Source organism: Saimiri boliviensis, chromosome 16, assembly GCF_048565385.1.
Source record: "Saimiri boliviensis isolate mSaiBol1 chromosome 16, mSaiBol1.pri, whole genome shotgun sequence".
Classification (NCBI taxonomy): Eukaryota; Metazoa; Chordata; class Mammalia; order Primates; family Cebidae; genus Saimiri; species Saimiri boliviensis.
This window is the reverse complement of record NC_133464.1, coordinates 34,279,987-34,525,660: the sequence shown is the minus strand read 5'-3', so window position 1 is coordinate 34,525,660 and position 245,674 is coordinate 34,279,987. Positions and strand designations below refer to the sequence as shown.

At 37.9% G+C, this 245,674-nt stretch overlaps 2 protein-coding genes and 1 long non-coding RNA gene across 7 annotated transcripts; 2 read left to right on the top strand and 1 right to left on the bottom strand.

The window, feature by feature from the left end:
* Positions 1-13,787: 13,787 nt before the first annotated feature.
* Positions 13,788-103,762, top strand: SLAIN1 (SLAIN motif family member 1). 5 transcript variants are annotated; one of them, XR_012514341.1, is made up of 10 exons: positions 13,788-14,637; positions 31,760-31,899; positions 53,056-53,205; positions 54,372-54,521; positions 56,668-57,009; positions 63,931-64,086; positions 72,126-72,408; positions 74,442-78,683; positions 80,106-80,249; positions 85,166-103,761. XR_012514341.1 is itself a non-coding variant. In XM_010341646.3 (8 exons), exons 1-8 carry the CDS (start codon positions 14,015-14,017, stop codon positions 74,515-74,517), a joined length of 1,920 nt encoding a protein of 639 aa, XP_010339948.2. In that variant the 5' UTR covers positions 13,788-14,014; the 3' UTR covers positions 74,518-83,980. The 5 variants fall into 5 exon arrangements, 1 of the variants encoding a protein (XP_010339948.2); XR_012514340.1 differs by having other exon boundaries at positions 74,442-80,249; positions 85,166-85,330; positions 87,296-103,761; XR_012514339.1 differs by having other exon boundaries at positions 74,442-80,249; positions 85,166-103,762.
* Positions 103,763-117,720: 13,958 nt separating this feature from the next.
* Positions 117,721-161,472, top strand: LOC141581610 (uncharacterized). The gene is made up of 5 exons (XR_012514343.1): positions 117,721-121,406; positions 125,902-126,021; positions 130,932-130,994; positions 157,695-157,806; positions 159,107-161,472. It is a non-coding gene; the product is annotated as an uncharacterized LOC141581610 (long non-coding RNA).
* A 26,861-nt stretch (positions 161,473-188,333) lies between these two features.
* On the bottom strand, positions 188,334-212,764 carry EDNRB (endothelin receptor type B). Its single transcript, XM_010341645.3, has 7 exons — positions 212,001-212,764; positions 196,916-197,028; positions 196,576-196,780; positions 195,031-195,180; positions 194,234-194,367; positions 193,572-193,680; positions 188,334-191,105 (listed from the first exon to the last, which is right to left on the bottom strand). Exons 1-7 carry the CDS (start codon positions 212,481-212,483, stop codon positions 190,971-190,973), a joined length of 1,329 nt encoding a protein of 442 aa, XP_010339947.1. The 5' UTR covers positions 212,484-212,764; the 3' UTR covers positions 188,334-190,970.
* Positions 212,765-245,674: the final 32,910 nt, after the last annotated feature.

Sequence of the window (245,674 nt, the reverse complement as noted above, 5' to 3'; positions counted from 1 at the left end):
GTTAGTAATTAAGCTAATCAGGGAGGCACCAGAGAAAGGCGAAGGCTAATGCAAGGAAATCCACAAAATGATGCAAGAAGTCAAAGGAGAAATATTGAAGGAAATAGATAACATAGATAAAAAACAATCAAAACTTCAGGAAACGTTGGACACACTTATAGACACGCAAAATACTCTGGAAAGTCTCAGCAACAGAACTGAACAAGTAGAAGAAAGAAATTCAGAGATCAAAGACAAGGTCTTCAAATTAACCCAATCCAACAAAAACAAAAAGAATAAGAAAATATGAACAAAGCTTATAAGAAATCTGAGATTATGTTAAACAACCAAACCTAAGAATAATTGGTGTTCCTGAAGAAGAAGAGAATTCTAAAATCTTAGAAAAGATATTTGGGGGAGTAATTGAGGAAAAATTCCCCAGCCTTGCTAGAGATCTTGACATCCAAATACAAGAAGCACTAAGAACACCTGGGAACTTCATCACAAAAAGATCATTGTCTAGGTACATTATCATCAGGTTTTCTAAAGTTAAGATGAAGGAAAGAATTGTAAGAGCTGTGAGACAAAAGCACCAGGTAACCTATAAAGGAAAACCCATCAGATGAACAGCAGATTTCTCAGCAGAAACCCTACAAGCTAGAAGGGACTGAGGCCCTATCTTTAGCCTCCTCAAACAAAACAATTACCAGCCAAGAAATCTGTGTCTAGCGAAACTAAGCATCATATAGGAAAGAAAGATACAGTATTTTTCAGACTAACAAATGCTGAGAGAATTCGCCACTACCAATCCACCATGACTAGAAGTGCTAACAGGAGCTCTAAGTCTTGAAATAAATCCTGTAAACACATCAAAACAGAGTCTTCTTAAAGCATAAATCACACAGGACCTATAAAACAAAAATATAAGTTAAAAAGCAAAAATGGAAAACCAAAGTACACAGGCAGCAAAGAGCATGATGAATGCAACGGTACTTCACATCTCAATATTAACATTGAGTGTAAATAGCCTAAATACTCCACTTAAAAGATACAGAACTGCAGAAGGGATCAGAACTCACCAACCCAGCCTGGGTAACAAGAGCAAAGAGCCATCTCAAAAACAAACAAACAAACAAAAATAAAAAATAAAAAAACTCACCAATCAAGTATCTGTTGCCTTCAGGAGACTCACCTAACACGTAAGGACTCATATAAACTTAAAGAGGTGGAAAAAGGCATTTCATGTAAATTGACACCAAAAGCAAGCAGGAGTATCTATTCTGATATCAGACAAAACAAACTTTAAAACAACAGCAGTTAAAAGAGACAAAGAGGGACATTGTGTAATGGTTAAAGGCCTTGTCCAACAGGAAAATATCACAATCCTAAACATATATGCACCCAACACTGGAACTCCAAATTTATAAAACAATTACTAATAAACCTAAGAAATGAGATAGTTAAGCAACACAATAATAGTGGGGGACTTCAATACTCCACTGACAGCACAGTTCATCAAGACAGACAGTCAACAAAGAAACAATGGATTTAAACTATACCTTGGAACAAATGGACATAACAGATCTATACAGAACATTTTGTCCAGCAACCACAGAATGCACATTCTATTCAACAGCACATGGAACTTTCTCCAAGGTAGACCATATGATAGGCTATAAAACAAACATCAATAATTTTAAGAAAACTGAAATTACATTAAGCACTCTCCCAGACCACAGTGGCATAAAAAATGCATTACTGACTCCCAAAGAAACCTTCAAAACCATGCAAATACATGGAAATTAAATAACCTGCTCCCGAATGAGCACTGGGACAAAAATGAAAGCAAGATGGAAATTAAAAATTCTTTGAACCGAATGATAATAATGACACAATTTATCAAAACCTCTGGTATACAGCAAAGGCAGTGATAAGAAGAAAGTTCATAGCCCTAAACATCTAAATCTGACATTCTAGGGTCAACCTCAAGCAACTAGAGAAACAAGAACAAACCAAACCCAAACCCAGCAGAAGCAAGGAAATAACCAAGATCAGAGCAGAAATAAATGAAATAACAAATTTTAAAATGAAATAAAAAGCTGGTTCTTTGAAATGGTAAATAAAATTGATAGACCATTGGCAAGATTAACCAAGAAAAGAAGAAAGAAAATCCAAATAACCTCATTAAGAAATGAAACAGGAGACATTACAACTGACACCACTGAAATATAAAACATCATTCAAGGTGACTATGAACACCTCTATGTACATAAACTAGAAAATCTAGAAGAGATGGATAAATTCCTGGAAAAAATACAACCCTCTTAGCTTAAATCAGGAAAAGTTAGATACCCTGAACAGACCAATAACAAGCAGCAAGATTGAAATGGTAATTTAAAAATTGCCAACAAAATAAGTCCAGAATCAGATGGATTCATGGCAGAATTCTACCAGACATTCAAAGAATTTGTACCAGTCCTTTTGACACTATTCCACAAGACAGAGAAAGAGGGCACCCTGTCTAATTAATTCTATTGAGCCAGCATCACCCTAATACCAAAATCAGGAAAGGATATAACAAAAAAAGAAAGCACTGTATGAACATTTCTACACTGCTGGTGAAAATGTAAACTGGTACAGCCCTCATGGAAAACAGTGTGGATATTCCTTAAAGAACTAAAAGTAGAGCTCCCATTTGATCCAGCAATCCCACTACTGGGTATCTACCCAGAGGAAAGGAAGTCATTATATGAAAAAGGTACTTGCACACACACGTTTATAGCAGCACAATATGCAATTGCAAAATTGTAGAACCAACCTAAATGCCCATCAATCAATGAGTGGATAAACAAACTATGTTATATATATATAATGGACTACTACTCAGCCATGAAAATAAACAAATTAACAGCATATGCAGCAACTTGGATGAGATTAGAGATTATTATTCTAAGTGAAGTAACACAGGAATGAAAAACGAAACATCATATATTCTCACTGATACGTGAGAGTTATACGCTAGGAGAATGCAAAGGCATAAGAATGATAGGATGCACTTTGGGGACTTGGGGAAAAGGATCGGGATGAGGAATAAGAGACTACAAATAGATAGGGTGAAATGTATACTGCTTAGGTGTTTGGTGCACCAAAATCTCACAAATCACCACTAAAGAACTTACTGATGTAACCAAATACCACTTGTAGCCCAGCAGCCTATGGAAAAAAAAACTTTTTTAAAGACACATGCATGTTCACTGCAGCACTATTCACAATAGCAAAGACATGGAATCAACATAAATGCCCATTAATGATAGGCTGGATAAAGAAAATGTGGTACATATACACTGTGGAATATTATGCAGCCATAAAAAAGAATGAGATCATGTCCTTTTCAGAGACATGGATGGAATTGGAGGTCATTAACCTTAGCAAACTAACACAGGAACAGAAAAACAAATACAGCATGTTCTCCCTTATAAGGGAGAGCTAAATAATGAGAACACATGGACACATAGAGAGAAATGACACACACTGGTGCTTATCTGAAGGTGGAGGGTGGGAGGAGGGAGGTGGAAGAAGGGATCAGGAAAAATAACTAATGGATACTTAATACCTGGGTGATGAAATAATGTGTATAACAAACTCCCATGACACACATTTACCTATGCAACAAACTTGTCCATCCTGCACGTGTACCCTTGAACTTAAAGTAAAAATTTTCATAAACCCAATGTATTTCTGGTAATTTCTTCAACTCAAAAGCATCTCAAGAAAACAATGGAATCTGCAAACTGGCAATATGGATCATTCTTTCTTAATCAAAGACTAATTGCATGACTTAAACATATTTACTTGGTGTTATTTAAGATCTAGCATAAAATGTTAAAATACTATAGTTTGTGTGGAGGTTCACCTCAGAAGGATGGTAGAATTTTCTTCTCAGAATTAGCACCTTGTAATTCAAATGGCTTACAAAAATATCTATAGCTAATTCTTATCTCTGCTGTGCATTAACCAGAAGGCTAACATATTTGCAGGGAAACGCTCTTCTAATGTGGTGAGACTCACAATGAGTTGGTCTCCTTCCATGAGAAAGGCACAGTAGGGGGCAAGCCATACCCAATTACACCATGGTTCTGCCTGGTATCCCTGAACAGTTACCATAGACACTTAGAAGTATTGAAGTAACAGATGGTAAATTTAAAAGAACAGCTTCTTAAAATTTAAAACAAGTCCAAATGTAAACCTCCCTCATCTTCTCAATTTCATTCTTTGCCAAAAAAGGGAGAACAACATCACAAGAATTATTCCAAGCTGTTTATTTTTAAAGTATCATTTATCTTAGATTTCAAAATCCATTACAATTCATATTAAACACTGGGTTTTGTTTTTTTGTGGGGAGGAGGGCAAACCAATGCTTCATTTTTATAGGCTTTTCCTAGCTGATGACCAGTATGTGGAAACAAGCATCATGAGGCTACATGCAACTTCTAGGAGGCAGCGGCAGAGAGGCAAGCGGCAAGCACTGCCCAATTCACTCTTCCAAACTGATAACAGGACATCAAACCACTATTCCTGAGTGAATGTGAAAAAATGTCATCTTTCTTTCACGAGAAAAATGTCTCATGTAATTTATCTTTTTATTTTTGTGTAAGAGGGAGAAGTTTAAAGCCATTGCAGCTTCCTGTTATTTGAGTGAGGATGAGGCGTGCTGATTAAGTAGTGTTTGGTGTGAGTGTGTGCTTTCTCCCCATGTTACAGCTTCAGTTCAACATTAACCTCTTAATGCCATTAAGAGGAGTGGGGTTAGGAAGCAAATGTTTAGTTTGTTTAAAAATAGGTAATAAAATAGTGTAGACTTCCTGTCAAAATGGCATTCAAAGTTTATACTTTGAATCACTCACAGACCCTATGTCCAAACATGGGAACAAAGAATAAAATAAAATAAATAGGCTGGGTACAGTGGCTCATGCCTATAATCCCAGCACTTTGGGAGGCTGAGGCCGGCAGATCATGAGGTCAAGAGATTGAGACCATCCTGGCCAACATGCTGAAACCCCGTCTCTACTAAAAGTTCCAAAATTAGCAGGACATGGTGGTGTTCACCTGTAATCCCAGCTACTTGGGAGGCTGAGGCAGAAGAATCACTTGAGCCCAGGATGTGGAAGTTGCAGTGACCTGAGATGGTGCCACTGTACTCCAGAGTGGCAACAGAGCAAGACCCCATCTTGAAAATAAATAAATAAATAAATAAATAAATAAATAAATAAATAAAATAGGATAATACACTTTGTGAATGAGTAACTTAAGAGAAATGTTGGACTGAAGCCCCAGGACTTCCATTCTCATTATCAGAAGCAGTGAGGATGAGTTCCCAGGTCCAGAGAGAAGCAGGGTGGAGTGGCAAGTCACTCTCCTTCCTCCTTTCTTTTTCTCCTACCCCAGGAAGAAAGGCAGAAAAATAAAAGGTGTTGCCAGTTGCTGGCCAGAGGTATAGCTTATAAGAATCAGATTACTATAAAATACAGCAGGATGGACTCAACCTTCAAGACCAAGCCTAGTCAACATGCTATCTAGCTCCAAACTATCGCAATATCATGAGGGAATAAGACCCCTGAGCCATTAGAAAAAGATCTGGGTTTGGACTATGAGTCCTAGGGGCTGGGCCGAGGCAACCACAAAAACTCTAAAGATAGAGGAGAAGAGAGCTAAGAGAAAAATGGCACAAATTCAAGGTGGATCTAAAAGGCAATATTTAAAATAGACCAAGAAAATTAACACCAAGAAACACAGAAAGTAAAATCAAACATTGGGAAATGTAATAATTTTAGAAAAAATAAAAATAAAAGTGTCATTTAAAAAATACTTTAGAATATGTATGTTTAAAGTTCACAAAGAGATACACACGTAAAGTGATAGCATAATTCAAGGGTGCAGGGGAAATCATACAAAAATAATTGTTACAACTCAGTAGACCAGAGAAACTCTAAACGGGTTATCAAAGTAATGCAAATAGATTGAGAGGTAATACTAATGAATTCACAGAGAATTTAGCATAGAGAATAAGAGTAAACAAATTTGAAAGATTAAGAGGTTTAAAGATAGATTGATATAAAGATAGATGTGAATAAACAAGTGAGTGAATAAACAGACACAATCACGAAATTTTACCCACTCTCCCACCACCGCAGGAAAGAATGGAGCAAAAGGCAGACACAGCAAGCAGTGAGATAAAAACTGAGAATTTGCAGAGTTGATGAAAGACATCAGCTGTCAGAAAATACACTACAGAATTTTGGTTTTGTTTTTCCAAGATGGTAGAGTAGAGGCTTTTCTAGCATGTCTCACCCACTTGGAAGAAGAAAAATAGTGTGTAGAGATTCATACTGTGGACTTGCATTCAAGAAACATGGGAACTCAACAGAAATGCAGAAGACAAATTCAGATACTGGGAAAGAGAAGGTGGGCAGGCAGCCTGCATGGTGGAATCTGGTTAAAAACTGTGAGTGAATCCGCAATACTGGAAATGGCAGGTGAGTGTTTCTCTGTGATCCATCTCTCCACTGGAGAATTGTGCAACCCTGGCCATGGGAGAGGAGCTTGACCCTCCTAGCTCTAGGTCTAACATGGGGAGAAGCCAGTAAACTGAGAAGAAATGGCCCTGGGGAGCCTCCCAAGCATCTTCCCAGGTCTGGGTGCTAACAGGACAGTGCCATTTTTGATGCTAGCTCACAGCAAGCTGTGCAGGATCTTGGGCTTTAGCAGCAGCGGCAGCTATTGCCGTAAGACAGTCTTTGTCTGGATATTGAAGTTCTAGGCCTCAAGAAGCAGAGGGGCCCCACAGCCAGAACTGAGAGATGGGTAAGTGTGGGCTCCAGCCATGGGCACTGGAATTGGGCACCCCCTCTTCATAGGACCAGAGCAGAGGGAGATTTGCCTAAGCTATAATACTCACCATTTGGACCAAACCATGGTTTTGGTCCAAATGGTGAGTATTATAGCTTAGGATGGCCTTGAGGACTGAAGGCAGACTGCATGTAACTAAATGCCCCAGCTGGCTCCATTGGTAGGGAAAGAAGAGTGAGCCCCACTGTGTCTGGAGGGTGAGGGAGAGGCGGGTCTCATTCCTGTTCATCAGACCTTGGTGGCCAGTCACTCTCTGTTCCTGTGCCTGACACCTTGTGCAGCAGTGGTTGCTCTGCCCCTTGCCCAGGCATTTCTCCAGCAGCATAGATTTTTTAGGTTAGCAATTTATTTACTGATTATAGCTTGTTATTTTTTCTGTCTCCAGTCTTCTAGTAGTATCTGAGAGCTTTCGGACACAGTTTTCCATGTGCTAATACAAATTGCGTATAAATACCATCAAGTAAAGCCCAGTGTCTAAAAACAGGCTTTTAGCTGGTTATAAAACTGAAAAACTGTCCTCTATCTTAACTATGCCTTGTCCTACCAATATGACCATCCTTTAGTTACCAGAACCTTTCATCTTTGAACTTTTTACATTTTAATTTGAAGACAACCACAGCTTTCATAAAGTACTCTATGATAACTGGCACATATCTTCCTTTCTGAAAATAAACAAAAATATTCCTGAAGATAAAAAAAGCATATCTAAAATCACGATGACCCAATCTTTCTCCGACAAGATTTTAATCATTGTTTCTGTAGAGGATTCAGGACAAGATATTATAGTTGAAATACAGATCACCCCTCTCTAATATCATTGTTACTGTTTTCTGAAAATTAATTTTGTGCACAGACTATGAAGACGCACTCACTGAAGGTTTGTTTTGAATAAACTTGCAGCAACTTCTCTGAAACTGAATTATAACTTCTAGAATGTGATGATTTAATGAAGAGAATGGTGCACTCTTTTCTATGTGCTGCCTTCCATTGCAATTTACTTAGATTTCAAGAGTCATGTCCTTGCACCTGTGTCAGATTCTGTTATGAGAACAAAAGAATCCACTATCAGGAGGGCTTGTTGCTCTGCCATGTCACACAGGCTTTCAAATGATTTCTAGCTTTTGTTTGTAATACTTAGGTGTGATTGCAATTTTTTTTCCAGAGGTTTATAAAAGCTCTGTAAATTATCAAAGAAAACTAACCACTTTCAATTAAAGAAAAAAATCTACCACACTGACATTTATGATGAGAGAAACATTTGAGGAAAATAAGAAAATAAATAATTCTGCTTTAGAGTAGATATCCAGTGTGATGGTAGGATAAATCACCTTATTTGTTCCAGCTAGATTCAAATAATACCAAATTCATTCTTCTCTGTAAAGTTAAATTTTGAAAAATAAAGGTACTTTTACATTTGATGTTATTTTTCAAAGTTTAAGTAATCTTCGGCACTTATTTTTAAGAGCAAATCTTATTCCAAAAAGGTCTGTTTGCTTTGGGTAAAAAAGCTTCCTATTTGGAAAAAAGTTTCAGTTTTTTTTTTTTTTTAACTTTAAAACATTTCCCAAACCAGTACTGGATCTGTTTGGGTTTTGTATAGGTCTTGGCATTGTTTATTTTGAATATTCTTAAGAGTGGTATGGACATTTAAAGAATCCAAATGGCTAGAAATGCAAAATAGGACAGCAATAATTTATGCTGTTTTAGTCATCTGCTCAGAAATACACACTGAATGAATAGCTATTGTACTGTCAAAAATGTTATACCGGCACTGGGAACTTTGTTGATCTTGGAAGCTTACTGTTTTCTAATCTGTGCTTAGTGACCTTCAAAGTTCCAGTAATATTTGCCTGTTAATGAATCAGACTTTGTTCAAGGCATTCCATTGACTGATTTTGCATTAGTAAATAGTTTTTATTTAAAAGCCACAAAGACCAGAGCAGAGTACTCTGCTTGGTGCTGCTTAAGACCTAAAAAGAGAGACTACAGTTTAGGAGCTTGAACTCTAAAGTCAGACCGCTTAGCTTCAAATACTGGCTCTGCCACTTATGGCTAGGTAACTTTGGGCAAATTGTTTGACCTCTCTGCGCCTCAGTTTTCTCACTTATAAAATGAGAATAATAATCATCTCAAGGAGTTGTTTGAAAATTAAATAACTTAATAAATGTAAAGGGTTTAGAACAATTCTTGGAATTTAGTAAGCACTGACCACTTCTAAGATAAATTATAGAAAGTTTCTTTCTAATGGCAGTAGTACGTATGTGAGCTTTTCATAAAAACAAAACAAATCAACCACAGAGGAAAGGATATTGATTAAGAATAAGAGCTGGGTACTATATGCTAGTTTTTATCCCATGAGAACTGATAAATGAATATCACAATACTTGCCCTGATGCCTCACCTCACAGCTTGATGAGGAGAATGAAATAATGGATTCCCCTTCCTTCCTTCCTTCCTTCCTTCCTTTCTTCTTTCCTTCCTTCCTTTTTCTTTTCTCTCTCTTTCTTTCTTTCTTTTCCTTTCTCTCTCTTTCTTTCTTTTCCTTTCTCTCTTTTTTTTCTTTTCCTTTTTCTCTCTTTCTTTTCTTTCTTTCTTTTCTTCTTTCCCTCTCTTCCTCCCTCTCACCTGCCTGCCTTTCTTCCTGCCTGCCCGCTTTGAGATGAAATATCACTATGTTCCCCAAGCTGGCCTTGAATTCCTGGGCTCCAGCAATCCTTCTTTCTCACCCTCCTGAGTACCTGGGACTACAGACACATGCCTCCATGCCTGGTTGAAATAATGTTTACTTTTTATATGAAGCCTTCCCAAAATGTTTAATCAAAATTACTCCTTCCCGACTACTCCCTATGCTGTTTGTTTATATTTTCCTCATGATACATAACACTAATTTTTGTGTTATAGTTAGTTTCTATATGCTTCTTTCTCCAACTAGATAAGGTCTTGATGGTAGAGACATTCTCTTTCTCACTTCTTAAAACTCATCTAGCACCTAAAAATAATAGACATGTATGAGTGTTTGCTTAAAGGGGCTCTTAACAGGTATAGCTTGACAAATTAACAGATGTTTATTATTACTATTAGTGTTATAATTACCACCACATGTCACTTTATAGGGTATAATTATGTGGGTTGGGGCATGAATATGAGTAGTAGAGTTAGGTGGGGTTAGAATGGAGCAACTCAAACAGGGATTTTTTTAAAAAAAAATAAATTCTGACTTCTTGTATTTCTGTTTTCTCTTTGCATGACCTCTCTACACTAAGATATAACACATTAGGTGCAGAAGTATTTTCCTGGCTTTTAATTGGGTCAGATGTAAAATAATTGATTATTATGGGATCTGCAAAAAGCCTCATCTTCCCATGCTGTTCCCATATGATAAATGAGGTTTGTGGAAATGACTAATTATGTTTTTGTCTAAATTCCAGCTAGAACTTGGGGATTTATTTATTGATCCATATAGCGTTTAAAAATTTTTGGGTCTGGCTTGGTGGCTCATGCCTGTAATCCCAGCACTTTAGGAGGCTGAGGCTTGTGGATCACTAGGTCAGGAGATCGAGATCATCCTGGCTAACACAGTGAAACACCATCTCTACTAAAAATACAAAAAATTAGCCAGTCATAGTGGCACGCCCCTGTAGTCCCAGCTACTTGGGAGGCTGAGGTGGGAGAATCAATTGCTTGAACACAGGGCGGTGGAGGTTGTAGTGAGCTGAAATTGCACCACTGCACTCCAGCCTAAGTGACACAGCCAGACTCCATCTGAATAAAAAAGGAGAGTATTTTTTTTGTCATGTGCTAGGCGCTGTGCTAGGCAATGAAACCTGCAGTGTTCAAGTCTATTCTGTATGTATAAACAGAAATCTCCATTAAGAGGCATAAGAATCACTCAAACATTGTGGTTCAAATCAACTTGAAAATACAGTTGGGGATCTTTGATCTTAGTTTAACACATTCGGTGATTTTCTTTTCTTGCAGTAATTGGATCTATGAACTTGAATTAATGTAGTGCTCATATTAGGGCATGTCATCTACACTGATTATAAAATTTAAACATATGAATCTTACACTAGGAGAAATTTTACTCTGGCCCACTAGCAACTGCTAAGAATAATCATTTTCATGACTGAACTTGGGCAAGTAACATAACCTTGGAAGCTCATCTGTAAAACTGGGATAGTAACATTCCGTTTCTAGATTTCCTTGGATAATTACTTTTATATACTCAAGAAGAACCTATGCTGCTTTTGTGATTCTGTTGCTGGGTCTATTTGTTGTTCATAGATACTATTAGAAATATATGTGAAAAATACAAATTAAAATAAGTTGATATTATCTCTTAAAATTCACTAGAGTGATGGTAGTTCTGAAGTGTAATGAATGGCGAGAAATATACATTTCTTTATCCAGTTTTGAATGTGTGACGTGGATGTTTCACATTACCTTATGGTGTATCAAATGTATGCTTAAAGCACAAACTTTTAAATGAGACATACACTTTCATTTTTCACATCTTCTTTGTAGACCTCTGAAATCACCTACATATTTAAAATAAAAAAATTACAATGGAGAAACTACAGCATGCAATTTCTTTCAAAACACAGAGCTTACTAATTTGCATGAAAATAAAAAAAACAAGACTGCTTAATTAAAACCTTGACACCATCAACCTCTTTAATTATACGTTAAAGAGACTGGCATCCTGGGGATACCAACTTGAAATCAGTATGCATTTTGAGTGTCTCTAGTGTGTGTGCATATGCAATTCACAGAAGGGGAAAGGAGAGGGGCATTGAGAGAAAGCAAAAACATGATTTAAAATTTCTTCGGACCTGAATAATTTCACACTTTTAAAACAGGTAGGAAAAGGCCAAATTTGTCTTTTCAGAAGAACAATGCAGACTAGAATTGTAAAACAATGTTTCATCTCTTTTCTATGTCTCAATTTCAATGCATACTTTCTTTTTAAAGAACAAAGATTTTTTAATGAAATTATTTAGAAAACAGAGTTCTAAAGCTTGACTACTGATTGTTGGATCTACATAGACCACATTGGGTAAATGAAGGAGGAGAGGGCTGCCTGTTTTTCTTCTTCTTTAGAGTGTATATAAATTGTGCAGTAAAATGACTGCCTTTCTTTACGTCTTAATTCTTGTCTTCACTATTATATGCCTATTCCCAATTTCTTTTGCAAGTGTGGGACCCAGCAGCTCTTTGTTCTCATTGTGTCTGTCGTCTCCCTTTCTTTGTGTTTCAGGGATACTGCTACCCGCATCTGCCACTGAGCATGCGGGGAAAAATCCTTCAATAGATTCTTTACTTAGGACTTTCAGTAGTATGATTCCACTTCTCCACGTTTTGGTGATAACCAAAAAAATCGTAAAGATAGACCGAAACTTGGAAAAGGGATGAGTGATACAGGTGGTTAGATGGTAGGCTTGCAAGCTGGGACACAGGGATGATTAAGGGTAGTCATTACATACATTTATCTGATTTATGGAAGCTCTCACCAAGCATGTAAAATGCAGAACATCCTCCCTGCACACAGACTAGAGATGTGGATTAACAACTGAGAAGATACAAGTGTTTCTGAGCAGGAAGACAAAACCATATCTGACCAATAGATACAATGTGCTAGCAGTTCCAGAGAAATGAGGTATATTGTCACATTGTCACAAAGATTGGTATGTAAAGTCCCTAGCAAGGACTTTCACTAGATAGTATATCATCTGAGGATGAAAACCAGTGGGGTCGATTTTTCTCATAATATAATCTCAGGTTTTTCTCCGGCTGTGCTAAACACTCAAAATGCCAAGTCAGTATTCATGGAACAAAACTTGATTCAATTCTTCTGCTTAAAGGCTTTTAAAAAATAAAAAGAAAATTTACTCATGGTTTCCAAGTGGTAAGAAACAGCAGGTTAGCAGGTGAGATTTAAGGGTGTTGGGTAGAATTCTGACGTTTTCTGTTTTCTGCTTTTCCCCGGGCAAGTCTGACTTTAATAGCTCAGAAATTATTTAACAGAAGGAGCACTATACAGTTGTATTCATATTTCTCCCCATAACCGTTTTTGCCTGTTGCACTCACTGCCCGCATCACCCATGAGCTCTTAGAATGGTTCCTGGCACAGAGCAGGTGCTCAAAGATCTTTTGTTTGGAGAATGACTGAATATATATTATATATATAATGTATATTCACTCATTATATACATATATATATATGGCGGTTCTTTTATTGTGGCAAACAACGGTGATAAGCCCAAATCTGGCTATTTTAGAATAAATACTTAAGTGAACACTTGTCTCCTTAGCAGCTGGCCACTCTCCCTCTTAGAGACAGGGATTTCTTCCTCTTTCCCCTTGGCCTCTTTTCTCCCACCATTTTGTTTCTCTATTAGCAATTGGTACACGAGTGGCGTCGTCCCAAAGCCCTTCTGTTCCCCGTATTTACTTTTCGGTTTTTAGAATAACGATCTCCAGCCTTTGAGTTTTCTATAGGTTTCGTTAGCCAGTGGGTATTAAGTGCTGTCATGGAGCCTAATAGAGCTCTGGGAAGGGAACGAACCAGGGAGCCCGGGGTGTACTCCTCGAGGACCAGCACCTGCAGCTGCTTCTTTGGGAACCCCCTACCCTGGCTCCTGGCTCAGAGACCCGCGCAGTTTGCAGACCCGGATGCGGCCGGAGGAGGTGCCTGTGGCGGGAAAGTCCAGACCAGGTCCAATCAGGCACCTGGGATTAGGTAGCGGGGGTGGGTGCGGCTCCCCGGCCCCTGCCCGCGCTGCCGGCCCCGCCCACTGGGTGGGCTTCCCCACGGTTCTCCTCCCCCTGCCCCGCCCCCTCGGAGCCCTCGCTCCGCCCCGCCCCGGGGCCGCGGCTAAAACCCGGAGCCGCCGCGACGCCCAGGGGACTGGAGGGACGCACTGAGCATGTGCAGAGCAGCTCGGCGGCAGCTGCTGCGGCCGGAGGCGAGGGCCCGGTGCTGATGCTAACCGCCGGCTCGGCCTCAGCCCGCGCGTGGTCGGCCTCCCAGGCCGGGGCGGCAGGGAAGGAACCGTAGCCTCCCCGTGGCCCGAGGAGCCGGCGCGGCAGCGCTCACTCCCTGGCGGCCGCGGCGCCCTCGGGCCCCACGATGATGGCGGAGCAGGTGAAATGCGCCTCCGCGGGTGTCGGCTCCGGAGCGGGATCCGGGCCGGTGGTGAACGCGGAGCTGGAGGTGAAGAAGCTGCAGGAGCTGGTGCGCAAGCTGGAGAAGCAGAACGAGCAGCTGCGGAGCCGAGCGGCCAGCGCGGTCGCCGCCCCGCACCTGCTGCTGCTGCCGCCGCCACCGCCCGCCGCGCCGCCCCCCGCCGGGGCCTGCAGCCCGTTGGGTCCTCGGAGCCCCCCGGCCGCCACGGCCACCTCCGCGGCCTCGGGGGGCCTGGGGCTCGGGCTGGCTCTGGGCGCTGGGGGCGGAGGCGGCAGCGGCAGCGGCGGCGGCTCCAGCCCCGCGTTCCCGGGCACCTTCTGCCTGCCTAGCCCTGCGCCCTCCGTGCTCTGCAGCCTGGCTCAGCCACCCGAGGCGCCCTTCGTCTACTTCAAGCCGGCGGCGGGCTTCTTCGGCCCGGGCGGTGGCGGGCCGGAGCCGGGGGGCGCGGGGACGCCGCCGGGGGGAGCTGCAGCGACGCCCTCGCCGCCCCCAACGCTGCTGGACGAGGTGGAACCGCTGGATCTGGAGAGCGTAGCCGCCTGGCGGGACGAGGATGACTACACCTGGTACTGCCTGGCTCCGCTCCCTCCCTGAGAGTCTGGCCTCGGAGGCTGCGGGCGCCGGGGCGTGGGGGGCGGAGGACGAACTGGGGTCCCCTTGCGGCCACCGGAGTAACTCCCCGCGGTTCCCAGAGGCTGGGACTGACCCAGCAGGTGTCGAGCCAGGCGGTGACACTTCCCACGATGAGGCTTCTCATGAAGGCAGAAACCTGTTTTCTAATCGCTTAGACTGCAGATGAATCGGCCCCCTCATCTGCCTTGGGTTCTGCCGACTGTTGCGTCCCAAGCTCCGCGTAGCATTAAGTGCAAAATCCATATCATCTTGTCTTGTTGCTCAGTGCTGCTCTTTTCCCCAGTTTTTTTCGGGGGATGACAGGGGAGGGTAGGGGTTGGCCTCTGTCTGCGGCTGTTACTGTTCTTTCGTTTTAAACATTTGCATGCTCTTCCTCTGGTGGCATCGGAAGCCGCGTAATGATGGATCTCTTTAGAGAGAGGTTCGTTCTTGCAGTTTGAATTTTGCAGTAGTGTGTCCTTTTGCGCTGCATTTTCATTGAAATTCTATTTTCAGAGACTGGCTTGCCTTTTAAAATAGGGTGACTTCACTCGCTTTCCCATAAATAATAGTGCCAATAAAGAGTACTTTTCACGGAGTGGAATGAACAGGTGGAAGGCACTTTTTTTACCTAGACAGTTCCTTGGTTTCTATTTTTAAGATTAAACTGTAAAGAAACGCGAAATTAATGAAGCCTTGTTTTCTAATTTCTTAGAAACTTTTTTAGTTTGGTTATCAAAAAACTTGAGACTGACAGCATTTGTTAAGTTGACATCTGGTGAGCACTGTCTACTTTCCATGAATGAGTAACTTTAGGGGGAGGCATTCAATTCCTTTATGATGTATTTTTCTTGCTGCTTGCTCATGGAAATAGTCATTTCATGACTGATTTCTTTTGGTTAGTTCCCGTTTTCTGTGGACACCAGACATGCGAGATACGTTTCAGATAAGGTGGAACTTGGGTTCCTGCAAGGAAAATGAGCAGCATTCACCTCTACCTTGCAGAGGCGTGAAGAATAGTTGTAGTTTTCCTTTACTTTAGGTCCTTTTTATATAGGACCCTTTCTGGTTTTCCAAGCTGGGTTTTCATTACTTTCTCTGTGTCTCTGTTGCATGATTGCATGGAAGGGAATGGCAAATGGAGATCCTTACTGGTTTCCTGTTGGGAATTGCAGTGTTCTTTTTCCCCTACACTCTATCATGTGACAGCTCTAACTATAAAGTACATTAGTTAATTGGTTTGATTCAATACACAAAATATATGGAGCTATAATAAGCCTTTCAGAGTTGTATTCATCATCCACCTTAATACTTTTTGGCAGCTGTGCAGGTAGCGCAAGGTGTAAAAAAAAAAAAATCAACTCATCACTTTCTGGAACTTTAAGGCATTCTTTCAAAGCTGGACCCTTATTTCTATAAAGCCCAGGGTGTATTGTAATCTCAGTTTCAGCCTGAGTGTGGTACTAGGCTTTATTTTAGTAGAATGACAATTAGCAGAACATTGAGACTATATAAACAGGATGTGGCAAGGATTTTAAACTTTGCCAACTGTGAAAGACAATAGAAAAGTTGTTAATTATTCAAGGGAAAATGGCGATTTGTACAAAATAAGGAAAATTTAATGAATGAGATATTCATCTTCCACATGTAACACCAAGACCCCAGACAGCTGGCTAACATCATTGCCAATTTTTCATCAAAGCTGTTGAACACCTTGTACTATACATATGGCACAGCTAAATTAGACCACCTAAACTGTTTTTTGCATAATTGATTTTCAGTGAAAAGACCAGAGGGTGCTTCCCTTTCTGACAGTGCTAATTGAAAATGTATGTTTTGCAGGAGCAAATGGTGTTGACTGAAGTGTATGACGTGTATTTGAAATAGGTTAACTTTTAAATGTTGAAGTGAGGTGCTGAAGTAGTTTAGCTCTAACTGGGTGAGGCAGGATTGGGGGTGGAGGGAAAGTTTGTTATAGGACAGTTTAATAAGTGAAGCTTGAACTTCATGTATCCTTTCAAGAGATTGTTGGCACTAAGTATTGTATCAGCATTCTAGTTTGATCCTAGCAGGTGCCAGTGACTCAAACGCTGTTAGAACTAAAGATTTGTTTTTTTTACTTTTTTATTTTTTTTATTTTTTTGCATGTTAGGTTTTGGGGTACATGTGAAGAACATGCAAGATTGTTGCATAGGTACACACATGGCAGTGTGATTTGCTGCCTTCCTTCCCTTCACCTATATCTGTCATTTCTCCCCATGCTATCTCTCCCCAACTCCCCACCCTCCACTGTCCCTCCCCTATTTCCCCCCCATAGACCCCAGTGTGTGGTGCTCCCCTCCCTGTGTCCATGTGTTCTCATTGTTCAACACCCACCTATGAGTGAGAACATGCGGTGTTTGATTTTCTGTTTTTGTGTCAGTTTGCTGAGAATGATGGTTTCCAGGTTCATCCATGTCCCTACAAAGGACACGAACTCATCGTTTTTTATGGCTGCATAATATTCCATGGTGTATATGTGCCACATTTTCCCTGTCCAGTCTATCATCGGTGGGCATTTGGGTTGGTTCCAGGTCTTTGCTATCGTAAACAGTGCTGCAATGAACATTCGTGTGCATGTGTCCTTGTAGTAGAATGATTTATAATCCTTTGGATATATACCTAGTAATGAGATTGCTGGGTCAAATGGAATTTCTATTTCTAGGTCCTTGAGGAATTGCCACACTGTCTTCCTCAATGGTTGAACGAATTTACACTCCCACCAACAGTGTAAAAGTGTTCCTATTTCTCTACATCCTCTCCAGCATCTGTTGACTCCAGATTTTTTAATGGTCGCCATTCTAACTGGCATGAGATGGTATCTCAATGTAGTTTTGATTTGCATTTCTCTAACGGCCAGTAATGATGAGCATTTTTTCATATATGTTGATTGTGCTTATTAGTGTTGAAGTTTCAGCTTTCCTTGAAATAAAACTTGCAGTGATTGAAGGCTCTTAAAATTATTTCTTTGAAAATTGCTGCATATTACTTTTCAGTGACAGGTCTAAATATGTATATATATATATATATATATATATATATATATATGTATGTATGTATATGTATATGTAAAGTATATAATTGTGTATATATATATTCATATATATATGGCTATATCACTTGTTTTTTGTATTATCTACAAAAAGATGACTTTAGAACCAAATATTTTGAGAATAACTGAGACTTTGTTTTCTAGACAATTGTCATACTTCATTGGAAACATGCAGGGTTATTGTGGGCTTTGTATGATTTTTGGTCTCCTTGCCTATCTAATTTTGGAGCTGTGTTGTACTCAAGGAGTTTTTGGCTATATGATCTCTGTGCCTAGTTTTTTGTATTATCTGCAAAAACATGACTTTAGTATCAAATATTTTGAGAATGAGACTTTTTTTTCTAGACAATTGTCATACTTCATTGGAAACATTAAGGGTTATTGTGGGCTTTTTCTTCTTTCTTTAAATCCAGCTCTAGGCCAAGTCATAGAAATACTATGCTGAAAGCTGTTCTGCCCACTGTTGGGAGACTGATTCTGAAAATGATCACTCCTGTCTTAATGCCATACATGTGTGGCACCACAACAGTTTTATCAAAATAATGCAATAAATAACATGTAAGTGGTTTTTAAAACTCCTCTTGTGAGGCTTATTATAGGAAGCCGTCCTCTACTCGCTCCTATTGCTAAGTCCTTCACATAGGCATCACTTTATACTCTTCTAGCTGTTTCTTTTTTCTTTATTTCTAAACAGTCTTAATATTTTTTTGATCTTAGACATCTGTGAACTTATTATGGAAGATGAAAACTTAGCTCTCTTCCTCTCATCCTCCTACAGTATGTCTTTTCTCATAATGGTTTTCATGGTTTTCTTTTATATTTAATGTCTGTATTATGATTGTAATTTACTAGCTGAGTCCTGTTAATTGCATGTTACATATATATTCTCTGACCCCTTTGTTCCTCCAAGAGGTAGTAATGGCCCTTCTTTTCCCCTCTTCACTTTCTTTAATTACCTATCAGAAATTGTTTCCCCAAACACTCTAAAGGAGCCATAAAATCCCTCAATAAGGTCATACACATTTGGCAATCTGTTAATCTGTTTTTTAAAATTTACATTGTAGTGCTATTCCCTCTGAAACTCTTAATCTCATTGCTGTAGTTTTTACTGTTTTTCCCCCAGGCCGGATGCCTACTGCTGTTGCCATGGGAACTCTTTCAGTTTCTTGGTTAATGTGGATTCCCTACTTCTTAAATCCTTTTCCTTTGTATTTCGTTTATTCTCTTAGGTGGGGTACAGCCTTCAGTAGCTTTCTGAGAAAGGAGACCTACGTGAGAGGTCCACTTTGAGATCCTGCATATTTGAAAATGTCGCTCTACCCTTACATGAGATTCATAGTTGGACTGGCTGGAAAAGTCTAAGTGAACCTTTCCCTCATGTTTGAAGGCATTGTTCCATTTTGTTCTAGCTTCTGTTATGTTCTAGCTATTGAGTGCACTGTGTTTGGATATCTAATCCTTTTTGACTTTTTTTTTTGCTTCCTTTATCTCTAGTATTCTAAAATGTAATGTTGTGCCTTGGTATGGGTTATTTTATTTATTTGATATGCTGGACATTTGTGCTCACTTTTGCCCTAGAATTGCATGAGACCTGGCTTCCAGTTTGGAAATTTTCTTGCTTTTTTAAATAACTTTCCAGTTTCTTTTTTTAAGAACTTGTAACAGACAGATGTAGGTCATTCTCTTTGGTTTAATCACTGGATTTTCTTACCTGTCTTATCCCATTGCTAATCTGTCTTTATTTGTTTTCAGGAGACTTCTCCAACTTGATATTTCAAACTCGTTTATTGACTCTTTTGTTTTTGCTATGATAGTCTCATTTTCTAAGCATGAAGAAACTTTTTAAAATCTCTCCGTGTGTGTGCTTGCATGTGCGTGTGTGAATGTAACATTTTCTCTTAGATGAAATAAACTTGTCTTGGAATTTTCATCTGTTCTCTTTGTTTTTCTCTTTGGTTCTTTTTACCTTCTCTACTTTTAGTCTCAGTGTTTCATGTAAAAGGAATATTTTACATATTTGGTATCACTGGTTGTCTGTTCATACTGAAATGAGGTATTAAAACAGATCTAAAGCTCTCCATGTATGGCGCTTCTTGGTGCAGCTTACTAGTGATTGAAGGGTAGCCAGCCCACATTCAAGTATCTCTTGGTTTTCTCTTGGGTTCATCTCTTTCTCTAGGCATAAACCTTCTATACTCCTAAGAGATGTAAGCAAGGCAGTCACTTCTAGGAATATAAACAGAGAAATGGGACCAGAATTGTAACTAGTCAGCATGTTGACTTCCATTTAATCTTTGGTTAAGTAAGGTAGCTCATTTCTCCATCAGCTAAGTTTGGTGCGCCTGAAGTCAAGGCTTCTCTGGATCAGCTTATTCACATAGCAAAGTCTCTGGTTTCAGGTTGAGATGAAGAGGGGGCAGTAGTAGGACAGGCTCTATGGGAGGGGATTTGGGATTCCAGTGGTTCTTTTGGTAGACTTTCAACTGAATTCACTGCTTTCAGTGCCATGATCATCCCTACCATCTATGAAATGCAAGGTGGGAATAAGGTACAGTACCAGACAAGAAGAATTGGACTATGGAGTAAGAAAGAGAAATCTACATAAGTGAACATGGCATAGTGGGTCACGTAGAAACTGAATGTTCTTGTAGAATGAACACTGCTTTTGAATATGCTGTGAGGCTGTGTGGACAAATGAAATACTTGTATCACGTAGGCCCTAAGAAATTGAAGACACCTTCCTGTGATGTTCCCCTGCAAACAAAAAAAGGAGTCTATCAAAACAAACAAACAAAAAAGTGAAAGGGAATATCTGGAATCCAGAGTCACACTGGCTAGAGGAAGGTTCTTAGCAGCAGAAGAGATCAGCAGTTTTCCCATAGGATTTTGGAGGTAACAGGTGGAGCATTGCTTTAGATAGCAGCTTCAGATGGTAGCTGAGAGGGATTTGAGAACAACAGGCATAAGCTCAGAGACATTAATTCTCCCAGCAGGGGTTGACAGACACCTCATACAGGACAGCTCCGGCTGACATCTGGCAGGTGACCCTCTTGGATGAAGCTTCCAGAAGAAGCAACAGGCAGCAATCTTTGCTGTTCTGCAGCCTCTACTGGTGATACCCAGGCAAATAGGGTCTGGAGTGGACCTCCAGCAGACCTGCATCAGAGGGGCCTGACTGTTAAAGGGAAAACTAACAAACAAAGGAATAGCATCAACATTAACAAAAAGGATGTCCACACAGAAATCCCATCTGAAGGTCATCAACATCAAAGACCAAATGTAGATAAATCCACAAAGATGAAGCAAAACCAGCATAAAAAGGCTGAAAATTCCAAAAACCAGAACACCTCTTCTCCAAAAGATTATAACTCATTGCCAGCAAGGGAACAAAACTGGATGGAGATTGAGTTTCATGAATGAACAGAGGTGAACTTCAGAAGACGGGTAATAACAAACTCCTCAGAACTAAAGGAGCATGTTCTAACCCAATGCAAGGAAGCTAAGAACCTTGAAAAAAAGGTTAGAGGAATTGATAACTAGAATAACCAGTTTAGAGAAGAACATAAATGACTTCATGGAGCTGAAAAACACAGCACAAGAACTTCGTGAAGCATACACAAGTATCAATAGCCAAATCGATCAAGCGGAAGAAAGGGTATGAGAGATTGAAGACCAACTTAATAAAGTGTGAAGGCAAGATTAGAGAAAAAAGAATGAAAAGGAATGAACAAAGCCTCCAAGAAATATGGGACTATGTGAAAAGACCAAACCTACATTTGATTGGTCTACCTGAAAGTGACAGGGACATTGGAACCAAGTTGAAAAACAGTCTTCAGGATATTATCCAGGAGATCTTTCCCAACATAGCAATACAGGCCAACATCCAAATTCAGGAAATACAGAGAACACCACAAAGCAACCCCAAGACACACAGTCATCAAATTTACCAAGGTTGAAATGAAGGAAAGAATGTTAAGGGCAGCCAGAGAGAAAGGTTGAATTACCCAGAAAGGGAAGCCCATCAGAATAACAGTGGATCTCTCTGCAGAAACCCTACAAGTCAGAAGAGAGTGGGGGCCAATATTCAACATTCTTAAAAGAATTTTCAACCTAGAATTTTGTATCCAGCCAAACTAATCTTCATAAGTGAAGGAGAAGTAAAATCCTTTACAGACAAGCAAATGCTGAGAGATTTTGTCACCACCAGGTCTGCCTTACAAGAGCTCCTGAAGGAAGCACCAAATATGGAAAGCAAAAACCAGTACCAGCCACTACAAAAACATATGAAATGGGACCATTGACACTATAAAGAAACTGCATCAACTAAAGGACAAAATAACCAGCTAGTATCATAATGACAGAATCGAATTCACACATAACAATATTAATCTTAAATGTAAATAGGCTAAATGCCCCCAGTTAAATAACACAGATTGGCAAATTGGATAAAGAGTCAAGACTCATTGGTGTGCTATATTCAGGAGACCCATCTCATGTGCAAAGACACACATAGGCTCAAAATAAAGGGATAGAGGAAGATTTACCAAGCAAATGGAAAGAGAAAAAAAAAAGCGGGGTTTGCAATCCTAGTCTCTGATAAAACTGACTTTAAACCAAGAAAGATGAAAAAGACAAAGAAGGGCATTAGATAATGGTAAAGGGATAAATGCAACAATAAGAGCTAACTATTCTAAATATATATGCATCCAATACAGGAGTATCCAGAGTCATAAAGCAAGTTCTTAGAGACATACAAAGAGACTTAGACTCCCACACAATAATAATGGGAGACTTTAACATCCATTGTCCATATTAGATCAATGAGACAGAAAAATTAACAAGGATATTCAGAACTTGAACTCAGCTCTGGACCAACAGGGATCTACAGAACTCTGCACCCCAAATCAATAGAATATACATTCTTCTCAGCACCACAGCACACTTAATCTAAAATTGACCGCATAATTGGAAGTAAAACACTCCTCAGCAAATGCAAAAGAATGGAAATCCTAAGACACAGTCTCTCAGACCACAGTGCAATCAAATTAGAACTCAGAATTAAGAAGCTCACTGACAACCACACAACTACATGGAAACTGAACAACCTGCTCCTGAATGACTAATGGGTAAATAACAAAATTAAGGCAGAAATAAATAAGCTATTTGAAACCAATAAGAACAAAGACACAACATACCAGAATCTCTGGGAGACAGCTAACACAGTGTTTAGTGGGAAATTCATAGCACTAAATGCCCACAGGAGAAAGTGGCAAAGATCTAAAACTGATACCCTAACATCACAATGGAAAGAACTAGAGAAGCCAGAGCAAACAGATTCAAAGCTAGTAGTAGACAAGAAATAACTAAGATCAGAGCAGAACTGAAGGAGATAGAGACACAAAAAGCCCTTCAAAACAAAAAAAAATCATTGAATTCAAGAGCTGGTTTTTTGAAAAGATTAACAAAATAGACCATTAACCAGACTAATGAAGAAGAAAAGAGAAAAGAGTCAAATAGACACAATAAAAAAATGGTAAAGGGGATATCACCACCAATCCCACAGAAATACAAACTACCATTCGAGAATACTGTAAACACCTCTATGTAAATAAACTAGAAAAATCTAGAAGAAATATATAAATTCCTGGACACATACACCCTCCCAAGACTAAACCAGGAAGACATCAAATCCCTGAATAGACCAATAACAAGTTATGAAATTGAGGCAGTAATTAATATTCTACCCACCAAAAAAAGCCCAGGACCTGACAGATTCACAGTCATAGTCTGTCAGAGGTACAAAGAGGAGCTGGTACCATTCCTTCTGAAACTATTCCAAACAATAGAAAAAGAGGAACTCATTTAATGAGGCCAGCATCATCCTAATACCAAAACCTGGCAGAGACACAACAAAAAAGAGAAAATTTCACCCCAGTATCCCTGAGGAGTATCGACGTGAAAATCCTCAATAAAATACTGGAAAACTGAATACAACAGCACATCAAAAAGCTTATCCACCATGATCAAAATGGCTTCATCCCTAGGATGCAAATCTGGTTCAACATATGCAAATCAATAAATGTAATCCATCACATAAACAGAATCAATGACAAAAACCACATGATTATCTCACTTGATGCAGAAAAGGCCGTTGACAAAATTCAATACCACTTCATGCTAAAAACTCAATAAACTAGGTATTCGTGGAATATATTGCAAAATAAGAGCTATTTATGACAAACCCACAGCCAGTATCATACTGAATGGGCAAAAGCTGGAAGCATTCCCTTTGAAAACCAGCACAAGACAAGGATGCCTTCTCTCACCATTTCTATTCAATATAGTATTGGAAGTTCTGGCCAAGGCAATCTTGCAAGAGAAAGAAATAAAGGGTATTCAAAGAGGAAGAGAGAAAGTCAAATTGTCTCTGTTTGTAGGTGACATGATTGTGTATTTAGAAAACCCCTTTTTCTCCACCCCAAATCTCCTTAAACTGATAAGCAACTTCAGCAAAGTCTCGGATACAAAATCAATGTGTAGAAATCACAAGCATTCATTTATACCAATAATAGCCAAATCATGAGTGAACTCCCATTCACAATTGCTACAGAGAGAATAAAATACCTAGGAATACAACTCACAAGAGATGTGAAGGACCTCTTCAAGGAGAACTCTAAACCACTGCTCAAGGAAATAAGAGAGGACACAAAACAAACAAAACATTCCATTCTCATGGATAGAAGAAATCAATGTCGTGAAAATGACCCTACTGCCCAAAGCAATTTCTAGATTCAGTGCTATCCCCATCAAACTACCATTGACTTTCTTCACGGAATTAGAAAAAAACTACTTTAAATTTCATATGGAACCCAAAAAGAACCCATATAGCCAAGACTATCCTAAACAAAAAGAACAAGGCTAGAGGCGTGCCTAACTTCAAGCTATACTACAAGGCTACAGTAGCCAAAACAGCATGGTACTGGTACCAAAACAAATACATAGACCAATGGAACAGAACGAAGACCTCAGAAGTAATGCCGCACATTTGCAACTGTCTGATCTTTGAAAAACTTGACAAAAAATAAGCAATGGTGAAAGGATTCCCTATTCAATAAATGGTGTTGGGAAAACTGACGAGCCATATGCAAAAAACAGAAACTAGACACCTTCCTTACACCTTCTACAAAAATTAACTCAAGCTGGATTAAGGACTTAAATGTAAAACCTAAAACCACTTTGGGAGGCCGAGGAGGGCAGATCACGAGGTCAAGAGATCAAGACCATCCTGGCCAACATGGTGAAACCCCGACTCTACTAAAAATACAAAAAAAATTAGCTGGGCATGGTGGCGCACACCTGTAGTCCCAGCTACTCGGGAGGCTGAGGCAGGAGAATTGCTTGAACCCGGGAGGTGGAGGTTGCAGTGAGCCAAGGTCGCGCCACTGCACTCCAGCCTGGCGCCTGGTGACAGAGTGAGACTCTGTCTCAAAAAAAACAAAACAAAACAAAAAAAACCTAAAACCCTAAAAACCCTAGAAGAAAACCTAGGCAAAACCATTCAGGACATAGGCATGGGCAAAGACTTCATGACTAAAACACCAAAAGCAATGGCAACAGAAGCCAAAATTGACAAATGGGATCTAATTAAATTAAAGAGCTTTTACCCAGCAAAAGAAACTATCATCAGAGTGAGCAGGCAACCTACAGAATGGGAGAACATTTTTGCAATCTATCTGACAAAGGGCTAACATCCAGAATCTACAAATAATGAAACACATTTACAAGGAAAAAAACAACCCCATCAAAAAGCAGATGAAGGATATGAACAGACACTTCTCAAAAAGGCATTTATGCAGCCAACAAACATGAAAGAAAGCTCATCATCACTGGTCATTAGAGAAATGCAAATCAAAACCACAATGAGATACCCTTTCAGGCCAGTTAGAATGGGGATAATTAAAAAGTCAGGAGACAACAGATGCTGGAGAGGATATGGAGAAATAGGAACACTTTTACACTATTGGTGGGAGTGTAAATTTGTTCAACCATTCTGGAAGACAGTGTGGCGATTCCTCAAGGATCTAGAACCAGAAATGCCATTTGACCCAGTAATCCCATTAATGGGTATATCCCAGAGGTTTATAAATCATTCTATACTATAAAGACACATGCACATGTATGTTTATTGCCACACTGTTCACAGTAGCAAAACTTGGAACCAACCCAAATGCCCATTAATGATAGACTGGATAAAGAAAATGTGGCACCTATATACCATGGAATCCCATGCAGCCATTAAAAATGATGAGTTCATGTTTTTTGCAGGGACATGGATGAAGCTGGAAACCATCCTTCTCAGCAAACTAACATAGGAACAGAAAGCCAAACACTGCATGTTCTCACTCATAAGTGGGAGTTGAACAATAAGAACACATAGGGAGGGGAACATCACACACCAGGCCCTGTTGGGGAGTCGGGGACTAAGGGAGGGGTAGCATTAGGAGAAATACCTAATGTAGATGATGGGTTGATGGGTGCAGCAAACCACCATGGCACATGTATACCTGTGTAACAAACCTGCCTGTTCTACACTTACATCCCAGAATTTAAAGTGTAATAAAAAAGAGAAAATTGGTGAAAGAAGTATAGAGATAAGGAAACTCCACAGTTGACTAACTAGTGGCTCATTTCTGTCAGGGCTATGGTATTCATGGCTTTTTACATACATGGTAGATGGCACCTTTGAGTTTCTCATCTTAAGAACACCGAGGGCTGGTCATGGTGGCTCATGTCTGCAATCCCAGCCCCTTGGGAGGCTAAGGCAGGAAGATTGTTTGAGCTCAGGAGTCTTGAGACCAGTCTGGACAACATAGGGAGACCCCATTGCTACAAAAAAACTTAAAAAAAAAAATAGCTAGGTGTGATGATACATGCCTGTGGTCCTAGCAATTTAGGAGGCTGAGGTGGGAGGATTACTTGAGCCTGGGAGGTTGAAGCTGCAGTGAGGTCTGTTTGTCCCACTGCTCTCCAGCCTGGGTGACAGAGCAAGACCACGTCTGAAAAAATAAAACAAAATCACAAAGCAGTGTTTCCTTATCCTGTGACTTCTTAAAAACTGCTTTATTGGAATATAATTAATATGTAAACTGCACATTCTTAAAATGTACAATTTGATAGACTTTAACATGTATATATATCCAGGAAATCATGATCACAGTTAATGTGTATTGAACAGATTTCAACACTTAAAGTTTCCCGTGGCCCCTTGCATTCCTTTTTCTTTCCCTTCTGATCCTTGCTACCTCTAACCCAGGCAACCCCTGATCTGTTTTCTGTCAGTATAGATTAGTCATCCAGACTGGAGTTCAGTGGCCCCATTTCAGCTCACTGCAACTTCTGCCTCTTGGGTTCAGGCGATTCTCTTGCCTCAGCCTCCTAAGTAACTGGGATTACAGGCACACGCCACCACACACAGCTAACTTTTGTATTTTTAGTAGAGATGGGTTTTTACCATGTTGGCCAGGCTGGTCTTGAACTCCTGACCTCAAGTGATCTGCCCACTTTGGCCTCCGAAAGTCCTGGGATTACAGGTATAGTTTGCATTTTTTATAGTTTTATATCAATAAAGTCACAGAATATGCAGTCGTCCATTTGTTTTGGTCTGACTTCTTTCAAGCTAGATAGTTATTTTCTAATTTGTGTTGTTACGTGAATCAATAGTTTGTTTTTATTGTGGGAGCCATTAGATTGCATGATGGTAACCATGGCTTGTTTTATCCACTCATCTTTTCATGGGCACTTGGGTTGTTTTTAGTGTTTGGTTATGGCAAATAAAGCTGTTTTGGACATTTACGTTTAAGTCTTCATATGAACATGCTTTCATTTCTCTTGGATAAATACTTACAACTTGAGTGTCTGGAACAGAGAGTAGTTATAGGTTAACTTTTTAAGAATCTGCCAAACTCTTTTTCCAAAGTGGTTTCACCATTTTACATCCATCACCAGTGTATGAAGTTTTCAGTGGCATCAGATCTTCCTCAAGACTTGCTATAACTAGTATTTTTCATTTTAGTCATTCTAATAGACATATGGTTGTATCTCATTGTGGTTTCAGCTATTTTCCTAATGAATAAGGATGAAGATCTTTTCATATAGCTGTTTGCCATAATAGGTTCTTTTTTGGTGAAATGTGTAATCAAACCTTTTGTCCATTTGTAAAATTAAGTTGTTTACTATTTGCAGAGTTTCCTGTTTTCTACATAAATGTTCTTTGGTAGATACAAGCTTTGCAAATATGTCTTTCCCAATCTGTGGTTTATCACTCATTCTTTTAACAATGTCTTTCAAAAAGAAAAGTTTTTAATTTTGATAAAGTCCAATTGATATATTGTTTTATGGATCATGTTTTTAGTCTTATAGATTGTATCTGAGAAGTATTTGCCAACTTAAGGACAAAAAGACTTTTACCTTTGGTTTCTTATAAAAGTGTTACAGTTTCAAGTTTTACATTTTTTGTCTGTGCTCTATTTTGAGTTAGTTTTGGATATTGTTTGTAGTATGGATCAAAATTCTTTTTTTTTTTTTTTGCATATAGATACCATTTTGTTCTGGCACCATTTATTTAAAAGACTATCCTTTAAATTGTATTTTATTAAAAATCATGTTCCATATACATGTGATTTTACTTCTGGGCTGTTTTTTCCACTAATCTGTTTATGCTACACTAAACTGTCTTCATTACTGCCATGAGCTTCAATCAGTGGAATAGCTCTCCAATTTTTTTTTTTTTTAACATTTGTTTGGCTATTTTAAGATCTTTGCATTTTCATATGAATTTTAGATCATCTTCTACATTTCTACAAAATAGTCTGCTGGAATTTTGATTGGCATTTTGCAAATTATGTGGACCAATTTAAGGAGAATTGACATCTTAATATTTATTTTCTAACTCACAAAAATGGCATATCTCTCCAGCTATGTCCTCTTTAATTCTCAGCATGTTTTGTAGTCAGTGTTCAGGTTTTGCACATCTTTTGTCAGATTTATCCTTAAGCATCTTACGGTTTTTTTAAATGCTATTGTAAATGGAAAGTGAAATTTTAAAAATATGAATTGGTTTGTTAATATATACAAGTATACATTGACTTTCCTACATCAATCTGGTATCCTATAATCTTGCTACTAAACTCATTTATTCTATTATCATTTTTGTAGATTCTTCAGATTTTTTTTTACATGGATGATTATATCATCTGTGAATAAAGACAGATTTGCTTCTTTCTTTCCAATGTAAATGTTTTAAATTTATTGCCTGATTGCATTGGCTAGAATCTTCAGCAGAGTGTTAAACAGAAGTGTTGAGAACCAATGTCTGTGTCTGTTTTCTGATATCACAGGCAAAGCATTCAGCCGTTTACCATTAACTATGCTGTTTTTGTAGATGTCTTCAGTAGGTTGAGGAAGTTTCTTTCTGTTTCTGATTTAATGAGAATTTTTTTCAGGAGTGGACATCAAATCCTTTTTTTTTTTTTTCCTATTGAGATTATCATATACTTTTTCATTTTAGTTAATCTGGTAGGTTATATTGATGCTTGAGTTTAGACCAACTTTTTATTTCTGGGATAAACCCCACTTGTTAATGGCAAAGTATGTTAATGGTTAAGTTAGACTCAATTTACTGAAATACCTAGACTTTTTACATCTGGGTTCATGTGTGATATTGATTGTTACTTTCTTAACTTGTAATGTCTTATTTTGGTATCAGGATAACACTGCCCTAATAAGATGTGTTAAGATGTATTCCCTCCTCTTCTGTTTTTTTGGAAGAGTTTATAAAGAACTGATGTTTTCTTTAAATATTTGGTAGACTTTAGCAGTAAAGTCTGGGCCCAGGTTTTTCTTTGAGGGTATTTATTTGTTTTAAATTTTTTGGCCTTTTACTTTTAACTTATTTGTATGCCCATATTTAAGGTGTATTTCCTGTTAGGAAGCATATAATTGAGTCTTTTGTGACACTCCACCCTCCCTTTAAATATGAGAAAAAACTTGTCTGCAAGCTCATCATATGATTTTCCCTCAGTTTCTATTGGCTAGGATTGTATCTGGGGCTTGGGCCTAAACTAGTCAGAGGCAAAGGGAAACAGTGGAAATACCATGATTGGCTTAGCTCAGTGCTTCTCAAGTTGTGGTCTCCAGATCAGTAATATTAGCATCCCCTGGAAACTTCTTAGAACTCCAGATTCTTTGGCCCTATGCATCAAACTTAACGGGTGTGGTCTAGCAATTTGTCTTAACAAGATGTTTAAGTAATTTTGAGGCATGAGACATTGAGAATAACTGGCCTAAAACTAACCTGTACTTGTGAGTAGCTGGAAGTACCCCGTATCAGACAGGTTAGGGGTATGTTAGCAAGGAAGTAGAGGGGATTATTACCTACATAGGTAGGTGATAATCTAGCCATAGTAGGACTGAGTTGTGGGGCTCAAGGATATGAATTTTTAACCAATATACTCTTGATGGAGTCACAACTGTGCAACACACTCTAAGGAAAAAAAATATATTAGACTTACTATTAAATCAATTTAGATCTATGTTTGAGTCTCCATCTGTAATGGGAGTGAACATACCGTCCCAAGGGCAAATCACAGCTCTGGCATGTTTTGTATGGTGGGTAAGATAGGTTTTTACATATTTAAATGATGAAAAAACAGAATGTGAAAACTATGAGAAATTCAACTTTCAGTGTCTTTGAATCAGTTTTATAGAAACATGTTTATCCATTTATGTTTATCTATTTACATATTATCTAGGATGCTTTTGGACTGGAATGCCAGGGTTAGTAGTTGTGACAGAGATCAGGTGGCTTACAACACCTGAAATATTTACTTGCTGGCCCTTTACAGAAAACATTTGCCAACCCATAATCTATAAGAATAATTTATCAAAGAATGGTACATTCCTCAACCATCTTGGATAACTGATAAATTAATAGATGAATGTTTTTTTCTAGAACAGTAAAAGGGTGAATAATGAAGTATGTTATTTCAAGAATGTGTGCTCATTGGAATTGTGGAAGCTTTGTTAGAAGGAAGATTACTTTAGATTTGTAATTAATGTAAGCTTATAATAGTGTCATTGTATTAGAGGTGTCATGTATTAGAGCCAGCAGTTTCGCGGAGGTAATTTACCCTCCCCCCTTTTTTAGTTTACTGTTGCTTATTCCTCAAGATAAACCATTTTGTATAACCCCATCACTGAAAATATTCTAAAGTCGACCTTAACATGGTATATTAATGAGAGAAGCTTTTTTTTTTTTTATAACTTGCAATGCCTCGGGGCGGTGGGGGGGGGCGGTTATTTTGAATAGTACTCATTACTGTGTAATGGTATAGCTGCTAAAAGTGAACTCTTCCTAAAACATAATTTTCAAAGCTCTTTGTTTGGCTTTAGTGAAAAAGAGGCACTTACCAAGGTTAGTATAGATTTGAGACAGAAGAAATATGTGATTATGTAGGGGTTCAGAGAATCAACTGACTGGCTTTTCTGGATGTTTAGACTTATTTTTTTAAAATAGACATAAGGTTTGCCTGTTTGCCACATCATATTTACCTTCATTAGCCAAGTTCACAAAAGAGTCTGTTGCCAAAGAGAAAGATGAAAATGTTCATTTCTTGACATGTCTGTAGAGATAGTAAGATCATGATGGTGCCTTTTTAGGGCTAGTTTACTAAAAAAAAAAAAAAAAAAAAAAAAAAAAAGCCCTTGATCTCTGATGCTGAAACACACAGTTATGGGGAAAATTGTTAGACTTTTTTTTGGAAGTTCTTCTCACCAGGCTACAGGAAGTGTCATACTTTGGGGATATTTGCCTTTAAAAACTATTTCTGATACCGTGAAGTAATTGTTAAATACATGTTGTTTTCCCCAGAGAGAGGTACTCTCTGTGTACCTATATCATACCTATAATGTAGATTTCTTTTTTTAAGGTTATACGTTGGCTCTTCAAAGATGTTCACCTCATCAGAGAAATCCCTGACTCCTCTGCAGTGGTGTAGACATGTCCTAGATAACCCAACTCCTGAGATGGAAGCAGCGAGACGGTCCCTGTGCTTTAGACTGGAGCAAGGTAATTGTGAATGTGTGCATTTACATTCTCCAACTTTCATCACTCTCAGTTCTGCTTTCGTAGCTGGTTTTGGAATAAACATTTCAATTGAAAATCCTTATCCTAAGGTGCAGCTGTTGCATGCAATTTACTTCACATGTATTACACATCAAGCTTTCTCAATATAGAATGTGGTTAGTTTTGTGCTTGTTTTTAGCCATATTTTTAGTTTGCTTTAGTTTATATTGCAATGTAGGAACACACATTTTATTTCCTTTTTTTTTCTGTTTGCAAATATACCAGTCAATAAAATGGTCAGTCTTCAGTTCTCTGGGGTTGGTAACAAGGTTATATGGCTGGCTTCTAAGGCAGAAAACAGGGTTCCATAAGGATCTGAGTACTGACCTATTGCGTGCCTTCAACATTTAGTTGGATGTATAACTGGAAGTGCTAACCTTTATAAACTAAGAAATAATCTTCATATTGTGTAACATTAATTAACTTATGGAACCTAACAGAAGTTTAAATTTTAAAAAAGGGCAGTTGGAAAAACAGCAAAAATGAATGAGTAGTACTCAGTTCCTTGCTATTTGATGCAGTGAACTACTTGAAGCCGTAATTATGTAGGCTTTTGGCTTGTCTTTTAACCTCTGGGCATCTATTTCATCATCTAGGAACACTGTTTCTATTCCATGGACCACCTGCATCCAAATCATACATGAGCTTGAAAGTACAGATTCCTGCCTCCTCCAGATTAAAGAATCAGGCTCGGGGTAGGGTTAGGGGAGTCTTCATTGACAAGTTCAACAGCATGATTCTCATGCACACTGATTTTTGGGAACACTGCCTATGACGCTCTTCGAGGATAATGAATGGTTATAACATATTTGGACATAAGACAAAGTATAATGGATAATGTTTCCAGAGCTCTTAATTCTGTGACATTCATTACGTTTACATTCTTGACATCCTTCATCTTATTCAGCCTAACTGCACTCACCTTTAGAGGTGAGAGACATGAAGTTTAGAGAAGTTCCCAGGGTTACAAGGCAGAATGATACTCAGGTAGAGAGTCAGAGCCAGAGTCTCCCTGACATGAGAGCCTCCATCTTTAACCAGTATTCTGTGCTGCCATATTGGCATGATCATAAGTAAATATCAATAGAAATCTGTTTTAAATACTTGGAAGATGGGATGAAAGAATGTATTTTATTAACATTTTAACTAAAATGAAACAAGTGACTTAATAGAAAGCTGAAGAGTGGTGTAGGGACAAAGGCATGTTAGGGTTAAGACTTTGGTGATAGATACTCATCTAATAGAGCAGCCATCTCAGAGTCGGGGGCTCTAGTATTCATTCTGTTCACATTTACCTGAGTGACTCTAAGAAAGCTGATACGGTTTGACTCAGTTTCCCCATCCAAATGTTAGCTTCAGTTGTAATCCTCACATGTAAATGGAGGCACCTGGTGGGTGGTGACTGGCTCTTGGAGACGGTTTCCCCATGAGGGCAGAGACTTAACAAATAACAATCAGAAATGAGAGTGGTGCTGGACTTCAACAGCAACCCTGATTCTTATTTGTGACCTTTCTACCTAATTAGAATATTGTCTTTTATTCTTGGTATTCTGAAATTTCATTCATTTTGTATGCTAGAAACTTTAGTTCTGCAAAATTTCTTGCATTATTTCTTTGCTTCTTACCCCTTCACCCTTGTTTTCTCTATTCATTTTTTCTAGATATTCCTGCGGGTCAGAATCTCCTAGATTGGTGTTCAAATTTTATATTTTTTGTATTTTTCTCTCTTGCTTTCTATTCTTGATTTTGTTGTTGTTGTTCTACTTTCCTGGAGATTAAAAAAACCCACATCTTCTAAACTCTTCTGCTGCATATTGAGTGACTTGTATGTACCAGGTACCATTGCAAGTTACTGAGATGCGTCAGTGAACAGCACAGATGTTAAGTCTCTGCCCTCATTGAACTAACCTTCTGCTATTCAGATTTTCACCTAGTCCTCCTCATCTGTAAGGTACTTTTGTTTGTGTTTGTATCCTTAAATCTAGCGGCTTTCTGTTTCATTTTATTCCGGTAACGAAGCCTGTCTTTGATAAAAATAGGAGAGGAGCAGTTGCCTGAGCAGGCAGGGTGGGGAGCTGGAGGGTTTAAGTGTTTTCCTATAAATTTTTAGTCATCCATCCAGTTTTTTTCACTTCACCACAGAACTCCCTACCTATGGTGGTACTCTGTACCTACAATTCTAGAACCTTGCCAGGTTCTTTTTGCTGTAAGGCCATAGAGCAGAAGATGTCAAAACCCAAGTCTGTTTCTGCTTTTCTTTTTCTTTTTTGACATGGGATCTCACTCTATTGCCAGGATGGAGTGCAGTGGTGTGTTCTTGGCTTATTGCAACGTCTGACTCCCTGGTTCAAGCGATGCTTCTGCCTCGACCTCCTGAGTAGCTGGGACTACAGGTGTGTGCTACCACACCCAGCTAATTTTTGTGTTTTTAATAGAGATGGGATTTCACCATGTTGGCCAGGATGATCTTAATCTTCTGACCCTGTGATCTGCCTGTCTCGGCCTCTCAAAGTGCTGGGATTACAGGCATCAGCCACTGTGCCCGGCCTCTGCTTTTCATTTCTAAGATGTTGTGACCATCCCTGGTCTGATATTGTCTCCTCTCCAGTTCAGTCTTCCTATGGACTTATTTGAACTCTTACTATAGTGTGGTTTTATAAGGGAATAGGGAGGAATTCATAGTTAATCCCCCATATTGAAGAATACTTACTGGCTTCCAATTAAGGGAATCCTTTGTCAATGATGGTTAATTGACAGATATCAAAAATTATGGTTTTGACCCAAACTTTATTCATAACATAGTATAAATATTTAATTGGTATAATGAGAGCTTTCTATATTTTTGAAGTCAATAACTCTCAAAAGCATTTTTCTTTTTGTTTAGACTTAATTTCTCCCTTGGGCAGTCAGCATTTTTGAGTAACAGATATTATGGAGTGTTTTCTTTGAGACTAGGGTTGTTTCTTTTCATTTGAATATAAGTAGCCCAAGGGAATGGACTTTGTTTTGTTGAACACCAGTTCCCTAACTCCTAGAGGGGTACCTGACACAAAATAGATGTTGTTGCTAAAGCAAATGAATGTCTCATTTTTTTTTTTTGAACCTGATGTCACTATTACTACTGTTCCAGTTTTGGTTTTGAATAATTGAAGATGGGTCGAGGTCATTGCAACATTTTCCTTGTTAGCCACCTCTTATAGTCAGGGCATGGGCTAGTATCAGTTGAAGTGTCAGCTTGCAGTATTGCTTTCCCATTCATAAGCTTATTTACTTTAAAACAATCCGTTTTTATTTATCTTACATATTTCATTGCAAGGTGATTAATTGAAGTCCTTAGGAGTTATACAACTCCTTCTATATACGTAGAAATTAAAGGCACTTCACTAAGAAATTCACAGCCATGAGTAGGAGTGATGAGAGGTAACGAAAAGGGTAAAGCTGCCTTCTCTTTTTCACCCTCTTCCTCTCTGTGTGATACTTTTGTCTCTCATACTCTTCACTCTTTCATTGATAGGTAAAAGTTCCTTAATGTGAGCCTGAAGCTTCAGATGAGGTGCTGCTTATGTAATATTTGAGCCATTGTTTTTGAAAGTTGGTTCCTCTTTCTTGACCTTAAGGTTTTGAAAAGAAAATTCTTCAAAAAGTAAAGATTAATTCCCTTGTAGGACATGTGGAGAAGGGCACCGTTGTGAGGAACCAGAATGTTTCTGGTGGTCAGAGCTGGTCTTACACCCCCTTCTTCCTTATTTCTTGTTTCCTGTCTTTAGCCCAGGCTGTTTTCTTGGCTGCAAGTTAGCCACAGTGGTAAGTTAGCCATCCCTCCTTGTTTGTGGAGTAAGCATCCCCAGGAACTCATCTAAGGAAGGGTTTGTCAGGGTTGGTTTCTGTAGGTCCATCTGGCTGCATTTCTCCCAAGGTTGTCTCTAAATGCATAACTGCTAATGAGCTCGTTTGGATTGTAACTCCTTGCAGGACCTAAGCCTGTTTCTCTTCTTGCTGCCTACCTTTGTGATTTCACAGTCCTCAAAAAGCTTTCATGCTGTATCTGACAACTTTTGGAGCTGGATCTAGATAACAGAACTTGATAAGTTATAAGAGAATATATGGGACATAGTTAAGCTTTGTCTTGAAGTTATGAGAACAAGCTTCCTGCGCTTCTGTAGGACCTTTTTTTCTGAAGAAAATGGAAGAAAGGGAGGTTTTATAAGATTTAATTTTGTAGGGAGACAGCACCTACATTATCACTGTTTTTAAAATATTACTAAAAACATTTGTCTTCACAACAACAATTTTGCAACTTGGTTAAGGATTTTTTAAAAGATACAAGAGGATAATTATTTTTAGTATATATAATATATTCCTGCAGATGACTAATATATATCTAATACCTCTAATTCTCATAGGGAGTATTAATTGACTTCACTCTGAGAAACTTTTCTTTTCTTTTTTTTGAGACAGTTTCACTCTGTTGCCTAGGCCAGAGTGCAGTGGCGCAATCACGGCTCACTGCAGCCTTGACCTCCCTGGGCTCAGGTGATCCTCCCACTTTAGCTTTCCACGTAGCTGGGACTGCAGATGTGTGCTACCATACCTGGCTAATTTTTTGTAGAGGCAGGGTTTTACTATGTTGCCCAGGCTGATTTTGAACTCTTGGGATCAAGCAATCTGCCCACCTGGGCCTCCCTATTCTAGGATTATAGACGTAAGCCCCTATACTTGGCCCTGAGAAACTTTTTATTAGAAATTGCAAAACTTAGCCTCTTTTTCAAGCTGGTCTTTTAATATTCAAATTTTACAATTTATAAAGTCTTATATATCATGTAGTCAGCACAGTCAAGTTACTTAAGTTTTCTCAGCCTCTTTTACATTTGTATTTTGTAGTGTTATTATAAGGCAATAGATATTTGTAAATTAGATGAGATAATGCCTTAAATATTAGGTCTCTCAGTAATATAGTTGAATAGTGTAAATGGCTTTTTTGGATAATCTACAGAAAGTAATGTTAAAAGTGAAATAACATTGCTGAAAGTTAAATCTCCTGGCATCTCTAAATCTGCAGTCTGTCAGTATGAAGTTAACTAATAAAGCCTAGAATAGAATAATAACTCTTTCTTTTCACCCAAAACACTGGCCACTTGTTTGAGTTTGTAGTCTTTGACAAAGCTCAGTATGTTGGTTGGTTTTCCTCTTTTGAAGATGGTCCTAATGATGTTTGCTTTCCATTTGGAGGCACTCTGTTTTGTGAACTTCTTTTTATTTAGTTGTTAATGTATTTACCTTTTTCCAAGTAGATTAAGGATCTGAAAATGGAGGTCTATACCTAAAATTGTTTTTTGAATTACCAGTGCTTAATAAATTTTTCAGCATTTTTTATGTACTCAATGGTTTTTTTGTTTGTTTGTTTGTTTGTTTTTGGTAATTGACTAATTTGAGTATGTTTAAATTTCTTAATTTGGGCAAAAAAATCCAATTTTCATTGACCATTTGGTGTTGTAAATGGCATTCTACTAACCAAGCCAAAAAAACCCTCAAACCAAAACAGAGTTGTGTTCATTAAAGTGTTAGTTCTGAGCGTGGGGGTTTCAGTCGGTTTTGTTCATAGCTGTGACCCTTTCTGTGCCTGGAATAACTCCTATTGCACTGTAGGTGTTGCGTGCTAATTGTTGAATGAGTGAATATGCTGGAAGTTTTCACCTTAATAGTTATGCCTCATCCCTGCTCCGCTGTGATTGACAGCATGCCCCCTATTTCCAGGGTCTTGCCTAGTAAGTGGGGACATTTAGCAGATTTCACAGGGCTATTTTAGAAAGATTTCTGGAAATATTGAACATAAAATTACTTCAAAAAATGTGAGGTGCTACATAGATACACAGAAACATTCCTAATGTACAGTTTTTCATTTATAAATTGAACCTAAAATATGGGGAATCCTCTTTGCCTGGCTACTTACACTTCATAGAAAACTAAATGGTTTTTGGCAGAGGATGGGTATCTGTTTTCTCTACCTACAAATAAAGATACTTGTTAGGGATCTTACACTGAAAAGTTTTGTAAGTGTATTTTATTCAACAATCCTAGAAAATCCAAGATGGTCTCTTTACTTAGTTCTTTCATTTTTTTAAATTATATCTGTATGTGTTCCATTTCTAACTTGCCTATCTTTCTACCCCACTCCACCCCTTTAGAATAAAAATAACAGAACCACATAGAACTTTCATGGGTAGGATTAACTCGCATGCTATCCTAAATGGAAATAAGGCTGATCTAAGGTTTTTGGTAAATTCATTCATGAGGCTGGGATGTTAAATAAACAAATAATGATTGAAAGCTTATCTAAGTAATTTGAAACACCCAATATGTGGCTTAGTTAATTTGGGGCCAGTTGATAAAAGCTTATCTTGGCTTAAGGTTCTTGAATGTCCATAACTATTGAGTCAGGACAGGTCACATTTGAGCAGAGTAGGTGTACTTTTCACAAATAGTGGAGGCCTACACAATTACTATCCTTGGCTCATGTTTCGCTATGACCATCTGTCATTTCCTCTGGGATTATATGGTAAGGAAATGTGAATAGAAATTACCTCATTCATTGAGTTTTCTTTTTTTTTTAATCTTCATATGGTACCAGTTGCCAACCTTATTTTAGCTGTCATAATGGAGGGTTAATGTCCAAATTTAGCTGATGAAAAAGAAAGTTGTAGACTAATCCACAGTTCTGCAGGTGACCCTTTCACTTGTTAAAATCCACACAGATTCAACTGAGACGTTAAGCTTATCAAATGTCTGTCTTCTGGAAACTGTCCAGTCTCTCCTTGCTTTGCCCAAGATGTTATCTCCACCAGCTCATATTTCTAGTCTTGAGATGCTCTGTCAAATTTGGAACACAAAATTAAAACTTAGTCTGTAGGGTTCATTTTGGGTAAGCTCTTCTTTTTCCACTGGAAAAACAATCTGGAATCATATTGGATTTTTTTTGCAGAGACAGGGTCTCTTGATATATGCTTTTATTCCTGTGTGCTGAAAATGAAAAATGCCTCGTCATAGCTGTGGGATTTCATCACATCTTTATGTTGCTTTGTTCTTATGTTCAGAATAGCCCTGATGCGTTTGCTTCAGTCTTGGCAATGATTTAGTATAGTAACAGTTAATCAGGGAATCAGAGATTGTGCTTCTATGAAATTTGCAGGTTCAGTCCATTATACCCTGTAACCCGATATGTGCTTGCCAGATTTCCTTATATAATACTTCTTTCCTTTGCAAATTGTACATGTTTCCATGTGTCTTTTTTCTTTGGTTTCACTTTGCATTTCTACCATGATTTGAAAAGTGTTTATAAAAATAAACATTAATGGTTGTTCTGGTGAATTTATTGACATGTTATTTGGTTACCTATCTCCACCAAAGAAAAAATAAAACAATAGAGATTCTCTTAAAGTAGTTGTCTACTGCTTTTATACTACTGTGACAAGTGATTAAATTTTACTGTATGGCAGTGAAAGTTTTATTTTGATAGGTGTTGGCACCTTTTCTTGGGACCTCTACAGAATAGTCAGGTTTAAAGCAAGACTTTCTAGACTGTTTTTTTCTGAAACACTGGGGCCTGATCAGATGATTACAGTACGTGAAATGTGTTGAGTACTTATTAGGTACAGTCACAGTGCTAAGTACAGGGTGCAGTGGCAAGCAAGACAAGCTTAGTCCCTGCCCTTGGGAACATGCATTCTGGTGTGAAAAACAGATGACACAGATAGCAGCTCTTTGTTCTTCCAGTCCCATAAAAGAAGCATAATGATGCGAATGGGAGCCTAACCCAGGGGTATGGCCAGAAAATGATTTCCCAAAGATGTGAGGCATCAGCTGGGACCTGAGAGTAAGTGGGAGTTAAGCCAGTAACTAGTGTGTGTGTGTGTGTGGGGGGGGGATGTGTGTTTGTGTGTCCATCTGTTCATTCATCTGATGGGAGTTGGGGTGAGGAAGAGTGTTCCAGGCCTTTTCTGTCACTGGGTTAAACCATAACTGGAAGAAGAGTCTTTTAGACACTGGGGAGGAAGGATAGCAATAGTAAGTGGAAAGGGCCTGCAATGGGGTGTGATGTGAGGAATCTGCAGGCTGTTGTGGTGGGGGAGTCATGGAGGGAAATGACTCCAAATGAAACTAGAAACTAGACTTGTATGCAGCGTCTTCAGGGCAGTTAAAAATTCTGGGTTTTATCTTAAAATGGTTGAAAAACCTTTGAATAATTTTTAGTAAAGGAGTGACATATCTCTAACAGGTAAACTGTGGGCTATTACCTGAATTGTCTTAGAAGGCAGAGCCTTTTTTTGAAAATCTGGTGAACTGTGGAAAGTGAAATAGTGGTTCTAGAAATTCTTTGGAACATGGGTAAGGTTAGGTTTTAGCATTTTTAAAGGAAGTTTTTTTTTTTTTTTTAAAGGAAGATTCTTAGATAAACTTGAGAATGTTTTCTTCTTTTTCATTAATAACCCAAATTTCTTGTGTGACTACACATAAGAAGTGGTAGATGAAAATGTGGCCAAGTTCTCATGACACTTAATTTACTTTGGAAACATAAGGTATTGATTTGTTAATATTCTCAATTATAATACATGGAATCTTTAAGCTTCTGTATAGTAATAACTTTCATATATTTGAGTTTTGGAGCTTTTGTTAATTTGTGAGTTTAATTTTTTTTCTACTGTCATAGTTGTAAGGTAGTATTTTAAGGAACAGTGTGTTTAAAGATATTAGTCTTTTGAAATGCAGATTTGCAGTAATTGGATGTACACTGTGCTTGTATATATGTACACACATATGCATGCTCAGTCTGGTCCTTCATTTATATAGCATTTTCAGATAAATGAAGTTGGATCAGTAAAAGGATAGCTGCTGGGAAAACAAGCAATTAAATTATAAATTTTTTTTGGGTCATTTTTAATTTCTTAGAAGTACTGAAGGGGAGAATGGGCAGGGCTAAGAACCAAGCTGCTTCTCTGAAAGTTAACCAAAGGAATCTACCAAAATGGGATAGAAAATATGAGAGAAGTGAGGGGACAGAAGAAGACAGACCCAGAACCTCTCATGTTTCAACAGGAGTTGTAGAAGCAGGAACATACTGACCAAGGAAATATCAGTAATAATAGAAGAAAATTTCTTTGACAGGTCCTCAGGATGAACTAAGATAGATGAAAAAAAGCCATGTACTTACATCTCCTGGTTATTGAATTTCAGATTTTCCGGAATTAAAGATAAACTATTCCTCCGTTGAAGGGGTTCATCTATAGTATAACAAACTTCAGATATTTATAAGTAATATTGGATGCTAGATAAAAAATGAATATTGTCTTCAAAGTTTGAAGGAAGAAAGTTATTTTCAAACTATAATTCTGTACCAAAGCAAGTAAGTGTGGGAGCAAAAGGGAGATTTTTGGTTATGCAAAATCTGGATTTTATCTTAAAATGGTTGAAAGGTTTACCACCTTGTGCACTCTATTTTAGCATTTTAACAGTGGGAAAAGTACAAGGAAAAAAGATTGCATGACGGCTAGGAAACAGTGGCTTCGGAGATGACCTAGAGAAGCTGAGAGAGATGAAGGTGGTATAACACAGGGATTGACTCTCAGGCTTGCGATGTTCTTCACCTGGGGGTTGTGTTCTAGTGCAGAAAAATTACTTGCTTTAACTTGGTCCCGTCATATCTAGTGATTACCTTATAGCTATCTGGATCGCAGCTATAAAACAGAATGAAAATCCAATAAACCTTGACAGTGTAAAAATAGAACTATCAAATCTGGAGATGGATATGGAGAAGGTGCATATTTACAGAATAATTTTTCATGGTGGGAAATGAGATACCAGCAAGGCAATGATTGGTTTGTCTGTTGTCTATTTAAAGTTATATACTAATTATGTAATTGGATTCAAATTCTGAAAAACACAGTGGAAAGTGGGTCTGGGTGGGAAAGGAAAAGACTCCTGTTTTAGGCCATTAATGTATATTTTAGTGTTATTTTGTGTGCAAGCATTGTAATAAAATCATGAATGGGTTAGTTTTAGGACCAAAGATAGTTTTCCCTGGTTGGAACTCTGAATTCATATACTTACTTTTTATCATCTCTCAAGATTAGTGGGTCAGAGATGTTTTCTGTCACTGGGGTAAGCCGTAACTCAAATAAGAGTCTTTTAGTCTCGGAGACCTTGGGGTGAAAGGATTATTCAAATTCTCTTCTCATCACTCTTCCATTCAATAACTGACAGTGCTTTCTAAAAAGCCTATTGGGCTTGGATTTGCCACCATGCTTTACCCAGTCATAGGTGTGAGGACTCCTAGTAAAAATTTAGTCTGTCCTTTCAGAGGGAGGGCCCTCTGTTTTTAGACACGAGATTATTTAGCCTATTTCTTCACAGAATTAGGTTCCATAACATATTGCTTACCTTGCCTCATGATTGCAGTGTAGAACCTGGAAGTTACTATAGCAGGTCATCAGCTTGCATGGTAGCTGTAGTCTCAATTGGAAGCACCATCTGTAATTTGCTTGATGACGTCTCATCGTTGACAGATTATTAGGTCACTCTTCTCCCTTGTTCTTTTCAGAATAAATTATTACTTGTCCACAAGCCCTCTTCTCACAGTCTGTGTCCATTTTTATTATCCTTAAGTTTGATTTAAACTATAGCAGACAGACAGATCTAAAGGGAAAATGGCTTCTATAAAAAGGAATTTTTAAACATGTCTTTGAAGTATAAGTACTACTACAATTTTTTTTAAATGGGAAGTCTGAGGATGACTTGTGAAGTTGTAGCTGTCACTCCAGGCCTGGATGATACTGGATTTGATCTGTGTATGCTTAGAGCTGTCGTCTTATCTTAAGTTTTGACCAATGATTAAGTGGAAACAAGTTGATAGTCGAGATAAGGTCCCCATTCTGACTTTTATTTTTCATGTCTACCTTGAGACTGTTGTTCTGGTTAGAGAAGTCCCACAGAAGGATCCAATAATAGTCCTGAGGGAAGAGCATTAAATGTGCGATCGTACAGCAGGTTAAGGTCTGAGAAGTAGATAAAGTCTAATCCTTTAATTATGATTAAATGCCTTATCCATTAAGATTATGTTTCCTGTTAAAACCTAAGAAACATTTGACCTATTAAACTTAATATCAGGAACAATTATGAAACTCTGATTTCTGTGGAATAAATGTTACTCAGTAGTACTCCTTGTGCAACATGGTGGAATTTGTAACTCTCATTCAACAAATGTTTAGGAAGCATTTACCTGTACAACTTTGTACAACAACTGCTTTGTCACTTTCAAACTAAATATATTTTAAAGCTTAATCGTAATATCAAAAGTGACTTTCTTCATTAACTCTAGATATTAGTTACATATGAACTAATGAACTCTCATATTGGGTATTTCTTAAAGATGGTATGTAAATCATGTTTAAAAATATTAAGTTTCAAGTACAGTGAGAAGATTGAGTGTCTATAATATCCAGGGATCATAGGTACTCATATATGATGGTTAGTGATTTTTAAGTTATTACGTTCATTGTCATACGTTGAATAAATGGGAACTGCGGGAAAAGTTACAAACCAACTTTCTGATAAGTTTTTCTTAGCTCAATTTGAAGACTGTGAGACTTGAGTATAATGACTAACTTACTCTGATTGAATAGTTTCTAAGGCTACCAATTAGGTACATTTGGTATTTCTTCCACCCTTCTCTTACACACATACACTGACAAGTACATTATAGTTGACTCCTGTATTTCATGCATGTCTGGGAAAGAGTACTGTGAACAACTGTTTCAAAGTAGTAGGACTTCCTAGACCCCATATGCTTGTTTATCAGGTCGTCAAGCACTGTGGAGAAACTAATGCTACTCAAGTTTACCCAATAAAAAATATTGAATCAGATAAGCTGCAGGCCATATGTTACTACTCCAGAAGGATTGCTCAGGTTGGGGCTGAGTCAGCAGTGCTTACCTACTGTTGTGAACATACAGCCTTTCCAGAAAGCTTGCGTCTCAGTCTGTGCAGGCAGAGTTTCTAAGAGTGAACCAGTAAATTGCTGTCTTCACCTTGGTTTTTGAATTCTTTTGTTGAAGTATAGTCTAAATATTTGAGTGCATCTGTGTGCCAAGAATTTCTATAGGCTCTAAGTATGTAAAGATATATCACCTAAGAAGTTTATACCTGAGAGGATGTTTATGGAAATGGAGATTTTCCTGCCCTGTTGGTTTATGGATTTGGTTCTGAATGCTGCGGTCTGGATGAAACTTCCTGCCAATTTAAGGGAGGATAAAAAGTACTAAAAGAGCTGATGTTTCTTGTACCTTCACTGATCTTAGGCCATTCGGTAACTGGTATTTATAAAGGGCTAGAAGTTGCATTCCTCTGCTTGGAACTGAGGCTTGCATGCCTGTTGTATAAAGAAAGAAAGCAGAAGGATTGAAAATCTTGTTAACCTTGCCTCACTTACTTTTTTCTTATTTTCTAGGACTCTGGTAATGAACATCATTATTTAAGAGTAGAGATAAATAAGTGAGAACTATTGACCTACCCTGATCAAGCTTTTGAAGGTCAGGCAGTTGCTTCTGAGTCGGTAACAACTGAGGAAAGACTAAGTCTCTGTAGTTGTCTAGGTAGACACAGCGTAAGAAGCGCGCCCATTGTTTTGAAAGGACTAGGTTAAACTTCTTTAGAATTAGGAAAAGTGAAAAGTAGAAAACTCTGAGACTCTTTTCTCCTACCTGGCTTCTAGAACATTTTCTTTCAGAATGTGGGATATTGACTGGGCGCAGTAGCTCACACTTGTAATCCCAGCACTTTGGGAGGCTGAGATGGATGGATCACCTGAGTTCAGGAGTTCGAGACCAGCCTGACCAATATGGTGAAACCCTGTCTCTACTAAAAATACAAAAATCAGCCAGGCATGGTGGCATATGCCTGTAGTCCCAGCCACTCAGGAAGCTGAGACAAGAGAATTGCTTGAACCTAGGAGGCAGGTCGCAGTGAGCCAAGATTGTGCCACAGCCCTCCAGCCAGGGCGACAGAGCGAGACTCCATCTCAAAAAAAAAAAAAAAATGTAGAATGTTTTTGCTACAACTTGCTGTAACTTTTTCATTTAAAAAAAATTATCGTTTATGAATGTATCCTATAGGTTTTCATCTTGTAACCACAAGAACCCTGTTTTATTTCTTCCTACAAACATAACTTTTTTCCAAATGAGAACATGCCAACATTTAAGGTGTTATCAACATTTAAGATGTTATGATTTGCTCCAAGTTGCAAAACTAATCTGTGGCAAGGTGAAGACTGGAACTCAGGCATCCTAAGTGTCCTTTCAGTCTTCTTTTGTTCTTCTTTACAATACGTCGTGGAAAAGTGTAGTAAAGAAGTATCCTGCCGGCCATCACTGCTGTATCTCAACACCTGATACTGTAGTTACAGCCCTGCACATTTTTCTGAGTGACGATTCTAAAACTGGTAATGTGTGTTAGCCCAGGTGCTGGCACACTATGGCCTTCTCTGGTTTTCTGCCTGTACTTGTATGGCCTATGAAGCTAAAATGTAAGACATTAAATGGCTTTTACGTTTTTTAATGGTTGAAAAAAAAAAACGAAGACTATTTCACATCCCATGAATATTAAATTCAACTCTCAGTGTATATAAATTAAGTGTAGCTATGCTTCAATAAAACCTTTTCATTTCAGCTTTTTCAGTGGCTGCTTTCATGCCATGATGTCAGTGCTGAGCTGGTGTGAAAGAAACCCTCTGGCCAGTAAAGTCTGTAACACTATTAGCTGGCCCTTTACAGAAAATGACCCCGTGGCTGTGCTCTGATTTTGGATCCAGCCTTCCAGACCCTATCGAACTCTTCTTTTCGGGACCTTTCCCATGGTTCCTGAAATTCCCAGTGGAAGATTGTCTTCAGTCACTGGGGTGGTTTTTCCCCTCTTAATTATGGTAAATTCATTTATTTTGACATCACCATGAATGATATGACTCTCACACAGCCACTATCTGAACCTGAACCTGTAAGACATAAATACCCTTAACAGAGTGATAAAGCAGGCATGCGAACATTTTCAATCTCAGCTCGTGTGTTGGGATTAGTATTATTCCAGAGATATGCTTTAGCCAGTCCCTTTTACTTCTTCAGGATAAACCATTTTCCTTGTTTCCAGTGGGGGCCATCCCAGGCTATTACTACATGAGGTTCTTTATTCCCAGCCTCTGGAATAAATATTCTCGGGGTATTTATTGCCTTAAAACTTACAGATTAAAAAGCTTTAAACTCACCTGCATCTCCCTCATTCTCTGTATTCTGTCTTTACCTCCCTGTTTCAGAGAAAGTGAGAACCCTCCCTTTCCAAGGCTGTTCCCCTTAGCTCATCTCTGTCCCATTCCTGTGATCTTCAGGATCTTTTTTTCCATGCTTTTCTTTTTCCTTAGACTCGTCTCTGCTGTTTTCTAGTCATCAAGGAGACCTCTCCTTGATGCTAAAAGCCATCCTCCCTTGAGCCTTATGCTCCTCAAGCTACAACCCCCTCCCCGCTTTTAAAAAAATGTTGATAGCCAAATCTCTCCTCAAAGACTTCTTCCTCGTCTTGTATGTGCCTGACCGGCTAACACCGATTTTCCCTTATGTCTTCTGCTGAATCTGCTCTCATCAGTGGCCTAGTGGTTCTACCATTAGCCTCTCCTCGTCCTCCAGGCCCTCTCTACGTAGTTGCCACTGTTAACTATTAGCTCTCATGTTGAAATTCTTCTGCATTAGCCTTTTTTTTTTTTTTTCCAGCTGGGACTCAATGCATCTTTGAGCTTCCTGAATTCTTCTCCCCAAATCACCTTTTTCAGTCTCCTTTACTCCTTCTCTGCCTGTCTATTCTAAATTGTTCCTTCCAGTCCCTTCTTTTTACCTTCTGTATGCTCTCCTTGGGTGATTTAATTCATGCTTCATCTAACACCTATTTGTTGATATACCCTGAGTCTCTTTTTCTCTCAAGCCCTCTTCCCTGAACTCTAAGTCCATACTAGACACAAGTACATAGGCATTTCCAATAACTCTTATCTTGAATTCAACTCACTTTTTTCTTTCATCTAAGCATGATTATCACATGGTCTCCATCTTAGTGATGGCATCAGTGTCTCAAAAATGATAGCATTAGCTTCGGTCTCCTTTGTTCCCCACTCCCTATATTCATTGGATCACCAGATAGCTGCACTTTAGCTCAGATGTGGCTCATCAAACCTGTTCTCCCCAAAAGTTCTGCTTGTGCTTTTGTTCAGGACCTTGTCATATCTCACCAGGTCTATTATAAAAGCCTCTTAACTGGTCTCCCAGACATCAGTCTCCATGCCCATTGAGTTCATCATTTCTGTGACTACTTATGTCATTATCATAAAACATAATCTGATCATGTCTTTCACCTTCTCACAGTCAAAACACTGACTGTTCATTAAAGTGTAAACTGTTCATTAAAGTGTATGCATACAAGGCAGTGCAAAACCCAAACCTACCAACCTCTCCAGGCCTGACTCTCCTCTTATCTCCTATGCTTTAGTCCAAACATTTGCCATTCCCTGAATTACACTGCTCTTTCATGTGTTTATGCTTTCATATGTATTACTTCATCTATAATGGTACCATATCCTGTGAGATAAGCTCCTCAACCTTCAAGAGCCACATTAAACATGATGTCTCCTGAAGTATTCAGATTCCCCCAGAAAGTTAATCATAGTCTTTACTTGGCTCTGAGTGTACTCCCCCATGGTGCTTTTACTGCACTTACAATATGACATCATATTTCCTCTTACTTGCTTCTCTTCTATAGTAGCTGATCTTTAGAAATTGGAGTGGGAAAGAGAGAACAGTCACCATATTTTATTCCTGTCAGCACCTGGGTATGCTATAGCCAAATAGTTAGTGCCTACTTAAATGACTAGATAAATGAATTTTAAAAAGCAGGTGGGAGTTTAGGGGCCAGGCAGACTTCTCAGAATGACTGGGGAGCAGGGAAATGCCACTTGCTGTGTGTATCTGTGGAAGATATTTAGGTAATTGCTTGGAGACTGACCTTTGATGTTTTTTGGTATCCGCTGCCAAATGTTGAATGAAGGAATGACTCTAGATGTTGTAAACATTGGGTGTGTGAATCATTCTGGAGTACTGTGTGTGTGTGTGTGTGTATGTGTGTGTGTGTGTGTGTATGTGTGTATATATATATTTTTGTGTGTGTGTGTGTGTATATGTGTATATATATATATATTTGTGTGTGTGTGTGTGTGTGTGCGTGTGTGTGTGTATAGGTTTTGTTTTTGTTTTTGTTTTTGTTTTTGTTTTTTTTGCTCGGGTACAGGGCATTACTTATGAAGATTTAAATGCAAGTTGACCAGATCCACAAGGCAGAACCTGGATTAGGGAATGAGGGAGAATATAAATTTGGCTTGCTGGGAAGAGAGCCATGAGCAAGGAGACACAAAACCATGACTTATTTAGAAAGTAAGCTGTGAATTTTAGTAAAACAGACCTAAAGTTTGCTGCTAATGGGTTTTTATTGGGTTTGCTAGGTATTAAGCCCAGTACACATTAACTGTTTTTTCTAATGCTCTTCCTCCCCCCACCATAGATGGAGCTGGAAGCCATTATCCTCAGCAAACTAACACAGAACAGAAAACCAAACAATACATGTTCTCACTTATAAGTGGGAGCTGAACAATGAGAACACATGGGCACAGAGAGGGCTTGTTTTCTAGAATAACTTCAGCCCAATGAGAAATGTGGCCCTACTGTTAGAACTCAATAGAAAGAGTGAGCGTACTGGCTTCCAGGGCTTCCTCACCTAACTGAAACCAACTCAGATGCCGTGTTACTGACAGTAGAATGTATAGAAATTCTACCAAACAGCCTAAACAGAATTGCAGCTGTTTTGTAACTGTTTCTTTGATTTTAAGAAGTGGTAGAATTTCCAGATTTTGAGGCAGCTTTGTTGCCTTCTTGCATGGTTTTCCGCCAACTAGCGTGCTTGGCATAATCCTTTCTTTTAACTGTGTGATGCAATACTGTAGAAACTAGCTTATCTTAGTGTCACCTGTTCAACCACTTTTGAGTGTTTGTTACCACAGTCACAGATCCTAGGCCTTAGTAATATAAGATCATTTAGTTGGAAACCAGAAGATTGATACAAAATTCAGCAACTTAGTAGTTAACTAGGAAGCATTAATGAAGTGCTCCTCCAGGTATGTTTTTCACTGAGATTTTAGCTGGCTTTGATACATCTAATTAGACTATTGCTCGTCTTCAGAGTTAACAGAATTATACTTAAGTTAAAAAAATTGGACAAAGTTACTTATATGTCAGAATAGGAGTGGTAGAATCGTTTGAAATAAGGAAATCTTAGCCAACTTGCCAAAATTATGACCACATTTAGCATTTATTGAGTGTATACTGTGCACCAAGTCTTGTATTAAGCACTGAAATGACTGTAGTGAGAAGAGAGTGAAAAGGATTGTTGCCAGAATATATTGTAGTGTTGCTTTATTTTTGAACTCTTTTAGTTTGATGCAGTACCGACCTTTTGAGGCTTCTAGTTAAGATATTAAATCAGTTTTTTATTATATGTGAATTAAGTAATTGCTTTCTTACATTTGATTTTGATTATGTGTAGAGACATATCTATTTAACAACAATATGAGTATTTCCTCTGAGTCTAAGCAAAGATGATCAAGGAGTGGTAGGAATGTCATTGTTTCTGGGAACTTTTTGTTGGTCACAGAATAATTTTCAAGTGTGACAAATTAAAGGAACTTAGGCTGTTTCTTAAACCCATTCTGTCATCTGCCTTTTTATGATTTTCTTGATTTTATCACTGGAGCATTTATCAAATCTAGTTTTTTTGGTCATACTTTGCTTAATGGTGTACAAAAATAACTACAGAGATGTGTTTTAATTTATTTTTTCAGTCAGGCAACTTTGAAACTATACAGAAAATAATAGGCCAATAGTCACCCTCAACTGAGTTTGTTTTTTTTGGCAAAAAAATGAGGTATCAGTCTACAATGTAGTACTTTATCACATTCATTCAGTTGAGATGATTATCAGACAAGGGAGGTGCTGTAGAAAGTTTAACCAATAAGGGTGCATCCTTAAGGTAGCTTCAGAGACACGGTAGAGGTGGGCATGAGGTAAAATGGCAGTTTGTAAGGGTGGTAGCGAAATGAGCCTAAGTACCTTTAATGTCTTGCATTTGATGAAAAGCCACTGAGGTACTTTAATGGACAAGAGTAACACAGTTAAAGTACATGACTAACACTATTTTGGTAGGGACGTTCAGAAGAGGTTTGCTCAGGGCAGTGTTGGTGGCTGGAAATTTGCTGAAGAGCAGGTTGCACTAATCTGGTGGGAGGTGGTGAGTGGGTTAAGGAAGCTGTGGTAGAATTAGAGAGAGCATACAGAAAGAAGTGTTCTGGGAGGCAGTTTAGCTTAAGGCATTTGGGAAAGAAAACCGTGCCACGTATCATACATTGATTCAAAATGTGTCCTGATTGGGGGCATTTTGATGCTATTCTAGGGATTGGAATTAAATGAAAAAATGCATAGGCTATGCCACTTCCAAGCTTGTGAACCCCTCCACCCCTTTAAAAAATATAAATAGAACTTTGGAGTAGGAGTATAGGGAAATTTAACTGTTGTTCAAAAATGCATCACCCATTTTTTCTCTTTTGGCAAAATTGCCTTACTCCTTTCTTTAGAGCCATCTTGGTCATCACCGAGCCTCTCAAATCATTTAACATCATTTCGTATGCCAAAACTCTATTGAAATAATTGATTGAAAAAGATAAAATTGCTCTTTTTTTTTAAAGTTCTTTTCATTTGTTTTATTCTTTATAAAAATGCTTCCTGTTACAGTTCTTTAGCTATGTAGTGAAGAACAACCAGGATGTGATAGCTTCCACTCCTTTCCCCCTCCTCCTCCGCTGTAACCTTGGGCCCTACTGGAGCATTATTGTTTTGTGAGCTTGCCTCTACAATAATTTACCTCCCCTCTCTGAAAAGCTTCAATGCTAAACAACAATGCAGAGCATTCTTTCTTGCAATAGACGCTAATTGTGTTCTTAGTTGGGATCTTGCTGTCATAGCCACAATAACTGTGTCAATTGTGCGGGGAGGCTGGGTCACAGTGGTTATTGTACCGAGGGATGAATGCTGCTTACTTGTGATGTGTTGCCGCCTGCATCTGTGGGTGAGAACACGCAGTTACTGTAATTTGCCTGGCGAGTGATCAGACTGGTATAAAATAACATCATCTGTTAAGCAGGATAGCAGTCACAAAGAACTATTGGCCTTTTAAAATATAGAATTTTTAATGAGAAACTTTGAATAATAGAGATTGAACATGTGAGAACAGCTACCTAGTGTATGTTGCATTTTTAATCCCTAGTTTGTAGTGTATTCTGGAGTCAAGTTGACCTACATAGAAGAGAAGGAACTAGGAGTGCATGACTGTGTTCTGGCTGAGATTGGGAAGAGCTGTGTAAGCACTGTAAGTTAAGGTTGGATAAGTGACATACGAGACTGGTGTCAGTTGGAAACCAGGTTTCACAGGTTCACTAAACGTGTGGATTCTGAAAGTGGTGTCATTGTGAGTGTAGTTTCCTTGCGTAGTTCTTCCATATACCTAAGGAAAAGATATTTTTAATGTAATTGTTAGAATGTGTTGGTATATAATAATTCTTGCTGAAGTAAAAGGAAACATTTTGTTTTTTGAGTAAACTTGATGGTGTTTTGCAAGGATCTGAAGAATCCCAGTTTGGAGCTGATTATTTTCTTGACTGTCCACATCACACAGTTTGTTCTCTCTCCATCCTACTGCCCATTTTAAAGCACTTTTCAGCTGTCTGATTGCTCATTAGCATTGCTCATTAAAAGTGGTCTGGGGGCATGCATTTCAAAGCAGTCCTTTTAATACTTGGTTTTTCGAGTTTTGTCAAATTCCCAGTGAATACAAACCAAGTTATTTCATGAAGTTTAGCCTCATTTATATTTTTTATATCATTACTTCTGCTTAGTACGTGTCAAAATGATTACTTTTCAGAAAAGTGAATTTTGCCCAGCACATTGATTTGTCATGACAGATTAAACTATGTTTGGTGTGACTTAAGCTTTTATGATTTGGGATTTTTTTGTGTGCACAACCCCAAGAATATGGAGAGACAAGGGATGGTAATTTTGGAGGGGAGAAGTGCATTAATTAGACAAGTGAGGTTATATAAGAATGAGACCTTCTGCCCATGGCTAGTATAATTCCTTTCTGTTCATTATTTTAATTTAATATCAAAATAGTGTTAAAGTAATGACATGTACATGCCTATCTCTAAAAGTCACATAAATAATATGTATGCTTAATGCAGAAAATTTGGAAGATTTTTTTTAAAGAAAAAATCCAAGTGATCACAAATAGTCTCTGTACCTGCCACCTACAATAGTCGTTGTTAAGTTCTGGTGTAGATACCCTTCTGTTACTTTGTACACTGTTTTCCTTTAAACTTTGTTTTGGACTCAAGGCCATCTGGAAACACAATAGTCATTCTAAGTTCCTCCCATAATCCGAGAATGAATTAACATGAAATATTATCAATATTTTCTGATATTAAATTAGTAGGAAAAGTATAGAATTACATATAGTTAACATTAATATTTCCCATAATTCCTAAAGGTTATAAATTTGAGTTTTTCTTTTGACACTAATCCTTTTTTATATTGCAAAACAGTAAATCCTTATGTGGAAATAGAAAATTGAAAACATTTCTAATGTAGAAACTCAAAGTGCATTTTCATTATTAAACAGGCATGTTGGCTTTAATCAAAGTAAGATTGATGTATTTTTTTTAAATGAATGTATAAATAGGGTCCTATTTCACAAATTGTTTGTTTTTTATATATTTTTTCTTTAGATAAGTGGAAATCAGTTAAGATAGTCTTATGAAAAGTTGCTTTGTCTCTCTGTCTCTTTTTTAATCTCTTCCCTTTCTCCTTCTGACAAGTCAACATCTGCTTCCGTATAGCTAACTGGTGCTATTTTCTGCTTCTATGACAGCTAGCCGATGGCGGAGTCTCTTCTCTTCAACTGCCTCACTGGCTTTCCCTTATAGTCCCGTTGCAAGACTCAGCCCTTATAGCAATGGCATTAATACTCCCAGCTTCTCTAAAACCTCAAATAAAGCAATACTAACACCTGAAAAAACAGGTAATATTTTAACTTCTTGACTAGCTGCTTGCTTTGTAATTCAGTTACTAAACACAGCTTACATATTCATCTTTCATTGAAAAGCTTTAGAATAATCTTAGAATGGAGAGTTTGTGCTGCATACTTAAAAACTTTGAGTACAAAAAGACCTAGCACTACTTTGTACTCTAACACCATTGATCTACTGCTCTCAATCATATGTAGCAGATTGTCTTCCATCTTTAGCAAAAGCATATGTATGCAGTTCTGTGTTTACAAATGCTTATGCGCTTTTAAAATTAAATGTCAGACACAATTTAGGTAGTTTTTAATTATTCAAGATTATAAGCCTTTATATATATTTTTTATTTTTTTCTGATAGCTTTTAAATTTAGCTCAGACTATGGAGAAGAAAACAGTCATAGTGGCTTTTTATGAGATGAGGATCTCACCATTTTCTTATTTTTCTCAGCATTGGTGTGATTCCTTTCCTATAGCCTTCTTCTATTTGTTCTTTGGTTCTTTTATCTGAAGCCACTGATTTTTTTTTTACTTTCATGGGTGGCTGTAAGTCTCCTGTGACTACTCTCTGGTCTATATTAGGTGGGTTTTGTATATGTTTCTGCATATGTATGTGCACCTTTTAGATGTGATATATTCTTACCCATTTGTAGCACTGCTGTTTGTACTGACTAACAAATGGACCAGATTAAAATTTAATTAAAAATATATAATCACTTACTGTCAGACAAGTATGTTTTATTATTAAAGTAAAAATGAATATATATATTCTTTTTTCCCCCTCCATGGAACCACCAGTAAAATGAATATATATGTTCTTATACCATGCCTTTAGATATATACGTATCTAATAGGATGAAGATTTTAGCAGTAATTTTTTTATTGTGATAAAAAATAATGTGAAATCTACCCTCTTAACAATTTAAGTATATATTACAAAGTGACTTTTCAAATTCTGAGAATTGAATTTGAAAACAATGAACAAGTGGTTTCGTATATATGAATTGTGAACATGTGATATGCATATGGACCATTAAATGGTGACATGTTGGTGATTTTTGTGACATGAAAACATGAGAAAAATTGCTGACCATTATATGAATTGTAAAGCCTATATAGGTATCAGCCCTACAGATGAAAGAACACACATTTCCTTTGTGTTTCAGGTTACAGTTCCAGGGGCTCCCCGCTCAGTCCCCAGTCATCTATCGACAGTGAGCTGAGTACTTCAGAACTGGAGGATGATTCTATCTCCATGGGATATAAATTGCAGGACCTCACTGATGTTCAGATCATGGCTCGTCTGCAAGAAGAAAGTATGTGTTCTTTCTAGAAAAATGAAGCTTCCACTTGGAATACACAGGGAGAGGGGGAGGTTTAGGCATTTTTCTTCAGGTAATGGGCAAATAATGAGATTCTTTCTCTCATGCTGTTCTACTTTTTAGGTGGTGCAGGTAATATGCTTCTTACACTATCACGAGGTGGTAAGACCTAGTCTGATCAAAATACATTGATACATGGACGTTGCTGGTATTGCCACTATAGAAATAGATGGACAGTTTTCTAAAAAACTAAATGTGCAACTTCCATGTGGCTCAGTAAACTGCATTCTTGGATATTTATCCCAGAATAGTGGAAATTTGTGTTCACACAAAACCTTGTACATGAATGAATGTTCTGAGTACCTTTATAGCCCAAAACTGGAATTAGCTTAGATGGCCTTCAGTAGGTAAATGATTAAACCAATCATGCTACATTCATACCATGGAGTACAACTCAGCAATAAAGAGGAACAAACTACTGATACACACAACATCTTTCTTGACGTTCCAGGGAGTCATGCTGAATAAAAATACTGATCATAAGAGACTGCATTGCATCATTCCAGTCATATAATATTTTGAGATGTTAGAAATGGAGGACAGACTAATGGTTGTTGGAGTTAGGGATAGGGCTTAGGGTCTCAAGAGGGTCTTGAAGCTGGATATAGTTATAAAAGGGCAACATGAGATTTTTACAGTGTTGGTACTATGCATTGGTGGATCTTTGGATCTGTAGTTAATAAAATTGCATAAAGCTTAATATTCTCTCTGTCTCTCTGTCTCTCTCTCTCTCTCTGTCACACACATACACACACACACACACACACACACATACACACACTCTTTCTCTCTTTTTCTGTCTGTCTGTCACTCACACAAATAAACCTGGGAAATCTGAATAAAATGGGTGGATTATATCACTGCTAATACCCTGGCTGTCATAGTATTCTATAATTTTGCACAATGTTACCACTGGGGGAAACTGGGCAAATTACTTTTTTTATTATTATTATTATTATTTTTAGCACTGGATGTGAGTCTACAGTTATCTTTAAATTTCATTTAAAATGCATTGACATACTTCTCAGCGTACATAATTGTGAAAGAGTAGATAAGTAGAAACAGGATAGTTTGTCACTGGTTCTTTGATAAAGTTACAAAAAATAATCTGGGAGTGAGCTAGTTGAAGGGCATTAATGGCATCAAAAGGCACAGAACTGGAGTGTTTGTTTTGGAGTTATCTTTTCAGCCAACGTAAGTAGAAATAAGTATCATTTAAGCATAATGATTTCCTGCTTTCAGAATTAGTCAAGGCTACTATGAGAAACATGGTAATGCTTGTGCAGGATCTAATAAGATACATTTTTAAGGGGAAATATAGTTATCTTATATCATTATTTAGTAAAAGCAAATTTAAATACTCTTTCTAAAAAATATATAGCTGAAAGAGTGTATGTCAGTTTCAAAAGTTAAGTAGTCAGGGCTAGACTACTTTTTAAAAAACTGTAGTACTGACAATGGGGTGAATAATGAGAACTTTGTAGTTTCACTATTTTTAGATGATTATAGGATGCCCTAAAACTATTAGAAATGTTGAAGTGTCAGTGTGCTTTGAAAGAGATAATATTAGTAACATAAAAGAACAACAGAAAGATGACTTTGTGGGAAAATATTTGTACCTCAGCTTTTAAACTTTCTCTTTGACTTTAAAAGTTGGGGATGGGTAGTAGAATGACTGCCTACTTTTTTTTTTCCTGAAGATTTTAATTGTTTTTAACTCATAGCAAACTATTCATAATGAGATGAATATTTCTTTCTAAGTTCCTCTTCTAAAATAACTCTTGATTTGAAAAGGGATCATTTGGAGAAATTTATAGACATGAATGAATGAGCTGTGGCAGGTATATATAATCTTCACTGGCATTGGGGCAATCTTTTTGCAAAAGAGAATTGTCCAATATTAGGTATCTGTTCATTAGGCAAATGTGATTATTATCTTGGGATTTAGTAAACTTGAGAGCAAGATAATAAGTCTCTGTGCGTAATCTGTTTGCCACAATTTTTCCTCTAATATTTGATTAATTATAACTTAATGTTAGCTAGATCAAAATACACTAGAGCACTATTTGTTATTTTATAGGTCTCAGGCAGGATTATGCTTCTACTTCAGCATCTGTATCAAGACATAGTTCCAGTGTGTCATTGAGTTCAGGAAAAAAAGGGACATGTAGTGATCAAGAATATGACCGATACAGTCTGGAAGATGAAGAGGAATTTGATCACTTGCCACCACCTCAGCCTCGTCTTCCAAGATGTTCCCCTTTCCAAAGAGGAATTCCTCATTCACAGACTTTCTCCAGCATTCGGGAGTGTAGGAGGAGCCCCAGTTCCCAGTATTTTCCTTCAAATAATTACCAGCAGCAACAGTATTATTCACCTCAAGCCCAAACTCCAGATCAGCAACCAAATAGGACCAATGGAGGTAGGTTATATGCTTTTTTGATATTTGATATGCTTTGATCTTTACTATGTGGTCAAGAAGTGTTGTTTTTGTTTTTGAGACAGAGTCTGGCTCTGTCCTCTAGATTGGAGTGCAGTGACACAATCTCAGCTCACTGTGCAACCTCCACCTCCCAAATTTAAGAGATTCTCCTGCCTCAGCTTCCCAAGTAGCCAGGGTAAAGGTGCGTGCCACCATGCCTGGCTAACTTTTTTTGTGTGTATTGTAAGTAGAGACAGGGTTTCACCATGTCGACCAGGCTGGTCTCAAACCCCTGACCTCAAGTGATCTGCCTGCCTTGGCCTCGCAAAGTGCTGGGATGACAGCCACCATGCCCAGCCAAGGAACAGTTTTAAGAGAAATACAGATAATCGGTAAATGCTTCCCAGATTTAAATTCATCCTCCAGACCTCCTCAGTTTGGTCTAAATTTGCATCTCTAATTGACTGGCTTCTGATTACATATCTCAGATTTATAAACTCACAACTTCAAGAAAACCTCCATGACATAGCTGGCTCAGAATGACTTATAAATGTGCAGCATCTCTGCATTGCTGCTGGTGCCTGTGGCACAGGCAGGGTTGTGCAAGCTGAGAAGTTTGTGGTCAAGCCCATGGATGCAAAGGCTGTGAGTTGTGTCATTCCTCACCTTATGTACAACCTTCTGTCTCTTACTACCTATCCCTAGCACAGAGTGATGTAAGCATGAAAGATAATGCTTGGAGAGGATGCTGCTCTTACACAGCCAGATTTAGGGAAGTTTGGGATGCATCTTTCCCTCCAATCTCCTGACACCTAGATTAAGATCTGTGTAGTAGCAGGAACATGGAGGCTGCTTTCCATTAGCATTCGGCATGGTAATGGGAAGTTGGTCTGTCTTGTCAACATGGTCGGTTGTTGTATGTGTCATTCTTTCATACTTTTTCTGTCTCTTCATCATTTATCTTTTTTCCACAGTCCTAGGAGTTAGACTCTGACTTGCAAGAACTATGGGGGAAGCAATCATGTAATATTCTAAGTCTGGTATGTTTTTGTACTAATGATCACCTGGACTCTCACACACAAATTCTATATATTATGGAGAGATAAATCAATTAAAAATAATTTATAGTTATACAATTACGGTTCTTAATCATTATATATTACCAGTTCTCAAAGTTGGGCCCAGAAGTGATCAAATGTTCTTTAAAAATATCTCTAGGCCAAATGTAAATGTTGTATTAGTGATCAGCCATTGTCATGTATTTAGTTTTTACCTTCTCTTCCTTTGTACTTGTGTAATTCATGCTGATGCTAATTGAGAGATCATTTGAAAATATTTAAAATTTCATATTCGTAATTTCTCTTACTACCTTGAGATTTCAAGTTTAAAGGAGTGGTGGCTAAAAAATGTCATTATGGCCGGGCGTGGTGGCTCAAGCCTGTAATCCCAGCACTTTGGGAGGCCGAGGCGGGTGGATCACGAGGTCGAGAGATCGAGACCATCCCGGTCAACATGGTGAAACCCCGTCTCTACTAAAAATACAAAAAATTAGCTGGGCATGGTGGCGCTTGCCTGTAATCCCAGCTACTCAGGAGGCTGAGGCAGGAGAATTGCTTGAACCCAGGAGGCGGAGGTTGCGGTGAGCTGAGATCGCGCCATTGCACTCCAGCCTGGGTAACAAGAGCAAAACTCCGTCTCAAAAAAAAAAAAAAATGTCATTATGACTAACATATTCAAGTTCATAGCATCAGAAAGACAATGTATTCCATATGCTTAGTGGAAGTCATAGCATCTTATTAAAATCGAGACAGGACACCTAGAGTCATTTCTCTAAAGCTTTTTTTAAAATATACTTGAGTGTTTCAGAACATCGTACTCAAGTTTTCAGGCAGATGCTAGCGCTGCATCTTGATTGATATTGTTAATAGTATCATTTTCCTCCACTCAGCTGTTTGTTGCACCTCAGAAAAGTGGTATTCACTTCCATCAAATGCCGTCTGAAAAGGATTAGGTTTCTGTGAAACCTATGCTGGAATATTCTTCACAGGAAACTAGAGACATACCACTGTTTAGGTCCCTTCGTGGTAGGTTTATTTTGCCTAAAATGTCTAGTTTTCATAATACAAGTAAAATGGAATACAAAGGCAATTTTCTGGATGTGACTTCTGACTAATTAGCTTAATGGTTGAGAGCAGAGGCTCTGAAGTCCAGCAGACCCTGAAAAGCAACGCTGAGAAGTTTCTCAGCTCTCTCAGGTTTGGTTTCCTTAACTAAAATGTGGAGACGATCATATCTATCTCTTAGGAACCTAGATATAATTTCACACCAACCCATCTGGTACACATTTCCTCCACCTAAATATAAGGGGTAAATGAAATAATGAATGTTAGTTCCATTGCCTGGAGCCTGGAGTAGATGTGCTGAATAAAGGTTGTTTTCTTCCCTTTTGTTTTAAAACTTTTATTATCATATGATTCAGATGTTCTAGTCTGCCTTTGTTACCGTAGAATATTGAGCAAAATTGTGAAATAAGAATGGTCACTTTGAAACTAATCTATCAAATATTTTTCTAAATTATTAATATAGATAGGTGAAAATAATTGTTAAACTGTTGATTCATTTTTAAATAATTGAGAATAAACTAGAAATGTATGTTAATATTTTCTGCTTTCATATTTCCTACACTGCCCAGATTTAAAGAGAAGGCTCATAAAACTTTCTGGGATATTTCTGGGAATCATAGAATTAAAAGAAGCATATCTGGAATAACTTGTTAAATATCAAAATGACTAAACTTATAGAATCTTTACCGATTTTCCCATAATTTCTAGGGTATGGCAGGGGTTACTGGTGGCGTGATGTAGTCTTTATTATCATGAGGGCCTCCCCTGGACCCTGGGCTGACTGGATGCCTAGGTCTTTCTGTTTGGTGGATAATGAGGGTCTCTTTTAGTCCTAAAGATTCCCAAGTCTTTGTTCATAGTATGGTGAGTCTTGCTGCCTCTTTAATGTGAGCAAACTCATTTGAATTCTTTTCTTGGTCCATTTTTCCAGTTTCCTGCTGCATCTCAGTCCTTGAAGATTAAACTGCTGATTTCTTATGAAGATAAAAATAGAACATTACTTTTGGTTCCCTGAACTTTAAAGTATATGTGGTTATTAAAACATTTCACACTGTTTGACAGGAAATGTACCTCATTTCCAGATGGTGTGACAAAATTGGAGATCACAGCTTCGTTCCAAGCGGGATAGTGTCCTAAATATTTTTGCTTGGAAGACCTTATTTTAAAGAGCATATTTCAAGATTAAAGCTTTGTGAAACTAACTTGTTGCTTAAATATGAGTAAAGATTGGTTTTAAAGACTAACACATATTAGAGACATAACCAAGTGTAGCACGTGGACCTTGATTGGATCGTGGTTTAGGGGAAAAATCTTATGAAAGATATTCTTGGGATGTCTGAAAAAATTTGTATGCAGATTATCATATATAATATGATATTGTTAATTTGTTTACATGTGATTACAATATTGTGATTCTATAGAATTTTCTCATTCTTAGGAGATCAATATGCTGCATTTAAAGTGTTTAGGTGTCTGAAGCTTTTATATTGTTTAGCAGAGCAAACAAATGTATATGTGGAGATAAATTAAATATAGCAAAATGGAACCAACCAGTATAGCCAGATGGAAAACAGACAGCTGTTTGATACTATTTTAAAACATTTCTGTATGTATGAAAACTTTGATAGTAAATAGAGATTTTAAAAAGAAATATAGACATTCAATTAATTTTCTCAATAGCATATGGTTATATTCCTGTGCCTCCCTGCTGCTTAAAAATATATAATTGGAAATATATATTGAAAATAGTCTAGTACTGATAGAGGATGACTTTTTTACACTACTTTTTATGATATTCAAAAGATCTAGATGTGGCTACTAAGATTATGTAGAGATGAATCCTTCTCATTCCTCTCTCTGCACACGGTCTGCCAAAACATACACATATTTGCTGACATATGAAGTACCTGCTGTGTGAGGCTGGGAACTTTAATAGGAATTTGGGAATATGAGACATATGATTGTTAAAAATAGACCTCAAGAAGATAATGAGGAAAATTGTCAAGGAATTGAACAGTCAGTGGCAATATTTGAGCATCCTTACTCTAGAATTATGCAGAGAAAGTAAGGAAGTGTGTGAGTGGTAGATACCTCCGCTGGGAAGTACATAGAAAAGCTTCTCCATGGTGGGGATAATTGTGCCCATTCTTAAAGTATTAGAACCACATAAATAAAATACTCTTTTCCACTTTCTACCATAGCACACTTGACAATTTCTTATGCTTTCTTATTATACATATCATCTAAGTATACTTATGCTTGTTTAATCTTTTGTCTTTTCCACCCTAAGGGGGCAAAAATTGCTGGATATGGCAACATTCAGTGGGTATTAGTAATGTCAAAGGAGCAGTTTATGAAGGTGGGATAAGAAGAGTTGAGTTTGATTTTGACTTGAATGCATTTTGAATTAATATTCAAGTATATTCTTATCTTCTGGGTTTGCTTAACAGAAAGTGACCATAAGATTGAGTGCTCTGATATGTGCACTTTAGTGTTTTTGGGGTATATATTAATAAATATCAAACTATGTTATAAGTTGGAGGGGTAAAACAAATTTTAGATATTAAAATGATTTATGATCTTCCGTGGTTTACCCCTATCAAAGTGTTATTCTTTAATATTTATTTTATGTGGGAGAACATTTAATTTTAAGTTTAAATTTATCTTAGATTTTCTCTTTAGGATCAGTGGTGGCATGGGGAAGGATTGAGAAGCACTGGTCTAGACTATAAACCTAGACCATAAATCTTGACTATAAATGGGACTCAGGACTGTATCTGCCTAATACACTGTGGTATCCCCAACAGCTCATAGAGTGCCTGGCATTTAGTGTAAACACAATAAGTATTTGTTCCCTTGTTCATTTGTTCCTTCTGCAAAGCGCGGGGTGGGTGTCCACGTGGAGAGACCAGCATGCTCATAGGTATGAGAGAGTTCTCCTCTGTGTTTGGGGAGCAGGCTGAGAGGCCAGCTGGAGACGTATAAAGAGCCTGTGCCTTGAAGGCCTCATCTAGGCTGTGCTCAGGAGCTTGGGCTTTCAGAAGAAAGGAGCAGGGGAGAAATTGGAGTTGGAGGGATTTCAGCAAGTGGGTGACTAGCTGCATTCTGTGCTCTAGGAAAAGTGGGATCAGCTGTTCGGGAGATCGGATTGGAGAAACAAGACACAATGGTACATGGAGACCAATTAAGAGGATTTTGTGAAAATGTAGGTGGTAAATAATGAGGTCAGAACTAGGTGGCAGTGGAAGATTCACTAAATGTTTTTGAGGCAGAATTAACAGGACTTGGAAAGTATGGTGCAAAGAGAAGGTGAATCCTGAGAGATTCCTAGGCTTCTGGATTAGGTGATATACTGAACAGGGCTACAGTTTATGGATCTAAGTAATGTAGAAGGGGTAGTGTGTGAAGGGGAGAAAGAAATGACTTCAATACTTGAATTAATTTTGTCCTTGAATTAGTTATGGCTTACTACTAACATTTATGCTTTTTTTCCTCATCTGTGCATTTCACATATATGCTTAAATGACCTGACATAGGTACTTTAGTTTTTGGGGGGATGTGTATTGATCATGAAAAAACTGTTTCATAGTTGCTGTCTTGTGACTGGCTTATTTCACAGCTCAACATTGAGATCTGTCTGTGACTCTCTGCTGCCTCTTGGTGGCAAAAGTTGAGCTTAGCAAGTCCAAAATATTGAAGCATTCTCTTGGTTTTTTTCATCTCCACACATTTGGTGGCATACTCATGAAAGTTAAAACTTTTCAGAGATAAATGTGGTCCTGTTAATGTGATTAGTGGATATTTAAAGACATCTCAAGTTTGAATTTTATTAAGTTGTTCCATTTTGATATGGTAGCAAAAGATTCAGTAAATTTTGGTTTTGATTCTTCTAGGTTTCTTTTTCATTAAAGAAGCATGTAACTTAATTTCTAGCGTTGTTTTGGTAAATTAAATGGCTGTAAGATTATTTTCTAACTTTTTAAATATATTTTTGTCCACTTATTGAATAGGAACAAATAGCTAACTGATTATCTAGTCCCTTTGTCTTTTTACACGTTGTATTAGTCATGGTTCTCTAGAGGGACAGAATGAATAGGATAAATGTATATATGAAGGGGTGTTTATTAAGGAGTATTGACTCACACAATCACAAGATGAGGTCCTATGACAGGCTGTCTGTAAGCTGAGGAGCAAGGAAGACCACTGGAGTCCCAAGTCCTCAAAAGTAGGAAAGCCAGCAGTGTAGCCTTCAGTCTGTGGCCAGAGGCCCGAGAGGCCCTGGGAAACCACTGGGGTAAGTCCAAGTGTCCAAATGCTGAAGAATTTGGAGTCCGAGGTCCGAGGGCAGGAAGCATCTAGTACAGGAGAAAGACGAAGACTGGAAGGCTCAGCACGTCCACTTCTTCCCCGTTCTCTGCCCTTTTATCTTAGCCATGCTGGCAGCTGATTAGATGATGCCCACCCAGACTGCGGGTGGGTCTGCCTGTCCCAGTCCACTGACTCAAATGTTAATCTCCTTTGGCAGCACCCTCACAGACACACCCAGGAACAATATGTTGCATCCTCCAATCCAGTCAAGTTGACACTCAGTAGTAGCCATCACATATGTTTATTTGGTGGAACCCTTCTCGATGGGGAGTGCTTTTTCTTGTATAATAAGTCAGAAAGCTTGATCATCAGGACATAATCATTTTTATATATTATTGAGCACAATATGACTTTTCTTATTTGCTTTTGAAAGCTAGTATTTTGGTTGCATAACATTTGTCATTTTTAATTTAGTAAAATTCTTTTCCAGATAAGCTCCGAAGAAGTATGCCTAACTTAGCCCGGATGCCAAGTACAACTGCCGTCAGTAGCAACATTAGTTCTCCAGTCACCGTGCGAAATAGTCAGAGTTTTGACTCAAGCTTGCATGGAGCTGGAAATGGAATTTCAAGAATACAATCTTGTAGTGAGTATAATTATTCCATATAATTATATATTGTATAATTTTTATAATTTTTAATTGTAAGAAAAATATCTGTTCCATTGTTTTATATTTACTTGCAAGCGCACTAAACTTTTCTCTTTGTCCTATAACTTATTATTATTTTTTATTTCACCATTAAAGTTGAATAGTATTTTTACCAGGGCCTGTGGTATCAATTAATCATAGTAAATTGTTCATTTTTTAGTGCTCGCTTCACAGCACATATACTAAACTGTTAATTTTGTAATAATAGTAAATTGTTTGTAGTTCTTTATATCCAAGGATAGTATAAGTACTCCATGGTGATTGATTTATCCACTCATCATACAAAAATATTTTTCTTTGCATATCCTTCTTTCTAGCTCTCTGCCTGAATAAGCACACTTAATTCTGTCTAGCCATTACTTTTGTCTTGTCTTTCACCCATGCATACTTTTGTCTTTTTTCCCTTTAAATGAAGTTATATTTTAATATGTCTAAAGTAGTTTTTATCTGTTTTAGTTTCTCACATTCTGTTACTAACTTTCTATGTTTTACCTAGCAGTGAGCAACGCAGTGAGCATTAGGCCTAGTGCTGTGTGTCTTCACTTTATTTTGGGATGTGCTGCTTCTGTATCCGCCCCCCTTTCCTATTTATGCTGTCTATATGGGTTGCGGCAGTTAAGTCTTACTGTGACCTCTAGGAGGAAGGCACAAGGTCATAGTCCTAGTATTCATAAAAATGCCCAAACTTGGGAGGCCTGAGCCATGTACTGAGTGTACTGGCCAAGAGTCATCAACCGGCTGTCTGAGTCTGCATCTGAAATGGTTTGTAGCCCTTTTCCCTCAAACTTAGTTTTGGATGTCAAGCTGTATTTCCCTAACATGCAGTGGTCTTTCATTTCATGATGCTTTAGTTCTTAACAACAAAGTGGCATCATTTATCCTGTACCAAGAACTGTACTAACATATTCATTATCTTGGGTAGTTCTACCAACAACTCTGTGAATTAGCTTCTACTGCCATTCTTATTTTGTGGAAAAGGAAACAGTTTTGGTAGGTTAAGGAACAGTTTGTCCAAGGCCATGCTGGTAGAAAAGCAGAGAGCAGACCTAGATCTGGTTACTCCCCAGAGTATGCTTTTAACTGCTGTGATATTCTAGCTCCATGTGCTGTTCTCTCTGCCTAGCATTCTTCCTTTTCCTTCTTCATTCAGTTTCCTCTTACTGACTTTTCTAATACAGTCCAAATACCATGCCCTCGGAAGTCTTCATTGCTTCCTTGATCATCCTAACACACTTTCTCAAATACTCCCCAAACAATGCTAGAATGGATTAGATTTTTGGTGCTTACCTCTGTTATTCCATGTACCATGTTTTCCCATCAATATATTTGTTTTCCTTATTAGATTGTAAGCTCCCTCTGGGCTTGGACCATTATTTATTCGACTTTTTGTTCCCTGTTCTTGACGCGTCACCTGAACACAAGGAACTCTGAGTGAATGGTTGAATGAATGAATGAATGCCACAGGTTTCTGTGTTAAGCCTTGAACTTTTAAAGAATCAATGATCGTATTAACATGCAGAAACAACCTATGAAATTTGCTAATGGTAGAAACTAAGAGGACTAATATGTCAGGAGGTCAGGACAATGGGCCAAATGTTTCATGAAGAAATTTAGCTGATAGAAATATACAATTCTATATCTAAATAACAAAAATAAATAGTGTATAAGCCTAGGCAATATGAAGCCCTGTCTTTACAAAAAATGCAAAAATTAACCAGGACTGGTGGCATATGCCTGCAGTCCTAACTACTTGGAAGGCCAAGGTAGGAGGATCATTTGAGCCTGGGAGGCTGAGGCTACAGTGAGCCAAGATTGCACCACTGCACTCCAGCCTAGGCAATAGATAGAGTGAGACCCTGTCTTGAAAAAAGAAACAAAATCAATAGCGTAAGTGTACAATGAGAGAAATACAGTTTTGAGAGTAGCAAATATGGTAATGATTAGGAATTTTTGTTGACTCCAACTCAGTGTGTATTAATAGCAGAGTTGAGTGCTAGAAAAATGTACGTCCCAAAATAGAATGTACACTGCAAAGAATGTTCAGCTTTGATTGAAGTGCCCCCAAAATGATGGGAAAATGTGAAAAGGATACAGGAGCCAAGTTGAAGGAACCTCCCAATGGCCAAATTTGGGGCAGTTTGAGCCACAGAGAAAATAATTATAGTAATGAATTATAAGTGATGAAATAAAATAAATATGCATGATTCATACTTAATTGGATAAATACATAGAAAAAGGGGAACGTCTTCTTTGTAGTAGAATTCTAATTCATGCATGTAAAAGAAATGAGGAAAATAGAAAAATCATCATTTGTAAGTCAAGCATAATAAGAGAAAGCCCCCAAGAAGAATGTTAATGTGTAGTAGAAGGAAGACTCTCATAACTTTTTGTTTTAAATCTTAAGATTATACTCTTATTTTCTCTCATTTAAGAGCAATCTAAACCACTGTTCTTTATGCATTCTAAGTTCATATCATGACAATTTCTAGTTCTGGAACACTTTGCTTTCCAGAAAGAACAAAGGTAGCATAGAGAGTTGGAAAGGCTGCAAGTGTAGGAGGAAGAACACAGTTGTAGTCAAAGACCTGGTTTTGGGTGTTTTCTTAACCATAAACTCTTTGGAAAGGTAAGTATTTTTTTCTGAGTCTTGTTTTATCATTTGTAAAATTCAAATTATGCCTATTAATTTTAACTAGTTTTTCTTATATGTCTTTTAAAAATCAAGGGTGGTTTTATATATATATATATATATATATATATATAGAGAGAGAGAGAGAGAGAGAGAGAGAGAGAGAAATATACATGTATTATCCTAATAAGAGTCCTATTATCTCTCCTATCATTATATGTATATATATGAGTCCTATTATCTCTCCTATATTTTATATATATAATATATATATATTATATATATATATATATATATATATATATATATATGATGAAACCCTGTCTTTACAAAAAATGCAAAAATTAACCAGGCCTGGTGGTATATGCCTGTAGTCCTAACTACTTGGAAGGCCAAGGTAGGAGGATCACTTGAGCCTGGGAGGCTGAGGCTACAGTGAGCCAAGATTGCACCACTGCACTCCAGCCTAGGCAATAGATAGAGTGAGACCCTGTCTTGAAAAAAGAAACAAAATCAATAGCATACGTGTATGATGAGAGAAATACAGTTTTGAGAGTAGCAAATATGGTTAATGATTAGGAATTTTTGTTGACTCCAACTCAGTGTGTATTAATAGCAGATTTGAGTGCTAGAAAAATGTACGAGATATATATATATATATGAGAGATAATAGGAGTCTATTAGGATAATACATATATATTTTCTGTCTCCTGCACATTATATATATATATGTTTTGGTTTTTTTTTTTTTTTTTTTCAGAAATAGGGTCCTATTAGTCCTATTATCTCGCCTACACATTTTATATATATAAATATAATATATAAATATATTTTTATATATAAAATGTTATATATATTTTATATATATAAAATATTATATATATATAATGTGTAGGAGAGAGAATAGGACTAATAGGACCCTATTCCTGAATAAATTATTCTGTAATTTCATTTCAAATGAAATTGGTTGGCATTTCATTGATTCTATAGATCAATTTTTGGAGGATCTTAACAATATTAAGTCTTCTCATCCATTAATGTGGAATAGTCCTTCATTGACTTACAAGAGAGCCTTGTAAGGTGCTGGTGATGCTTTTTATCTTGATATGAGCAGTGGTTACAAGAACATTTTCACTTTGAAAATTCACTGAGCTGTAGACTTAAGATGTATTTTATGTAAATTATGCTTCAGAAGAAATTGAGCCAAATTCATGTATTGAAGGTTTTTTAAAAATTAACTTTTTTGGAGCAGTTTTCAGTTTATAGAAAAATTAAAAAGGAAATACAGAGAATTCCCATATAATCCCTCACCCTCTGTATCCTCCTAGTTTCCCCTATTATTAATATCTTGTGTTAGTGCAGTGGACTTGTTACAGTTGCTGAACTAGTATATTAAAAGTTTGCATGGTTAAAAACTAGCAATTTCAGGAATTATAGAATTGGTTAGAAAGAATCTTAGAGATGATTTTTCAACCATGAGAACTTTGCTGTGTGGCAAAGCTAAATGGGAGCATACCTAAGGCAGAATCTTATACAGATCTTATTTTTTATAAAGTGTTTTGACTAGATACATGCATCAGCTTTCATTTTTTTTTTTCTTTTTCTTATTTCAGTAGTTTTTTGGTTATAGCTAGTTTTTGTTTTTGGAGTTCTTTAGTGGTTACATTTTAAGATTTTGGTTACATGGATGAGTTCTTTAGTTCTGAGATTTCGGTGCATCTGTCAAAGCAGGGTACACTGTGCCCAATATGTGGTTTTTATCCCTCACCACCCTCCCAAAACTCCCCACAAGTCCCCAGAGTCCAATTTTCTCATTCCTATGCCTTTGCATCCTCATAGCTTAGCTCCCACTTATGAGTGAGAACATATGATATTTGGCTTTCCATCCCTGAGTTATTTCACTTAGAATAATGTCCTCTAGCTCCATCCAAGTTGCTGCAAAATATTACTTTGTTTCTTTTTATGGGTGAGTAGTATTTTTTGTTGTAGTTATATCACATTTTCTTTATCTACCCATTGGTCGATGGGAAGTTAGGTTGGTTCTAAGCAGTTGCAAATTGTTCTGTTATAAACATGCATGTGCCTGTGTCTTTTTTTCAAATAATGACTTCTTTTCCTTTGGGAAGGTATTCAGTAGTAGGTTTGCTGGACCAAATGGTAATTCTACTTTTAGTTCTTTAAGCAATGTTCTTACTGTTTTCCATAGTGGTTCTACTAATTTACACCCCCACCAGCGGTGTAGAAGTGTTCCCTTTTTGCCATATCCACACCAACATCTATTGTTTTTGACTTTTTAATTCTGGCCATTCTTGCAGGGTAAGGTGCTATCTCATTGTGGTTTTAATTTGCATTTCCCTAATGATTAGTGATGTTGAGCATTTTTTCATTTGTCTGTTGGCTGTTTGTATATCTTTTTCTGAGAAATCTCAGTTCGTGCCCTTTGCCCACTATTTGATGGGATTATTTATCTTTTTTTTTCTTTTTCTTGCTGATTTATTTGAGTTCCTCATAGATTCTGGATATTAGTCCTTTGTCAGGTGCATAGTTTGCAATTTTTTTTTCTACTCTGTGTTAGTTGTCTGTTTACTTGCTGATTATTTGGCTGTGCAGAAGCTATTTTAGTTTAATTAGGTCCCTAAATTTAATTAATTTAGTTCAATTTATTTTTGTTTGAGTTGCCTTTGCTTTTGGGATTTTAGTCATGATTTCTTTGTCTAAGCCAATGGCCAGAATAATTTTTTCAATATTATCTTCTAGAATTTTTATGGTTTCAGGTCTTAGATTTAAGTATTTGATTCATTTTGAGTTGATTTTTATATGAGGCGAGAGGAGGGGATTCAGTTTCATTCTTCTACATGTGGCTTGCCAGTTTTCCCAGCACCATTTACTGAATAGGGTGTCCTTTCCCCAATGTATGTTTTTGTATGCTTTGTTGATGATCAGTTGGCTGTAAGCATTAGTGTTTATTTCTGGGTTCTCTATTCTGTTTCATTGGTCTATGTGCCTATTTTTATACCAGTACCATGCTGTTTTGGTAACTATAGCCTTGTAGTATAATTTGAAGTCAGTTAATGTTGTGCCTCCAGATTTGTTCTTTTTGCTTAGTCTTGCTTTGGCTATGTGGGCTCTTTTTTGGTTCCATGTAAATTTTAGAATTGTTTCTTTAGTTTCATGAAGAATGATGATGGTATATTAATAGAATTGTATTGAGTCTGTAGATTGCTTTGGGCAGTATGGTCATTTTCACAGTATTGATTCTTCCAATCCATGAGCATGGGATGTGTTTTTGTTTGTGTCATTTGTAATTTCTTTCAGCAGTGTTTTTTAGTTTTCCATGGGGAGATCTTTCACCTCCTTGGTTAAGTATATATATTTCTAAGTATTTTATTTATTTTTTACAGATGTTGTAAAAGGGATTGAGTTCTTGATTTAATTCTCAGCTTGGTCATTGTTGGTATATAGCAGTGCTGCTGAGTTTGTATACATTGACTTTGTATCCTGAGACTTTACTGAATCCATTTATGAGATCTAGGACCTTTTTGAATGAGTCTTCAGGGTTTTCTGAAGGTATACAATCATATCATTGGCAAACAGTGACAGTTTGACATCCTCTTTTTCAATTTGGATATCCTTTCTTTCTCTTCTATAATTACTCTGGCTAGGACTTCCTGTATTATGTTGACTAGAAATGGTGAAAGTGGACATCCTTGTGAAGGATGTCTTGTTCCAGTTCTCAGGGGAAATGCTTTCAACTTTTCCCCATTCAGTATGATGTTGACTATGGGTTTGTCATATATCGCTTTTATTACTTTGAAGTTCCTTCTATGCCTATTTTCTTGATGGTTTTTATTATAAATGGATGCTGGATTGTATCAAATGCTTTTTTTTGTAACGAGATGATCATATAGTTTTTGCTTTTAATTATGTTTATGTGATGTATCATATTTACTGATTTGACCTTGTTAAACCATTTCTGTATCCCTGGGATGAAACCTTCTTGATCATAATGTGTTATCTTTTTAATAACACATGTATCTGTATTTCTGTGTATAGATTTTATCTTGTATACTTGAGAAAATTTTTTTAAGGAAAAACAACTTAAGGATAAACTATTTTTTAAGGAAATATTTTCAAGAGATGGTAAACAAATGAAACCATGGATACCTTTTTGGGTCTTTTTTCCATCTTATATTTACTTCGAAAAGGTATTTATCATATATTTTGTGATTAAGTAAATTCAACTGTTTTAGAAAACAGGTTATGTCCATGTTTAACTATGTTGCAGGTACTAGGCAGTAAAGGCTTGGGTAGTTAGTAAATAGGCAGAATTATGTGCATAAGTTTCTGTTAAGTTTGATTAATTATTTTCCTTGGAGAAAGAGATTACAAAATTTAAAATCTGGGTAGGCGCAGTGGCTCATGCCTTTAATCCCAGCACTTTTGGAGCCGAGGCAGGCAGATTGCCTGATGTTAGGAGTTTGAGACCAGTCTGGCCAACATGGTGAAACCCTGTCTCTACCAAAAATACAAAAAACTTAGTTGGGCGTGGTGGCACATGCCTATAGTTCCAGCTACTTAGGAGGCCAAGGGAGGGGAATTCCTTGAACCAGGGAAGTAGATGTTGCAGTGAGCAGAGATCATGCCACTGCACTCCAGCCTGGGTGACAGAGTGAGACTCCATCTCAAAAAAAAAAAAAAAAATTAAAAGCTTCTGCCTAACAGTTTGTTACCTTTTAATGTGAAGTAATACACAAAGTTGGGTCAGCATACTGATGAAATTTTTAAGGGTTCTTACCCAGAGAGTTCCCAGTTCCCTTCATTTTATAGGTTTTGCTGCTGTTTTAAATGTAATAATATCCAGCAACCCAATGAGATAGATAAATGACATAATGAATATTATTTAAGGAAATATCTGTAATAAACTGTACCTACAGATATCACCTCTGTCTTCTATAATTACAACTATTAAAGTATCTCCTCATTTTATTTTCATGGATCCACCATCACAGCAAGCATCAAGAAATCCTAATGTCTGGAAGCAAGCAGGGGAGACTTTGTCTTATAAGAACTCAGAGATCATCACATTTGTAAAGGAAAGGCGGCTGTGCTTAGAACTGGTTTCTGCATATAGTCAGCCACTCTAAAATGTGGCTGATGGATGGAAGGAGATCCTTGTCAAGGATTAGAATTTTCCACGACTCAGTGCTGTCTGGAACCTATATTCCATTTATCTCCTCCCGTGTATATTGTACTCTCAGGCATAATGGGCTCTTCTGAAAATAACACACATTTCCTAGGTTAGATAGTGGTAGAAGCTTCCTCACGTGAATATCATTTTCTCTTCTAGTTCCATCACCGGGACAGCTTCAGCACAGAGTCCACAGTGTGGGGCATTTCCCAGTGTCTGTCCGACAACCTCTTAAAGCCACAGCCTACGTGAGTCCAACCGTTCAAGGCAGCAGTAACATGCCTTTATCGAATGGCTTACAGCTGTATTCCAACACAGGAATCCCCACACCAAACAAAGCTGCAGCTTCTGGGATAATGGGTCGCAGTGCACTCCCAAGACCTTCGTTGGCAATAAATGGGAGTAACCTGCCTCGAAGCAAAATTGCACAACCTGTTAGAAGGTAAGAATCTTTGTATAACTTCATTTGCTGTTTGGAACTAGAAACTGCTCCAGATACATGCTGACCTTTCCTTTGGCTCAGTTTAACCTTAGTAAGTCACTACCCTTTATGGCCTGACTGGTGCTCTCCTCCCTTTGAAAAGTGATGGGTATCCCTGTGTGGGTCGGGTCTCCTTCTCTCTGATGTCATACTCCCTCATCACTATCACTCCTGACACATTCTTTGCTTTTACTTTTACCAAATAAGCTCCATCTCCAGAGCTTTGTAGCTTTCTGCTCCCAAGTTACTAGCATGGCTTGCTCTGTGTCTCCTTCAGGTCTTTGCTCAGGTGGTAGCTCTATCGAAAAATTGTAGGGCGGGGGGAAGTTGACTCTTTTTTTTGGTTCATTGCTGTGTATCCCTGATGCCAAGAACTATGCCCAATATGGGTAGGATCTCAAATATTTGTTGATTAGTCATGTTTAATCAAAATATGGAAAATGTGTCAGGTGTATGTGCACATGCACACCCTCTTCCCACACATTTGTGTTTTAAAAAGCATCTTAATGACATTCAGCTGAGGATTTATCAGCTTATGTTGGTAAGTTCAGTATGGTCCAGGTAGAAATTTTTTTTCCCTTCAAAGTTTCAGATTACTTGCAGAGGCCATTTTAGCCTAGCTCTTGGTCATGATGTACCCTTCTTGAACTGGATATCATGGAGTGTCTTATAGTAAAAGAAAATTCATAAAAGTGGTTTGAGGAGAGATTGGGACATGAGGAAATAAAGACAGTAAATATGGACAACTCTTACAAGAAATTAGGATATGAAGGAGGAGAAGGAGCATAGTAAAAGTTTAAAAGGGGTGGAACAAGTAATTTTTTCTGTCTTTATGCATTTATGTATATATAAATAGTTTTGTTTTTTGCTTAGTAATCATAGATGCTCAGATCAGCAACAAGTTTTAAAAAACAGAAACTATTGAAAAGTAGAAAAGTAAAGACTGACCCATAATCTTGCTACCGAGACAGAAATCATTTTGGTACATGTTTATTTGTTCAGTAAGTTTTGGCTTATTCTGCTTTGTAAATGCAGAACTGTATCGTCATGTTGATGGCTGAATTAAATCACATTATTTGATGCATATGGTTATTTTAGACCATTTATCCTTGAATATGTGCCTCCAAACTAAACTCTTGGAAAAGCTGTCACTGCTAGACTATATGAGATGGTCTATTTCCCCAAACTTAAGCAAACACTGGGTATTATCATTCTTTTTAACAATTTTTTTTTAGTTTAAATTATTTATTTATTTTTTTAGAGACAGGGTATTGCTCTGTTGCCCAAGCTGGAGTGGAGTGGTGTTGGTCATACTTTGTTGTAACCTCAAACTCCTGGGCTCAAGTGATCCTCCTGCCTTGCTAGGACTATAGGTGCATACCATCATTCCCAGATAATATGAAAAAATTTAAAAAAAAACCGTAGAGACAAGGTCTTGCTGTGTTGCCCAAGTTAGTCTTGAACGCCTGGCCTCAATTGTTCCTCCTGCCTCAGCCTCCCAAAGCATTGGGAGTATAGATGTGAGCCACCGGACTCAGCCAAATAATTTTTTTTAATGTTTTGCCAATATAATAGGCAAATCTTCCATTACTAGTAAGGTTTTGAAGATTTCTTCATATTCATTTGCAGTTTGTATTCAACAGAGTAACCATTTATGTCTTTAGGCCATGTTTCTAGCCAGGAGTCTATATTTTTCTTATTTTAAAATATGTTTTATTAAGGGTATTGGTCACTTTTATTTATGTGGCAAACTTACTTGTGCACATACAGCATGCATGACACTTGGCCATGAACTGGAACTCTGGGAGATATGCATGCAGAAAAGACTCGTAAGTGTGAACCACAAGGTACACTTGGGATAGTACCAATGGCTTATCATCACTACAGTGAAGGAGTATAGATGGTAGAGTAGGTCAAAGTAAGTGATGTGACACACAGTATTATTAACAAACTCTCTCTCTCTCTCTCTCTCTGTTTTTCTTCTCTCTTTTTAGTTTTCTTCAGCCTCCAAAGCCTCTGTCTTCACTCAGCACTCTGAGGGATGGAAATTGGAGAGATGGTTGCTACTGATGCAGTTTTATGTACCCTTGAAAAATGGGAAAGAAGTAAAAATGAGGGTTGTGTTACCTAGCTGGCTGGGTAACAGTGGGTGTTGGGATATTCTTTCCCTTTTGTGTTTTAATATATTTACTGCATTGTTTCTCAATGGACCAGTCACCAGAGACTAATTATTGCACTTAAATATTTGCCTGAGATACTGCAACATTCTCAAACCCATGGTTGCAGTATTGTGACACTTAGATCTAGGAAGTTTTTGTAGAACTGCTCTGTACCTGAATACTTTTTGAGAGAATTGAGATGTATCAATAATGCTTTGCCATATGAGTTTTTTAAAGTAACTTGTTCAATTTACTTACATGTTCTAAACATCTTTCCATTACATGTTCTGTATTTTAATACATTACATATTGACAACTAGGTTCTATAATGTATGCTTTGAAATTTACTTTTTTATAGTTTACAGGAATTTTATTTTTTGTGCCTATTTCTTTTTACACCTATGTGAACCACTATGGAACAACTTAACTTTTGTGCCATAAAAATATTTTTGTGGTAAGGTACTATTTTTTTAGCTCTAGGGATATATCAGCAAAAATACATCATGCGGTTTGAGAGACATAATTTTGTGTTGAATGAGCACAACATAATTTGAAGCATTGCAAGGAGATAGCCAGACAGCAGCGTTAAATGGTCTTGTCTTTTTCATTGTTAATTTATTGTCATACATGGGTTTCATATTTATAATGACACCACGAGCTCATTGCACTTAATACCTGCAATGTTTGCTACCGTACCACAATTGATTTTTCAATACTTTATTACAAAGGATGAAACTGTAATGTTTTATTAACAAAGCTTCTGGAAATGAATGCATTTTAAAGCAAATAAATCTTTTTGATAGACCTTTTACAAAATCCATTTGCACTAATGAATGCTTTCTTATGGCATATAACTAAATATTTGTTACTGTGTACACTGCTGTTTTGGAATGTTCAGAAATAAAGACTCTATTTCAGCAATATCAGGTCATGCATGAGTGTGCAGCATGAATGGTATGACTACGTGTGTTTCACTACAGTTGTGAAAATGGTTATTGTTCCTTTGTTCTTGTACAGGGCATTTATATCTCAAGTAGGTAGGCTTAGAATATTCACATTTGTAAAATTATTTTTCTTTTCCCAAATACTCCTGATAAAAAATGTGAGATTTTCTTACATTAGTTTTGGTTAGGCAGTTTTACAGTGGGGTTTAGGTCCATTTAAAGAGAACACTAAAACTCAAGCAGCATGTTGCTTGAGAAACACATTTACAGATGAACATTGTCAGTGGCGATTTTAATATTTATAGGAGCTGAATTTGAAATACTTTCCCAGTACCAGTAAAATAACAAAGTACTATTTCTGGGTTTGGGGGTTCAGGGGAGCCCTGAGCTCCCCTGAGAGGATGTTTCTCCAGGTTCTTGGTCTTGGTCTTTCACTCTCTCAAGAATGGGAGAGGTACCATGGCACAGTGTGCTCGTAAAGTAAAATACTGGACTCAACAAGTGTTTGCAGAAAGTGATTTATTTATGTAGAGAAGAAACAGGAGAAGAAGAAAGAAACAGCTAGCTCTGACAGAGTGAGGGAAAGAAAAGCCGCTCACACTGCGTGAGAAGGGTTCCCAGAAGGGGGAAAACCAGAGAAGGAGAGCTCTCACACTGAGTGAGAGAATCCAGACAGATGGAATCCAGGAGAGGAAAGCAGCTTCCACACTGAGTGGAAGGGAATTGAGAGAGAGACGGAGTTTGGAGGGGAAGACAGGCTTCCACAAGATAGTAGAAGGGGACTCCAGAGGGGAAATCCAGGGGAGAGAAAGACAGCTTCCACGAAGGGAGTGTTCATGGAAGGGGACCCAAACATGGAGTCCGAAGGGGTGTGGAAGAAGGGGGCTTTTAACCTGGGAGAGACCTCCACCTTCTCTAAGACCCCAGGCCAATGAAAGGAGTTCCTTAGAACTTTGGCTGGAGTGATTGACTTTGATTCTTCCCCTGCCTGCGAAAATTAAAAACTGTTAAATCTCCTGGATGGAGAGAGATGGGCATTGGGGCATGGCACTGGGAAGTTCTTGCCCTTAAACCTACGCCCCCTTGTGGACCCGGAAAGAGAACACATTCCCTCAGTACTATCCTTATTCTACATTATATTTGATATATGTTGGAAAACTTTACTTGAGGGTACTGAGGGAAGTTTAGGCAAAGGATTTTATGTTAGGTTTTAAAATGGAGTTCTACCTATAATCATTAGAGGTCTTTAATTTAGTTTTTTTTTTTTTTAAGTGTGCCTTTGTATATAATTCTGTCTAGAACTAAAAGGACTGTTTAAATAACTGGCACTTTACGTGAAATGTGAGCTAGAGGAAGTGAGAATTAAAAAGGGAAGTAATATTAACCATGCTTTCAGTCAAAAGAACTGTGCAAGATGTTTTGTATGCATTTGTCTAGTTCTAACTTTCACCTACTATTATCACCATTTTAAAGGTGAAGACACTAAGTCCCACAGAGGTGACTACTAGTCAGTTTTTGCATCACTATAAAGGAATACCTGAGATTGGGTACTGTGTAAAGAAAAGAGGTTTAATTGGCTCATGGTTCTGCAGGATGTACAGGAAGCATGGTGACAGTATCTGCTTGGCTTCTAGTGAGGCCTCAGAAAGCTCACAGTCATGGCAGAAGGCAAAGGGAGAGCTGGTGCATCACATGGCGAGAGCAAGAACAGGGGGTGGGGTGGGATTTTCACAGTTTTTAAAAAACAACCAGATGTTGTGTGAACTCAGAGGGAGAGCACACTTATCACCCAGAGGATGACACTAAGCCATTTATGAGGGATCTGCCCCCATGATCCAGTCACCTTCCACATGGCCCCACCTCCAACATTGGGGATTACATTTCAACATGATATTTGGAGGAGATAGATAGACAAACCATATCATTCTACCCTGGCCCCCAACTCTCATGCCCTCCTTGGACTGCAAAATATAATCTACCCTTCCCAACAGTCCCCCAAAGTTTTAATTCATTCCAACATCAAGTCCCAAGTTCTAAGGCTCATCTGAGATACATCTCCTTCCACCTGTGAGCCTATATTATCAAAACAAGCTATCTACTTCCAAGACACAATGGCGGAACAGGCATTGAGTAAACATTTCCGTTCCAAAAGGGAGAAATTGGCCAAAAGAGAAAAGGAAACATGCCACACACATGTCTGAAACCCAGCATGGTATTCGTTAAATCTTAAAGCTCCAAAATAATTTCCTATGACTCCATGTCCTCCATTCAGGACACACTGGTACAAGGGATGGGCTCCCAAGGCCTTGGGCAGCTCTGCCTCAGTGGTTTTGCCGGGTACAGCTCATGTGGCTGTCCTCACGGGCTGGAGTTGAGTGCCTGGAGCTTTCGCAGGCTTAGGATGTAAGCTGCCAGTGGCTCTACTATTCTGGAGTCTGAAGGGTGGCAGCTGCCTTCCCACAGCTTCACTAGGCCATCTCCAGTGGCAGCTCCTCAGGGGGACCTCCAACCCCACATTTCCCCTTAGCACTGTCCTGGTAATGGCTGCTGTGAGGGCTCTGTCTCTGTGGCAGGCTTCTGCCTGGACACCCAGGCTTTCTGATACTTCCACTGAAATCTAGGCGAAAGCTGCCAAGCCTCCTTCACTCTTGCATTCTGTGTACTTTCAGACTTAACACCATGTGGAAGCCACCAAGGCTTGTGACTTATCCTCTGCAGAGGCAGTCCAAGGGGTGCCTGTGGCCAAGGCTAGAGCCAGAGTGGCTGGCATATAGGGAGCAATACCCTGAGGCTGCATAGCACAGTGAGGCCCTGGGCCTGGCCCCTTAAACCATTCTTCTCCCATAGGCTTCCTTAGTCTATGATGCAATGGGCTGCCTCAAAGATTTCTGAAATGACTTGGAGGCCTTTTTCCCATTCTCTTGGATGTTAGCACTTGGCTCCTTTTTATTCATGCTGATCTCTGAAGTGGATGCTTCACGCCACTTGGATTCCTTCTCTACCATAGGGCCAGGTGGTGACTTTTCCAATTTTTTTTTCTTTTTTTTTTTTAGGCAGAGTCTTGCTCTGTTGACCAGGCTAGAGTGCAGTCGCATGATCTCAGCTCACTACAACCTCCATCTCCTGGGTTCAAGTGAGTCTCCTGCCTTCGCCTCTGGTGTAGAATAGCTGGGACCAATAGGCATGTGCCAGCACACTGGCTAATTTTTGTATTTTTAGTAGAGACAGGGTTTTGCCATGTTGGCCAGGCTAGTCTCAAACTTCTGATCTTAGGTTGATCTGCCTACCTCAGCCTCCCAAAGTTCTGGGATTTACAGGTGTGAGCCACTGCACCTGGCTGACTTTTCCAAATTGTATGCTCTGCTTCCCTTTTAAACATATGTTCTGATTTTAAGTCATCTCTTTGCCTCTGTATCTGACTATAGGCTGTTAAAAGCAACCACAGCACTTCTTCAATGCTTTGCTGCTTAGAAACTTCTGCCAGATACCCTATGGCAGGCGTCCCCAAACTTTTTACACAGGGGGCCAGTTCACTGTCCCTCAGACCGTTGGAGGGCTGCCATATACTGTGCTCCTCTCACTGACCACCAGTGAAAGAGGTGTCCCTTCCTGAAGTGCGGCGGGGGGCTGGATAAATGGCCTCAGGGGGCCGCATGTGGCCCGCGGGCCGTAGTTTGGGGATGCCTGCCCTATGGCATCTTAAGTTCAACCTTCCAAAGATCCCTAGGATGCACAATGCAGCCAAGCTCTTCACTAAGTAGCAACAAGAGTGACCTTTATTCCAATTCCCAGTAAGTTCCTCATTTGAGAACTCTTCAGCCTGATCTTCCCTGCCCATATTTCTATTGACATTTTGGTCACAAACTTTCCTTCATCTTCCTATCTTTAGCCCTCCAAACTCTTCTAACCTCTGTCTGTTACCCTGTTCTGAAGCCACTTCCACATCTTCAAGTCTCTTTATAGCAATGCCTTACTCCTTGGTATTAATTTTCTGTTTATTTTTATTTTTATTTTTTGCATCGCTATAAAGAAATATCTGAGGCTGAGTAATTTATAAAGAAAAGAGGTTTATTTGGCTCACAGTTCTGCAGTGTGTACAGGAAGCATGGTGCCAACCCCTGCTTGGCTTCCTATGAGGAGTCAGGAAGTTTACAATAATGGTGGAAGGCAAATCAGGAAGTCGGGGTCTTGCACAGTGAGAGGGAATGAGAGAGAGAGAGGGAGGAGGCTCTTTCGGGCTCTCATGTGAACATATTACCCTGGGGAGGGCACCAAGCCATTCAGGAGGGAATCTGCCCCATGAGCCACAAACCTCCCACTGGCCCACTTTCAACACTGGGGATTACATTTCACCATGGGATTCGGAGGGGATAAAATATCCAAACCGTATTAGTGACATTAGCCTTGGGTAAACATTTAGCTAGTAAATAGTGAAACTAACCTTTGAATTCAGGTTTATCTGGCTCAAGAGTCTTATTTTTCCCCACTACTATGCTGTCTTTCAGTGAACACATATAGTTGGCATATTTTTGAAAAATCACTTTTTATTTTGCAGAGAAAATTAAAGGATTCAATTAATTCTTCATTGAAATGTTTGATTCATATTCAAAAAGCCTGCTTAGCCCTTGCGATAAAACAACAAAGATCCCTTCATTTTGGCTTTACATTCTTGTTGGGAGAGAACATAAACCATAAACAGGTAAGAAAATCACCGCAGGTTAGGTCATGCGTTCTGTGGGAAAAAAAGGAGATCAAGGCAAGAGGAGTAAAGAGAAAACAGGGGTGGGGAGAAACCACACTATTAAAATAATCACCTTAGTAGATATTAACATAGGCATTAAGAAGAAATTATTTAGGAAGTTAGAGAGGGAACGAGTCTTTGGTAAAGCTTTTCTTTTAATGAAAAGGCAGCCTCCAAGTCATTTGTTTTCTAACAAAAAGCGGCCTGAAAAATCAAGCTGCAATCATAGACAAGCAAGCTGGAAGCTTGCTTATGTGAATGCCGGTGGCTGTGTTGGAAGCATCCAACATGGAGGTTTTCTCTTCCCTTTTCCTTGTTACCACATGTGTGGGTGTCATGGCGCTGGCCTGGCAGAAACCCCATTTGTATAATAAAGATTAGGGTGGCCAGCCTCTTTGAGGGCTATGTAAATATCACACCTCATCCAACCAATAACCTGGACCTTATGCAAATCAGACACCACTTTTTCAAGGCCCTCTATAAAACCAGCTGCATCCCGCTGCTAACAGGGAGATCCATTCGGAATCCCCCTCCCTCTACATGGGGGAGCTTTTTTGTGTGTCTTTTACCTGTTAAACTTTCCACTCTGAAACCTACACCTTGTGTGTCAGGTCTTCATTTTCCTTAGTGCGAGACAGTAAACCTCAGGTATTTCCCCAGGCAAACTAGGCTACTTCAGTATCATTAGGGAGCCAGTATGAGCAAAGACTTGAAGATGGAGAGTTAGTCCTGAAGATGTTTCACAATCTTTTTCACCTGGAGTTCTACTGATCATGAAATAATTGTAGTGACTATTTTCACAGTTCTTCTCAGGAGAGTTTATAACTATTATTATTCTAAAGGCACAGTGAAGAATTTAATACATTATAGATGATGGATGTCCCAGGGCAGTGGTTTCAAAGTGTAGTTCTTACACCAGCAGCATCTTTTGAGAACTTGTTAAAAGCTCATATTCTCAAGCATCACCCTAGATCCACTGAATGAGCCCTCTGGATGATTGGCAGAACTCCCTTTGAGAAAAGCTGCTGAAAAGAGGGAATAGTTTATGTGAAGGCTGTAAGGTGGAGCATGCCTGTGTGTTTGAGGAAGAGTGAAGAGGCCAATGTGTTTGCAAACAGGGAACAAAGAGGAAAGCCATAGAGATGAAGTCAGAAAGGTGATGGGGAAAGGCCAGGTAGAAACCACATCTGTATAACCCCATTGTGCCATGGTGGGCCACAAATGGACTTTGACTTTACTCTGAAACAGGAAGCTATCCCATGGGTTTGGGCAGCAGAGTACAGGATTTGACTTATTTTAAAAAGCATTAACCTTGTACTTGGTGAGAATGAATTGTAGGAGGACAAGTATAGATGCCAGCAAGACGAACTCAAGTATTTCAGTCTTCCATATGAGATGGTGAAGAATTGAACCAGTGTGGTAACCAGTGTAGTAGCATTTGAGATGGTAAAGGTGGTCAGATTTTTAGATATATTCTAGAAATACAACCGGAGAGTTTCTTTGGCTTAGATGAACCATTGGATTGGATGAGCTCTGTTAGCAATTGAGGAAAAACTCCAAGGGTTTTGAGCTGACCAACTAGGAGGATACAGTTCCTACAACAGATATGGGGGAAGCTATGGCCAGAGAAGCTTCAAGACCCATGGTTCTGGCTGAGATCACCAAAGTGAGTTCATACAGATAGGAGAGGATGAAGGACTGAAATCTGGGGACTTAGACCATTTATCATATGTGTGTTGCTCAAAGGAGATAACATGAAGAACAACCTGCAACTTATGCAGGAAAGAGAATGCTTTGTTCTCCAGTGTGGAAGGGAGTTGTGGTGTTGGGTTAATATAGACAATCTCGCATGGTTTATGCTTGTACTAGTTTACTACTGCTGCGTAACAAGTTAGCACAAGACTTAGTGGCTTAAAACAATATTATCTCAGTTTCTGTAGGTCTGGCATCTGGCTATGGCTTAGCTGGGTTCTCTGGCTTAGGTTTTCTTACAAGGATGTAGTCAACTCAGGCTCGCTTATGGAAGAATCTGCTTCCAAGTTCACTTTTGTGGTTGTTGGCAGAACCCATTTCCTTGTGTGCTGTCAATAGAAGCTGTCCTCGCAGTGTCTTGTCATGTGGACCTCTCCTTGGGCAGCTCACAAAATAGCATCTTGCTTCATCAGAATGATCCAGTGAGATGGAAGATAAGGCCTTTTAAACATAATTTTGAGTGTGACATCTCATCACTTTTGCCATAATCTGTTCATTAGAAGCCAGCTACTAGGTCCAGCCCTTATTGATGGGGAGAGAATGACCTGAAAATATGAATGCCAGAGGTGAGGATTACTGGGACCATCTTAAGTATAGAAGCTGCCTCTAAAACATGGCCATTAACTTTACCAGATAATCCCAATCAATTTACAAAATAATTGTACAATATCACGTTTTTGCCAGCAGTGTATGAGAATTCCAGTACATCCTTGCTGCACATTCTTGATATTGTTAGTCTTTGGCTTTTTAATCTGTAGGCGTGTAGCAATGTCTCATCGTGGTTTTAATTTGCATTTCCCTGATTGCCAGTAAGACCAAATACCGTTTCCTTTTCATTCATCTATGGACATTCACATACCATCTTTTATGGATTCCTGTTTAGATCTTTTGCTTATTTTTCTATTGGGGTTTTCTTGCTAATTGCAGTAGTTCTTCATATATTCTGTGATGGTCCTTTTTTCAGGGATATGTGTTATAAAACTATCTTCCTACTATGTAGCATGACTTCTAATTCCTTTACTAGAGTGTTTTGATGAATAAAATTATTTTAATATAGAACAATTTGCCATTTTTTAAGGTTACTCCTTTTGTGTCTTGTTTAAGGAGTATTTCCTTACCCTGGGATCATGAACACATTATCCTTTATTCTAGAAGTTTTGTTATTTTACTTTTCTCCTATAAATTTATAATCCACCTGGATTTGATCTTTGTATATTGTATAAAGGAGGGTTAAATTGTATTTTATATTTTCCATGTGCGTGTTTAATTGTCCTAGTAACACTGAAATCCTCATCCTTACCACCACTGCTTTTTGTCATAAAGCATATATTTGTCTGTTTTAGAGTTGTCTATTTTTGCACCAGAGCCATATTGTTTTAATCACTGCAGCCTACTTCAAGATTTTCTAAATAGCAGAACAATCCTGCTACCTTGTTTTCTTTTAAAAGTGTTTTGACTATTCTTCTCTCTTTGTATTTCCATATATATTTTTGAGCAAGCTGGAAGTTAAAGAAAAATGATCCTATTGGAATTTTGATTGGGATTGCATTCAATTTGGGGGAAACTGAATCTTTACAATTTCAAGTCTTCTAATTCAAGAATATGGTCTACCTCTTACTGATTCAAGTAATTTTAAATCTCGTATTAAAATTGTACAGGCTTTCTCTGGAGAAATTTTGCCAGAACAATTTCTAAGTATTTGATTTTTTATCCTATTGTAAATGATATTTTTTAAAATGTTATTTCTAGTGGCTTCTTGTTAATGTTTTATTCAACGACCTTAAATTTTGTTGCTTTATATTAATTTATCTTTAGAATACGTAGAAACTGTATCTGTACATACAGTCAAATGTATGGATGTTAGATTATTTCTTCCTTTCCTGTTTGCATGTTTTTTTCTTCCTTGCCTATGGTCTTTGATGCAATATTAAATATAAACAATACTAATAGGTATCTTTCTTTTTTTGCTATTAAAAAAAAGCTTTCTATTTTACACTTAGTTTTAAATTTTTAATAGTGTTATTTAATCAAAAAAGATTGTGAATTTTAACTGACTTTTTCTGCCTCTATAAAAATATGATTATATTAATAGTCTATTATTAATAGATTAAAATTATCTCATTTAATCTGGTAATATGCTGACTTTAACATCAACTTTGAATTATTAAAATAAACTCAATTTAGTCATAAGTGTGTTTTTTTAAAAGAGATGTATTTGACTTTCTAATACTTAGGATTTTTGTCCAATTTTATGAATAAAATGAGTCTATAATTTTTAAAAACTGTCTCTATTAAGCTTTGGAATGACAATAGTGTTAATATCACAGAGTGAGTTGGGGATATTTTATCTTTTTCTATCAGGAAGAATTTGTGTGATATTGGAATTATTTTTCCCTTAAATATGTGATAAATCTCTGGAGAAGCCTTCAGGAATTAGAATTCAGATCGAGTCATGTTTTACAATTTGATGTTGTATATACTCATTCTATTTCGAAGAATGTTAAGATAAAACCTGTCTCTTTAGTGGCAAATGTATCTGTTTACCCATATAGTTCTGTCAAATTTGTTTTATGTTTTTTGAGGCCATATGATTTTGGTGTATACATATTTAATATGTTTTATGTTCCTGGCAAAGTAGACCTATTATCAATGGAACTATCCTTTATCTTTTTTTAACGTCTTGAAATCTGCTTTCTGATTTAAAGGCTATGTTAAGGACTTTAAATTTTAAATACGTCAGGTTTATTTTAGTGCTTATATAATGTATATTTTAAATGTTTTACTTTCAATTTAGAATTCATATATTAAGCATCATATAGTTTGTTGATTTTTTAAAAATCTAGTATGAAAATTGTTGACTCAACTTCAGCATTTAAACCATTAGTATTTAAATAATTACTGATATGTTTATATTGCAATCTTCACCTTTTAATGAGCTTTCTGTTTGTTGTATTTGTTCCTTTGATTTCCATGTTAGTCTCACTTTAGTTGCTTTATCATTCTGTTTTAATTTCCTACTAGTTTGAAATTGTACACTAATTGTTTTTTGCTATTCTTTTGGTATTTACTCAAGAAATTGCTATTTGCATCTGCATTAATCTTTACCTTCATCATTCTTCTAGGCAGTATAAGGGCCTCTAGTGTTATACCTAATCTGTGTATGTGTAATTAAAGTGTCAGCCTGGGACAGGGGAGAAGAGATCATATACAGAAGTTTGGGCTGTCTGGAATTCAGAGAAAACAGTCATATAAACAATGCAGCATTGTATCGACGAAAGACAGAAAAGGTACATAGAGTATTTTGGGGACAGAGGGAATGATCAACTTTGATGGGATCAGAAGGTTTTTCAGGTAACTTAAGTGTTATTATTTTATTTTAAACTAGGCTCTGAGTTTATCCATTCAACAACTTTATTGAGGGTCTACTATTTGTCAGGTTTTGTGCTAGATGCTGAGGATGTAATAGCCAATTAGTCTCAGGCATGATTCCTATCCTTATGGAAGTTACATTCCTGATTCTAGTGAGAAAGATTCAAATCAAATAAGCAAAATACTGTTTCCTTCCAATAAAGGAAAAAGTAAGGGCTGAGATATAGAATGGTAGGGAATGAGAGGATGAAAAAAAAAAGGATTATTTAAATAGGGATTCTCTGAAGATATCCCATTTAAATAATCATTCTTGGGACCTCCTCTTCTGAGAAGAGGATATTTAAGCTGAAAATGTACATGAGTTCAAGTGAACAGAAGGAGAAAGATTTTTCCAGGCACAGATGGGGAAGATTTTGGGGGTGTTTGAAGGATCAACAGAAGGCTGGGATGGTGGGACCTCAGTGTGGCAGTGTCAAGACTGGCTACATCGTTTTTGGAACCTAGCACAAGATGAAAAGGCAGGGCCCCTTGTTGAAAACAAATTAAGAATTTCAGGATGGTGACAGTGGAGTATTAAACCAAGTCTGGGACTCTGCAGGCATGGGCCCTGCGTACTGGGTAGGTGGCATACCCACGAAGCCAGCCTGGCTAAGGGGAAAGAGGTAAGAGCTGAGTTGAAGGGAGAAGCAGAGAAAAAATCCTGTGGAACCTCAAGGCTACATGAAGCTCTTTGAATTTTATTCCAAATTCAATGGGAAATCATTTCTTTTTTTCTATTTTATTATTATTATTATTATTTTTGAGATGGAGTCTTGCTCTGTTGCCCAGGATGGAGAACAGTGGCACAACCTTGGCTCACTGTAACCTCTGCCTCTGGGTTCAAGTGATTCTCCTGTCTTAGCCTCCCAAGTAGCTGGGACTACAGTTGCGTGCCACGATGCCCAGTTAGTTTTTGTACTTTTTTTTTTTCAGTAGAGACAAGGTTTCACTGTGTTCATTAGCCAGGACGGCCTCAATCTCCTAATCTCATGATTTGCCTGCCTCAGCCTCCCATAGTGCTGGGATTACAGGTGTGAGCCACCACGCCTGGTCATGATTTCTTTTTCTTTTTTTTTTTTTTAAGACGGGGTTTCACCATGTTGGTCGGGCTGGTGATCCACTCGCCTCAGGTGATCCACCCACCTTGGCCTCCAAAGTGCTTGGATTACAGGTGTGAGCCACTGTGCCTGGCCACGATTTCTTAATAATACCAGCACTCATAATGTTCTTTCTTTGTGCCAGATACTCTGTTTAGCTCTTTAGGACATTTTACTTATGTGACCCTCACACAGCCTCATGGAAGTAATATTATCTCCATTTTAAAGATGGGGAGACTCGGGCAGAAAGGTTAACTTATACTAGGACACAGAGCTCTTACGTAGCAGAAGTTGGATTTGAACCCAGGATTTTAACCAAAAAGAAGGGAGTTAAATTAAAAACTTACTCTACCTTCATATGAGAATAAATTAAAGAGAACCAAGGGTGGAAGCAGGCACTAGGCTAGCGGGCATTCCTCGCAGAGAGAGCCGTATGTACAAGGGAATGGTGTGTGCAAAGAACATATGTTACATTGCTAGGTCAGTCAAGGATTGGTGTAATTTAGCTGCATTGTAGGGCATAAGAAAGTGCTGTAAGAAACAAAGCTGAAGGCTGGGCAGGAACTAATTTGGAGAGAGCCTCTAGCTCATGCAAAGAACAAGTGGGGAACTAGATCTCTTTGAGGAAAGAGGTCAAGGCAAGAATGATATTTAATTCTATGTTAGCCAGGCTCAGTGCACTAATTACCTTTTTTAAGGTGGAATGTTTTTAATTATTTTTTTCCATTTATTATTTTTTTTTTTTAGAGACAGGATCTTGCTCTGTCACCCCAGCCTGGAGTACAGTGGTACAATTGTGGCTCACTGCAGCCTCAATCTCCTGGCCTCAAGTGATCGACCTGCCTAAGCCTTTTGAGTGGCTGGGACTAAAGGCAGACTCCATCATAACCAGGTAATTATTATTATCATTATTTTTTTGTAGAGACAGCATCTGGCTGTGTTACCCAGGTTGGTCTTGAACTTCTGACCTCAAGTGATCCTACCACCTGCACCTCCCAAAGTGCAAATCAAATGAGGTACTAGTGAGGAAAGGATCACATGACACTTCCTAGCTAAGGCATGCATTCACATTATCCCATCAGTCAAGTCTATATTCCTTATACTTCACAATGACCATATCCTGCTGAAAACAAGTCAGGTTAAGGGTCTGTGGGACACCTTCTGATGTTTCTGACTTACTCTTTTCTGTTCTATTTTATATCTTGTTTTAAAAAATTCTGATTATAACTCAATGAAATAGATGTCACAAAATGGATTTTATGATTCATGATAGGAAAAACAGTCTTAATGGACACATGTTTTAATTGGTAATCTGGAAACACATTTCTTTACAGAAAAAAACACTAAAATATATTTATGCAAAAAATATTTCTGATTAAATCGATATGGACTAAATTATAGGTGCAGATGGGTACACAACTGGGTAATCTTCAGTTTATTTAAAACTGTTACAAGACAATCAGCAATATCACTATAGTCCTCAGGAGGGCAGCATCTGCTCTAGGTATATTTGAGACTGAAATGGTCAAACGTTTTCTAGTGACTAGGAATTCTGGTAAGTAAATTACTTATAGTGTATTAATCTAAGCAAAAATTGGCTTATGGTTGGCAATTTGAGAATTAGTCCTGTCAAAACTGTAAGTGCTATGTTTCATTTTTTTTTGTCTGATCCAAGAAGGTTAGTTGAATTCTTTTATTCCTTGCTTCTTTCTTTCTGCTTGCATTTTTCTTCTTGGTCTTGTCCAACCCTCTCTGGCTTATACTCTTGCATGCGTGGTCCAGGTAAGACCCAATAACCATGAGCGCTGAGGCCAGGGCAATCATAAATATTTTATGCTGACTCAGAGTTGTTGTAAAGCCCCTCTCTGAATCTCCACACTGACGTTGACTTCCTGACCTCCTGCTGCAGATGCCAACTGGTGGCTCTCTCAGCACCTCTTTTATGAACAAATAGGACTCTCTTGACCATTGTGCAAGAGGAAGTCCTGCTCTGCAGATGAGTCAACATGTTCTCTTCAGACTCTCAGGTGCTTGAGAGAGGCTTTTGCTGACCCACAGATGCAACAAAATCAAGCTGTCTAATCTAATATTCTTACACTGTTAAGCCTTTCTAGGCTTAAATCTAAGTATGACTAGAGAAGGAAATGGAGTATATTGAATCTGTTACCTCTGTTCTGGACCCTAAAATTATGGTCTGGGCTGATACAACTCTGTGACTAATCAACAGAAAATAGTTGGGAGGGTCCACATAGTCGAGTTAGACTTGGAGCAAATTTCCTGCCCTTTGTTTTACTTAGGCCCCTATTTTCACAGGTTGTAATACTGGCCCTAAGCGTGTACTTGCTTCAGATGATTATATTTTGGGAGACATTGGGTTGACTGGATCATATTTCTATACTTTTTCTTTCTTTCTTTCTTTTTTTTTGAGATGGAGTTTCTCTCTTTTGCCCAGGCTGGAGTGAAGTGGCACAATCTCAGAGTGAAGTGGCATGACCTCTGCCCCCCGGCTTGAAGCGATTCTTCTACCTCAGCCTCCCAAGTAGCTGGGATAAGAGGTGCCCACCACCACGCCTGGCTAATTTTTGTATTTTTAGTAGAGATGGGGTTTCACCATGTTGGCCAGGCTGGTCTTGAACTCCTACCTCAGGCGATCCACTTGCCTTGGCCTCCCAAAGTGCTAGAATTACAGGTACGAACCACTGCTCCTGGCCGTGTTTCTACATTTTTAAAGGGCCTGAAGTGTGTTCAGTAGAGCTGCCTATGTGAATTTCATATTTTTTCTTTTTACCCATGGGCCACTTAGAGAGTGTTGACACTTGATCTGCCTTCTCTTGCCTTTGGTCCTCTGCATTTGTTGCTTGCTCTGCTCAAAATGCTGTTCCCACAACCCTTTTCTTGTCTCCCTTCCCTACTTCCAGAGTCACCTGACACCTCTTTGGGGATGTCTTGCCTGTGACTGCTATGTCTTATAGCACCTCGGCATGGTAGAGGCCTATAGATTTGTCTGTCTCCCCCAGTAGACTGTATCTCTTCAAGACCAGGGCTGTGTCCTCTTCCTAGAATCTGTCATGGTAACTGATATCTAGGTGACATGAAACAAAACTTTTTGTATTAATTAAATCATAAGTAACTGCTGGTGCTGCTTTTGACCTTGAGTTGATAGAAAAAGTACTTGATATAATAGACAAGCTGTCAGTGGACATTATAGTTCTGATATAGGACCAATACAGGTAGAAGGAGGCCAGTACGGTGGTGGTGGTAGTGGGGTGGAGAGGAGAAGTGTCCAACAGAGCATGTTTGGAGAGGAGAAGTATTCAACATAGAGTGAGATGAATTCAAGGAACAGAAATGGGAAATTTAAATTGATGATAGACACATGTAGGATCTAAAGAGGTCTAGAGGGGTATGGCTTGCAAATATAGCCTAATGCTTTGGTTCTGGAAGGAGCAGGTGACAGGCTTTTAGCTTGGCGTGAGATTTATTCTGGTTTCTGGGACCACCAGGATGGGACAATACATGTTGGCTACTTGAGTATGGGAGGAATTGTGGACTCAGTAGAATGGCATTGGAAAAGCAGAGAAAATGTGCACTCTGTAGAATGGGCTTGGCTTGAACCCTGAGTGAAATTTGAAGAGAAGGAGCCCCATATTCTGAATGAGAGAAGGATTAACACACTCCCTGGTGGACAAAGCCTCAAATACAACTTTGCTAGAGCTCTTCACTCCTGGTTTGAGCTTTACTCCAAAATACATGCTCCTTTTTTCCTTCTTTAAAAAAATCTCATTATAAAAACCCCACATCCTTCTTAGAAAGTCATTATAACTATTCAGGACCACATTCCTCCCTTCTCACACATGCTCCCAGGTCCCTTAACCTTAAGAGGCAACTCCAAACACTCATCTCCCCTGCTGCTAAGGGACTGGCTTTTAGCAGCCCAGCTGGACCAAGCTCATTATTACTTCTTTCCCAGAAGTGACCTTTGTCAACAGGGTTGCTGTGCTTAAGTGCCTGAGCAACTCCAGTAGCAAGACTGTCATTTCAGTGCTTGAAAAGGAAATAGGACTATGTATAGAGAAAGGCAGTTTAGGATTTTACAGGCCAGAAACACAGAATGGCAAGTTTCTGTATTTTAAAATCCCAGAATCGACCATTTTAAATCACAGTTTGGAGATGACTTCAAAATCTCTCTTATTACTAAACACCAGAAATGAGCCACATTTTAGAACTTGGATAGCTTCTCTCTTGTGAAAACAGATATTCTTCCTTTGGTTGTGAAATAGCAAACCCTGAGAGAATAAGAACTCTCGGATAGCTAACAGATGAAAGCTGAGTTGCTTTTCCGTAGAGGATACTGCAGCTGATGAAAACACAAAAGTTTTTGTAATTCAGAACAAATGTTCGAGGAAGGTTGTTCATTTTGAGTGCCTACGTACACATGAGTACAAGGGATGAGTTGAACATTTCTCTTTAAAAATAATTTTTTTAATTGATAAGTAGATCCTAATTAAGCTAAAGGGCTTCTACAGAGCAAGAGAAGCTATCAAAGATGTAAACAGACAGCCTAAAGATTGGGAGAAAATATTCACAAGCTATGCATTCAAATAAGGTCTAATATCCAGAATCTGTAAGGAACTTAAACAAATCAGCAAGCAAAAACAACCCTATTGAAAACTGGGCAAAGAAATGGACAGACACTTTTCAAAAAAAGATGTGTAAGTGGCCGAGAAACAAGAAAAAGCTCTCATGATCACTAATCCTCAGAGAAATGCAAATTGAAACCATGAGATAACATCTCATACCAGTAAGAACAGATGCAAAAGTCACAAAATAGTATATGCCGGCCAATGAGGCTGCAGGGAAAAGGAAATGCTTATAACACTGTTGATGGGAATATAAATTAGTTTAGCCTCTGTGGACAGTGTTTTAGAGATTTCTCAAAGAACCATGTGTTGAACTACCATTTGACTGAGCATTCCCATTACTGGGTATATATCCAAAGGAAAATAAATTGCTCTGCCAAAAGGACACATGCACCCATATGTTTATCACAGTGCTATTCACAATAGGTGAAAATGGGAAATCAAGCCAAGTGCCCATCAATGGTGGATTGAATGAAAAAAAATATACACCGTGGAATACTATGCAGCCATAAAACACAATAAAATCATGGCTTTTGCACAGCAGGGTTGCAGCTAGAAGCCATTATTCTAAGTGAATTAATGCAGAAACAGAAAATAAAATATTGCATGGTCTTGCATAAAAGTGGGAGCTTAATACTGGGTACTCCCAAAGAAGAGAGTATCAAAATAAGTACCTAAAATGCAAAGCATATGTATAATGTATGAAAAGATCCAAGTACATACAGAAAGCATTTTTTATAATAGTAAAAAATAGGAAATAAACCAAATGAGAATCAATAGGAATATAGGTAAAGAAACCATGGTACATAGTGAAAGGCCATGTGATAATTAAACTAAATGAGCTAAATTATGTGGAACATGGAAAAATCTTGTAAACATAATTCTAAATGAAGAAAACAAGTGACAAAGGATATGTTCCAAATGATAGCATTTAATGCAAATGTGAATATCAAAATGAAATAAAAAATCATATGAACCATATGCAATTATAATACAACTTAAAAATACAAGAAAACAAAATATCAAATTTAGAATAATGATTTTTCAGGGAGTCAGAGGGGGAGATGAGGGATTGGGTTTATAGTTGCAACTATATATATATATTTTTTTTAAATTCTGAAGTCAATGGGGAGATATGTTATTAAAATTTATTGAATTTTTGTAAGAGTACACAGATGTCTGTTTTATTATAGCTTATGTTTTTGGTGGTTTTGAAATGTAAAAATAAAATGAAGGAGACAGAAATGTAAGCATCTAAAAATTATGTCTCACGTAAGAGTGGTTGTCAAAAGACTCAGCTCATTTGTTCCTAGCCTTTTCAAACAGGCACTCTATTTTATTAAATTGTGCCATCCCAAGCTGTGCCTCTGTTAAATCATTAGAGGGAAGGAGAGGCTGCAGGAAGGAGAAGAAATGCAAACAAATACAAGTCTTTGGCTACCAGGAGGTTTTTATTTTCTCCCAAATGGGAGCTCTTCGAAGGAAAGAATTGTCTTTGATCATCTTGTACCAATCTAGTGCATTCCACCAAGTCCTAGGAACACAAAGATAGCTAAAAATATCAATAACAAAACTTTGAGCTGTTCAGAAGAACAGCAGGTTCACATGGATTCCCTCGTGTTGCCTCACTGGGGTCCTGGGAATCCCATTCAAATCACCTACCAGCGCCACTCTGCCTAATCGTGATGGTTTTGTTCTTTTCAGTGCGGAACCAGAAGGGTTTTGTTCCAAGAAAGATGACCTGGGAAATCCTGCTGAGATAGATGAATCTGGATTGCATTGGGCCCATTATTGGATCGATAAACGTTGAGAACAATGACAGTGTATTATCTGTTGGATTTTACTGAAAGGAACTTACATTCAGTACTCCTGACTGTGACAGAGCCTGAGCACATTTTCTCTCAGTGCCTGCCACAACATTTCTGAGGCTTTGCAAGGCTTCTGTCTATAAATGAGTGTTTTGAGGGTTCTCTGTGGAAAGACGCGGTAAGAGCTGTGTCAAAGTGATTCAGGAGCACTAGAAGTTTTCCTTTCATTCCTCTCTATCTGTGCTCATGGGTCCAAGTTAGTCATCCTCTCTAGGCAAGAGAAGACAAGTACACATGCTAAGCTCTGTTCCAACAGGATTGATTTTTCATATCACAGGTGATATGAAAAAGGAGAGCACTGGAGAGCACATGCTGATTGTTTTCTCACTCTGCAGAGATCTCTCTGCCATTCACCTCCTATTTAGTAAATTAGAATAAGATAGTAAATAACAATCATCTTTTGATTCATAGCCAATAGTTTGATTGCTTCCAATGCATAAAGAAAAAGCTCTGGATATGATAACAAATTTTACAGCTTTCTCAGGCTGCTGAGTGGTGGTCAAGCCGATGTTTCATGCTAGGCCTAGCTACCTCACCAAAAAAAAAAAGAAAAAAAAAAAGAATTCTAAAGAATGCAGAGAAGAGATGCTGATTAATGGAATGAGAACGAGTGTTGGACAGATCAGTAAGTAGCGTGGCTATAGTTAACAATAATCTTTTGTACATTTAAAAAGAGCCAACATAGAATAATTTAAATGTTCTTAGCATAAAGAAAAGATAAATATTTAACTGGATGAATATCCTAATTACCTCGATTTGATCTTTCCACATTATATAAATGTATCAAATTATCACATGTTCCCCAAATATTTATAACTATTTAATATCAATGAAAAAATTTAGATAACAGAAAATGGAACTTAGAAAAAAAATACAAAATAACATTGTAAGTAGAAAAAAAAGGATGCAGAGAAATTGAAGACATCAACCAACCTCTTTGTTGATAGTAGGTAGCAAATTATGATGAGAGGAATTATCAGCAAATTACAGCCCATGGACCAAATCCAGCCCATTACCTGATTTTGTTAAAAAAGTTTTAAGGCAACATAGCCGTGCTCATCCATTCACATGCTGTCTACATCTGCGAAGAGTAGTTGCAACAGAGATTTATGGAGCGCAAAGCCTAAAATACCTTCTATGTGGCTTTTTACAGAAAGTTTGCCAGTCCCTGAACTTATACACAATGTAAGTTTTGAAACAAACGCTTTGACCATAAACACAAATTGATATTTAATCACTGTTCAGTTTGGAAGCTAAGTGGCACCTAAGAGAAATGGATAGAACCCAAAGTCTCATCTCAGTAATTGTGTCAGCTTTTTAGTCAGTACTTGATATCTCACTACTTAAAGTCCTGCATCTTATCAGCCTATTCTGTCAAATACGTCATGATGAGCAGGCAAGAGTTCACACAGAAAAGCTGAAGGAAAATACGTGATAATGAATAAAACAGATACTTTCTATAGGAACTAGTGTCAGTCTACCCACTGGAGAGGTTGCTCTTGGACATATCTTATTCAGCTTCAGGAACTGCAGAATTTCAGCTGTCAGCTGAGTCTTACTTGGCTCCTTAGTCAATCCTGACCAACTCGGCTTTATTCCCATCAGCAGGTGGTTCCTGAAGTGATGCTAGAATTTGGTTGGCCTAAGGTCCAGATTGTTCTCTACTTCCACTATGGGGATAAAACCTCAAGCATGATCTACATGGCTAGGACTGTGACCTCTTTTTAAGCCCTACCTGCTCTTATACCTGCTAATACCATGTCCCAGTTATACACCTTTTCTCCCTTCCTCAGTCACAGCTCTCCAGGACCATGATTCCACCGTGTAAGGATCTGGGAGAACTCAGACCTCTTAGCTGTTAAATCAGCCTGGACCATAGCTACATTTACATTTGCCTTCAGACAAACTCATCAGCTCGGACTTCTGAGCAGTTAAAGCAGCCTCAATCTATTGTCAGAGACTGCGCTTTAAGCTGCTGGCCATTACAGCAAAACCCAACCTTGCAGCTGAGTTGGCCTCTCTGGCTCATTCTCTAAAAATCCATGCTTGCTTCTCTTTCTCTGACTGCTTATTGTTGAAGGCTAGTTAAACCTTTCAAATAAAAACATAAGGATTTTGTCCACAGTCTCCCTAAGCTATGAAATGTGAGCTTCAACCATTTGAAATAAACAGTGTAAGTGAACAAGTGTGTTAAGAGATAAACCAGTCAAACTAAGATATTTAACGATTAAGCATCTTGCCTGTGAACTCAGTTCCTCATATGAGTTTCTGACAGCTTTCTCAGTGCCCTGCAGGGAAGAGCATGGTAAGAGATCTGAACCCTACTATCATGGAGTAAAGGGGGACTGATAATTCCCACCAGCAGTGATTCCTGTATCCACTGGAGCCTGTGGCCTTGCAATAACATTCCAGACCTCCCAGGTGCTCACCAGAGTCCTCATATGAGGGAATGCCCACTTACACTGCCAAATTCATTTATCGAAACACAGCATTGATTCCCCATTATTACCCAGCAGTATATGAGGGTAGGGGCAACCCAGCAGCTACTATTTAGTCAAATGTCTACATATAGTTACCTTGCTTTTTGTTTAGACAACCCTGAGAAAAAGCTAACCATTCCCGAAAGTCCTCTGAGATCTAGTCCTTTATAATGCTTGTAAAGATTCATCCTTCAAGGAAGATGCCTTCAAGATGGCTAATTCTGTGGCTGGTCTTACTCCTCCCACTCTTGACCCTCTAAGCCAGACTGATCCTGCAACACATAAGTCAGATTATATTTCTTCCCTGATTAATTAATTTTTAAATTTTTCTTTTTTTAAAAGAGACAGGATCTTGCCCTGTCACCCAAGATAGAATACAGTCACGCTACTATAGCTCACTGCAGCCTCCAACTCCCAGGCCCAAGTAATCCTCCTGCCTCAACCTCCTTAGTAGCTGGACTACAGGCACATGGCACCATGCCTGGCTAATTTTCTTTTTTTCTGTGTTTTGGGGTTGGGAGGTGTACAGACGGGGTTTTGCTATGTTACCCAGGCTGGCCTCTTAACTCCTGGCCTCAGGCAGTCTCCTGTCTTGACCTCCCCACATTCCTGATCACAGGCTTGAGCCACTGTGCCTGGCCTCTTCCCTGATTAAAATGTCTTGTAACCATAGCAATTATTTGGGCTCATGAGGCCCTGTACAATCTGTCCTGTGCCTGCCTCTCTGCACCATATTTTTGCCACACTGGTGTGCCAAGGTTGAATCACTTGCATCTTAGGGATTTTGCATTTGTTCGTCCTTCTGTCTGGAATTCTCTTCCCCAGGATCTTTGTGTGGCAAACTCAATCTTATCATCTGTGTCTTAGTGCAAATATTACCTCCTCAGAGAAGTCTTCCTGACCATACTAGCTGAACTTAGCACCCCAAGGCCCACTTACTCTCTACTCTGTTACTCTATTTATTGTCTTCATTAGTACTTATGACTCTACAGAGTTATGTGTTTTTATGTTTTTTTATTTTATTTTCTCTGTTCATCCATTTATTAATTTATTTATGTCTATATCCCAATGAGAATACTTCCAATGGAGGCAGAATGTCATTTGTCTTGTTCACTACTTTATTTTCACAGAATAGTAGTATGGTCTCAATAAATATTTTTAGACAAAAGATTGAAGGAATTAATGAAGCAGTGCCTAGTTTTCTCTACTTCTGCTTCCATCATTCATTCATATTTCAGGAAGTGTCTCATCTCTATTAGATCTTTAGGCATACCCTGTCCATCTAGACTCACATTTCATATGGACCTTCAAGAAAGCCCCTAAACTGATATTGAAAAGGGCCTGCCATGTCTTGATGGACAAATAAGAAACTCCATTGAACATCTCTACTGTTATAGAATGTTAAAAAATTGTTCCTCTACTTTTTATACCATAAAGCTTTTCACAATTATTTTGTTAATGAGAAGCCCCCGACAACATTCTCTGCTAAATACTTGTATATTTCTACAAGTTTATCAAAGTAAATAATGGAGATGAGCAGGCCATGAAAAGCTTAAAATATGCAAATTGAGGTTACATATGCGTTTCAGTGACATCACTTATGGATTTTCAGAAATACATGCTCTTAACAAACTACTAAGATATAAACTGGCCGGGCGCGGTGGCTCAAGCCTGTAATCCCAGCACTTTGGGAGGCCGAGGCGGGTGGATCACAAGGTCAAGAGATCGAGACCATCTTGGTCAACATGCTGAAACCCCGTCTCTACTAAAAATACAAAAAAAATAGCTGGGCATGGTGGTGCGTGCCTGTAATCCCAGCTACTCAGGGGGCTGAGGCAGGAGAATTGCCTGAACCCAGGAGGCGGAGGTTGCGGTGAGCCGAGATAGCGCCATTGCACTCCAGCCTGGGTAACAAGAGCAAAACTCTGTCTCAAAAAAAAAATATATATATATAAACTGGTAGACAATACTTTTGAAATGTTTCTACATACATCTGTAACTGATTTCAGTACAATTAGTCATGCAGGTTTATCAGCAAGAATTCAATCATAGAAGCGGAACCACGTTAAGTAATAAAGGGGCTTTATTATAGGGACTTACTTTCTGCAATTCCAGGAGCTGGGTAGGTTATTATGTAAGTTTGGTATTTGTAGTGCTGGTCTAAGTCAGCTGGGGGAGAAGTTTTAAAGGGAAGAAGAGCATGAAGCACAGGAGATCAAGAACAAACTAGAACTCATGAGGAGAAACTAGAACCTGTGTCTGTCTCTCACTGGGACTCATGGTGATCTCTAACTGCTCCCAAGTTTTCTGCTTGGAAGATGTGAGTGACTGCAAAAGAGCTGGTACCTGCTGCCACTGAGAAGCTAAAGAAGAAGGTCTTGTAGGAGCTGGATACTGAGGCCTGGATACTGCCCCATGACAGCAAGGTGACTCAGCTGATCTGGGACAATCTGCACGATGTGAACTACAACAGTGCCTGACTCTCAACTGGTCTTCCCAGTGTGAGCATGACTGCTGCTTTTCCTCTACCATATACATCTCACACAGTTCCTCTCGTGGTCAATTCTAACTTAAACCATGCAGGGAAGGATATTTTGGGAAGCATAGTCCCAGTTTAGCTGATGTTACACAATACTAAGTCAGCAAAGTAGGTGGCATATTCTACTACAGTTTACAGTTTATAAAGCTTCTTTGAAACTCACTGATTCTAGGAGTCAATAGACCTGCGTACTAGTCTAGACTACTTCTAACCAGAACTTCACCTTTAGAAAGTCTCTTAAATACCCTGACTATTAAATTGATTAACTAAAGGCATTTTGATGATATCTTCAAGTGGCTTTCCAATGCCATCAGGTCCTGACTGTGATGCTTATTCTCTCATTCTAAAATATATTTAAACAAAAAGTATATAGAAAATTCAAACTCAACCTATTAGCATGATCTTTGGTAAATGTATATGTATCTATATGTTGGTTCTAAATCTAAGTTTGGAAATACTTATTTTAGAGATGTACACCGAACTCTGTAGATGAAATGATGCAATGTGTGGGGTTTGCTTCAACATAAAAAGTCCCCCCACCCCCGCCCGCAACATAGTGGATTCAAGGCTTTTAGCATGACTCAGCCACTTGGAAACAGTAAGATAGTGAATAAAGATTAATTCTATGAGTTTAATTCAAGAATGAAAGTGAGAATCCACTGGAATTGTGAAGGATGCCCCATTTCTCAGGGAGAAGAATGCAGGCAAACAGCCCCTGTGACAGTGCCTGGCTGATAAAAGTGAGTGAAGCCTCAGCACGTGAGAGAGGCAGAGACCCTCCCTCTGTGACTCACCTTTCCCCTGGGGATTTAAGCAACTCAGGCTGAGGGAGAGCACATTGTTTCTCCCAATCCCAGGAGCTGGCTTGGGGAGAGGCTTGGAACTGCTGTCTGGGTAAGACATAGGAAAAAGTGCAGGCATTTTCCCAGCCCTGGGACCAACAGGAGGATGCCACTTTTAATTTGGGTAGGATACAAAGTCCGCCATTCTTTGGCAGCCTGGCAGGGTGGCCATGTGGACATGACCTGTGGAAAGCTCCTTAGCAGTGGGTGCTAGAACTGTGCTTTCCCTGTTGCAAGCTTGAGGTGGGAGGAGAGCTGTCATGACTGCAGTTCCTCCTTGGTCATGAGACTTACAGCTGGGGCCAGCCTGATGACCTGGAACTGGGCTATGTGCGTCATTGCTGGGTGCCTCAGCCTGCTATCCTGAGATCATGGTGCAGCCAGGTCCTCTTTGCACAACCCCCAGGCAGAAATCCAGGTATTTGGAGCAACCACTTGTCTGAATTGGCAGCCTAAGCCACCTCCCACTTCATGGATATAGATCATGGTGCAGTAGGGCCCACTCCACTCCATGCCCAGGCAGTCTCCAGGTATTCAGAGCACTCCCTGACCTGGATCAGCAGCCTGAGACACCTTGTCCTTCCTGTGCAGAGATCCTGGTGCAGGTGTGACCTCTCTGTTGTATGCTCTGGCAGATCTCCAGACATCTCTAGAACTCACTCTCCTGTGGCACTCTTAGATTCTATGCAGCTGTCTTGTATTTAAAGTAGAATCCAAACCACTCATCATAATATGTAAGGCCCAATGTCATTTAGTCTGGCCCACTTACGCGATGTTCTCCCTCACCAATTTCCTTTTGCTATCTATATTCTCCTACACTAACACATTGATTCGTCTCTTCCCTTGACAAATACTTTTGGAGACTTAATGTGTATCAGGCAATGTTCTATACACTGTAAATACTACTGGAAACAAAGGTAGCGAAGCCCTTGACTGTGTGAAGCTTACATCCTATGGGAACAGGTAATGAACTAAACAATATGTATTACATTAGTGATAGATGCAGTGAACCCTCATACAGCATGCAGTGCAGGGCAAAGATGAAGGGAAATATCTTTGAAAGGTGTGAATGAAGTGAGAGGATTGGCCAGGCATGGTGGCTACACCTGTAACCCCAGCACTTTAGGAGAGTGAGGCAGGCAGATCACTTGAGGTCAGGAGTTTGAGACCAACCTGGCCAACATGGTCAAACCGTGTCTCTACTGAAAATATACTAAAATTAGCCGGGTGGTGGTTCATGCCTGTAATCCCAACTACTTGGGAGGCTGAGGCAGGAGAATCACTTGAACCTGGGAGGCAGAGGTTGCGATAAGCTGAGATTGTACCACTGCACTCCAGCCTGGGCAACAGAGTGAGACTCTATCTCACAAAAAAAAGAGGATAAATTATGAAATTTGGTGGAAGATAAGTCAAGGTAGAGAGAATAGCAATGCAAAGGCCCTGAGGTAGAAATGGGTTTGTGAGTTTGACAGAAAATGGGAAAAGGTTGTTACTGAAAGGAAACAAGAGAGGGAAGAATGGGAGGAGGGTCAAGAGATTATAGAGAAGAGCAGAGCAAGATCATGTAGGAGCTTGTAAGCCATGGCAAGGGGTTGGATTTTATTCATAGCGTGCTGGGAATAGACTCTGAAACTATAAGAGAGGAAGCTGGAGGTGAGCATGGGCATTGCTGCAGTCAAATATGTATGTGAGAGATGATGGTATCTGAGATTAAGACAATGGCAGTAGAGGCTGGAAACATTTGGATTCTAAACATATTTTTAAGGTTGAGCTGAAGTAATTTAATTGAATTCAATATGGTGTGTCATAAAAAAAGAACTTGAAGATGACTCCTGAAATTTTAGCTGATGCACCTGAATAAATGGTGGTCCCATTTACACAAATTGGAAAGATTGAAGGAGGACTAGAAATTGAGGGGAGATCAAAGGTTTTGTTTTGGATATGTGGATTTTGAGCTGCCGATTAGACATCTATTGGAAGGTACCTAGGAAGTTCAAAATGTAAATCTGGAGCTCATGGGAAAGCTGGCAACTGGTACATATAGATTACACTTGGTGCTGTGGCAGCAGATAAAACCAATTAGGGAGTCGATGTGGATAAAGACACAGGCAGGGAGCTGAGCCCTGGAGTACTACAATGTTTAGAGGTCAGGAAGAGAAATTACTCACATAGGAGACTGTAGACGAACATTTGCTAAGGCAGAAGGAAAACCATGCCATATAGTGTTCTGAAAACCAAGTGAATAAAGACTTTCAAAATGGTGGAAATAACCAACAGTTTATCAAATGTTATCAAGCATGTTAAGTGAGATAAGGACTCCCTTAGTAACTGTATTTGGCAAGATGGAACCACTGGCCACCTGGGCAAGGGTGACTGAAGTATAGTGGTGGGGTTGAATTGAGCAAACATATTATTTAGCAACTTAGCAGCTGGCTAAGAAATATGTTGATGGCAAAGCCCCATGACAGAAGTTTACCTATGTAACAAACCTGCAGTTGTACTGCTGAACTTAAAAGTAAAAAAAAAAAAAAAAAAAAAAAAAGTTGATCCAAAAATATCAGAAAAACAAAAACCAACAATATTCTTCTTAAGCTTAACAATGTTCTAATGTTAACATTAAAACAGCTGAGGTTGCCAGATTTTAAGGTCTTGATTAGGTTGAATGAAGCTTGAGTTCATAAAATAAATGAATCCTGGAGATGGTCTTGACTCAGATAGTCAGGCCCACAGGTAGCAAGGGGATAAAGAGATTACCCAGTTTCCAAGTCTATATGGTCTGAGTCCAAATCCTTGCTCTTCCAGCTGTGCTACTTTCACTAAATCAAGCTCTTGATTTTTGGTTTCTTTGTATATGAAGTAGAAATAATAATGGCTGTGTCAAAAAAATCACTGCTAGAATTTACTGAAATTGCATAAGCAAAGGGACTGGTAAATAGTATTGTCACTTGGCTTCCTTCTCTAAAATATTATCAAAAAGTTGGGTGGACACATATGTCATTGAACATTGAAGCTCATGCCAAATGGATGGACTTCTAACTCCTTGTATTTTTTTTATCCTGGATAAATAAAAAGTAGCTCAATTTAAAAATGTTAGCTTCTACTTCATCCAAGTTGAGTGAAGTTAACAGTCACTGTGCTCAGAAATCTTTTCCTGGAAGGAACTATTTGATTGCTTTCTTTTTAAAGATATATAACCTCTCTCTCTCTCTCTCTCTCTCTCTCTCTCTCTCTCTCTCCCTCCACCCGCTTTACTCTGTTCATCTTTCTCTCTCTTTTCAAATTTTATTTCAACAGTTTTTGAGGACCAGGTGGTTTTGATTACATGGATAAGTTCCTTAGTGGTGATTTCTGAGATTTTGGTGCACCGATCAACTGAAGAGTGTACACTGTACCTAATGTGTGGTCTTTTATCCCTTATCCCCCTCCCACTCTACCTTCGGGTCCCCAAAGTCCATTATCTCATTCTTATGCCTTTGCATCCTCATAGCTTAGCTCCCACTTACAAGTGAGAACATATGATATTTGGTTTTCCATTCCTAGGTTACTTCACTTATAATAATAGTATCCACCTAGGTTGCTGCAAATGTCATTAACTCATTCCTTTTCTTGGCTGAGTAGCATCCCATGATTTAGATATACCACATTTTCATTATCCACTCATTGGTTGGTGGCCATTTAGGCTGGTTCCATATTTTTGAAATTACAAATTGTGCTGCTATAAATATATGTGTGCAGGTATCTTTTTCATATAAAGACTTCTTTTCCTTAGGGCAGATACCCATTAGTGGGATGGCTGGATCAAATGGTAGTTCTGCTTTCAGTTCTTTAAGGAATCTCCATACTGTTTTTTACATTCCCACCAGCAGTATAAAAGTGTTCCCTTTTCACCATATCCATGCCAACATTTATTTATTTATTAAAATTATGGCCATTCTTGCAGGAGTAAAGTGGTATCTCATGGTGGTTTTAATTTGCATTTTCCCAATGATTAGTGATGATGAGCATTTTTTCATATGTTTCTTGACCATTTGTGTATCTTCTTTTGAGAATTGTCTATTCATGTCCTTTGCCTACTTTTTGATGGGATTCTTAGATTTTTTTTTCTTGCTGATTTGTTTGAGTTCCTTGTAGATTCTGGATATCAGTCCTTTGTCAGATGCAAGTTTGCGAATATTTTCTCCTACACTGTGGTTGTCTGTTTACTCTGTTGATTATTTCTTTGGCTGTGTGGAACTTTTTTAGTTTAAGTCCCATCTATTTATCTTTGTTTTTGTTGCATTTGCCTTTGGGTTCTCGGTCATGAACTCTTTGCCTAAGTCAATATCTAGAAGAGTTTTTTCAGTGTTATCTTCTAGAGTTTTTATGGTTTCAGTTCTTAATGTTAAGATGTTGATCCATCTTGAGTTATTTTTGTATAAGGTGAAAGATCAGGATCCAGTTTCATTCTCCTACATGTGACTTGCCAATTATTCCAGTGCCATTTGTTAAATAGGGTGTCCTTTCTTCACTTTATGTTTTTGTTTGCTTTGTCAAAGATCAGTTGGCCATAAGTATTTGGCTTCATTTCTGGGTTCTTTATTCTAGTCCATTGGTCTACATGCCTATTTTTATGCCAGTACTATGCTGTTTTGGCAACTATAATCCTGTAGTATAGTTTGAAGTCAGACAATGTGATGCCTCCAGATTTGTTCTTTTGCTTAGTCTAGCTCTGACTCTGGGGCTCTTTTTTGGTTCCATATAAGTTTTAGGACTGTTTTTTCTAGTTTTGTGAATAATGATATTCATCTTTCTCTTAATCCTCTGTACATCTCTCTTTTCTTCTTTCTTCTTCCTATTTCCTATTATTTTCTGATTTTTACAAGTAATACTTTTCTATTTTAGAGAGAAAGGAGAAGAAGGACACTTTTAATTCTTAAAGAGAATTTCCTACTAGGTAGCTGTTTGACTCACTTCTGGCTGTTCTAGCTTCTATCTGGTTGAGGGAAGGGAGAACTCATTCCTATTCTCATTTAGCAGTGAGTAAACAAAGTAAAAGATATCTGTGGAGACTTCTATGGAACTTAACTTTTGAGATCTCTTTCACACTTCTCCATTTTCTCCATTACTCTTTTCTCACTGCATAGTATCTTTTTACTGGGGAATTCAATTCCTCCACAACTTTTGGAGTGGCTGAGCTCCTACCCTTTTGCCTGATTGATCAAGCTGTGATTGAGCCCTCACTGTTCTCCCTAACCAGCTCTGAGACTCTTTCCAGCAGCCAGCCCTGTTGTGGAGCACTGCTCCTCCAGGACCATTGTTGAGGAGGACTTCTGTGCCCAGGGACAAACAATGACCTTTTAGGAAGCTATTTCCTTGAGCTCTTGTGGAAGCAGTTTCTCTCCTGACAGAGTTGTTGGTTGGGCTGCTTCTTTTGCTTATTGTTTCTTGGAGGTACATGAATCTGTAGACACAAGATGTGCTCCAAGGCATCCCCTGAACAAGGTTACAACCCATTTTTGCCAAAATTGTGTTTGCTACATTCAACTGACTCTCTGTGAAGAGGAAGGAGGCAGGTTTGGCTTAGGATTATCTGAGTTGTGCAGAAGGGAACCAGACCTACACACTGACTGGAGATGGGCTCTTCTGCTGCTCCTGGAATTAGGCAGGTTTTCTGTGCTGAGCTCCTGGGGAGCCTTCAAGTGCTTACATGAACTTGACAGGCACCTGTGATTTATATTTTGAATCTTGCCCAAGTTTGTAAAGCAAAGTTTTGGTTTAGTCTGTGGGGGAGATTTTGAGCTTATGATGAGAAGACTACTTGAAAACCAAGTGATGTAAATTCATATGCAATTGCTCTAAGTTGTTTTTATATGAAGAAACTATGAAGTTCCGGAAACAGATGTTCAGAGCCAGTATTGACGTTCTTGGCTAAGAAGCAGAAAGGGATGGAAAAAACTCATGAAATCTGAAAAAGCCTGTCTACCCACTTTTCATTTTTCATCTGTGCTTTGAGAAGTCATTCATCATATAAACTATGCAAGTCCATCATGTTACTGAATCCTGGGGCTCAGATCAAGTTGAGCTGCAGGGACAAATCCAGTGGCAAATGCTAAGTCCTTATATTAATCAAGTCCTATTCAAAGGACTAATCTTTACAAAGCAAATTGTGTGTTTGGAAGAAAATCACATATTTTGTGTTTGGAAGAAAACAACTCTTTTTTTTTTTTATTCTCATGGCAAATCATAACTAAAGGAAATATTTGGAATTTCTAAAAATGTGCAGGCTTTTACAATATTAATCTGCTGGTGTTAGCTTCTCAACATTTTATTTTAAGAGTCAACTAAATGTATTTGTTGTTCTAGGTGAATCAATGAATCACATGAAATTCTTAAAAGTCTAGTTTTGGTCTTCATTTCATTTGGTTTTCAGCTTTTAATGACCAAAGCAAATTCACCAGGCTCTCTACAGAATTCTAATCAACAAAGGTTTGTGTTTAGAACCCCATGATGAATCAGTTTTATGTCCTCCATGTAAAAGTTCTAAGGTTTTAGAGGAGGATGTTAAAAGCAAGATATCGAAGACCACTCTAACTGCTTTTATTCTACATAAAATGAATAATAACAACAGAGAAAGAAGACCCAAATACCAAGCCCAACTGTTTGACAAATGCCAGATGGTTCTTATCACATAAAAACTCATGTAGATATCAAGAAGTCACATAAAAGCAGAGAGGCCTGTTGGTTTTTGTTTTTTTGTTCTGTCTCCACTGCTTATTTATAGATTTTCCCTAGAGTGGAAAATAAATAAAATTCTTTTTTTCGCATTTGTATCTACTCTAGGAATTGAGGGGAATCCTGTTGTCTTTTCTCATGAGCTTGTGAAGCATGATGGCTAGTGAAAAGAACTCAGCTGCAGAGCATCAGATTCCACTAAACATTGGCAAGATATGCTTTGGGGGCTCTTAAAACACTGTTGGGGGAAGAGGGCTGGGACTGCATGCTGCTCTGAAGTTCTTGGGACTATCAGAGAGATACAAGCTTCTGTAGCCTGAAGCGTAACCATATGTGAGCAGTGAGTGACACTTTGATTGTTGCTTTGCTTTTCCGGGTTGAAATCAGAAGTATTCATCCTTGGGAAAACCCACCTCCTAGATATCAGAAAGAAAGAATCTGACCTAATTCTAGGTATTGCTGACAGTTCAGCTGGATGGATTTGGCTGCCGGACTTTTCTCATTGAGTAAACAAATGCTACTTGAGAATTTGAGGCTATTTAGGATGATGGCTATAGTTTAAATGGTTAGAAATGATCAAAAGACTACATATTCTCCAAAAGTTCCCTTATGATTGTGGTAATAAATGTAATAAATAGCTATTGCCTTTCTAAAGGATTATTATATACAGAGTTAATAGGGAGTAGTACAGCATGGCATAATGCAATGTATAATAATATGTTTAGCCCTTGCAGAGAGTAGTGATCATTCCCATTGCATGGTAGTAATTTTTCATTTTTTCTTGTGCATATGTTCTTGTCTCCTTAGTAGATAGTTCTTTTTAATTGTTTTTTCCAGAAGAGGAAATTGAGTTCAGTTGACTCCACGTTGATGAAGCAGCTTCTACTGAACAAGTGGACTGAGGATGAACCCACTTCAGTCCTAGTTTTGTATCCTGATTAAGAGTCTGGCTCTTTGGAATGTCAGGACTTTGGAGTGGGCTCTGGTGGTATATTGATGATGCCTTTAGGTAATTCTATCACAGCCCCTGCTTTACGCTCATGCTCAGGGAGTTAGCATTGCCCTACTTTCTCACTTTCTGCTTTATAATTGGTTCATGGCAGAACTTCAGAATTTTAAGAGGTTTTCGCCCCATCTCCTAAGAGTGGAAAATGTAACTTTATACAATCTCTTTTCCAACCTTCACTTAAAGATAGTGCAACACAGTGATTGATATCTACCACACATGACAACTGACTATATGCTGAACACAAAGCAAGTGTCATGTATATCTTCTCTCTTTCTCAAGCCTTTTGTCACCACTTAACATAATCAGCCTCAGTGGCCTCCTTTCTGTTGTTTAATGGTAGCAAGTGTGTTTCTGTCTCATAATCATTGAATGTGCTAATGCCTTTACCCAAACCACTCTTCCCTCTCCTTCGTATAACTGATGCTACTTATCACTTAGGTCTTAGCTCAATGTTACCTTCTCAACAAGACTTATACAACCAACTTACCTGTCACAGTATTCATAGCATTTACTACTATTTGAAATTATCTTGTTTGCTTATTGGTTACTTATTTATTTACTGTCTACCCCTACAAGAACATACATTCGGAAGAGTAGAGACCTTTCCTAGCTTGTCTTCTGCCCTATGTTTAGCATGCAGAGTAGTTTGTTATACATAGTATGGTAGTGTTCTACGAGTAGGGCAAATGAATGAATCATCTCAACTAATATTTACAAAACATCTATTTATTTACTTAAAAATATGGAAATGGAGACTCGGGAAAGTTAAGTAATTTCCTGGTCATTGCAGAGCCAATAACTGAAGGAATTTTGTGTCATTGGCCTTATCAGTTCTTCCTAAGTCTCAGAATGTGTATCTTCCTTTTCATCTGCATCCTTGTCATGCCTTCATGAGAATCACCTTGGAGTGTGACTAACTGATAGACTTAACCCTAGGACATTTAGCCATTCATTTATTTATACCCTGATATGCTCTATAGAAATTTGAAGTGGCTCAAATGCTCACCCTGAAGCTGGATACTATTCCTGATTGAGTAAGTGGAAGAGTCGAAACATCCCAAGAGTAGATCAGGTTAAAAATGTTGTATGAAACCAGGCATGAGGTTAGATTACACAAAGTGCCCATCGGAATCTTTGTTGCATTTTCTAGGGGTGAACTGCAATTTTGGCCTTTCATTGTCTAGAAGGGAAAGAATGATTACACCCTCCACGGTATGCACAAGACAAAAACTAGCCAGCAATTCAAAAGCAGAATAAAGTTGAGACTCTAGATAAGTATTCTTGGCTTTTCTCAGAAGGAACACACTGTGTGATGTAAGGAACAATATCATCTACAGAGACTATATGGTAAATATTGTCAAAATTTTCATGTTTTCCCCTATAATATTATAGCACATGAAAGTCAAAGTGAGTAAAACATAAACCTATGGGGACCCTGAAAATAATGTTATGAAAACCACCAAGAACAGTTCTACAGGGACCCCAACCCGATGCTGTTTGGTTGTCTAGCTTGGGGCAGGGATGCCTTAGCCCAAAGGCCATATTTGAAATCATTTTTTTGAAGGATCACATTTATATCAGGTCATAAATATTTTATTTAACCAGGCTGATCAGTACTGATCAGCATTTGATGTAAAAAAATCACACACGTACACATGCAAACACACACACACACACACACACACACACACACACACACACAGAGGAAAGTGAGGAAACAGGGAGAGAGAGAAAGAGAGAGAGAAAACCTTGAGCAACTACCTAGATTGCAAAGACTCTGATACTGGTTAGATGTGTCTCCATACATTTTGACAGGGAAGCTCAGAATAAGCTAGTATACCTGGCATAGATCATATTTTAGATAGAACACATTTTTTAAAAATCATACTGTCTTCTGCTACCTCTTTGCAGACTTGAAGCACTGAGACGTCCCCTTGGCTTTCCGTTTATGAATGGTGGCTTATTCCTGCCATAGTTTACAGAAAGTGAGACATTAAATTGTAACATTTCATCCAATCTCATGTAAGTGATGACTTCATTTTATCTAAATTTAAGACAGTTTAAATATTTAAATACTTGATGGCTCAAAGTATTAAGTGGCCCTAATAATATTTTCTCACACAAGCACATCATTTTTAACAGCAGATTGATTGTACAACATGGAAAACCTTTGGCTTGTCAAGGATATGTACAGTTGCTGGAAAATAAGTCAACGAAACACTAATCAGTTCATTTATGAACGAATAACATCAGCCCCAAGGCTACAAGAGCCATTCCAATGGGACTTCCTCTGTGAGGGGCACATGGTCTCTCTGAACTGGTAGTAGAGTAGATTTCATCAGATAAGCTGTCAAATGCTTCATAGAACATGCCTTGGAGAATTAAGCTTCTACTGTTCATACAATTTTATCAGACACTAGCAAAGTAGATTTTCCAGTAAAACAGGAAATTGCCCTAAGGCTATGCTTTTGAACATTTATTCAAGATGTACTTTAAATGCTGTTTCAGCTGTCACTTCTTGCTATCGGCAGAAATATTTTTGCTTTTGTTGCAGATGAACAATTCTCTTTAATCACCAAAATCAACTAAAGTGTAGGGAAAACAAGAGTTGTAAAATTAAAGCGTTTGCAAGACGGAGTGAGGTAGGCAGGTTTTGACACAAAAGCAATTCGAGCTCATTTGGAACTATGTTTGGGACTCTGAATTGGCAAAAAGAAACTTATGTTTCTTTTAATAACTTAATAAATATACAATATTATAATATATAAAAAGGCAGTATAACACAGTGATTAAAAGCAGATACTCTGAAGCCAGGCTACTTACTTTCAGATGCCAGTTTCAACAATTCAGCTTTCTGGCTTTGGACAAATTACTTAACTGCTTTGTTCTTCAATCTCTTCATCTGTAAAACAGGAATAATTATATAACCCATAGAGCTGTAGAGAAGATTAGGTATAACACTTAGAAAGCATTATATAATTATATACACATTATATATTATTGTTATTATAGTACTCTATAAAATCAGCAAGGGATCAAACATTGATTCTATATTGTAAAGTATCAGAATTAATAACTTTTGAAAGAAATATCAATATAACCTTTAAGAACTAACATAAAATTTCCAATTTTGTTTAGATATACAGAATGTATATCTCAGAAATGAATGAACATATGGCAAATAAAACAATTTTCAATGAGTAAAATGTAGGACAATGATAACCTTCACATCTTTCACTAGGAAATAACCTCTTAGTAGATGGTACATACATATAAAATATTTTATTATACAAATATCTTTATCATAACCAATACATGAAAAAATACAGTGATTTCCCATTGTATTATTTATGAGTCCAAACCAGAGTCCTAGGAAATGACCAGTTGATCTCATGTGGTATTCATGTGGTCCTCTACTTTCTTGTAATCTGAGAATAGAAGAACCATTAATGTCTTTTGCCTCAAGTCATTTTTGAGGAGCATAAGTTCATTTCCTCTGTATAGGAAAAGAAAATGAAGTTGTCTCCTTGACATTTGTCTTAAAGGCAAATCTAATATTAAATTGTGGTCCAAATCTGTATGTTTTTTCTTGCTGAAGAAGCAAACTGCTTTAGGGCCCTTCATTGGACAGTATGGATAACACTAGCAACACTGACTTCTAAATGACCACATGTAACATGTCTTTGTAAAAGCCTGGCTATTAGAATGAAGTAATTGATATTACAAAGTTATATAAAGAGGAAATGTATAAGAGAGACACTAACGAGATACATTGTTTGAAGCATCATTATCTCAAAAAACCGCTTTCCATTTTGTTATTTACACATAGTTTCAAGGTAGCCATTAATACAATTAATTGAAGGAGACTATTAATACAACACAATTATAATTTAAAAGTTGAATACTTTCTTATTTTACTAAGCTGTTACAATTATTTTAGTACTTGTTACCAAGCACTATGAAATTATACCAGGGATAAGGAGTGAACCAATGAATAATTGATTTTTATTAAGCTTGAGGTTTGGGTCATTTTAGTCTCAGTGGCCCCATGAACTTCACACAATGCTCCTTATAAAATGAGAAATCAGGAATTGATTTTGATAATGCTACAATGTATAAGGGAAATTAAATGGACTAAAAATATGTACAACAGATGGTTAGATGTTTCCCAATCTCATTCCCTCTACTTGGGCCGATAGGAAGATTATGTTTCCCAGCCCCTGTGGTAACTAGGCTGGACCCTGTGACCATATTGCGGTCACTTGGTGAACACATGTGACACATCTTCACTCTGGGCCTTTTCATAAACCTCCCTCCACATTCCCCATCTTCTCATTTCCTCTTGTGCTGCCTATGGAGACTGTGTGTTAAGAATCTAAGAGTCCTGGAGTCATGGCTTTGAGGGGAGCCTTTCAGCAAAGCCTCCTGACATGCATTGGGGTGTATATTAACTCACCAAGACTTCAAGGTCTGCTTGTGTATACTTGAGCATATCTTAGCTTATCCTGAGCAATGTTGCAGAGTAGCTTGATAAATATTCAAAGCAAATATCTTCATAGATACAGCATATAGGATTGGGCTCTTCCAATCGCTGTGAGAAAATTCTGTAAGGAGGTGAAACAATGGTTCTGGTGCTTGCCAAGATATTTTTTTAAGGAAATAGTTTGCAAAAAGCACTGGATTATAAACCATCAAGCAGATTAAAATGTAGTGTTTATTTTAGAATTATAGAATATTTTATGGGTAGGACCTCAGACGTTGTCTGATCAGTGCATACTACAATCCAGTACATGAATCTTGCCCACATTCATCCTCAACTTACTCCTTCCACAATTTGGATATTTCACAATATTTCTACTTATGAAAATTTCAGAGATTTAAAAAAATTTCTTCTCTTTCTCTTTGTATTTGCTTGAACAGAAACATGTATCAATTTGCTAAAAAATAAAAAAGGCAATTCTTGCATTCTTAACACAGGGTCTCCATAGTCAGCACAAGAAGAGGAAATGAGAACCTGGAGAATGTGGAGGGAGGTTTATGAAAAGGCCCAGAGTGAAGACGTGGCATGTGTGGTTACCAAGTGACCATAATATAACCACAGGGTCCAGCCTAGCTACCCAGGGGCTGGGAAACATAGTCTTCCTACTTTCCCAAGAAGAGGGGATAAGATTGGGAAACATCTAACCATCTGTTGTGTGTGTGTGTGTGTGTGTGTATGTGTGTGTGTGTGTGTGTATATATATATATATATATATATATATATATATGCTAAAAAAGGCAATCAATGTAATAAGAACCAAGATAAACACATGCCCCATGTAGCTTAGCCTAGATCTAGAAATGGGTGTATGTGTGCATTCTGGGTGGATGGGGGTTCTGGAGAAATGAAGCACTGAATGGAGTCTGGACAGATGAGAAGGAGTCTCAGTAGCCAGGATAGAAAATCAAACTAGCCACAACATTTCCTTAAGCCAAAGCCTAACCTAAAAAAGGCCCCAACTCTCTTCAATTCTATGAAGGCTGAGAGATGTGAGGAAGATATAGAAGAAAAGTTTGAAGGCAGCAGCAGTTGGTTCATGATGTTTAAGAAAAGCAAGCTGTCCCTGTAACATAAAAGTGCAATGTGAACCAGCAAGTGGTAATGTAGAAGCCTCAGAAAATTATCCAGCAGATTTAGCTAAGATAATTCATGAAGGTGGCTTCACCAAACAGCAGATCTTCAAAGCAGACATAGCAGTCTTCCTTTTGAAGAAGGTGCCATTTAGGACTTTCATAGCTCAGAAGAAGTCCACGCCTGGCTTCGGATCTTCCCATGACAGGTTGACTCTCTTGTTAGGGGTTAATGTGCCTGGTGACTTTTAAGTTGAAGCGAATCAATACACATTTACCATTTCAACAATCATAGAGCCCTTAGGAATTATGCTTAATCTACTCTGCCTGTACTTTTCTAAATGAAGCAGCAAAGCCTGGCTGACAACACATCTCTTTATAGCATGGATTACTGAATATCATAAACCCACTGTCGAGATTTACTGCTAAAAAAAAAAAAAAATTCCTTTTGAAATATTACTGCTCACTGACAATGCCTACTCTCGGTCACCCAGTAGCTCTGATGGTGATTTACAAAGATATTAATATTGTTTTCATGCCTGCTAAGACAACATTCATATTGCAGTCCATGGATCAAAGGATTATGAAATGGTAAAAAATACAATAGCCTTATAACATATGTTTCTTACATTTCGTAAGGCTGTGGCTACTATAGCCCTTGATGTGAAAGGAAAATTGAAAACCTTTTGGAAAGGATTTGCCATTCTAGATATCACTAAGAACATTCATGATTCATTGGAGGAGGTCAAAATATCAACATTAACAGGAATTCAGAAAAGGTTTATTTCAACCCTTCTGTATGACTTTGAAGGGTTCAAGACTTCAGTGGAGGAAGTAGCTGCAGATGTGATAGAAATAACTAAAGAAGTAGAATTAGAAATGGAGCCTGAAGATGTGATGATTTCCTGCAGTCTCATGATAAAACTGACAGGTGAGGAGTTGCTTCTTATGGATGAAGAAAAAAAGTAATATTTTTGAGTAGAAATCTACTCCAGGTAAAGATGCTGTGAACATTGTTGAAATGAACAAAGGATTTAGAAGTTTTTATCAGCTGAGAGAGCTGACTCCAATTTTGAAGGAAGACCTACTGTAGGTAAAATGCTATCCACCAACATTTCATGCTACAGAGAAATCTTTCCTGAAAGGAGGAGGCATTGTTGTGTCATTTTAAGAAATTGCCACAGCCACCTCAGCCTTCAGCAACCACCACCCTGATCAATCAGCAGCCATTAGCATCGAAAAGACCATCCAGCAGCAAAAAGATTATGACTCATTGAAGGCCCAGACGCCCATTGGCAATTTTTAGAAATAAAGTAGTTTAGGCCCGGCGTGGTGGCTCAAGCCTGTAATCCCAGCACTTTGGGAGGCTGAGGCAGGTGGATCACGAGGTCAAGAGATCGAGACCATCCTGGTCAACATGGTGAAACCCCGTCTCTACTAAAAATACAAAAAGTTAGCTGGGCATGGTGTCACATGCCTGTAATCCCAGCTACTCAGGAGGCTGAGGCAGGAGAATAACCTGAACCCAGGAGGCGGAGGTTGTGGTGAGCCGAGATCGCGCCATTGCACTCCAGCCTGGGTAACAAGAGTGAAACTCTGTCTTAAAAAAAAAAAAAAAAAGAAAGAAAGTAGTTTAAAATGAAGGTATGTACATTGTGTTTCAGATACAATGCTATTGCACAGTTAATAGGCTACAGTATGGTATAAACATAACTTTCATATGTACCAGGAAACCAAAACATTCATGTGACTCACTTTATTGCAATATTTGCCTTATTGCAGTGATCTAAAACAAAACCCGTCATATCTCTGAAGTAATCCTGTATATGGATATGCACATGTACACACACACCTATGTAGGCAACTAGATGCTGAAAAGGGCAAGTGAAACTGATTTTGAGTTCTAACCTCCAGAACTGCAATTCGAAAAAGGTTTTGTTGTTTTTTTAATTCTTTTTTTTTTTTTTTTTTTTTGAGACGGAATTTCGCTCTTGTTACCCAGGCTGGAGTGCAATGGCACGATCTCGGCTCACCGCAACCTCTGCCTCCTGGGTTCAGGCAATTCTCCTGCCTCAACCTCCTGAGTAGCTGAGATTACAGGCACGCGCCACCATGCCCAGCTAATTTTTTGTATTTTAAGTAGAGACGGGGTTTCACCGTGTTGACCAGGATGGTCTCGATCTCCTGACCTCGTGATCCACCCGCCTCAGCCTCCCAAAGTGCTGGGATTACAGGCTTGAGCCACCGCGCCCGGCTGGTTTTGTTGTTTTAAGCCATCAAGTTCTTGTGTTTTAATTTGTTACAGCAGCCACAGGAAACTACTGAAGACTTTCATCTTGTGGAATTGATGTGGTTATGGATTAGAAAGCCATTTGGGTTTAAGTTTAGCTGAATTTCACTGAAATCAGAGGTTAGGGCTCTGAGGCAATGGTATAAACAGATTGTTTACTTGCTTGTTCAGGTTCCTGGGACAACACAAAAGCTGGAGCACAGAGATCTATTTTGGGCCCGGGCACCAAAGTCTTGAATTCAATGTGGAATTAGTGTCAGAAGGTTCAGTGGAAGACAAGAGATGTGAAGTAAAAGAAGCTGGAACCAAGTTTCATTAATGTCAAAGAAGAGGGATATTTACATAAAGTAGAATGAATAACTTTTACCTCATGGAGAGTGGAGATGCCTCTTGGACATCCAGGTAGTGCAAATGGGGCACCAGGAGAAAAATCAGTCTCATGGTCAGGGCTGCAGGAAAAGTGAAGTTATAGGCACTAAGCCAGATTTCAGTTCGGAGAAGAAGGTGGAGAGTGGATGTCTTACCTGATGTACATTTCAGTTCATTTGCTTATTAGTTTTCTTGGAGATAGATGTTTTCAGAATTAGATTATATATTTCTCCTCAAATCACCTGTGTAATATCTGCACTTTAAAACACCTTTATTATTTATTTTTCTGTCAAGCATGATCATTTTAAATATCCTTTAAAAATGGTGTTAAATGGAGTAGAAACTTAAGGCAGAAGAAGCTGTTACATAAACGTATTGCCAGCAACATATAATGCCATTTTCTTTTTTTCGCTATCTTCTTATTTGTATAAATGTAAGGGCTACAAGTTTAGTTTTGTTACATGGATACATTGCATAGCAGTGAAGTCTGGGCTTTTAGCACAACTATCACCCAAAATGTACATTGTACTCACCAAGTACTTTCTAAGTTCTTACTCTCCTCCTATCCTCCCACTCTTCCAAGTCTCCAATTCTATTATTCCACACTCTGTGTCCATGCGTACACATCATTTAGCTCTCACTTGCAAAGGAGAACATGCCGTATGATGCCACTTTCTCACTTATTTGTTTTATCAGAACCATAGGAACAAGGTGGGCATTATTCTGCATGAAAAGCTGGCTACTTCTAGACATTAACAAATTAATTAGAAGTGATTTCTTTTTAGCAATGCACCATTGGACCTGTATACTTTATATAAAAGCGTTGATTTTCATTCAACTACTAAACTTTTTATAGACATTACAAACAGGTCTGTTGACAAAGCTCAGTCTTTGATATGCGAATAGTATAACTTTGTTATAAAGTTTACAAAAGCTTATTCCTCAGAGTTTATCAGAATGACTTTCATCTTTAGTGGTCTGCAGAATATTACCCAGTCTTCACACTGCACCTGTCTGGTAAGAAGACAACATATTATCTCCATTTTAGAGAATGAAAAAGAAGAATGGGGTGAGTCTAAGTGATTTATCTACCTTAATCAATATCCTGAAAAAAGAGATCATAGCCCTCATTTTTTATTTGTAACCTCATCCTATCATTTTACTTTAGTTGTCTTTGGATGCACTAAAGAATGTGTTTTGATGTAAAGCTTTATGACTATTTTCAATTCAAAATCAATAACATTTCACAGTATATATAATATGGTAAGTCGATTCTGCTACACTTTGAAAATGTGAATTGGCTCCAACACAATTAATATATAAAGGAAGAATTTGAACATGATATGCAGTTCATGTTCATGAAGTGCAATTTCATTCTCAGAAGCAATAAGTAAACACAGAAAAACACAGCTCTTGCAGCAAAGGAATACACAAAACTACCCCCATGCACCTCAAATGTCTGCCAGTTAGCTATATAACAGATAGCAGAATTGACTTACCATATTATATATACATTGTGAAATGTTATATAGTCTTTGGGTGTATTATGATCCACTGCCCCTACTCCTCTTCACATCTACTATTACAACATTTTTGTTTTTCTGATTTCGGAAAACTGTCTTTCAACACTTTACAATGACTCACAAGCTACAACCCTTCTAGACACCCACTTCTGTAAGCAAATTTCAGATTTTGTTCAAGTAAAGTGCAGTATTTGTGTGTTTCTTAACCACTTGGTGTATGTAAAACTGCTACTCTTTTTGCCAGGTTCTTATCTTGCTTTTTTTTTTTTTTTTTTTTTTTTTTTTTTTTTTTTTTTTTTTTTGAGACGGAGTCTCACTCTTGTTACCCAGGCTGGAGTGCAATGGCGCGATCTCGGCTCACCGCAACCTCCGCCTCCTGGGTTCAGGCAATTCTCCTGCCTCAGCCTCCTGAGTAGCTGGGATTACAGGCACGCACCACCATGCCCAGCTAAGTTTTTGTATTTTTAGTAGAGACGGGGTTTCACCAGGTTGACCAGGATGGTCTCGATCTCTTGACCTCATGATCCACCCACCTCGGCCTCCCAAAGTGCTGGGATTACAGGCTTGAGCCACCGTGCCCGGCTCTTATCTTGCTTTTATGTGTCACTGATATATGTGCACCTAATCCCATACTTTCCCAGATGCCCTTTGGTTTATATTGCAAGATATTGCATTGGGCAGTGATTTTTAGGAATGTGTATATCACATTATAGAAAACTGTATGTGTAATATAGATCATCACACTCTTAACCCCACAGACAATTATCTAGTACTTGTTCATGTCAGCTACTGTTCTGTACATGGTGGGGGATACAAAGATGAACAGTTCTGGTCCCTACCTTCTAGCATCATAGTTTGTCAGAGACTATCAGACACATAAATGGCTCTAATGACAAGTTATCATGTGCTCATAAATGAAGAGTTACAATGGTAAGGTGGGGGGGGGATAGAATAATTCTACCCCAGAGGGTCTAGAAGAGTTGCCTGGAAGACACAGGGTTTGACCAGGGTACTGAAGGAGAGGTTGCCTTTAGTAGGTATGAGGGAAAGAGATGGAAGGGTTCTCTAATGCCTCTTAAATGGCACTTCATTTTAGTTATTTTTTCTGTTTCTCTCCCTCCTCCCACCCTCCACCTTCTGAGAGGCCCCAGTGTGTGTTGTTCCCCTCTATATGTACATGTGTTCTCATCATTAAGTGGTACTTTAAAGATGCTTCCATCAATTGACAATTCTGAGTCCATGATGGTAGAACTTTTGAGAAACAAACTGCCAAGGAAAAAATCTTCATGTACCAAAAACAGTTTTGGCTTTTTTTGAAGAGACTGACAATCAGCAGTCTGAATCAGGTAAACCTGATTTTTGGTATTCAGTCATTTTTTCCTGAGAACAACTGTTTCCTCATTCTTGCTGTCACTCTTCTCTCATCTTTAAATAATTTTCCTTTCCAGTCATTTGTTTCTGCCTGAGCATTATTTGATAACATAGCTGTCACTCAAAAAGAATGTACCTTCTTCCAGAGAAGCTTAAAACTCCAGAGGCATTTTGAGAGAGGAGTCTGGAAGGAGGCAAAAGAATAGGAAAATGGAAAACACATTCGTTGAGCACCTACCATATACCAGGCACTGTGCAAGTCAGTTTTATATATATGTGATTTATTTGATGTCACAATGATCCCAAGCATTTATGTAATTCATCATGCCCATTGCAGAAGGGATGGAGACACTTGCTGAGCCTATAGCAGTAGTCCTTAACCTTGACTGTGCATTAGAATCATGGGATGGGAAGAGCTTTTAAAAATCTCTTTACCTAGTCCTAGACCATACTCAGCACAGTGGAATTAGAAACTAGTGTGAAGGGACCCAAGCATTGGTATCTTTTCCCCCCGTACTCCTCAGGTGGCACCAAAGTTCAGCCCAAGTTGAGAACTACTAACCAAGAAAGAAGTCTCTTATCTCTGCTATAGTGGCCTCACACAGGAAAGTTTGAGAGCAAACTCATTCGATTGATTCAAATGGCAACTGTGTGTAGACGCTACCATTCACATGATAATGTAAGAGAAAAAGAACTCACGGCATTTTCTTTTAAAATTATTTTAAATTAGAAATTTGCTCATGTAGAATCTGTGGAATTTGGGAGCTGGTTGGTTTTGGGAGGCAGTTGTTCAGTTCTGCTTATCTAGGCTGGAACATTAACTTGGGAGGGAAAATCAGACATATGAGGGAAGTTTCTGAGTCAGCCCAGGCAGGGTATTTATTACCATGGAGATGCCAAAAACAAAGAGTAGTCTAGATGGCCGGTGTAAATCATGCCCTCAGTTGAATCGAGGTGTGTTGAAGCAGGGTCTTGAATTAACAGGTATAGCACAGGCCTTGGGATCCAGAAGTGACAAAGGAAAGTTTAAAGTGGGAAGGACCAAAATGCTTCAAGACAATGGGGTGAGCCAAGCACAGTGACTGTGTAACCGAGGCGGGACACAGGGCCTCAGCTCCCTCCCCGTGCTCACCAAAGATGCAACAGGGGACCAGAGCAGAGCTTCTCTGATCTGTTATTTTCCCTGATGTGCTCAGGTCTTGGCCTCTTTCGCCCCAAGAATGGGGGAAGGGGCCCCAGAAGAACGGTGAGCTTACCATTCAAATAAATATCACGGACCCAAAGAGTTTAGCAGAGAGCGATTTATTAGGCAGAGAGAGAGAGAGAGAAAGAGAGAAAAGAGAGAGAGAGAAAGAGAGAAGAGAGAGAGAGAGACAGAGAGACAGAGAGACAGAGAGACAGAGAGAGAGAGAGCTCCCACGTTGCCGTGGGAGGGGAAGCCGTAGGGGATATCCTAGTCTGCACAGGTAAGGAGCAATGGGGTTAACTCTGAAGTTATTCCCACCCCATTCATGTTCTCGTCCAATGAGAGGAGTTCTTCTTTCAAACTTCAGCTGGAGTGATTGATCTTTGACTCTCATACTGGATTGGCTACAAAGCCCCCTCCTCCCAGAGCTTTCGGAGGGCTCTTTAAACAAAGAAGCTCACCTGGAATTTCTACCTTGCCCGCGCCAATAAAGAACTTTGCTTCCCCTGATGGGGGCGTGGATGGAGGCATGGCGCTGGGAAATTCCTGCCTTTGAAACCATGCCCCTTGTGGACTCCGGGAAGAGAAGCTTTTTGCTCCTAACAGTCCCTCAACTGGTGGTCACTCTTGGCAGGCGCCATGTGGAGGCAGCTTGGCTCTTACAGGCATCAGACTCCAGATGTCAATAGACAAGGAAGAATAAAAAACAATGACGTGACAATAAATTCCTTAGGTGATAGTATTTTAATGTCCATCATTAGAAATAAGGAAGACAGAATAGACTCTTGGGTTTTGGAGAGTGTCTATGTGTCAGTTTAGGGGGAGCCTTAGGCTGAGGATGATATGGGAGAGTCTAGGCAGAAAGAGAAATGTTAAGTTTGCTTTTGGTACATACTTAGTTTGAAATGCTGATAGTTTATTCCATGGAGGTATCTGGAAGCCAGGGAACGATACAAAGTTGTTCTGAGTTTCAGGAGGTCACTGAAATATGCTGTCAGATACACCTTTATCCAGGTCCTTGGTTGATTTAGTGTTCCTCAGAGCTTTGGGATCCCAATACAGCTTCCAATGGACTAAATTTGTTGGCTGTTTCTGTTTCTGTAAATCCTGAATAAACTCTCCAAGTACTCCCTGTATGTGTAGGCCAGAATTATTTGCAATGACTTCGTAAGTTTTCTAGAGAAAACTGTAGGAGTACATAGTTCTTTCAAGAATTTACTCAGAAATGTCTAGGAGTTTGGAGAAAGCAGCCTGGAAGGGCCATGCAATTTCCGTCTTCTTTTGGTTTCGCTGCTCTTCGGTGGTCATGCTGGTTCCTCTGAGTTTGCTTTTCTTCCATTCTATTCTTTTACTGCTTTGTACCCAGGAGACTGATCCCTGAAAACTGCTCCCTTTGAAGATTCTGACCGGGCTCTGCCAATGAGAAACCTGGCAGGATATCAAAGTACAGGAGGAGAGATAATCAGGGTATTTCATCACGTCCTCCCTTCTTTGGTACCACGTCTTTGGCAGTTGCTGAAATACAGCCCTTGCCTGTGAGCCCCTTCTTTGCGGCTCCAGTTTTCATTTTATCTTGATAACACTATTTCCTCCCTTTTCTTCTTTAACCAGAGAAATAGTAATTACTTCCTTTTGTTGCTTATCAGTGCCTCAACATCCCTTGTTGGTTCCTTTAACCCTTCCCTGAGCTCTGTAATTATTCCCTTTATTAAAATCTCTTCATTTGAATAATCTTGGAGGAGGTGTGGTGACTTTTATTTCTTCCTGGGATCCTGACTCATGAGTCCTGACGAGGGACACTGGTGGCAGTATATCCTTGGCTCCAAGTGAGATCTCATAGCCTAGAGGAGCACAGGATTTCAAAAGAAGGCCACCACCTGCCACAAGGCATTTCAAAATTTCAGAATTTAGGTCATTTAGCATGCCAGGATCTCCTATTAAATTTCGTACCTATAGACTAAGAGGATCCCTGAAGATTCTTTGTGTTCCAACATAAATGTTAATTACACCACTCATAATTATAATAAGATGATGTCTAATAGATAAAACAGCCACTCTACAGACATCAGAAAGGATAGTTAAGGTTCTGAAAGATCTTTTAAGTGACATACTGTTTAGTCACTTGAACAGGGACTAATTATTAATATATTTTACTTTTAATGATGTGTTAACACTTTGTTTGAACTGAAGTTTCAGGTTTTCAACTAAGCATCGGCTTACCCAACATTTTTTTCATAAGTTATTGAAAAACAAGGTTTTCATCTTATTTGATGTGACAAAATGATGCTCTTCCACCCTCACATAATTATAGGCAAGAGGCTTATTAATGACTATGCTATTTCCTTCATTTACAGGTAACCACGTATATTGGGCTTATATAACTCAATAAGTCAATCAACCAAGAATCACAATTATGACATGTAAGAACTGGGACTTTATTTTCCTGCAATTAAAATGTGTTGTTTCATATTTAGAGTTTTGAGGAAGACTTTAAAAAGTATAAAATACATAAAAATGACTAAAATAAGTAGAAGAACTTTCTGGGGTCTTTAAAAATAGGATAGTGTGAAATAAAAAGATTGAAGCATCAATTAATCAGTACCTTATGGTGTGATGGGTACTGTTTACTCATCCCCACTGGGGAAATAACGTAAGGTGGAAAACCTTTGTTCTTTCAGCTCCTCTCTGATTTCTTGGCTGGAATTTTTCATATTTGAGGAATCCTTTTTACCTTTTTACCTTTGTCTCAACAATTCTTCTGGGCCAGGCTTGACTACAGGGCGGGACAGAACTCATCTTGAAGGATAAACATTACAGAGTATCCAACTGGACATCAATCAACAGGGGCTGGGCAAAGAAGCTGAATCCAGTAACTGGCCACAGGATAGGTACTGGGGTACCTCATTAGAGCCAGAGGGTTCAGTACTGAGGGTAGCAAGTTCTCTTTATAACTACTTATGCCTAACTTTCTATGTTTGCCCTGTCTCTGTCATTCCACAGTAAATTTCTAGAGGCCAGGAATTATGTCTTCATTGTAATTCCTCACAGTACCTCATGGAAAGCGTGGTGCTTATATTATTCATCACTGACTTAGAGTCAAGTCAAGGTTCACCTATAGGCACTAATGCTGACAGAATGAATGAAATCCCTTTTTTTTGGAGCATAATTCATCTTCCATTTCATGTGATTGAGGAAGATATTTGTTTTGAGATGAGGTTTAAATTAGGTTATTCAATAAGATTCCTTCTGGTTCTAGGATTCCAGAATTAAGTGCAAATTAATGAAGTCTCATAATGCTGATTGCCAAAAGAATTGATGACTTTGATTTAAGGTACATGCTAAGGAGTAGATCTTATGTTGGATACTGCCTCATGGTACGAACAGGCATTCTTTTCTCATATGTGTCCTGAGTGGTTTACATATGTTTTGGGTGAGATCGAGCTTTCTAATGGGCACAAAAGGCAAAAAGTAAAGTATTCCTTCCCAGTATTCATGTAATTGTTACGAATCTTCAGGGCTCATAGCAATAAGCCGGCTGTGGAGTTGATGAGGAGGCTGGTTGAAAAGCCCTATTAGAGGTGAACGGGGTCCCCTTCCTCGTACTCATTTGCACCACTAGTAGAGTTAATGTTTTGAGTCTGAAGGACACTATGACTGTTATCAGTTTTATTGGACAAGTGAATATAAAGGTAATTAAAGAGACCATGCCTAATAACCCAACTCTTACAATTTAAAAGTAAGAAAGAGACCTGATAGGGTACCAGGGATATACCTATCATCCTAATTAAGTGCTAACAAGACAGTTGTCCTCACTTTGGTAACTTCAGTGTATTCCCTGTGTTAACTATCTCCAACCAGTGGACTCATCTACAATTCTTAATTCTGCTCCGTGGTTACCCTTCTTCATTCTCCACACCAGCAATGTTTCTACAGGGTTCGGTGTTTAGCAGGTGGCATCCCCAAAGCACTCACCCCAAATTGCCCATCCAGTTTATCCATTCATCCACCTTTTCACACTTTCCCCCTGCAGTTCAGATTTGGCCAAATTGCCACGCAGTTTGCACTTGTCATCTCCACCAGTGTTTCTACTTTATTAAGCAAGCACATCTCATAAATGAAAACAAGAGGAGATGTGTGGCCAGGCCGTTTTCTTATTTTACTTAAAATTTTAAAAATCACCTAGCCAACTTGTTGTGCTTCAGGGATGTGAGTAGAGATAAATCAAATATTTACATAAATCAGGTGAGGGTAGACAAATGAACATGCATAATCGAGTGGCAATTTTCTAAATCAGAGAAGCCTCTGGCTCTAGCTGTATTCAAACACTTCAGTATTTTGATTAAATATGCCAAAAGGCAGAAAGTGTTTTTAGAAATGTCTAACAATGGTTTCTGATGTACAAAGCAAAGAAAAACTCTTGTATAATTACCTAAAATCTCCCAATTTTGAGAATTTGTTTAGCATCTCTTTTTAGCCTTTTTTATTTGAATTCTGAGAATGAATGGCATTGACATTTTCTGTGAGGTAGATTAACAAAGTGAAATCCAGAAAGCCTGATTGATCTATCAATATTTGCGGAATGTTAATTCTAAGGAAAAATGGAATAGCTATTTTTGTATGTAGCCAACAGGCCCAGGTATAGTTACATGAACATGACACTAACCTAAATAGAGGATTTGGTGGTGATGTTATGACACTTTACCTCTGATCGTAATTTACAAAGAATAATTTTCTTTAGGCATAATAAACTTATACTGTGCACAACAATGTAAATGGAGACTATTTGACATACAGAAAATGATTATTCTCTATTCAAATACATCTCACCGAAACTACTGTATCTTTTATTTTTTTCTTCTCACGTATTTCCTCTTGACTTTCTTTCTTAATTTCTTCCTAATAAGACCTTCTTTCAAAGTAGTTTGTTTCTGTGATTTTCTAACGTTCAGTATGTATGTAAAGAATTATGTTTTTAAATCCTTTCTAATATTTTCTTAGAAGTTTAAAAGATAATGTCTGATAAGTCCAAGATATTTCTTCAAAATTCAGTCTTTATCAAAGAAGAGAGGTATTTGATTCCATGTGTGATAATTGCTTATGGATACAAAATAATCAGTCAAGACGAGCTTGGCCAGGCATGGTGGCTCATGCCTGTAATCTCACCACTTTGGGAAGCTGAGGCAGGTGGATCACCTGAGGTCAAGAGTTTGAGAACAGCCTGGCCAACATGGTGAAACCTTGTCTTTACTAAAAATACAAAAATTAGCCAGGTGTGGTGGCGCATGCCTGTAATCCCAGCTATTTGGGAGGCTGAGGCAGGAGAATTGCTTGAACCTGGGAGGGAGAAGTTATAGTGAGCTGAGATCATACCATTCATTGCACTCCAGCCTGGACAACAAGAGCAAGACTCTGTCTAAAAATAAAAGAAAAAGAAAAAGAAAGCTCAGCTAGATACCTGATGAATGGCAGGGTTAGAATCTTAGAAACTTTGAATTATTGTTGATCAGTTAAAAACAATCATGGAGTTTTTAGAATAAAGAAATGACATAATAGAATTAGTCTTTTTACACAATGTGTTATGTAGTATAAAGACTTTTTTTAATACACAGAATTAATTTAGCATGCAGAAAAGGCAAACCAATGACATTTCTCTAATAAAGTTGAAATAGACAATTCAGGATTCTCATCAGAGACATCAGTGACAAAAAATAAGCTGCAGAATTGGCAAAATCCATTTTTTGTGTGTGTTGAAAACACTTGGTAAAATAGGAATTGATTGCTATTTATTTGAAATAACAAAACATACACTTTAGACCAAAAGTCAGCATCTTATTTAATGTGGAAACATTAGAGGCTTTCCCATTAAAGCTGGGAATAAAACAAGATTGCCCATTATTTGCACTGTTATTTCACATTATGTTGTTAGTATCAGCCAAGAAAATTAGAAAAATAAAAGTAATTAGAAGTAAGAAGAAGAGACAAATCCACTTGTATTTGTTGGTGACATGGTGTGAATGAAAAACTACTAGAGTAAGTATTAGCCATCATAAATAAAAACAAAGTCCATGTTTAACATTCTCAAGAGCCAGTTGAATAGACTCTAATTGGTGAAAAATGGGACAGTTTAAATATTAGTAAGAAAAATGAGCATAATTGACTGAAACACATGAAATGTGTTTAAATCCATGAGTTCACAGTAATGCTAAAATTTAAAATTCCTAATGAATTACCATTTAAATTTAAAATGTAAATTTTTAATTATTTAGAAATAATTTTCATATGCCAAGTTTTATATGAAGTACTCGACATCCATAAGTTCACTGAGTCCATGTACGTTTCATTCATTCAGTAAATATTGATTAGCATTAACCAAGTGCCATATGCTGAGTTAGCAGATGGGCATATACTATTGAGTAAACAGATGTGGTTCATGGCCACATGCAACTTACAGTCTCAGAGAAAAAGCAGGTGGAAATCATACCTTGAGATAAGCAGAGGGTGCAATGAGCATGTGTGAAGTTGAGGAAAATCTCTGAGAAACTGACACTTGAGTTGACATCTGAAGGATCTGTTGAAATCATTTAGGCAAAGTGGGTGATGAGAAGGGAAATGGGAGAAGATGTTCTAGTGAGAGAATGACAGCACGTGCACAGTCCTCTTCCTGAATAGAGTTCCACATTTGCAGCCCTGGAGGTTTTAGGGTTGTGGCTGGAGTGAAGGAGAGATTAGTCAGGATCCTGGGTGCTATGTTGCATATTTCATTTAGTATCTACTTCTGGCTCCTGTAATTTGGCAACCTCTTTAAGTTTATTAGACATTGGTTTCCTCATTTTGTCTTTTGGCTTTGTTTTCATTACATTTTAGGCATCTGAAGCTCTCAGAAAAGTAACTTCTTTCTCTCATTGTGATCCATAGGAACTGACCAACTGACCAGCTGGCTAAGCACCTGAATGTGTGTGGTGAGGGTGAGACTTAAAAACAGAGCTCAACATCTGAAATCTAGAAACGATTTGGTGCCAGTATTCTTCACACGAGGTTAGTGATGTGCTGCCAGTATCGCAACAGCATCCTCCTGGACACATTTCTCTGTAGATGCTCTTTATTTATTACAGAAAACTCTCTGATAAGGGACTAGGGGAAGGTGGCAGAAGCAGAAGAGATATGGTACTAAGCTATGAATCATAGCGTCTTTCCCAAGGAAAGAATTCAGTGAAGACATATAGCCTGGGCCAATGGCATCTTCACACTCAGAATACTTGATTAACAAATTGTCAGAAAAAAAAAATCAAGCAGATCTAAAAATCAAGTGATTTTTAATTCTCTTAAAAACTTTCTGGAATCTGGGAATATCCTCTGTTGATGCTATAGAAGAAAGGGATTTGAAGAACTTGAATTGTTCAAATTCACAACAAAACAAACCTGAATACCAAAAATACTTGTTGGTCAAGAAGTACCTGAATCATAGTGCTATTTCAGAGGGCGTAGATCCTATGAGAATCTTCTCACTCTTTTTTTTTTTTTTATGTAAGGCAATCTCTTACTGCTCCACTTACGGAGAGAAAGCATTTGGAGAAAAATGCTAGCTTGATAAATGTTTGAACTCTTATAGTTTTGGATTCATGCCCAAATGTCATTTATCACTTTGAAATTAAGCTATCCTTTGCATAGGTAGTTGTGATGCCTATAGTTGATAGCTGTTTGCAGGGAGTGATCCAGTCTGAATGATATATTTTCCCTCACATGCTTCTCAGGGATGAACAGTCTGTATCTGTCTCCTGCCGGTTGGGTTGCAAACATATGCTCTTTTCAGCTTCAATCAAAATGTATGTTGTTTTAACCTGCATGATGTTTGGTAAAGTTCTTTAGCTTAAGGGACAATATTCTGTTCTCTGTCACACATAATAATAATTCCCACATGTTTGAATCATGTCAATCACATTGAGGGATTTTCAGAAGAGTTTATCTGTGACCATAGTCAGTAACAAGATGCAGGAAGAAAACAAGATGCTTAACATGAATTCTGCCGTTGGAAGGTCAAATAGGACTCTAATGATGGAGGAAGAATGTTCTATCTGAATTTACAGCATATTTTAGCCTGGCTCCTTGCATTTTGGTTTATTTTGCCGTTTCTATGCCTTTTCTGGGTGTGTCGATATTGAGTATCTCCGAGGATGACTGCTAGAAGACAGGGCCTTGGTTTATGTCATTCTTCCTGCGGACCCAAGAACAATGAAGAACTTGTTAAAGCTATTAACAAGCTTTCTGGGATGTGATGCCCAGAATTTTCAGTCTGAGGCTGTCATTTGAGATTGTTATGGCTGCTATGAGCTGAGAATGTTGGGGTAGTTTATTGACTGGCATACTGGAGCTTAAATGTAGCCTTTGGACTACAAACCAAAATTTGCCTGATTTCAGAGACAATTTTTGATGGAATTACCCTAACCTATCTCATATGACACTCACATATAAGTCAGAATATAAACTTAATAATGGAAATATACATATTTACTTCTTTCTTTCTTTAATCTCTCCCCTTCTTGCCCTTCCTTCCTTCCTTCTTCCCTTCCTGCCTTCCTTCCTTCCTTCCTACCTTCCTTCAATTGTTTAGTAAATTCCTCCTCTTTGCTTGGACTTTTACATAGTTTCTCTTCTTTATGAATGCTTCCATGTTAATAATGAATAAATTAAAATTCAAAAATGTTTAATAATCCATTCATGTTCACAAAGCTCATATATAGCAGAACATCAATAGAATTAAGGTCTGTATAGCTTCAAAGCGACTACAGCTTTATTTATTTATTTATTTATTTTTTGAGACGGAGTTTCACTCTTGTTACCCAGGCTCGAGTGCAATGGCATGATCTTGGCTCACCGCAACTTCTGCCTCCTGAGTTCAGGCAATTCTCCTGCTTCAGCCTCCTGAGTAGCTGGGATTATAGGCACACGCCACCATGCCCAGCTAATTTTTTTTTTTTATTTTTAGTAGAGATGGGATTTCACCATGTTGACCAGGATGGTCTCGATCTCTTGACCTCGTGATCGACCTGCCTCGGCCTCCCAAAGTGCTGGGATTACAGGCTTGAGCCACCGCGCCCGGCCAGCTTTATTTATTTATTTTTACCTCACTGGAATACATAGTCTTCTGGTCTGCTAATTGCCTTCTTTTTCTATAGGAAACTCTTCTTGGAAAACTGCATTATAACTGGAAGTATTTGAAAATCAGAGTGAGAGATGAGCTGAATGATGCAACACGGGGCTGCTGTAATTGAGCAGTTTAGCTGGATTATTTTATTTTATCTAGGGATATATCAACCAAGGGAATCCCTTGTTTAATTTTATAAGTCAGAGTACATGTTCAGCTGCACAGTATTTGAAATATTATAATAATTTATTCCTCTGTGGGCTCTTCCTTTTTCTAAACCTGTTGTCCTTCAGATGGGACACAGTATTACTGACCAGATGAGAAAAGACATTGTTGACACGCTGAAAATGGCAGATCAAAGGAGCAAAGGAGCCTGGGTCCTTAAAAGCAAAATGGAGCCACTGACTTTATTTTATTTTTTATTTTTTTGAGATGGAGTCTTGCTCTGCTGCCCAGGCTGGAGTGCAGTGGTACAATCTCTGCTCTCTGTAACTGCTGCCTCCCAGCTTGAAGCAATTCTCCTGCCTTGGCCTCCCAAGTAGTTGGGATTACAGGCACCTGCTACCACGCCTGGCTAATTTTTGTGTTTTTAGTAGAGATGGGGTCTTACCCTGTTGGCCAGGCTGGTCTTGAACTCCTGACCTCAACTGATTCTCCCGCCTCAGCCTCCCAAAGTGCTGGCATCACAGGCATGAGCCACTGCACCCAGTCCACTTACCTTATCTTGATACTGCCTATCTCCAAATGACTTAATTTTTAGAAAACCCAAAATACATATATTTATAGTTTACCCCATTGTTAGTCAAATTTTTTGTGACTAGAAGCTGAAAACATTGATGATACATTAAACTTGATGGCGTGCAGCAGGCTCTGCCTAAGTTAATACAAATACTGAAAAATCACATTTGTGATGGTTTTGCATTGTTTATCCCTTTACCTGGCCCACCCATAAAATCAAGTTACAGGCTAAAGGAGAAAAGTCTCAGCACTTTTTCCAGTATCTAAAAATGGTCTTAGATTAGAGGTGTCCTTACTCTTGAAGAATATGTTTTCTGAAGAGAAAACATATTCTGTTTCATGAAGTGGTGATCTTTCTGTGTCTGAGATACCCAAAAGGAGGCTGAATATCATGGACCCTGTGAAAGGATGGCTATGCTGGCCTCTTCTAAGTCTTAATGCCTGTGATTTTCTAAGTGTTGGTGCCTTTAAATGGAAGTGACCTCTTTATCACACAGAGTGTTCATTGAGAAAAGCTTGGGCAAAAGACCCAAGTTCATGGTTTGGTTCTGCCTCGACCTAGCATTATGATTTTGAGAAATTAGCTTCTTCAAGTTTCTAGTTTTTTCCTCTAACAATTAGATAATTTTCAATTAAAACAATCGGTTGAACCCTCCCTCCTCCAACTCTTTCTTTTTCTTTTTCTTGATTTTAATGGCTTATTACATGGAGCCCCATATTTAGACCTGTAAAAGAAGAGGCGGTCTGATCTTCCAGAGACCAGGCTGAAGTTCTGCTTTTCTGGCTTCCTTCTCATTTTAACCCTCTCCTCCCTATAGAGCATGGTTTGGAGATCTCTCTCTTAAATGTGTCACTGAGTTCTTTCAAATCAGAACTTTCTATGATTCTACTACAGATTTAGCACAGAATCATAACAAGAAGGTCACAGCATTTACATACGCCATGAGGAGGCAATGGTTCTGTTGCTTTTTCTTTCCATTGTTGAGTTGATACTGACTTAAGCCATTGTACCCATTGGCCCATGAATGTAAAGAAGTTTTATTAAAGAGCCATTAAGTGCAAGGAGTCATTTTGCTTACTTCTTAGGCTTTACCCAAATTTTAATATATGGTGATTTTGAATGCAAGTTTTCAGACCATTCTACTAAACTTCCAATCTCTTTTTACAAATGTTCTGATACAAGAGTGTTTGGTCACTTTTCACGCAATGAGACTTTTAAGGCCTCATACAAATGATGATATTTTTACACTGGGGCAGAATAACCAGGTCACATTTCTTCTTTGTGTCTGACCTAGAGCTCTGCCTTCTTCCTGAATGTGTGCCTTGAAATAAATGTGTAAGTTAAAACTATAAATTTCGTTCCTAAAGAGATTTCTTTATGCTTGTTTTATATCAGTTTCTTACTCTACTTGCAAGTTAAAGTTATAAAATGCATAGACATGGTCGTTATTAAACTTTGAAGATCTGGCATCCTTCTATGTGAATATTATTTCATCTGTAGCCTTTGAATTGGGAAACTCTTTTGTGTGATTTCAACAGCCTTTTGTCCAGTGTTAAATGCACTGACAGGGGTTTTAGACAGAGCCACAGAAAATTCTCTGCTGAATATTTAATCAGTTCCTAAGTTGGCAGGCTTCCTCTTTTCCTTTCTTCAAGACTATGTGGCTAGACTATGAGAGTTTTTTGTCACTGAAAGTTTAAGACTAAATAACTTTGGATATACTCTATATCATATTATTTTAATATCTCACATTTAATATTTTATACAAATGTACATACAGTGAGGTATGTTGAAATTTTATCTTTACAGTTTTGAAAAATGGATTTATGTTTTTACTCTTGCATTCCTTTACAATCATTAGCTTCATTTTTAATTATTTCACCTAATGGGATTATTATAATCTCTTTACATTTTAATATAGAAATCTAAATCTGGTAAGATTCTATGTCTAGCAATTAAACAGAAGATTACTGAGCAATAAACATGTATTGAAAAATTGATGTTCTACTGAGTAAACAATGATGAAGGGAAGCCAGTAACATTCAAATTTTTCTCTTTGTCTAGTGCTTCAGAGCAGGAGCTGTTCTGGCAGCTTTTGTGAATCAAGAAAGGCAATATTCGTCTGTGGTGAGTCCTCATCCATTAGCTGTCTGGAATGCATGAGAAGAGCTTGACTGGTTGACCGATTCCTGTTACTCGCCTTTGCAAGGAATCAATTCAACCACATTTTCTTTATACAAATAGACTTCTCTTGGCTATTGTTGGTCTTTTGAAGAAGGATCAAATTTTGTTGAAGTTTCTTTCTTACAGACATGGAAAATGCTGGTAGCCATAACACTCCAAACTATTTTTTTTTTTAATCTTAATTTGACTAGGGAGAGAAGGCCATTTTTGTTTAAACGGGGATTGCATTTTACAGAAACATTGCTTTGAGAGACACAACATGCATTACAACATCATGATGTATTCAGCCAGATTTCTGCAAGACAGAAAATCACTTGACTACGCAAGGCATGTGAATGTTCTTAAAGGGGGAGAAATAGAAAAGAAAAACCAAACGTGTCAGATATTTCCTTTTTGCATCACACTATTCCCAATCATATGAATACCTTATGTTTATAATTTGCCAGTTATGAATTTCCCCTCATGCATATTAAACTCAAGCATCACTATAATTTTAATCTTGTTACCAGTCTTGCTCTATATAGGAGATTAGCATCCAGGGCTCTTTAGGTATCTGTTAGGATGGTTGTTAGGACAGAATGAGATATTATTTCTTGGCACTCACAACAAATGTATATGGATATGCATTTAGTCTCTTGGGATTCTGGTCCACGTATTTGAAAAGTATATGTACTTGACGATCCTGAGCAAAACTGGAATCATTTGAATTAATCCGTCTTTTGTTTTCAAGATTGGAAACCTCATGCTCAGTATGTTAATAAACTTTCACTAAATAATCATAGTGTAGATTGTAGTTTCTCAGTTGCACAGGAATGATTGGGTTCTTTCAGGGATCCTTACTTGAAGATAGGGATGACAGCACTATTTGGGAAAGAAAGGATAATCCTGGGGGGTGGGAGCAGATGGTCATGCATTCACCTATTTGTACTATCCGCTCTATTTACTCTATAACAACCCAATCACTTCTCCAGTGGCACAGGCCTCTGATATTTGGTAGGCACCCAATGCATAATTGCTGATATGAATTCAATTTCCGGGGCATCCATTTCATTTTCTCTGCAGCCACACCGTCAGTATGGCAACAGTTCCGACAGCACAATTCTTTTCATGATTTTCTTTTTTTAATTTCTTACGTTATTTCCCATAAGGTAGTGGTCTACATAATTTTTAGTCATGCGCTCCTATCAATCAAGAAGTTTTGTGCATCCATTCTCTAAATAGATATTTTACAAATAAGATATTCTGTTGCTTTATAAAATACAGTTCATCAGTAGAAGAATGAGATGATTCATAGCAATTCAAATAATGATTTCTCCATTTTAGTAGACTGTCTGGCTAACCTTCCCTGAATACTTTGTTCTGGAGAACTTTGGCTGTAAAGCGTGTAAAGGAAGAGTAATACAGTTCTTGCCTTGGGGAAGCTTACATCCTCTCTGGTATACCAGATAAACACAAGGAAGGACAACACAATGTTGGACAAGGTATTTTATGTCATGGTAGACTACAAGAAAGTCCCTGCATAGAATTTTGCTAAAAACATAAAATTTAAAACATATTTCAGTCTACCACCTTTGATTTGTATTAAGATTTTTCTTATGTTGAATTGAGTTTAAGTACACTCCAAACTTTTCAATAGATACATTCTGTTCTCTTAGAATCACACAAATTTAATATTTAGAACAATTTTTGTTTACTTTAATGTTTGTCTTTTTCTTCTATCCTGAAAATCTTGACCATTAAAACTGATCTTCTGATCCCTGGCACAGGAAATTTTAATTTTTGATGGGATGCTTTTGACTTAAGTTTTGACTCTTAGGGAAGGATAGCATAGGAGGCAGGTGTTTCATAAGTACATTCTAAAAGTTCATTTACTTCAGGCATGCAGAATGACATAGCAAAATATTTATGGATCACAAACGTAAGCACAGTGATTCTGTAAAGAATCTAACTTGTCTTGGCCGGCAATCTAGATATTGACATCATGGGAAATATCCTTTTAATTTGGTATATGCATCTTTCTTCAGGACTCTTTATCTCTTAATACCTAATTGTTCTACTCTTTTTTTAAATTCTCACTCCTTTTCTTACCTTAAGTTATATGTATCTATTTTTGTCATAGTCAAAGTGCCCCCTGCATGGTGGAAAATGTCATTCCTTTAGTGGGAAACCAGTAAATATCTGCCTAAAGTGAATTCATGTAGTCACTTGTGGAATAAATCACCTTAAGAAATGGTTCAAAAATAATTATTTCTGAATCTCTACTGAGTGAGGTGTATTTGCAGGGAGATAACGGTGTTCTATTTATATACTCATTTGTGCTATAACTTGACTATTTAGAATGAGTATATTAACATCAGGATTGTGTTCTGTATAGAGTGCAGGAAAGAAGGAGAAGGTCAAAAGCTAAGACTAGTAAATATGTCTCTAGGAGTAGTTGTCCTGGGTCCTCTAGACAGCATGATAAGTATAGAAGTCTTGGTAAATTCATATAGTGGCATTTAGGTTTATAAATTCATTTTCTGTGATTTTGGTTGATGTAAATTTTAGGTCACTGGTGCATAGTCAACTTCGGACACACGATGTAGAGGGCTAAAACCTGTATCGTGATAAGTCTACTAAGACACCACACAATAAGAAGCTGTCTGTGGCCCCAGCTAGCCACTGTGACATTGTCTTTAGCTTCCACCTATTAGTTATAGTAATGCTAGCTGCTGTAAAATACAAATCTTGAAACTTTAGTCATGTAACAAGGTAAACTATTCATCCTTGTTTATTAACACTTCAATCCAGATGTTCCTAGTAGGGGGAGTAGGGGGACTTTGCCCTGTGCAATGTAAGGTCCAGATTGCTGGAGGGGTGGTCTATATTCAGTCCCTGGCTGCTCAGGTTGCCGTGGGTGTTGACATCTTACAGGGAAAAGGAGTGGCTCTGGGTAAGAAAGACATACTAACTTTTTATCCACGTTGAAATGGAAATGACATATATTGTTCCTGCTCCTGTTCCACTGGGATAAGTCATCTATATGCCCATATGTAGATGAAAGGAGGAGGAGATTAGGAAATGTAATCTTTCATAGAGCAGCCACTTCCCAGCAATAACTCCACAGTAAGGAAGGAGAAGTGGAACTCTGAAGAACTAACTGCTAAGCCCTCTCTGCCGAACCCATAGTATTGTGAAATGTTCCTACGGACGAGAATGTTAAAGTCACCATTTTAAATCTCTCAGTTTGCAAAGTAAACCTTTGATGCAATGTTTTATCTTTAAGAACGGGGCATTCATCTTATATTAACAGTGAATGTTTAAATTATAAAGCACAGTATTTAGATTACATTGAATATACAAAATGATGGTGAATCCTGACAATTTCCTACTCAATTTCATTGCTACAGACAACTGACTCATCTAGACCTATCATAGATCTCTCATCTAAGTTACGTAGCTTGATTTACTCTAATCTTAAAGAGATAAATAAAGCAAACTCTTTGCTTGTTTTTTATTCATAAATATAATATAAATTGTGGGGTTTCTTCTTTTCAAAACTGGTCCTAATTGGTTGAAGGAAAAAAAAAGTATTTTTCTGTATGTGAAATAAAGAAAAAAAAACCCTCAAGCATCTATTTTACAGTTTTGATATCTGTTCATGGAAATAATGAAATGGAAAGAGATTCTCTGTAATATGTCAGATTACAGAAAATATCACCTAAAGATAAACACACATTTCTTAGCATCTTGTCCTTTAGAAATATAGAAATACTTAATGGGCAAAAGATGGACGAAACTAAATATTCAAGGTACTATTCCGTAAAAGAACCTGAATTCTGTTTTAATATGTAATCTAATATAGGTCTAGTCTTCTTGTTAGTGCAGTTTTTCCTTGAAGTTGCTTTACCTTTATTAATTCTATATTCAGTTAAATAAGAAGAAAACACAAAATCAAACCATTTTAAAACTTTTTTTTTTTTGAGACAGGGTCTCACTCTGTTGCCCAGGTTTGAGTACAGTGGTGTGATCTCAGCTCACTGCAACCTCTGCCTCCTGGGTTCAAGTGATTCTCCTGCCTAAATCTCCCGAGTAGCTGGGACAACAGGCACAGGTCATCACGCCTGGCTAACTTTTGTATTTTTTGGTAGAGACAGAGTTTCACCATGTTGGCCAGCTGCTCTCAAACTCTTGGCCTCAAGTGATTCACTGGCCTGGGCCTCACAAAGTGTGGGGATTACAGGTGTGAGCCCCCACACCCTGCCTTGAACTAACTTTTGATTGCAATTGCAATTGTCTTTTTCTGTCTCTTTTTTAAAAAACAAAATTTTTGTTCTTTTAATAAACTGAATTACTGTTAGTTCTACAAATAGATCTGATTTAGCTGGATATTTTATTGATCTGCAATTAGCAAGAAGGCATAGGTTTGGCCTTAAACAATGAGCCTGAGTATGTAGTGGTGATCAGGGAATATTTTGGGGTTGCTACCTTCCTCTCCAGAACATGTTTTGAACAACTAGAATTCATTAGGTGTTAGGATGGTGAGAAAATGATAGAAACAACACCAATGATTAAGCACCTGCTCTGTGCTAGGTACTGTGTTAGAGGATTAAAATCACTGAATTTCAGAGTAATTCTGCAAGAAAGGCTTCATTATTCCCAGGTTGCATTTGTGGACCCTAAAGTGCAAGGAGGTTGAGTGATTTGCTCAAGGCCGCATAATTATTTTCAGGAAAGGCAGGATTCTATCCATTTATGTCTGATCTCAAAGCCCTTATCTTTTTCCCTAGGCTAATCCTCCTCTCTCAGTAAGGTATCTACAACAAACTTTTGGATCCTTAGATAAGTTTATTATTACACTTTTGCAGACTTCAGTTCTTCCTTACTCTGACATTAGTGACTGCCCTAGGCACTAGCATTTCACTGCACACAGTAGCAATTATTTATGATGTGGAGACTTATAGCCTGAGGCTGGTTTGCCAGAACTGTTTTGAACAAAAACAAAAGGAACCCTTTTCTTGGTTGCTCCAGGATTCTTTGATCCACAGAACTCTGCTGTCTGTAGATGTGCAGGAGGAGTACACACAGAAGAAAGGCCTTTTGCAGGCCAGTCACCTTGCTTGTTTTGTGTGAGTTTAACTTTCATACTAAGTCTCATCCACTTCAGCCATTTCTTTATGGTTAATTAAAACTCCCTGTAATTGGGGTGGTATGGTAGAGGTGGAATGGAGATGACTTAGAAGTGAATAAGATGATTTCCAGGCATTGGCAGGTGAAATGTGTTCCATTCCGCAAGGTGAAATTATATTATAAATCTTTGGTATATTGAGCGAAATGAATACGGGTCACTCATAAACCCTCTTGCTACAGCCCCCAGCCCCTTTTTAAGACTCAGCCAATGCCTCAATTACTCCAGGAAACTTTTCTGATCTCATCATGCTCCAGGCTAGACAGCCAAACTGTGTGCTCCCTAGCACCTTGTTATTGTGTTGATTACATTAGTGTTACAATAGATGTTTGTGTTTGTTGTGGACCTTCCCTGACGGGTAGGCACGTCTGCCGGGGGGGTCTCTCGACCTGCAAGAGGGTCCCAATACCTGGAAGAGGGAGTGCGCCTGGAAAATTAATAAAGACAGAGAGAGAAAGCGAGGCGTCTGGAGGGCTGATAGGCTGTGCCTAAACAGCAAATTTTATTTTTCAAAGGCCAGGAATAAATACACTTTCTTGGCTCTGGTTTACATCATAGTAAGAGGAAATGCAAATGTATGCCTCACATGGCCTATACAATAGAGAAGTCAGATACACAATCAGTGGTTGTAAAAAGTAACAAAATTTCCTGTAATCACAAAGTTTGTTTGCATCCAAACATTATTCACAAATCTTGTTTACATCCAAACATTATTCACAAAGCTTGTTTACATCCAAACATTATTCCTCCTGGCTGCAGGTATCTCTGGTTTGACCTTGTTTTAGAACTGAGATGTGAAAAGATTTTTTGGTTTTGCTCATCAGAATATCTTTTAATCGGATTCTCCTTTGTCTACTCCTGACTCAACTTAACTCAACTTCCCCATTCAGGAATCTCTGAGTCAGGAATCAAAGCCATCCCTTATGGTGGCATTTTGCTTTGCAAATATAGACAGTTAAACCATTATCTAGGGTACAAGGCAGTTAGGTAAGGTTTAAGGCTTATTCTTGAAGAGTCATAAAAAGGTTAAAAGCAGGAACTGGTTGCCGGCAGGGGGTCACTTGGTCTAGCAGCAACGCATAGTTTTAGGCCCAAAACGATATTGTGGTTGATATTAGAAACTGATCATTCATCTTTCGGTTCCTATATTTCCGGATAGCTCGACTGCCTCCAGTAGGAAACTGTGTTTGGGATCAAACTCACCGTATAGTGAGACTCACGCCTTTTAGGGGTCTCACACGGGAATGTTCCCCACATGTGTTTAATAGTAATTTGAAAAATAGGACCAGAACTTTGTCTTACAAGTCTTTGTACTGCCAGTTACAATTTCCAACATCCCAAACATTTTCAATAAGTCTTTGAGAAGACCTGAATTGAGTTTCATTTATATTTAATAAATATTTAGTGAACACCTATTACATGGAGATATAAGGAAGAGGAAACTCAGACATTTTCAACTTTTCATTTTTGCTACTAAAAACCATCAGTTTGATTATATTAGATTAATGATTCGTTTCTGGATTTGACATCTGAAGCCACTCAGACTTGTATATAGAACTAGTTTGTTTCTGTCAATTAAGCACAAGCCTTGTATAATCATCCTACATGTGGACAGCTGAAAAATAAGATACTCAATAAAATAACATTCTTGATAAATCTTCAAAGGACAATAATCAATTTATCAGTTATCACTGATACTTGTGTATACATTTAAACATAGAAACACTGTAGTTCATATTCAAATAAACTTAGACAACAAGTAGAAGCAAGTGCCCTTGTATAAAGTTCAGTTATTATCAGTTTCTTTCTTCTCATCACCAAATCTATGAAAATTTACCATGACTTTTCCTGATGATCACATTTTTCAGGACATATATGCAACTTCAACATAAATTTGATTGGGTGTATTAATCTTCTGTTTAAAATTTTATACTTACATTACTTTCAGAATAAATTTAAAACTTTAAAAATTTTTGCATTAAATAAAAAGCCTCACATCCCTTCGCATCCTATTAAAGCCTCTTTAGTAGCTACTCATAAGCCCCCAACTGGCTAGCAGTTCATTTCCCTACATTTTTTCATAAAATGTGGATGCTTCTGTTGTTGGAGAACACACCTTACCTTTCTTGTCATTTGGGGAGGTTTTTTTGCCTGCCTTTAACCTTAACGTGGAGCTGAACACACAAAATGTATGTGTATGTGCTACCACCACATTATACATACTTCCTAAGTTTACACTCATCACACTGCATGCATTCTTTGCTTGTCTGCTTGATTTTGAGATCTAAGAAGGTGGGGACCATATCTCACCTATTTTTTATTTATTTATTTATTTATTTATTTATTTATTTATTTATTTTTGAGACGGAGTTTCGCTCTTGTTACCCAGGCTGGAGTGCAATGGCGCGATCTCGGCTCACCGCAACCTCCGCCTCCTGGGTTCAGGCAATTCTCCTGCCTCAGCCTCCTGAGTAGCTGGGATTACAGGCACGTGCCACCATGCCCAGCTGATATTTTGTATTTTTAGTAGAGATGGGGTTTCACCATGTTGACCAGGATGGTCTCGATCTCTCGACCTTGTGATTTACCCTCCTCAGCCTCCCAAAGTGCTGGGATTACAGGTTTGAGCCACCGCACCCGGCCCTCACCTATTTTTTAAATCTTACTGGTTGATATGGTTTGGCTGTGTCCCCACCCAAATCTCATCTTAAATTATAGCTCATGTAATTCCCACATGTTGTAGGACGGACCTGGTGGGAGGTAACTGAACCATGGGGGCAGGTCTTTCCTGTGCTGTTCTTGTGATAGTGAATAAGCCTCATGAGATCTGATGGTTTTATAAAGGGGAGTTCCCCTGCAGAAACTCTCTCTTGCCTCACACCGTGTAAGATGTCCCTTGCTCTTCCAACATGATTGTGAGGCCTTCCCAGCCATGTGGAACTGTGAGTCTATCAAACCTCTTTCCTTTGTAAATTACCCAGTCTCGGATATGTCTTTATTAGCAGTGTGAGAACTATTACACTGGCTATTGACTAATACTATGCAGTTTGGCTTGGGTTACTCTACTCCGTTTAGAAAGACAATATTAATTGGACTTCTGACTTTGATTTTATTGTGGTAAGGTATTAGATGTATAATACAGTATTATCTATAGAACAATGTTGTACAGCAGATCTCTGGGACTTATCAATCTTATATAAGTGAAATTTTATACTTATTGATTAACAATTTCCCATTTTCCCATTGCTCCAGCTTCTGTCAACTACCCTTCTATTTTTGCTTGTACATGTTTGACTATTTTAGATTCCTCATCTAAGTGAAAGCATGCAGTATTTGTCCCTCTGTGCCTGGCTTATTTTACTAAGCATAATGTCCTCAAGGTTTAACTATGTCATCACATATTGCAGGAGTTCCTTCTTTTGAAAAGTCAAATAATAATTCATTGTATATTTACACTGCATTTTAAAATCCATTCATGGACTGGTGGACATTTAAGTTGTTTTCAGGTATTGTGAATAGTGCTGCAACAAACATAGGAATGCAAATGTTACTTTAAAATCTTGATTTTAATTCTTTTGGACATGTATAGAAGTGGGATTGCTGGATTATATAGTAGTTCTATGTGTCATTTTTTGAGGAACTGCCATACTGTTTTTCATAGGAGCTGTATCAGTTTTCATTCTCACCACAAGAGTTCCAATTTCTCTCCATTCTCACTAATTATTGTGTTTTATTTTTTTGATGATAGCCATCCTAAGAGGTGTGAGGTGATATCTCGTTGAGGTTATGATTTGTATTTCCCTGATGATTAGTCACATTGAGCATCTTTTTATACACATTTTGACCATTTGTGTGTCCTCTTTGAAGAAATATCTAAGTCCTTAGTCCATTTTTTTATATTAGGTTATTAGTGGCTTTTTTTGCTATTGACTTGTAGGAGTTCCTTATATATTTTGAAAGTTACCCTTTATCAGATACAAATATTAGAAGTGACTTACTTCTTTTCATCTTCCTTTATCATAAAATACATTCTGCTATTTAAGATTCAGCTAAATCAGAATAAAGAGATAAGGTGCCTGCTTCATGCCCACATCTTATTTACAGCCCTAACTACTTCTACCCGACACATGCCCCTAACCTTTAGGGAAAGAGTTCTTTGGCAATAATACTTCAATGTTCACTCTAATAAGCTGGGAGCTAGACAGAAGGTGATTCAGAATTTAGTCTATTACCACACTTCATGATATGACTTTGCTCTGTGTCCCCACCCAAATCTGATCTACAATTGTAATCCCCAGGTGTCAAGGGAGGGAAGTGATTGGATTATAGGGGTGTTGTTTCCCTCATGCTGTTCTTATGATAGTAAGTGAATTCTCATGAGATCTCATGGTTTTATAAATGGTAGTTTTTCCTGCACTCACTCTTCTCTCTCCTGCTGCATATGAAGAAGGTCCTTATTTCCCCTTCACCTTCTGCCATGATTCTAAGTTTCTTGAGACCTTCCCAGCCATGTGGAACTGTGACTCACTTAAACTTCTTTTATAAATTACCTAGTTTGGGGGAGTATTTTTATAGCAGTGTGAGAATGTACTAATACACTTTATTATTTATTCTACCTCTCTAACCTCCATTTGCTTGTTTGTAAAATGGAAATAATAATGTCTTCTTCATGGAGTTTTTATTAGTAGTATTAGAGAATCCAGTGAATAGAAAACACTTGGAATAGAGCTAGGTTCCTGTGCATGCTTATCAAAATTCCTTTATCTTTTCCTGCAAATCTTTGAATACCCCTTTTGCTTAATTCTTGCTGCATTTATATTATAATGTTTGAACTACAGGCATTGGAATCAAGCTTCCTAAGTATTCATCTTCTCTGCAATACCAACTTGTAACCAAGTAACTTAGTAAAGTTTGACATTTTGTTTATCTGTAAATTAAAAGTAATAGTAGTATCACCCCAAGGAGTTGTGAAGACTAAATGACATAATGTTTACTTCTTTAAGAAGTGGCCATTTTGCAATGATTTTCACCCTTGGACTTGTATTTTAATAGAGTTTAAAACATAGTGGTATGTTTCCATTTTTGTGTGTTCTGTTTTATTGAGGACTATCGGAGAGATTAATTTCTGATTTTTCTGTTTAATGTAGATCTAAATTGCTATGAACACCTACTGTCTGCCCAGTGCCTCTATTCCTTTGCAGAACGGCTATCTTGCTTTGTCAATTATGTGTTTCAAGTGTGTTTTTCAATCCCAGAAACCTCCCTTCTTGGCCACAATGATTTGTCCAGGGGTGGAAATAGCTAACCCAAAGTAGACCAGTGAATTGTTTTCCTTAGAGTGTTAACTGAAATCAACTCCTATAGGCAAAGCTATCAGTTATTAGACCCCAGGACACCAGATGGCCATATTCCTTGCAGTGTAACACAAGTCAATCTGAATATGACTTCGGAATTACAGAGTGGGGCCAGGATGTTCTGATACTTTTTGGTGTCTGATTCCAGCCATTTCTTTGACCAAGCTGTGCTCTGCCCTTCATTTGGCTACTTGACACCTCCATGAAGTCCTCTTGGTACCATGTTCGATTTCAACTGGGCTTGTATCACTTGCAATGTGTCAAATAACACAGAAAAAAAAATGGTATGTAAATGATTGTTACACAAGACAAGGTAGAGCCTGCTATTTTATTCTTAGTATTATTATACTATAACATTATAAGCATTTTTATGTTTTAAGTGCCCTTCATATACATTACTTTTAATGACCATATAATATTTAATCATATAGCTGTATCAAAACTTTATTTAACCTTTCCCCTAGTAAGCAACATTTAGATAATTTTCTTTTAAGACAGAATCTTAAAATCAAGGGATAGAAAGCTTTTGATATATATTGCCAAATAGTTTTTAAGAAAGGTTGTAGCCCCTGGTATACCCTCTGTATTGTCTAAAAACACTATTTCATTACACCATTGCTAGCACTGAGTATGAATACTTTAAAATATTTTAATCATTTGTACTAGCAGAGATCAAAATTTTCTCTAATATTTATCTTGTGTTCATTTTTCTATTGATTACTAATATACTTCTTATTGATGCATATACCTTTTTAAATAAAATTATTAACTTTTTCTAATATTTGTGTTATTTTTTCCTTGTTTTATAGTTTGCTTTAGCTTTTGGTTACTTTTTCATATAACAAAGGTCTACATTTTAATGCTACTAAGTATACTACTCTTCCTTTTTTCCCCACTTACTGGTAAGCTTAGAATATTATTCTATGTTAAATATCAGATATTCACCTATATTTTACTTTTCTTAAAATAAATATTGAAAAATTTCATCTGTCATCAATGTGGAATTCATTTTCTCCAAAATAGTTAATTAACCATTCTGAAAACTAATTATTGATTAATCTCTTCTCTCACCTATTGATACACAATAAGATCTTTTTTTTTTTTTTTTTTTTTTGAGACGGGGTTTCGCTCTTGTTACCCAGGCTGGAGTGCAATGGCACGATCTCGGCTCACCACAACCTCCGCCTCCTGGGTTCAAGCAATTCTCCTGCCTCAGCCTCCCTAGTAGCTGGGACTACAGGCATGTGCCACCATGCCCAGCTAATTTTTGTATTTTTAGTAGAGACAGGGTTTCACCATGTTGACCAGGGTGGTCTCGATCTCTTGACCTCATGATCCACCTGCCTCGGCCTCCCAAAGTGCTGGGATTACAGGCTTGAGCCACCGCGCCCGGCCCACAATAAGATCTAAACCACATAATATATTAAATATTTTATATAAGTAAAAATGGTTCTTCATAGATCTATACCAACCATCTATAAATGTATCCTTCTTTCCCATTCTATAAGATTTTAGTTGTTTTATTTGTATATACTTTGATAAGAAATGACAATACTGGTAGTGATTACATATTGAGTGCTTGCTTACTATGCACCAGACATTGCACTAAATAATTTCCATTTATTATATATATTTTTAAGATTTCTTTTCTTTTTCTTTTTTCCTTCCTTCCTTCCTTCCTTCCTTCTTTCTTTCTTTTTTTAGGCAGAATTTCACTCTTGTTGCCCAGGCTGGAGTACAATAGTACGATCTCGGCTCACCACAAACTCGGCCTCTTAGATTTAAGTATTGTCCTGCTTCAGCCTCTCCAAGAGCTGGGATTATAGGTGTGTGCCACCACACCCAACTAATTTTGTATTTTTAGTAGAGATGGGGTTTCTCTATGTTGATCAGGTTGGTCTTGAACTCCCAACCTTAAGTGATCCACCCACCTCAGCCTCCCAAAGTGCTGGGATTACAAGCATAAGCCACCGTGCCCATCCCCATTTATTATCATTTTTAAGCTTATCAAAAACATGAATTTCTAGGAAGTTCCTCTTTGTTACTCTTACAAATTATCCTTAGTGATTCCTGCCCTTCAGATGAACTCTAGAATTATTTTGAGAAGTTCTATATTTTTTCCTTAAATATTAAAAAAACTTGATATCTTTAGAAATATTGCCTTTTTTTTTTTTTCTGGATGAGTGCAGCAGGGCTGACTCAGGCTGGGACGCTGGGAGCAGGGGCTGGACCGGGCATATGAGGAACTTCCCCACAACTGAAGCGCAACGGAAGAGGGAGGGTTGCAAATGAACAGACAGTACAGAGCAGTGCTGTTCAATAGAAATATAATAAAATGTACATCAATCAAAACTGCATGTGTAATTTTACATCAATCAAAACTGCATGCGTAATTTTGAACAACTTTCTAGTAGCCAAACACCAAAAAAAAAAAAGAAAAAGAAAAAAGGTTAAATGATTCTAGTATTTCAATTTTTTTTTTTTTTTTTTGTTCTGCGCCTTTTACTTTCTAGTCTCCTCGTTGAGAAGTCTGAAGGCATTCTTTGTATATGAGCTTTACTTCTTTTTCTCTTTTCTTTCTGGAAACTCTTAGGATCTTATTTTATGTGCCATTTTCCTGAAATTTCACGATGTACATGGTTCTATTTTTGTCTACTATTTTGTCTATGTGTAATGAACTTTTTTTTTTTTTTGAGACAGAGTTTCGCTCTTGATACCCAGGCTGGAGTGCAATGGTGCAATCTCGGCTCACCGCAACCTCCGCCTCCTGGGTTCAGGCAATTCTCCTGCCTCAGCCTCCTGAGTAGCTGGGATGACAGGCACGTGCCACCAGGCCCAGCTAATTTTTTGTATTTTTAGCAGAGACGGGGTTTCACCGTGTTGACCAGGATGGTCACGACCTCTTGACCTCGTGATCCACCCGCCTCGGCCTCCCAAAGTGCTGGGATTACAAGCTTGAGCCACCGCGCCCGGCCTTTTTTTTTTTTTTTTTTTTTTTTTTTTTTTTTTTTTGAAAGACAGAAAATAACAAGTGATGGCAAGGTTGTGGGATTGGAACTCTTGTTCACTGTTGATGGGAATATAAAATGGTATAGCCCCTACGGAAAACAGTATGGTGGTTTCTGAAAAATTAAAAGTAGAATTACTATGTGATCCAGACATTCCCTTTTTGGATATGTATGCAAAAGAATCGAAAGCAGGATCTTGAATAGATATCTGCACATTCATGTTCACTGTGTCATTTTTCTTTTATTATTTTTAATTTTTTTTATAAGAAAAAGAATAAAGAAGAGGAAGAAAGAGAAAGAGGAAGAGGGAGAGAGAATGCGGGTATTGCTTTATTGCCCGGGCTAGAATGCAATCTAAATATGGGTATGCCTGTAATTGTCCTTAATAATGGAGATATAAAAGAAAATGAGGGAAGGGAATAACAAACAAGGAGCCAACGGACATTTCGTTTAAACTTCTAAGTTGATATGATGTGGTACTGATCTACGTATTCCTGTATTGGGCGCGTATATATTTAGGATCTTTAGCTCTTCTTGTTGTTGCATTGATCCTTTTATCATTATATAATGTCCTTCTTTGCTTCTTTTGATCTTTGTTGCTTAATTTTAACTTCTGCTTTTTATTTATTTATTTTAGCTCTCTGTTTGGTTGGTAAATCCTTCTCCATCCCTTGTTTTAAGTCTTTGTGTATCCTTGAATGTGAGATGGGTCTGGATGCAGCATACTGATGGGTTTTAGTTTTTTTTTTTTTTTTTTTTTTTGAGACGGAGTTTCGCTCTTGTTACCCAGGCTGGAGTGCAATGGCGCGATCTGGGCTCACCGCAACCTCCGCCTCCTGGGTTCAGGCCATTCTCCTGCCTCAGCCTCCAGAGTAGCTGGGATTACAGGCACGCGCCACCATGCCCAGCTCATTTTTTGCACCTTTAGTAGAGACGGGGTTTCACCATGTTGACCAGGATGGTCTCGATCTCTTGACCTCGTGATCCACCCGCCTCAGCCTCCCAAAGTGCTGGGATTACAGTCTTGAGCCACCGCGCCCGGCCGGGTTTTAGTTTTTTATTCAAATTGCCTGTCTGTCTTTGGATTGGGGGATTTAGTCAATTTAAATTTAGAATCAATAATAATATAGTTGATGTAAATTCTTCATTATATTGATGCTCTTTTTGGTATTTTTTTAGAAAGGCTGATACTGTTTGTTCCTTTCTATGTGTAGTGGTTCTTTCAGAAGCTCTTGTAAAGCAGGCCTGGTGGTGATGAAATCTTTGAGTGCTTGCTTATTCACAAAAAACTTTATTTTTCCTTCACTTGTGAAGCTTAGTTTGGCTGGATGTGAAATTCTGGGTTGAAAGTTCTTTTCTTTAAGGATGTTGAATATTGGTCCCCACTCTCTTCTGGCTTGTAGGGTTTCTGCTGAGAGATCTGCTGTAAGTCTGATAGGCTTCCCTTTGTGGGTAACCTGACCTTTCTCTCTGGCTGCCCTTAGTATTTTCTCCTTCATTTCAACCCTGGTGAATCTGACGATTATGTGCCTTGGAGTTGCTCTTCTTGAGGAATATCTCTGTGGTGTTCTCTGTATTACCTGGAGTTGAATATTATCCTGCCTTACTAGGTTGGGAAAATTTTCCTGAATAATGTCCTGAAGAGTATTTTCCAGTTTGGATTCATTCTCTTCCTCACTTTCAGGTACACCTATGAAGCGTAGATTAGGTCTTTACACATAGTCCCATATTTCTTGGAGACTTTGCTCGTTCCTTTTTATCCTTTTTTCTCTAATCTTGTCTTCTTGTTTTATTTCATTGAGTTGGTCTTCGACCTCTGATATCCTTTCTTCTGCTTGATCAATTCGGCTGTTAAAACTTGTGCATACTTCACGAAGTTCTCGTATTGTGTTTTTCACCTCCATCAATTCACTTATATTCCTCTCTAAATTGTGTATTCTTGTTGAAATTTCGTCAAATCTTTTTTCAAAGTTCTTAGTTTCTTTGGATTGGGTTAAAACAAGTTCTTTTAATTCACAGAAGTTTCTCATTATCCACATTTTGAAGCCTGCTTCTGTAATTGGAACACACTCGTTCTCCATCAAACCTTGGTCCGTTGCTGATGAGGAACTGTGATCCCCCGCTGAGGGAGAGGCGTTCCGATCTTGGGTATTCTCAGCCTTTTTTGGCTGTTTTCTTCCCTTCGTTATAAATTTATCCATCTGTGGTCTTTGTATTTACCGTCTTTGTAATTGGTTTTCTGAGTGGACGTCCGACTTACTGATTCTCAGTGCCGAAATCTGAGCAACCCACTGCGCCGACTAAATCAGCGGCATTAAGATTGATGGTGCTTTTCTGACTCTGCACCAAGAACTGATGCTCCGAGGCGCCGGCAAAACCGCCTCGCTGGTCACAAGAGTCGCGCTGGTGACCCATGGGGCTCCTCCGCTGGGAATTTCCTGGTGCGTGCGCAACAAGAATTCATGGGAAGGTATGGCGTCCTCTCGTTCTTTGCGCTTTCACTGGGAGCTACAATCCCGAGCTGCTAGTGATCAGCCATCTTGGATCTCTCTCCGTCTCTAGTATTTCATTTAACCCAAGCTATACCAGATAGTTTCAAAAAGTTATCCTTATACAAATTATGAATGGAATATTTTACATTTTTTTTCTACCTAGTATTTGAAATGATGTGAACATTATACACATACAGCATGCATTAATCTGAATCAGCCACATTAGGAGTGCTCAGTAGCCTCAGGTGGTTGGTGGCTATGATATTGCACAGCACAGGTCTAGGGAAAGCTTCCAATCTTAGGAGGACAGCAGGGAGGAAAAGGTAGGCTAGTCCAGAGAAGAAATCCACAAGATAAAACCAGCTGTTCCTTAGGGCAAATAGACGATGAATTTGACAGTTGCTCAGAGAGGCAACCTAAAACTGACCTGCTTTCAGAGTCTACATCTTAAGCTGTCTGTAAGTAGTGGTGCTAACAGGGTGCTGGTCCAGTTTAGACAATGATTTTTAATCTTCCTATATATTGTATAATTCTGATGTGAAGAAATAACAGAACATAGACAACTAGAGGGGGAAAAGCTAACATTTTTTCTTTTCCTTTCTCTCTTTCTTTCTTTCTTTCTTTCTTCTTTCTTTCTTTCTTTCTTTCAAGCGTCTCACTCTGTCATCCAGGCTGGGGTGCAATGGTGTGATCTCTGCTCACTGCAACCTCCGCTTCCCAGGCTCAAGCTATTCTCCTGCCTCAACATCCTGAGTAGCTGGAATTACAGTTGCCCGCCACCATGCCTTGCTAATTTTTTGTGTTTTTAGTAGAGACGGGGTTTCACCATATTGGCCAGGCTGGTTTCGAACTCCTGACCTCAAATGATTTGCTCGCCTTGGTCTCCCAAAGTGCTGGGATTACAGGTGTGTGCCACCATGCCTGGCTGCAAGCATACTTTTAAAGTGGACATTTTATTTTGTATATACTCAGGTGGTGTTTGAGTGTTATGGGAATATAGAATGAAAAGTTTGAAAAGCTCATTCCAAAAACATGAGGGTATTTGAGAGAAAAACTCACCTACTTTTTTGTTTATTTAGGGAAGGAGATTGAACTGTTTAAAAATACAGGACAATACTTCTATGCATATCTGTAGAGAAGCATAACAGAATAGAAGGTTTGTTTACTTATGGTGGGTCTAGAAGTTCATAAAAACAAGTCCAGAACTAAGAGAATATATGTATAACTCTATGCTATAGAGAAAGTAACATCCAATGTTTTCAAGGAACAATGGTGATCAAATACGTCATCTAAAGTCATCAGAAGTGAGGACTCTTCATGTTGTACATTAGTTTCCCCTTACAAGCAGTTTCACTTTCTGTGGTTTTAGTTGCCCACTGTCAACTACAGTCTGAAAATATTAGATGAAATTTTAAAAATAAACAATTCATAAGTTTTAAATTGTGTGCCATTCTGAATATTGATGTAATTGTTCTATTTTATTATGTTATTGTTGCGAATCTCTTACAGTGCCTAATTTATAAAAGTAAACTTTATCATAGGTATGTATGTATAGCAAGAAAAACATAATATATTTACATAGGCTTTGATGCTATCCAAGGTCTCAGTCATCCACTGGGGTCTTGGAATGTATCCTCTTGGTTAAGGGGGACTGCCATGGTCTTTATTATCATCTAATTAGTAATTACTCATCTGCATATGTCAAAAAGGATGAAAGACAAAGCGGATATCTTCAGAAATACTAATGAAGATATGTGAAAAGAGAAAATTACCAAGACATGAAAAATAGCAGGTCACTTAGGTAGCAATAGTAAGGGTAACACATTTGAATAACTTGACCATTTACAATAACTGCAAATTTCTTAATCATTTTCCAAAAATTATCTCATATAATCTTCCTCAAAACATTATGAATGATGTTCAGTTTTGATTGGCTGTTTTAAAGAGAGCAGGATAGTGGTGAGCAGGCAGGGGTGGGATGGGGGTGTGGGGGGTGATCAGCTGAGGAAGGCAGGACTTTAGACTTTCTGGGTCTGGGCTTGCACATGGAAGCCTGACAACATCCTGTTCCCCTGGTTCCCTGCTCTGTCCTGAGTCATTCCAGTCACCTGCTCCAGTCACCTGCCTTGGTTACCTGCTTTGACCTGAGTCATCCCTGGTCACCTCCTCTTACCTGTCCCATAACTGTCCTTCCCGCCAAACTACCCACCCCACTACTCTGTCTCATACCCCTGCTCTCTTTAAAATAACCAATCGAAATTAGCTTAGACTGTGAGGTCTAACCCTAGCCAATAGGGGAGGAACATAGCAGTAGGGGCTACCTGCGTCAGGAATAAGAACGCTTTCTCCTCCCTTGTTTAGGTTTGCACTCATCATTGCTCCATCTGTACAACACACCCTTCTATAGAAGTAAGTTTGTCTTGCTGAAAGAATTTATATTCCAGTGCTACTTCTTTTGTGGCACTGAAAATTTAAATATAATATTATTAAACAATATTAAGTTAAAATACAATGTGCTTGTATGTACACATATATTTCCTACACTAAATGACTTTTCACTTAATGATGCTGTATAAATCCTGATTGTGTCATTGTCTCAGATAAGAGGTCTTGTACTAAACCTACCCAAATCCCCATGGTTTGGAGGTTGGGGATATTATTTCATCATTTCACGTCTTGTATCATATTAGATGTATAATATGCCTTCATATTCAAATAAGGGGCAATAATAAGATATGGGATTCAGAGAGAGTAAACTGTGCTGTTTTACTCTGCTTCTACATTTGAATGTGAGGGAAAATGTCTTAGGGCACATAATCAAAGTTAGGCTTAGATGCAACTTTGTCCATCTCAAGGAGAAAGAGTTTTTGAGTACCATGATGAGTTATAGAAGTTTCTTTGTGAAGTCAGTGGTTTCTGGAAACTGAAATAAAGAATAAAATAAGAAAAGGAAGACATCTGACAGTATAAACAAATAATGAGAGATAAGGTTAGTTTTTAATTGGAAACAAGACTTCATGAAAGTAGATGGGAAACTAAGTGAAAGAGTCAAGCTACCTCATGGTAAAAAATTACTCAAATAAAAGGAACGTTTGTCTAAGAACCCATTCTGTAGCATTGTCCTATTATGTGGAAAAATATTCATCTGTAGCCAAATTTGCAATTTCTGTAGCTTCAAGTTTTTGTTTTTGTTTTTGTTTTTCCTGGCAGTAATTTGGCCAAAGGCTTTTTAGTAGCTATACACACTTGAGGGAAAGACCATTCTCTTAGATTATTTCTTTCCATTTGATTAGAAATCAAGTCATTTGTCTCCGTGATCTGATTAGACTACAGTCTTAACATGGTAAAGATTGGAAATAATTGTTATATAAAAGAAGTAGAAGAAAGAAAGAAAAAAGCCAAATCTCTGAGGACAAAGAACTACCCTCTTTCCCTCAGTTAAACTTTCATTAACAACATGTGAAGAAGCAAAAACAAAGCCTTCAGTGTTCTCTTTAGAGGGTTCTTAGGAGCCTAGTCTGTCTGTAAGAAGCTTTCTTTTGCTAATGTAGGCTGAATCACTGACAAAGGCCAGTGTCAATGGTATGCTTCAAGAATCTAATCCTTGGAAGGGAAGCATTTCCTTGGATAGCTTTGCAATGCATTTGTCAAACGTTTTAAACCATTTAACAGAAAGAAGCATTGTGATGATAAGACTCAACATTGCCAATTCTTGGGATGCATCTGCCAGTGATAGGATGAGGCTTTCCGGGCTCCAGTGCTCAGGCACAAATGCAAATGCATATTTGGTATACATCTTGTGATCCAGTTTTGATAATTGGTTTTGGCCAGATTTATTGGCTTATTTTGTATCTGTTTCCTTGAAGAATATATTAATAATGTCTTATTCTAAATAATAAATTTTCTGATTAATCCTGAACTTCTTTTGGAAGGCTAACAAAGTCATGATGACAAACATGTCTTATAATCTCAAAATGATTCTGGAACATTGGAAAAGAAAGCCAGATAAAATCTCCCTTTTTGTTGCCTGTTGAAATTTCATTTTCAGTCACTTTTTTCGAGCTCAATGAAGTAAATATCCTGCTAGTTCCTCTTCATTGTAGGAGTGGAAAGGGAGTGATCTCTTTACTCCCTATCATAAGAATCAAGGCAGACACCCCTACAACAAAGACAGGTTAACAAGAGAAGAGCATAAGAAATTTGATTTTTTGAAATTTGATATTTGATTGTAGTTTTAGGTGACATGGAACCTTTGAAGACTAAAAGATACAGGGGAAATTATTCATTTTTATGGTTAGGTTCAATAAAGTATGGACAGTTGTATAGAGATATGATTGGGCAAGTGGTATGATCTAATGCCAACAGACTGAACGGGGAAATTCAGCAAGACCTCTCTGTTCAGTCTCTCTTGGACTCTGTGCACATTCCATGTACAGAATAGAACCCCTCTGAAAGGAGGGTCTCCATTTCTTTATGGCCAGCTATTAGATACAAGGGTGGTGGGTGTGGGAGGAGGGGAAGTTAGAGTAATACTTCTAGGTCTTATGGCTGACTTTGGTGAGAATGATTTCTGGATTCTATGATCACTTTGGGGGAAAAGAGATTCTAGTTCCTATAGCTTGCCTTGACAGAGAATAGGGGTCAAGGGACAAGAGGGCAGGAAGTCAGAGAGAGACTTTTGCTTCTGAGGCATTTGTTTTGGGGTATCATTTTCTGAGCCCCACACCATCTAGAATTCTGAATCTAATAGTAATATATTCAGGGGATCAATGTACCTATTGTTCTGACTTAATGCATTTGCTTTATGACTGCCAAGCATTGCTTTAAAAACACACACTAACCAGATTATTCATGATGGTTGCTGGGCTCAAAAATAGGAATCATCGTATCAGATAGCACTCACTCCCCCAAACCAAAGACGAGAAGTAGTTTTATCCCTCTTTTAAATAAGTTGGAAAAGAAGGGCGGGTGGGGCTGGGGAAAGGCTTTGGATTTACCTCAGATCAGGGATTCAGTGCACTTGGATATTTATTACCTTATTTATTCTCACATCATCTGCAACAATTTGGAGGGGAGAAGTAGTGTTTATTACCTCTTGCCTTTGGTTACAAAATGCATTAGCAGTGGAGGGAAAAGATGGGGGATGGTGGCGTATGGAAAACTCCAGAGCTGCGGAGTTTCTGGAAATGTTCAAATAATCTGCACCTCTTTCCTTGACTCCTTTCATTTCCCTCCTTCTCTTTTATTCTCCTACCTCTGTTTGGTGGTTTCTTGTGATTTGGAGGATTTTCCTGAAAAAATTGAAGAATAAAGCTAATAGACCTTCAGACTTCTTTTTTAAATATGATATTCATAAAGCAATGAATATTCGTATTTTCCCTATTTCTTTTTTCCTCATCCTCTCTGGCTTTCTCGCTTCTTTTCTTTATTTTTCTTTGAGGTGGGGTCTCCTTCTGTTGCCAAGGCTGGAGTGTAGTGCTTGATCATAGCTCAGTGCAGACTGGGCCTCCTGACCTCAAACAATTCGCTTGCTCATGCCTCCATAATAGCTGGGACTACAGGTACATACCACAGTGCCCAGCTAATGTTTTCTTCTTTTCTTTTCTTTTCTTTTGTTTTCTTTAGTTTTCATAGAGACAGTCTTGCTATATTGCCCATACTGCTCTTGAACTCCTGGGCCCAAGTGGTCCTCTGTTGTGGCCGCCCAAAGTGCTGGGCTTATAGGTGTGAGCCACCATGCCTGACCCTCACTTATTTTCTTTTCAATGGGACTCTCCCTGTCGCCCAGGTTGCCTGTGAGTAGTGAGTATGGCTTAGTTCTTAGGAACACTTAAGAGTCAGTTGGCTACTCTTGCCCTCCTTCCTCTTAGTCTAATAAACTCTGAACCTCACCTTCTGATCTAATAGCCAATCATTCTTAGAATTGAGAGTAGGAGGAAAAAGTGTTAAGTGATATGTTGGTGATAAAAATTGAATACACGTGTTTGGAAATTATTTACAATAAAAGAATTATGAATGTGATGTCAGTCACTAGCTTTCCTTCTTTTTCTGAATGAGGAGAAAGAACTAGAGCTTCAACAATTCCATTGATTTTACCTATGTTTGGATCCTTTAAAAAGCAATGTTGCTTTGTGAATATCATGTTTAAAAAAGAAGCCTGCAGGTTTATTAGCTTTATTCTTTAATATTTCCAGGGGTATCCTCAAAATCACAGGAGAATGTCAAATAGATGTTTCCAGAATAGGTTTACTTCACATAGGTCAATACACATGAACCGATGATGAAAGAATGAAATGCAAGAAGTCATCATTCATGTATTTTGGGGCATGAAACAAACATGAAGAACTGCTACTGTATCCTGTATGTTTTATGATAATATTTGACTCATATTTATATCAATTTAATATTTTCAGAGCTAGATTAAAATTCCAAAATATTTTGTTAATGGGATTGATAGGTTAGGGCAGGTGCTTTTTAAGGATAACGTCTTATGTCGCCATCATCCTCCCAGTGTGTGTGTGGATGTTTAGGGGTGGTAGGTGGGGGGAGTGCTTATGCACAGCCACAAGACCTGTGCCTACCTCTGCATTGTGAATCCTTTTTTAAAAAATTATCTTTTAGTTTAAGTTCAAGGATACTTGGGCAGGCTTTTTACATTGGTAGACTTGGGTCATCAGAGTTTACTGTACAGATTATTTCACTACCCAGGTATTAAGCCTTGTACCCATTATTATTTTTCCTGATCCTCTCTCTCCTCTCTCACCTGCAAATCCTTTTGCTGTTTCTCTGTCGGTCACTTCTTAGATTTGGTAGCAGCTTGGGAGGTTAGGAGATGTATTCTTCATCTTGTACTTCTAAAGCCTTCAGCTCTGATTGAACAGGCTTGAGTTGATTCATAAGCATTGTACTTTTGAAGTCATCTTGTCATATTATTGGAAATGCATTTCAGTGCACTCATACCAAATTAATTATTTTTCTAGTAAAACATTTTAAACAGCTTACAATTACTTGGCTATAAACAACACATTTAATTTATAATTGGCCAATATTTCTTGACCAATCATTGAGCATTGTCAGGAAGTGGTATGAACAGGGGAAGTTCCAAAACCTAATGTGCAAGTTTTTGCAAATGTGATACAATTTTTATGCCTATCAATTTACTTGAATGATTGATTAAATTGGATAGTTTGTGTAGATATTTACTTTAACATTTATTACCTCAACTATTGTTTTTCTTTTTGTATTTTGGTATTCATGTTTTTTTTTTTCAGGTCTCAAACACTTTTGTAGGCCCTTGAAAAGTTCATTGTCACTAGGCATTGAACCCAAGATGCATAATAAATAGAACAGGCCTGCAATGTAGGGCTCAACAAATAGCTAACATCCAAGTAGCCAAATAGCTGCCCACCAAGGCAGAGCATTCATGTTTGGTTACTGCTTTTGAGCAAAGCATTGGGTGTAGGCTTCTCATTGCAGTGCCTTTGAGACTAAAAGTTTTCAAAACGAGCGATAAGGAATGAGAATGAAAACAGATTTCACTGTCAGAGAAGAACAGCATTTTCATAGCATGGGTAGAATGAATATGAAGGAGATCCAGGGGTTTTGCGTTGCCATCAGAAAGTAAATCACCTAACCACGTTTGGATGATGAACATAGTTAGGCTTTACAGAGAAAGGCCTGTCACTGTTATATCATTGTTTATTTTAGCACCATCTGCTAGGTTCGAGATTTTAAGTGGATGGGAAGTTTACATTGATGCTTTGGTGTGCTTAGGCTGTTTTTTTTTGGTTGTTGTTGTTTGTTTTTTGGTTTTTTTTTTTTTTGAGACGGAGTTTCGCTCTTGTTACCCAGGCTGGAGTGCAATGGCGTGGTCTCGGCTCACCGCAACCTCCGCCTCCTGGGTTCAAGCAATTCTCCTGCCTCAGCCTCCTGAGTAGCTGGGATTACAGGCATGTGCCACCATGCCCAGCTAATTTTTTGTATTTTTAGTAGAGACGGGGTTTCACCATGTTGACCAGGATGGTCTCGAGCTCTCCACCTCGTGATCCACCCGCCTCGGCCTCCCAAAGTGCTGGGATTACAGGCTTGAACCACCGCACCCGGCCCTTAGGCTGTATTTTAAAAAGCTTGGTGACACATGTTCATTAACTAGTCATAAGAAACAAACTGTACAGTTTAAAATACCATTACTTTTTATTTATGATGTCGGTTTTCTTTTCTTGTTCAGATTATAGATCTGCAATTTCTATTTCTTTGGCTTGCCCATAATTCCCATACATCTTCTGTTGAAGTAACTCCTGAGTGATGTTGATTATTTGAGCTCCTTCAAAGTAATTTTCCCTTTCATTCTTGTCTTACTATTATTCTGGTCCTGTCTTCCTGAAAATTACTTTGCTAAGATTCAAATACTTGAAGCTGAATTTTAGAAAAGAAACAAATAATTGCTTCCGGACTGTTGTAAACTTACATTAAAACAAGGTTTCAATGTAAGTTTAGGAGAGTTTGGTTACATTCTTATCATCTTTCAGTAGAATTTTTAACATGTTAAAATAATGTAGAACCTTTTTAATCTGGAGGATTCTACTAACTCTCCATGAAAATTTTATCTAGGTTGTGTTGGAGTTTACATTTGCATAATATCTAAAAAAAGAATAAATAAGGCAATGAAAAATGCTAATAGACTCTTTAGATTAAAAAAAGCTATTTTAGAATTACACTATTTTAGATTAAACTCTATATATTCAATATAATTTATTTGTATGTTTTTAAATGACCTATTAATAAAATTATTTCTGGCTGAGTTCTATAAACTGTAAATTTGTTAATGTTTAATTCAATTGCTGTGTTTAAATGAACAAAACAAGTACATTTTTGAAACATAATTCATAATTCAGATTGATTTTCTATACACAATACTCTGAATTAGTCATATATAAATCAATTTCAAGACTGAGTTTTAAATGAGAAAGTGAATCTTTTATTCAGGTCACTATTCAGAAATTATTCTGAAGAAAAATCATTTACTGATCCGTTTCCTTAGAAATATCAGCCTGTGCTTACCCTTCAGTCATTCTCATCAAAACCCTACCCATCTCACCACCCAAAAGCTTTAATGCATTGGCTGTATGCAAAGAATGCTTAAAGCATTTACTGATTGTTTTTGCACTGAGTTTTCCTCTTCTTTGCATATTCCTCACTCTCATGTCTTTGCTAGTTTTGTCTTCTTGCCTTTCTCCAGTCTCCCCATGGGTAAAGCATCTCTAGATCCCCTTTGGTTAAGGGGTAAGCATTAACCCAAACTAGGTTAGTGCTACCCTCTGTCTTTAATATTTGTGTTAAAGAAAACTAAACGTGGTTCACGAAAGCCTCTGTACTTCCATATTTGAGTCCTTGTGGACAAACCGTAACCTAACTTAACAGGTAGACAAGACTAAAAACCAAACTTACGCATATGCTTCTGTAACAATAGCTAAGTGTCAGCCAATCCCAGCAGCCATACTTCAACCACTCATACACTGCTGACTGTTCAAACTGTGTTCAAAGAAGGCAAACGCCAACCTGTAACCAATCCAGCTGTTTCTGTACCTCACTTCCATTTTTCTGCATGTCACTACTTTTTTGTTGTTGTTGTCTACAAATTTGTTCTGACCATAAGGCATCCCTGGAGTCTCTATGAATCTGCTGTGATTCTGGAGGCTGCCTGATTTGTGAACCTTTTTTTTTTTTTCCTTGCTCAATTAAACTCTGTTAAATTTAATTTGTCTAAAATTCTCTTTTAACATGTATATCCAGACACAGTGATGGAAAAATAGACAGTCACTAGAACTGATTTATCCCACCTAAAAGGAGGCATCCATTAGTTTCTGCCCTCATCCTGTTTTTTCCAAACCTGGATTCTAAGCTTTACTTGCTAATCTGTGAGTAATTCTCAAAAAGAGCTAGGCTTTTTGATAGACAAAAAGTCTTTGAGCAGTAAAGGTTTGGTTTTGTGTGTCAAGATCCTAAGTTTTCCTCACTAATTTGCAAACTACCTATATGCTTCCTATAAATTTCCTTTTTGCTTAAGATAGTTGGAGTCAGTTACTATTTCTTCCCATCAATGACCCCAACCGGTCAACTCATCTACTTTCTTCCTGTTTTACTTCTCTTCCTTTTTCCTTCTCTATCAGCCTTTCCTCCTCCTTTCTTACTATTCTTTTATTTTTCCTCTTCTTTTTTGGAGGCTTTTAATAATGAAAGAAAAATACAGTTAACAAAAATAGAAAAATGAAAATACTTTAAAGGCATTTAATCACAACTACTCTTTATTTTCAAATTAAAATTGAGGGTTTCTTGACTACATATTGTGTACAGTTCCAAGTCTTATCTGTGTACAAGTAAATATTATTAATAGCAAAATTAATAAGCAAAGCAATTAATCCCCCTCCAAGAAATTATGCAGTACCTCCAACAATTTTACAGTTTTGGCCCATTAAAACACATTTATGGCTTGTCTGAACTAATTAGATGATTTGATCCATGCGGTATTTATTTTCAAATGGTTTGCTGCCAGATCTATGTCTTACTACAGCAATTAAGGTAGTTATTTTTGGAAGTAAGCGTTTAATATCTTCTTGTTGCAGGCTGAAACAATTTAAGGTTTGATGTCCAGACTCAGCTTATGATTAAAGGTAAACTTAAATATTTAACATAGAAGAAGAGGAGCCACAACTACAAAGTTTACTTGAAAATGAAGTGAGTCATTTCACGAGTCATTTATCTTTTATGCTTGCATGCATAATCAACAGAAGTTTGTGTTTTGTACTCAATTCCTTTCTCAAGACAGCCAACAGCTGTTCCTTCCCTCAAGCTGTAAACTTCATCTTCCTGTTTTACCTCAACTGTTTTGCACAGACTGCCTTAGACATAATGGCAGTTGAAAATAAGAAGTTTTTGTAAGTCGTAGTGGTTATTGTCAGTAATAACTACTAGATGGTATTAGGAATCAAAGCTGGGTCTGCTAATGTCAGCACCGTTAGTTCAGGTAGTATTTCCAAACATGAAATATTTACAACGAGGAACATGAGCCTAGCCTAGAAATCATGTTTTTTCAGGGAGAAATCCAAGGATTTTCTCTTCTAAGGGCAATGTAGCAGATTAAGATAGCTGGCATCTATCTGAATCAATAAAATTTCCCTTTTATGTTAGCAGACCTAAGTGTCAATTATGCTCCAGAGTTAACAATTGCATAGACTTTATTTCTGTTTTTAAAAATTGTTAGCATAGTATTTATTCCCCTTGTAGTTGTTTCAGTATCTTAAATATTTATTGGTCTGGTCGTGTGCTAAATATTTTTGGCTTAGAGTTAAAAAGCCGTAAAATGTAATTTTTGCAGATTTAGAAGGGTGGTATATAATTTTAATCCAATGTTGCACTTAGGACAGGTCTTTTACTTCCTTGTAAGTAAATCTCTTCCTTTTCTGACAGAAATATTTATCGCCTTAGAGGTGTTACAAGTATTTTAGCAGAGATGACAAGAAGAAGTGATAAACTGCTAACTTTGGTTTTAAAACAGTGATTTGAACTGAAAACAAAGCAAACAATCTTGAATGCCAAGACACTTGATTTGTAAAAAGTAGGCTTTTGATAGACATGAGGTCTCCGAGTATAAAAGTTTGTTTTCCAGTGTTAAGAACAAATCCCTGGAGGAATAAGGAAGTAAAATCAATAGGTTCAGGAATATTTTTAGAAGAGAAGAGATGAGGAGCCAGATAATTCTTCGTAGGATTGCCTGTAGGAAGATAAGAACTCCAAAGGAATCCCATATTCAGCTCTTGCCCTTTTCCTTTCCTCTTGGCCAGATAATAAACCTCAGCTGATGTTTGCAGGCTGACACTGACAACCTGAATACAGAGGAAATGTGGAAATCATGGCGGTTTATCAAAAATGTTGAAAGCTTTTTTTCACATCTCATATTTTTGATTGCGAAATAGTAAATGCTAATGTGTTAATGTATATGTGGAGATAACTCTTAACTAGCTTTTCTCATTAATAGGATGTCAGGAAATATTGTGGAAGGCTTTGAAATGTACCCCAAATTGCTGGATATCCTGTCTAGTGAATGCTTCTAGATTCTGTTTCCTTTAAGGGCATTTACAACCGTAAGTTATAGAAAACTGATATTAATGTAAGTAACTTTTGTCTGTAGAAATGCACATAGCTTTGATCAATTTTTATTGTGTTAATATGAACTAATTTTTAATCTATTTGTACATTCATTTCAGTTTTTTGATTGCTTATATGTATGTGCTTTTTGAAATGTTTTTTGAACCCGTTGTAACATCTTACTGGTTCCCCCATTAATTAATGAGTTAAATAAATTTGTTGGCACATGATAATTTTATATTAGAAAAAGATTAATGATTTCACCCTTAAAAATTATCTCATGATATCTATTATATTTTAAGTGAATAAGAAATTTCTGGAGATATATTAACTGATTTTAAAATCTTTGTATGATGATGAATATTTTAGACATCTACCCCAAACAGCAGAGGAAATAGTTTGTAGAACAGCAAGTGGTAATTACCTATTGCCACTCCTGGAATCATATTGTATAGGTATTGTGTGTTAAGGAACAAGCTAATTTCCCTTGGCTTTATATTTACATAAAGAGGTTTTCTGTGGGTAAACAGTCTTCTCCATTCCCTTACTCAGTCTTTACTAAGGGAAACGAAGTAACTTACCTGATTGAGGATATTGGGAGAAAATGGGCAAAATTCAGAATGAAGATAGAGCAATCTCTTTATCCTAGTGCTCTTTAGAATCAGTTACTATTGTCTTGAAACCTAAAACTGAGAGGTCTACCATTTATCTGCATTGTTAACAAAGTCCACTGCACCAATAGACTTAACCCCTGTTCTTTAAGAGCTTTATCAGTCATAGAGCTTATATTTTTGACTTCCATTGCTTGCATCTACTTATCCAATGGTTTGGAACTCAGCCAAGAAAAAGGGAAGTTATGTATTAGTCCCTCAAACCCAAGAAAAGGAACTACCCTGTCAATCTTTCATACATGAATACTTAATTTACACTTTGAATGCTTTAACACTAATTAATGAGATTTGTTCCAGAAATGCCTTAGTAGAAATTGAAGTGATTTTAGAATAAAGTTAGAGGACAGAGCAAACTTGTGGAATAGAATAAGTTTTTCAACATTCAATTTTAGAAGCAAACAGTATTATAAATTTATATTACATCAGAAATGTCTAAAAGTTCTTACTAGTCTGTGAATTATGTTAGAAGTTCTTACTAGGCTGTGAATTATGTTATAGGTGAATCCAATGCCCTTGTGTACCTTCTGTAAGCAAAGAGACTTTGGCTCACTTTGTAAGTTAATAAAGTTAGGAAAGTTGCAAATTTTTAAATATAGTTATAATAGAAAAAGATTTTTAAAAACCCAAGCCCGAAGGCATGAAGAGCTTCCAATAGTTTTGTGGCAGACTTTACAGCTTGTAAAAAGTAAATAGATAATTTTTTTTTAAAGATTTTATGTGAGACTCGCCTACTTAGTTCAATAAAACATTTACTAGGGAGTTGTTATATTTAAAACTACTGCATAAATAAGAATAATGGATGTACTTAATATCATTATTTTGTAATAAAGTAAATTTATTTGAAAATTTGTGGTATTCGTTAATGATTCCATTAATCTCTGAAAAGACTACCAAAATAACCTATTAACAAAGCAAAGCAAAGTTATTTATTACCTCAGTAAGGGATGATCTGTCTCTGGGAGTCTTTGTAGCCTCTCAGAATAAGATAAAATGTTTCTGAGAATTACCTTATTCTTAAAATAATATAAAATGTTTCTGGTAGAATGCTGATTAGGACTGAGGAAAATGTGTAACAAAACAGTTTCAAATTGGTGGACATAGTGAGGTAGGGGCTGCAAAGTGGTCTTGAAGAGAAGATTGATGAGCCTAGTGGAACAATCCAATGTTCTGAGATGGGTATTTACTCTGATAAGGGATGGTTGAGAAGCCTATTATTGGAGCAAATGAATTTTTGGAAAGTTTCTTTAAAAAACAATGAAGTTATTTGTACTTTGTCTTCCCGTGCAAGAGTTTATCAGAATAGTAGTCTTGTTAGTGAAGGCGGTTGAATTGTAAAGTCATTTTAAAGTAAGCAATGTGCTATGTAATGGCAGATAATTTAGGGTCTGTATAGCAAGTTTTTGCAATGTAATTTTCAGTAACATTTAATATTTTGGGGGTCATTTGTTGGCTTTTTTCACGATATAAATTTGACTTGAAAGTCCTCATTCCTTTCCTTTCATTTTATTTTGTGGGCAGCACAAGAACCTAGATCTTCACTCCACTTTTTTCTAAGTGGAAAAAAATCGACATTTTTAGAGGTGACCAAATTTAATAATAAAAAATATAAATACTGCATGTTATGCTGCTTGTTTAATATTTTAATATTCATTACTTTCTTTTATGGTTCCCTGTTTCTACCTTTCAGATGCTAAGAATTATAATTGCATAAAAATAACCCTAGGGATGATATATATTGCTTCTGATGTATATCAGAAGCTTTCTGGGGACTAGGGCTGGTTCTCAGTGTTGAGAAAGTAGTGAAATCATTCCTAAGCAAAATTCCATATTATATTCTCTGAAGACACAGTACAATGATTATGAAACCTCGGCTGAGTGTTGATAATCTCATGTATCAATCTCCCTCAGGATGGAACTATTTGTTCCTGAAGCAATCAGATGGAATAAAATCTAAAGTACGTAGATGCAGCAAATCTAGTTATAATCTTGATCCTGGAAACTAAGATCAACCAAAGCCCAGGGTCATGAAATATGGGTCAAGAAAGGAGGTAATTATACAAAGAAATTGATTCAGCCATCATATGGTGTGAATTTGTCAAAGGCATGATCAATCCATAAAGGCCATCCTATCACCAAGGCAAATGGAAGCATTTTCTCTATTCTTTCCAGGCTAGTGTTATGGGGCAATGTTTTTCTTTTCAAGGCTAACCTTTGAATTAACTTGATATGAGATAGTTTGATTTCACCTGGAGGGGAAAGGAGGGATGGAGAAATGGAGAAAGCATTGGAGGGAAAACATGGGGACATAACAGAGCAGACTCCTTACAGCTATTTTAGATTGCATTAATTTCTAGGAATGGCCTAGTTTTTAAGCTACTTTCAAATCAGATGTTGGCCAAGAGGATTGTCAATTTTCCCCCAAGCATCAAGTGTATCAGTGTCCTAAGAAATTCTTACAATCAATGTCTGTTCATCCAACTAGTATTTATTGGGCACACACTGGTTTCACAACTGATAATGTGGAATCTGAAAAAAATTCAGCAAGAAAGCCTGCAGTTTAATTATTGCCTGCCAGTTTATATCTAACAGTGGCAATTACAAGTTACTTCTCTAGGTTTTTGTTATGGAGAAAGCGTAAATTTTTGGCTATGAAAAATAATGAGAATAAATACATATTGTTCTGTGAGAAAGGTAGAAAAATATGCTCACTTTTGGTTTGAAAAGGCCCCTTCTTGTATCTTGGTATATAGTATCAAAGTTACTGGGAATTTGCATACAGGTCTAAGAAGCTTCAGGGAAGGAAAAGAATCAGGAATCTCAGTCTTTCTCTTCTGGGAATCACAATCCTGGAACCTCTCAAAGGAATCGAGATAGCTCTAACTTGAATGGCTTATGCAACAGCAGTGTTGGAAGAACCACAATCCTGCTCCCCTGGGATACAACCACAACTGGTAAAAATAATTAAAGTATCTGGAAATGGCATACAGAAGATACAAATGTATCTTCGTACAAAAAATGAAGATGCACTTGTTTAAGAAAATTTACTATCTTAGAAAGCACAGTGAGAGTCTGTGGCACTTGAGATATGACCTGTTCTCTTTCTTTCCTCTCCCCCAACTCATTGTGTCAGAAGTTCCACCCTAGGTGAGTGTAGCCAAAAAGAAAAGACTTTCTTTATGTCTCTCCTTCCCCAGCTCCCAGTCAAGGGCTTAATGTCTTCTCCAGGAGGGTCAGGCCATCAGCATATTTGTGTGGCTGAGATGTTGGAGGCTGACCTTCCCCAGGCCAGCTCATGGGATGGAGGTTCTAAACCACACATGGCATGGTGGGGCTCCTTTGTCCTTGGCTCAGCTTATTCATAGGATGGAGAATCTACATCAGGAGAGGCAAGCTGAGAAGACAAGAGACTGCAGGCTTTGCTGAATGCCCTAATTACAAAGCAGGGATGTCATTTGGCAGCACCAGGCACTAACCCTACCTTCAGCTCTGGTGGTTCAGAGATTTTGCCTAGGTAGAGAAGCAGACTGTAACCATTGAGAACACTGACAATCTCCCCAAAAGAACTGATTTATTTGTGACAAAATATGAGAAAGTTCAGGTCTACAGGTGTTCTTAAAAACAATGACGATTTTGCTAGTAAACAACTAAGACGAAGCTGTTAGCTTTATGAAAGCAACAAGAAACTATAGGCTAGCTACTTTATCAGAGGTAATTAGAGAAAAAGACAAATAAGAGCTTTCCTGAGGTGAGAACAAACCTCAAAGACTGGTCTCAATAACTACCTTTACAAAGTGGCTTGAATTTAATTGGATCAGACTGTGGAGACATACATGCCTAGCATGTAGTCTAAACAACAAAGCAACCAGTCAGCACTTAGTGAAACCTAACAGATGAGTATGATACCAACAGAGGCAAACAGCTTAACAAAGGAATCAGAGGGAAACAGTCAGAAAGAGCTCAGCTAAAAACACTGTCATCCCAAGGTGACTCTGCCATGCCCAAGGCACTGCCCTCTGAGGATCAGTGTCTGAGGCTTCATGTTACAAGGGAAATAGACTTCACTAAAATAGTATAGCCACATTAATAAACAAAAAATAAGCAAACAACAACGATAATAAGCCCTGGGGAGATTAGGTTTACCCCAAATGCCCATGGACTTGACAGACAAAAACTTCAAAGCATTCATTATAAAAATGGTCAAAAAACTAAAGGAAATCATGCTTAAAAATGTAAAGGAAGATATGATGGCATTGTCTCATTTAATGGAGAATATCAACAAAAAGAAAATTTTTTTAAAGAATCAAATAGAAATGTTGAAAAGTACAACTGAAATCAAAGCTTCATTAGAATTGCTTCATGGTAAATTTGAACTGGCAGAAGAAAAATAAACTACCTTGAAGATAGATTGATTGAAATTATGTAATCTGAATAACAGATAAAAATAATAAGAAAAATGAACAGAGTCACAGAGAAATGTAGGCACTGTTTAGCACACCAACATGCATGTAATAGAAATAATAGAGAGGGAGACAAGAATAGAAAAAAATCAAGAAGAAATAATGGCTGAAATGTAAGGAATGAACACATGGACTTCTGAGGGAAAAGTTACCATGAGGGAGTCACAGACCTGGATTGACATTCTGAACTCAGAACCAAGCCCTGTGTTGTCTTGAGAAGATCAACCCTAGGTCCAGTGTAACTGATGCAGGCAATCCTTCTGACTTAGCTACCAATGGTATGGGTGACTGGGTCACTTCCTAGATGAAATGACATGAAAAGGAGAGCTGAATGGTTGATGAAAGTGGGGAAAACTGGTGCATTTGTGCTGCCATTTAGGACAGAGAGAATGAGTATAATTTATTTGATGCTGCATTGCTTAAGTGTAGAAAGTAAAGCGTGAGAGAGGACCAAGTGAAGCAGGGGTTAAGATGGGATGACTCCATGCAGGGATTGTAGGCCACAGAACTTACTTTAAAACCTTTTTATTTTGAGGCCAGGTGCAGTGGCTCATACCTATAATTCCAACACTTTTGGAGGCCAAGATGGGTGGATTACTTGAGCCCAGGAGTTCAAGACCAGCCTGTGTAATATGGCAAAACCTTGTCTCCACAAAAAATACAAAAATTGGTTGGGCATGGTGGTTTATGCCTGTGATCCCAGTTACTTGGGAGGCTGGGGTGAGAGGATCACCTGAGCCTGGGAGGTTGAGGCTGCATTGAGCTGTGGTCACACTGTTGCGCTCCAGTTTGAGTGACAGAGTAAGACCTTGTCTCAAAAAAGTAAAAAAAAAAAAAAAAAAAAAAAAAAAAAAAAAAAAAAAAAAAAATTTATAAAACCTTTTTACTTTGACATAATTGTAGATTCACATGCAGAGAGAAGCTATGTACCCTTTACCCAGTTTCCCCCAATGGTAACATCTTGCAAAACTACAATACAATATTGCAAACAGATATTAACATTGATTTAGTCAAGATAAAGAATATTTTTGGCCAGGCATGGTGGCTCATAACTGTAATGGGAGCCTGACTGGATGAAGATCACTTAAGGGCAGGAGTTCGAGACCAACATGGGCAACATTGCGAAATCCCCTCTCTGCAAAAAATTTTAAAAAATTAGATGAGTGTGGTTGCTCTCTCCTGTAGTTCTGGATAGTCAGAAGGCTAAGGAGGGGTGATTGGTTGACCTCATGAATTTGAGGCTGAAGTGAGCTATGATTACCCCATAGCACTCCAGTCTAGTGACAGAATAAGACCCCAACACAAAAAAAGGAAAAAAGAAAAGATACAGAACATTTTCATCACCAGAAATGTTCCTCATATTGCCTTTCTTTTTCTTTCTTTCTTTCTTTCTTTTTTTTTTTTTTGACGGAGTTTCGCTCTTGTAACCCAGGCTGGAGTGCAATGGCGCGATCTCGGCTCACCACAACCTCCGCCTCCTGGGTTCAAGCAATTCTCCTTCCTCAGCCTCCCAAGTAGCTGGGCCTACAGGCACGCGCCACCATGCCCAGCTAATTTTTGTATTTTTAGTAAAGACGGGGTTTCACCATGTTGACCAGGATGGTCTCAATCTCTTGACCTCGTGATCCACCCGCCTCGGCCTCCCAGAGTGCTGGGATTACAGACGTGAGCCACGGCGCCCGGCCTCTCATGTTTCCTTTCTGTAGCCACACCCACTCTTTTCTTGCTCCTATCTCTTACTTAACCCCCAGGTAAACACTAATTTATGCTCTATTCATATAAAAACAATGGCAAGTGGTTGCACTGTGATAAGGTAGAGTTTGAAAAGCAATTAATTGTTCAAGGTAGATGTATTATTGTAGTTTGGAAATTCAAAAAAGTCTATGTAATTGGGTCAATACTAGTAATAGAATGTCAACAATATTGATATTCAGCTATGAGGGAATTAGAAATTTTGAGTAATCAACTGATAAAGAAGTCAATAAATGAACTGATAGCAAAATCGATCAGCCAATTAAAGCTTAGTCACCTAGATTCGATGTTTAAAAACCTACCCCAGAAGGTATCAGGAGGGGTAATAAATATGGAAAAAATGAATGAAAATTGTATTACCGTTCAGAAAATTTATGAGAACAAGGAGGCTTTTACTGTATGTGAGTGTCCTCGGACTTAGCCTGTCAGACTTTGAGAGACAGGAATAACGAGCAGTTTCTGTGGGTCTGCAGCAAGAAGGGAAATAAGGCGGGTAAGTGCCTCTTGGGCAAGCTTGAAATAAGATGTAGATGCTAAGCAGCTGAGGAAGAAAAGGGCCATAAAAGATTAGGTTAAAACAATATATAAATTCGATTTGTTTAACATTTTTTCCCATGAACATGCTTATTTCAAGACACTGATAAGAAGTGGGGAGAGAATATGGGTCATTGGTTTTCAGCCTTGGCTACATGGTGAAATCCTCTGAGGAGATTTAAAAGTGATCAATGCTTCAGTCTCACCCTCGGATATTACTATTTAATTGGTTTGGAATATGGTATAAGCATCAGGATTTTATCAGCTCCCCAAGTGATGTTGATAGACTGGCAGCCAAAGTTGAGATGTACTGGTGAGATGTAGGTCTGTTCAACAGTGTTCAACCAGATTGATGGTCTGTGCATTTATATATTATGGTTCTTTTCTTTCAAAAGAATTTGAGTTCATGTAAGTAAATTAGTGTGCAAATAAGACAACTGAAATTAAAACAAATTTACAACATCCATAGAAATGGTTCTTAACTCTCCCTCTACATTTGCATCATATTGAAGATCATTTGAAATATTCCATTTCCCTGGCCCCACCCTTAAATCTGGCTGGACTCTATCTCAAGCATCAGGTATTTTTGAAACTGAAGATTCTAACTTGCAGCTAGGGTTGAAACAAACTTCAGTATTGAAACAGATGCTAGCAAGCACCTGAAATAAATGTATTACCTCATTTGGACATTAAATTGAGTTCAAAAAATTCCTGGCTACTAATGCAAAAAAAAAAAAAAAAAAAAAAAAAAGTAAAAAGAAAAGAAAAAAATTACATAGTTTCCAATTGCTGAATGAAGAAGCATACCAAACTGTTCTTTACAGATGATGTATTTCTGCAGCAAAAGTTTCAATGAAATTTTCTAGGTTGACACTCATGTAAGGGCTTCAGTATTGACTCATGGCTTTAAGCAAAGCCTTAAAAAAGACTCTGGTGCACTACTCAAATGAATACTTCTTGTAGAGACCTATTATGAAGGCAGAGGCTATATCCTTAAAATAGGCCAGAGAAGATATTTTTGGTCAGCTAAAGAAATGAGGAGACCTGAGAGAAGATCTTTTCTTATTAACCTGTTTTAGATATTACTCAGTTACCCCATTAGAATTAGTTTCTATGTCTAGCTCATGTAACAGAGTGGCCAAGTATACTCCTGAGACCTGATTTATACAGGTACTTCAGTGTTCCATGAACAGATAATTATGAAGATCTAGCTGAACTTTGGCCAGGTTTCTCAGTTACTTGAAATACATCCACTGCCTGGGGAATGCTGTTAAAGGTGGAACACGCAACTCTAAGGGAAAAGGCTACCTCCGAGACATAAAAGAATAAAGACCTGAGTCCTGCTTTAGGACATAAAGAAAAAGGAGCTCAGTGGACTTCCACAAATGTGATACTTACTGGGGCACATGTGCCTCAAGGCATGTGGCTTTCATTGTAACCAATATAGAATATCTGCTCTTTAGGTACCAGAAAGAGAATTTTTTCATGGAATAACTTCCATCCACATATGATAAAGATACCAAGCATCTGAGGGTTGAGAAATAATTTATCAAACAAATTTATTTGGCATTATTTAGTTCCTCAAATTCTGTCTTTACATAGCCCTCTTGGTATCACTCCGGTTACCTAGTTATGGTTGTGTCTCTGTTGATTGGTTCAAGAGCCCTTCTAAATTTCTGGGTACCTTGTCCCATTGGAATTCATGTTAAGAAACTGTTAGATCCTCTTAATGAAGAATTCGAAAAATAAATCAATGATTTCCTCTTCTGTGGGCATTGGTATTGTGAATCCTCTGCTTTTTAGTTAATGGCTTGTCAATGGCAAGTTACTTAACTCTTTTGTGCCTCATTTAGCTCATCTACAAACTGAGAATAATACTTGTAATAGCTAATAAGGTTGTTGTAAAAATTAAATTAGACAATGCTTCCCAAGAGCTTTGCCTTTGTATAATTCCCGGCACACAGTAATCACTCAATAAAAACTAGCTATTAAATATTTTTGTTGTCATGATAATTGTTTTTATCATTACTGTCATATCATTGCCATTATTATCATCATCATCCCTGGAGTGAAATACAACCATGAGTGGGCAAGACAAAAGACAAACAGGACATCTATTTTTGGACTAACAGATTGAAGAATTGGATTGAGGAGAAAAACATTTTTTACCAAGATAAATGTAAATATATTAGAAAATAAATGTTAAAAATCACACATATTTTTAAGCTGAAATATGAGACATCAAACAATTTGTGTATGCAAAATTTCCTAAATCTATGCAACTTCACGTTAAACCTCAAAACCTTGGAGGTCACACATCCACTTTCCTCTGCCATCAGTGGAGTTTTTCTGGAAATTTTGGGAAGTGTCCTGATATAGCAACCCTAGTATAAATTGCATCTTAAATAGATCCTTTCATCAAAAGAGACATGCACCACTGTAATTCCCACTGTGACAGATACTGCACTGTGAGTTCTCAGTAATAATGATGTTGATGTAGTTTTTAAGGAGACAGCTGAAGAACCAGGGCACATATGGAAAACTCTGTGTATTAACAAGAACTGCTGCAGCGAGACAACTGCTGACACTCTGTCTTCCTCAGAACAGCTAGGAGAAACCCCAACCCCTAGTGCTAACATCAAGGGCAGCAGGGGTCAACTTGCTGACCAGAGCCAGCGGAAGCTCAATGGGGTTAATCCTGCTGATGGGGTTAATGCTGAGAGATGGTCCTTCCAGGGTTCTCCAGACCTATTTCCTCAGTATGAGTCACTTGAAGGAAGAAATGTGTGTGTATGTGTGTGTGTGTGTGTGTGTGTGCGCGCGCGCGCGCACGTGCGCATGTTCAAAAGGGGACTGGGAAAAGTTAAAATTAGATTGGGATTTGTGGGAAGTGATGTTTTCCCTTCATCATCACTGAGGACAGAGACTGACAGTGCTTGTGGTACATTCCAGTGGGACTGGGTGCCTGGTAATTTAGGGTGGAAGCTTGAACTAAACTAAAGAGACCCAGAGTAAATAGGCAACCAGAGTGTTGGTGTTCAAGGCAAGAGGGCTCCCAAAGAAGAGCTTGCCAGAATCAGCTGTCTCCTAGATTCTTTCTTGACTCTCATTTGGAAACTTTACCAAATGCTAGATGGAATTTAAGTCTTTTTCTGATTTTGGTAAAGCAGGTATTCTTTGTTGATTTAAAGGACAGTCATATTGAGTGGATGCCAGATTTAATCTTTTAGTTGTAATCCATAGGAGGATCGATTACTGCTGTGCTTGAGTAGAAGTGGAGCTTACAGGTGGAGCCAGGATTTTCCTCAGAGGTTTGCACTCCTCTGGCACTTGTACTCATCTATGACATAGGCTTTTGAATCAGGGAAGTAGCAGACACCTGTCCACAGAACTTGTGACCCTGCTTTGAACCCTATGATTTTAATTAGTTTACATTTTAGTTCCTCAAGGGCATGATTGTATGAATTACATGAATATCTGTTATATGAACATATATCAGTATTTAAGTTGCATTTTTCTACTTATATTTGCAATAGTCTACTATGAAGAGGCTAAAACCATGTTTTATAAAAATGAACACAGTTACAGGGACTGGATTAAAGTTTTATGATTTTTTAAAAACCTGAATTAAAAGGAAATTAAAGTCCATAAAATACCATGAAGACAAATTCTGATTTTCATTGAGCTTTTTGATTTCTGCTCAAAAGAATTTGAATAATATCCTGTTATAACCAAGGATTGCAATGAATGTCTATGATGAGATAGGTAAATAACTTTGGCTCAAATCTACTTAAGGTGACTAGACAAAACATGAACCTCTATACCCTAAAGCCAAAAGTGTGGGTCTTCTAATATGAAATACATAAATCTAAGAATTGTATCCTAGAATACAGAACACATACAAATTTGAGAGGAAAAGAGCAAAGATGATTTTATTGTGAAATGGATATTGCAAGGAAATCTACCTCATTTTCAGCAGCATTGCATACTGAGTCATTGCCATGAATAGCCTGCTAACTTTTTCCTCTGATACCATTCTTTTTATATTTTATATTTAATGCAGACTAGTCAAACAGATTACAGTTTCTCTCTTTAAATGAAGGCTGTTCTGACAACTTAGTCATGCTAAGTAATAGGATGTAAATTCTTAAACCAATGACATTGATATTTATCATTGCATATGCCAAGTTGAAAAACATACATTGATTGCTGAGTGGAGGATGAGCTTAAAGTCAAGATGTTGCAAAAGATGACTCAGATAAAATTTGCAGTTACTCAAAATGTACTTCAAAATGTTTTTCATTTTAAAAGTGTAATTTACAAAATTTTCATGAGCTTGTAGATACTTACCTTTTTTTAGGGGATGGAGTAGGTACATGTATATGGTTATTCTATTTATCTCTTCATTCAGAATGGTGGTAGTTGTTCATGGGAATTGCTCTTTTACAAATATTGAAAAAGCATCATTTCAGGGATCCCTATATAACACCATCATATGAGCCATCGTTCTGAAGTTGCTTTTAGCTTGTTTAGGATTTGCCCTTTATATTAGTTAATATCTTCTGAGTATATTACATTTGAAAAATTTCCCATAACATAGAACCCATGAAGACTTTTTTTCTTGATGAAATCTTAAGATTTTGTTTACTATTTAGTACCAAAAAATGACATACCAGCATGTTAGACAGCTTATAACCAATTACAAGCAGTCATGTAGGAAATGGATGATTTTTGTCAGTCTGTAAGTCTATAACTCAGGTTTTAATTACACCATGCATAGAAAAGATATAGATCTGGATTTTTTTTTTACTTTCTTAAGGTTTTTGATATATTTTTATTTCTAAACTATGAACTTCTTCAGCTGTGTGTGTGTGTGTGTGTGTGTGTGTATATATATGTGTGTACTACTTCAAATCTCATGTGGAAATAAAGTTGGTATAAGTAGAATATCCATAACTATTTCAGGGTCTACGCCAGGCATGGCTGGTTTATACCAAGTTTTGACTATAGCTGGCCTGGTCATAGTAAAACTCTAGTGTTTGTACAAATAAATAGTATATACAGGAATAAGGCCTTTTAATATTTGCTCTTGTCAAAAAAGTTTTTTTGATAATTAGCCTGGCCAGGCCATGTTCTTTCAGAATTTGTTCTCTGTCACAAAAAAAAATTCTATAAACTCATCTATGTTAATAATATATTCTATTCTTCCTGATAGTGATTCTATTTAGCAAGGACATTCTGGAGATATTAATAATAATTATGTTAAAAATATAACCTCAGTATAAAAATCTCTAGCACTTTGCAGACTAGTACAGGGGATATTTTAGAACTTACAGGGCTTTAAGTCTCAAGTTATCTCTCAAGTTAAGTCTCAAGTCAGCAATTTTTTTTTCAGATAGTTTATTTGATGACTTAATTAAATGCGTCTTTAGACATCCATAGGCATGCAGATGATTCCTGTTTATGACAATGCAAATGAATTTTGTCTGGTGGAGAGAATAAATCTCTGTAAGTCGAATTCTTATTTGAATGGGTTTTAACATCTTTAACTTCTACTGGGTATTCTTTGCTATATTAGATACCTTACATTCAGTCTCAACCCCTAGCTCCTAGAATCACTGTGAATGTTTGGAAAGCTAGCCTGAAAGTAGTTGAGGACAATTGCAAATCAGCGAGTAGATATTGGAAGGGATGGAGCACCAGACAAACTTCTGATAGACATCTTACTGCCTACATGTTTTGTTGAATCTCCTGCAAAAGTGAACAATCTGAAAAGCCAGCCTTGTGAGAGAGGAGAGTGATGTTAACTGCCAGGCAAACTTAAAAACAGAATAAACAGCGCATTCCTCTTCATTGGAATACGTCACACTGCTGATTTTCTGCACATAAGAGTTTACAAAAGAAAATCTGGAGCCACTAAAGGCTACTTACTCAACCAATACCTTGTAACCATAACATTCAGCTCGTTGGAAGAAAGACGGCAGCCAGGGTACAAATACTTTAAAATTTCCAAAGTCCCTCTAAAGAGCAAGTACACCAGGCAGTCATGAAGGAAATGAATGATTTTTGTCAGTCTGTAAGTCTGTAACTCAGGTTTTAAAAACTTGAGTTTCAGATTGTATAAGCATGAAAATACAATGTATCTAGTTGTATTAGAAAAGAGGTGAGCTGGACTGCCTCAATAGTAGTGATTTTTCATTTTTGTCAAAAGGATGTAACAAAATTCCTGGGAAAATAGTTACTGTGTTTAAAGAAAAAGAAAAAAAGAATAAAAGCGTGTTAGGATCTATGTCAAAATCAGTTCTGTGGTTACTTGCCCTTGTGTTTGAACATAAAATATTTTAGAGAGACTTGTTAGATATTGGAGAGAAAATTAAAGGCAGATACTTCCAGACCAGTTAGACTGACTTAATGAACGTGCTTAGCCCATGAGAAGCTTTGGAAAAAGTGTATTCCAACGTCCTGATGATAAAAGGATTTATGTAGATATCTCCTTCTTTAGTCATCAGGCAGGCATCTGCTCTGTGGTTTTATATGATTTAGAGAAACTTTTGATATCAGAACAGAACACAGTTACATGCAGATGGATAACAAGCAGAACTCTTGGCTATATACAACTCTGAAGGAGAGAAGGCTGCTAGACGGGGCCATACGTGTATTGCTTTATGGAACAGGGAAGTTGGAGCTGTCCAGGGAGCTTACATACGGCAAAGGGGTGGGATTATCTAAGTTTCTGGGCTCTCCGTGGATTGGCTAATTTGAGCAATTTTAGGCTCTGAGGCATCTAGATTGATTAATACGGTTCAGCTGCGCCCCCACTGAACTCTCACCTCAAATTGTAATAATCCCCACATGTTAAGAGCCGGGCCAGGTGGATACTTGAACCACGCGGCAGTTTCCCCCACTCTGTTCTCGTGGTAGTGAGTAAGTCTCGCGACATCTGCTGGCTTTGTAAAGGGGAGTTCTGCGCAAGCGCCTTTGCCTGCCGCGAAAGCCGCGAGTTTGTTCCTCGTTCAGCTTCAGCCATGATTGTGAGGCCTCCCCAGTCACACAGAACTGTGAGTCGTTTAAATCTCTTTCCTTAATAAATTTTACCCAGTCGCAAGTATGCCTTCATTATCAGCCTGAGAACAGACTAATGCATAGGGACCATTCCTAATTGCCTGGTACTTGGCCCTTGGGTGATTAGGGCTCTTGTGTGAAAGCTGGGCAAGGGTCATGGTTGGGGTGTGGACTTAACTGGCCTTTACTTACGGCCAGAAAACTAGAATAAACAAACAAACAAGCAAACAAACAAAAACACACACAAAAAATGATTTTAAACTGCCTGGCGTTGCGCTTGAGCTTAGCAAGATTTACGGTGTACAGACGTGAGAAGACTCACTGCTATTCAAGAAGCTTCAGAACAGGTCTGATTTCTGGCAGGACAAAATTCCCGTTTACACACAACTGTTACTCAAGGTGCACAATAAAGAGAAAGTAAGGTGTTGACCTTACCTTGGACTCTGGTTTAAAAATTCCGCATGAAGAATTCGATAGTAAAACATTTGCTTTTTCTAGCCTAGTTTACCTTAAAATTGATTTAAGCCTGACTTGCATCACTGGCACTGTTCTGGAGTTTCAGTATGCGGTACCTGTCTGCACTTTACTTATTCTCTGTGAATGCTTTCTTCTTTGTTTAAAATCAACTTTATTGTGGTCTCTTTTACATACCATAAAATTTGTTTGACTTAAATATACAATTTAGTGACTTTTAGTAAATTTATAAAATTTTGCAATCATTGTCGTGATGCATTTTTAGAATATTCTCATTACCCCAGAAATAATTCTGTGTCCATTTGACATCAACCTTAGACAACCAACCACCGACTTACCTTTTGTCTGAATTGATTTGCCTTTTGTGGATTTTGTATCTGGCTTTGATGTAGCATAATGTTTTCAAGCTTCATTTATGGCATTCCATTTATTGGTAACTTACTCTCTTTTGTTGATGAATAAAATGTTGTTGCATGAATATATCACATTTTATTTATCCATTCACCAACTGGTAGAAATATGGGGTATTTCTAGTTTGGGGGTATTATGAGCAAGGTTGCCATAAACAAAGCTTGTGTATAATTCTTTATGTGAGCATATGTATTCATTTCTCTTGAGTAGATAGCTAGGAGTAGAATTACTTGGTCATGATATACATTTATGTGCTAATTTTAAAGACACTGTCAAACTATTTTCCAAAGTGGCTATACCATTTAACATACCCACCAGCAACATACGAAGTTTCTAACTTCACATCTTCATCCACACTTGTTATTGTCTGATTTATAGCCATTCTAGTGGGTACACGTGAGTATTTACTCACAAGTATTAACTTGATAGTGTGTTTGCAATGTATCTTTACTCCAGAAGTCTTTTCTATTTCCTGAAATAAAAATACTACCACCTGTCTTGTTTCCAACCTCACAAGAAGCCACTTGGTCCCTTTTATTGGGATTCAGGCATCTGGGAAGTGAGATTGTGTCTTTGCTCTTTCCATTTAGTGTCCCAGGATATCTGAGGGGCATTTTCCTATTGATTCCTTGGATCAGGCCAGAGGGTCATCAAAAGGTCATATGATAGAGGGAAAGTGGGTCCTTTTTTCAAGCTTCATCTTTGGTAAATGATTCCATGGTGATAACTGAGCATTAGTCATGTTTGCCCTGCTGTCATTGATTGTCAGTGTGTAGCCAAAATACTTTGGAAAGGTTGATGGTACACCTTGTCCATATTATTTGTGTTTCAAATGTATTTTTTTTAGTGGGAAAGCAGGTTGTTGTAATGAAATGACTTGGGGGTTGAAAGTTAGAATGCATGTGATATTGTGCTTATTCAGTCACTAACTGCAGGACCCTGACCAGGTGTGGGACTTAGTTGTCTTATCTACAGAATAAAATGGGAATGGTAAAATAATCAGATAATGTTGTACCTTGTTTAGTAGGAGAACTCTTTTACCTAGAACCCCAATAAAATGATCAAAAATAAGATTTGCTCTGCTTGAAATGGGATGGAAGCCTAGCTCCTAAGGTTTTGTTTTCTCTTGATGGTGAGTTTCCTCTTTTGTGGTTAATACAGTTACACATTCTTCAGAATCTGTATTAAGGAAATCACTGACTCTGTTACCTGCAAAATCCCCATTCAGCAGCAGAGAATCTATCAGTAGATAGTATTGTTCAAAATAGCAAGGTTTTATTTTTTTTTTTCATGGCATGGATTTTGCTACTATTAGTAAACAGTTGGCATTAGAGTAACTCAAAACAAATGAATTGTATTTTACAAAAAATTTATAAAGAACCTAAATGCTACTAATAATCCAGAATTTTTTGTAAGTCAGAAGTTATACCATAAAGAATTGAGAGTTTTTTTAACCCAAATTAAGATAAAAATGCCTATAGTTTTTATAATAAAATCCTTCGGGAGGAGCCATTCTTATCATATTCTTATTATGAGTGGACTTCTTTTATATATTCAACATCCTTTGTGACATCTAGTATATATCTATCACTGAACCAGATACTGTGGAGTCTGTCAAATACATATACATTTTTTTAAATATATGGAGATAATTGTCTTAAAATATTCTAGTGAGATTAGTTGGGAAAGACTCAACAGACGTCAAGGTGAAATTTTCAGAACTCTGATGATTCTCCTTTACTTTTTGTGATGAAATGGGCTCTGTCTGTTGACAGTCAGTTACCCTGGAACATACTTTGAAAAACCTAGAGCATCTAATAATATCATGGGTAAAATAAGAACGTGAAGGAATCCATGCTTCCCTATAGGGAAATTGGTATAAATAAACAAAAAGCTGTTAGGATTAGGATAAAAGGTGAGCAAGCAGAAAGCATGATCAAACAAAGGACTTTATAAGTGCTGAGAAATTACCCCAGAAATTACTTGAAGTAACTTTTGTAGTCTCAAAAGTTGAAGTTTAACCTTTCTGCCTATTAGTAATTTAACTGGCATTCTATACATAATCAAAGTAATACTAATACACTTTGATTATGTATAGAATGCCAGTTAAATTCCTAAGAATGGTAGAATGGCATTTTTACCCAAAACATACATTTCTATTTTCTTTTAAAGAAAAATGGAGACAAGTAAATTCTAGAGAAGAGATATAATACTTTTAAACTCTTTCTTATATTTTTACTCTTATGTTCCTAGGATTTTGGCAGGCACCTAAAAGTAGATAATTCAGATTGCATTCAAAATGTACATTGTGTCCAGTGACATATAAAAAATATATGTGTCTCTGTTTCTATCTTTATACATTTGTAATAATAAGTTTTTTGTACTTTACATACCTTATGAAGATGCCATTAATTCTTTGAATTACAGAAAAGACTGATTTAAGTAGAGCTGATTAGTATATACATTGTTTTTAAGTGATGTTATTACTGAAATAACTTCTTAGATCTAAAGTTATTCAGAGGCTTAAAGTAGCAATAAAAAGATACAGAGTTTACCCTTGAACAACCCTGGATTAGGCCCACAGATCTCTCACTCAGTTGAAAATCCACATAAAACTTTTGACTTCTCCAAAACTTAACCAATAATAGTCCACTGTTGACCAGAGCCTTCCTGATAAATAGTCAGTGAACACATTTTGTAAGTTATATGTATTATATATTGTATTCTTACACTAAAGTAAGCCAGAAAAAAGAAAATGTTATTAAGAAGATCATAAGAAAGAGAAAATATATTTACTATTCATTAAGTGGAAGTGGTTCATCATTAAGATCTTCATCTGCCTCATCTTCATATAGAATAGGCCGAGGAGGAGGAAGAGGGGGCTTGGTCTTACTGTTTCAGGGGTGACAGAGGACAAAAAAAATTTGCATACAAGTAGACCCATGCAGTTCAAACCCATGTTGTTCGAGGGTTAACGGTATGTTTTTTTGCAGTTGGAAGTTTTAAAATTGTAATTATGCAATGTTCAGGAAGCAGATATACTCACGTTTACTTGTTCAGTTGCAAAACATTACTATGAAAAAATAAGATAACTTATTACTGTTTCTGAGTCTTTGCTGTCTCATACCTTTCAAAGAGACCAGGTTGATTATCCATAATCCAGTGTCTAAAATGCAGAGAAACAGGAAAATTTACTTTCATCATTTTACATTTCTTTCATGCACTTGAAAATGCAGATTTTTTTTTCACTATATAGTCTATTGTCTTCTTGCTTTTTGATTTAAAGAATGTAAAAGAGGGGCTGGGCAAGGTGACTCACACCTGTAATCCCAGCACTTTGGGAGGCCGAGATGAGTGGATTGCCTGAGGTCAGGAGTTCCAGACCAGTTTGGGCAGCATGGTGAAACCCTGTCTCTTCTAAAGATACAATAGAATTACCCAGGTGTGGTGGTGACATGCATCTGTAATCTCAGCTACTTGGGAGGCTGAGGCAGGGGAATTGCTTGAACCAGGGAGGTGGAGATTGCAGTGAGCCAAGATCACACCACTGCATTCCAGCCTGGGTGACAGAGCAAGACTCCATCTCAAAAAAAAAAAAAAAATGTAGAATATGACATGCCACATGGTGTTACCTCATACCTTTTCAGGTAAATAGGTTGTGAAAAAAAATCTGTTTATTCATCCAGGAAATTACCAGAAATAGTAGTTTCCAAGCAGGAGACAGTAGAACCTACTAGCGAGAACATAAGAGAAGTAGTGGAGAAACCTGTGTACTCATTCTGGCTCTGTGGCCAATCGCTCATGTAATCTTGGGCAACAACGCTCAACAACTCTTGGCCTGGAACCGAATCAGTACACAATAAACACTTGGTGAACAAATGGATTAACTCAACCAATATTTGTTGTGTATTTACTCTGTTCCAGGAACTGTTTTAGGTTCTAGGGTTAGAGCAGTGAACCAAAGATTCACATTCCCTGCCTTCGTAAAGCTGAGATTCTAGTTGAAGAAGATAGACAGCCAAATAAGCAAATCAATTATGTGGCAGATCTGATCATCATTGTTGCAGAGAAAAATAAAACCAGGCAAGGGAGGTAGGAAATACCAAGCAGGGAGTGGCTGCTATTTCATATAGGGGAGTCTGGGAGAGTTGATTTTTAAGTAGATGGCCACACACACAGAGTTGCCTCATTTGTCATGCCAAACAGTGCTGTGTGCCCTGGTATACAGACAACTGTAAGACTCAGGTGATTTGAGGACACTGGGCACTCAGCACTGTTTGGCATGACAAATGAGACAACTCTCCCAGTGTGGTCAATAAGAACAAGAATTTTAAATCATACATGTTCAGGTTATTGTGAGATTGTTCATGGAATTTGGATGCACATATGTTCTTATGCAAGTATGATTCTAAAATTTCATAGATTATCTCAAAAGGGAAGGCTTCCATTTGAATGAATGGAAAGAAGGGAAAATTTGTTACTTACATATTAGGGGCTTTACAGGATTTTTAGGAGGTATTTTTGTTTCAGAAAACCAGATTGAAAATCATGCTGCAACTTGTTAGATAGAGGAGGCTGCTGCTCAGAGAAAGAAAAAGGCTTTTTTGCCCCTTCAATATGATGCTGGCTGTGGATTTGTCATAAATAGCTTTTATTATTTTGTGATATGTTCCGTCAATACCTAGTTTATTGAGAGTGTTTAGCATGAAGGGCTGTTGAATTTTGTTGAAGGCCTTTTCTGCATCTATTGAGATAATCATGTGGTTTTTGTCTTCGGTTCTGTTTATGTGATGGATTACGTTTATAGACTTGCGTATGTTGAACCAGCCTGCATCCCCGGGATGAAGCCTACTTGATCGTGATAAGTAAGCTTTTTGATGTGCTGTTGCAGTCAGTTTGTCAGTATTTTATAGAAGTTTTTTGTGTTGATGTTCATCATGGATATTGGCCTGAAGTTTTCTTCTTTAGTTGAGTCTTTGCCAGGATGATTGGGATGATGTTGGTCTCATAAAATTAGTTGGGAAGGATTCCCTCTTTTTGTATTGTTTGGAATTGTGTTTTGGTAGCTTAGAGAAGTTTGTTATTACCCACCTTCTGAACTCTGTTTCTGTCAATTAGTTGAACTCTTTCTGTCATGTTTTGTTCCTGTGTTGGTGAGGTGTTGTGATCCCCTGAAGGAGAACAGGCATCTGGTCTTTAATGATTTCATTCTTTTTGCACTTTTTCCCTATCTTTGTGGATTTATCTAGCTCTGATCTCAGGGAGCTGCTTGATGAGGTTGCTTGTCTGCCTGTTGAGGTGCTACTGGGTTTCCAAGGACTCTTTCAGGTTGCTACATAGGCTTCCTGTGTCTTTTTGTATACACTGGGTCATTAGGCCCGCCTCTTTAATGGTGGGTGCCCCTCTTTCCGCTGACCTGGAGTCACTGTTGGGTTGTCCAGGACACCGTCCCATTGCTAGGTAGGCTTCCTGTGTTTTTTGTTAAAACATGAAGACTAGGCCCGCCACTCTCCTCCATGGAGATGGGTCATTCAGAGTTCGGCTCAGACTGAGACACTGGCTGTGAAACTCTCTAGAGTTAGTGCTTCAGCCCACTGGGGTTTGTTGGGGAGGTGAGGGACCTGTCTGTCTCCCTGCTTTCAGCTCCCTCAATCTCCAGTCATGGGGGAAGGACCCACCCAGCTTCCCCTTCTGTCTTCCCGCTTTCAGCTCCCTCCCTCTCTGGGCAGTGGGGAGGGGGCAATAGCTAGGTTTGCAGGCTCTCCTGGCCGGCTTCTGGGCTTATGCGTTTGCTTATATCTGTGTAACAAGCTGTGGCACTGGCCTGGATTATTATTCAACTCTATACTTTTAATTCTCCGCACTTGACCAGCAAAGATCCCCTGTTCCGTGGATTGCTGAGGCTTGGGGGAAAGCCCTGTATCTGGACCAGGGTGCTTGAGGGGAGCCCCTGACTCACCAGTCAGATGCACTTTCTGGGTGAAGCAGCACCTCTCCCTGCCTCGGTTTGCCCTACCTGAGCTTTGCTTACCATCCAACCAGACCTGTTGAAATGAAGCTGTACCTCAGTTGGAGCTAGGAGATCTCTCACTTTCTGTGTCTCTCTTGCTGGGTGTTGAGCACCGGAGTTGTCTCTATTCAGCCATCTTGTGTTCCCACACCGCCCCCCGCCTGGTATCCTGCCTATGGCCTTTTAATGGATTTCTAAAACTCCTTGGAATTTGTTCTCCTCCACTGCCTCTAGTGCATGTATGGTGATCTTTCTAAATGCACATCTCTAGATTAAAAGCCCATAGTGTCTCCCCATCAGTACCCAGGTCAAATCTGCATGTCTTACCTCAGTATATAAGATCCTTTCTGACCTTGCTTATGTTGAACACACACACACACACACACACACACAATTTTCAGAGGTCATCTTCTTTTGTATCTCTGGTTTACGTGCATGCTGTCCTCTCTCCACAGAAATATTTCTCTGTACTTGTCCTCTCCACTGGCCAACTTACTCACTCTAGACTTCATTTGAAATGTCACTTACACTAAGAAACCTTTCTTAAGTGCCGCAGATTTCAGGCAACTCTGCACTTTTCCTATCAGAGTTCTTACCAAACTCCATGTTGTGTGATTAATTATTTTTAGTCTGTTGAAAGGAAAAACTGAATAGTGTTGCCTTAACCTCAGCTTTATAACTTGGCTTTCTCCATCATCTTTTAATATATACTTACACAATGAGTTTCCAAACATGAGTTTCCTTAGCCTGACTAAAATGTCAGGTTAAGCAATTGGAATAATTAAAAATTTCCTGGCCTGAAAGTATACCAGGATAAAGATGCTTAATTATTATTGATTAAATTTGTTTCAACCTTCCTGAAAAAACAATTTTTCTAGTACCACCTGCTATTTGATGAAATAAAACTCACTTTCAATTACCCGTCAGTGTTTTTTTTCCTCTGGTTTCTTTTGATTTTGCCAAAAGTTTAAACTTTCAATAATGAATTTAGTGAAGCATTTTAATTTGCTTATTATATTGAAAGTAGTATAGTTTTAAAATCCCCTTTGAGATTGTTTGCACAATAGATCTTTAGTAAATACTACAACATGCTTCTATATTGGTCATTTAGTAAAATAACCTATTGATACTTTTGCCAACCCAAAATAATCCAAACATGCAATATAATGAATACCATTGTGATTGATAAACAGCATAAACTCTCTAGCTTACATAGCCACAGAGCTGATGATCCATGAAATGTATCCGCATACCATACTTGACCAATATTCCATTTTAAAAATCAATTCATTTATTAAACTAATATATGTACTTCATTTGCTGCAACAATGGACATATGGAATAATAACAACTCCCTGTCCCTCCCCTTTAGCTCTTGTAAATTCCACACTCCTAAAACAATAATTTTCTTTTTCTTCTCCCCTGCTCCACTGCCAGCTTTTTCAGGCATTTTTCATCACATTTATAAATAACATGTTTATACTACTACTTGTTTTTCAATTAGATCTTACTTGTATGCTTCCTATTTTTTTACTTTCAAAATTTTGAAACATAACACAAATAGGGACATAAGACATAAATACCTAAAATAATTATAAAATTGTATTATTTAGAAAACATGTATAACTGTATTGCACATTAACTTTACACATATAACTGTATTACACATTACACATGTAACATTACACATATTATACATATATATTATACATATAACATGCATATAACTCTATTACACATTACACACATAACTTGTACATTACACATATAACGTTACACATATACATGTATTGTTATACGTTACACATATAGCATTAAGCATATTGTAACTGTATTACATATTAACATGTATATTTACATGAAGAATAAACTTATAAATTAATGACATGATCACCATTATAATCACTGCTCCAAGGCCAAAAGATCCCCATATATCTCTTCCAAATCACAATTGTCCTCTATCTCCCAAGAATAGGAATTGTCCTTATTTGTATAATAAGTTTCTTTGCTTTCGTTTGCTTATTTTTTAAATCAACTATGTATGCATCTCTGTGAAATACAGCTTGGTTTTGCCAGGTTTTGAATTTTGTATTAAGGGGCTCACACAGTAGTGCTGTAGTTCTCAACGGGAGCAACTCTCCCCTAGGAGACATTTGACAATGTCTGTAAACATTGTGGTTGTCACACCTGGGGTGGGGGAACAATACTGGTATCTAGTGGTAGCAGCTAGGGGTGTTACTAGCATCCTACCAAATACAGAATAACTTCCATAACAAACAGTTTTCTGGGCCAAAATGTCAATAGTGCTGAGGTCAAGAAACCTGTTGAAGAGGATTCCACTGTATGGATATACCACAAAATTTAGTTATGTAAACTATCACTGATGGAGCTTGAATCGTTTTCATTTTTGGATGAAACAATGCTTCTGTGAATATTTTGGTATCTATATCTGGGTCACACAGTGGTTTCTCTACAAGTGGAATTTTTTAACCATAGGATTAGCATCTTCAACTTTCCTAGAGCTCCTCAATTGTTTCCCAAAGTGAATGTTAGATTTTTACTATTGAAAATTAAGATGTGGCTTTCTTAAGCCATAATCATCAAGCACACTTTCTTTCTACGTTTTCTTTCAATTTATTTATGTCACAGTTTCGTTTAAAACAATTTTCAGTGTTTATTTAGACAAGGTGAATTTGCTCATATCCAAGCTATTAGCTATGATTATATATATATTTTTCTCTATAAGCAAGAATTTTGGGAGAGATTAACAGTTGTCTAATTTCTTATTGTTTGCTTGCTTTTCTATGTAACTGTCATTCATTTATCCTCAGATGCTTTTGTAGGACTGCAAACTTCTATATCTTGTATGTTTCCTTGGAGATACCCTTCCTCTGCTCTTCTGCTTTTAACAAGACTGATTGCTTCATAGACAGGATAGGTTTTTCCCTTCTATCATCTTGAGAATAGCTTTTGAGTATTTCCTGTGTTGGATTCATCTGTTTCCTGGAATCCTTCATTTTCTTCCTTAGTTTTGTGGAAACAGACTTTGGCAGAGTAACTTCATATTCTACTTTTCTCCACTTTGACTGTTGAAACTCTGTTACTGTGGTTTAGCATATTTTCAGTTTCCAAGAACACTTTCTTGATTTTGAATGTTCTTTTGTTCACATATCACACTGGCTTTGCTTCTTGTTTCTTTTTTTTTTTTTTCTTTTTCTTTTTTTTTTTTTTTAATTGCATTTTAGGTTCTGGGGTACATGTGGTGAACATGCAAGATTGTTGCATAGGTACACACATGGCAGTGTGCTTTGCTGCCTTCCGTCCCCTCACCTGTATCTGTCATTTCTCCCCATGCTTGCTTCTTGTTTCTTATTGCTCTGTTTCCTAAAAGGTCTACTGGCTTTTGCCTACTCATTCATATTTTAAAATGTGGCACAAAGGGGCCACTGGGAAATTCTATGTATGTGGGCAGAAAGCAGCAAGAACATAACCCATTTCAGTGAGAACCCTTCTCACTCCAATGTTGATATTTATGGGTATTTTCTTTCCTGGGGTGAGTTATTTTTTCCAGAACAGAATCTCCATTCTCCTGCCTAGGACATATAAGGCTGTTAATCACTGCTAAAAGGGATGTGGGCTTAATCTTTTTAATTCCAGACAGGGGCCATATTTCCACCTTCAGCTGTTCTTGCTATAATGAAGTCCACAGTCCAGAGGAAATCTAGCACAACCTCTCCAGAAAATAAAGACACCTGTCTTTCAACAGATACCAATTATACAAGGCAGTTATGGATGCCAGTTATGATTAGACTTAGAATCAATTCTTTCATTTTTGGCCTCACTTCAGTCCCTTGTCTTCAAAGGAAGCTGCTGCCTCCCTTCCTGAGGCTGGCCTGGCCTGAACCATGCCACCTTCTTAACTTCTCAGATAGACATTTAGTAGAGAAAGCAAAAATCGGAATAAGTTGTCCATCGATCTGGTTTTCATCTTACACAATTTTGTTAACATTTCTAGTTGGCTTGTGTCATCTCTTTCATCTCTGTCTTGTGGGTTTATGTATTGAATTTTTTTGTTATTTTAGTGGAATTTTAGAAGAGGAAACACACACACACACACACAGACAGACAGACAGACAGACAGATACATTTTGAGATGGAGTCTCTCTCTGTCGCCCAGGCTGGAGTGCAGTGGCGTGATCTTAGCTCACTGCAGCCTCCGCATCCTGGGTTCAAACGAGTAGCTGGGATTATAGATGTGTGCCACCACGCATGCTAATTTGTTTTGTATCCTTAGTCGAGACTGGGTTCACTGTGTTAGCTAGGATGGTCTCGATCTCCTGACCTCGTGATCCACCCACCTTGGCCTCTCAAAATGTTGGGATTACAGGTGTGAGCCACCGCACCTGGCCCACATATACATTTAATCGACTATCTCTAACCATTAATCCTTCTCTACTACTAAGGTTACATAATATTGGAGATATATATATATATATATATATATATATATATATATATAACATACATATATATGTAAAATAATATATATATGTAAATATATATGTAAAATATATATGTGAGTATCAGCCTGCTCCTTTGTTTTGGCATTCTTTTCTTCTTGACTTTCATGATACCAGTTTTCTTTGCTCCTTGCAGTCTTTTTTTTTTTTTTTTTTTGAGACGGAGTTTCACTCTTCTTACCCAGGCTGGAGTGCAATGGCACGATCTCGGCTCACCGCAACCTCCGCCTCCTGGGTTCAGGCAATTCTCCTGCCTCAGCCTCCCTAGTAGCTGGGATTACAGGCACGTGCCACCATGCCCAGCTAGTTTTTTGTATTTTTAGTAGAGACGGGGTTTCACCATGTTGACCAGGATGGTCTCGATCTCTTGACCTCGTGATCCACCCGCCTCAGCCTCCCAAAGTGCTGGGATTACAGGCTTGAGCCACCGCACCCGGCTGCTCCTTGCAGTCTTTTCTGAATTTCTCTTCTCTGCCCAGTCTTCTTGCACTGGGGACCTCAAATATTTTAATCTCCATCTCTTCTTTTTTTTTCCTACTCTTTGACTTCTCCTCTAGTATTGCTATTCACCCCCTTCTTTAATTGTGAATGCTCCACGTATCTTAAGTAATTATTTTCCAAATGGAATTCATTATATCTCCAGAGCTGTTTTCTCTTCCAACTGAATTGCTGCCTCTCTTTTTCTTTAATATTGCTGATTTAAATCAGGGGTCAGCAGTATTTTTCTGGAAAGGCCAGATAGTAAATATTTTAGGCCATTTGTATGTTTCTGTCAACTATTCAACTATGCTGTTATAGTGGAAGGCAAGTTTAATCAATACATAAGCAAATGGGTCTGACTGCATTCCAGTAGGATTTTATTTACAAAAACAGACCAGTAGGCTGGAGTTGGCCCTCTGGCCATAGTTTGCTGACCTCTGGTCTAGGTTAATGGCCATTCCAACCAGAAGCCTCTAAACTGAGCTTCCTCTTTCACATCTGGCCAGTTCACCCTGCTGACTCCATCCTTCCAGATCCGCCATTTCTACAGCTTGGCACGCACTTTCCTCTCTCAGAGCTGCATCTTTTCACCTGTTAATTGTAGCTGTTAATCCAGTCTGCCTGCTTTCTGTCTTGTAGTCCTCTAGTCCATGCTGCATGCTGTTTTCAAAGCAGTCTTAGGCAAGCAGAACTTAATCCTGTGACTGTTTGTTGAAAATACTCAATGTTTTGCAAATATCTACATGGCAGCGCTTCTCTCATTTTAGTACATAGGGGCTACTTGAAGTATTCATTAAGTATTTCTGGCCCCCATCCTGAAGGTTCTGATTATATAGTTCAGATTTGGGAGCTAGGAATTTGCATTTTTAATAAACATCCAAGTGACTCTGTGGCATATGATCTTCAGATACTTGAGAAACACTAGTCCATGTTAAAGAGCAAACACCTATATAATTATAGTTTACCCACCAATGTGTGAGTATACAAAAATGCAAAAGGCATAGCTCCTGGCCTCTGGAAGCTCATGTAAGATAGACACATAAACAAATAAAGGCAGTTAATATATTTTAGGTACTCAACTATAGATATGTACATGGTAAGAATCTCGGAGTTTTGAACTCATCCGAGAAGATGAGTTCTTCCTGACCTTCCTGCATCTCCAGCCCCTCCTCTTACAACCCCTCTCCAGCATGTTATGGGTCAACCCTTCACCTGAACTGGCCCTGCTCTTTTACCCCTTTCACATTTCTCACATGATAGAAATTTTTCCAGTAATGCCATTAAACACCCTTGTTAGATTAGCAAACTTCTTTTAAGACTCAACTCAAGTACCATTTTCTCAAATGAGTTCTTTTAAAGTCTAGGACTCTGACCATGTACATATCTATATTTGGGTACCAAAAATATATTAACTGCCTTTCTTTGTTTATGTGTCTGTCTTCTCTATTAGATTGTGAGTTTCCAGAGAGCAGGAGCTATGGCTTTTGCATTTTTGTATACTTACACATTGGTGGGTAAACTAAAATTATGTAGTACATGTACTAACATGTATTGATTAGATGTAAGAAGTAGTAGATATATTAGTATTTGTGTTTTATAGATAATTAAACTGAGGCTCTGAGATATTAACTGATTTGTTTGAGGTCAACTAAATTGCAGATATAATCAAGGATATCACAATTTTTGGAGTTTGGGTGTTTTTCTGATCCTACATACTTCCTTTCTAACATGACAAGGTTATTACCTCTGTTCAAGTGAGTCTTGAATCCTGGAAGTGTTCAACAGGACTTCCCAATTTGATTATACTTATTCAGTCTTTTGAGTTTTAGATGTGTGTCATTTCCAAGGCTGACTAATAATGTTTGAAAGGCAGTCAGTCACATCAGAGTCACTGCTTTCTGGAAGAGCTTGACCTCTACAGTTTTTGGATTTCTGGACCTCTGCGTCTTAAGGCTGCACATCTCTTGGTTTTCTTCAAAGTATCTAAATTATATTTATTCTCCCTACTTTTACTATAATGTATTATTACATAATTATTACTATTATTATTACTTAAAAACTAACTGTTCAAGAAAACGAAGGCTATCTTTGGCAACTGCTTAACGAGAGTATTTCCTATGTTATCCTTTTCTGTCCTCCTCACATGACCCCTGGGATTCAGAACACTTGTTTCTTGAAGTGCCAGCCAAAGTTAGGCAGCTGAAATCCAGCAAAGGTCAGGGATAAATGATAGCATCCTCTGGAATACTAGGCTAGGTTTGACCTAACTATCTGGGAAAAAAAGTAATTGCTAATTCTGAATTATTTTTGTTGGGTGAAGAAGGAGATTACATGCCAAGAGACCCAGACAGGTGAACTCCTGCAGCAATCAACATTTAGTGCTCATTTCATTTTGGCTCAATTAAAGTGTATCATCTCTGTCTCTTATCAAGTAGGGAACCTTGCATTTTATGCATTTCACCCCATCTTGCACATAGAAACACTCAAAAGAAGCTTGTGAAATGCAGTGAGCAATCCCTAAACCTCATTCCAACCTTTCACCTTTGCTAAAATGATGATGAAACAGTGAAGTGCTCCAAAGGCAGGTAACCAAAGAAAGGAAGACCCAAGAGGCCATTGGAAACCATCACCCAGAAAAATCAACCCTGAGAAGTTGAATGTCTGTCTGTATATCTTTCTTCATGACAATGAAATACACAGACCAGCCTAGAGACTAGAAATGTGGCATTTTAATTGAATAACTTCATGCTTTCTTGATAATTTTATTTAACATAAATAATATCGACTTGTCACATTTGTATTTCCTTTAAACAGTCAGTATTTAATGAATTAGAGCCTGTACAGTGAAAAATTAGCTGGTTGTTAAAAAAAATTAAATTTTTATTGGTTTTGTTTACATAATAAAAGATCAGTAACAATAGCCACTTTAAGTGACCAAAAAATCCCCCCAGATATACAATTAATTTACATTGTTATATTACAGTTTTATAGTTAGCTACAGCATACTCATGTTTTTCTATAACTGTATTCCTTTGGCCATATGTAAGCTATCAATACTAAAAGGTGTTTGAAAATACATCCACATTAGCAGTAGATAATAAGGGAAAAAATAGGTTAAATTCTTTTATAAATCTTTTGAGCTGTGACATCCATGTTAACAATATTTTTGTCTGTTGTTAAGGTCTTTAATACTAGGAAATGTGTTTTAAAGTTAAACAGTAGCACCTTTTTCTATCTTGGTTTTGATTATGTAAAGAAATTATAGTTGTTTCTTATCAGTATGTTAAAATTTTGAATCAAACATTTTTTTAAAAAGTCACTGAAGGCAATTTTATTATAAATAGTGCTTGTATGCTTTTTGTGTCCAGTTTCAAAATTTGGCAAGATGATTACAGAACATGATACTGACATGGAGAAGGAAAGGGTATCAGGATGTAAAACTTCAGTATATGGTAATAAAAATATAAAATTTAAATAGAAATAAAAATATATTAATAAACTGTGAAAATAGTAGTGATCCAAAGTTAATTTAAAATTGAGAGTCTAAAATGTCTTCTATGATAACAGGCCTCTGAAAAAGTGATTGGGATGAAATTAATAAACATGTTGGTGGGTGATTTATAAATAGAGTCCATCGGCATGTGAATTAATTATTACTGCTTTCTTTTTGGCCACATTGTTCGGTTTTGGTTACTGTATCATCACATTTGATATTGGCAGAAAACAACATTACTAGCTTATTTCCAGCATGTGGCCCAGTTTACTAAAAGAAAGAAAAAACTAAAAATTTGGGCATATTTTAAGACCAAGTTAAAGCTCTTGGGCCCAATTTATTTCTAAAGTCACTCTGAGAACATTGCACTGTGTTTTGCTGGAACAAAATCAGGACCTTTTGCATTGATGTGACGAGGCAATGACGAACTTTAGGCTAAGAGTGGGAATCTGTCCTGTGGGTTTCCTCCCACCCCACCTCATTTCCTCTCTCCTCCGTTTTCTCTTGTACATACTTTCATACACATCTCATCTCAAGCTATCCTAAGGCACTTTGCTTAGAAGATCTAAACATTAGGCAGGAATGCACAAAGTTAAGACGTTCTTACAGTTTCAAAAAGCGGTTTTGCCTCTAAACAAAAGAAAAGCACCATGTCAAGCACACTTTTTTCTATTGGTTATTTACAAAAATAATACAAAAATTAGTAATAATCTTTACAGTTAGCTGTTAAATGTACTCATCTGTGTGATTTCGAAAAATAGTGTTTTAACTATAGCATTATACATACGCTAGAGACCATTTTAACTACAGCATGGGTGACAGTGGGTGCTACTTGCCCCTTTGTCATGTGGACACTGCACCAGGCAGTTCACAGTCTGTCTTATGAGGTCACTGGCATCTCTCCATGGTAAAGCTATGAACACAGGGCCTGCCCTCACTTAATCATCTACATGCAGTGTATATAGCTAAGTATTTACAGATGACAAAACCAAATGGAGTTTAAGCTACATCAGTGAAAGAAGATGATTTTAATAATCCTGAAAAAACTGTAGATAGTATTTTCTTTGTAGGGTATATGAATGGCAGATTCAAAGATGTCTTTTGGGATAGGCTTTCAATCATTCTGTTTCTCTTTGTGACGTTTGATCTTATCTGAATATAAAGGATGTAATGATTTTCTTTTAAAAAGTATTTTATATTACATGCAGGTGGAACATGTGCCAGTTTGTTACATGCTGCTTGTTTGTAACATTTCGGTTACATTTGCAGAATGCTGAGGTTTGGGCTTCTAGTGAAAGGAGTGTAATGATTTTCAAAAAACAGCCTTACTGTTTCTGTTACTCCCTCCTAATCACTTAAATGGTTCTAGTGTCCAAAAAATACACCAACTGGTCTCTCCTTTGCATCTAATTACAGTCTCATCAGTGGTTTGATTAAAAAGTTGTTTTAAAGGATATTAAAATTTTGAATGAGTAATTTAAACATTTAAAAGTTCTGTTTTACAGTGACTTATTCTTCCTTTGTATCAGATTCACATTGATTTAAAAAATAAGTTTTTTGACTAGAAATTCTGAGTGATCTCGTTTTTAAACCTAAGTGTTGTATGAATATCCTGGAAGTTATTAAGAGCTGTGTTGAAGTGCTAACTGTAAAAAGTTAAGTGCTTTCATAATGAGGCTTTCTTAATTCCCATTGATTTTCTTTTCATGCTGTAAACAGCTCATAAAATGTCATATGTAGCTATGAGTGTTAAAATAATTACACTTACCATTTTATTAGTATGCTGTGCAAATATATAGTTTTGTCGTTTTGTTGTGGCAAATGTTTCATTTTGTTTTAATGACTTATGTTCAAGATAAAGAAAATGAAATTCAGTGAATAGTTCTTCTTTCAAGATGAGCTGTATTTATTACTGGAACGGAAGTTGTCATATCCGTGATCATTAGCTTTGAACTTTAAGCACGATTGCTTTTCCTCCAAGGACTGTTTTTCTTCAAATGATTGGCACCAGCAGCATAAGCATGACTGTACAAAACAAAGTAACTCATTATATGTTAACATCAGTCACCTTTCCCAACTCTTCCTCCTCGCCAGGGTTCTGACTTTCTTTGCGTCATTAGGAGTTCTTGGGCCCTTTCTTTACATGCTCTTCTATTTTCCCTCTTAGAAGAATATAATCACAGTAGTAGCATATGATAATCGTTGTTAACCAAAAAATGCAGAGAAGAAAAAAACTATATAGTTAAAATTTCTCATCAAGAGAAAGCACCCTTTTTTTTTTTTTTTGAGACAGAGTTTTGCTCTTTGCGCAGGCTGGGGTGCAATGATGTGATCTTGGCTCACCACAACCTCTGCCTCCCGGGATCAAGCAATTCTCCTGCCTCAGCCTCCTGAGTAGCTGGGATTAGAGTCATGCACCACCATGCCCAGCTAATTTTGTATTTTTAGTAGAGACAGGGTTTCTTCATGTTGGTCAGGCTGGTCTTGAACTCCTGACCTCAGGTGATCTACCCGCCTCGGCCTCCCAAAGTGCTGGGATTACAGGTGTGAGCCACTGCACCCGCTGAGCAAGCCACTTATTTTTTTTTTATATTTTATATTTTATTTTTTATTGCATTTTAGGTTTGGGGGTACATGTGATGAACATGCAAGATTGTTGCATAGGTACACACATGGCAGTATGGTTTGCTGCCTTCTGTCCCCTCACCTGTATCTGTCCTTTCTCTCCATGCTATCTCTTCCCACCTTCCCACCCCACGCCCCTCCCCCATTTCCCCCCAACGGACCCCAGTGTGTAGTGCTCCCCTCCCTGTGTCCATGTGTTCTCATTGTTCAACACCCGCCTATGAGTGAGAATATACGGTGTTTGATTTTCTGCTCTTGTGTCAGTTTGCTGAGAATGATGGTTTCCAGGTTCATCCATGTCCCTACAAAGGACGTGAACTCATCGTTTTTGATGGCTACGTAATATTCCATGGTGTATATGTACCACATTTTCCCTATCCAGTCTATCATCGTTGGGCATTTGGGTTGGTTCCAGGTCTTTGCTATTGTAAACAGTGCTGCAATGAACATTCGTGTGCATGTGTCCTTGTAGTAGAATGATTTATAATCCTTTGGATATATACCCAGTAATGGGATTGCTGGGTCAAATGGGATTTCTATTTTTAGGTCCTTGAGGAATTGCCACACTGTCTTCCACAATGGTTGATTGATATTTATTCTTAGTTATTTGATAAATATTGTTAATATTTGATAAACATATAATTCAAGACTTTTCCTCATGAAAACAGAAATATTTGCATATACATGAAATATATAAACTATATATGTGTATATGTGCATGTACTTGAGTATAATTATTTTAGTGAAACTGTACTATATGTATACTCCATAATCTTACACATACTTTCACACACATCTCATTTTAAGTTATTCTAAGCCACTTTGCTGATGAGATTTAACCTGCTTTTTCTGACTTGACAGTGACATAAATATCTTTCCATGTTAATGAATTTAATATTGCTTTAGTATTTTTTCAGCCATGTTATTCTCATGTGTCTTTTTAATATTGTTAAACAATAAGGTTATATAGTATAAAAGCATCTCAGTTTTCTTCATCCAATTTTTGTCTTGAAACTTTTTTAAATCTAAAATTTTGTTCATTCCATTTGTCTTCTGTTCATTCTATATGTAAAAGGAAATGGCAAGTCCACTATTTTATGTCCTATAAAATGAGGGTGTTGATCCTGGTGAAAGTTATCTTCCAGCTCTAAAATTTGAGTTACGAGTGGGCAAAGAATGTTATAGGCTGCCTTAGTGTTTACAAGGAAGCTACATTCTTGGCTTTCCAGTAGTGTAATACCAGGGACAAATGGATTATTTTCATATCAGGGGAGGGGATAGTTTATTTCCTGTTAGATTGTTGGAGGAGTGAATGAATAAAAGGAGGATAAAATGCAAGCCGCTGAAGAAGGAATAATTTTACACATTTCATATTAAACAGCACATTACTGTTATACAAAAAGGTAGGAGGTAAAACCTAAACTATTTTTTTTTTGTTTACCTTGCTATTCTCATAGTCCATGTGAAAAAGAAACTAATTTAGTTACAATACAAATTGTGGCTGTGTAGTCCAAAATCTACCCAAAACAGGAAACAGTGTATTTAATTCATGTTTAGCCCTTATTTAATTATGTGATGTCTATCAGACATCAATGCATATAATTTTTATTACTTTTTGGAACAATTCCATGAGTATAACTGATTGGCTGAGGCAGTAGGAAGTGGCTGACTAGGATTTATAGGCAAAAATCAATTATAGTGATTTATAAGCAAAAGTCGTATTTAAAAAAATCATCCACGATGTAAATAAAGGGAAACTATAAAATAATTTACTAGATCTCTCTGGACAGATATATTAATAGTTTTCAAAGCTTATGTTTGATGCCATATGACAAAGAGGCTTTTTATTTTGGAATACTCTCTTACCTTAAAGCAGTTTTTGAATCTTTTGCTCACCAAATACAGAGCAATTGGGTTAATGCAGGAATTCAGTGAGGCCATGTTGATGCCAATATAGTCCAAGACCAACAGAAAGCTGCAATAAAATAACCCAAAATGTGTCTGTGAAAAATATGCTATTCTGAACATGTATTCATTGTAGACTTCTGTGCTTTTGTAAGGGGAAAAAAAAACCCAATAAACAACGTTTCTAGATTTATCACTCGTCTTTGCTAATAATGATCTCTGCCCTGTCTCTATCTCTGTCTCTGTCTCCCTCTGTCTCTAGTCTACTGACTTCCCTCCATTTCCCCCTCCCAGGCCCAATTCTTCTCTTTTAAAATAAAATCTCATGTGGAAGTATTGAGGCTGGCTGAAAAGAAATAATTTACAAACCACAGTGGAGAATTGGATCTGACGTTTTCCACCTTGCCACTCATCATCTTGACAACTCTGGCTCTCTGTCTCCCGTGTTCTGTGTTCTTCATAATCCCCCTTCCCCGCCCCTCTCAACAGGACCTCAGTAAAAACGGAGTCTTAGGGCTTCCTAAGGGTTAGAAAAATAGTAGTCTCTCTGCCTATAAAACAGATTAATGGAAACACTTCTGAGGGGCATTTGTTTACAACCATTTCTATTTTGCCTTTCTTACCTCAAAAGTTCACATCTATTGGGATCATTCTGATCATAAAGAGTGAGCTTCAGAATCCTGCTGAGATGGAGGGGAAGCCAACAGAGGGCAAAGACAAGGACCAGGCAAAAGACGGTTTTGGCCACTTCCCGTCTCTGAAATAAATCCACAGTCAGACTCTTTAAAGATGGCTCATTATATTCATAGCATTTTATCTTCTAAAACAATAGTTAATATTGCCTTCAAAAAGTTGGCTGGGTGCAGTGGCTCACACCTATAATCCCAGCACTTTGGGAGGCTGAAGCGGGTGGATCATGAGGTCAGGAGTTCAAGACCAGCCTGGCCAACATGGTAAATCCCTGTCTCTACTAAAATATAAAAATTAGCTAGGCGTGGTGGCATGTGCCTGTAATCCCAGCTACTCGGGAGGCTGAGGCAGGGAATCGCTTGAACCCTGGAGGCAAAGGTTGCAGTGAGCCAAGATAGTGTCACTGTACTACAGCCTGGGTGACAGAGTGAGACTCCATCTCAAAAAAAAAAAAAAAAAAAAAAAGTCAGTGACGTGTAAAAACTCAGGACACTGAGATTTAAATTGACTAGAGATTAATTTTTTAAAAATACTGATTCTCCCTACATCCTTTTAGATTATATAGATTATCTCTAAATAAATAATACAAAAATACTCTTTATATATTCAAAACTACCAGAAGCAAGAAAAAGGAAATATGCTCTGGTATATAGTAATGTTAATCATCATCATAATTTTCATATTTGTAATTATTACAACCATGAGATATCAAATATTTGTATTTTCTTACCTGTTTTAGGTGATCATTCAAAGCAATCTGCATGCCACTTTTCTTTCTCAACATTTCACAGGTCATCAGGGTATAAAAAAATGCAGTGATGGCCAATGGCAAGCAGAAATAGAAACTGAATAGCCACCAATCTTTTGCTGTCTTGTAAAACTATGGGGATGAGAGAATTTTTATAATTAATACAGAAAATCTTATGTAACGATGTAAACTTAAAAAAAATTCATCAGGGAACGATTATCTTCTAAATTAGATCAGTTTATATATACTACGTAGAAACCTTCAGGCCACACTTGCTGAACAAATAAATACCCATGTTAAATAAAACACATTTCCCCAAAAGGTATTTCAGTTCTCTAAGACACTGTGTTATAAGCATGCATAAAAACTTAAGCAGTTAGGCAAAATTTGAAATATTTGGTAATTCAATGTTTTGTCTTCACGTAAGAAAGTTATCCTTAGAGTATTCTTTGTGTGAAATATAACACCTAAATATATTACATATATATATATATATATATATATATATATATATATATATATATATATATATAAGTGTTTAGATGAAGTTCTCACTTTTTAACAAATTTGTGTAATGGCAACAACAGATATGAGAAGGTCCAGGTTAACCATTTAGCTAAGTAGCATATAAATCTAACCTCTCAAAAAGTTAAAAACTGCTTTTGACTTATATCATATCTCTTATTCTTTTTCTTCTCTGTTATCTTTTTCACTTTGGTTTAGATATCTGTGTTGGAGAGAAATTATGTAACCTAGGCAGCACATTTTTTTCCTCTTTACTAATAAGAAACAAGAAAATAGCGATTTCATTTTTGATTTCACATTATGTCCTTTGTTCTTTTACTTAGCATGATACATAGAGTGCATAAAGTTTTAATTAATCTCCTTATATATACAATAGAAAATAATCATTGGGAATAGACCAGCCCCCTTTGCATTAATTTCTCCTAACTCATTCTGTTGGGAAGACCCTTTTACACACAGGATCTATGTTCTGGAAACCAGCATCAGTATTCTTTTTCTATTCCCTAATCAAACGCTCTTTAATAAGTTACCAGGGCAAAGAGTTTCTTGCAATGGCAGCTTTCTCTTTGGCATCAAAGACAGAGAGAGGGGAGTCTTGCCATTCAGAATCCATCCATATCATGGTGACTTCTATCTGAACATCTGCTGGACTGTCCTCTCCTCTGACAACTACTTTGCCATTTTGTGCAGAATCTGCAGTAGTTGTCAGTCCTTATGGGGCTTTGAGTAGAAAAGCTATAAATTCACATCAATTCTCTCATGTGAACTTGGTTTATCTGTGCCGCTGAGATCAAGGGGATTCTTAGGGAGGTAGTGATCTATCTTCTTGCAGCTTGAGCCATTGGTCACCATTAACTCCATAGTTCTCAGATTTATACTCTTAATTTGTGCCAAGGACAGTCGTAAATCAATAGTTTCTCAAGGAGTGGTGAAGAGGGGGGAAAACAGCTTAATACTAATAAGGCAAGACCAGAAAGAAATATAAAAAAATGAAAAATTTACCTGCATGAAAGCTGTCTTCTGAACAGGATTAAGGAAGCAGATTCGCAGATAACTTCCTTTGTAGTCCATTGTAATCAAATCAAAACCTATGGCTTCAGGGATAGCCAGAACCACAGACACCACCCAGATCAAAACAATTTCTACTGCTGTCCATTTTGGAACCCCAATTCCTTTAATTCTACTCCAAGAAGCAACAGCTCGATATCTGAAATTAAAAATAGAATTGTATTTTAAGCTGGCATGCCTTAGTTTTATTGAACTATATAGTTTATTTTCTAAATAACATGGAAAACAATAGTATAGTGTTCAGAATATACTTGGCTTAAATAGAAGCTTATACCTGTCAATACTTAGAGCACATAGACTCAGCACAGTGATTCCCACGGAGGCTTTCTGTATGAAAGGTACCAGCTTACACATCTCAGCTCCAAAAGGCCAGTCCTCTGCGAGCAGCTGCATTGAGGAGACATGAAGCTCGTTAGAGGGTTTCATAAGATGCCCTCTGAATTGTATCACTTAGTGGAGAGTAATTAACATGCAGAATAGGATAAATTCTGGTTTTCATTCTTTTTCTCATGGACTACTTCTTTGAAAAGCACCATTCTTTGATATATCTATGGGACAGGAAAGTATGTTGGGACTGATGAAAATGCATCCAGCTTGGAAGAAGTCATCATGAGTTCTTAGAGTTAGCTTAGAGTTCACATCGCCTCATCAGAGCAAACTTGGGCCAGTTGCTTAAGTTCCTCCTGAAAATTGAACCTGTATACTGTCATAGAGTCATAAATGCCCAGGTCATGGCGAAAGCAAAAGGCAGGTTAATGAAAATTGAATGATAAATAGTCCTTAGCTGAGGAGACCTGACTTCCCTTCTATGCAGAACAGTATGTGCATTCATACACTTGTTCTTCACTGCAGTCAGTTTACCTAACTGAACGGTATTTCAGTTGGAGTAGCCACGCAGTTACATGAACACACCAGGCACATTCTTGCTTCGGGTTTCACTCTAGGTCCTTCCTTATCCTAGAAGGCTCTTTCCCCACAGACTCACTTGGTTAACTCCCTTACCTCCTTCAGGTCTTGCTCAAATTTCATAGTTTCAACATGACTTCCCTTGATCACACTATTAGATGCAGTGACCGGCCAGGTATCCCTATCTCCCTATGTTCCTTTCCTTTTTAGCCATAGTCTATCAATTCCTGTGGCAGATCACATTAACTTATTTGTTTGCTTAGTCTTTTCTGTCTGGATCCCTGGAGACAGAATGTGAGCTCCACAACTGCCTAGAACAGTGCCTGACACATAGCAGATGTTTAATATTAACAGTGCTTGATTCATAGACTCTAAACTGTAACAGGGACTGGCTACATAAGGAGCAAGAAGACATAGTTATTACTATTTTGTATATATATACATGTATATATATAATATGTAACATATGTAGCATGCGTATATATGTACATATATGTATTTCTCTTTATCTGATTGCAGACTATGCAACCATATATTATTAAATGTGGTTATTTTCTTTCTTAGGACAATTTAGTGTGTCCCAGACTGGTAAATGAATCACTTTAGGTAAACATCTGGATCAAATGTTCATGAGGTTTTGAAAATAAAGAAAAGTATTTCAATTTCATGGGTCTTAAAAATATTTTAAAAAACAGTTTTCACAAGTGAAAATTATTTTGAGACACAATGGAGTCTTTTCATCCTTTCACTAGTAGTGAAGACTCTACTGAGTTTGTCAAACTGAGTTGATTGTTTTATAACTAAAATGACGCCAAAGTCTAAAATGTGTGTCTTATTCTGAATTTGACTTGGAGATTCAACATAGGACTAATTTCATTTCTAAGTTAGATATCAAAACTTACACAGACATGTGGGACAAAAGTGAGCAGACTTATCATATATATGGCTAATGTGCGATCCTGAAGACCTGCAGGGCCAGGCAGGTAACACAGAGAAGTGGAGGGTGCCAGGTCTCAGGAAGTCATTGGTGTCAGGAAGATGATAGGGAGTGGTGGGGTCTGGGGTAAACTTTGTCTGAAAGGAGTAGTTGCTAATAAACACCACGCACTGTTTGCTAAGGAACTCCAAATACGAAAATCTCTATCTTGTGACTTCTGGGTTAATCAACTAACTAATAATTCTGCTTAGTCATTCATTCAATAAATATTTATTGAGCATTCACTATGTGTCAGACACCATTCTGAGCATTCCTACTCTCGTGGAGTTTACAGTCTAGTGAGGGAGGCTGTTAAACAGAGGCTGTGATCATATTGAGTGAGGGTGGGATTTGAGGTGTTTTCTTGATAAGCTTCTCAGCAACGTCACTCTGAAGAGGCAACATTTGAGGAGGGACTTGACTGAAATAAGACAGTAAGCCATGTGAAGAGCATTCTAGGCAGAAGCAAGAGCATGTACAAATGCCCTGAGGTCAAAATAAGCCTGGTGAACTGGAGGTACAGCAATGAGGCTGCTAGCTACTAAAGCTGTAGAAGAGTGACCCAGGCCAAATGCACGGAAAATGAGGTTGTTGAGGGAAGAGTTTGAATTTTTTCGTGAGGGAATTGATTGCAAGGTTTGGAGAAGGGAAATGGCATGATCAAGAGATCACTGTTGCTGCCCAGCATAGAATAGAATGTGGATCCAAGAAAGGAAGCACTGATGAGAACCGGTGGTAAGCTGGACCCTGTGTGCCCTGAGGCTGGGGAGAGTGGGTTATAGGCTATATATATTTTAAGGGTGGAGCTAGCTAGCAGGACTTGCTGATGGATTGGACACATGATATGAGGAGTCAGGACATTCGCAGAGGTTTATCACGTGCATGGTGATCCCCCAGTTACTGAAATGGGGGAGACTCAGTGCACCAGAGGTATGAACCAGCTTTGAACTCATGTTGCTTTAAAAGAACTGCCAGTTGCCCTTAGAAATAAGAATTAAAATTATCCAACTGGTTGCAGGGATTGTGCTAGACCTAACCTGGTATAAATTATTCAGACAATATTCTGATATTGATTACTCCTCTCTTAAACATGAAGCTTAATTTCCCTCTGAATGTGGGTTGGACTTCATGATTTGCTTTTAATGAATAGAATATAACAAAAGCAATGATGTGTGATGTCTGAGACTAGTTCCTAAAGAGCATCATGGCTTCCTCTTTCTTGAGTCACTTATTCTGGGAAAGGCCAGCTGCCATGTCATGAGGACACTCAGCCACCTCTGTGGAGAGGCCCAGTGGCAAAGAACTAAGGCCTCTTGAAAACATCAAGCATGAATTTGCCAGGTCTGTGAATAAGAGGATCCACCAGCCTTAGTTAAACCTTTGGATGACTGCAGCCCCAGCCAGTATTTTGAGTGACCTTCTTGAGAGACCTTGAGCCAGGGCCACCCAGCTAAGCCACTCCAAAATTCCTGAAGCAAAGACACAGTGTGATTTAATAAATATTTACTGTTTGAAGCCACTAAATTGTAGGGTCATTTGTTACTCTTCATTTGGAAACCAACATGCTTGTCTTTCATTGCTCACTTAAGTGAGTAGTGTATTCACATTTGAACCCAGATGGTCTGGAGTTTATGCTTACAACCACTATAACCTGCCTGAAAAGTTTTGAAGAAGGTGATCTTTCAGAAAAATGTTTAAAATTAAATCAAATATTTTTTAAACCTATAGTTATCTGTCAAATAGTGGTAAAATATCTAGATGCAGAGCAAAATCTTCTGCTCGCTTAGTGCTATGGTTAACTTTATGTGTTAACTTGACCAGCCACAGGTTGCCCAATTAAACATTATTTATTTCTAGGTATGTCTGTGAGGTTGTGTCTCAAAGAAATTCGCATATGAATTTGTGGACTCAGTATAGCCGATTGCTTTCCATGAGGTGGGTGGGCATTATCCAATATGTTGAGGGCCTGAATAGAACAAAAGGCAGAGGCAGAAGGAATTTGCCTGTTTTTCTTCCTGTCTGATCTGGAATGCCTCATTTCATCTCCTCTGGCCCTCAGAATGGTTTCTCAGGCCTTTGGACTTGGACTGAATTACACCACTGGCTTTCCTACATTTGGCAGCTTGCAGATGGCCGATTATGGGACTTTTCGGCTTCTATAAGCTTATAAACTGATTTCTCATTATCTATTTATCTGCCTATCTGTCTACCTACCTATCTATCTACCTATCCATCCATCTATCCATCCTACTGGTTCTGTTTCTCTGGAGAACCCTGACTAATCCCCTTAGTTATTTTATTCAAATAATGTCCAAACATTTGGATATTTTAAAATATTTTATTTTGTCTTAAATTATTTCCAAATATGTTAATATTGTTATCCTGTGGGTGCCACTATCAGAAGAATCAAGATGAATGAGCGCCCAGACCATTGAAAGGAAAGAAGTCTGGCTGATGAAAATGAGCTCTGCACTTAATCCAGGCCATGTTTTGAGGTCTCCATTGTTTTTGGCTCAGCCTAGAAATTGGATTATTGCTCTTCATACCACTGGAGGCCTGCAGCTCAACCTCTGACCCAAGCTATCACAGAAGACAGGGAAACACAAACTGAAAACTGTAACAATGCTCTTCAAGCTCAATAGAGAGATAGTTAGAAATGCAATCACAGCAGAGAGATTACAATTTTCTAGTCTACACTTTTGAAGGGAAAGAGACTGAAAAAAAAAAAGCATTAGCCTTCATCAGCTTTCAGCACTTCATGCTTTCAGATCAGAACTGGATGTATTGGTTCTGGAAGGCCACAGAAGATGCAGGAAGAGCATGCAGTGTTGCTTCCATTTTTTTTTGCAGTGAGAAGGATGGCTTTGGCAAGACTCTGTATGCTCTTCCTGTAAAAAGCTTAACCTCTGTCTCAGAAGCCTTTGTGGCAAAGGCTGATACTCTGTGACAGAAACCATGCCCACTATTGATGCTCATCTCTGTCATCTTAATGGCCTCTAGCAAGGAAGTCTTTAGGAGGCAAGTTAATGCTTGAAAATTATCTAAAATATAAGGGTATCCACCTGTTTAATGCAAAAAAAAAAAGTCCTGAGTGGGGAAAAACTATGAAGTTAAAAAAAAAAATTTACTCTCAACCAAGAAGCCATCTTTAAAATCTGGTGAGAGATTTTTCTTATAGTAGGTGGGTATGAGTCTTAGACATTCATTTCTTCATCATTCTTTGGGAAAAATGACAACATCTAACATCTATAGTTTGAAGTCTAATGACAGAGCTTTCCCCACTGAAGAGGAAATGGATTCACTTTATTGCAAGAGGAAGCAACTCTAACTTGAAATCCAGCAATAACACATTCCTTATTCCCTATTTTTAGTTTTTTCTTCGGACTTTACCCCATTAAATTAGATAACTTAAGGGTGAGGTCTGAACAGTGAAGATAATGCAAACATGTCATCAAAAGGCAGTCTCTCTGATGGCAAAAAGGAGGTTTAGAGTTCCATACTGACACTATGTCCCTTCCACATAATTTAAAATTTTAAATCCTATTTAAAATTAAGTTGAATATATGTTACCTAAAATTTATCAAATATGAGCCAGTTGGCAAATACTCACATAACTGGCAAAGCTGGCACTGCTTTTCATATCATAATGTCTCATCTAACTGAATAGCCTTTGTTGGCAAAATGGTGTCCTGCTGGCAAAGTGGTGTCCATTTGACAAAATGATAGCCTGTGTTTGTGCTGACCCATTTTACCCCAAGGCTTATACAGCTTCTCTAGAACATTTCTTTTGGATAGTAAACACAAATAAATAAATAAACACTAGATTGAAAAAAGATGTGACCATACCAGCTAAAAGATTTCTATTCAAGGAAGACCATGATTTTATAACTTTACATTGGAGCAGCTGCTTGAGAAAGAAACAAGAGAATTCAAATAAATTATTCTACATTATAAAGTCATTTTTATATTCTAGTTTAAAACATTTCTAAAAGGATAAATAATATGAATAGGAAATAAATATTCTTATTTATTTGAGAGTTTTGTGAAGTGAATCCTACAAAACCTCTCCAACTGAGAGATTTACAGTTTTCATTTCTCCTTCTAATTAAAAATCACATACTTAAGATATTAAATGAAGAAAAAAGATCCTGTTAAGACACCCCTGTTAATGTCAAAAGGCATTAAAAGCCCCATAAAGTCAGGAAATGCCAAGGTTATCCATCTTGCACAAGCAAATGTTCACTCGCCTCATTAACCATACATAGCATTTCCTTTTTCTGTTTTATTAAATTACAAGTATACATTGAGCTTTAACTTTTTATTTGTTTTCAGAATATTCCACAACATTTATAATGCATAGCACAGTGCTTGACACACAGCGGTCACTCATTCAATGCTTGTTGAATACTGATGAATGGATGAGTGAATGAATGTATTTGAACATATGGCAGTGGCTGGGCATGGTGGCTCATGCCTGTAATCCAAGCACTTTGGAGGCTAAGGTGGGTGGATCACCTGAGGTCGGGAGTTCAAGACCAGCCTGACCAACATGGTGAAATCCCGTCTTAAAAAAACAAAAACAAAAACAAAAACAAAAACAAAAAACACCTCTGAAATGATCATATGGCAGAAATAATCTATGATAAAACATTTGTCATAGGCTTTTCAGTTCTCATATTCTACATATATTCTTTAGAGAATAGACATGACTGTATATTTACTGTTTATATATTCTAGTCCTGATGATCAGGTCTTGGCACATAGAATTGGAAACTCTAGAATTGAGGCTTGAATGTGGGCTGGACTCTTGTTGGAGTTCTGCTCTTCCACACAGTCTGGAAAATGTAAAGACAAAAATTCCTCTCCTACCCTCTCTCTCCTACTCAAACTTGTCAAGGCAATGACTGATATAAAACAGAACCTACTGTTTCTCACTATGTAATGGGATTTTATGAGGAGGTTTAGTTGTGGAGAGTATTGTAAGTTTCATGGAAGTAGATGCAGTATTATAAGAGATGATTGTTTTAGAGCAGGTGTCCCCAAACTGTGGCCCGCGGGCCGCATGCGGCCCCGTGACGCCATTTATCCGCCCCCCTGCCGCACTTCAGGAAGGGGCACCTCTTTCATTGGTGGTCAGTGAGAGCACAGTAGGTGGCGGCCCTCCAACGATCTGAGGGACAGTGAACTGGCCCCCTGTGTAAAAAGTTTGGGGACACCTGTTTTAGAGGGTGAGTGGTGTCATTAAGAAGACAAACAGGGTTGCTTTGCCAGACTGCAGTCTATTCCATCTTGCGATAAACTGTGAACGTTTCTTTAAATGACTGGTATTATATAACTGTTTTCACAGTAGAGTCAAACAAGGAAAATAATGGAATGGCTGCATTTCACAACTTTGGGAAAGGGTGTATTGTTCTGTTTTTATCTCTGTTTCCTGTAGTAGATAAGAGTTTTTCTGTGCTTGAACTAGAGTTTTAATAAGATAGGACCCCTTCATTCAAGGACTTCCATGTCAGAACTCTCTCTGTATTGATACATAGAGAAAAAATTCACAGTAAGCTTTGAATTTGAAGTCAATATGCAGGTCGAGTGCTTGGAATTTTTTTTTTCTTGACATACAGTGCAACTATGCCCTGAGGGACAAATATAAATTACGATTTCTACCCTAAGTCTCTCAAAGTGCACTTAATCACTTAACGATTAGGCTATGTGAGTTAGAAATATGTGGGTCAGAAATAATGCTAGCTTATCCCCCAGTGGTACCATTTCAATAGATTACAATATGTACAGTGCCCCCTAGAATTGTGCAAGGCAGTGGTTCTGTGCATGGGAATCTATTTCATGCACATCCACAGAACAGAGGCCTTTTCACAGCTCTGGAAAGATTCCTACAAGCTGAAATAGAAAAATGGCTTATGTCAATGAATTAAAGTTCTTGAAACAAAATCTCTAAGAGAAACAAAGAGATAGAAAACAATTTTTAAAAATATTTCATAAGAGAAATGGAAATTTACCTCAAATATATTTTCTTACCAGAAGTTTATTTCTAAGTCTGTGACAGGCCAGGAAAGAAATTGATTGCTCGTCTCTTATCTGATTTAAAAATATATCTACAGTTTGAGCTTTAAAACTTACTGACACATTACATATTTTGTAAAGATCCAACTAAGAGAAATAACAAAGCCCATTCACAAACCTGGCCTATTATTAGATTCATTTATCTGAATTGGATCTTCTAAGATCACTGGTGACGTCTGAAGAAACTGAAGAATGAGAACCTGAGGGCCTCCTGGCTCAGAACAAGACTTGCAAACTAGATGAAGTCAACAAACTCTAGGAAGTAACTTCATGCCATATTTATGCCTAATTCTATCTGTGGAATATCTTATTGGATACTGATAAGCTGTGATCAGAAAATGTCTGATGACCATGGAATCTGAAAGCCCTATAAGATAGTCTGAAAACACCGAGTGGGAAGAAGACAGCGTACAGTGTAAACATTCTGAGGATAGTTTTCCTTCTTTCTGGAAACTCCAATAAAACTCAAGAAGAGAGAGGCAGCGAAAAGACATGGGTCAGCAGGCATGAGTACAGTTTTGAGCCTCAAAAGGGGAGACTCACTTGAGAAATGCTTCAATTTTGCTAATAAATTTCTGACTCAAGAATGATCTCTTCTATCTTATCCGTTCACCCCATCTCCTCTCTCTCTCTCCCCCCCCTCTCTCTCTCTCTCTCTCTCTCTCTCTCTCTCTCTCTCTCTCCCCCCTCCATGTACCACCACATTTTGGCCATTTTCTTGTTCCTTTGCATTTTCACCAGAGGCCCTTTAGGGAAGGATAAATAACTCTCTAAAATAAAAGCATTGGAAATAATAAAAAGTCTAAAATTAGAGAAGTTCTTGGCTGAGGTATCCCCACACACCACATCCAGCTATCTCGCAAACATAACCAACCTCTTTTTAACTGTGCAAAGTCCTGAAAGAAAATGTTTCACATCATAAATTACATCTTGAATCTTATTTCAGCCTAGGCTTTATCTGTCAACATCCTTTAAAGCACGTAATCATTTATTAGCATTTGGCATGTTTCTCTAAAAATAATGAACTATAGCATATTAGCCACACAGAGGTACCCTTATATGGGTTTCTTTGTGATTTGAAGAACATGGCTCCCTGGCCTAGAGACAGTGGGTTTGGCTGTGTTATCCTTTTTACAACTATGGAAATACCTTCAGTCTTGAAAGACTCACTTTAAATGAGCAAAAGAGAAATGTAAAGCTTTTGATAGATAAGCCTTGCCATATTGAAAGAAAACCCTACCTTGATATTTGTAGAGGCTTGAATTTATGGAGTGACCAAGTGGCCGATCAAAGGCAAACACAAGAAGTAACATAGACTTTAACCTAGAGAACCTTTCATTTCCCAAGGCTAAGTGCTTACTGATCATTTTATTACAGAAATCTGTGACCAACATGTGAAACAGTGAATTGGGAATAGGAAGTCTTGAGTTTCTGGTTAATTTGAATTCTGCTATCAACCTGTTATCTGACTATGACCAATACTTTAATACAGAAGGAATCAAGCTTTCTCTTTCTTTTTCATTTGGACATTGGTAAAAATATGAGAAGAAAAAGCACTGCTCTTATGTCTTGGGTATAACATTATTTGTCCACAAGAATTTGTGTAGTATAGACAGTTGAAGCCACTAAGCTAGATGGGTGTCGGGGGTATTTGTTGTGTTTGTTAACTGACTCCAGGTTATTCAAACTAAAAGCCTGACTCTTTATTAACAGCTTTTAAATGTTAATACTTTAAATATGCTTACTTGGTGCTCCTTAAAAACTATTTTGCTTTACATAAATAAATCTCATTTGGTTCAGAATGCTTATGCTAGTAACATATCTTTAAATATTACTAAAATATCTCAGTTACTTGACTGGAAATAAGAATATTGTTATTAAATTGGGAGAAATTAGACTTCCTTCCCAACGATACCTTTATTCTTGTATTGCTATATAAACATATACTTCAGTTTACTGATTGGAAAATTATAACTTCGAAAGTTAAAGTTCTGTTTAACTTTTGAAGTTATAATTTTGGTGATGTTCCGTCAACTTTTAACTACAAAACTAGTTAATTATACATAAACTTGTTAAGTACCAGAAACAGTCTAAGATGGGATAGTGCAAAAGGTAAATTTGTTCAGAAAGATAATCCTGATGGTATCAAAAGCAGAAAATGTCTGATTACCTGCCAAGGTCACTTCACTGAAAACTCATTTGTGGGTTCAGTGAAGCAATACCACATTTTGACATACCAGCATTTTCATGTTATATGTACCCACATTTAACTGGTTAAACGTTAAAGATCTGCAGTTTTGCCTTTTAGAACTATGAATGCAGCCTCTTTGCCTTTAATAGTAGCCTACAGGTCTTAACTGTAAAACCATCTAAATGCTCTCCACTGGGTCACCAGCCTAATTGTTAGCTCACCATCATCACTGGCCACCTGATTACCTTTGGATGCTTACTGAACTGGTTAATGTGGATATTGATATTTGTCCTCTCAGTTTGCAAGCAGATTTGTTTTTAAATTCAGTTTCTTTGCACATAAAGGAAGCTATATTTGAGAGCTAACTTCATTAACTCAGTTATCCATGTAAATATAACATAAAGAAAGTTAATAAAATTCAGAAGTAATTTAAGAATTCATTATTTGCTCAAGAACTTTTAACTTCTCCCCAACCTGCAACCAAGTTTTGGTAAATATCATTGCCAGATCAAACCAAGCCAAATCAACTAACCAAGCAAACAACAAAATAAACACATTTATAGCATCCACAAGTACACCGGGCTCTCTTGCTTTTTACCCAGCTTTGACATCTATGCTGCTACAACTTAGTAGTCAAACACCAGGCTCTCATATGAACAAATATCTAGATTACCCCATTTATTTTAGGATATATAGGAAGGGCACAATAATTAGCTTATGAATAAGGAGAAATTAATCTTAACATCAGTCAGTCAAGCACTGGCTTTTGGTTCTGGTATATATGTAGACTATGTAAATATTAAGCATGGTGGCCCATATACATATCACAGATAGACATTAATATGTATTTATATCCATATTGAGATATTGTATGAAATAGTTATTAAAACCAAGAGTACAAGAATAACTTTGAAGCACAGTACGGCAGTATCTGTCAAAGTTACAATGCACACACATTTTGATTTAATAATTTTAGTTATCCAAATTTGCCCTTTAGATGTAGTCACTCACGTGTGCGGAGTCACATGTACAAACATGTTTGTAGTCATGTTTGTCATGACAAAAGCTGGAAAACAAATACTCAAAATGCACACAGACACACAGACACACATTTTAATAACATTTATTGTTTGCTTATGTGCCAGGCCCTGTGCCAAGTGACATTCATCTTTTTACTTATATATCTATACATTCTTATAAAACTTAACATTTTAATGTATGTACATTTAATGTAGGCATTCTTATAAAACTTAACATTTTAATGTATGTATATATATTTAAATAAATATCTCCTTTGGATGCTTGAGGTTTTCATTGTTCATCTGGATGGTGTTGTGTAATGTAGGCATAGCCCTAGTGTGTGCCTATGAGAAGTGTAAGCAAGTCCCATTATCTTCTTCATGTTTCCATGAGTTTGAAGTGCTTCAGCAGCCTCAATCTGCTAAGTGTCCTCAGACACTCCCCTAGCCTTCAACACAGGACTTCCCCACAACACAGGAGACCTACGAGAGTGGTCTGATTCTACCTAAAAGTTTCCAGGGACCCAGCTCCTTGAGGAAGTCTAGGCAGATCAGACATGTTTGCCAAGGCTTTTCAGCTTCTCACTGCAGCAACTCTAGATATAAAGTCCCACCCGTGCCACAGCCTGAACACTGTAGCTTCCAGCAAGAGCTATGACATTTTGTGATTTGTTAACTTTACTGAACTCTAAATTTATTAAAATCCAGATTAATAGAATAGATTCAAATGGACATTTCTGGGCCTCTAGTCCCTTAGTGTGTCAACAGGACAGTTGGAGAATTTTAGAAACTCCCAGAAATTGTGTATAATGAGTTCTCAAAGAGAATTATAACACCCCACCAAAAAAATTAGAAATCACTGGTTTAGGGCCGGGTGCGGTGGCTCAAGCCTGTAATCCCAGCACTTTGGGAGCCCGAGGCGGGTGGATCACGAGGTCAAGAGATCGAGACCATCCTGGTCAACATGGTGAAACCCTGTCTCTACTAAAAATACAAAAAATTAGCTGGGCATGGTGGCACATGCCTGTAGTCCCAGCTACTCGGGAGGCTGAGGCAGGAGAATTGCTTGAACCCAGGAGGCGGAGGTTGCGGTGAGCCGATATTGCGCCATTGCACTCCAGCCTGAGTAACAGGAGCGAAACTCCGTCTCCAAAAAAAAAAATAATAATAATTTAAAAAAAATTAAAAAATCACTGGTTTAGATTCAAGCCTCTCATTTTAGGGTATATTAAATAGCCTTCATAACTCATTTAAATTACTTTTTTCTGAATGATTATACCTGGCCACTCTGAAATTCTGAATGCATTAACAAAAGTATGGTGCCACAGTTATTTAGGTAAATAAATGGCTTTTAACTAGTTCTAGTTTAGACATTTTGGTAAATTAAGCCTTTAGAATAACTTCCATTGATATTACACACTACAGACCAGCGGAAGGGGATTTTAAGGGACAGAAATCCTAACTCAAATTAATTTCTGAAAATGTTTACGAATATTCTACTGTGGGGTACAGTATTATTTGCCATAATTCCACCAATGCTCTCAAATGAGGTCTTAAAACATACTCACGGTTGGAGACAGCCATGCAGTGCCTGAGCACACTTAGTGCAGTGGGATGGGGTGGACTGCAGGGTGTTGGGCTCGATGGTCTGGATTCAAGCCCCAGTTTAATCATTTTGTAGTTGTATGACTTTAGGCAAGTAACTTCTTCACCTCTCTGACACGTGGTTTCCCTAGATCTAAAACTCGGATTACAGCGGTACCTCCTCTACATGAGTGATTTAATGAAATAAACCAAGTGCCTAATATCACAAATGGTGGCCATTATTATTATATTGTATCTCAAGCGAAACCTAAGCCCACAAGGTAGGATTTAATAATGATGACCTTAGTGATGGAACCTAATGTGATGAATGTGTTTATGACCAATATAGATTACTAGATGGACAGATTTGTAATGACTTATTAGTTTATTTCAGAAGTAAAAACACAGTCATGTTAAGACTGGATAGTTTTAGGGAAAAGAATGGAACTTCTTAGGGAAATAATAAAGGAGTTTGAAATGAAAGGGAAACTGTGTGCCTTCTTGGGAGTCACATATTCTCTGGTTTATCACAAATACTAATTTAACCAAACAGAGGAAATAAAATAATTCTGGGAAAGCAGATTTATATCTGTCCTGGAGACAACACACCAAAACCAAAAAAATCTTCTCAATCCCATCTTCTAAACAGCACTTGAGCTACTGTCTGATTTAGAAAGGTTTCTGAGTTAGACATGTGGGGTTTCCTGACCCCCCAAATAGACCTTTAATAAAATTCTGTGCCAGCCTAGGAAAACTTGATTGTAATCTCCCTTTGGAAAGAAATCTTGTTAGATTTATTTTCAAATTCACCACAGTACCTTGTACTGAAAAGTTCTCAATTCAGTTTTGATGAATTGAATTGAAATTCTTTTGCCAAATTAGAATGGCAAGACTTTTTTGTGGGACATCTTAAAGAGTTGCTTCTGGATCTAATGGAGTTGTGACTACACTTAGAGATCTAATTTCAGCCCATAACAAGTAAATCCTCACAGTTCATCAGAATCAATTGCCACACAGGATTTTAGGATTTCTCCAGTTGATTCCCCCATTTCTGGGAGTAATTCCCTTTAGAGAAAACTAGATCCTTATCCAATGCGCATCTCTAAGCCTCAGAAATGTTTGGAATTCCCCTTAAAATATAGCTATTGGGTTAGGATTTTTAGAGATTCATGAAGGGAAATTTACATGCATGCCTTGTAACTACTCCTGCCAATACGTCAAAGCATCCCCTACAACATTTTCCCACTTTACATTCCATTTTTTTCTCCCTTGTACTGAAGCCAGGGCTAGCCATAGACAAATCTGCAAAGCACAATTCCATTTCCTTACATTGTGATTGTGTTTTTATGTGAAACTTTTTATTGCTGCTGCTACTGCTGGGAAAGTTTTAAATATTTTCATATGTCTTTGAAATTTTCCAACTGTTTTACTTAGACTACTTTTTTTTTAAGCACCATAAAACCTCAGTAGGTGGGCAATAGCAGCCTTACTGAGAAATTGAGGTAACTGAGGCCCAGAGGTGCTGGGATGTGTCTGGAGTTCCAAAGCAACCTAAAGCAACCTGGTTCTTTGTTTCTAGTGACGCCCATGATAATCACACAATAATGTTAACTAATGAAACCCTTACAGACTTTGAGTGCTCTTTGATCTTGTCCATGACCAAGGAGCAAGGGGTGCCGCCATATGGCTTGCACTTTGGAACCTGACAGATTTGGGTCTGATCCCCAGCTCCATCTCTCACTCATTTACTTTGCGCATCCTACCAGTCATCTGTAAAATGATTGTAATATCTACTTGTGGGTTGCTGGAAGGAATAAAGGAAGTAACACATCTCACCCAGTCCTTGGCCCACTGTTGATATTTAATAAAGAGCAGCTGTAGTCACTCACAGCAGGTGAACTGTGTTTTTCCCAGTCAACAGTCTTTTCTTCCAGGCCTTTTGTTTCCTAAAAACCTACTTTGTACCCGCTACTTTCAGAGTCTTCCAAGGAGTGCTTCCCAAAGTTAGTGGGCATATGAATCACCTAAACATCTTAAGATGCAGATTCTAATTTAGTAAGTCTGGGGTAGCCTTGCAAACTCTCTCAGGTGATGTCAATGCTCCCTGTCCGTGGACCACACACTTTTGAGTAGAGGATATACCGCATCAGCTGCACTTAGGAACTATATCTTTCAGGGCTAGTGGTTCTCAAACTTTACAGTTCATCATAATTACATAACAACCTTGTTAAAATACAAATTACTGTGCTCCACTCCAGAGTTTCTGATTCAGTAGTTCTGAGGCCAGAAAGGGGTGAGGCCCGAGAAATCTTCATATACAAGTTCCCAAAGTGATACTAACACTGCTAGACTGGGGACTACACTTGTCCTAAGCTTAGCAGAGGGCTACTGAAGACCTGAATGGAATTTGATTCCAATGGTTACTGATTTTTATGAGTGGACAGAACCAAATGGAATTTTTTTCCGATGATTACTGACTTTTAGAACGGGCAGAGTCTTCAGAGGGAGCTAAAGGGAAACCACCTCTAAAAGCTTTCTCATCTCCCTGTCTCCAGCCCCGCGGGCCCCCTTTCACAAGCCCGCCATGATATTAGCAGGCGCCCTTTACCTTATAGACATTGATAGGGATGTCAATGATGATGTGCAGCAGGTCTCCCAGAGCCAAGCTGGCGATCAAGATATTGGGACCGTTTCGCATGCACTTGTTCTTGTAGATGATTCTCAACAGTGTGGAGTTCCCGATGATGCCCAGCACGAACACAAGGCAGGACACGACCGTGTTGATGTATTTGAAAGTCTCCTTGATCTCGATGTGTCCTTGGCACGGGGGAGGGGAGTTGGTGCGTGGCGGAGATCCCGCCGTCCTCCCTCCTTTAGGCACCTCCGCAGGTGCAAACGACTGCGCCTTACTGGCGTTGGTACCCCTGGGCCGGAAGATCTTAGTGGGTGGCGTCATTATCTCCGCAGTTTGCAGAAGCAGAGTAGCCCTGGCAGGCGGGAAGCCTCTCTCCTCTCCCCAGACCCGCGACACGCCGCAAACCAGAACCAGCGCCACCAGGGCGCCTCCGTACAGACTTGGCGGCGGCTGCATGCTGCTGCCTGCTCCAGTAGGCGTCCGGTGGCCGCTCCGCAGTTTCAGAGCCTGGAGACAACTAGGAGAGGGAAGACAGCACACGGGTCAGCTACCCGAGCCCGTCTCTGAAAACGCTAGCACCGTGCACCGCCTCTTTGCAAGTTTCCGCGAGCAAAAGTAACTCAAGTTTGCGCGCCACTGGGGAACTTGGCGCGCGTGACTAGCCAGCGCGGGTCGGAACTCCTTTCTGATGCTCTCTCTCCTCTGTTTTTCTTCCCCCGCTTGGCCGGGAGGGGGTAAATCATATGCAGTGGGGCGGGGCGTTCTGGAAGGGGTGTGCCGGGGAGGGAATGATGAGAGTCCAAGGCAAAGCTCTGAAATCTTTCAGAGCTTTGTCGGGAGAAAGACAGGCGCGCCTTAGTTACGCGTATGTGGGAACTGCGGAATTAAAGCACCTAGAGGCCAAGAGTTTGTGTCAATCTCTGCGTTTTGCCCCGCAGGGGAACCCCTGTACCCCGCGACTGAACTCGAAAGACTCCTCCCACCGCTACTCCCAGGCGGGCAGCGCAGCAGCTCCCCCAGCGCGCCCGGGAGTGTACAGGGGGATTCGGAAACTCCCAGAGACTTCTCAAGTCAGCAGGAGCTTGGAAACCACTGTTCCCTCCAAGTGGCTTCAAGCACTCGGGCTCCTTCGTTTACCCCAACTTCATTACCCCAGCGGGGTTCCAGCCTGCTTCGGAGGAGGAGCACCCCTCCCCTGAGCTGCAGGAGGGTCTGGCTCAGAGGAAACGCCAAGAGAATGTCAAACAATGTGGCCTCCACCGCTTGCTCTGGGTCTCTGCTGCCCTCAGACAAGTACTTTTATTCTTTCATCCCTTCCCCGTCGATCACCGCCAGACTCCTCCCACACCTTCCGACCCCACTGCAACCTTTCCCCATGGGCGATGCCTGGACAGCATCACTACTAGCTGCCCGAGGGAGGGGACAGTCCTTGGCCAGGGACACGTCCCAAGAGGCTGTTTATTTGTTAAGAGTTTTATGCTCTTCAAATGAACTTAAATCAAGGGCAAGTCATCACGTACCAGGTGACACTCTGGAGCTCCCGACTAGAAAATTGAACTTTTAATGCCAAGTGTGACTTTTCTTTCAGGTAAATGTTCCACTGCTGTGATAGTTAAGGTTGGTTTGTGGGCGCTGCTCTTTGCTTTGCTTCATTTTGCCCTGAAGTTTCATTTCAAGCCCACATTGACCCCAATGGGGAACAGCTCGATCTTTTCTTCCCAGGCCCTCTCACTGCCCCGAGAAAGGATGACAAGTCCTCCTCATTTTCACTAGGACAGCTTGTCTCTTCCTGCCGCAGTCTCAGTGTTGGGCGATCTCAGCAATTTTTACGCTGTACCTATGAGAGACTTGATGCTTATAGGAGACATGAAAATAATCAGAAAGATGCCATGGAAATTCAACATGATTTTTTTTTTTTTTTTTTTACCAGGCAGAGCGATACAATAAAGCCTTCCTATCCATTCTTGAGCTCCATGTTTATGGCAGAGAGGAAAATAACAGTGACTGATAGTTTTGCCCAGAGATTATGTAAAAGAGGTCAGGAAGTCAGGCTTGGAGATGTGCTGGAGAGTACTGTGCCGTCCTCCAGTCGACAAAATCCCTACTGGATCTAAGAAACTTCAAACCCAGAAGCAACCATTCCGTCTAGCAGTTTTGCCCAGAGACCAGGCAGCTCATTTTTGGCTTCATATTAGTTAATTGCATAGATGGGACAAGAACCTTGGATTTTTGGCTCTTAGGCAATGCTTTCTGGGACAGTGGAAGTAGGAAATCAGTTTCTATTTAAAAAGGTAAACTTTAAGTATGAAATATGGTTAGCAACATAGTTACGGAGTAAGGCTAAAGGAATGAGAAATATGGCCTAGGGTTGTGAGTGCTAATTCCAAATCTGGCTATTTTGAATTGCAGTCTTATCCTCCCTGTCTCTTAAAAAGGAGGTCAACATTCAGTTGCTTTGTAGCTGAGCCAAGTAACAATATACAATGTTGTCTGAATAAGGAATTATATGGATGCTTTGGAATAGGAATATTTGCTTAGTTGACTCCACCTAGTGTTGATTCAGCCCTTCTTATACAAGCTTTCTTGGGTTCATGCCTAGGGCTCCTATGGGGTGACTTTCCTCCCTCACTACTATCCCTCCCCACTGTCATCTTCATCTCCTTCTCCATTCATATTTCCTCCACTGAGTCCTGGCAGTCTGCTCTAATCCTCACTGAGGTCTCTTTTCTTTGCTCATAGCAGTTTTGGACTGTTAACCACAATTTAGCACTTGATCTCATAAGAGACTTCTGTGGGTCACTACTGATTCTTGCGTCTTAATTTCTTTCAGGACAGGGACTTCAATAAATTCTATGTTCTTTCTGCACCATCCCACTACTTGCTACAAAAGGAGCTCAAGAAGACTTTTATGAGGCCAACAAACATATGAAAAAAATGCTCAACATCACTGGTCATTAGAGAAATGCAAATCAAAACCACATTGAGATACCATCTCATGCCAGTTAGAATGGCAATCATTAAAAAATCTGGAGACAGTAGATGCTGGAGAGGATGTGGAGAAATAGGAGAACACTTTTGCACTTTTGGTGGGAGTGTAAATTAATTCAATCATTGAGGAAGACAGTGTGGCGATTCCTCAAGTATCTCGAAATAGAAATTCCATTTGACCCAGCAATCCCATTACTGGGTATATACCCAAAGGATTATAAATCATTCTATTATAAAGATACATGCACATGTATGTTCATTGCAGCACTGTTTATAATAGTGAAGACCTGGAACCAACCCACATGCCTATCAGTGATAGACTGTATAAAGAAAATGTGGCACATATACACCATGGAATGCTATGCAACCATAAAAAAGGATGAATTCATGTCCTTTGTAGGGATATGGATGAATCTGGAAAACATTATTCTCAGCAAACTGACACAAGAGCAGAAAACCAGATGTTGTGTGTTCTCATTCGTAAGTGGGAGTTGAACAATGAGAAAACATGGGCACAGGGAGGGGAACATCACACACTTGGGTCTATTGGAGGGTGACCGGCCAGGGGAGGGGGGGAGCAGGGGGTAGGAGGTTGGGGAGGAATAATATTGGGAGAAATGCGTGATGAAGGTGATGGGGGGTTAGAGGCAGCAAACCACCATGGCATGTGTGTATCCATGCAACAATCCTGCAAGAACTGCACATGTACCCCAGAACTTAAAGTATAATTTAAAAAAAGAAATATTTTTTATAGATTGATAATGATATTTTAAAGTATTTAGTTATATTTTATTAACCGTGGTCATAGGGCTCAAGAACAAGGTCAAACAATTTTAAAGTAAATATATATATTCCTCATTTGGAATTTAAAACACAGTATCAGCTACTCCTTACAGGGTCTACCACCTGTATTGCACACCTTTTCACAGTACCTCATTTACTCCCTGATGGCTGTCTTCTAGTTTGGTATTATTTTCCATGATTTTATAGGTAATGAACTGAGTCTCAGTAATTCACTCAAGGTCATGTGGCTAGATAGTTGTGGGACCAGGATTTGGAGCTAGGATTTTAATTCATGTCTATCTGGTTACACAGACTATGCTCTTTTTATTGAAATTACAGAAAGTCTAAACAAATTTTTTTCTTATTTGGGGAAAACAGTGTTTCAGACATCGGTAATATGCAATCGAAGTTTAACATTAACTGTTTCACCTTAAAATGTAAAGACAACCATGTGAAATGTAAAGAATTGTTCATTGATCTTCATAAATGACTGGGTGTCAGTTTTCCCTTTTGTAAAATGGAATATAAGGATTAAAGTTACTTTTTGCTCCAATAAATCAGTCTGACTGACAAACTGCCGCTGTAGGGGTGGCTTAAAGTGCAGAAAAGTGGGAACAGATCTTAGGCCATATTTTTTTTTTCTTGTTACTTTCATTACTCATGCCTTGAGCAGTACTGCTATGGATACAGTTTATTTTTCATATTATTACTTAAAATCTGTTATTGATAAATTTTATGTATAAATTCACTGGTAGCTAAGTACTATGTAAATTTCATTTTTTATACATGAGCAAAACATTGTTTCAAACTTTAAGAATTCTTAGCTGCAAACCTGGGTGTGAACTAATTTTGCATATATGAGAGGGTTTTTTTTTGGTTAGGTAAATATGGAATCTTTTACAAAGCTGCTTTTTTAAAGACACATTTATGAAGTGTCTAGGGAATCTATCAAAATTCTAGATGGCCTAAGATCACATCTCAAAGTTAGAAAGTTGATGATGAACAGTGTCCCAGTATCTCTTTTGAATGCTTTAACTGGAAGTTCCTGAAGACAGGGTTGAATGCAATTCAGAATTCGTTCCTCAAAGAGGTTTGCCATGGGGAGCATCCCCAAAATAAACCTTTTCCCCTGGTAAGAGAACAAAGAAAAGCCCTTTTAGCCACACAAAAAAGTTAGTACTTTCATGTAATCCTCTTGATATGAATGTGCCCTTCAAAACCTACCTTGAACTCTCTGAATCATGAATGCTGAGAGACAAGGTGTATGAAAAACACAGAAAGAGTTGGTTCAATTGGTTCTCCACATATTCCTCTGGGACCAGATTCAATGATCAAATAGTGGTTGAAGTAAGTGGACAAAAAAGTTAAAGTGACTGCAAAAATCAATAAGAAACAGCATGAGAATTTCTATTTCTTGAATTTCATTTTAAGCAACCATAGTTATCTGGATCCATGTTTAAGAATTTTTTAAAAATTAAGTATAATGTATGTACAGTCAAATGGACAGGGCTTAACTGCAGCTTGAAGAGTTTTGCTCCCAAATGTTTGCAACCATGTGATCCATACCTAAGGAGCTCTTTGAAAATTTGTTTATTCTTCACAAGTGGCAAAATTTGAATATTTTGGATTTGGATATTATGCCTATTAAAACTCTGGGACACTATTTCTGTGTATCAACTTATTTTATACATCTTATCAGCTTCTATAACTAAAATGTCACTCATAAATTAGAGGTGTGATTAAATGAGAGAATCCGAGATTTGAAACATTATCAATGATTGCTTGATGGTGCCAAATTATACTCCATTCCCCAATGTAATTAAAATTTGATAGGTTTAATGTAACTAGAAATAAGACATCATTCTTATCTGCTTATAGAAAATATGAGAAACATATAGGATATACTCTTTTTTTTTTTTTTTTTTGCCTGAGAAAAACAACATGTTCAGCTATTTCAGGCTATGGTCTACTTTAATTAAAAGACAGTAATTCACTCTTCTGCTTATAACTTAAGTAATTTTTTTTTTTTTTGAGACGGAGTTTCGCTCTTGTTTCCCAGGCTGGAGTGCAATGGCGCGATCTCGGCTCACCGCAACCTCCGCCTCCTGGGTTCAGGCAATTCTCCTGCCTCAGCCTCCCGAGTAGCTGGGATGACAGGCACGCGCCACCATGCCCAGCTAATTTTTTGTATTTTTAGCAGAGACGGGGTTTCACCATGTTGACCAGGATGGTCTCGATCTCTTGACCTTGTGATCCACCCGCCTCGGGCTCCCAAAGTGCTGGGATTACAGGTGTGAGCCACCGCGCCCGGCCATAACTTAAGTAATTTTTATAGTCCTTTCTTTGACATATTTTTTTACACCAATCTCAGTAAAACAAAAATGAGTGTAACCTGGTCTACAAACTCCTTAAAATTTTTCACAAAACTTTTGCAACAACTTTGAAAAGAGATTAGAAACTCTAATCTAAGAAGGCAGTCTGATCTGTGCTTTCTTGGTTTGTCAGTGCACACTGTGTTTATGTAAATTATTCTTAGGCCATTCAGTCATGGAAAAACACCTTCATTACTATATATCAGACCAGTCTTATCATGTGTAAGGCATTCTTTGGGGAGTTGTTATTTCATATGGAATTTAATATACAATGAGCTTATGTATTATCTGTGACTGTAATTGTTTTAATTTTCACCTTTCCTTGTTTCCACTCTTTTGATACCTGAATGAAGTGTCCAAAGAGATGTGAAATAGTCAAAATAGGTTAGAAAGCAAAAAGAAAGAGAAAGTTGGAGATTTACCTATTTACTGGTAAATAAAAGAAAGGTAATTAAGGAAAAGTTTTAGTAACGGGAGTTGCCCTGCGCACGCTCTCTTTTTGCCTGCTGCCAGCCACCTAAGATGTGACTGGCTTCTCCTTACTTCCACCATGATTGTGAGGCCTCCACAGCCATCTGGAGTTGAAGTACAGTAAACGTCTTTCTTTTGTAAATTGCCCAGCCTCAGGTCTGTCTTTATCAGCAGCCTGAAAACAGACTAAAACAGAAAGAACAACTCCCCATTTCTTCCTCCACCCAACCTCTAGCAACCACCATTTTAATTTCTGTTTCTATGAATTTGACTACTTTAGAGACCTCATACAAATGGAATCATACTGTACTTGTCTTTTTGTGACTGGCTTATTTTATTTAGCTTAATGATCTCAAGGTTCATCAATGCTATAGCATACAACATGCTAAATTATATTATTTTTAAGGCTAAATATTATTGCACTGTTTGTATATACCATATTTATTTGTATATTCATCTATGCATAATGTTTGGGCTGTTTCTACCTCTTGGCTATTGTGACTGGTGCTGCCATGATTATGAGTGTGCAAATACCTCCTCAAGAGCCTGTTTTAAATTCTTTTCTCTATATACCCAGAAGTAGGATTGCTGGATCATGTGGTAGTTCTATTTTTAATTTTTTGTGGAACAGCCATATTGTGTTTCCTAGCATTTACACCATTTGACAATTATATTGTTTATATTTTAAAGTCTACAAGGCTAGAAAAAAAAGCCTGTGTTTCCCCAGAAGTAGACTGACAAATGCCCAGGGACAGCAAAAGTGACCACAAACTTACTTTTCTGATTATTTTTCTGAACTTCTTAATTCTCTGAGAACTTAGCCTAATAATTTTTCATTACCTGTTAACTCTTTGATGGATTCAAGCAGATTAAAATACATATGAGTATGTATATATATGTGTGTGTATGCATGTATGTATATATATATATATAAGTTCATTTTCACACTGCTGATAAAGACATACCTTAGACTGGGAAGAAAATAAGATTTAATTGGACTTACAGTTACGCATGCCTGGGGAGGCCTCAGAATCATGACAGGAGGAGAAAGGAACTTCTTATATGGTGGTGGCAAGAGGAAGTGAGTTAGAAGCAAAAGCAGAAACCCCTAATAAAACCATCAGATCTCGAGACTTATTCACTAACTACCATGAGAACACTATGGAGAAACCACCCCCAAGATTCAAATTATCTCCCACCATATTCCTCCCACAACATGTGGGAATTATGGGAGTACAATTCAAGATGAAATTAGAGTGGGGACACAGGGCCAAACTGTATCATTCTGCCCCCGGCCCCTCCAAATCTCATATCCTCACATTTCAAAACCAATCATGCCTTCCCAATAGTTCCCCAAAGTCCTAACTCATTTCAGCATTAACTCAAATGTATACAGTCTGAAGTCTCATCTGAGACAAGGCAAGTTCCTTCCACCTATGAACTTGTAAATCAAAAGCAAGATAGTTACTTCCCAGATACATTGGTGGTAAAGACTTTGGGTAAATACAGCCATTCTAAATGGGGAAATTGGCCAAAACAAAGAAGCTTCTGGCCCCATACAAGTCCGAAATCCAGCAGGGCAGTCAAATCTTAAAGCTCCAAAATGATGTCTTTTGATGCCGTGTCTTGCATCTGGGTCACGCTGAGGCAAGAGGTGGGTTCCCATGGTCTTGGGCAGCTCTGCCCCTGTGGGTTTGCAAGGTACAGTCTCCCTCCTGGCTGCTTTCATGGGCTGGCATTAAGTGTCTGTGTCTTTTCAGGTTCAGAGAGCAAGCTGTTGGTAGATCTACCATTCTGGGGTCTGGAGGATGGTGGCCCTCTTCTCACAGCTCCACTAGGCAGTGCCTAGTAGGAACGCTGTGTGGGGGCTCTGACCTGTATTTCCCTTCTGCACTGCCTTAGCAGAGGTTCTAGTAATCTTTTGCCGGCATTCAGACATTTCCATACATCTTCTGAAATCTAGGCAGAGGTTCCTAAACCTCAGTTCTTGACTCTGTGCACCTGTAGGCTTAACACTACATGGAAGCTGCCAAGGTTTGGGGCTTCCATCCTCTGACACTATAGCCTGAGCTGTATGTATTCCCTTTCAGCCATGGCTAGAGCAGCTAGGACACAGGGCACCACTTCCCTAGGCTGCATGCAGCATGGGGACCCTGGGCCTGGCCCACAAAACCACTTTTTCCTCCTGGGCCTCTGAGCCTGGAAGGGAGGGGCTTCTGTAAAGGTCTCTGACATGGCCTGGAGACATTTTCCCCATGGTCTTTGGGATTAACATTAGGCTCCTTGCTACTTATGCCAATTTCTGGAGCTGGCTTGAATGTCTTTTCAAAAAATGGAGAAGAAAGAAAATGAGTTTTTCTTTTCTACTGCATCATCAGGATGCAAATTTTCTGAACTTTTATGCTGTTTTTCTTTTAGAAAGAAATACTTTTAACAGCACCCAAGTCACCTTTTGAATGCCTTGCTGCTTAGAAATTTCTTCCACCAGATACTCTAAATCATCTCTCTCAAGTTTAAAGTTTCACATATCTCTAGGGCAGGGGCAAAATGCTGCCAGTTTCTTCACTAAAGCATAACAAGAGTCACCTTTGCTCCAGTTCCCAACAAGTTCCTCATCTCCATCTGAGACCACCTCAGCCTGGATCTTATTGTTCATACCACTATCAGCATTTTTGTCAAAGCCATTCAACAAGTCTCTAGGAAGTTCCAAAGTTTCTCACATTTTCCTGTCTTTTTCTCAGCCTTCTAAACTCTTCTTCCTCTGCCTGTTACCTAGTTCCAAAGTCACATCATATTTTTGGGTATCTTTTTAGCAATGCCCCACTCTACTGATAACAATTTAGCACATTAGTCCGTCTTCATGCTGCTGATAAAAACATACTGAGACTGGGAAGAAAAAGAGGTTTAATTGGACTTACAGTTCTACATGGCTGAGGAGGCTTCAGAATCATGGAGGAAGGCAAAAAGGCACATCTTACATGATGGCAGCAAGAGAAAATGAGGAATATTCAAAAACAAACACAGGATAAAACCATCAGATCTTGTGAGACTTACTCATTACCATGAGAACAGTATGGGGAGAACTGCCCCCATTATTCAAATTATTTCCCACCAGGTACCTCCAACAATGTGAGAATTATGCGAATACAGTTCAAGATAAGATTTGAGTGGGGACACAGAGCCAAAAAAATCAGTATATAAGATAAATATGTCTCTATTTATCTTCAATAGAGAGGTTGTTGTTAATTACCTAGTTCTCTACTTCTCATAATAGAAGCCTGAGATTCAAGCATCACTGTGGGGTCATTGAGCCCTCAGGTCCTACGTCTGGGAGCTTGAGTAAGTTCAGAGAATTCAAAGTTGAGATAGGTTGAGGGCTGGGCTATTGAACTATGTCCTGCCTTTTCTAGATTAACATAGTAACTGGGCTTGCCTGAAATTGCTTAAGAAGTGTACAAGCTGACCCATCTGGAGGTGTGAAGATTGAGGAAGTCTGTGTCTAGGAACTAGAATAAAGTTGGCTATTCATGATAAATTTAAGACAAATTCCAATTTTTTTTGACATTTTGTGAAGAAAGTAGATCTGATATTTAGACGAATTTGACAATCAGGAACCTGATATAGATGTATTCATGTTTTTATAATTTCAAACTAGTTGAAAAAGTGAATGAATGATTATCATGGCTGGGATGTTTGCATTAAATTTATTCAGAGCAAGAGCTGTAGCATATTTAGACTGTCACAATTTCTGTTCTTCCAGTATCTTTATCCATTCGTCAATCTAGATATTGACAATGAATAATCCATAGCTTATGATAGAGTCAAATATTTATAAGAAAAGCATTATTATTACTCAGGTATTGATAAGGTTTGGCTCTGTCCCCACCCAAATCTTACCATGAATTATAGTTCCCATATGTCATGGGAGCTACCTGGTGGTGGGAGGTAATTGAATCATGGGGGTGGGTTTTTCCCATGCTGTTCTCATGATAATGAATAAGTATCTTGAGATCTGATGGTTTTATAAATGGGAGTTCCCCTACACAAGCTCTCTTGCCTGCTGCCGTGTTTAAGAAGTGACTGCTCTTCCAGCTATGTGGATCTGTGAATCAATTAAACCTCTTTCCTTTATAAATTATCCAGTTTTGCATTTCTTTATTAGCAGTGTGAGAACAGACTAATACAGGTATATTTAATCATTTCTATACAAGCAAATTAGATAAGTGATTAATCTTTTATAAAAATTTAGAGGGATAAGTAAGATATCACTTTTATTATATGAGTGGGGGGCTTACTATCATATTTTACTATATTATCATCATATTTTACAGCTGTACTGGTAGCCACTGTCTTATATCAAGAAGCAAGTTACCTGATATTTGTTGGTTTTGATTTACCACTAAGAGGTACACTGAGGAAATATTTCATTCCCTTTGTTTATCACACAGTGGTTTCAGTATTGTTACCAAATATTTTGTACATATTTTTTCATGTGCATTTTTTTTTGGTGTAAAATTAGCTAGAGAACATGATATTTTAAGGAGCTTCATTTTCAAGAGGAATGTCTTTCCTGAAAATGTTTACCGCTGGAGGCATCAACAATGTGTTTGGCTTAAAATTAGCCTTAACAACATATTTAAGTTATTTAATCTGAAATATATAAATGCCAATGAATTTGCCAGAAAAATACAACTGGTCTTTTTCCTTTGGAATTCTAGACATAACACAGCTTTTCTGAATTTAAGAGAAGATAGAGTCTGAGAACAATGCTATTCTTACCTTTACTCTGGGGAAAAGCTGCATTTGCTCTAGGGATAAGAAGCAAAGACAAAATCCCATTGTTTTAGTCCCATTTTCAGCAGATCATTTAAGAACTTCCTAAGTATTTCCGAAAATATGTCTAATTCTGAATTTAAAAATAACAAAAACATCTTCCAACCTTCTACTTTTAAATTAGTTTTTATAGCGATTAAATTTACTTAAGTTCTAGGCCATTAACAAAAGATAAAGTATTGTCCAAAGTTCATTAGTAGGCATTTTCAGTTGAGAAACTCAGTCCTGTTTAAACCTGCATCAGCTATAAATTTTAGGAACAGACGTTGATGAAGGTCAAAAGGTTAGTGATTCATTTCCTGTACTTGTCACTCTGCTGCTTGTTACAACAGATTTCTGGAAGTGACTGACAACAGAAATAATCATGCAAAGGCCCCAACTGTGTGACACAACCAAATATATTTTAGGCCCCAAACCATGAATTGTTTTGATTATTAGAAATCCTCTTAACATATAAGTAAGAGGACCAAAATATACAGGACCTTATTTTCCCAAATAGTCACTTCTAGGGCATAGGGAGAAGAAGGAAATGTAAACATATAAGGTCTGGTCATGGTAGATGCACCTTTTCATCTATACATATGTGAGAATGTTCTTTGATATTTCGCAATATTATGTTGGCATCAGCTTGATCTTATACGTAACTTCTGTCCTCTTTAGGTGGCCTTTATTTTCCTCTAAGAACATTATCATAGATTTTCCCTTCTGTGACTAATAGTTGCTATTAAGATTTGCGAACTAGATCTGTCTATCTTAGATCAATGAAATATCAGCTCTTTTAGTTCTTCTGAGGGTTAGATCCTTGTTCAGGTCCTGAAGACCCGTTTGTACATGGCAGGTGACTATTCCAACACTTTCCTGCTAACAGCGTCCATTTAAACCTCTGGTCAAGAAACAGAAAAGAATAATGCCCTTTTGCAAGGAAAGGAGTCTGGGAAAGAGAGAAGAGCATGCACTTCAGCAGCTTTGACTCCTGGGCATTATTTACCCAAGAAGCATATGTAACTCATTTTACCTCAGTATAACTTCTTGGTTAAAGGAAGAATAAGAGTATTGTCTCCATTGTGAGATTTAAATTCTGTTATGTTTGTGAATCATTCAGTATAGTGCCTGGAATACAGTGACTGTCTAGCAAATGTCAGAGATCATTTTAATTAATGTATTTTCTGGTTTCTGGAAGGTAAATAATAAGATGAGAGCACCATCAGACCTCATGATAAAGTTTCTTAGCAAGGGTGCATGCTTTGAATGGAATTCTTATGTTTATGGATTCCTTGAAAGTTAAGTTTATGCAATTATTGGCATTGGTGATTATGTTGGATTGTCTTCTTTTGATGATCAACTATATGAGGACTGGGAAATGGACAGTACTGACTGCCTCAGTTGTTAGTTTACTGGTCTGCAAAAACATGGTCCAGGTTTTTGTGACAATTCAACAATAGGCACTTGAAAATAAACCCAGAAAACCGAAAGCAGTAAAAAAATAATTTAGTAGACAGCAGATTCTGCATCATGTACAGAGCTACGTAGATTCAGATGACATGTTTATTTCAACAAGTTCTTAAAATGTACTTACATGCATGAAGTATGTTCCCAATAAGCTACCTTCAGAGATGGTTACATAGGTAAGTGGTCAATGATTATATCAGTTTTAATTATTACTTCAGAACACCTCTTCTTAATTTATATTTAATATTAATGAACATTTATGATATGGAACCAAAAATTAGCACGTATGATTTCTCAATTCTTTGGATGTTTGGTCTCAAGAAGACAATAATATTGTGACGGAGAGATGGTTTCAGGTAGGAACTTCCACAACAGTAGACAAAAACCATGCACATTAGTGCAGACCTGAAACTGAAATTATGTGAGAAACAGTTTGTAACTTACTTTTGAAAAGTACATAAAACAAGCTATTTATAAAACTCAGCATTTATTGATATATCTGCAATATGCTGAAATAGAACTCTTGGCAACTCTGAGATGTTCTCAGAAATAACGAGTCTTGGCTAAATGCATGCAGTGCCTTAAGTTTGGTTTTTGAGGAGTTTCGCATGCACAGCTGGGTCTGGTTATTGGTGCCAGTGGAATTTGTAGCACTATCTATTTTATGACAGTTCCACACCTACTTTTACCTTATAAGGTAAAGACCCAAACTCTAAATGTGTATTATCCATAGGCCTATATTTAGCAGCAAAATAATGATTTTTGCAAGCCAAAGAGAAACAGGAATTCAGTCCAGATGCTGTTTTTGAAAAGCAGCATCTAAATAGTTGCTGCCCAATGTCATGATCATGTTGTTGACTAAGATAATTTCAGCCTGTTTTTCTACAGCCATCGTGTAAGGCCAGATTTCTGTTTGTTAAAATAATACATCTAAAATGGTTACATGCGTAGCTGAGACTAAAATAAAAATAAAGACGTTAATGGAAAGGCTCAGTTTTATTAGAGTTTTTATTTAAAGTCACGCCCCCAAATCTACCTTTCCTTGCATTATTGAATAATTGCTCAAGTTTTCTGTAAGAAGTCATGTATTTTTAAAAAAAAGTTTGAATAAACCTGCTTGTAATTTACACTCTTTAAAAATTGTACTTTAGGTTCTGGGGTACATGTGCAGATCATGCAGAATTGTTGCATAGGTACATACATAGCAAGGTGGCTTGCTGCCTTCATCCCCCCCATTACCTATATCTGGTATTTGTCTCCATGTTATCCCTTCCTACCCTCCCCACTCCCCGCTGTCCTTCCCCTAGCCCCCGCCAACTGACCACAGTGTTCAACATCCGCCTATGAGTGAGAGCATGTGGTGTTTGGTTTTCTGTTCTTGTGTCAGTTTGCTGAGAATGATGGTCTCCAGATAGATCCATAGCCTTACAAAGGTCATGTGTAGATCCTTTTTATGGCTGTGTAGTAAGTATCCCGTGGTGTATATGTGCCACATTTTCTTTATCCAGCAAAAAGGCTATTTTTTTTTATCATGTGGTCCAGCCTTACTGGCTCTAGCTGATTGGTGGAGGGATTACCTGATCCAAGCTTTCCTCTCAAGGTCCTTCTCTGAGGTGGTTTTGTTGTTTGTTTGTTTTTAAAGTAGATGAGAGAAACAATTTTTTAAAGGAGATATCAGTGGGCTCTAACAAATGCCAGGGCTTGTCCATGCACAATTAAGGTATGTTAACAACTAATCAAGACAGGAGAAAAGCACTCTGCTGACTTTGAGTTTCTTCTTCCAGCCTTTTTGAGGCTCATATATAGCCCTATTTTTCTTTAGCATTGAAATAGTGGAGTAACTGAAAAAGCTCCTCTTTTTATCAAGTTATTTTCAGTAAGGCATTTTTCAATAGGCATAATAATCAAAATAGTTATGATTTGTACAAAAACCATGAATAGGAACTGCACTAATTAGCTACAGCTTTCTTTAACAAGAGACAGGAGCTCACAAATTAGTTTTTATACAACTGTTTCCTGAAAGATTCAGTTTTATTTCTTATAATACAAAGATAAGATAAAGTAATATTAGAATGTGGATTTATAGCATAGACTTAATTATGTTGGTAATTATTTTAAAAATGTGAAGAAAGAGCCAGTTGAGACCAGGTTAGCAACAGACCCAAAAGTGGTGAAGAGAGAAGACTTGTCTTTGAGACACTGGCTGCCTTGGAAGAGAAAGGTGAAAGAGGGCATATATATGGGGTGGTGAAACCAGGACTGGGGACCAGAGATGCTCAAAGTCTCTGGAATAAAGTGGACATCAAAGACAGTTTTATGTCTTTTTTAATCTTTTTCAGTGTCTTTCCCTGGCTCAAATTTATCAGAACATACCTATGTAGGGACGTGGAAAATATAAGAGAAATACCCATCTTTATGGCTTATTTAACACAATTTATTATTTAAAACAATAATGGTAGAAATAGTTTCCATCTATTGAGTGAGATCTCAGTAATGTGTCAGTCCCTTAATTTATTTATGTCTACTTTATTAAAGTCTTACAAAATCCCTCTGAAATAGGTATTATTTCTGCAGTGCTAAACATGGTGATACTGGGGCTCAGAGAAATCTGTGCCTATGGCTACAGCATGAGTAAGTGACAGACAGATCTGGGACCTTCGACCAAGTCCATCTAACTCCAGTCTCATGCTTGTAACCATATATTTTAGACATTGAAATTGCATGTCTATGTCTACTCATAGCTGCTTTGCCTGCTTTTGCTTGGTATACTTTTTGAAAAGGACTATAAATACAGTCAAAACCAAAAATTTAGATCTAAGTAAATCTGTTCAATAATTGGTGTTTGTCTAAGCCATTTTCTTTCAATTCCATTTTAGACAGAGCTCAACTTTAATGTTTCAATTATACACATTTCCAGTTCAATTCGAATCTCTCTAAGATTAAAAGAAATTAATAAATCAGGAAGCATAATGACTTTTGGAGAATGTCCATTCATAATAAATCTGTCATGATTAACTAAAGAACACATCTCATTAAAGAAGCAAACTTTGCTATTTTGCCAAGCATTAAAACATGGAAATTTCCCTTGTGCTGAGTTATATATGTTTAAGATATGTTGATGACATGGGCTATTTTGAATCTCTGCAAATATCCTTTTTAGGAAATATTTATTTTTGTAGCAATTCTAAGCTACTAGCAACTCATATACCCATTTCAAAACACCTGCGAAATCACATACAGATTATACTTCAAAATTTAACTTCAAAACTTAAGTTATTCTGATGAGCCGAGAAACAAGTTGGAATCCTAAATTTGGCACTTTAAACTTGTTTGATATTTGATTAAAACTCTAATTTCTTTTGAGTTTTAGTGTTGTCATTTGTATATTTGCCAAAATAATACCTTCTTCATAAATTCACTGAGAGGATTCAATGAAGACATGAATGAAAACTGCTTTGCATGTTGTAGGTGTTCCATGATGCTTATATTGAAGAATTGCTTGCAAATTAAACGAGATAATGACGCTAAAGGATTTGTACACTGTAAGCACTCAACAAACATATCTAATTCTCTTTCCTAGACATTTTTTATATTATGATAAAATGCTGGACTTAAAATTCTTGTGTATAGACCCATGTTCTTATAAAATTCATGCCAGTTGTTGTTCACCATTACTATAGTTATTCATCTGGTAACTCATCATACATTTGTGCAAGCAAATAATATTAATTAACCACTGGATTCCAGGTGCTATGCTAGGCATTGGGGATTGAATGTACAGATAGGAATCAGATATGAGCTTCACTGTAAGAGAGACTCATTGGAGGTGTGTGGTAAAGGTATGAAAAGGGTAGAGATAAGACATAAAAGAGAAAATTGTTAAATTTAAACTAGAAAAGAGTTCTTTGGTTTTGTTTTGTTTTTAGCAGAGAAGGTGATAATGGGGCCAAGCCGTAAAATATAAGTAGATGTTCTCCGGGTAAAAATGGGAGATAGGGGATTTCAGAAAAAAATGGCAGAGCTTGATAAAATGTTGAAATGCACAGACTCTCTCATTTTTTTTTGGGAAATTTAATCTCAGAAAGGCTGGCAACTATAAAAGGGACTTTTAGTACAGTAAGTCTGGCAAAGTAGACGTGGGAAATCAGGAAGCTCAAATACACTAACTTAAGACGATTGTGGTTTACTTCTTAGACATGAGGAGCATGTGAACCCAAACTGTGTGTTATGAACAGATTAGTTTGTCAGAAAATCTCAAAGCCAGGGAAAAGAATTGTGTGTGTGTGTGTGTGTGTGTTTAAGTCATGATGTACAGAGAGCACCTGGGTTAAAATTGCGATAGTCTGTGAGCAAGGTAAAGAGACTTTGGCTTAGAATATTTGAAGGGAAGTTGGAAGGAGGTTAAGCATATGATTCATGATTCAGAATTCACAAGATGTGGTCTCTGTGTGCAACTTGAAAGGGATGAGAACAATTCTAGATGCCATTCTGCCATGGGCCCATGTTTTAAAATATTTATTATTACAGGAATCCCAGAAATTTTTGGAAAAATATGGTGATTTCAGTTTTGGTCTAGTTTAATTTATGATGCCTGAGAGATACCTAGGTATGATATCTGGCTGAAAATTGGAAATATGAGCCTGGAGCTCATAATATAGTTCTTAGACACAGGTACATATTTGGGAATTATTCACAATTAAATTTATACAGGGGATGAGTATAGAAGCCATCCCATAGAAAGGCTGAGAAAGAAAAAGAAAAAAAAGGAGAATCAGAGAAGCCAAGGGAGGGAAGAGATTCAAGAAGTAGTCCAGAAATTGCCACAAGCAGAATGCCTCTTCTCTTCCAAGGGATTGCAACCCCTCACCAGCAAGGGAACAAAACTGGATGGAGAATGAATGTGATGAATTGACAGAAGCAGGCTTCAGAAGGTGGATAATAAGAAACTTCTCCAAGCTAAATGAGCATGTTCTAAGCCAATGCAAGGAAACTAAGAACTTTGAAAAAAGATTAGATGAAATGCTAAATATATATGCACCCAATACAGGAGAACCCAGTTATATAAAGCAAGTTCTTCATGACCTACAAAGAGACTTAGACTCCCACACAATAATAATGGGAGACTTTAACATCCCACTATCAATACTAGACAGACCAATGAGACACAAATTAACAAGGATATCCAGGACTTGAACTCAGATCTGGACCAGGAAGACCTGATAGACATCTACAGAACTCACCACCCCAAAACCAATGAATATAGATTCTTTTCAGCACCACATCCCTCTTATTCTAAGATTGACCATAATTGCAAGTAAAACACTCCTCAGCAAATGCAAAAGAATGGAAATCATAACAAACAGTCTCTTACACCATAGTGCAATCAAACTAGAACTCAGGATTAAGAACCTCACTCAAAACCTCACAACTACATGGAAACTGAACAACTTGCTCCTGAACAACTACTGGATAAATAATGAACTGAAGGCAGAAATAAAGATGTTCTTTGAAACTAATGAGAACAAAGACATAACATACCAGAATCTCTGGGACACATATAAAGCAGTGTCTAGAGGAAAATTTATATCACTAAATGACCACCTGAGAAGTGAGGAAAGAGATACAATCGACATCCTAATGTCACAATTAAAAGGACTAGAGGAGCAAGATCAAACAAATTCAAAAAAAGCTAGCAGAAGGCAAGAAATAACTAAGATGAAAGCAGAACTTAAAGAGATGGAGACACAGAAAATCCTTCAAAAAATCAATAAATCCAGGAGCTGGTTTTTTGAAAAGATCACAAAATAAATAGATCACTAGCCAGACTAATAAAAAAGAAAAGAAGGAAGATTCAAATAGAGGCAATAAAAAAATGATAAAGGGGATATCACCACTGATCCCACATAAATACAAACTACCATCAGAGATTAGTACAAACACCTCAATGCAAATAAACCAGTAAATACAGAAGAAATGGATAAATTCCTGGACACTTATACCCTCCCAAGACTAAACCAGGAAGAATTTGAGGCAGCAATTAATAGCCTACGAACCAAAAAAAGTTCAGGACCAGATGGGTTCACAGCTGAATTCTACCAGAGGTACAAAAATGAGCTGGTACTATTCCTTCTGAAACTATTCCAAACAATACAAAAAGAGGGAATCTTCCCTAACGCATTTTATGAGATCAGCATCATCCTGATACCAAAACCTGGCAGAGACACAACTAAAAAAGAAAATTTCATGTCAATATCCATGGTAAACTTGGATACAAAAATCTTTAATAAAATACTGGCAAACCAAATCTAACAGCATGTCAAAAAGCTTATCCATAATGATCAAGTTGACTTCATCCCAGGAATGAAAGGCTGGTTCAACAACTGAATATCCATAAATGTAATCCATCACATAAACAGAACCAAAGACAAAAACCACATGATTATCTCAATAGATGCAGAGAAGACCTTTGACAAAATTCAATAACTCTTTAGGCTAAACACTCTCAATAAACTAGGTATCAATGGATTGTATCTCAAAATAAGAGCTATTTATGACAAACCCACAGCCAATATCATACTGAATGGGCAAAAACTGGAAGCATTCTCTTTGAAAACTGGCACAAGACAAGAATGCCCTCTCTCACAACTTGTATTCAACATAGTATTGGAAGTTCTGGCTAGGGCCGTCAGGTGAGAGAAAGAAATAAAGTGTATTCAGATAGGAAGAGAGGACATCAAGTTGTCCTTCTTTGCAGATGACATGATTGTATGTTTAGAAAACCCCATTGTCTCATCCCAAAATCTCCTTAAGCTGAAAAGCAACTTCAGCAAAGTCTCAGGTTACAAAATCAATATGCAGAAATCACAGGCATTCCTATACACCAATAATAGACAGAGAGCCAAATAATGAGCAAACTCCCATTCATAATTTCTACAAAGAGAATAAAATACCTAGGAATACAACTAACAAGGGACGTGAAGGACCTTTTTGAGGAAAACTACAAACCACTGCTCAAAGAAATGAGAGAAGAAACACAGATGGAAAAACATTCCATGCTCATGCCTAGAAAGAATCAATATTGTGAAAATGGCCATACTGCCCAAAGTAATGTATAGATTCAATGCTATCCCCATCAAACTACCAATGACTTTTTTCACAGAATTGAAAAAAACCACCTTCAACTTTATATGGAACCAAAAAAGAGCCATCATAGCCAAGACAATCCTAAGCAAAAAAAAAAAAAAAAAAAAAAAGAACTGAAGGCATTGTGTTATCTGAGTTGAAACTATATCAGGAGGCTATTGTAATTAAAACAGCATGGTACTGGCACTCAAACAGAGATATAGACCAATGGAACAGAACAGAGGCCTCAGAAGTAACACCACACCACTACAACCATCTGATTTTTGACAAACCTGACAAAACAAGCAATGGGAAAAGGATTCCCTATTTAACAAATGGTGTTGGGAAAACTGGCTAGCCATATGCAGAAAACTGACACTGGATCCCTTCCTTACACCTTTTACAAAAATTAACTCTAGATGGATTAAAAATGTAAACATAAAAATGTAAACATGAGGCCTAGCACCATAAAAACTCTGGAAGAAAACCTAGGCAATACCATTCAGGACATAGGCATAGGCAAGGACTTCATGACTAAAACACCAAAAGCAATGGCAACAAAAGCCAAAATAGACAAATGAGAACTAATTAAACTTAAGTGCTTCTGCACAGCAAAAGAAACTATCAAAAGAGTGAACCGGCAACCAACAGAAGAGGAAAAAATTTTTGCAATCTACCCATCTGACAAAAGGGCTAATATTCAGTATCTGCGGAGAACTAACACAAATTTACAAGAAAAAAACAACCCCACCAAAAAGTGTGCAAAGGATATGAATAGACACTTTTCAAAAGAAGACATTTATGCAGCCAACAAACATATGAAAAAAAGCTCATCATCACTGGTCATTAGAGAAATGCAAATCAAAACTACATTGAGATACCACCTCACACCAGTTAGAATGGTGATCATTAAAAAATTTGGAGACAACAGATGCTGGAAAGGATGTGGAGAAATGGGAAAGCTTTTACACTATTGGTGGGAGTGTAGATGAATTCAACCATTGTGGAAGACAGTGTGGTGATTCTTCAAGGATCTAGAAATAGAAATACCATTTGACCCACCAATCCCATTACTGGGTATATACCCAAAGGATTATAAATCATTCTGTTATAGAGACACATGCACACATGTGCTTATTGCATCACCATTCACAATAGCAAAGACTTGGAACCAACCCAGATGCCCATCAATGATAGAATGGATTAAAAAAAAATGTGGCACAAGTACACCGTGGAATACTATGCAGCCATAAAAAGGATAAGTTCATGTCCTTTCCAGGGATATGGATGAATCTGGAAACCATCATTCTCAGCAAACTGACACAAGAACAGAAAACCAAACACCGCATATTCTCACTCAGAAGTGAGTGTTGAATAATGAGAATACACGGACATAGGGAGGGGAATATCACACACAGGGACCTAGGGGGTAGGGGGGATAGAGAAGGAATAGCAGTGGGTGAGGGGATTGGGGAAGGAGGAGTAGCATTAGGAGAAATACCTAATGTCAATGACAGGGCGATGGATGCAACAAAGCCCCACCATGGCACGTGTATACCTATGTAATAAACCTGCGTGATCTGCACATGTACCTCAGAACTTAAAGTATAATAAATAAAAAAACCAGGAAGTAGTCCAGAGTTTTAGTATGATGAGAATTGGGAAAGTCATTGGACAATTTTTAAAAAACTACCAATAGACACTCATAATTATTTCAAAAAGACTTACTAGAAGGGAAGAGATGGTATGGTTGATTTGTCTTTTATTTGTTCTGAGAAAAATAAATTTCTGTAAATGGCCAGAGTTCACAAGCAGCCACAGTTATTTGTATTTCACTACCATCTTAATTGGTTACTCTTTAACTTACATAATGGCCAAATTCTTCTAGTGATTTATCGAATAACTAACACTTTCATAAGTTCTCAAGATTCTTCTTGTTTGCTAGCTCGTTTTCCTCACAGCACCTTCACATCTATTTTATAGATGAGGAAGCTTCTCTTAAACAGGTTAAATGAGGGACACAGGCCACTGGAGAGGTGGAACAGAACCATAGCTTAACATTTTTTTCAAAAGCATGAGAAGTGGTGGTGATTGGAAGTTTTGTAAGTTGAACAGTAGGACAGGGACTGTTTTACATCTTGGAATCCATTTGGCACATAATAAGTGCTCAATCAACATTTGTTGGATTAATGCCTAAATAAAGCAAAAGCCTTGCTGAGAATACCGGCAGAGTTATGTACGGTACCATTTTGAGTAAAGAGTTATAGGGAAAGTTTAGTATTTTGTTACTATTTATAAATATCAGTTAAGAGAGATGAAAAAATGGAAGGAAGGCTTTGTCAATATTATGAAGCACTCTGATACATTTAAACATCATTTTATAAAGTGCTTACTTGCTGTGTGGTATTACAATATGAACAGAAAAAAAGCTTGAAAAATAATATCTTACATTGACAAAGTGTTTACAAACAAGCTCTGTTTCTGGTGTTCTGTAGTATCTCATTTAATCCTTTCAACAATGCTGAAAGATGGTTAGTTCCAGATGAAACTGTTTAGAGGAAGAGAGGATAAATATCTTGCCTAAGCCTGTACAGAGATGAAGCTGGTTTAAAAATCCAAGAAACTTGAATCCAGAGCCCACACATTAGCTACTAGATTATGCATACTTCACTTTTCTAATATTTTCTCTTTTCTTGGATTGCATCACATTGCACCCAATTAATAAGGGAGGTGATTTGAATCATTATAGCAATGTTTACAGCAAATAAAGGCCAATCGGTGTTATACAATAATTTATTCAATCTTAGAAATAAATATGTTGACCCATATCTTACATCTGGAAAAAAATAACATTATTTATAATTTTTTTCTATTAATTAGAAATATCTTGATGATTCATAAGCTGGTGATTCAAATCAATGAAAAAAAAGAAATAGAGAATGGAAGCATTTTCAGGAACATTGCTCTTAAGCAATTATCATTTGTTTTTTAAATTATATAGGTTTTTCCTTAACAGATTCAATTATTCTTAAATTATTTCCCTCTACTTATAGTAATGGATAATATTCGTTCAGGGAGTGTTATGTATTTGCAAAGATCTGCCTAATACATCAAATTGTTTTTACTAGTATGAAAGTTCTTTTTTTGATAGAAATATTTAGCCTGCCATTTAAGGCAACATCAGTCTAAACTAGAAATCAATTACTGCCTTAAGTAATTCTCCATGTTACAGTCATTACATTCTATTCAGACTCTTTTATCTCCTCCTTGATTTAACTTGCCCAAAAATATATAAAACCCTTTCCTGTATAGCAATATATGCTGTGTGGATATAGTAATTGATTTACCTAAATTATCTCTGGTATACAGACAGACTTGAATCTATTAGAATTTATATATCTCATCCCATTAAATGCTCACGTAGAGTCTCAACTCTTGTTGAAACTCATGACGTTAAAGAAGTCTAAATGTTAGGGATAATCTCTATTAACAGTGGAGGTTTCTTACATACTCAGGCATTTCATCTCTCTCTTTATAACCCTTAGAAATTAATTATTGCTTTACTGAAACTCTGCTTTAGCCCATTAAATGTCAGGTAGCCTTACAAACTAAGACCACTTTCCCAGTTTAAGCATCCCATAGGTAGTACTGCTTCCGATTTCAACCAAACTTCCAAGGATATGTCTTTGTTTTATTGTTTTAAAATCTAATCATTCAGCTGTGTATGCGCTACTCAATAACTTATTGGTTTTATATGCTTTTATCTCATCCTCCTTCAGTCTTTAGCATTCTTGATTTGTGAAATCTGATGTTTTTGGCCTTTCCTCATGAAATCTTCAACTTCTTCATTATCTTAGGTCCTCTTCTATTGACTTTTTCACCTTCAGTTTTTATTTTCTGACTTCAGCAGTCAGAAATATACCCACACTTCTGAGTTTAGGTGCCATATTCTTTTTTTTTTTTTTTTTTTTTTAGTAAGTAAATAGATTTTTCTAGAAAATTCTAATGTACAAAGATACCAGCACTTTGCTAAATTTTTATAATAAAGTCATTTTCTTTTATATTGAAGTAAATTTGGGAGAGATAAAGGAAATTTCAGAAAACCCAGGAAACAAAAGCCTCAATACTAGAGGTAGTTTTAGTTAAGCGAAATGATCAGTAAACAGAATCTACATAGTGAAGTTCATGGGGTGCTCAGTCTTGTTTCACATTTAAACAGTCTGGAGGACAAATTGCAAAGTAAAATCATTAAAATATCAAACTTCATGATCTTTTCTGGCTGATAAAATACAGATTTTATGGAAGCTTTACCAGGTCATATGACAAGACACAAAAATGGCCAATAATGCTCAGCGTGAGCAATAATGCTCTATGGGGAATATTGCTCAAAGTGTGTAGAAGATTCTTGGTCTTGCATATTGAACCAATCTATTGTAGGGGTGTAGTTGTCAGTAACATTTATCTCCTGAATGCATCTATCTAATCTGTTGTCTTAAATGTGTGGGATTCCTGTCAACTCTGAGTTTATATAATTAAATAAACTTTAGTAACTCACTGCTTCCAACACAAATTTGATCTCCTCCCTTCAGGCATTATATTGACAAGCTTTGTTTGTTTGTTTGTTTGTTTTTTAACCGGGTATAGGCATCATGTATAAGATATACCCTAAAAGAAATTAGAACTCATTCACTAGAGGAGATAAGTAGCTGCACATAAATTCCAGTGCAAGGCAGAATATAGTAAATGCCTAATAGAGACATATATAAAAAGCCATATATTTCAAAGACAGAAACTCACATAAGAGTTGAACACATTTATGAAGTTCTTATCATTAATTTAAAAAATGAACAGGATTTCTAAAGGCAAAATGGAGGGGATAGTATTTTCAGGTAGTGCAAACTGCGTGAATAAAGCTTCCAAAGCATGTTTTAGTGAACAGCAAGTTGTCCAGTTTACCTGGATGTTAGAGGATTACTTGAGTAGGAGCCAATCCCAGAAGCTAAGATATATTTCACCTAACAACTAGGCATGGGAGAAATTTTTAAAAGTTAGTAATAAAGCACTTTTGTTTTAGATGCCTAGGGTAAAGAAATGGAAGAGTTGGTAGGTAATTGTGCTTTGTTAGGGAAATTTCTAAGTGTGAAATCTTGGAGTGGGTATACCTGTTGAATAACTATGTAAATACCTTAGAGTTGCTGTGAACTTAATGCCCTTTATGTTAGAACGGTGCTGAATTATGACTGGGTGCTGTGACACTAGTGTCCTATGTTGACACTTTCAGTCTCATGGATGCATGGCTTGACTGAGGTGTACATGTGTACATTTTACATTTTGGTCCAGCTGATTTTATTTTTAGTTGTGAAAATATACCGAACTTTCTTGCTCTTGTTAAAAAAAAAATCCAAGACAATAACCGAACTAAAACTCTAGGATGATTTTGGGCAATCACTTAGATTCTTTTTGATTGAATAAATAAGTAAACCTGTTCACTAATTCCCAAGAGAATAATGTGGACTTCTGGTTTGTGCACCAATATCTTGTAAAGACCTTGGAAGTAATCATTCCCATTCTTACAACAAGAAAATGTGAAACAAACTGAAAATTAACAGCTTTTTTTGGGCCCATCAGAGAACAGATATCACAACGAAAATGGTCACAACAAAATCTAGAGAGAAAGGCAGATCCAGGGTCCTAGCCAATATCTGCTTACCTGGAGCAGAAGCCACATAAACTGTATTACAGTTTCTCAGTGACTTATTGCTGAGGGGGCTGCAAGACCGACAGTCTCTCTGAGGACTTCTATTTAGGGAAGCCTTAAATCAACAAAGGACATAAAAATAAGAACACTAGAAAAATTGGAAGCCTCTGGCACCTACAGCTATAGCAAATATTGAGCACAACTAAATTCCTAAACAGATTAGTATAAAGTGTCACAGTAAAAGCCTATTTCCCTTAGTTCCTATTATCTGATACCTTATGTCCAGCTTTCAAGAAAATACCCTAAGCCATGTGAAAAACCAAAAAGAAACACAATCTAAAGGGATAAAGCAGGTATCTGAATCAGACTCAGATATAACACAGATGTGGAGATGATCACACAAAGACAGGCTTTGCCACTGTTTGGCATTGTTCAGTATTCCTTGTAAAAGTTACTGTGCCACAAATCGTGTCTCATGTTTGAAGCATGAATAATTACAAAATAAGATTCCCTTAAAATCCGCAAGTATCTAAACTGTGATATATATGTAGAAACATCATGGAAAATGAATTCAGAGGTGCAGGTAAATGGCACACCTGTTTCTTTATAGAACAGTTATCTAAAGAAAAAGCCAAAAATCTCCCAGGATAAGCCACATCTTTATTCTATCATATAGAAACCCCTTGTAGGGTTTAATGTCTTCAGCTTTTCTCTAAATGTTACGGGGTGAAAGGGAAGTGGGGAAAAGGGTACAGAGGAGATAGGGAAGGAATGAATGCATTTGGCATGGCGTAAAGCTAGAGATGTCATCACTGTCAGTGGTTTAGAAGCTTGAAATAAATACAATTATCCAAAGCGTTTATATTTAATATCACTTCCTTTGGAAATCTCTAGTTTTCCGGCTAAAATTTGCTTTACTGTTCAGTTGTTTTTGGTTCACTCTGATTTGTTGCTGAGTTCATGAATCATTTGTCTCTTCTATTATCAGAGAAAAAAAAATCCCATTTCCAGTGATTTCAACTCTATGTCCGTGACTCTGTGTGACATGCTAGATGATAACCTCAGCCACAGGCTGCAAGCCTGAGACTAGAGAGACTGATCCACAAAGCACAATGACAGGAATTCAAGTGAGCATGTAACTGTGTTTTTGTAGTTGTGTGGAAGACAAGGGAAATACACTGACGTTATTAATGATGTATTTATAACAGTTTGTACTCCCACCCTCACTTCCATTGTTTAACTGCCATTGTTATTTCCATAAAATTCACCCTAGACAGTTTCAAGTTTATGCAAGTGATTTATTTCCACACTTGCAAAGGGCAAGGGTAAGAAATGGTTCTTTAAAGAAAACTTTTACTTGAGAAAAATTTCAAACAAGTCCTACAGTGGTGCAGGATGAAGAATGCCATCTATGACTGTTCTTAAAAAGCCTTTGTATAATTAAATGAGCTTTTCTAAATAGCAAGTTACTGCTAAAGTTGACATTGCTCATAACTCTGAATGTAACAGATTGAAAATGTATATTTAAACTGGGGACTTATTTGAGTCCTTTATTCTAATTACCAAATATAAAGTAATAAGAACACTAATGATCATTTTACTGATGTTATAGTGTTTTACTGTTTTTGCAGTAATCTAAACATAAAGAAGTTGGTTTTTATTAGATTTCCTAATGGATAGCCACCTCAACATCTTAAAAGATAAATCAAATTCAATTATAGCTCTCTGAAATTTTCCTTTTTTCTTTCTTTCTTTTTCTTTCTCTTTCTTTCTTTCTTTCTTTCTCTTTTTCTTTTTCTTTCTCTTTCTCTTTGTTTCTTTCCTTTTCTTTTTTTCCTTTTCTTTCTTTTTCTTTCTTTCTTTCTTTCTTTTTTTTTTTTTTTTTGAGATGGGGGTTTCCCTCTGTTGCCCAGGCTGGAGTGCAATGACTATTTACCAGCACAGTCCCACTACCAATCAGGACAGGAGTTTTGATCTGCTCTGTTTCCCACCTGGGCTGGTTCACCTCTCCTTAGGCAATCTGGTGGTCTCCTTCTCCTAGAGGCTCATCGTATTGATGCCAAGCTTAGTGTAGACACCCTATGGCCAGCTTATGTTACAGCCCAGAACTCCTGAGCTCAAGCAATCCTCCTGCCTCCTGAGCAGATGGGACTACATGTGCATACCACCACATCCGCTAATTAAAAAAAATTTTTTTTTGTAGAGACAGAGCCTCAATATGTTGCCCAGGCTGGTCTCGACCTCCTGGCCTCAAGCGGTCCTCCTGCCTTAGCCTACCAAATAGCTGGGACTACAGGCGCCAACCATTGTGTCCTGCACTCTATGAAACTTTCTAAATAGATCTCAGTCAAATATATCTGGTGAATTTTTAGCTCTCTTAATAATAATTAGAAAGGAGTAGTTAATTATTGTGAGAGAATAGTTACCTTCTTTTATTCTTAAAATATCTAAGCCAGGGGTCCCCAAACTTCGGCCCGTGGGCTGCATGCGTCCCCCTGAGGCCATTTATCCGGCCCCCGCCGCACTTCAGGAAGGGGCACCTCTTTCATCGGTGGTCAGTGAGAGGAGCACAGTATGTGGCGGTGCCGCAAAGCACGGCGTCGCTCACGTACAGTACTACTTCCGGTGACGCGGGACGCATGTGTCACGGCTCCAGAATCACATCATATGACGCACATCCGATCTGCGGCTGCGGCACCCCACATCACCGGAAGCAGTGTGAAATAGCAGAAGTAGGAAGAAAGGCAAAGCACTATAACCATTACTACGCAGTACAATGGCCCCCATATTCCCCCAAATGTACAACAACATAATGGCCCCTATAACCTCCCTTTGCCCAAAAGTCTCCCCCCAACATTACTACACACTGTGTTTCCCCTATTATAAGACCCTGTCTTATATTAATTTTACCCCCAAAAGATGGGGGCTGTCTTATTTTTAGGAGGTGTCTTATAATAGGGGAAACGTGCAGCAGTGGGCTTCCCACAGAAGAGGTCCACCGCTGCTGCAGATGTCCAGGACGCTGTATACACAGTGTCACAGGCTGATCACCGCCATCCCTGTATACTGCACTGGAGGCAGTGCTGGGCCTGTGACACTGTATACTGCTGTCTGGGATAGTGGAGGCAGCAACGCTGGCTGTGAAGGGTGTCACACCTTGCATAGTCCAGCCCTCCAACGGTCTGAGGGACAGTGAACTGGCCCCCTGTGTCAAAAGTTTGGGGACCCCTGATCTAAGCCTTAATTTGACTACCTAATGAGTCTTACAAGTCACATTTAAACAATTCTGTCTTCAGAGTTCAACCAGTCTAATTCTCTCAGAAGTCTTTGATGTGTTAGACAAAAATCTTCTAGAAAGATGGAAGAAAGAGATATTTGCTTTTGATTGAACTAGATTTCTTTGGGGATCAAACAGGAATTTTAAAGCTAGAGTTAATGGTGTTGTGGGTTAACATGCATGAATTTGTTAGTAAAAGGAATTCAACTTCAAATCTTTGCTCTAAAAATAGAATCTGGCTTTAATATAACCTCCCTGAGATCCATGTCCTTATTTGAGCTTTGGGATAATTGAACAGTGCAGTGCTTGGTACTACACTTGATACCATACTGGCACATGGTAAGGTGCTTAATATCTGGTACTTCTACGATTCTCCATGTTTTCATATGCTACTGGTCTTTATGGGGCTTTGCAAATGGATGACGGACAATGAGGAGATCTAAAGTTCACTCCTGATAGATGGCTTCTATTTCTCAATGAAATGGAGCTTATCAAGGCTGTTTAATGGATTGAAGAATGAGATGAAGGTTCAGAATAGCTATTGTACTCCCATGCACATGAGTTTGATATCCTTATTATAAGAATATTGATATTCTGTTTCTTTTGTTCAAACTGAAGACTTGTAGCAGTCCCTTCTCTACCTTTTACTGATAGAAATTCCACAGCTATTAGGTGTTGAGATGAAATTAATACAAAGGGGAGGCATAGTAGAAAATATACTTTTTTAATGGTTTATGATGTTCTCAAAAAGCTAAAGAAAATACTTTTGGAAGTAAAACATAAAAGATTGCTGCACTGTTTTCTCTTGTATTCATTTATGCACTCATTTATTTAGCAAACACAACGTTTATCTGGAAATATGAAGATACATAAGATAATGTCTGCTTATCTCAAAAATTAACAAATACTTTTACATTTATCACTGATTTTTAAAATTTAGTTTATTTTTAAGGCACTTCAGGAGAAAGACAAGTAAACAATTAGTGACAATATTATGCAGGCTATGATATTACAGAATATGCAGCCACACAGGTATGTCACTTAGATTTCTCTTCAAGAGAAAATCTACAACAAAGAGGAAATTTAGGTGAGAGCTTCCAGGTGCAGCAACTTTGGGATCTCTTGTAGCATTTGTGCTGATGCTACACTCTTTCTGGACAGCCTCTGTTAATGACTGAATATAGCAGGATGTGTAGAGCATGGCCATTGTCCAACACTGAGTTCTTCTGTGGCAATCTGAGATGCGGTCCCTTGCTGGCTGGTGAAGACTTCACACTGCAGTTTGAGACTCATCCACTTCATCCTCTTACATGTTTTAGACCTGCATCACAATCTGTAACCTTTCTCTGCTTTCTCCTGCACCTTTTGCCCTTTGTCTTCCAGAAACTTTTCCCCCAGTAAATCTCTTCCACTTCAACTCAGCCTTAGACCTTAATTGACACACTGAGTTCTACAGGAACATGGAAGCCAAAGTATCTAACTCCACTTGGGGATGTAAGAAAAAAGACTATTGAAATAATGTTTGAAGTCTTGAAGGCCAAGTCACAACCCACCTGGCAGATAGGCAGGAGATGTTCCATGCAGGCAGATAGGCAGGAGGTGTTCCATGCAGTTGGACCAGAATATTAAAGGGGCAGATACAGAGCACAGAATCTGTGAGTAATCCCACAAAGCACAGGATCTTGCAGGTGACTTAGGGTATCAGGAATCAAAAGAACCTATGGCCTAGCAGCAGCACCTGACCCTCAAAGAAAGCAGAAGCTGGAGATAAAGAACTTTATTACCCATGCCTGAGAAGTTAGAAACTAATCTAGCATGTGATGGAAGACTTAAAAAACTTCATTCTTATCTACTCTTAGGCATTGGTTGTTTCCAATTTCGCACTAATTTTAAATCCTGCTGTAGAGAAGAATTGTATGGATACTTTCATTGTTTTTAAAAAGGAAAACATGATTTAATGGGAGTACAATGGAAAAGAATAAAATGAAAAATGAAAATCAATCCTACCTCAGTCACTTAGCAGTAACCACTATTAAATTCTTCGTCTATTTATTTTCATTTAAAAAATAAAGATATTTACATTCATCCATGCCTTTTGAATTATTTTTTATCCTGGAGTCATAGTGCTTTTCTTATTACTTTATGAGAGTTATGATATTTTGTGAATAGCAAGAGAGGGTCTGTTTTATACGTACTTGTGTCATTCTCCATTTAATTTTGTTTTTGTTTCAACTACTGAAGTCTCAACTATCACTGAATTAAATATTTTAATATTTTCTTTTAAAAATGTAAACATTAACTTTACACTTAAGTAATGCATCCCAAAAAGTAACCATTTACTAACAAAAACAGCTATAATTTTCTCATATTTAAAACTTTTAAATACATTTTTCCAGTTGCATCTGAGATTGATTTTAGTGACACTAAAGAAATGAAGAAGTAACTTAATTTTCAACCCTAACAATAACCTACCTCCACCCTCCATTGAAAAACGATTTGATGAATAATCTATTCCTGTCAGACCAAAGTTTGAAGGGGGAAATTTAGAGGTTAGAAGAAAAATGTTCCAAAAAAAAAAAAAAAAAAGACTAAAAATGGGAAGATTCTGTTCCCAGGCAAAGAACAGAGCATGGAAATTGCAGTGATTATAGAGAGACCAGAAATAAAAGAGAGAAAGAGATCCTGGGGTTCAGAGCACAAAATGTGCTGATCTCAGAAATTTAAATAGTGGATGGAAACTAAAGATAACTATTCTCGGTATGTACATATATTTGGATCCAATTCCATTTCATAATATTCACCCTCCTAGTAATGACAAAGATAAGTTAAGGAAGATATGTATCAAGCCAGAACAAATTACATGAAGCTATTAAAATAAGCTCAGGGTTTTCTATCCCAGGGAATATTTGAAAAAAGGGAACTAAGAGACAAATGGAAGTCTACGAAAGACAGAATGGAGGACTTGCCAGAGGTGAGATATCAGGACCAAATGGTATCTCATAAACCAGGGAGGAGCTGTCTACAATGGTAAATGAGAGTAACAGTAGGCTAGTAGAAGAAATGTTTTCCATTTTACCTGGTAATGTAGAGGTAATATGCTTGCCAGAAACATTTTGTTTGAGTGGTGGAAAGAAGGCCACCTTTTAGTGCAGGTTCCTCAGTGGATACCTATGATATTTTCTGCTGGTATGTCTTTTTCTCTTGTCCTTAGAATTGCCATGGTTCACCATTCCTGTAGCTACTGGTAATCATTTTATCCTCTTGCAAAATCGACCCCTTTGTCATTATATAATGACCTTCTTTGTCCCTTCACAGTTTTCCAAATCTGTGTTGACTGATTTAACTATAGCTACTCTTGCTTTTTTTTTGGTTTCCATTGGCATGGAATATCTTTTCCCACGTTTTTACTTTCAGTCTGCGTGCATTTTATAGGTGAAGTGTGTTTCTCGTAGGTAACATATCATTGGGTCTTTAAAAAATCCATTTAGGCACTCTGTCTTTTAAAGAGATAAAAGAGAAACTTTTCATAAGTAAAAGAAAAACTTCAGCCAAGTTAAATTTACAAGAGGTTAATTGAGAAATGAACAATTTGCAAATCAGGCAGCCTCCCAAGCCAGAGTATGCTCATAGACGCCAGCACAGTGACGTGGTAGAAGATGATTTATGGATAGGAAAAATAAAATGAGATACAAAAACAACTAGATTGGTTACAGTTGGTATTTGCCTTAGTTTAGCATGGTTTGAACAGTTGGCTACATTTGACTGGCCAAAGTTTGCTGAATTGGCACAAGTGTAGACTACAACCTATTTACACTTCCACTTTTTGTAGTTCACAATGTACAGAGAAACATTTAGGTGGAAATTAAAATATGTAAGGAGGCAGCGTGAGGTCAAACTTGATTTAACACTACCATAGAGCTGCCCCAATAGTATAGAGCCTCTTGCAGCTGAATCAACAAATCTCTTCCCAGCAAGGAAGTGGGGCATTCAGGAGAACACCAAAGTCCCTGAAGAGTAGCTTAGAGGATAGGTAAAAGGGCATCTATGGGCTTGTTCATCTATTCCCTTGACCATACAGTTTTGGGTTGACAGAGGCTCATTAAAGTGAGTCAAAACAGAGTAGGCAATCTAGAAGGAGGTTAATATTCTTACCTGCCATGTCAAGGGTTACCCAAGGCTCCTCCAGAGATATGGCTAGTTGTCCAACAGGAACTGTGGTGGAAGGTCTCCGTCCCCATCACTCTTGGGCTTGTCTGGCTATTTTCGCTATCATTAGTTTGGATGCTGATGGCTCGCTTTGGAGCACTAGGCAATCCTCTTTCAATGGCCAGTTTTCTTACAATGTGCACATCGATTTATGCCCAAGGCACAGTGACTCAGATTCCCAGCTTTGGCTTCCCACCTTTCAGCTTCCCTTGTTCAGGCCAAGAGCCAGGAGAGCAACCCTTTGTGGGAGGTGGGCTTAATGCTGCAGCCAAGAGCTGCACCTTGTGGGAGCTCCTTCTTGCTCTATCTGCTTCTCCTGCTGTGTCCCTGTTATTAACAACTAAAAATGCCTTATCCAAAAGCTGTTCCATAGGAGTTTGGGGACCGATAGATTCTTCTTGTAGTTTTCTGTGGATATCAGGGCAGACTGGGTTATAAAATGTACTCC

What these genes read in the sequence shown, in the direction of transcription:
- SLAIN1 (XM_010341646.3), top strand. Translation starts at nt 14,015, where the DNA reads ATGATGGCGGAGCAGGTGAAATGCGCCTCCGCGGGTGTCGGCTCCGGA. An exon ending in GACGAGGATGACTACACCTG is followed by an intron (nt 14,638 to 31,759) that starts GTACTGCCTGGC and finishes TCTTTTTTTAAG; the next exon opens with GTTATACGTTGGCTCTTCAA. An exon ending in ACTAACACCTGAAAAAACAG is followed by an intron (nt 53,206 to 54,371) that starts GTAATATTTTAA and finishes TTTGTGTTTCAG; the next exon opens with GTTACAGTTCCAGGGGCTCC.
- EDNRB (XM_010341645.3), bottom strand. Translation starts at nt 212,483, where the DNA reads ATGCAGCCGCCGCCAAGTCTGTACGGAGGCGCCCTGGTGGCGCTGGTT. An exon ending in TCCCTATCAATGTCTATAAG is followed by an intron (nt 197,029 to 212,000) that starts GTAAAGGGCGCC and finishes TCCTCAATGCAG; the next exon opens with CTGCTCGCAGAGGACTGGCC. An exon ending in GATTCAAAAACTGCTTTAAG is followed by an intron (nt 191,106 to 193,571) that starts GTAAGAGAGTAT and finishes TGTTTTGTACAG; the next exon opens with TCATGCTTATGCTGCTGGTG.